Consider the following 288,358-nt stretch of genomic DNA (forward strand, 5'->3'; position numbering starts at 1 on the left):
GGTCGACACAAGCATTAGGTCAACAGTCAAAAGGTCGACATGGGGGTTTTCACGGTTTTTTTTACCCGCATGTCGACACAGTCGGCATGGACACAGGATTAAGTGCACCACGTTCCCTGGCATGGCTCGTTGCGCTCACCATGCTCGCTGCGCTCGGCACACTATGTTATTCTCCCACCACCCCCTAGTGGATGGTAGGGCATGAAATACGGCACATGTCGACTCAAAAAATAAAGTGAAAAACCCCATGTTGAACTTGTGACTGTCGACCTTCCCCATGTCGATCTAATGACCCTGTCGACCTAACCCATGTCAGCCTTCCTGCATGTCGACATTCAGTCATGTCGACCTAATGCTTGTAGACCTAGTGACCGTATCCCGTATGCTGGATGATTGACAGTCAGCCGGCGTTTGTAGGCGGCACCGCAGCGTTTTCTAGAAGTGCAGAGAAAATACGAGGCAGGCCTGACCGTTGGGTGGGCAGGCCACTGACATTGCAGCGCCAGGTAAGTCCACGCGGACAGAGACTAGGCACCTCCACGGCACCAGCTTCCTCCTCTCCCGATATTACGCCGATGGCTCTGAGCACATATCGGTGACGAGTCCGGGTCTTCCTGTCTGTGATTACTTCATGGGAGAGGAATCCTTGCCATTTAATACCTCAGCATACAGTCTGCTGAAGTTTTATTATCAGCCATGTTTATAACCCGCCATAAGTGCCGTCATATTTTCCTTTGCTCAATGTCACAGACGTCTCCCAGTAATTATTAACTGATCACGCTGACCGTGCCATAGATTCTACCTGGCTGATAGCACTTTCTGTACCCTTGGTGGACATATACAAGTCTGGTTATGTTCTCACATAGAGAAAAGGATATAGGGCCAGATTCTCTAAGCTTCAAAAGTGATAAAATGGAGAGTGATAAACAGACAGCCAATCAGCTCCTACCCATACTTGCCTACTTTTGAAAAGTATTTTCAGGGAGATTATAGTCGGTGGTAGATTTTTGCACAGTGTCCATTGAGGGGGCGTGTCATGCTCCACCCAAAGGGCGTGTCTAGTTCCATATATGAAGCGATTGTGAACGTGGCACCTAGAAGCGTGGCTGTGTATTGCTACATCTGAGAGGAATCTTTTAAAATGAGTTATATCCAAATGTAGATGAGCCCCAGAGCAGTTAGTAAGAGATACTATACTTGGTCAAGTGCTGGGAAATGGCGCTGATGATTCAATGTAAATGTAACTATCTCTCATTCCTTTTTACCCAAAAAATGTAACAGTGTAATGTGGGCCAGGTGACATGAGGGAGATTGCTAGACTAATGAGGGAGAGAGGGAGATTGCTGCTATTTCAGGGAGTCTCCTGCAGAATGCAGGAGGGTAGGCAGCTATGCTCCTACCTGTCATGTCACAGGCTGTGTTTGAAAAATGTCAGACAGGAGCTGATTGGCTGGCTGTTTATCACTCTCCATTTTATCACTTTTGAAGCTTAGAGAATCTGTCCCCTAAGCTTAGTACATACAGTAATGATGGTGCTCACTGCACCGATTTTCTTGAAGCAACGATACGGCTAATGTCAGAGTTATACGTAATGCCTAGGGGCTGAATCGGAGATGCGTACTGCCGCTGTAACACCTTCTGTGCAAGGGCCTGGGCGCCCACTTTGAGCAGTGGCAGCCATCATATCCCACACCAGCCCCATGCTCGGTGCACCATTGTCATTTCAAGGGTAGCATCCAGTGTAGGCGATGCAGCGTGTAAGTCAGCAGCCAATCCTGTTTAGCCGACACAGTCGCCAGGGTACCTGAGCAAAAGTCATTGACAGTCAGGGATCAAATGGGGGCGGTAACAGGAAGTGGGGGCAAAAACACAAGCGCAGTTTAACCACCAACAAGGTGCATCAGCCGCCAACTGCGGTTCCCGTATGCACACAACATAGGGCTACTACTCAGGGAGTCCATTAACAATGGGTTCACAGTCAAAAGGTTGACAGTGACAAAAAGGTTGACACAAGCAAACACATGGACTACATGAGTTTTCATGATTTTTATCATTTTTAGGGGAATTTTTTAATGCTTTACCATCCGCATGGACCCCAAAGCATGGCAAGCGAGGGTATGTGCTACACTAATTGGGGGTCCGTCCACCTGCTGATGTGTCTACACTGCTACTCTCCATTTACCGCCACCCACCATCATTGCCTTGTGTGGTATTCCTTGGCTCCTGAGTGGCTCACACCGGCACCAACGAACATTTGAAATATGACATCTGTGCGCCAGCCTATCAGAGCTCGAAGACTGCCAGCCAGATGTCACGATTGGCTGCCAGACCATGCGCTGTGATTGGCTCATGAGCTAGGGCTATATTTCAAATGTCAGTCACTGCTGGTATGAGCAGTATAAGAGCCAAGCGTACACCACACAGGGCCGTGCCCCCCCCCCCCCCCCCCCCCCCCCCCTTCTCTCCTCTCCTGCACTAATGGGAAATCTAAGAGAGGCACTAATGTGCAGGGGGCACTACTGGGGGAATATTATGGTCCAGTGCTCTGGACTTGCCCTCTAGGCTAAAAGTTGCCAGCCAGCCCCTACTGCATACATACACACAACAAACACACTGCATACATACTGTACGTATGTACCACAAACACTGCATATATACATACATACACATACTGCATTCATACAAATACAAACACACACACACACACTAACCTACAAAAGACAGGAGGGCATCAATCACTGTCGAGTCTTATGTGAGCATGGTGCTGCTGCTGCTGCTGCTGCTGCTGCTGCTGCTGCTGGGGATCCACATGGCTGCTCAGTAGCTCCCTCTGCTGGTGTCTGTTGTACACAGCGAGCTCTCTGCAAGGAGCAGTAGCACTGCATCTATCTCTATCCGTGTTGTTGATGATGGTCCTGGCTAGTGCAGAGCTGGAGACAAGCCTGTCTCTATCTCTAAGTGCATCACTTGACGGTGGGCCCTTAAGAAACAGAGGGGCCCAGGTAAGTACCCCCCATGATCTCTGCATTCCCCAAACCCCCCCCCGGAGTGCTCTGGTGCCTTGCACCGGCACTGCAGAGGACACAACAGCTGCAGCACAATCAGACCATACAGTAAGTTTGAACCTGCTGGTGAATATTTCACCCTTGCTGGCCCTGAGGTCAGTGCTCTCACAAAGAATGCCAGTGTGGGGTGATTTCTGGCAGTGCATCCAAAGGGCCTGATTCATGTAAGTGAACTTATCATGCTGCCATGCAAATACATGTATTTGTTTTCTGTGCAGGGTAAATACTGTCTGCTTCTGCAAGTAGCTATTGGCCCCGTGGTGTATTTACAATGGGTACAGTGTGTGTGATGCACAAGAACCTCTGAATCCCATTAGGGCCACACTGCACACACTGCACCCAGCAATGGAGGCAGCAACATTGTGGATAGCGCTGAAAATTTGTCCATCAAATGATTACTCTGCCCTTTGGCCACATGTGAGGGGATTTGCTCACATACACATCTCCTTGCATGCTAGAGAGGGGAATCGGCAGTGCGGGGGGGGAGTGTTCAGAGGGGCGGCACTTAACTGTTCGCAAGGCTGTGAGTGCATGCAGCATAGCGCACAGGTCTGAATCGGACCCTTGGTGCAGTGCTGGAAACCACAAGCATTGCAGCGTTCATTGAATGCAGGACGTTTGTGGCATTCATAGTAACGAGTGGGACCACTTAGCTTACGTCTGGGCAGCCTGATGTAGTAGCCCAGGCTCTGAGCGTGTGTACAGCAGACACAATCCCGACAGGCAGCCGTGGGGACATTCCCCTGTATTCGGGCGCATCCCGATCACCGAGCACCCACCCCCCTCACTTGGATCATTAGGTCTCCAGCAAGTTGGACAATCAATAGGTGGACACTATTAGGTCGACATGCATTAAGGTCGACATGCAGGAAGGTCGACATGGGTTAGGTCGACTGGGTCATTAGGTTGACACAAGCTCAATGGTTTTATTGCATATCGTATTTCTGACACTACTTTATTCTCCCACCCCTGCCCTAGTGGATGGTAGGGCATGAAATACCACCTGTCAGCACATCTCGGCTCAAAAAAAAAGTGAAAAACCCCATGTTGACCTTTTGAAAGTCAACATTCCCTATGTCCACCTAATGACCATGCCGATCTAACCCATGTCGACCTTTAGTCAGGCTGACCTTAATGCATGTTGACCAGGGCCGAACTGGGACCAGAAATCGGCCCTGTCATTTTGAGCACACAGGCCCACCCGAAGCAGGAGGGACCCTTGCGCGGCTTCGCTGCACAGCAAAAAAGGGGGCGTGGTCTCATGGGAAGGAGGCGTGGCATCAGAAAAAGGAGGCATTACACATTATGGAACACACCGTAACGCCCATTACAGAATATGACACAATCTGGACCCATAGGCTGCTCCCCCTGTGTAATAACAGGACACAACACGCTGCGCCCCCTGTATGATGACAGAACACTACACGCTGCTCCCCCTGTATAATAACAGGACACAGCAGGCTGTTCCCCCTGTATAATGACAGAAGACCACAGGCTACTCCACCTGTATAATAACAGGAAACCACAGGCTGTACAGCTGCAAAATAACTGGACACCAAAGGCTGCTCCCCTGCCCAAAAACTGGACACCATAGGCTTCTCTCAGAGAAGTTCTCTGGGAGAAGCCTGTGGTGTCCTGACTACTCAGTCCTGTTCTCCCCTGTACATATGCTACCTGAGGCTGTGTGAAGCTAATTTTGCCGCTGCCGCCACCGCCGCTGGATGGACACACACAAGCTGGAAGCAGGAAACTGGGTGCCGTGCACAGGCAGGCTGCACTGCTTTCTGCCTTCTCCTCTGACCCCTCGTCCCGCCCACAGCACCGCCCTCTGTACTATCTGTAGCGGCCTCCTGCACTGTTTAGACAGGTCTTCAGTGCAGGAGGCCAGAGGCCATATTCTTAAAGCCGCGGCCAGCGCCGCTCAAGGGAGGAGATGTTTAATACTCCTGCAGCGGCAAGCGGGACTCAAATTCGGCCCACCTGGCCATCGGCCCTTCTGGCATTTGCCAGAAGGGCCAGATAGCCAGTCCGGCCCTGCCTGCCACTACCGCACGTGGAAATAGGTATGGGCATAGGTGGACCATTGGACAGGACATGACACGCCCCCTCAACGGTGCGCTTTGCGTGGCAAATTCTGGTGACTATGTATGTAGGCAAGTATGTTTTTTTCTCTTTTTTACTTTTTATTATTTTTCACACATCCTTAACATATGTACATGTAGACATAGTTTTATGGCAAGTATGGTTATGTGGCTGCTACTGCGCCTGTCAGTGAATCTGATAGGGAGACATCGCTGAGTGCTATGCTTGGTATGCTCCCCCTACTCTTACCTCCATGTATTTGTGGAATGAATACTGCTCAGTTCCTGCCCCGAGGCAGTATCGGCCATGCCCAGCAGGAGAGCAGCAGCAGCCGCTCGCAGTGTGCTTCACATCAGGAAACATAATGTAAACATTTTTTTAAAGGATTTTTTTAAGTAATACATTTTAGTTCTTTCAATGTGGTATTTTATATTGATTTAAAATGCCAGGATTGCATCCAAGTAAAAGTATGGTAGATGGAGAGACCAGACCTCATTGCACTACTGTGTGGCGTAACTTGTTCAAGGGACAATACTGTGTGGTGTAACATGTATAAGGAGCTCTAATGTGTGGAGTAACATGTGTAAGGAGCACTACCGTGTGGTGTAAAGTGTATAAGGAGCACTACTGTGTGGTTGTAGGTGTATAAGGAGCACTGCTGTGTTGCATAATGTGTATAAGGGGCACTACTGTGTGGTGTAATGCATATAAGTAGCTCTAATGTGTGGCAAAACATGTATAAGGATCACTATTGCGTGGCGCAACATGTAAGGAGCAGTACTGTGTTGCATAACGTGTATAAGAGGGACTACTGTGTGGTGTAACAAGTATAAGGGGCACTACTTTGTGGTGTAATGGGTACAAATGGAGCCGGCATCAGCTTCTCACCAGCCACCAGGCCCCGCCATCCGTTGAAAGGGGGCGCGCACGCATGAAACGCTTGCGCACCCCGTTCCGACGGAGCTCCCCACTGCCGTCCACCACCTCCCCGCTTGCCGTTGCCAGTCCCTACCGTCTCCCCGAACCCCCCCCCTAACCCTGCTGCAAGTCTGATGGAGTCCCTCTCAGCCAGCAATCGCCAGCGGGGACATTCTGGTGGGTGCTGGGAATGAATGAGAGGGACTCCATCTGTATAAGGGGCATTCATTTGTAGCACAGTGGTTCCCAAACTCGGTCCTCAGCTACTCCCCAACAGTGCACATTTTCCAGCTGTCCTCACAGAATTACAAGTGAAATAATTATGCCCACCTGTGGATCTTTTAAAATGTGCTGAGTGACCTGGAAGACATCAATTGTTGGGGGTCCTTTAGGCCGAGTATGGGAACCACTGTGACTGTAGCATAACATAAATAGGGGGTACTATTATGTGGTGTCATGTGAATACCACTGTGCTACTGTGTGGATAATTTGAAATGTGGGTACTACTGTGTGACCACGCCCCTTTTTCTTTTTTGCAGTGCTCCTTTGTCGCTCACTGTCCCTTTGCACAGTATGGGAGGGAGGTTGCATATTTAGTGTTTTCAAGGGGCACCAAACACTCTAGCACCAGCCCTGCTTAAACCCATCGTAAAATAAATTTACCACATGGTCTCAGACGTGGTCTAGTCTTACCCGGATGATGCCAGTTGCGGAGAGATATCTTGTGTACATTGGAATTGCACATTAACATTAAGGTGAGCTCATAAGTACAAGCTATGCTAAATTATATGCCTTCCATTTACATCTATGACAGAATGGCGGGTACTGATGTGGGACGTAAGCAAAGTTATGGCACGTGCAGATCGGGGCACAGAGCCTGGCACAGTCTTTGCTAGGTCATGTGCCTCCACCAGATATCACTGAAAAGTATAGGGGGCGCCACCGTGTGAGAACAGTAGCGGATCGGTCCTGGGTGCAGGGTACTCCGTACCATAAGCACAACACTACCCTGGTTAATTGAAATCCAGCCCTGCCCATATATAAACAGACCAGAAACATTGTTACTAACCAGAGGGGGGGGGGTAGTGATTTATCAAAGTTTGGAGAGAGACATAGTTGAGGCAGTCTGTGCGCGTGGAGACGTGATGCATCATCGTAGCCCCACCCCCTGCTTTACAATGCTGACAACACCCACTTTTGCAGAGACGAGAGGTGCTCAGCGGGCAGAGTGGGGGGTACCTAGGGGAGGGGGAGCATGCTGCGGGATACTTGCCTGCTCTCTTGGGGGGGGGGCAGTTAGGAGCCTCCTGGTCATTATGGAAGAGTAGGCCGGTATAAATTTATCTCCCTCCATGCTTTGATCTACACATTATATAAAATTCCTTTTCGATCTACAATACCCCACAGTTGCTGCCTAGATCTGATTATGTCAGTTCTTCACTCATGACTAATGAAACACATACATAGTACATGACACCACTATACAAGTACAGCACATATTTAAAATTCCTTTCAGTGTTCTGTCTGTACTGTGTGCCGTATACTCAGGGTCATCACCTCTGCAGGTCGGAGCTTCCTGTGCTGATGACATTTATTGACCGACATTTCTGGTGAAGTCCAAAGGTGTCTCCAGTTCTTCTGAACTGTGTAACCGGGTGTGTACAATGGATCATAGGCCCACAGTAAAATACATGATATTTAAGTTATAACATAAGCATTGTTCCCAACAAGCTCTGTAACAGAGAGGTAGAACCTGAGTCTACTGTGCAGGTCTCCAGAAACATGGCGCCCGCCAGCAGCAGTTGTTCACTCGCAGGGAATGCCCAGCGTTTTCATGGGGATGCCCATAAAACACTGGCCGTTCCCTACTGCCGCTCCCTGCATGCCCTCCTCTTTACCCTATCCGTAGGAATACCAATATGCACAGAGCTGCACAATCGGTGGCCAGGTGGGCCGAATTTGAGTCCCACTTGCTGCCACGGGAGTAGTAAACATCTCCTCCCTTGAGCGGTGCTGGTCGCGACTTTAAGAATATGGCCGCCGGCCTCCTGCACTGAGGACCAGTCTAAACAGTGCAGGAGGCCGCTACAGATAGTACAGAGGGCGGCGCTGTGGGCAGGACGAGGGGTCAGAGGAGAAGGAGAAGGCAGAAAGCAGCGCAGCCTGTCTGTGACAATCACACGGCACCCTGTTTCCTGCTTCCAGCTTGTGTGTGTCTATCCAGCGGCGGCAGCGGCGAAAGGTAGCATATGTACAGGGGAGAACAGGACTGAGGAGTCAGGGCACCACAGGCTTCTCCCAGAGAACTTCTCTGAGAGAAGCCTGTGATATCCTGACTCCTCAGTCCTGTTATTATACAGGGGGAGCAGCCTATGGTGTCCAGTTTTTGTGCAGGGGGAGCAGCCTGTGGTGTCCAGTTATTTTGCAGGGGCAGCAGCCTTTGGTGTTCTGTTATTGAGCAGGGGGAACAGCCTGTGGTGTCCAGTTATTGTGCAGGTGGAACAGCCTGTGGTGTTCTGTTATTGTGCAGGGGGAACAGCCTGTGGCGTTCTGTTAGTATGCAGGGGTGCAGCCTGTGGTTTCCTGTTACAGGTGGAGTAGCCTGTGGTGTTCTTATCTGCCGTCAAATTCTATGTTCTGTCATTATACAGGGGAACAACCTGTTGTGACCTGTTATTATACAAGGGGGGCAGCCTATGTTGTCCAGATTATGTCATATTCTGTAATGGGCATTACGGTGTGTTCTATAATGTGTAACGCCCCCTTTTTATGATGCCACGCCTCCTTCCCATGAGACCACGACCCCTTTTTGCTGTGCGGCTTCCCCGCGCTAGGGTCCCGCCTATTTCGGATGAGCCTGTGTGCTCAAAATGCCAGGGCCGATTTCTGGTCCCAGTCAGGCCCTGGTGGCAGGTATTAACGGGGGTCGTACAGATGACGGAGATGGATATCGGTAACAATTCAAGTAATGGGTGAGTATAATATATTATATAAGGGATATGAGAATATGAAAAAAGAGGTAGAAAGCAGAATAATTAAAATGCACCTGTAAGAAAAAAATGACATTTAAAAATGAATGTGATAAAACAATGCTTACACTCTTCTACAAGAAATTTTTAGTCCGTGGCTTTAGGGGGTAATTCTGGCCAGGAGATGGCAGAGTCCTTCCGGTGCTATTTTTGCCACACTACCACGCCGCCCATTCTTTGATCCTGGGTGCAGCTGATTTTGGAGCAGCTGTGTTGCAGAGTAGCAAGGGTGGGGGTGGAACTAGATGGACTTTGATGCTGCGGCAGCGTGGAGGAACCAGTGATGAAAATGAAAACGGCGCATGTGCAAGTCTGGAATCTGGGGGTGGGGCCTGCAGAGCGGCGTCATGATGTTGGCCCACAAGACTTGTTCTGCTTATGCACACAATGTCCTCAGGACTAGCGCTGCTTACACACACAATGCCCACATTAATATTGACACATTACACACACAATACCCACAAGACTAGCGCTACTTACATGCACAATGCCCACAAGACTAGCACTACTTACACACACAATCCCCACATGGATAGCGCCACATACGCACACAATGCTCACATGGATAGAGCCACTTACGCATACAATGCTGCCCACAAGACTAGCACTGCTTACATGCACAATGCCCACAAGACTAGCTCTATTTACACGCACAATGCCCAGAAGACTAGCGCTACTTACACACAATCTGTATATCGATTATTAAATGGTATTTAAATCTTATTGCTGATGCTCTTTAGTGTGCTGGGGGAATATTTTTCCTTTTTTTCTTGTCTAGAATGACCCCACCCTTTTATACACCTGTGTAAGAGCACTAAATCAATTGAGAAGCCACCATTTTATATTAGTCTCCTTGACATTCAAGGAAATATCAGAAGTATGCATATATATGTAGCAATTATGAACTAACATAGACTTAAACACATTTATTCTCTACCAATGTATCTAGTAATTGTTTAATGTATACACTTAACCAGTTATTAAAGAAACAACCTTTAATTGAAGACTCACATATTTGAAAAAGGATTGTTAAATTGTTTATTACCCCACATTATAATGGCAGTTTAAACTGCTATTTTTATTAATTTTTGTACCAAAATTTCTCGCTTTGCCATTTCAGAAAAACAGTGGAAAAAAAAACATAAATTCAACAGAGCAATAAAGATTTTTTTAAAAAGAACAAAATAATAATAATAATAATAATAATAATAAAAAAAAAACATTTCTACAGGAGGTTACTAATTTTGTAAAATTAATTATGGCTATATTTTAAATTACAGCTAATCGATATTGATTCATTAATTTAATGGCGCAGTTAAATTAGGTACTGTGCTATAAAATAATTAATATTTAATCAATTCCAAGTCATACAATTAAAAGAGGAATACTGATTGTTTCTTTACCTGAAAATCTGGGATAACAACGAAAGAGAAAAAAGATAACAGCCATTATTACTGTATTGTTACAACTCCACAGCATCATGTTTGTTTTACAAATGTAATCACATTGGGAAATTTCATAACTCAAAATAAGTTTGAAGTCAACAAAAAAAATGAAGAAAATCAAAACAAAAAAACAACAATTAAACAAAAAATATAATTTTAGGGATTGGTCGCTTTACAAAAATGGCTATAAAGATAAATCATATTTGTATTTAATAACAATTTAACAAGAAAACCTGAAAATAAAACAGAACAGAGATCAAAATATTACCAAAACAATAAATCATAAAATCATAATACTGTAATAAATCTTTTTCTTTGTTGATAAAATATTACAAATAAATTATTGTATGAAATATATCTCACTAGATAAGTTATTCTGAAACTGCACTATAGTAGATGATCAACTATGTGTGTATATATATATATATATTATATAATAGTGTGTGTGTGTGTGTGTGTGTGTGTAAACAAAAATGTTATCTTATAAAATGAAGGAAGACACAAAATCAAAAATAATAAAAAATAAAATGGATTTGCATGGAAATTTATGGTGAAATAAATGTTTTCAACAAATGATGCAGAACATTTTAAAATGGAGATATTTTGCTGTAACAAAAGATAATGCAGGAAATTAAATCGCTTTTTAAAAATCTCTTTTTAAATCTATTTTATAAAATAGATTATTATGAAACTAAATTAGCATTCCAAATGTTGACACAAAACGATTATACTATTCAGTGTTGGTGCTTTAGTATATTTTGTTTAGGAGAATTCATCCAAATAAATATTCAATTCAATAAATTAAAACAAAATATTCATTAATAATTAACTTCATATCAAGTTTTATTATTAATCGACTCATATTTTATTAATATTAAATATTATAAACTTGATACTATTAAAAGTTAACTCTTTTGGGACAATTTAAGTATTATCCCTGGCAAAGTTAAAACGTTCAGAAATATGTTTAAGATATTCTAATTAATTGTAAACTGAGCTTCTTCACGCTCAATACAGAAAAAAATCAATAATATATTAACCAACAAGCAGCAAAATCAATGTATTTGAGCAGGGGAGCAACTGGACCAAATTTAGAATGCAGATTTATCTCGATAGTCATTTTGACCAATTTGATTATTCTCTTCCATGTTTGCAACCTGCAGTTAATACAAAGTTAGTACCTTCCAAGTGAATACCTGCCATATTTCTAGAACTGAATTTGCACTTCAGTAGTACCTAAGATGATCTCTACAATTGCTTAAATATCCAGAAAATTTGTATTTATTTAAAAACCTCAGCAACATCATATTCCAACAGCAATCAAAAATTGTAAGTATTGAAAATGTCATGTTAATTTTTTTTCATGTTTTAAAATGTAGATATACCGGTATGTTTCACTAATCTAAAACATGAAGAGAATGTACAACTAATGGTATTAAAAAAACCTTTTCCCATAGAAAACCTACCACTTTTGTAATTCAATACCAGTAAATATGACATATATAAATATTTGCAATTTTTTGTATGATCACGTTAAAAAAAGTCATAATATACTTAAATAATATAATCAAAAATAAAGAATATTTGGTACTCATGTAATATCTGGGCGACCGATTTTTTGATTGTATGCCTTAACTTAAGGCATACAATCAGATGCGATGGACCTGATTTTTTTCGGAAAAATTGGGTCGATCGCATCGCATGCAACCAAATCACATGCGATGCGATGGACCCGATTTTTACATTGGATCCATTGTTAAATGTTCCCTAAGACCCGATTTTACATTGGGTCCAATGTTAAATGCCCCCCAGACCCCATTTTTTATTGTATACCCACCCTGTTCATACCCCCACCCTGTTCATACCCCCTACTTAACATGTATTCCGCGTCCCCTCGCCACGCTTCGTGTTCGGTGGCTCGCTGCGCTCACCACACTATATAAAATCAACTCCATGCCCACTTGGATAGTGGGGGTATGAACAGGGTGGGTATACAATAAAAAAATGGGGTCTAGGGGGCATTTAACATTGGACCCAATGTAAAATCGGGTCTCAGGGACCATTTAACATTGGATCCAATGTAAAAATCGGGTTCATCGTATCGCATGCTATTTGGTCGCATGCGATGCGATCGTCACGATTTTTCCGAACCGATAAAAAAATCGGGCGCCCAGATAATACATAAGTACCGAATATTTTATTACAAAAATGTGGTGTTTTCTATGGGAAAACTTATATAGAGGATCTGGAGAGAAAGTAAATTCCTGAATATCCCAATGCTGTATTTATTAAATTAGGGGCATTTGATGTACAGTACAATATTGTATAAAATTCCCAACTCAGAAGGGGCTCTGTTTATTGACTTACACTAAGCCCTTCAACTGCTGTAATGTAGGTTATTGAGCAGAGTGGCTCCATATGTAAATATTGCTTTTTACACAAAGCACAGTTTTGCTTTAAAACGGGATCGGATCTGACCTCCATTACCTGGTAGAGGAGGATTCTGTGGCACAGAATACAGGAGGAAGCTGGACACAATTCTGCACATCAATGGTAAATCTCATGACCATGCATGTGAGCAGTCACCACCCAACTCTTCTAACAGGCAACAAAATTGTTCAAAGGAAAATGTTTAGCGTTTAAAAGCTATCTAATTCTATTTTAATATTTATATGGATAAGTCAAATGTACATTTAAAGGGATGAAAGTAGACATATTTGGGGACTTGATATATATTCCATAAATGTTGCTGATAAATCTCACCTTCCACACTGCTGGAAGGTGAGATTGCATAGATGAAAATACAACCACTTAAGCCCCATATACACAGTGCGATTTTAGCCATTATCGCCGGGAATATGGTCCCTGAGTGACCATATCTCCGTGTGTACAGGGCGACTGTCGCTGCGAGCACTCTCCCGTGACCAGCCCTGTGGTGGTCGCTGGTTGCAGGACCACCCCGGCATCAGCTGTTTCCCCTAGCAGTGTCTGCTTTTTTATCAGTGACCATCTCTGGTCGCTGATGAAAAAGGGAACACTGAGCAATATATGGCTCTGTGTAAGGAACTTTATGTCAGGGTCACTATAGCTTAGGTGGGCCAAGCAGATATGAAAGTCCATCTCCAAAGACATCGCTTCAATTTAAGGGGCACCAGCTACAATATTGCCTTGGGCACCAAATTAGTCAGACCCAGCCCTGCATAGCTATGTGGCGTTTACTCGGTTATATAAAGCAATAGTTCAACAGTCCTTCAATAGACTTTTAGGCACTAAAACTGCATGCAGATTCACCATATATTTTTGTGGAATATATATATATATATATGTGGGAAACAATTACTGGTGATTATTTTTTTGAACAAGGCAACTTCAGTGACCCTTTTAACAGTCATTAATTTGTCAATTCTCTTATTCTATAATCTATAAGATTTGATTCCAAATATTAAATGTTCTTTGTATTTAGAAAAAGGATCAAAATCCAAATATTAAATTCTACGCACACAAACAAATCATCCTGTAAGATCCACAAGTGCTTATTTTAAATAAACGTTTGAAGGTTATTAAAAGGTATTTCCTCCTTTCGGTAACTTCAAAATTTTAAAATGTTGTTTTATATCGGCTCGCAGCTTTTACTAAAAACATTTCCAGGATCATTTCTGTGAGATAAGGCCATTTATTTGTGTTGCCTGTGGTTATGACACAATATTACTTACTACCTGGATATAGTTTTATTGCAGGCAGTACAAAACAATATGAAAAGCAACACAAACAAGTCAAATTTGATCAAATGAATAAATGGCTGAAGGGACTCAGAAGGTAAAGTTAATGTAATGTACTAAGCAGATTTGCACCCATTTAAATCATGTGAAAGTCCTTTAAAGTACCACTATGGACATTAGGAACAAGCATCATGGCTATCTAGTCCGCATTGCCAATAAGCTATATATATATATATATATATATATATATATATATATATATATATATATATATATATATATATATATATAGAATACACAGTCCGTAAATCAATCTCATACATTATGTTTTTAATCATCAGTATTCACACGAAACGGTAACAAATAGCAGGAACCTTTTTTTTAGTATTAAAAAAATAAATAATAAGTAGGATTAAGTGCATAAACATATCAGTGCATGAACGGAACATGGTAGTAGTGACATTCAAGTTCACCTCAATCACAGCTATTTGTGCAGGCTGTTAATGACCACACGCTGGCCAGTAAAACAATTCATGATTTCAAAATAAATCTAAACTGATCTCTAACTCCCCAAGAGCAAGGCGAACGTGAACTGCGTCGAGACGACCGTTGCCCGTAGGAAGAGGTGTGAGTTAAAAGCATACATAATAAAACATCGAAAAATTGGACTTAGAAATATTCATTGATGGTTGGTCAATATGACCTGAGATTAGGCAACTTAAACTGGATGTAGCCAAGAAAGGAACCCCTTAAAGAGATCTCCTACCTTCAAACCTCATTGGTTAACTGGTGTAGACATGACCTTCGTTAATCCTTAACAGACTTTCTACACTGGGTTTTTGCCCTTGGGTATGACACCATTTGATAAATCTTGAGATCTGTCATACTTGACCAAAGCTTGCTTACCTGACCGATTTCGTTTAATATTCCACTAAGATCGACCTAGGCCCCAGCCATTATGTCCACACCCTTAGGTTTGATGTGCCATATTCCATTGAGGGCTAATGTACCCTGCTTACAGCCTAGCCATACAGAAGCCTGAGGAACAATTATTTTGTAAAGTGTCTAGAACATCTCAAAAGATGCAAAATTATATATGAAAATAATAAATAAATTGCAACCTCATAATGGCAATACAAAGAATCAAAACACAATAAAATCTAATGGCTTACACTACGTTAAGTAAGTACTTCCAACGCGGGTTCATATATTGGCTTAAGTATCCTGGAACACTGTAACTCTTGTAAGAGAAAAAGGTCAATATCTTGGATTCATTCATGCAGCCAGCATTGACTATGATAGAGGTCACCATATTATTGCCCACCCTTAGGCGGATTTCAAGCTTCTCGGGTTCTGTGCTTCTCTTATCGTTTTATAAATCTGGACTCTAAGAAGGTAAATGTCTGAACTTTCTCTAGCCAGAAGACCTCCAGTATAGTGTTTACCACCGGTGAAGTCCACTTCCTTAGTCCCATTTTAGCATCCATCGAAGTCTAAGATTCTGGGGGTGTTTTGGAGACACAGTTGAGGAGTGCACACTGTTGATTGGAATGTGTGATATCTTCTTGGACTGCTAAATTAGGACTAGAGGACAAAAAACAATATTTAATAAGTTTATTTCATAAAATGAGCCTTACAATATATTAAGACATTTATACATATACTACGACTTCAGGACAAGAGCAGCTTTTGGGAAACTTACATCATACGTAATCTGCCCATAAATTTCCCCAAAGGCAAATTGCAAATTGTAATGTATCCTCTTATTTGTAAGCCAACCTATATCATAAAGCATAATAGTCATTCAAATATAGCACAATAAATCAGTAAAGAAGTTTAAAGTTGAGAATATATATTATTCTGGAGCCAGTCCAATAAAACATAATTTATTGAAATTCACTTTTATATTTAAAAAATAATTCTAGTACCACTTCATTAAATTTACTCATCTCTATATTATATAACAATAAATAATAATAATAATGATAATAATAATTAAAAAAATTGTCTTACAAGTGAAATAAATATTTGTGTAGCTAAAATATAATAACTATAAATAAGCATTGCTTTTAGCACTGATAATAATTAGTAAATAAATCATTAGATTTTAAAAAAGTTTTAATTTATAGGCTGGTAAACTATTAAAATACAGTCTACCAATATAGTGATATTGAAAAAAAACAAGTATAAATATTTTATAGACTTCTGTACACTTAATCTTAAGAATTAGAAGGTACTAAGGAGGTTATTCTGGTTGGTGCGTAAATTTCCGAATTATTTCGGAGCGGTCCGCACGCCACGCTGTGCGGACATCGTACGAAGAAACGCCCACCGGTCCTCCGCATTCGGACGGACTCACACTTTAAGAAGAGGGCGTGTTTACGGATGACATCCAAACCATGCGTGTGCGGTGGACACACACATATTCTGCACGGTCTTACAGTGTCTGCACGGTCTTACCGCGTCAGAACGGACGGGAACCTGCCCGTACGCACCGATGCGGTGTATTTTCGCAAAACATGTACACATGTAAATGTACACGTGACATGTATATTTATATTAGTGATAGGAAGTTCTGTCCATTGCTTGCAGTGTAAATGTGTTTTAAAAATGCAGCATATATTTGTGTGTTTAGTAATGGTCCATTTAAGCTGCAATGGTTCCAATTGAAGCAATGAAAATAGTGTAATTAATGAGTAATGAGTAAAGGAGTGGATTGTATTGTGTTCAGCTGACATTGGTTGAGGTGCGCCCGTACTGATTGGGCGTTCCGAATGCCTAGCGCATGACCGAGTGGTGTCCGCAAAGCAATACTTGCTTATGAAGACCGCATGTTTCCTGCCTTTTTGTTCGTGTGCATTCGGTGTGCTGTCCGAATGTACGCGTACCAGAATTAGTGCACTCCCTCGTATACGCCCATGTTTACGCCCAGTTTAGCCCACTTTGAAACTACGCCCCTGTGTACTTCCGAATGACGCCCATAATACGCCCATATTTCAAGAGTGAATGCGGTACACATTTCTGTACGGTATTGGTAAGAACAAGTACGGAGACCTTGCGTGGCACATGCGCATAGCGTTGCCCACGCATGCGCAGACGGCTAAAAAACGCCATCCGAAAGAGTTTGGGAAAGTACGCACAGACCAGAATAAGGCCCTAAGTATTGATGTCTTGTGATCAGTAGACAATATACTACAAAATAAAATAAAAAAATACCTACAAATGTGCATATAAAAAAATAGCAAAAATTAAGAATATATTCAGCTATTCAGCAATATATAACAATCCCATCAATTTCTAAATCTTTATTTAGTATGTCATAATTAGCTTTATTCAGTACTATTTTGTTACCTTTTCATTGGTTCTGGGTGTAACTAGATGCAGTAATCTAGTTTTTTAAATTATGCATTTATTAGCCAACACAAAAAAAACAACCTGTGGCAATAAACATATTGCACTGCAGTTGCGGCAGATAGAACATGTGCAGAGATTTTGCTTTAGGAGTTGCGAGTCTACCTGAACTGTAAATAGTAGTGTAAACATAATGCTGTCTACGATTTGTTCACTACAGGCAGAGGAAAATAAATAGATTACTAAATAAATAAATGCATTTGCATTCTTTCAATGTCTCTTAAAATGGCTATAATGGTACCCATTAAAACTGGAAATAATACTAGCATTTGAAAACCATGTTAAAAATAGTGTCTAATGGGAATGGATTTGCCTGATTCCGGGTGCTTAAAGGAACGTCCACTTATCATGTAACTACATGTCACGTAGTTGGGGCATTTAAAGCTCCCCATTCTGCGCAGGGCTATGACACCTCTTATTTTTGTTTTATCCGTTACATCCGCTCTGACCAATAAGTCTCTTAGGTTGCGCCCCCTAGAAAACACTGCATCACCCTCATATTTTTCAATGAGTCCAAATCTGGATCAAATCTAGATCATCTCTGACCATCGGACAATTCTAGTTACATGATAAGTGGAAGTTCCTTTAAGCACCCGATGTCAGTCAAATCCATTCCCATTAGACACTATTTAACTTGTAGTTCAACATATGTTGTATATTTAACCACATGTCCCTGCAGTAAATGATATGTGGGGAAAACTGAGAGAAGTTAAGGAGCGCATGGCAGCGCATCGTAGTGCGATTAAGTTAGCCATCAAAAAGGGCCACAGTGAACAGCCGGTGGCCCGACACTTTGTGGAGGCCAGGCACTCCTTGAGCTCTCTCAGATATAGAATTATTGATCAAGCACCCCTCAGCATTAGGGGGGGAGACCAAGGGAAGAAATTGCTCCAGTTGGAATCCAAGTGGATTTTCACTTTTAAAATCCACCAATGGGTTTAAACGAAAGTCTGGGGCTCAATGCATTTCTTTGATGTTGGTTAAATTATATCATTATGGTATTGTAATATGTAGTATACTTTTTAGATAACTGAAATATCTTTTTCTGCCCAGCAGGGGTCACTGGAGGACCATATATGAAATAGCTAAGAAATTGGATTTGGAATTAATATATGATGCAGTAGGATATATATATAAACAAATGTACTTGTTTGCACTTTGGCAAAGACATTCCTTTATACTATTTGTAATACACTGTGTGATTAGCACAGGTGTCTTAATGAAGCCTTCACGCCCTCTAGGAGGAGTATGTTCACTAGGATGTGGCTATATATTGCATGTTTTATATATATATATATATTTATATATATATATATAAAAAAAAAGATTTAATAGAAAAGTATTAAATCAGCGTAAATTCTTTTCAAACACATGGATTTTCTTATTCTTTTTATAAAAAAAAAAAACAGATGATATAAAAAGCTGTTAATCATATATTATATTACAATCAAACGAAACCTGCCCGGGGGTATATGGCACAGTAATAATTTTACATTATTTTTTATGACAATTTTTGACTACAACGACTTCCCAACATTACATAAATAACTAAATATTAATAAGTAATAGCAGCGCTGAAATCATTAATTTTACAAGAATTCTACAAAAAATTTTAACCAAAAGATAATTTTTCCCAATTTAAACTTTTTAAAATAAACTTCATTGACACGAGAATTAAAATGCATTCTCAATACCTCGCCAAACAAAAATCCCCCTACAAGTACAAAATTGAGTTAGGGAATAGAATATTAGTTTCACCTGTTCTAATTACAAATATACAATAAGAGGTACAATATATAATGGTCTTATTAATGCTCTACATATATCCAGGCAGAAATGTAAAGTTAGGTGGAGATGAACCAGCTAATTCAGGAAAAGAAAACTTTATAACTGTACATACTCACTGCATCCACAAAGCTCACCTACTGTATGCCCTGTTCCACGCCACACTGTTCTCTAAGCTTATAAACCAATGCCCATTCTTTGATACCTTAATATAGGCTGAGCGATGAGAAGAGAGAGGATCGCTGTGTGGCATTCTGCTATTACAGGATCCTGGCAAATTAATCGCTGCTTTTGTAGATTACCTCTGCCCTAAACTGTATTATTAGTTTACAGTGGATTTATCTTTAATAATTTAAGTGCTTATTAATCTGTAACTCAGTAGCCAGTTACATGTTGCCTGTATTTTTTGACTAAAAATTAGTTGCTATGGGTGAAGGCCAAAGTGTAGAAGTCTGTACAGTATAGTGCCTGTCACCGTTGTCATCTGGCTGTTTCACAAATGGTTATATACTCTCTTTATTTTCTATATAATCAATGTACTGTAACTGGTTGAATTGTCCTAAATAAGCAGGAGTGACATCACTGATCATCAAATACCAGATTATATTCTAAAAGAGTGACATCACTACATACCAAATACTACATTATATTTTACAGGAGTGATATCATTGCTCACCAAATAGCAGGTTTTATTTCACAGAAGTGACATCACTGCTCACCAAATACCAGGTTACATTCCCGAGGAGTGACATCACTACTTGCAAAATATCAGTTTATATCCCATAGGAATTACATCACTGCTCACCAAATACAATATTATATTTCACAGGAGTGACATCACTATTCACCAAATGCCAGGTTATATTCCATAGGAATTACATCAATGCTCACCAATATCATATTTTACAGGAGTGTCATCATTGTTCACCAAACACAATATAATATTTTACAGGAGGGATATCACACTGCTCACCTAATGCTACATTATATTTTGCAGGTGCAACATCATTGCTCACCAAATTCCAGGTTATATTCCAAGCAGTGATATCACTTCTCACAAATACCAGGTTATATACCACGTGAGACATCCCTGCTCACCAAATACTAGGTTATATTCCAAGGAGTGATATCACTTCTCACCAAATACCAGGTTATATTCCACATGTGAGACATCCCTGCTCACCAAATACTAGGTTATACTCCATAGGAATTACATCAATGGTCGCCAAATAAAATATTATATTTCACAGGAATGACATCACTGCTCACCAAATACTACATGTTATTTTACAGGAGTGACATCATCACTCGCCAAATAACAGGTTATATTTTCCAGGAGTGAAATCACTGCGCACCAATTGCCACATTATTTTACTCAGGAATGACATCACTGATCACCAAATACCAGGTCATAATTCACAGGAGTGACATTATTGGTCAACAAATGCAAGGTTATATTCCACAGAAGTGACATCACTGATCACCAAATATATCTAAAAAAAAAAACGGGTATTGATCATTAGCAAGAAGGTCGACAAGCATTGGGTCGAAACCATTAGGTTGACATGCTGAAAAGTCGAGATGGGTCTAGGTCGACAGGACATTAGGTTGACACAAGCATTAGGTCAACATGGGAAAGGTCAACAGTCAAAAGGTCGACATGGGGGTTTTCACTGTTTTTTTACCTGAATGTCGACACTATGGACATGGACACCGGTTAAAGTGCGCCGCTGCACTCGCCATGCTTCGGGCACGGTGCCTCGCTGCGCTCGGCACACAATATTTTTCTCCCACCACGCCTTAGTGGAGGGTAGGGCATGAAATACCGCCTGTCGGCACATGTCGGCTCAAAATACAGCGAAAAACCCCATGTCTACCTTGGTCGACCTTGCCCAAGTCGGACTAATGCTTGTGTCGACCTAATGACGGTTGACCTTGCCCATGTCAACCTGATGCTTGTGTCGACCTAATGACCTGTTGACCTAAAACCATGTCGACCTAGACCCATGTCGACTTTTCAGCATGTCAACCTAATGGTGTTGTTGAGATGGAATTTAATTGTATTTTCACACAAGATGCAGTTTTAAGTGAATGGACATTATATATGTGCAATATTGTCAGCGTATGTTTTCAAGGACTTCTTAAAGTGACATAAGCTATTCCAAGCCGCATATCTTGTTGCCATCAATCAAAGACTCACCAGCAACAAGCTATTCTGAAGCCTCCCCCCTTGTTTCTGTCAGGGCTAGTGAATAGTATATTTAGTTTTTGAATATATACATTACAACATGATGTCTTACGTCAGAGAGCCAACAAGAACTGCTGATTACCTGTTTTACCATATATATGGGGTCCCGACGTTGGGATCCCGACTGTTAAAACACAGACGGCCGGGTTCCCGACGGCCGTCGGCTATTTTCCCTCGTGGGGGGCCACAACCCCCATGGAGGGAGAATAGAATAGGTGGCGAGTGTAGCTCGCCACCGTTTCCGCAGCGTGGCGAGCGCAGCGTGTTGCGCTGGCCACGCTGTCTGAGACCGGCCAGTCGGGATCCCGACTTTGGGATAATGACTGTCGGGATCCTGACTGTCGGTGAAACATACCACACCCATATATGTAAAGGCTTTAAATAAGGTAGTAAGCATATTTCCTTATATGTAAAAACCCCTTTGCTGCGCCCATATCTTAGACCAGGGGTTCTCAAACTATTTGCTCTGGGACACTGTCAGACAATGAATATTATTACAGGCCCCCAGCAAGTTACCACAGAATGGCCGCCACAACATGTGTGGTCAGTGAAGTGACCGCTTTTGTCACAGGGAGGCAGTAGGTAAAGAGGGAATGGAAAAGGGGGAAAGGGGGATAAAAGAGGGAAGCAGAGGGTGTTTACTCATGCTGCTTTCAGACCGCAAAACTGGCTTTGACCCTGTATTTGAAAACGTTTCCAAAAACGGGTCTAAGCCAGCCAGCTCTGCAATGTACTGTCCCAACTAACTGCAGTGCCCCCCCGCCCTCCGTGTGCAGCCGGTACCTCAGTTATTGCGGATCCCGGCACTGCAGTATGGACGGTTGCACGTATTTAAAAAAGTGTCTTTCAGAAAATGGCTGCCCCATAGGAAAACCTGTTTTAAAAAACTGTCTTTGGTATGGGGGCAGCCATTTCTTATAAGAAAAGTGACTTTCGGAAAATGGCTGCCCCCATACGAAAGACAGTTTTTTAAAACAGGCTTTCCTATGGGGCAGCCATTTTCTGAAAGACACGTTTTTCATGAGTGCTTCCGACCATACGGCACTGCCGGGATCCGCAAATTACGGAGGTACCGGCTGCACGGGGGGGGGGGGCGGTTAAACACATTGCGGGGGTGGGTAGGGGGAGTTGACCCACGCGCGGGGGGGGGGGGGGGGGGGCGGCGGGGGGCGGCTCCAGTGCTGTGAATATTTAATGAGCGCTCATTAAATATTCACAGCGCTGAATTTAGGACCCAGCTCATTGGCTGGGTCCTAAATACCGTTTCAGACCCGATTTTGATGCCAAAATACCGGGTCTGAAACGGGTAGGACCCTCCATTTTTACCGTTTTACAAAATCGGCTTTTGTAAAACGGTAAAGTGGTCCTGCACCTTTCAGACCGCACAGATTATCGGTTTAAAACGGTTAAAAATCGGCAAAATACCGGTTTTTAAGTGCGGTCTGAAAGGGGCATTAATGAGTTATCCCCTGTCCCCCTCAACAAACACATTAGTCTGATGGTCAGCAACATGGAGTCGTGACCCCATGTTGAGGTAGTCGGGACCCACTTTAGGGTCAGGACCCACAGTTTGAGAACCGCTGTCTTAGAGGTTATCAGGTACAGTATATATTGTACCATGTGACCTGAGCTGAGCTGGTGCTGGGCTGGGTAAGATCTGGCAGCTGAGCTGGGCTGAGCTATGTTGAGCTGGGTGAGGCCTGAGATGAGAAGAGCCATGATACAATATGAACGTTGCTCAGTCTCACCTGTCTGTATGAATAAAACATCTCACATAATTGATTTATAAGAAATTACGTCTATTCCTTTTTTCCTCAACTATTCATTTTTTCCTCAACTTATCAGTGTTGACCCAATGCTTGTCGACTATCTTGCTGTAGACCTAATGATCGTATCCCAAAAAAACATAGGACTCACAACCATACATGCAGTAGACCTGTGCCACAGCTGTCTACTGATTGGACCAGTGTCTATACCACCAATCAAGCGTTGTGTTGCATTTCGCCTTTGGGTACCATTTTGCAGAAGCCGCTCAGCAGGAACACTATCACAGGAAGTGACAGGACAATGTTATATATAAAGGGCTATAGCTGGCTGCGGTAGAAGTGAGGTAACATTTAGCATAGGACATGAAATGGGGTCTCGTAGTAGTTAAGAGGTCACCATTTCTTAGAACAACACAGAGAGGGAAGTAAGAGGCCGGTGAACTACTAGCCGCATGCAGGAAACAGAAAAAAATCACAGGAAAAGAGACAGAAAAGAGTGTTAGCTGCACGTTACCTGGCGGGCGGGTAGTGATACCGCTGGGTTAGTGGTGAGCAGTGTGGCGCTGAGGCAGCAGGCTGCTGACAATCTACAAGAGACTGATAAATTAGACATATATACAAAGGGGTGACACAGTCCGCGATTACATAGAAAAGAGAACAAAACAAAATAGCAGTATTACAGGTCACTTACATTAGAGAGGTTTCATGTCTACAGAAGACACACACACATATATATATATATATATATCTCATTAGCAATAGTGCAATACGAGGTAAATTAGGCAGTAGTAATAAGCATCCTACAGGTCCATGTACCTGCTTCCAACACATAACGCCTAATGTATAAGTGTATGATTTACACACAGTACAAATGTACAAAATAACACACAACACATAAAACGCATACATTTACTAAAGTTTATTGAAAGGAGTTGATGTTGCCCATAGCAACGACATTATGTTTATGGTTTCTCGGTTGCATCCTAGATTGGTTACTAGAGGCAACCTCAACTCTTATTTTCAGAACTTATTTTTTTTTGTGTGAATTTATCCCTAAGAGAATGATTAAGTGCATGTAATAGTGATGTACATGCAGTGGGCCAATGATGGATGTACTGCACAGCTAGGACTGACGTAATCACGCCTGTAATTACTAGCTGCTGGCGCTGTGCAGTCCTGCTGCGGTAAGCAGCTATGGTTATAAACAGGTATGTTGCTGTAGAGGTCACAGGCTGGCACACCAATTGCATATGAAAAGTCCCGGTGCCAGGCACATAGAAATGGTAATAACAAGCACTTACCCCCCATGCCGTGAAGGACTGGAGCCGGCACACTGTGAAGTAGAAGAAAATGATTTAATGTGTAGGAATCATGAAGACAATAGCAGCTGTTTAACCCGACAGCTGTTTCAACTGCTCATCCCTGATGAAAACTGCCGGTAAACAGTTGAAACAGCTGTTGGGGTAAACAGCTGCTATTATCTTCATGATGCCTACGCATTAAATCATTTTCTTCTACTTCACTGTGTGCTGGCTCCAGTCCTGCACGGCGTGGGAGGCATATATATATAAATATATATAATTTTTTTTTGTTACTTGCTCAGTGTACTGAGACAACTGACCAACAACTCAATACTGTATATAATGTAAGAATGGTGACACCTGCAGGTCATAATATTGAATAACAGTGCATAAAAGTAATTATACAGATTTCATTATAACATTTACTTAATGCATCACTAATCAGCTGGTACAGCCTTATTGTAGCTGTGAGGAGTCCTGTATCCTATATGCTTTTTAGAAGAAAAGTGTTGATTTCTCTTTAATTGATTTATATAAATACATAACACAATGGGTTTAAGATATACACTTATTGACAAACACAACATTAATGTTTTTGACACACCAGATGTATCTTGTACAAAATATATTTGACAAAAATGATTTACAGAAACTAAAAACTACTGTAAAAAAATTAATAAAAAGGTACTTCTGTAGTTTCACGGCGCCAGCATGGCGCCGTGCTACTTCCGGGTTCTACGCTCGCCACGAAATATGTAAAAAAAAGTAACTTAACTCCATGCCAACATGGATAGTTCATACCCCCACTATCCATGTTGGCATGGAGTTGATTTTAAATAGCGTGGCGAGCCCGCAGCGGGGACTTAGACGCCATACTGGCGCCGTGAAACTACAGAAGTACCAATAAAAAAATAACAACAAAAGCGTAAGACCCTTAAAATTATTTTAATATAATCTGGAGTAAATATATATATTTTTTGTTTTAATGAAGATGAAACCAGTATTAATGTATATTGTGAGGTATTAAACCTCATGTAGCATTAGAATACATTATCTCTGTTAAATGTCAAATGTTGGTCACACAAAAAATGTATCTTTTGGATAAACTGACACTCTTTTTGAGCCCAGTAGCGGAACACCCCATGTATCCATGGAGCTCCAGCCACTGGAAGAGGATCATTTTCTTCTTCCATTGGCGGGACCTCCATGGGTACATGGGGTGTGCTGCTACCGGGCTAATAAATAAGTGTCAGTGAGAAGGGTTCAGTATGATATCCCCACATTCAAAATACCGACAAGCATTGGCAGACAGTCAAAATACCAACATATTCAAAATGCTGACATTCACTATGCCGACATGGCCTAAATGCCGACATGGTCAAAATGTTGACATGTCAAAAAGTCAACATGGTGTTCATTTGGATTGTCTATGTCAACATAGGCTTTTTTTTTTTTGAGACATCAACATGTAAAATGCCAGCATTTTGACCGTTTCGGCATTTTGACCATGATGGCATTAACTGCCTGCCAATAGTTGTCAGTAAATCGACTGCATCACCTAACCACTACCTCACACAATAGATACAGATAGAATATATGCAGTTTAAAAGTAATTAGACCTGATCATGGGTTTCTCTGCTGTTACTTTTGTTCTTTATAATGCCCTCAATAGTTTCATCAAAGCACCGCCTACTTCACTAGGAAACAGGGTGGAATCCAGGAGGGTGAGCCTCTCGACTGGGAGTATGGGAGACCTCTCTTTTATTTGGGAGTCTCCCAGACATTTTGAGGAGAGTTGGCAAGTGTTATTGTCCAACATAAAGTTATGACCCTCCACAAATGACTTCTTTAACCATACAAAGAGTCACGTTGAGAGCTAGTTGGTTGGTACTTTATCTCTTTCTATGGCTTATTACATCGCTCTTATTATATCTCTTTTCAAAGTCTAGGTCAACATTTTAGCTTTATCACTCTAAGTAACGCTCAGCATTTCATTCCACTATCGATGGAGAAAGATGTTATATCATCGTCATCCTGTGGTATACTCTGATCATACTCTATGTCCATCCAGATGCCACATGTCATTCGTACCGGTAACATCAGGGCTGACATTAAATCTTCCGTCTTAGCAGAAACGTTAAAGTATCAGAAGTAAAACTTGTAAACAAATGCACCGTTTTATTTAATGATATAAGATCACATTGTTTGTTTCCTCTTTAAATACATATTAATGAGAAAAAAGCAACAACTAAATAAATAATATTAGTAAATACAGCAATTAGTAAATACAACATTATGTGCAAACAGAGGTCAACGTGCAGTTCCAAATAGGCCGCACCAATTTCATCCTAGTCAGTTCTGTGTACCACATCTTACAAAGAGGACAAATTCAGTTTCCCCATTGTATCCAATCAGATTCTTGCTAATATTTACTCAATGAATATTAGATATTTAGAATCTGATAGGATTCTATGGGCAACACCACCACATATACTCTTAAAAGGGTTTCTCCCATGTGAATACAAAATGTAAGGCTTAGGGGAGTATTCAATCCCTGACTCTATTTCCGACAGCGGCGGCCGCCTATTCAATAATGTTGATTCTGATAGCATTGAAGGCGGAATTTGACAAAAGAAATCCGGCTTTCAAACCAGACTGATCTGTTTTGTTGGAAACGGCCATGGATTGTTGAGTTGGCATCTGGATCTCAACAATCCACGGCCGTTTTCGCTGGCACGCCCCCTTTTCGACACTCGACGGGCAGAACAATGAATTCACCCTGTTGATAAACTGTCGTGCTGGCCAAAAACAGGGCAGAATTCCGACTGTCGGAACATTCCAACACTCGGAATCCGTGATTGAATAACCCCCTTAATTATGCATTAAAAGCTTTTCCTAGATGTTCAAGTCTATAAGAATAGGCTTCCACTGTATAGTCATGTTTCTGGGTAAATTATCAAATAAGAGAGAGAGTTTATTTGCATATTTAAAGCAACGTTCCATTAAAATAATAATTGTTAAAGGTTTTTTTTTATTTTACAAATGCTGTCAAATTATACCGATAAACAATCCTCGTTGCCTGAATAAGAAGGGACTACATCTGAAACATAATTTATAAGGTTCTATACATTTTAAGGGCTGCTTGTACACAGCAATAGCACCACTACCACGATCATAGCATGTGTCCTACAACCAATGCATTTTGAGAGTCATTTCAGTGCAAACATTTCCTATGTAATAGTTTTTATGTGAAAGTTCTCCTGAGAATGGCAGTATCCTCTGTGTCCTTGTTTTATCATAAAACAAGAGGCAACAGGCTAACTTTTATTAAATACATACTATTCTTGCATTTTAAAGAACAAAACAAATTATAAAAAAAATAAAAAATTCCATTAATTCCAAGATAAAAGCATACCACCATAATAGTAAATCACCAAAATAATTACATTGTTTTATTTTATACACTAATATCTGGTATCAGGATTTAGCATTGGGTTGATAGTGATTTTGTATTCAAACTGAATAAAATATCAGTCAGTCAGTCAATTCCAGGGGTTCCCAAACTTTTTTGAATCATGTGCCCTAGAGTATCAGAATTATTTTCATGGCACCTCTAGGCCAAACATTTCTTATTAAGAAATTCAGAATTTTTTTTTTTATTTAGTAAATTGTGTTTATATGTCACCCTTAGATTCAGTTATGTAGTGAGGCAGCCGCCATCTCTGGATTTGCCTATTTAATTGACCATAAAAAAATGTGAATTGGTCCTGGACCACAAATCCAAGGCACCCCTCCAAGTGTCCCGAGGCACCCCAGAGTGCCACGGCACACAGTTTGGGAACCACTGGTCTATTCATAGAGAGGATTGTTGATAGGTGGAAAATAACTAATATATAATATATATCATGATGACATCATTGGAACAGATACATTAATATAGAAGAAAAGCAGAAATGTTGGGAAACACGCGTTTCGCAAGCCTAATAAAGATGGTATATTTCACTGTTGTGATCCTACAGAGTAGATGGAATTGAAAATAATTTCTTAAGGTGTTCATGAATATATTATGGGGCAGTCTAGTTCCATGTTACAATTATTTTAATCACATAACGATTGTGCTACGTTCTCCTGCTGGTCCATTTGTCAACGCTGAGAAGCTTCATGCAATATTTGGAGCCTTCGTACCTCAATTCATTTTTTTTTAACAGTAGTTTTGTGAATTCGTTTGGAATTGTAAGTGCGATAGAACCAGCTACTGTCTTGTATTACCAAATTATACAATACTTTTCAATGACTTTTGCAAAGTCTCTGGACTTTATCTCCGCTCATTGGTTGTGAACCGTATTTGTTACTTAAGTAGTAAACCAACCTCTGCTATAAATCATTTAATTTTTCTTTTATGCATGCGAATACGTTTCAGATTTGGTAAATTTGCAGACACAGAGAACCCTCTACTTGGAGGCAAAGTTTTTTGGCTCCAAATGTTGCTATTTTTGGTTACAGTAAGAAGATTTTTAAAGTGTATCTTCTGTCCGCCCCATCTAAATGAACAAAAAATTAAAGGCAATGGAGTAATTCAGAGAGTCTGTTGCATCAATGGCCTTTAAATGTCACTATCATGTAATATCTGTTGCGGTTTAAAAAAAATATGACCTAGTAGAGTCTGTCGCTTTTACAACATCTCTTCATGAAGGCCAATCCTCTTCCTGTCCTCACTTACGTTCTGGAGAACAGATCCAGGAGACAGGCAGCTGAAATGAGATTCCCGCAGTAAGTTACCAGGTAATGGGTCTATATGTCCTTCAATCATCACAGCTGCTGCTTCAAAGTTCTCGTCAAGTTCCAAGTCTTGCATTAAAGCCAAATTGTAGACAAACATTGGTCATGCAATCAAGGAATATATAAACAGAATTGTGGATTTATCATTTAGAATCAGTATTTGTTCAATGCGCTCTCATTTTTTAGGGGCAGTCCATTAGATATGACCATACCAACATTTTTTAAAATTGTTGTTTATTATTGGTGTTTGAGTTCTATAACGATTTTCGTGTATAAACATATATATTAGGAAAGACACCAAACAAAGCATGGATATTTCCTTATAAATATTAGTAATTAAAGCAGCAATTCTGATGGAAAAAAACATAAAACACTGTGGCAAGCAATAGGAAGAAACTTGGTAGTCATCATTTACCCTTGGTTTGTTTCTTCAGGCTCTTATTTTTAAATGTATCATTTACCAGAGTTTGCATTGCACAGTGTCATGTGATTTCCACGGCAACCACAGTCATATTATGTAGTAAGAAGAGAGTCTTTGGAGCTCCCCCCAGCGCTCCCTCATTTATACTTTACATTACATGACGTTACATGACATGCTGAAAGTCTTCTCTTCTCTGTGTATATGTGACTACCCTCCAGAAAGATTTTGAAAAGGAAATAATGATTTGTAGGAGATCAGATAAAAATAACAGATGCATGCTCAAAAAGGTACTTGGCCTTTAAACGGAAAAAGCTATGCTGGATTGCTGCTTTAAATAACTTTTGTTTGGGGAAACAAATGTATAAAGAAATGCCCCAATTTTTTTTTGAAACGTCATACTTTAATGCACAACTGTGCACTAGTCATTGTAGGCTGTAATGATAAACCAATTTATTAAAGTGCTTTATTGTGCACCAATCACCTATGTTCAAATGATCAAGAATCTTTATTTAACACATGGAGGGTCTGCCTGTTAATGCGCAATTATGCACACAATAAAAATAAATTTGCATCTTTCCCAACAGACTACGTTTCATATGGTTACACCATGAAGCAGGAGGCAGTGAAATAAATTATCCTGTTACATTTACATTTTCTGTACCATAAGAAATATTAAAGAGTTAGAATGCCATACAATATGGATATAGCAAACAATCAATAACACTATCGGCCAAATGTTGTAAGGTGCGATTTTTTTAAATTTTAGGGGTTTTTTTGGGGGGTAAAAACAGGTGATTTTGCACATTTTTCAAAAATCACATGTGTAACGGTGCAAATTGCAGTTACATTTGCACGTTTTGTGGTACAAATTGCACATTTTGGGCTGTCTAAAAAAAATGCCACTTTATTACATTTGCAATTTTCAGGAAAAAAATGGTGCATCACCTAAAAAAAATTGCAACTTACTACATTTGGCCCTATATAGAGTGGCACATTTTTGTTACAGTTTATAACATATTAACTGATTTTGGTTGGGTCATAACATTTACTGTAATTAAAATGTGTACTTTTCTTTCTGATATTTATTCTTTATACACTTACAATATCTTTATGCACCTTCTTTTGTGAATAGTTTTGTTGCATCTTAACTTTTATAAAAATACATTATTATAGAATACATTCGCTCATAAAATTAAAGAGATGCTTTTTAACTCTGGGCCTGTTTAATTAATGGAATAGTAGATAATTGTAGATTAATTCCATGAGAAAATAAACTCTTATTGAGATTTGACATGCTCAGTAGAATTTTTTGTTGTTTCTAAAAGAGCTAAACAAACAACAATTTAAATATAAATTTTTATGAATTTAAATCTTTACCTCCCCCCCCCCCTACCACACTTAAAGATCTGTGGAATTCTACTTTCATTCGTATATTATCTTTTTAATATCTGTACTTTTTTTTAATTCATATTATGTTTGTATTATAAGGAAGTTTAACAGTCAGTATATCTCAATGTCATTTTAAAGATCCCTGAGCTAGTTATCGCATATCATAAAATCTTCTTTAACAAAAAAAATACAACTAAATAACCTTCCAACGTATGAATTTGTTGTCAAGTTTTGATTCGGGAACAGCAAAATATCCAAAAAGTTGCAATTTATAAAAAAAAATGGCATATTTTGTGAAACCTTTAAATTAATCTTCAGACCTGTATTCCTCTCACCACAAGTCTCTGAATAAAAATATACATGACTTTCCAAGGAAATAGAAATGTACTTTCCATTGAATGTCCATAAAAAAAAGATCCCTGAAAATGACCCTGATTTTGTGATTGGGGCGTAGGTCTGTGAACTTATTATGGGTTGTATGTGTTTTCAATGAAAACATATATAATCTCTTCAATATCTAGTGGAAAATATTGTATTAGGTTCAAGCAGGTTTAAAAAATTTGCAAACATTGATTGCATGGGTCTTGTATGCAGCAAATAGAGACCATCCATTTATAGACACACGGTCAGATATGTAACTAGGGTGTTGTAAAAGGCCAAAGGCATCTTGGAGGCCAAGTTTTGGCTATGTGTATATGCCATAATCTACCAGATAACCCTTGGAACCATTTTAAACTCTTGGCACAACATAAAACCAGTATTTACACGATAAAAGTTCAAGATGTGAACCGGACTAAAACGCCTATGAAATAAATAATCTGAACTACATATATATACACATTGTGAGATTCTTTTTTTGTGTTTTGTTTTTTTAATGGTAAATAAAATCTGCCATATATACATCAAAAGCTATGGTCTAGAAAAGATTCACCATACAGAAAAACATACTGTCTTTTCTAACAGTCATAGAAGATTAGCAATTGAGGTCCGTAGTGTAAATGAAAATCATTCTCTCCCTTTACAAACATAAAACAATTATTTGTGGGTTCTACACCATGGCTGAGCACAAGTGAGATTTTAGAGAAATTTCTGAGTGATCATGTGGGGTTAAGGCTGGGCTAGGGGGGGTGGACAACTCATTATTATTTGGAACTGACCTTGCACCTGAGACACCCAACAGCTTAACCCAATTTGTCTATTAGTAAACCTAAGTAGGTACTTAGCATTCACAAGCAAGTAGATGTCCCATTTGCACCAAATGATACATTACATTTGTGCAGATTAAAAGTAAAACTATGAACCATATGAAAGAATGAATGGGTTTACAAACAGAGAAACATTCTGGACTTGGTTGTATAATATACTAGGTACTAGGTAATACTTGAAGATACGTTGTGAACAGCAGTAAAATAAAATAATAAAAATTAGACAAGGACCACGTGTATTGTATAGACTCCGTCAGCCTTAAATTTATCTAAAAAATACATTCAAATCCACCAAGTACTGGTGTTGAAAATAACAGTCATAGTCAACTATGAACTGGTCATGATTAAGAAGCTTCTAAACAAAAGTTAAGGTCTACTGCAACACCACCCTACCAAAAACTAGCAGAACCAAGTAGTCCAGCTTTTAGGACATTTGCAGTTAAGATGCTCCATGGGATTGCTCCAAGATGAAGGGGGAAATTTACCAAATCTTTCTATCTCTCTTCAAGGTTTGATACATCTTCCCCCAAATCCATTGCTGGAAGAGGTAGAAGAACGTTGTATTTTGGTGCTGCCGTATCATACACATACAGTAAGTGAATGGTTTCTCACATTGTTAAATGATGGTGTATGATATTTGAAATGAGGATAATATAAAATTTCTGTTTAATAAATAAATAGATTCAAATGTGCTATTATTGTTCTTTTTTCATAGAAAAAAAAAAGTAAAATCATAACATTCTAGATGTAGGTTTAATGGTGCATGCTAAAATATTACTGCCCTCTACTCTTTGAAGCTAGTGTATTACAGATGTATATTATACAAATAAAGAATTTAACGTATGAGATTTGATCAGATTAAGGACTCAAAATAAATAAATAAATGAATAGGAATATTTCGCGTGGGAGTAGAAAGTCTTACCAATAACAAGAGTATCTCTAAAGTGACACATATTTTGGAACTCATCAAATGAGGGCTTATGACAAATCAATGAATGTAATAAAATTAGGCAATGTTGGTGGCCATTACTGTATCCACCTCTGGGAACCAGGGGATGTATATTTCTCATGTGGTGGGTATCCCAGCTACTGGACCTCTTTGGTTCTTCTCTTTGGATAATTCAAGACTCCTTCAAGTCTTAGATCCAAAATAATGTTTCAATAAACCTCTTTCAGCCATCTTTAGTGTTAAGGATAAACATGAAGCAGTGATAAAGATTAAAGATGAAGACAGGAAAATTTACAGGCAAAAAAGTTCTTTCTACAATGAAAATCAACATTTGTTGAGTGCACATTGTCCGATGCTACTTATCTTTACTACATTTGCATCATCTACACAAAACATCATTTTGTCTGTAGGACTCTATACTATAAATAATCCCTGTGAGATATACTGCAATACTGTAATACCAAGAAAAACCTATTTGTGTTGTTATTGGTTAGTAAGACACCGTTTTCAAGGCCACTTGTGAAAACCACCAAAACAATAACATTTATATTGTGCTTAACACCCATGCTTGACAAGTACACCTGCCTACAACCCTCCTACCCACCAAGACTCTCCAAATACTAACGACACCCTTCCTTTGCGTCACCTGACTCTTCCAACTCTCTAAGCTTGCTCCAAGTGACTGACTCATTATTTGCAGGTCAATTGCACAGAACATCCACCGACATACAGCCGGCAACCTGCCCTAAAACCACCCGGTGACTGGAAATGGTGGCACAAATAGGTTTAACACAGAGTAATATTTTTTAATTCATTAATTTGATTCTGATCTAAACAATTCTGGTCTAAACAATGTTTCACTGAGGTCAGGGCGATCTGTATAGAGGGGGCTGGATAGCGGTCTTGGAGAGAAAACCCTTGCCTCCCGAAGCCTTGATTCATATAATGGATAGTTAGTCTGCCGCTGCTGCATGTATCTGGGGGAACATGCGGCAAGCGGGTAGTGGTTACCTTTTTGTCTGGAACATAGAGTTGTGGAAGTTAAAGAGTGAGCCTCTCTGGTACTGGGTGGTGGTGGTTGTGATGATGATGATGAAGCTGCAAAACTGAAGTAGTTTTTCTGCAATCGGGAGCTAGAAGATTCCGGACTGTATGTAAAACTTTGTCTGGAAGGATGCAGAGGGGAGAAACACTGTGTATTAAGCTGTCCTGTGCTCCTCGAAGCTGACAACTCGTGGAAGAGGTGTGAAGATGGCTTCTCTGGGCTGGAGTTGGCAGATGATGATGTTGCTGCTGGGAACCTGAGTGGTGGCCTGTCCTGCGTTGCTTGGTATGGTAACTTGGAGCAATACGTGTGAAGCGGGTTTCTTGCTGGAGCTGGGAACTGCTGCAAAGACAGCAAATGTGTTACCTGGTGTTGGTGAATGGACGACGTCGCGCTGCAGCTACCTGATGCCTGCACTCGGGGCTTGATGGAAATCAGAGGTGCTTGTCATTGCCCCTTGATCCTTTGGCTGCTTTGGGGTTAAGTGGAGATGCAATTTGCTCCGTAATCTTGGAAAACCCATGGATTACACTAAGCGCTAACAAATTCATATCTGCTCCCCTTTAAAGGAGAATCAGATGCCTCAGTTAATGAAACATTTGTAAGCAGAAGATCTGATATTCTCATTTGCTATACCACTAGTAATCTGGAATATGGGAAATATTATACAATCTTTTAAATTTAAAGTTTCCTGCCCATTATTTTAACTGTATTAGCTACAGAAAATACAAGTTGGCTTATATATTATAGCTACTAATAACATTTATATAAGGCAACATATATCTAGGTTGATTGATCTATTAATCTGAATCTCATCAGCAAATCCTATCGGCAACACCCATCTGCATATTGTATTTAAATCAGTTTAATCCCCATTAAAAATGGACAAGTGTACACACAGGCAACATTTTTAAATAATTCAACTGTACTGGAATCAAGAACATCAGATATAACAAACTACACACATCCGAATGTAATACATAGTATATCTAGTATATTTTCAACTCAAGGTAAACATTCCATACATTACCAGTAATAAACAGAAGAAACAGCATCATAAACAAGGGGAAATTGTAAGGTGTTATATATTTAGCAAATCTAATTCTCGACAGGTCACACATTCTATTTAAATATGTACTAGAGCACCGGCCATCTAAAGTGGAGGCAGCCATTTTGTAAGCTGAATTGCTCAACAAAATACAGGTTGAGTATCCCTTATCCAAAATGCTCGGGACCAGAAGAATTTTGGATAATGGATTATTCCGTATTTCAGAATATTTTTATATGTCATTTATGTATCTTGAGGTATCTTGGATTTATGTTGTACAAACACATGAAATACACACAAGTATATTTTATTTGTGCATAAAACAAGGTTTCAAAACATGAAACAAAGTTTGTGTACTATCTTAGATACTGAATTTAAATGCCAAGCACTCATTTTCTTACACATATTTAGTGCCAGTTACATATGATGTCCCCAGTAGTGCCAGTAACATATCATGTCCCCAGTAGTGCCAGTAACATATCATGTACCCAGTAGTGCTAGATACATATCATTTCCCCAGTAGTGCTATAACAGATGTCCCCAGTAGTGCTTTTAGCACAAAAAAATATATATATATATTTTTTTCACTTTCTAGAATGTATGTTTTCAGAATAATTTGGATAATGGATATTTGGATAAGGGATACTCAACCTGTAGTACAGTAAGGCCACCAGTCCCTAGTGCATTGTTCAGCTGTATTCACATGAATATTGATTATGTTTACAAAATGGCCACCTCTTTTGTGTGGGACCAAGAGATGCACTTTTAATAAAATAAAGCCATAACATGATATTTTATAAAACTCACAATGTGCCTGTGTTTCATGACAGCAGAGTATTCCAAAATACCAAATACAGAATTGTACAGATATACAGTAGGTCAGCAAATCTTTAAAGAGGACAACAAACTAGGTTGTCCAAATAGACAACAAACTAGGGTATCCAAATAGACAACAAACTGGGGTGTAGTGCAATAAATAAACAATAAAGGCCAACAAAACTCTAGCATGTATTAAAAGAGGCATGGAAACTAGGGATTCAAAAGTAATTATGTCCCATAAAGCTTGCCATCACTATAAGTTGTAAATTACTGCATATAACGCAGCTTAGATACCGGCTATAAAGCAGCTTCATTAAGAACAGGTGATTTTAATATGTAGCGTTATTTGATTGGCTGACAGTCCTTTTTAAACACCCTCTTGATACCTGGGGTCATCTTCTGAAGAAATCGCCAAACTACATGACGGAGAAACGCGTCAAGAGCCCCCTTATATGACTACTGAAAAACCAGTGGGTATGGACTTTTAAATCTTTAAACGGTAAAGAGCCAATTTACTGCCGTAAACCGGACCCGCCTCACAGTGAGCTTGGTGTGGAGGAGGTTTTCGGGCTGTGTCACCTGGAGTGCCGAGAGAGCTTCTGTGCAGCAGCGGCACTAAGACTGGCAAAATACAAGTGTCCGCCCCCAACTGAGAGCATGTGGACTACTCGCAGACGCAATCGGTGTGAGCTGGTCTCACACTACGGTCTGCCACCGTGTACAGCAGCCGCTGCATCTGCCACTGTGCCGTTTCCAGAGATTACCCTGCTTATTGGTATGTACAACTCTCCTGCAAGTTAACAGTGTTCGGATTAACTCCTAAATCGTGACATTTTGACACCAACTGTAGCACTGCCCATTAAGACTGTGAAGTGAGGAATTGTGGTTATTTATTGGAGCATCAGTGCAGTAATTACAAAAATTGGAGTAACCTGCCTCATGAATCAATTGACTGTTGGATATATAAAAGTTCACAAGAACTAAGTTCCTACAAAAGAGGCTATACTCTCAGCTTATAAACCAATAAATGGATACAAAAGGGCCGTTACCATACCCCAAGGTTTTCATCTGTCTTTTTATGTGATTTTATTATGGTTGTGATGACTGTATATTAATTGTTATATTAATTAATAAATTATTATTATCGTTTAAATTGTATAATTCTTGCTTCTTTTTAGAGAATCAATAGTATGAGGGAAAGGAGGGAGAGGGATAAGTTCCGCACTGATATGTCCTTTTGTTCGCCTTTTATAGGCTGTATCTGCGTTCTCTCATTTGTTTTATCTTAGATTAACCTTTTTATTCAAAAAAGAGAGAAAAAGTGGTGCTACCCTTCTCTAAATTTTAGATATACACAAAAAATAGGGAGGAAACAGTAGAGATTGGGTGGGTGCACTCTGCAGATCGCTATGTAAGGCGTCCAACTGATTATACACGCTTAAAATTTAACTTTTATTTGATATGCTTTTAAAAGAGAAAGAGTATGCTAACTACTGATTCTCATTAGAACAAATACATAGAAGTGCATAAAGTTTAGAAAAGTGATTAAAAAGATCGTGATTTAGAGGCTCAATTGATTTGTATGTGTTTCTGTCTCGTAATATTTCCTTGTCCGCTTAGGGAGAGGAACTTTTATTTATTAAATATACATTTTTCTGACCGTAATACTTTTACTCTGACCAAGTATTTTACTTTCTTTAACTATCAGTTCGATATTTTGTTACTTTGAGAACCCGTGGGCTCTTCAGGTCTTTTTACACTCTGATTTTATTACATGTAGATGTAGATAGTGTGCACTTATTCCACTATATAAATATGTGACGGTTGGATTATATCGGTTGTACACACTAACCAATCTTCCTTTAAATTGTCAATTCGAACACTGGATGATAGTCTCACAATATACACACTTTATCGCATTGTACCACCCAATCTTATGGTAAGTGCTTGACAGTGTATTTATACAATCTACACCCTTGTGGATGGTCACTGAATGAGGTCACAGAGGTCCTCATTTGAGAGCTGCAAGTGACACACTAAATACTATACACCTGTTCTTAATTACACTGTGCGCCCGATTTAGTGGCTCCTTTTTCCCCCCTCTCTATCTGTGGATCGGGAGACTGTGTGTTTAAATATAGCACACATTTCTTGTGACCCACAGTGATAGGGGAATTGGGAACACTATTTTTATCTTTTTGTATTATAAACATAGATTGATCTAGATGGACGCAAGTCTTTATTCAGCCTCACCTACTATGTAACTATGTACTGAAAACTCTAAAACTAGTCAACATAATAGAACAAATCCATTATAGAACAGGGCAGATGTTCTGTGCAATGAGCTGCACTTCCAAACTTATTTTCCAAGTAAATCTGAAATATGAGTAGATTATGCAACCGCAGGTAGACCGTTCAACTCCCGAATGCAGCTGCAACTCTGAAAATATGCCAATGCCACGGGAGGTGTCTTGTGTAAATAGATGCCGCTTGGTGGCTCCTGTGATCTGCTACTGCATTAGATCATCATTAGTACATTGGTCATCTGAGGGGATCCGATATACAGCTTGACAGTGTCATGGTCATCAGGCAATAGGATGACCCGAGGGTATGGTCAAAATGCACCAGTTCCACGGGTACAAAAGGTTGACTCGGTCAAAAGGCCACACTGTCAAAAGGTCGACATGACTTACATCTCACACAAATGTCGGCACTCAAAGGGTTAAAGAAAGATAAGTAAACATAAAAAAGAATGAATTGGTAAGATGTAGGTGTAAGTATCCAGGATAGGATACACCCACAAAACAAGTTTGTTTACTGAGGTCCCTAGGGGAATACCCCACAGAAAAAAAGCACAAATCTACTTTATTGCTCACTTTAATCGTGTGTAGGATACTTTTTCTTTTTTCCAGTTTACAATATATTAGGGGTCAAAAATGAAAATTTGGTTATTTTCAGCTTATAAAAAGTACAAATCACAGCATACTGTATGAAAACCATTCACTAATGGTTAGTAATAGTGAGACCCTCACCAAAACTTCTTTTCTGATGTACACAAGTCTTTGGTGTATCCATAGGACACCCTATTATAGCAGGTACAGATCCTTTGACATGAATCTGACAATGTTTTTACAGTGTTTTTTTTCCAAATATATTATTGTAAAGTGATCTTGCAATATAATAGTCGAAATATTAATCATGGGCTGCTATAGAAGTGAAGTGCTTAAACATATGTTATAGTATAGCAAATGGCTTAAAGATATTGATTTGACCATAAGTCATGTTAGTTGAGCATATTTTATTGATATTGGAAATTTTTAGAAAAATTCTATTAGCAAATTTGAGGTACTGCCATGGGCACCAAAATCTGAACCCGGTTTTGCAAACATTAAATGAGCAGCGTGGAACAGAACTACATCTATAAATGTTAATATTGGAGGATTTACACAATTTGATAAATTATATCTAGATGGCATCCTAAGGATATTTTTTATTATTTTTGTCTTTACATGGAGAGGATTCTTAAATGTGATTCCTTTTATTAGTCATAATGATTTTTGCCAATCATGTTGCTTCTTTATGGCAGAAAAGACAATCGCTGTCCATCTACATAGATCAATTTTTGAAGCCTGGTTCAGATAAACTTTTTCTTTTATATATTTTTATGTCCAATATATTTGTGTCGTCTTCATCAGAGATAATGTAAAATAATAACTGTATGAGCATAGACTGCAACTTAGAAAAGCTCTTATATATTTTCAATAAATGTGCAAGACTAATCACATGAGTTCATCACACATACACACACACACACACACACACACACACACACACGCATGCACGCACTCTTCAACAATGGCCATAATTACAGGGTAGCTGATGCTTTTCTTTATTCTCAAAACTACAATAATTCATAATGTTGTAGGTAGCTTATAAGAGAGAGAGAGATGTTGTGCGTTGCTGAGCAGGGTTTTGGGGACACACTCTCCATGTTGTTTTTACCCTGCAGTCTGTAAGAGCACAATAATGATGAAATGCCACGGATAAAATGGTGTTGGTGGATTGATTCCCCAGGGCCTATGAGAATCATTTAAAATACAGATCTTCAGTATCCAGAAGCATTATGCCCTACAGTGAATAAAATCGGGTAAAAGAAATGTCTGAAACTAAGAGTACAATGGTTATTATTAAATATGTACATGTTGTGCTCCCTATCTATGGAATTCTCTACCTCTCTCCATCAGAGGGGTACATTTACGAAGATGGGAGTTCTATTTCAGATAGGATGTTGCTATGAGCAACCAATCAGATACTATGTATGATCTTCTAGAAGGTGCTGATAACTTCCTATGTGAAATAGAACTCCCTTAGTAAATTTTCCCTGGCTCTCCACTTCTCTACAAAACTTAAATGGGCTACCAAGACGTACTTCTTCTTCAAACCAAGCCATCTTACGCTTACACCACTAGTACATGTTTGCTTTTACTCCTTCTGTGTCACCCCTGTACGTCTGCCTCTCCCCTTTAGAAAGTCCGCTCTTATGAGCAGGGCCCTATCCACTCGTACTTTTTCCCACTCGTAGACTATTTTTTATTTAATCTCTGCTCCTCTCAACAGCACCTAACCCTAGGTCTCTGTCACCATAGTGATTACTTAACTGTTTCCTGATGCAACTATCTTTATTTATTCTCCTTGTGCTGTAAGTCATTGTTTTTTTTTTTTTCTCATTTATGTTTTCTGTTAGGCACCGCAGAAGCCTTGTGGTACCAATAAAATAACAATAATAATATCAATTATACATTAATTATTTAGCTCTCTTTAGTATTTCATTATACAATTTTTATCATTAAGTACAGACATGTTATTAACCATTAGTTTATGTGGCATAAAGACTGCAGCTACAGAAAACAGTTTTAGGCGTCAACAAAGACAAATAATATCAGACAGAGCATAAAAGAGTACTGATATAATAAAAGGCATAAAATAAAAATAACAAAGACAATAAATAATAATCAAACAAATTACAAATATGTAAATTGAAAATCTGGCCATGAAAGGAATAGTGCCAGCTCCTACCACCTATTGTAGGTGATATCTAGTGACAGCATTACCACTGTTGCAGGAGGTCTGTGGCTACTTGAGCCGGAGGTGAAAGACAAACTGTAACTACCGCACCACGGTGTAGTTCAGCCATTGCAGCACTGCACCCTCTCATGTGCCCTGTCTTCAGTGCCCACTGTGGCCACAGTGCATGCTCAAAAGAGCAGGATCGGGACAGGGGGTAGGACGGACTACATAGTTCAGCCATTGCCCGCACCACAACCTCTCTTTTGTCTTCACTGCCCATTGCGGCACTGAGACCGGGGAAGTATGGACTACATAGCTCAGCTTTATAGTGTTTCACCCCAGTTGGTGCCTAGTCATTAGCAGAAATTTTGTGACAATTGAGTGAAACAAAACCTAAAATAAGTTAAAGCTGTGTTTTATTCTGAACTAGTAGCACAAAGTATGTGTTACACAATCAGCTTGTCAATAAATATTGTCACACAATATTGTGGGCTATTCCAGGAATGTTCTTCTGCTTAGCAAAGTTATAAATGGGGGAAGGTGTACAAGGGGTTTGATATCCTTGAGAACCAGTTATGGTCATGGTTGGTGCAAATACCTACAAGAAAATGGATCCCATATTTAAATTGTACTAATTACCATACCATACCCCCCAATCAGCCCATAAGCTACAGTTAACATTGACTGAAGGATGAGCCCAGAAAATTGCATTAACTGCTCTAATCACAGGTGCCACAAACCTGTAAACCGACAGCTACAGGAACTTATCCGAAATTCTATGGAAATGCAAGTAACAAGTAATTTACTGCAAGAGGAAATGAGGTTGCAAATGAATAGCCCCTTGAATTAAAGCATGAATGTAACACCCTTTTCCTGCTGATATTTGATTCAGCCCTAAACATGTAATCAATACAAAATTCTTCTAACGTTCGACCATAGGCGTGCACAGGCACCTCCTAATGCCCGCCAGCACCCCCCACGCGATTGCACGCAAAATGGTTAAAATACAGCACAGTTAGCCGGCGGCGGTCAGGACAGTCTTACTTGCCTGCCGCCGCCACCCGCTGCCGATCTCCAGCCTGGACGTGGGCTGAGCAGCTCAGCCTGAGCTCCATTCACATTAGCCCCCGGCCCCGCCTCTATAAACGTCACAGAAAGACGTGGTGACGTCGCACTGCACACCCGTCCTCCTGCCCGCGCTCCCGCCGTCCTCCTGCTGCCTGAGGGAGCAAGCCCAGCAGCAGCACGCACCCTGGGCTGGCAGCAGAGGCAGTGAATGATCCACCACGAGTAGGAGCCAGCCAGCGTGAGTGACCTGGCTGCCTACAGTGTTCCTCCTAGGAGAAAGCAAGCTAAGCTAAGTTAGGTTTTTATTCATAAATAAATCAATATCAACCAAAATTAAAGTGCTCTGTGCATGACTGTGGGCCATGGGCTGACGTTACCGGTCTGCCTTCAGACCTTTTTCAAGGCCCCCCACTACCTCCTCCTACAGTGCACTTTAGGAGGAGGTAGTGGGGGGCCTTGAAAAAGGTCTGAAGGCAGACCGAAACGTCAGCCCATGGCCCACTGTCGTGTACAGAGCACTTTAATTTTGGTTGATATTGAGGAATGATCCTTTAAATACTTAATTTGCACACAATGCCGGTGAGTGGCCTCATTTATTTCACTTTATATTTTGGCCAGGCTTAATACATCTGCCCCGTTATACATTACAGTGTTATTTATGCGCTTGATTAACTATTTAGTACTGCAGGTTTCCAAGTGATTATTCTAGATAGAAGTCATAGAAGGAAAGGTCACAATTTTGAAAAATATTTTTACAGTATTTTCCAGAAACAAATGGTCAAAATGTGGTAAAGTCATCTGTGACACCTGTGATATTACTGCTTTGTTATATACAAATAAATCATCTGTGTGAGTTCCTGCCAACACTGTATTTAATATAGTTTGCATTGATGCCCAGTAGGCGGTGATAGACACGCCCAGTGGGTGGTAATAGACACGCCCAGTGGGCGGTGATAGACACGCCCCTCCAATTGTGCACCTACTAATAAAATGGGCTGCGCACGCCTATGCGTTCGACGGATTAATAATATAACCATTTAATTTCCATCGGTATTGGAAACATTGTCAGCACTCATGGCTGGGTTGGACTATGACCATGGTAGGTTGCCCTGCCTTGCTTTCATCATCAGGTGAACCTCAAAGCAGTGACCTACTGACCAATAAGTGACCTACTGCCAATACTTACAGTATATTTTTCAAAAAGTTATTGACAACATCCCTTTTGGAATTCCATGATATAGATTTTTTGTATTTAAGAGATCCAAAATTTTAAGCATGGGCTTCAAACATGGGCCGGTATGTTCATCGCTGTGGATGTCAACTGCTATATGGACTTCATGCTTATGGCAGTCGAAGCCTAGTTCATATACATATGTACCAAAGAAGAACACTCCAGTACTGTCTATACAAAGGTGGATTCAATGTCTAAAGTCTTTAGCCTATATCTGAGACTGTCAACAACTACCGAAAATGATCATCATTAATGGTGCATTGACCAACAGGTTTATTCTGTAGGCCAGATCAGGTAAACTGGAGCGACAAATGTCAACAAGAGCCCTAGAAGACAATGAGTAGAATATTGTAGACAGTGTGTAGACTACACCTATGGAAAAGTCAAATGTCTCCCCCACCGGATATCCTGGAGATAATAAATATAATGTTCCCATCCACACTGTCCTTACAACATGAACCACATAAACACATAAATGGCTTGATGGCAGTACATCACACATTATATGATGATGATGGTGGTGAGTACGAAACCAAGACTTGAAGAAAGGAAAAGACGGTGTATACTGTTCAGCTAGTTGTACTGATATCTGGTTCTGGTCCTGCGGGACGGCTAGGTGCAGGCCTCTCTGTATCATTGGCACTGGCACCTGTCGTGTCCATCTGTGGGAAAACCTGGCTATGCATCAGAGTGTACAGAAGTGTTGTGCTTGCGGAGACCTCTGCACTTACTTTGGGACTGCCGATCTTGCTTTTCCCAATCTTGCCTTTGGTGCGCCAGGACTGCTCGTGGTCAAACTCCAAGTCCTCCAGCCGCTGCGTAAGCGCCAGTTTCTGCTGGATGGCCATCCGCAGCAGAGAGTTCAAGGTCTTCTTCTCATCCTCTGCCGCCGCTAGCTGCCTCTGCATCTCATCGAGCTGGTTCACATACTCGTCACACCTGCTCAGGCAAAGGACGGGAAGGAAGAAAAAATGGTGACACTTTATTGGCATCTCTACGTTGGAGAAGACCCATATTTGTCTGTCTTGGAAGAAAGGTGGTGATAGCACACATTGTAACCTTATTTGTAGAGTTTATGGAGCAATAAAAATGTATATTGATATATGGTGGTGCTTCTAATGGTCTGTTTACACTGTTTTTGTATATCCTAAAAATAGAATGTAAACTGACCATGTGATGCACCAACATTATTCTTATGGTCTTTCCTCAGTGGCATGTGACTTTCAGTATGGGAGAAACATCTTTTGATAGTCACTGACCATCGATTTTTTTTCCCGTTCGCCTATAATAGTCAGTCTAGACTGATTATTATCTTGACCGGAGATGGCCGAATTCGGGGGCTACCGCTGATGTCATCTGACATCATCCTCCCGCCCCAAGCAGGCAAACGCCCAGCGTTTTTATAGGTTCACTTGCTCCAGCCCCCTGTCCGCCCCCATTCCGCCACTATGGAGCGAACGGCCCGACTTGTGAAATTCGCCGAAGCTTTTCGCTCCCGGGGCTTGTGCAAACCCCGACCATCAGGGACGTATTCGGCCTGTTTCAAACAGGTCTGAATCGGTTCCATTGGTTTCATGTGTTATTTAGATTGTTCACCATTGGGTGATACATAAGTGGCTTTAAAAACAGTTCATATGGGTCCAACAAATATTTAGTTACGCCCTTGATCTTGCACCCATTTTTGAGAGGCACAAAGATCAAAGGTAGGCCAGTATGGGTAAACTGTCCTTATTGTTATCCCAGCACTAAGTAGAATGTGATTCCATCTCATCGGGAGCTAAGTCAGTGCCGTTACCTGGTGGCAAACATGGCTCTCAGCGATGAGAAGGTGGCAGCATCCTCTTTCAGAGCCTTCAGCTCATTCCGCAGTTTTGTCATCGTCTCCGTCACCATGGTCTTCTCATTTTCATACTTATTTTTTAGGTTTGCGAGTGCGACTTCTGCAGTCTGAAAGACATATTACAAAAGTCTGGATGTTTGATGGGAATGGAACATAAAAATCTTGCTGCATCCGGGTAGGATCATCGCATTGTTAATTATAATGTTCTTACCAACTCTCATCAGGTATAGTAGTTTTTTAACCACTGTGCCGTGGTACACTAGTGTGCCTTGAGCTGTTCTCAAGTGTGCCCCCAAATCTATAGACTGTTTTCATGTGATTGTTTTTTACCTTGCGGTGCTAATGGGAATGTTTTGTTTTTTTCAGTGGGGGCGAATGTTTTTTTTCCTGTGGGGGCCTGATGGTGTGCATTGGCAATTTTAAAATCTTGCTTGGTGTGCCGTGAGTTGAAAAAGGTTGAAAATCACTAAGGTATATGGTCAACACTACATGGTCAACATGAACCATGTTGACGTAATCAAAAGGTCGACAATCAAAAAGTCAAGGGGAGGACTTTTTCATACTGTTACAATCACGCGGAATCTGACTTTAATTTCCCCATGTGATGAAATCTCCAAATTGACACCAAAAATGCATGAAAAACTCAACGTTTTCATGTGCCGACATTTTCACGTCAACACTTATAGAAGTTTGATTTGTATAGAGAAAAATAAAAATCATTCAGCTCATGTGCAATAACTTAAGTATTTAACCTGTCAGGATCAGTATGTGAATACGTATCAAAAACTCTTAAGAATAATTTATTGCCACCAGAGGTCAGTATTGTACTATGCAAAAATAACTAAAGTTAATGAGGTTTACAATTAACATCTTAAACCCCGTAAACACTGGGTGACCCCGGTCTCGGTGCTGAGCGACGAACTTAAGCACAGATTGCTCAACACACATAGCGGTGCTGAGTGGGGCTTTGCCTATAGTTTACAGGCAAAACCCCGTGATCTAGCAGTGTAAACAGTGTATAAAAATGGGGTGAAAATCGCCCCGCGTACAGCCAATTACATTCAGAAGAAATTGCCTGACCTTGATTTACACGCCTGTATCCCGGTGCAGATAATTGGTAACACATTCTTCCTCATGCCTTATCTTTCTACATAATAAATTATGGTAAATATAATTGGCTGTTCATTTACTTCATCATCATTCCGCTTTCTTGGCATGTTCAGAAAGAAAGACTTTATTCTTTCTTTTCTTCTGAGAAACACAATCGATTTGAATAGACCGCAAAACATCTATTTGAACATAACAATATGGGGCGAAATTTAATAGGGGGGCGATTTTTTAGGCATGTTTTAAAATCGCTCAAAATCGCATTTTTTTAAATCGCATTATTGGGCCGATTTTCGCATATTTAATGAGATACGAATTCGTGGCAAAATAGCACTATAAAATGCGATATAGAGCGATTCTTCAGTCATGAAAATCGGCACATTTTCAGAAATGTGCGATTTTGGTTTAACCAAAAAGTGAAAAAAAAAAACGGCGTGGGGTCCCCCCTCCAGAGCATAACCAGCCCCGGGCTCAAAGAGCTGGTCCTGGTTTCATAAAATCACAGGGCAGAACAAATAGAGTTCCCATGGATTTTACAAAACCAGCACCAGGCTCAAGGGCCGGTCCTGGTTCCAAAAATATGGGGGACAAAATGAGTAGGGGTCCCCCGTATTTCAAGAACCAGCACCGGGCCCAACCAGCCTGCAGGGTAATGCCACAGCCGGGGGGAGACTTTTTATATAAGTCCCCCCGGCCAAAGCATTCATCCCCCTGACCGGTCAGCATGGGCAGGGGTCCTGGGGGAGTGGAGACCCCCCCAAAGAAGGGGTCCCCCCCTCCAGAACTTACCTGCCCATGCTGAAGCCCGGGGCTGTCCTCGATGCCCCTGGGCGGTGGACATCGAGCTGATACTGGTGTAAAAAAATAGATGAAAAACTATTATCTTATACCGTGGAACTATGAGTCCCAGCAAGCCTCCTCCGCATGCTGGGACTTGGAGAACCACAAGTCCTAGCATGCGGGGCATTAAAGGGCCCGCTGGCACTTGTAGTTCCACAGTAAAATAAATAGTTAAATAAACACACTGACACCCATTTAAAATAAAACTTTAATACATACAAAGCACACACATACTGATACTTACCTATCTTGAGCCCATCGGTAGGTCCCTGGGTCCGGTCCGGGGGCTTGGTTCCGGGGCTGGTCCGGGGCTCCAGGGCTGAAGAGTCCAGGGTCCTGGATCCGAAGAAATCCATGGGGGACCTGTGGAGGGAAATCCTATTCACCCAGGTCCTCTGGCGAACATCCCGACATCTTCTCCGTCTCCACCGCCGGTACACGCTTGGAATGAAAGGTGCAGAGATTTTTCATCTTCCGCGCCTCTCATCCAAATTATTCTATTGGCCGCCTAGCGGCCAATCAGGAGCCGAGAAAGTCGCCTCCTGATTGGCTGCTAGGCGGCCAATAGAATCATTTGGATGAGAGGCGCGGAAGATGAAACATCTCTGCGCCTCTCAAAGTCCATCAGGTACCGGCGGCGGAGACAGTGGAGACGGAGAAGATGGAGAAGATGTCAGCATCTTCGCCAGAGGACCTGGGTGAGTAGGATTTCCCTCCACAGGTCCCCCATGGATTTCTTCGGATCCAGGACCCCAGACTCTTCAGCCCTGGAGCCCCGGACCAGCCTCGGAACCAAGCCACCGGCAGCTGACCCAGGGACCTACCGACGGGCTCAAGATAGGTAAGTATCAGTATGTGTGGGCTTTGTATGTATTAAAGTTTTATTTTTACTGGGTGTCAGTGTGTTTATTTAACCATTTATTTTACTGTGGAACTACAAGTGCCAGCAGGCCCTTTAAAGCCCCGCATGCTGGGACTTGTGGTTCTCCAAGTCCCAGCATGCGGGGGAGGCTTGCTGGGACTGATAGTTCCACGGTATAAGATAATAGTTTTTCATCAATTTTTTTTACACCAGTATCAGCTCGATACCCACCGCCCAGGGGCATCGAGGACAGCCCCGGGCTTTAGCATGGGCAGGTAAGTTCTGGAGGGTGGACCCCTTTTTTAGGGGGGTCCTCACTCCTCCAGGACCCCAGCCCATGCTGAACGGTCAGAGGGCTGAATGCTTTGGCCGGGGGGACTTATATAAAAAGTCTCCCCCCGGCTGTGGCATTACCCTGCTGGCTGTTTGGGCCTGGTGCTGGTTCTTGAAATACGGGGGACCCCTACTCATTTTGTCCCCCGTATTTTTGGAACCAGGACCGGCCCGTGAGCCTGGTGCTGGTTTTGTAAAATCCAGGGGAACTCTATTTGTTCAGCCCCGTGATTTTATGAAACCAGGTCCGACTCTTTGAGCCCAGGGCTGATTATGCTCTGTAGGGGGGACCCCACGCCGTTTTTTTCCCCACTTTTTGGTTTTATCTCTTTTTTTACACCAGAACCATGCACAGATCTCAATGATCTGTGCATGTTTCTGACAAATACTCCAGTCAGAACCTGGTCTATTTATTTTGTGAGTTTTAGTAACCTTTACTAAAACTCGCATCCCATTAAATAGATGATTTGTATACTTTTTAATGGGAATACATCTGGATGCGATTTATAGTTTTACTAAAAATCACACCTTTATAATGTGCGAAATAGCGGGAAAAAAATGCGATTTTTCCTGAAAATCTCACCCTATAAAATATGCGATTTTCGGAAAATGTCCGAAAACGGACGTTTTTGCGAAAAAAATCGACCCCTATTAAATTTCGCCCATGGAGTCTGAAGGACAAGATGGCTACCTATGTACTGTACATTTCTGATTTCACAGTGCATATGCGTGTGTGTGTCTGCATCGAATTATTCAATCAGAACAACCTTTATAAAATATTAGGTACTTATGTATTATCTGGGCTGCCGATTTTTTGATTGTATGCCTTAACTTAAGATATCGCATCGCATCGCATACGACCATATCGCATGCGATGCGATGACCCGATTTTTCCATAGGATTCAATGTTAAAATGGACTGAGTCCATTTTAACATGGAATTCAATGGGAAAAGGGGTCCTTTTCATACCCCTACTATCCAAGTGGGCATGGAGTTGGATATAAACCTGTGGCGAGCGTAGCAAATCACCGAGCCCGAAGCGTGGCGAGCGAAGCGAGCCCCGCGAGGGGACGGTATTCTGTGTTCTGTATCCAACTCCATGCCCACTTGGATAGTAAAGGAATGAAAAGGACCCCTTTTCCCATTGAATTCCATGTTAAAATGGACTCAGTCCATTTTAACATTGAATCCTATGGAAAAATCGGGTCCATCGCATCGCATGCGATATGGTCGGATGCGATGCGATGGACCCGATTTCAAAATTGGCAGCCCAGTTAGTACATAAGTACCAAATATTATATTGTAACATAAAAATACTGTAAGGCTAACGCAACGTACACCGATTATGATGCAAAAACATGCATCATATACACCATTAAATATCGATTCGATCCCGATCGAATAGCAAGGTAATTGCACCGTGTGTGCACCCCTTCAGGGTTAAACGCTTCTTAATTCACAACATATCAAACCAATTATTATTTGATATCGAATTTATACTAAACACAATCAACAGGGGGTATAAAATGAGGGGAGTGTTGGGGCATGGTACCTGTCAAATTAAAATTGATTATTGTAAGTAAAGTGAAAAAGCAAGCACCCTGCTGCACTGCGGGTGGGCAGATGTAACAAGTGCAGATAGAGTTAGATTTGGGGGGTGTTCAAACTGATATCTAAACTGCGGTATAAAAATTGCATGTGGGCTACATGCAATAGTAGCAAGTATTTACCCTGCATAGAAACAAAACCCACTCAAATCTAAGTCTCTCTCTGGACACATTACATCTGCCCCACCTGCAGTGCAGCATGGTTTTGCACAGTTGCTTGCTTTTTAGCTTTACAGACATACATGAATCAGGCCCCTAGTGCAATGAAAGCTGGTAGCAGTCAGTTGGCACAGAACCTGAGACACACAGCGCAGCCAGGGCGGCCTGCCAGTATTGTTCTTACGGTGATGAGTCCCAAGGGACGTGTATTTACTTAGAAGGCTTTATAAATAAAACAGGGTTGAAAGAAATACGCACATGATCGGTGGCACATAACTAACTGAACTCAGGGCCAGTGGCAGCGCCCTAGCCGGGGGAGGGGCCCTGATGCGCGAGGGGGCTGAGGCCACTGCTAGCTGCCCGGGCACTGACTAATGATGACCAGCAGGGAAAGGCACCAAGTTTACCTTACTGGTCTTGCCAAATACAGACTCCCACCACTACAGTCCGACATGAATGCAGCTGCGGGGCTAATCTTCCTCACCAGACGTTCATCGTCTGCAAAACTGCTCTGTCAGTCCCTCCATTGGTTACCTGTATTCTACCGTATTCAGTATAACCTACTTTTACACACACGGCCTTAAATCAAACTACACCAACTTACTGATCTCTTCTCTTATCTCATAACATCACCCAACTCGTCCTCTCCCATCCTCACAAGATGTACGTCTCTCATCCACACGCATTACTTGTTCCCATTCCTGATTGCAGGAAGGTGCACGCTCGGGGGGAAGTGACTGGACAGCTGATATCCGGAGATGTCAGCTGCCTGCCCCCCGCCCTGCCCCCCGCATGTCCGTCACTGCCGCATTAGCATGAGAATGCCCAGCGTTCTCATGGAAAAGCCCATGAAACGCTGGGCGTTCCCATATGCTAATGGACCGCCCCCCCCCCCCCCGCACGCATAGCGAACAGTTTGTTTGCACCCAGCGCATGCACAAACATCGGCCCAAGCGAACGCATTCGGGACAACAAAATAAATAAGGTCCTAAGTGGTATGTGTATTACACCGAGTGGTACGTGCACTGTATTACACCGAGTGGTATGTGTATTACACCGAGTGGTATGTGCACTGTATTACACCGAGTGGTATGTGCACTGTATTACACCGAGTGGTATGTGCACTGTATTACACCGAGTGGTATGTGCACTGTATTACACAGAGTGGTATGTGCACTGTATTACACAGAGTGGTATGTGCACTGTATTACACCGAGTGGTATGTGCACTGTATTACACCGAGTGGTATGTGCACTGTATTACACCGAGTTGTATGTGCACTGTATTACACAGAGTGGTATGTGCACTGTATTACACCGAGTGGTATGTGCACTGTATTACACCGAGTGGTATGTGCACTGTATTACACCGAGTGGTATGTGCACTGTATTACACCGAGTGGTATGTGCACTGTATTACACCGAGTGGTATGTGCACTGTATTACACCGAGTGGTATGTGCACTGTATTACACCGAGTGGTATGTGCACTGTATTACACCGAGTGGTATGTGCACTGTATTACACCGAGTGGTATGTGCACTGTATTACACCGAGTGGTATGTGCACTGTATTACACTGAGTGTTAGGTCTATTACACTGAGTGTTATGTGCATTACACTGAGTGGTATGTGCACTGTATTACACCGAGTGGTATGTGCACTGTATTACACTGAGTGGTATGTGCACTGTATTACACTGAGTGTTAGGTCTATTACACTGAGTGTTATGTGCATTACACTGAGTGGTATGTGCACTGTATTACACCGAGTGGTATGTGCACTGTATTACACTGAGTGGTAGGTCTATTACCCTGAGGGGTATGTGCATTACACTGAGTGGTATGTGCACTGTATTACACCGAGTGGTATGTGCACTGTATTACACTGAGTGGTAGGTCTATTACCCTGAGGGGTATGTGCACTGTATTACACCGAGTGGTATGTGCACTGTATTACACTGAGTGGTAGGTCTATTACCCTGAGGGGTATGTGCACTGTATTACACTGAGTGGTATGTGCACTGTATTACACTGAGTGGTAGGTCTATTACACTGAGGGGTATGTTTATTACACTGAGTGGTATGTGCACTGTATTACATTGAGTGGTATGTGCACTGTATTACACTGAGTGGTATGTGCACTGTATTACATTGAGTGGTATGTGCACTGTATTACACTGAGTGGTATGTGCAGTACACTGAATGGTATGTGCATTACACTGAGTGGTATGTGCATTGTATTACATTGAGTGGTATGTGCACTGTATTACACTGAGTGGTATGTGCATTACACTGAGTGGTATGTGCATTACACTGAGTGGTATGTGCACTGTATTACACTGAGTGGTATGTGCATTACACTGAGTGGTATGTGCATTACACTGAGTGGTATGTGCACTGTATTACACCGAGTGGTATGTGCACTGTATTACACTGAGTGATATGTGCATTACACTGAGAGGTATGTGCACTGTATTACACTAAGTGGTATGTGCATTGTATTACACTGAGTGGTATGTGCACTGTATTACACTTAGTGGTATGTGCATTACACTGAGTGGTATGTGCACTGTATTACACTGAGTGGTATGTGCATTACACTGAGTGGTATGTGCACTGTATTACACTGAGTGGTATGTGCACTGTATTACACTGAGTGGTATGTGCATTACACTAAGTGGTATGTGCATTGTATTACACTGAGTGGTATGTGCACTGTATTACACTGAGTGATATGTGCATTACACTGAGAGGTATGTGCACTGTATTACACTAAGTGGTATGTGCATTGTATTACACTGAGTGGTATGTGCACTGTATTACACTTAGTGGTATGTGCATTACACTGAGTGGTATGTGCACTGTATTACACTGAGTGGTATGTGCATTACACTGAGTGGTATGTGCACTGTATTACACTGAGTGGTATGTGCACTGTATTACACTGAGTGATATGTGCATTACACTAAGTGGTATGTGCATTGTATTACACTGAGTGGTATGTGCATTACACTGAGTGGTATGTGCATTACACTGAGTGGTATGTGCACTGTATTACACTGAGTGGTATGTGCATTACACTGAGTGGTATGTGCATTACACTGAGTGGTATGTGCACTGTATTACACCGAGTGGTATGTGCACTGTATTACACTGAGTGATATGTGCATTACACTGAGAGGTATGTGCACTGTATTACACTAAGTGGTATGTGCATTGTATTACACTGAGTGGTATGTGCACTGTATTACACTTAGTGGTATGTGCATTACACTGAGTGGTATGTGCACTGTATTACACTGAGTGGTATGTGCATTACACTGAGTGGTATGTGCACTGTATTACACTGAGTGGTATGTGCACTGTATTACACTGAGTGGTATGTGCATTACACTAAGTGGTATGTGCATTGTATTACACTGAGTGGTATGTGCACTGTATTACACTGAGTGATATGTGCATTACACTGAGAGGTATGTGCACTGTATTACACTAAGTGGTATGTGCATTGTATTACACTGAGTGGTATGTGCACTGTATTACACTTAGTGGTATGTGCATTACACTGAGTGGTATGTGCACTGTATTACACTGAGTGGTATGTGCATTACACTGAGTGGTATGTGCACTGTATTACACTGAGTGGTATGTGCACTGTATTACACTGAGTGATATGTGCATTACACTAAGTGGTATGTGCATTGTATTACACTGAGTGGTATGTGCACTGTATTACACTTAGTGGTATGTGCATTACACTGAGTGGTATGTGCACTGTATTACACTGAGTGGTATGTGCATTACACTGAGTGGTATGTGCATTGTATTACACTGAGTGGTATGTGCACTGTATTACACTGAGTGGTATGTGCATTACACTAAGTGGTATGTGCATTGTATTACACTGAGTGGTATGTGCACTGTATTACACTGAGTGATATGTGCATTACACTGAGAGGTATGTGCACTGTATTACACTAAGTGGTATGTGCATTGTATTACACTGAGTGGTATGTGCACTGTATTACACTTAGTGGTATGTGCATTACACTGAGTGGTATGTGCACTGTATTACACTGAGTGGTATGTGCATTACACTGAGTGGTATGTGCACTGTATTACACTGAGTGGTATGTGCACTGTATTACACTGAGTGGTATGTGCATTACACTGAGTGGTATGTGCACTGTATTACACTGAGTGGTATGTGCACTGTATTACACTGAGTGGTATGTGCACTGTATTACACTGAGTGGTATGTGCACTGTATTACACTGAGTGGTATGTGCATTACACTGAGTGGTAAGGGTATTTTGTTCTCTGAATAATACTGTAAAACTCTGTACTCTATGGAGTTAAAAAAAAAAATCTATCTTTCAGGTCACCTTCACTAATGATCATTGGCAGAACATCAAACTGTGATTGTGTGAGCCAAGATTAAATACAGTATTACACTGTCTGATGCAAGTCTGATCCTTTTACTATTAACATGGTTTAATGTGAAATCAAGTGGCAGCTGCAGGGGTGGGCTGGCAGCGCTGTCCAAAATTCAAATAAGGGAGCCGCTCCAACTGCCACCCCAATCGCTGCCAAACATCATCGGCCGGGATTCGTTGGCAGTGGGTGGCTCCTCTATTTGAATTTTGTAGCCCCGTCACTGCAACTGCCACTGGTCAAATCCTTTAATTTAACTCCTCCACGTTTAATCAGGGCTGTAGAGAGGGGAGAGCAACCGGTACCACCACCAGTGGGGCAGGCAAAAGAGCAGTATACCTGTACTTACCCTATCCACCTATCCACGACCAAAATGCTGGAACATGACAAAATAACTGCTTGTTATATACTGGCACATATTACTTATTTGCACTATTCCTTACCTGTTTGTTTGCTTTTAATACAGCTCTGAGCGTTGCTATTTGCTCCCGTTTGGTGCTCAGCAGAGACTTCAGCTTGAGTATTTCTTCCATTAAGGCTTCCTTGTCTTTGTCGATCATGGGCACCAGTTCCCTAGCTGCGGCCCGCTGACGCGACAGCTGCAGTGACCTGTCCACGGCCTTCTGCAAGTGTTTGATTTGATCCCTGATTATGGCGTTGAGGTTGTAGATGTTCATTGGCTCTTTGCGAATATCGCTAGTGTCGGATACAGGGGAGGATGGGGGGGCAGTAATGACGGGGGACACAGTAGCAGACTTTTGAGGCGTTGGCTCTTTATTGGTCTCTATGCTGTCTTTTGGTACTGGCTCACAGGGACTTCGTGCCTCGACTGGGGAAGCTATACCCCTCCTGGCCAGCCTAGGTGACAGAAGTCCTCTGGGGTCCTCGGGACCTTTCAAACTTCCACTACGAGTAACTTTACTTTGCCTATAGTAGTCCAACATAACTCTATTTGGTGTTTCATTGTTACATAGACACACGTGATGGTAGAGTTGAGCCAACTCTTCACTAAAAGTCACTAGCTCATCCTGAGCGGTATTAAGGGTATTATGCGTTTCATTTGCCATAGCGGTCATCATCTGCAGCTCTTTCTCCATGGTCGTCAGCTTTTCGCTGCTCTCCTTACTTGCCCTTTCTAGACCCGTTACTTGTTCATCGTACGTCTGGATCCTTGAGTCCAGCTTCAACTTCTCCTCCGTGTAGCTCTCTATGTGTTTATTGTATTTCTCTTTTAAGGCTTTGAGCTCAGCTTTTAGTTCTATTACCTCGGTAACGGCTACTTTGTATTTGCATTCCAAGATCTCCAGCCCGTTGATATCAACCTCATAGTCATGGTTCTCCTCCCCAGAGACCTTGACTTTATCAAATTCCAGCTCCCTGCTGCTTTGAAGCCTCCTCATAGCATTTACGTGCTCCGTAAGTCTATGGACTCTTTCGTGCTGCTCGGTTAAGGCCCCCTTCGTATGCTCTAGTTGGGTCTGAGACTCTTGAAGGTTGGTCAGAAGAATAGCTTTTTCTCGTTCCACCTACCGACAAAACAGAACGTCAGTTGGAATGAAGTCAAAAATTTATAACACGGTGCAACTCACAAAACTCATCCCGCCCAAGTTCGGCGGCAGTGCGGAATACCAGCCGAACTCGGACGTTTTTTTTTAAAGGAGCAATTACTTACAAGGCAAAAATATGCCTTGTAAGTGATTGCCCATTTAAAAAAACATCCGAATATGGATGGCATTACAATCTGCCCCATACGTTTTATCACAGGTTTTTAATAATGTTTTTAACTTAAACAATTCACAAAGAAATAATGGATTATAAAGTTACTTTAGAAATGAACAGAATAAAAGTTGGGACCCGCCAAATTAATATAATATTTAAATGCCAAATTAAGTACAGTGTTTACTCCCTTTGTTAAAACTGATTCTTTAAATATTATAATATGGATTTAATATGTTTTATTATTATCTTTTATTTATATGGTGCCATAAGAGTTCCGCAGCAACCAACAACATACATAAACAAATAAGCGAAACCTAACAATGTAGGAAAAGTACATGGTATATAAATATTTCTGCATCAGTGGATATGACAATGAATTAACCATCAGTGTTGCCGAAACGGAGGGTTAGGTGTCCTGCTCATGTGAACTTACATTCTGTGAAGGCAGTGAGCTTGGAACAGAGGTTTAGGGTGAGGCTGGATTTGAGGAAGAAGTGGGTTTTGTAGAGATGTAGAAGGGACTGATAGCAAGAGGTAGAGTATTCCAGAGGTAAGGAGCAGGAATGGGAGGAAGTTATTAGTTGTCAGAAGAGGTGGAGTGCATTTGAGAAATGAAGAGGATGGGTGGAAGTGTAAAGCGAGATAAGGTCCGAGAGTGGGAGAGGAATGGGTGAGGGCAGGGCCGGTGCTAGGGGGTTCGGCGCCCTCCTGCAAACTATAAATTTGCGCCCACCCAAACTTTACAAAGGGACAGCACACACCAAAAGAAAAACGTGTGATCTCACAAGCAAGGGGAATGGCCACACAATAGTACTCCCACTCCAAATTACACCACATAGTAGCACAATTTTGGTGCCATGAGTTAAAAAAAAGAGAGAGTTTGCACTGTAAGCGCACGCAAAAATGTAGGAGTGTGGCTTCATGAGAAAGCGGTGTGGTCACATAAAAGTATCAATTACACCGTTATCCCCATAACACATTATGCTTCACACCTCAATGCCCATTAAACATTATACAACACACAGTAATGCCCATTACACATTATGCCAAACACCCTAATTCCCCTTACAAAATATGCCATGCACCATAATGCCCATATGATATTGACACACATAATGCCCCGAGAACTTCTGCATATGCCCACATTTGAAGGGCTGCTTATTCATAACGCCCACACAAGTTGCCAAAAGTAGTTGCTCTGCTTATTCATAGTGCTCACACCAGTTGCCGACATTAGTAGCACTGTGTAACCATATGACCACACCAGTTGCCGACAGCAGTATCGCTGCCTATACACGTGCCCACACCAGTTGCCGACATTAGTAGGACTTTCTACACACATGCTCACAGCAGTTGCCGACATTAGTAGTGCTGCCTATACACGTGCCCACACCAGTTGCCGACATTAGTAGTGCTGCCTATAGACGTGCCCACACCAGTTGCCGACATTAGTAGCGCTGTCTACACACATGCTCACAGCAGTTGCCGACATTAGTAGTGCTGCCTACACACATGTCCACACCAGTTGCCGACATTAGTAGTGCTGCCTATAGACGTGCCCACACCAGTTGCCAACATTAGTAGTGCTGCCTATACACATGCCCACACCAGTTGCCGACATTAGTAGTGCTGCCTATAGACGTGCCCACATCAGTTGCCGACATTAGTAGCGCTGTCTACACACATGCTCACAGCAGTTGCCGACATTAGTAGTGCCTATAGACGTGCTCACACCAGTTGCCGACATTAGTAGTGCCTATAGACGTGCTCACACCAGTTGCCGACATTAGTAGTGCCTATAGACGTGCTCACACCAGTTGCTGACATTAGTAGTGCTGCCTATAGACGTGCCCACATCAGTTGCCGACATTAGTAGCGCTGTCTACACACATGCTCACAGCAGTTGCCGACATTAGTAGTGCCTATAGACGTGCTCATACCAGTTGCCGGCATAGAACACTCACACTTTACTCTCCTGGCAGCTGCTCATCCTCTCCTGTGTCTTCAGTCTTCTTGCTCCCTCATAGCTCCGCCCCTTCGGGTCCGTGTAGCTCCGCCCCCTCCGACCGATTAGCCCCGCCCCTTTTCGCACGTACTGCTGCTGCGTGCTGAACACTGCTGACCTCTGACCTGGCCTGATCTAATGTTTAGGTAGGAGCCTGGAGCGGAGGTACTCGGGAGCTCTGTGCCTCGGATCTGCTTCCTGTCCTGTCATCAAGGCCCTTATTCTGGTTGGTGCGGCCAGAGCCGCACACGGGGCTCCGGCCGCACAAACCAATCCCCGCCCACCCTACGGACGGCTGGCGATCCGCATAAAAATGGTGGAGGCGTACGCCTCCACCATGGTGGGAGCTGCCCCCTGCATTCGATGGTCGTCGACCATCGAAGGCAGGTCCGCACGCCCCGGCAGCTCCCGCAAGCTGAGACCACACGGACAATCGTCCGTGTGGTAGCTTGTATGGGGGCTGAAAGCTGACATCCGGCGACGTCAGCTTTCCGCCCCCATGAGTTGCGTCATGCCCTCATTACCATGCATACGCCCCGCGTTTGCATGGGAACGCCCATGAAACGCGGGGCGTACACATAGGGAAATGAGGGCATGAAGCCTCTCACGCCCCTATACGCCCCCTTTGCGGCGGACGAAATACGTCTGCGGCGAAGGGGGCTGCACATGCGCAGATTGACCTCTGCGCATGTGCAGAGTAAAAACATCGGCGGTACGGCCGCACGCGGGCCGTACCGCACGAAGCAGAATAAGGGCCTAAGTGTGACAGGCGCAGCAGTAGCAGCCGGCAGCCACAGAGACAGACAGCAGGGGATGCACAGCAGGGACAGCGCCTCTCCTGCCCGGCGCCTACCTGCTTTGCATCCTCTGCTGAGCGGGTAGCGCCGGCCCTGGGTGAGGGCTTTGTAATTGAGTATGAAACACTTAAATTGGGAGGAGCAAGATTTGTGGTACAAGAGTTATCATCATTTTGGGGTTGTGGCTGGCACTCTCTAAGATGCTGGGGAACCTTTTGTCACTGTGAGTAGGTGCAGTGCGAGGTGTGTGCTCCCCCATCTCCCCACCACGCGCGCGCGCGCGCACACACACAGGTATGGTAATATGGGATCATGTAATATGTGATGATGAATTGGTAGGAAAACTTTTTTATGTAAGAGATTCATGCACGGCAATAATATCATATACTGTGATAAACTCCTGAGTTACTCTGTAATTGCTTTATCCATTGTCATTTACAACAATGTTAAAGTGCAGTGAAGGGAAATATCAGAAGAGGTTCCAGTCACAGGTAATAATTTACTTCTGAATTACATACATAGAAACATAGAATTTGACGGCAGATAAGAACCACTTGGCCCATTTAGTCTGCCCCCTTTTTAAACATGTTACCTCAAACCATATTTAATCCATATTTCTTTGTAAGGATACCAATATGCCTATCCCAAGCATGTTTACATTGTACTACTGTATTTGCCTCTACCACCTCTGATAGGAGGCTATTCCACTTATCTACTACTCTTTCTGTGAAGTAATTCTTCCTCAAATTTTCCCTGAATCTTCCTCCTTCTAGAGTCAGTGCATGTCCTCGTGTTCTGCTGCTCCTCTTCCTGTGAAGAATGTCTCCCACCTGTACCTTGTTAAAACCCTTGATATATTTGAAAGTTTCTATAATGAAACTACCCACAATAATAAACCCACCTGTACTACCCACAATAATACATCCTCACACATCCCCTACTCCCACATGTACTACACACACTAAAACACCCTCACACCTTCCCTACTCCCACCTACTGTATACTACTCACACTGGTACACCCTCACACCTCCCTTACTCCCACCTGTACTACCCACACCAATACACCCTCACACCTCCCCTACTCCCACCTATACCACACACTAATACACCCTCACACCTCCTCTACTCCCACCTCTACTACCCAGATTAATACACCCTCGAACCTCCCCTACTCCCACCTATACTACCCACACTAATACATCCTTACACCTCCCCTTCTCCTACCTGTACTACTCACACTAAAACATCCTCACACCTCCTCTACTCCCACCTATACTACCCACACTAATACACCCTCACACCTCCCCTACTCCCACCTATACTACCCACACTAATACACCCTCACACCTCCCCTACTCCCACCTGTACTACCCACACTAATACACCCTCACACCTCCCCTACTCCCACCTATACCACACACTAATACACCCTCACACCTCCTCTACTCCCACCTCTACTACCCAGATTAATACACCCTCGAACCTCCCCTACTCCCACCTATACTACCCACACTAATACATCCTTACACCTCCCCTTCTCCTACCTGTACTACTCACACTAAAACATCCTCACACCTCCTCTACTCCCACCTATACTACCCACACTAATACACCCTCACACCTCCCCTACTCCCACCTATACTACCCACACTAATACACCCTCACACCTCCCCTACTCCCACCTGTACTACCCACACTAATACACCCTCACACCTCCCCTACTCCCACCTATACTATCCACACTAATAGACCCTCACACCTCCCCTACTCCCACATATACTACCCACACTAACACACCCTCACACTTCCCCTGCTCCCACCTATACTACCCACACCAATACACCCTCACACCTCCCCTACTCCCACCTATACTACCTACACTAATACACCCTCACACCTCCCCTTCTCCCACCTGTAATATCCACACTAATACACCCTCACACCTCCCCTACTCCCAACTGTACTACCCACACTAACACACCCTTACACCTCTCCTACTCCTACCGGTACTACTCACAGTAATACACCCTCACACCTCCCCTACTCCCACCTATACTACCTACACTAATACACCCTCACACCTACCCTACTCCCACCTGTAATATCCACACTAAGACACCCTCACACCTCCCCTACTCCCAACTGTACTACCCACACTAACACACCCTTACACCTCCCCTACTCCCACCTGTACTACTCACAGTAATACACCCTCACACTTCCCCTGCTCCCACCTGTACTACCCACACCAATACACCCTCACACCTCCCCTTATCCCACCTATACTACCCACACTAATACACCCTCACACTTACCCTTATCCCACCTGTACTACCATCACTAATACACCCTCACACCTCCCTTACTCCCACCGGTATTACCCACATTAACAAACCTCCCTTACTCCCACCTATACTACCTACACTAATACACCCTCACACCTCCCCTACTCCCACCTATACTACACACACTAACACACCATCACACCTCCCCTGCTCCCACCTATACTACCTTCACTAATACACCCTCACACCTCCCCTACTCCCACCTACACTACCCACACTAATACACCCTCACACCTCCCCTACTCCCACCTGTACTACCCACACTAATACACCCTCACACCTCCCCTACTCCCACCTGTACTACCCACACCTTCCCTACTCCCAGCTATACTACCCACACTAATACACCCTCACACCTCCCCTACTCCCACCTGTACTATCCACACTAATACACCCTCACACCTCCCCTACTCCCACCTGTACTACCTTCACTAATACACCCTCACACCTCCCCTACTCCCACCTACACTACCCACACTAATACACCCTCACACCTCCCCTACTCCCACCTGTACTACCCACACTAATACACCCTCACACCTACCCTACTCCCACCTGTACTACCCACACTAATACACCCTCACACCTCCCCTGCTCCCACCTATACTACCCACACTTACACACCCTCGCACCTCCCCTATACTACCCACACTAATACACCCTCACACCTACCCTACTCCCACCTGCACTACCCACACTAACACACCCTCACATCTCCCCTACTCCCATCTATACTACCCACACTAACACACCCTCACACCTCCCCTGCTCCTACCTATACTACCCACACCAATACACCCTCACACCTCCCCTGCTCCCACCTATACTACCCACACTAATACACCCTCACACTTCTCCTAATCCCACCTATACTACCCACACTAACACACCCTCACACCTCCCCTACTCCCATCTATACTCCCCACACTAACACACCCTCACACCTCCCCTACTCCCACCTGTACTACCCACACTAACACACCCTCACACCTCCCCTACTCCCACCTATACTACCCACACTAACACACCCTCACACCACTCCTACTCCCACCTATACTACCCACACTAACACACCCTCACACCTCCCCTACTCCCACCTATACTACCTACACTAAAACACCCTCACACCTACCCTACTCCCACCTGTAATATCCACACTAACACACCCTCACACCTCCCCTACTCCAATCTGTACTACCACAATAACACACCCTTACACCTCCCCTACTCCCACCTGTACTACTCACAGTAATACACCCTCACACTTCCCCTGCTTCCATCTGTACTACCCACACCAATACACCCTCACACCTCCCCTTATCCCACCTATACTACCCACACTAATACACCCTCACACTTACCCTTATCCCACCTGTACTACCCTCACTAATACACCCTCACACCTCCCTTACTCCCACCTGTATTACCCACACTAACAAACCTCCCCTACTCCCACCTATACTACCTACACTAATACACCCTCACACCTCCCCTACTCCCATCTATACTATCCACACTAATACACCCTCACACCACCCCTACTCCCACCTGTACTACCTTCACTAATACACCCTCACACCTCCCCTACTCCCACCTACACTACCCACACTAATACACCCTCACACCTCCCCTACTCCCATCTATACTACCCACACTAACACACCCTCACACCTCCCCTGCTCCTACCTATACTACCCACACCAATACACCCTCACACCTCCCCTGCTCCCACCTATACTACCCACACTAATACACCCTCACACTTCTCCTAATCCCACCTATACTACCCACACTAACACACCCTCACACCTCCCCTACTCCCATCTATACTCCCCACACTAACACACCCTCACACCTCCCCTACTCCCACCTGTACTACCCACACTAACACACCCTCACACCTCCCCTACTCCCACCTATACTACCCACACTAACACACCGTCACACCACTCCTACTCCCACCTATACTACCCACACTAACACACCCTCACACCTCCCCTACTCCCACCTATACTACCTACACTAAAACACCCTCACACCTACCCTACTCCCACCTGTAATATCCACACTAATACACCCTCACACCTCCCCTACTCCAATCTGTACTACCACAATAACACACCCTTACACCTCCCCTACTCCCACCTGTACTACTCACAGTAATACACCCTCACACTTCCCCTGCTCCCATCTGTACTACCCACACCAATACACCCTCACACCTCCCCTTATCCCACCTATACTACCCACACTAATACACCCTCACACTTACCCTTATCCCACCTGTACTACCCTCACTAATACACCCTCACACCTCCCTTACTCCCACCTGTATTACCCACACTAACAAACCTCCCCTACTCCCACCTATACTACCTACACTAATACACCCTCACACCTCCCCTACTCCCATCTATACTACACACACTAACACACCATCACACCTCCCCTGCTCCCACCTATACTACCTTCACTAATACACCCTCACACCTCCCCTACTCCCACCTACACTACCCACACTAATACACCCTCACACCTCCCCTACTCCCACCTGTACTACCCACACTAATACACCCTCACACCTCCCCTACTCCCACCTGTACTACCCACACTAATACACCCTCACACCTTCCCTACTCCCAGCTATACTACCCACACTAATACACCCTCACACCTCCCCTACTCCCACCTGTACTACCCACACTAATACACCCTCACACCTTCCCTACTCCCACCTGTACTACCTTCAATAATACACCCTCACACCTCCCCTACTCCCACCTACACTACCCACACTAATACACCCTCACACCTCCCCTACTCCCACCTGTACTACCCACACTAATACACCCTCACACCTACCCTACTCCCACCTGTACTACCCACACTAATACACCCTCACACCTCCCCTGCTCCCACCTATACTACCCACACTAACACACCCTCACACCTCCCCTATACTACCCACACTAATACACCCTCACACCTACCCTACTCCCACCTGTACTACCCACACTAATACACCCTCACACCTACCCTACTCCCACCTGTACTACCCACACTAATACACCCTCACACCTCCCCTGCTCCCACCTATACTACCCACACTTACACACCCTCACACCTCCCCTATACTACCCACACTAATACACCCTCACACCTACCCTACTCCCACCTGCACTACCCACACTAACACACCCTCACATCTCCCCTACTCCCATCTATACTACCCACACTAACACACCCTCACACCTCCCCTGCTCCTACCTATACTACCCACACCAATACACCCTCACACCTCCCCTGCTCCCACCTATACTACCCACACTAATACACCCTCACACCTCCCCTATACTACCCACACTAATACACCCTCACAACTACCCTACTCCCACCTGCACTACCCACACTAACACACCCTCACATCTCCCCTACTCCCATCTATACTACCCACACTAACACACCCTCACACCTCCCCTGCTCCCACCTATACTACCCACACCAATACACCCTCACACCTCCCCTGCTCCCACCTATACTACCCACACTAATACACCCTCACACCTCCCCTACTCCCACCTATACTACACACACCAACACACCCTCACACCTCCCCTACTCACACCTGTACTACACACACTAATACACCCTCACACCTCCCCTGCTCCCACCTATACTACCCACACTAACACACCCTCACACTTCTCCTAATCCCACCTATACTACCCACACTAACACACCCTCACACCTCCCCTACTCCCATCTATACTCCCCACACTAACACACCCTCACACCTCCCCTACTCCCACCTGTACTACCCACACTAATACACCCTCACACTTCCCCTACTCCCACCTGTACTACCCACACTAACACACCCTCACACTTCTCCTACTCCCACCTATACTACCCACACTAACACACCCTCACACCTCCGCTACTCCCACCTATACTACCCACACTAACACACCCTCACACCTCCCCTACTCCCACCTGTACTACCCACACTAACACACCCTCACACCTACCCTACTCCTACCTGTACTACCCACACTAACACACCCTCACACCTCCCCTACTCCCACCTATACTACCCACACTAACACACCCTCACACCACTCCTACTCCCACCTATACTACCCACACTAACACACCCTCACACCTCCCCTACTCCCACCTATACTACCTACACTAAAACACCCTCACACCTACCCTACTCCCACCTGTAATATCCACACTAATACACCCTCACACCTCCCCTACTCCAATCTGTACTACCACAATAACACACCCTTACACCTCCCCTACTCCCACCTGTACTACTCACAGTAATACACCCTCACACTTCCCCTGCTCCCATCTGTACTACCCACACCAATACACCCTCACACCTCCCCTTATCCCACCTATACTACCCACACTAATACACCCTCACACTTACCCTTATCCCACCTGTACTACCCTCACTAATACACCCTCACACCTCCCTTACTCCCACCTGTATTACCCACACTAACAAACCTCCCCTACTCCCATCTATACTACCTACACTAATACACCCTCACACCTCCCCTACTCCCATCTATACTACACACACTAACACACCATCACACCTCCCCTGCTCCCACCTATACTACCTTCACTAATACACCCTCACACCTCCCCTACTCCCACCTACACTACCCACACTAATACACCCTCACACCTCCCCTACTCCCACCTGTACTACCCACACTAATACACCCTCACACCTCCCCTACTCCCACCTGTACTACCCACACTAATACACCCTCACACCTTCCCTACTCCCACCTGTACTACCCACACTAATACACCCTCACACCTCCCCTGCTCCCACCTATACTACCCACACTAATACACCATCACACCTCCCCTGCTCCCACCTATACTACCTTCACTAATACACCCTCACACCTCCCCTACTCCCACCTACACTACCCACACTAATACACCCTCACACCTCCCCTACTCCCACCTGTACTACCCACACTAATACACCCTCACACCTCCCCTACTCCCACCTGTACTACCCACACTAATACACCCTCACACCTTCCCTACTCCCAGCTATACTACCCTCACTAATACACCCTCACACCTCCCCTACTCCCACCTGTACTACCCACACTAATACACCCTCACACCTTCCCTACTCCCACCTGTACTACCTTCACTAATACACCCTCACACCTCCCCTACTCCCACCTACACTACCCACACTAATACACCCTCACACCTCCCCTACTCCCACCTGTACTACCCACACTAATACACCCTCACACCTACCCTACTCCCACCTGTACTACCCACACTAATACACCCTCACACCTCCCCTGCTCCCACCTATACTACCCACACTAACACACCCTCACACCTCCCCTATACTACCCACACTAATACACCCTCACACCTACCCTACTCCCACCTGCTTTACCCACTCTAACACACCCTCACACCTCCCCTACTCCCACCTATGCTACCCACACTAACACAACCTCACACCTCCCCTACTCCTACCTGTACTGCCCACACTAACACACCCTCACACCTCCCCTGCTCCCACCTATACTACCCACACTAATACACCCTCACACCTCCCCTACTCCCACCTGTACTACACACACTAATACACCCTCCCACCTCCCCTGCTCCCACCTATACTACCCAAACTAACACACCCTCACACCTCCCCTACTCCCACCTATGCTACCCACACTAACACAACCTCACACCTCCCCTACTCCTACCTGTACTGCCCACACTAACACACCCTCCCACCTCCCCTGCTCCCACCTATACTACCCAAACTAACACACCCTCACACCTCCCCTACTCCCACCTATACTACCCACACTAACACACCCTCACACTTCTCCTACTCCCACCTATAATACCCACACTAACACACCCTCACACCTTCCCTACTCCCATCTATACTCCCCACACTAACACACCCTCACACCTCCCCTACTCCCACCTGTACTACCCACATTAATACACCCTCACACTTCCCCTACTCCCACCTGTACTACCCACACTAACACACCCTCACACCTCCCCTACTCCCACCTATACTACCCACACTAACACACCCTCACACCTCCCCTACTCCCACCTGTACTACCCACACTAACACACCCTCACACCTACCCTACTCCTACCTGTACTACCCACACTAACACACCCTCACACCTCCCCTACTCCCACCTATACTACCCACACTAACACACCCTCACACCACTCCTACTCCCACCTATACTACCCACACTAACACACCCTCACACCACTCCTACTCCCACCTATACTACCCACACTAACACACCCTCACACCTCCCCTACTCCCACCTATACTACCCACACTAACACACCCTCACACCTCCCCTACTCCCACCTATACTACCCACACTAACACACCCTCACACCACTCCTACTCCTACCTATACTACCCACACTAACACACCCTCACACCTCCCCTACTCCCACATACTACCCACACTAACACACCCTCACACCACTCCTACTCCCACCTATACTACCCACACTAACACACCCTCACACCTCCCCTACTCCCACCTATACTACCCACACTAACACACCCTCACACCTCCCCTACACCCACCTATACTACCCACACTAACACACCCTCACACCACTCCTACTCCCACCTATACTACCCACACTAACACACCCTCACACCTCCCCTACTCCCACCTATACTACCCACACTAACACACCCTCACACCACTCCTACTCCCACCTATACTACCCACACTAACACACCCTCACACCTCCCCTACTCCCACCTATACTACCCACACTAACACACCCTCACACCACTCCTACTCCCACCTATACTACCCACACTAACACACCCTCACACCTCCCCTACTCCCACCTATACTACCCACACTAATACACCCTCACACCTCCCCTACTCCCACCTATACTACCCACACTAACACACCCTCACACCTCCCCTACTCCCACCTATACTACCCACACTAATACACCCTCACACCTCCCCTACTCCCACCTGTACTACCCACACTAATACACCCTCACACCTCCCCTACTCCAACCTATACTACCCACACTAATACACCCTCACACCTCCCCTACTCCCACCTACACTACCCACACTAATACACCCTCACACCTCCCCTACTCCCACCTGTACTACCCACACTAATACACCCTCACACCTCCCCTACTCCAACCTATACTACCCACACTAATACACCCTCACACCTCCCCTACTCCCACCTATACTACCTACACTAATACACCCTCACACCTCCCCTACTCCCACCTGTGCCACTCACACAAGACACTAAATACACATCACTGCATTACATGTTGATGCTCTATAAATGAAATATAGCAATAATAATGTTGCTGCCATCAGCACAATACCCTGCATCTCCCAATATGAATTATGCCTCAATGACAGGGCACAGAAGAGGGGACACAGGACAGGAGAGTAGGTGCCAGGGCACAGAAGAGGGGACACAGGAGAGGAGAGTAGGTGCCAGGGCACATAGGAGGGGTCCCAGGAGAGGGCACAGTATAAATGGAATGACAATAACAAACGGGAGAAATGAAATAAATAATATATAATTTATTTTAAACCATTTTGGTGTTGCATTCTGTTCTGTTCTCTGCATATTCATGTTTGTCCCACATTGGTACTGTATGGTGCAGTTATTTTGCTTTCCCACCTTTAGATGGCTCTGATTTAGGGGCTAATTCAGATCTGATCTTATGGACACGAATTCACAGCGACCAGCGTTCAGTTAAGCCCCCCGCCCCGCTACAGTGATATCCAACTATTTAAGGACAACTTGTGCACACTGTAGTCCCCTCAGAGTCTCCATGAGACACCTTCACTCAGATCTCTGGGACTGGTTTATATGCCGCACTGTGAAGCCCCTCCTGTTTCAGGAGGTTAAATGAGGCCGGTGATTGCCCCGGAAACCCTCTCAGGACCGTGGAAGCTTGGATTATATATAGCCCCTGCAGTCCATTATCCGTATGCTGGAATCCATAATGCATTGATCGAGTAAACCTCTATCTGCGTTGCTCAGCAAAAAAGGAGACAGGATCTATATCGTGCCATGATTCAGTAAGGAGATTCCGGCCTGAATCTGAGGTAAATTTACTACAGCTTCTAAAAATGAAAAGAGGCGCTGTTGCCCATAGCAACCAATCCTATTCTGTCTATCATTATCATAGGCTGCAGACCTGAGATGGAAATCTGAATAACAGCTAGCTTTTTCTGTCCGTGTGTATGCGTCTGCACTACAGCCAAGGAACTCTCTCCCACACCCCCACAGTGACTAAACTGGGGGTTTGGGCCACAAAGCCATACACCCCTACCCTACATGTAAGGCCACGCTCCTTTTTTGCCGGTGCGTGACTGGACAACAGTTTGTCTTTAAAAAATTGGACACCACCTGGCTTGCCTACACTCCCAGAATGGGCGGGAGGATCCCAAAAATCGTGTCCACCTCCCGACTCCCCGGGAAGGTGGTCAAGTCTCCCGCTTGCTGGCCACAGCCCCCGCAACCCCCATCCTCGCTGGTTCAATTACCGCAATTCGCGGGTCCGCTGAGCGGGGCTAAAATAATGCGGTAGCGCCTATTGGCTTCATTTAAGCTATGTCAACTTTGTCCCCGTCCCTCTGACTTGTTGCCTCTCCGGGCTTCTCCCAGAGAGGTGAAAATCAATTTAGGCAAGTATGGACACCTGTTAAGGACCCCAACCAGCTCACACTTTCCAGGTCACCCAGCTGGTGCACAGGTGTACACATTACTCACTGACACATTGACACATTACTCACTGATCCACAGGTGCAGATAATTATTCCACTTGCCATCCTATGAGGAGGCCTGAAAAACGGAAGCCGAGTTTGAGAACCTTTGCTCTAGCAGAAGGCCTATAAAAAATAATTTGACCCATATTTAACAGTATGCATAAGGTATGAAACATATGTATAGGACCTACCGGTATATTTCAAGCCTGAAATCATTCGGAAATGGGGGTTTCTTCGTTAATAATTAAATATAAAATATGGATACACATTTTTCAATAAGCAAACACAGCAGATATTGCTAAATTCAGCAAATTAACACTGAAGAACATCTACTTACACGGCCATGCCTATTGCTCCAAAATCCTACAACATGGCTGCCTCCACAACGGAGACCATTTTAAGTCACCAAACCTACCTGAATAAGCTGCTGTTTGAGCTTTTGCATCTCGGAAATGTTCAGCTCGCTGAAAAGGTCGGAGACGGGATTGAGCGACTCCCCCTTTCTCACCGCCGGAGTCCGATAGTCACCGTTTAGTTTGACCAGAGGGGGATGGATGTGGCCATTCATCTTATCCTCGTGGTTGGACTCCCCGTCCTCAGAAAACTTCAGCCCATCCACTGCGATATTAATGTGGTTGTTATACATACTATCGTTGATGTTGATATACTGAGCTAACTCTTTCCTCAGGTTATTCTTCTGTTCCCTCTCATTCTTCAAGGTGTCCAGGGCCTCTTCTAGCTGGTGTTCCGAAATCTCCTTCAACCGAATGGCGTCTTCCAGTTGACTGTTGAGCAACACCGTCTCCTCTTCAAATCTCTTGATTTCGTGCTTCAAACCTTCGTATTCCACCTATGACAAATTGTTATAGATTTTCATTAGTATTAGAATATTAAGAGAAGCGCAGAGAATTGTTAGTCCCTAATTTTAGGATTTTTCACAGAGATTCCTGTGGCCAATGGATAAATTCTAAAAACAGTTGAGGCGAATAAGTGTCGACCTTCAGTAGTCGATCCAATGCATGTCACCTAGTGACCGTATCCCTGCAAAATGTATACGACTGGCATAAACTGGCAGCATCTCTACTACAGTAAATCCTATCGGTGAAAATACATTATTTAGTGTTCATGCTAGGCTATTTTAGCATGGCACTGCTCTATGCCCGATTTTTAAAGGGCAAAACACGCCCTGCCCGTTTTGCAGCTTCCTGCTAAAACAACCCAGCCCGTCCATCCCACATAGGTGCAAGGCACGCCACCAACATAGACTATGGCTGAAAGGCCCGCCCACAATGGTAGTGTCGGCGGATGGGCCGACACTGGTGACGCCGGCAGGTGAGTCCGCCCACATTAGTGACATCATCGGACAGGCTTGCCCACATTTGTGACATTGTGGGAGCGGGCCTGCCCACATTTGTGACGTCAATGGGACCACCGCGCCGCATTCAAAGTGCCCCTTGTCCTCCGGCACCCTGCCCTCCTGCGATGCTGTAGGGCAGGGCTTGACAATTCTTTTTTTTTTTAAATCTAGGAGCCAGGATAAAAGTGTAGGAGCCAGACACACACAAGTGCTGCTTTCCTACATGCTCATTGCTATGGGTTTCATGCTCAATGCCAGGGGTTGCCTGCTGTTTGCCAAGGGTGATTACCACTCCTCTTCTTCCTTCCCTCCCTCCCCCTTCCCACCGTTACCATTCACGGTAACAACAGCAGAGCGGGCAAAGTGGTGGACAACTCACCCACTTCTATCAGAGAAGGTCCACAGCTATTTCAAAACTTGATCGGAGCTCACTGTCCGAAAGCCAATCAGGAGTTACCACTACTGCTCCTGATTGGCTGCCGAACCGCTATTGCTGATTGGCTCACGAGCCAGCTCGAGTTTTGAAAAAGCCGCAGACCTGATCTGATACATCTGGGTTGGGCTGTCCACCGCTCTGCCCGGACATGGGGAATGCCGTGCGGCAGGGTGCACCTTGCAAACCTGGTTGCCGGGAAGCAGAATCTGGTCGCCATGGCGACCTGGCCCCCAGGATTTGTTGAGCCCTGCTGTAGGGAACATTATTAATAAATGTACAATGCGCCAATTTTGCTGCCATTTTTCCAACAACTTTGCTGCAGCCACACAGTGAATGAAAAGAAGAATGACCGTTCCTGGTAATATTTCCCAACATCTAGAACTCGCTGCGTCGGCACCTGGGTGTCGCAGAACTACAACAATGAAACACAGACAAGCGGGAAGGTATAATTATGTGTAAACATAGTGCAACTTTTATAGGGTCATAGCCATAGGGAATAACCGAATATACTTATGTGAACACCTGGCATCTTCTGTGCCAAGCCACAGGAGACTGGTGACAGTGACATCAGTGTACAGGGAGAGCGGTGTGCCAGGACCGCTTATACCAGCCAGACGCGGCTGCTGATCAACCACATGTAGCTACGGGGATGGGTCATTGGTTGACCACTGAAAGTCGACAGGCCTTAGGTCTACACCTGAAATAGGTCAACACTGCAAAGATCAACAGGGTTGAAACGTCAACACAAGCATTAGGTAGACAATGGGAAAGTCGAAAGGTCAACATGGGCTTTTGATGTTTTTTGTCCTGAATGTGGACATAGTCAACATGGACACATCTAAGTGTACTGTGTCCCCTCACATGGCTGGCTGTGCTTGGCAAGCTATTTTATTCTCCCACCCTGCCGTGCTTAATGGTAGGGCATGAAATACCGCCTGTCGGCACATGTCGACTCAAAAACAAAAGTGAAAAACCATACGTTAACCTTTTGACTTTCGACCTTCCCCGTGTCAACCTAATGCATGTGTCAACCTAATGACCCCATCGACCTAACCCCATGTCGACCTTTATGCATGTGGACCTTCAGTGGTCGACCCAAAGAATGTCGACCTTCCTCTTGTCGACCTAGTGACAAGGTATACGCTGGACTGGCTGCTTGTAAAGCTGTGGGAGTTTCCACCCACATTCACCGTCCTATTTAGTAAAAGTTATAGGCCTAAGTATCCATCTGCTGCTTATTGTAGCTAAAGGAAAACTCCTGTTGTTGTCATGGCCAACTGATTAACCCTTCGTTAGACATTCCCCGTTACTGTTCTCTTTCAGCAGGAACATCTTCCAGCTAACTTGATATTGACCAGTAGATGGCAGTATAGAGCAGCATATAACCATGTATGCAGCAGCTGCAACAGAGAAACCAGCCAGACTATAACAATGGGGGTTATTCTAGTTCATTCTTTCTGACAAAATCCTTCTTAGATGGACAAAACCATGTGCACTGCGGGTGGGGCAGATGTAACTTGTGCAGAGAGAATTAGATTTGGGTGGGGTTTTTCTTCAAAGTGAGATCTATATTGCAGTGTAAAATAAAGCAGTCAGTATTTTCCCTGCACAGAAACAAAATAACTCGCCCAAATCTAATTCTATCTGCACATGTTACATCTGCCCCCCTGCAGTGCACATGGTTTTGTCCATCTAAGAAGGATTTTGTCAGAAAGAATTAACTAGAATAACCCCCAATGTAACATCTGAACAATGAGGTTTCCTGTACAGCACTTACTTCCCTTTCTGCAGATACTAGATAGTAAATAATCGTTCGTGCTACTGTATATATATATATATCCTATAAATGATTTCTACGGACTCTTCGGCAGAGATTATCACAAGTGTACATTAATGAATATGGAATTATAAGCCCTTGGAGCACTAAGAATGGTTCAGTAATAAGGGATTTTCTCCATATAAATATATCCACATATCCATAACCATCTGGCCGGCTGAATTACTTCTCTCTTAGGGCGGGATGTACTAAAAGGAAAATGCAGTAAAACCGGGGTTTTACCGCATTTTCCTATGTACCATTAGCCGTCCGCCCCGTCTCCGCCTGGCAGGGTATCGCCACCCTCTGGGTGGCGATACCCTATAAGCTTCTATCGCCGCCCGCCGTCCGCGCGACCCCCCCTCCCGTCCTCCATCGATCTCCTCCTCCCCCAGCAGGTGTCACAGCCGGGAGGACATCCGGCTGCAGGGGGAGGAGGAGACACAGGGGGACACTGACAGCCGCCGGGATGTGACGGAGACCCCCGCAGACCACATTACAGGTATCGCGGGGGAATCAGTCACCGCAACAAGATGCCAGCCACCGGCTGGCAGGCGAAGGGCAGCGATGTATATTAATACATCCCACCCTGAATCGATACCGAAGGGAATTGGGAATCTCTCCTGACACCAATAAAGTTGAGTTGCCATTTTATTCCATAATTAGATCCAGCTAGATTAGGGCTGGCCAAACCAGTCATAGAGATCTCCCAACAGCTCATGTTTTTAAGATCACCTAGCTGGTGCACAGGTGCAGTCATTACTGTCATGTTACCAGACCACCTAGCTGGTGCACAGGTGCAGTCATTACTGTCATGTTACCAGACCACCTAGCTGGTGCACAGGTGCAGTCATTACTGTCACGTTACCAGACCACCTAGCTGGTGCACAGGTGCAGTCATTACTGTCACGTTACCAGACCACCTAGCTGGTGCACAGGTGCAGTCATTACTGTCACGTTACCAGACCACCTAGCTGGTGCACAGGTGCAGTCATTACTGTCACGTTACCAGACCACCTAGCTGGTGCACAGGTGCAGTCATTACTGTCATGTTAGACCACTTAGCTGGTGCACAGGTGCAGTCATTACTGTCATGTTACCAGACCACCTAGCTGGTGCACAGGTGCAGTCATTACTGTCACGTTACCAGACCACCTAGCTGGTGCACAGGTGCAGTCATTACTGTCACGTTACCAGACCACCTAGCTGGTGCACAGGTGCAGTCATTACTGTCACGTTACCAGACCACCTAGCTGGTGCACAGGTGCAGTCATTACTGTCATGTTACCAGACCACCTAGCTGGTGCACACGTGCAGTCATTACTGTCATGTTAGACCACTTAGCTGGTGCACAGGTGCAGTCATTACTGTTATGTTACCAGACCACCTAGCTGGTGCACAGGTGCAGTCATTACTGTCATGTTAGACCACTTAGCTGGTGCACAGGTGCAGTCATTACTGTTATGTTACCAGACCACCTAGCTGGTACACAGGTGCAGTCATTACTGCCATGTTACCAGACCACCTAGCTGGTGCACAGGTGCAGTCATTACTGTCATGTTAGACCACTTAGCTGGTGCACAGGTGCAGTCATTACTGTTATGTTACCAGACCACCTAGCTGGTGCACAGGTGTAGTCATTACTAAAGGAGCCCATACACGCTCCGTTCTGCTCCGTCCGTTCTGTACTATGAGATGCGCGCTCCCGTGCATCTCATCGTACAGTACAAAAAGTATGTGCTGCACATACTTTTTGTACTAGCTTTACATCGTATCGCATTGCATGCACAATGCATGCACAAGGCATGCAATGCGATACGATGTGTACTTTAAAAGTACAGAACGGATGCCCAAAACGGAGCGTATATGAGCTCCTTAACTGTCACATTTCCCAGACCACCTAGCTGGTACACAGGCGCAGCCATTATGGACTGTCACAGTTCCCAGACCACCTAGCTGGGGCACAGGTGCAGTCGTTACTACAGTAATTGTCACATTTCCCAGACTACCTAGCTTCTGCACAGGTGCAGTCATTACTAACTGACACATTTTTCAAACGTGCTGCATTCATTCCTAACCGACACATTCTCTAGATCCACAGGTGGGCTGGAAAACATGAACTGTTGGTAGATCTCGAGGACCGGTGTGGACACCCCTGATCTAGATCAAGGCTGGCAGAGGAGGTATCTGCCAAACCATGCCTCTCGAATGTCCGAAATCACGGACCTAGAAAGGGTGACCTTTACCCCAAAAAGTTGTCTTTTCTATTGAAGCATTGGTGGGATTTTGATGGTTTGGGTGGAATTTGTGTCTTATTTGGTCCTTCGGTTGTGAAATGGGTACAAACTGCGGACTGCCCCATAGTTCTCTTTTGGCCTTATGATACGGAGAGCAAGATTCCAAATTTCAGTCATACTGTATATACATACAAATACTCTTTCTCCCATGTACTATAAATAGATTTGGCCGTGGCTTTGAAAATAATTGCCACGCACCCAGTCACTAGCGTAATTTGCTAAGCAGGACCCTTGATATTTGTAAAGAAACATCTTCAAGGTCAAAGGCCCAAACCATTACCCGATAATTATCCATTTAATACGGTTATTCTCATGACGAAAAAACAATTTACCAAGAAACCGCTGATTGAGGCCTAAACCTCCCTTATGTTTCTTGTCTTTTACATTTGTATCCACATTTGTGTCACTACCGTATCAGCTGCTTTCGGGAAAAAGTGTAAAAGACAAAAAATAAAACTGGATTTGCAATGTAAAAAATAAATAAAAAAAATTACAAAAATTACAGATGAAGTGAAGTGGAACGATCCAGCTGAGATCTTGCACTAGAACTATCAGACACCAGTGATAATTGGAGAGCTGTTCTCTTGGGAAAGGAGGATTCCCATTAGAAAATATACTAATTTTTGAGCGAAATTTGATATATCTCCTAATTAAACTCTTGTGTGCACATCAGAGTACTCAGCTGCCAAGACGTGTGCACATGTGGAGCGCGCTGCGTGTCTCTGAAGGACACTGACATTGATGACTCTCGTGAACATCAATTTGTTTTTTACTTTTTGGACTTTTCTATACATGATAAAGTAATGTCAACTTATAATACGCTGGTGCATGTCTATATATATATATAGAGAGAGAGGGCGGGATGTTATAACATCCGCGGCCCCCCTTCGCCGGACATCGCATTTTTAATAACGGCATATGCTATAACATATGCCGTTATTCATGCAAGGGACAGCTCTTGCGGTAAGAGCTGTCCCTTGCGATGCGGTGCCGGCACTGGACTTCCGGGTCTGTGACCCGGGAGTCCATCTGCGCATGCGCAGACCCCGGCGCCGGCCGCAGGGCACGCTGGGAGGGATCCGTGACGGATCCCTCAAACAGCGCTGCGGTAAGAAGCCCATAGGCTTCTGCAGGGATTCGCCAGCTTTAGCTGGCGATTCCCTCCGCAGCGCTGACACTGCGGAGGCGCCATATAGCATATAGAAATGCGGTAGAAACCCCGAAAACGGGGTTTTTACCGCATTTCTGCTATATAGCATCCCGCCCAGAGAGAGAGAGGCTAGCAAGCAAGTATTGACTAAATATCCACTACCAAGGACATGTCACTCTTGCTTTAAGAATTTGTTGGATTTACAGAGAAAATGTTACACACTTATATGAAACTACTAACAAGGTTGGAAATGCAGGATGTTCCCCCGCATCTTGTAGAAGGCAGTTTCAAGGCCTTTTGTCTGTATGCCCAGAATATATTGTAGATGTGACATTCATCGAAAAACCTTGGACAATACATTTAAATATTATTTTACTACATAGATGAAATGTATGTAACCTCATTTACACCAAAATCCCTGTTTGGACACTGGTCTTCAAACACGGGAGTTTCCAGGGTTGGACCCAGTTTCATACCCCACAGCCTGGGCCAGACCTGGGTCTGCACTGTTTACACTGAACCTGGGTCAGCCCTGCTTTTCCCTATGGATGCCAGGGGTAGTTAAATTGCCCACCTGCCCGTCAATGGAGTGGGAGACACATCACTCACCCTCCTCTTTTAAGAACTTGGTCCCGCTAATGCCTGTCATCTCTGTATCGGATATGGCTGTCACCTCACCCCCTCTCGTCCCACCTCATCGTTGTCCCACCCTGTCACCTCACCCCCTCTCTCACCTCACTGCGCCTCACCTCACGCCCCTCTCGACTCAACCCTCTGACTCCCCCTACCTCATCCTGTCACCTCACCCCCCTCTCGCTTCACCTAATCTCGCCATAACCTCACACCCAGTCACCTCACAACGTCACCTCAACCCCCTCTTGTCCTGTCACCACATCCTGACTTGCTGTCACCTTCCCCCCCCCCATGCTATCACCTCACCACCTTCTCACGCTGTCACCACAGCCCCCTCTCGCTTCACCCCTCTGCCTCACCCCACCTTGCCATCGTCCTCACCCTTTCACCTCACCACCTCTCTCACCTCACCACCCTCACTTTTCACTGAGCCCGATCACTGATATATATCTACCTGGAATCTTTAACTTTCGGGAAGCGATACACACTACCCAGTAGGACCTCTAGCATTTATCCATCTGTCCAGTAGAACCTCTAGCACCTGTCTCCTATGAGGCAGCAGACATTTTTGGAGGGACATTTTCAGTAGATTCCATACGGACAGCAAGAACCATTGAAATATGCAGAGACTATGCGCCCCCACACCGCTAGCTCCTCCAAGCCACTACTTGGGCTGCAGTTCCATTGCTACGCCACTGGGGTGGCTCTAGATACACTTGATATGCTCAGAGGTCAGTGAGAAGAGGACACGCCCCTCAGTGAGAAGAGGACACACCCCTCAGTGAGAAGAGGACACACCCCTCAGTGAGAAGAGGACACACCCCTCAGTGAGAAGAGGACACACCCCTCAGTGAGAAGAGGACACGCCCCTCAGTGAGAAGAGAACACGCCCCTCAGTGAGGACATGCTCCTTTCAATCCCTGAAATGATGAATACATTATATAAGTAAGCTCAGTAATTGATGATTTGTGATATCATCACTATAATAATATATATTATATATAATGATAATAACGCACCGGCGGCTGTACATCATTACTGATATGGAAGTGACATTCCTGCAATCAGTATATAATAATGTTTTAGCGACGTCATTTCTAGCTTCGGCTCTGAGTCACTGTATACAGGCTAGATAGCGATTGATAACTATAAAGCTTAGCCATTGTATTTTGTTATAATAATCCATTATGTTTCAATATAAGAATGAATTATTAACAATATTAGCCTGTAACTGCAAAGAGAAAGCACCTGCACTCTGGCTTCAGAGAAGAATTACATGTCAGCTATCTGCGCTCATCTCAGAGTCAGACCAGGCAGCCAGAGACCACAAAGATAGATGTGCTAAGAGATTGTAGCTCAACAGACGTGCAGATATGAAACCAGAGCTGTATGAAACTATAAGATTAGATAAGGGACGCTAGACATAGCACGTACTTCTATGTTATCATATGTACGGGGGGGGGGGGGGATTTTTTTTGTAGTGTGTACACCCTGTGTTGGGCAGGATATGTGTGGGCGGCCAACTATGGTTGCATATAAATATGTAAGTTGATATCAATAAATTTTAGAATGCTTTGAAGACATAACTGATTGGTGGTGTCTTTCCTCATTGTGTTCTCACCAATGCATTGGTAAAAGATATCTGAGAGGTGACCTGATTAATTGAAGGTATTTCTTAGTGATTCAACTGCGATATCACGATAGACCGACGCTGGAACAATAGTGGGCGACATCTCCGCATCCTCACATTAACGTACCTGGTTTTGCTTTAGCGTGGACACTAGTTTCTGTAACGTGATGTTCTCCTCTTCCAGCTCCGTGTAGTCCTGCAGCAGTCTGGCCTCCCGAAACTTGTACTCCCGGATCTCGTCTTTCATCCGCATTCTCTGCAGCTCCAAGATTTCGTTGGTCTACAGAAACAAAGAGAAAGTTCTATGTAAGTTACATAATAAACGCTGAGAATTATTTACACTCTTATATAGTGACTATGGGCCCGATTCAGATTCACAGCCCGAGGGATTATGGAACGAATGTGCAACTGTTCACGCCAGGCATTTTGGGGCGGAATGCCGGCGTTTTCCCACTGTGGGCATCGCCACAAACGCATTAGCAGTCGTGCACAGGGCAGGTATTCACGTTTAGCTGATCACTGGGCCTTGAACACTTGCAGCCTAGCGATCAGTTCTGAATCGGGCCCTATAAGGGGTACATTTACTAAGATGGGAGTTCTATTGCAGAGGGGATGTTGTCCATAGCAACCAATGAATTATATCTATTATCTTCTAGAAGGTGCTAAATAAATAAGTAGAATCTGGTTGCTATGGGCAATTTAACTAACAGGGGAGTCATCCACCAATCAGAGTCCAGCATTCTCTACCTGCCACCCAACTGCAGCCAAACAGTGAATGGCTGTCAGTTTTGCTGATTGGTGGACAGCTGGAGCCATTCACTGTATGGAAACAAGTGGAGAGGTGGCACGGGAGGGGTGCGTTATGATTGTTTTGGTTTACGTTTATTCTGGTGAATGGGTGCAGAGGGGCCCCAAATGCATATGCTTTGTAAAGCGCTGCGGAATCTGTGTGCGCTATATAAGAAACTGTTAATAAATAAATAAATTGCTCCATCCGGGCCTACAATGCTGTTAGGACGGCGCTGTGTTCAAGCAACAGGGTTTGTACAGAGACAAAAAAAGAAATGTCACTGTGTGGTGCACCTAAGAATTGACACAATAATACGTAACTTTTAATTGGATAACTCTAAAATTGGTAGCGAAATAATGGACACACAATACACAAAAACATATATGACACAGACAGGTGTTTTAAAAAGGGTACTGATACCCTCACGACGCTGGGCCCCCAATCCCAATGAAATTTATGAGAATGCTTTTATTTGTGTACACATAAAATGCTTTGATGTTTTAGCAGTAACTTAGTACCTAGGACGTTCTCCTTAATTAGTGGAGAATTGACGGGTATGATACCCGGTCTGATAGGTACTCACGGCTGTTGTGCGAGTGATAGTATATGGATCAACTCACACAATTTTTACAGTTTGAGTGCTGGTTAATCTCGAATGCACTCTGAATTACCACAATTATAACAACAGTCCTGCCCCCCGTAATAAGTGTGGGTCTAGGAAAGGTAGTGGTGCTCTGCAGCAACGCTAGTCTGACCCGCTGTGTGGGATGCGGGTATGAGCCGGGCGATGGCGTCGGGTAGCGGTGTAGGTAACTGCGCCCGGTGGGAAGTACCGAATGTGGCTATGTTTGATGCCGCAGACGTTCCCACTTGCCAGTTCTGATACAACACGGTGTTAGTGCGCAACACACCGTGTCTCGCCCTGGTGAGATATGCCAGGTATCAGATCGCCAGAGCGTGCTGCAGAGGAAAAATACTTTAAGCTAAAACAGATCAAAATGCATTTATATCAGGGAAGGGAAGGGGGACACAGACGAAGTGTAACGGTCGGCGTACGCTTCGCCAAGGAGCTTTTTCAAGACCAAGGTCTTGAAAAAGCTCCTTGGCGAAGCGTACGCCGACCGTTACACTTCGTCTGTGTCCCCCTTCCCTTCCCTGATATAAATGCATTTTGATCTGTTTTAGCTTAAAGTATTTTTCCTCTGCAGCACGCTCTGGCGATCTGATACCTGGCATATCTCACCAGGGCGAGACACGGTGTGTTGCGCACTAACACCGTGTTGTATCAGAACTGGCAAGTGGGAACGTCTGCGGCATCAAACATAGCCACATTCGGTACTTCCCACCGGGCGCAGTTACCTACACCGCTACCCGACGCCATCGCCCGGCTCATACCCGCATCCCACACAGCGGGTCAGACTAGCGTTGCTGCAGAGCACCACTACCTTTCCTAGACCCACACTTATTACGGGGGGCAGGACTGTTGTTATAATTGTGGTAATTCAGAGTGCATTCGAGATTAACCAGCACTCAAACTGTAAAAATTGTGTGAGTTGATCCATATACTATCACTCGCACAACAGCCGTGAGTACCTATCAGACCGGGTATCATACCCGTCAATTCACCACTAATTAAGGAGAACGTCCTAGGTACTAAGTTACTGCTAAAACATCAAAGCATTTTATGTGTACACAAATAAAAGCATTCTCATAAATTTCATTGGGATTGGGGGCCCAGCGTCGTGAGGGTATCAGTACCCTTTTTAAAACACCTGTCTGTGTCATATATGTTTTTGTGTATTGTGTGTCCATTATTTCGCTACCAATTTTAGAGTTATCCAATTAAAAGTTACGTATTATTGTGTCAATTCTTAGGTGCACCACACAGTGACATTTCTTTTTTTGTCTCTGTACAAACCCTGTTGCTTGATATATATAGATGTCCAGTGGTAGCACACCCCCGTCAACCTAGGTTTCATTTAAACCTGTAACTAAAAATCAGGGGTCCACCTTTTCTAGTATCTTATTCATCACTCTCCTGTGCGATAAGTTTTCCTTTGTGTACGGCGCTGTGTTCAGTCACATGCCTACAATGATTGATCTACAGTTATCTTTTAGTTATAAAATACATGTATTTCTTGGACTCAGCGAAGGTTCTGCCGCCCTGGGATAATGTTATCTGTTTTTGTAACAAACACACATTAAAATACTTCAATAAATTCCCAGTCTGAAGTTCCAAACATTTTTCCCCTGACATAAAACTCTCCTCACTTGTAGAACAAGGTCATTATTTTCTCCAGATTTTGGCATCCAAAGTTCAAAGCGGCAGAATGTAATTGGTATCGAGAGTATTCATTAATCAGGAACCAGGCAGAGATGAGAATTGTCAGGATGATATACAGGGTTTGGAAATGAAACTGCAGTAACAAGGAGCGTGCAGTAGGGGGAGCCAAAGTTCTGTCGGGCTTTACGTTTCTTAGAAAGACACTTTGCAAAACTTTTTTGAATACATGAATTCACTTCAAGATGGGACATCGCATCCGATCGCCCTAGTGTATGGGCACCATCATGCCTAGTGACTTAAGATTAAATAGTAGCCCGGACCACCAATTAGTTAAATCCAGGTGGGAAATCAGGTTTGTGTATCACCATCATCATCACCTCACAAAAACACAACCCTATGACCCATACCCATTGCTGCTAATGAATAATACAGGCTGAGTATCCCTTATCCAAATATCCATTATCCAAATTATTCTGAAAACCAGTCTCCCAAATGTGCTTTATTTTTTATTACTGAGTACATCTGTAACTGGCACTACTGGGAACTGGGACTGGCACTACTGGGGACATAATATGTAACTGGCACTACTGTGGACATGATATGTAACAGCACTACTGTGGACATGATATGTAACTGGCACTACTGGGGACATGATATGTAACAGCACTACTGTGGACATGATATGTAACTGGCACTACTGGGGACATGATATGTAACTGGCACTACTGTGGACATGATATGTAACTGGCACTACTGGGGACATGATATATATCTGGCACTACTGGGGACATGATATGTAACTGGCAACACTGGGGACATGATATGTAACTGGCACTACTGGGGACATGATATGTAACTGGCACTACTGGGGACATGATATGTAACTGGCAACACTGGGGACATGATATATATCTGGCACTACTGGGGACATGATATGTATCTGGCACTACTGGGGACATGATATGTTAATGGCAACACTGGGGACATGATATATATCTGGCACTACTGGGGACATGATATGTAACAGCACTACTGGGGACATGATATGTAACTGGCACTACTGGGAACATTATATGTAACTGGCACTACTGGGGACATGATATGTAACTGGCACTACTGGGGACATGATATGTAACTGGCACTACTGAGGACGGGATGCAGTTAATTTGCCGGCGGTCGGGATCCCGGCGGTCGGAATCCCGACACTGGAATCCCGACCGCCGAAATCCCGAAACTTTCTCCCTCTGTGGGTGTCCACGACACCCATAGAGGGAGAATAAAATAGCGTGCCGAGCGTAGCGAGGCACCGGGCCCGCTGCGTGGCGAGCGCAGCGAGCCCGCAAGGGGGGGCGATCCATGTCCCCCCCTTGTCGGGATTTCGGCGGTCGGGATTCCAGTGTCGGGATTCCGACCGCCGGGATCCCGACCGCCGGCAAATCGTATCGGATCCCTGAGGACATGATATGTAACTGGCACTACTGGGGACTGGGACTGGCACTACTGGGGGCATGATATGTAACTGGCACTACTGTGGACATGATATGTAACTGGCACTACTGAGGACATGATATGTAATTGGCACTACTGGGGACATGATATATAACTGGCACTACTGGGGACATGATATGTAACTGGCACTACTGGGGACTGGGACTACCGGGGACATGATATGTAACTAGCACTACTGGGGACTGTAACTGGCACTACTGGGGACATGATATGTAACTGGCACTACTGGGGACATGATATGTAACTGGCACTACTGGGGACTGGGACTGGCACTACTGGGGACATGATATGTAACTGGCACTATTGGGGAAATGATATGTAATTGGCACTACTGGGGACATGATATGTAACTGGCACTACTGGGGACTGGCACTACTGGGGACATGATATGTAACTGGCACTACTGAGGACATGATATGTAACTGGCACTACTGGGGACATGATATGTAACTGGCACTACTGAGGACATGATATGTAATTGGCACTACTGGGGACATGATATGTAACTGGCACTACTGGGGACAGGCACTACTGGGGACATGATATGTAACTGGCACTACTGAGGACATGATATGTAACTGGCACTACTGGGGACTGGGACTGGCACTACTGGGGACATGATATGTAACTGGCACTACTGGGGACATGATATGTAACTGGCACTACTGGGGACATGATATGTAACTGGCACTACTGGGGACATGATATGTAACTGGCACTACTGGGGACATGATATGTAACAGCACTACTGGGGACATGATATGTAACTGGCACTACTGGGGACATGATATGTAACTGGCCCTACCGGGGACATGATATGTAACTGGCACTACTGGGGACATGATATGTAACTGGCACTACTGGGTTATGATATGTCCCAATCTCCCCCAATGTCACATTGTGGTCCCTGTGGCAGACAAGGGCTGGGATACGAAGGTGGAAGACACGGGGGTCTATTTTCTAAGCTTTGGATGGAGATAAAGTACCAGCCAATCAGATCTTAACTGTCATGTTACAGACTGTGTTTGAAAAAAGACAAATAGGGGCTGGTTGGCTGAAACTTTGGGGCCGATATATTAAGTCTGGAGAAGTGATAAAGTGAATGGTGATAGCACAGCGATCAATCAGCTCCTAACTGTCATGTTACAGGCTGGGTATAAAAAATTCACAGTCTATCGAAAATTGGCTGCAGCACAAATTCGTGGCCGTCCTGCCAGGTCTGAATCTTGCCCTACATCTACTCCATTTAAGGCATATGGTGCCCATGCACTTGTCCGATTTGGGTCAATTTTGCCTAATCCATCGGGCCAAATCGGATGTGTTTGACATCCCCTCCGACCTAATCGGGTTGGAGTGGGGAAGTTGGACGGGCTGCACTCTAAATCTTTCGGATCGGACCCATCAGTGGCACATCGAGGGTGCTCTTTAGCCAGGCAGCGAGGATCCGGGCAGCGGCAGCTGGGAACTTGTAGCGATATGTGACGGGCAGCGGGGCATAAAGCGTTGCTGAATTTGAAAACATACTTTGAAAAGGCCGGCTGGATGCTGATTGGCTGGACCCCACTGCACTCCCGCCGCCGCAGCAACTTCCAGGGGATTACATGCAATAAATCACATGCGATTTATTGCATGGAAAAACAGCACATCAAGCACCAAATCGCAAGCGAGCCTTCCAGGGGACTCCCAAGGGCAAACCAGTCCGACTTGTCTTTAGGACAAGTCGGACTATTGTATGGGGGCCTTTAGTAAATTGAGCTGTGCCAAAGGGAACAAGGGAACATTAATAACATTTGCCCATTAAACTAAAAACCTTTCTAGGAAACAAAGGTCATTTATATTTCAGCATAGATAAAGCACATACACAGGACTCTACACTTCATAAAGGAAAACTGTCTTAACAACATAATATACAATTTATAAATTGAATACATAAAATGTATAAATGGGAACATACTGTATGTACATGCTTTACATGTGGCACTGCAGTTACAATATAAATAAGTATGGCAGCAATGTAGTCAATGCTTTAATTTTGAGAACATTTTCTAAAAATGAAAACCTTGACTGCATTTCGATGCCGTTGTAGAGAGTATGGAGTAGATGAGAGTAAAAATGAGCACAGAGGGAAGAGGGACCTGCTCTTAAGAGCTGACATTCTAAAGGGGAGGGCTAGACAGGAAGGGATGACACAGAAGTATTAAGGCACTGATCCGACTGATTCTATCGCAGCCGCCTACGGTAGTAAGACCTGGGCTACGCACACACTGAGAAATAATTTGATGCTGAGTGGAAATAGTAACTGCTTAAGGTTACAATGGTTATGGTTGTAATACAGTTGTGGGGGGGGGGGGGGGGGGGGGCATGTTTTCAGACAAGACTCCATGTTTGTTCAAATGTAAACATGAAGTGTGTCTTTTCTTAAAGACTTACATTCCCAGATGGAATTTCTCCGGAGTGTGATTAGATCTCAGGAATGTTGTCATTATGTTTGCAGGTTTATAGCTAAATTAATGTATTTACTTGTGCCAAGGTGGGTGCACAGGCTTGTAATCCAATTATAGTTCCAATGATTTACTGACACTAGATAAGAAATACAGGAATGCAGAACAATTATATGCCACAAGTCATGTATTATACTCTTCATCAATGTTTCTTGTGAATTACTTAGTTATAGCTGTCCATAGACGCTGCTTAGTAATAATGTAATGTCGCCCCCTACAGTTGGTGTATGTTATGTTTCAATACAGCGGGCGGGGGGCGGAGAGGGGCATGGGGCCCCATTAGCATAAATCACCAGATGTCAGCTGCCAACCCATTTCCTTCCCAGCGTGCACGCATATGTAAGTGACTTGAGAGTCACTGTTACATGCGTGCACCTTGCACGTGTTTCGCTGTTCGGAGACCAGCAAAAGATGTGGGAGGTTCCCCCCTGGCCTGCGCATGGATATTATTGTGTAGCATCCATCAGCAAGCCCCTCCGAGTGAATCGCCTTTGCGAATGGGTGGCACCAGCGAACCATTCGCAAGGCGGGGTTTGATGGACTCACAAGGCTGCGCATCAACAGAATAACCCCCTAAGTGCCTGGAGGCGAAATAGACAATGTTGTGAACCCCCCCCCGTTAATACACAGCCACACACACATAGCCACATATATACACACACTCACACACACACATAGCTACATATACACACGCACACATAGCCACATATATACACACACACACATAGCTACATATACACACACACACGACCACATATAGACACACACACATATACAAACACATACAGTCACACAGGGGGTTATTCCTTTGCATGGGGACTGATATTTGGCGTATGCGCAGCTGCATTTCTGTGCGTGTGCATATGCCGGGTACACGCGGCCGCAGAGAACAGACAGTTTGCTGAGCGCACGCACCCACCCAGTGTTTCACGGGCGTTCCCATGATAATCGACCCACGACGTGGTTCCTGGGACGGGCAGCTGACATCACCGGATGTCAGCAGCCCGCCCACTTCCTGACGAATGTGCACGCAGATCTAACGTTACCTCAGAGCAACCTTAGGTGTGCCTTACACATCATTCGATGGTCGGCGACCATCGAATGATGTGGGTGTTCCCCCCGCATCCTGCAAATGGATATGCTGCGTGTGAGGGGGGGGGGGGGACTTACCAGCATTCGCAGGGCGGCGTCTGGTGGACTCAACCAGAATAACCCCCATACACACACCAACAAATATGCAGACAGCCACATATGTACACACACACACACACACACACACACACACACATACATGTAAATTTACTAAGATGGGAATTCTATTGAAGATGGGATGTTGCCCATAGCAACCAATCAGATTCTATCGATTATCTTTTAGAAGATGCTAAATAAATGAGGTAGATTCTGATTGGTTGCTATGGGCAAATCTTAACTTCAGTAGATCTTAGTAAATGCACCCCACAGAGTCAGAGGGGACACGGTCACTAGGTCTACAAGCATTAGGTCGACACCACTAGGTCGACATGCATGAAGGACAACATGACTGAAGGCCGACATGACTGAAGTCGACGTGGGTCGAAGGGGTCATTAGGTCGACATGGGGTTTTTCACTTTGTTTTTTTTTTTTGAGCCGACATGTGTCAACAGGCGGTTTTTCATGGCCTACCATCCACTATGGCGCGGCGGGGGAAACAAATAATGCCCGAAGCATGGCGAGGGGACGCGGTGCTGCGTTTCAGTGTCCATGTCAACTGTGTCGAAATTCGGGACAATAAAGTGAAAAAAAAAACACATGTCGACGTTTTGACTGTCGACCTAATGACCCTGTCGACTTAACCCATCTCGACCTTCCTGCATGTAGACCTAGTCGTGGCCTAGTTGCTGTATGCCCAATGATCCATACCCAGCAGAGTTTTAACCATCGGGGATAATTCTTTATTCTGATTTACTCTGATTCAAAGCAGGATCTTATTGGCTATCAACTCATACTTGTCTACTTTTGAAATCTAATTTCAGGGAGATTATAGTTGGTAGTAGAATTTTACACTGCGACCCATTGAGGGGGCGTGTCATTCTCCTCCCAAAGGGCGTGTCTAGTTCCATATATGGAGAGATCGTGAAAAGAGATTGTGAACGTGGCACCTAGTAGCGTGGGTGTGCACTGCTACATCTGAGAGGAATCTGGTAAAATGACTTATATCCAAACGTAGATGAGCCCCAAAGCAGTTAGTAAGAGATACTATACTTGGTAAAGTGCTGGGAAATGGCGCTGGTGACTCAATGTAAATGTATCTGTCTCTCATTTATTTTTTTCCATAAAATATAACAGTATAATGTAGGATAGGTGACATGAGGGAGATTCCTAGACTAATGAGGGAGAGAGGGAGATTTCTGTTATTTCAGGGAGTCTCCTGCAGAATGCAGGAGGGTAGGAGGAGGCTATGTATAAAACTGTCAACAACTGTCATGTGATTTGGGATAGCCAATAAGAACCTGCATATCTCTAATAGTAATACAGCTCATATATTAGAAGCTGATGATATAATCAAACCTATAGATAGTTCCATACAGGCATATATAAGAAGTTATATTCATAACAGGATGTGTTCTGTCTAATGCAGTTCTTACATAACATTTCCTATTATTTTCACAAAAACACATTCTCCATCTCCACACAATTGGCTAAAACAGAGGGATTTCATACGTCCTGATATAGGCAGACAAAGCTGGAAGAACATCTCCCCTACTCAGGGAAGGCGCCAGAACAATGTCTTACTTGCCAAGGACACATTAAAACATAATAAGGATAAACAATGTCCAGTCTGATGGATAATAAGATGCTCTGGGCAAAAGTGTCTCAAATTGTGTCAATGTCACCCAAAATCTGTTACTTGTGCAATGTCAATTTTGGGATGTTATTGGGGTGCGGTGAGTTTGGAGGAAATGTATTAAGAAACGGGATTTGAACAAGATTTTTTTTTTATAAACAATCAATTCTGCTCTTCTGTTACTTGTGCAATAAGAAAAAGAACATCTTTCTCAAAGGATACCTCTTTCTATGGACTTGCCGGGTCTGTTGTTCCAACGGTCGGCATTACTATCATTCATTTATTAACAGTTTCTTATATAGCGCACACATATTCCCCAGCGCTGTACAGAGAATATTTGAACAGTCCCTGCCCCAGTGGAGCTTACACTCTATATTCCCTACCACATGTACACACACACAGACATTCTAGGGTTAATTTATTAGGAGCCAATTAGCCTACCAGTATATTTTTGGAATGTGGGAGGAAACCGTAGTACCCAGAGAAAACCCACGCAAGCACAGGGAGAATATACAAACTCCGCACAGTTAGGGCCATGGTGGGAATCAAACCCATGACCTCAGTGCTATGAAGCAGTAATGCTAACCATTACGCCATCCGTGCTACCCCTTTTAAAGGTGCCCTTTTTACGATATACTTATACGATATGGCATTTTTTCACAAGATTACGACCCATCAGGCCTATTAATTGTGTAAAAAAAGAGCCATATCGTATGTGTTTTACCTCTGGATCCGATTCTCGATCCCACGTGCAATCGAATTGGATCGGGAGATCGCCATGGCTGCAACAACTTTTGTCGGATCCTGTGACAGTCAACACTTAGGAGCCTGGTTGGGTTGGTAGGTGCCATTTACTTATATAGCGCACACATATTCCGCAGCGCTTTACAGTGGGTAGTTGGTGGGGTACCTCACAGTGGTGTATAGAGGCTTAAGGTAGATTTTTATTTAGGATGTCATAATCTAAATGAAAACCTTGGGTTATCTGCTTCCCCCAACTTCAGACCTTCCTCTTGTTCCTTTCGATTACCACACGCCCCTAATTCTCCCGAAACTTCTGAATTTGTGGTAGTTGTCCAACAAGTCAACCACCGATATCCTGCCCAATTCCCTAGCAAAATGGGTGGGGGTGGGGGTGGGGGGAATGTGTATGGTGATGTCATTTGAGGCAAATTTTGTCCTCTTATTCCAGCCCCCAGTGTGCAAATATATGAATTGTGGTCATGATAATGCCAGTGTGCCACACCTATCTGCACTCGATACTTGTATCTCGCCCCCAGGATCAAGAATATAGGGGCAGATGTACTAAAGGCCCCCATACATTAGTCCGACTTGTCCTAGGGACAAGTCGGACTTGATTTACCCTGCAGCTCCCCGGGAGGGGGATACACGATTAGGCACTTGATGTGCCAAATTTTGCATATGATAATTCTCATGGATTTATCATATGCAGTCCCCGGGGAGCTGCAGGGGGAGAGCCGGATGGGGGACGCTGGGGAGCAGCAGGGAACAGCTGGGCAGGGTGAGCTGACAAATAGTCAGCAGGCGGGGGACACTGTTGATCCGGGCATGGGGAGAGGCTGGCAGGGGCAGTGTACACATAGGCAGCGGGCGGGGGGACGCCGGTGTACCGGCGAGAGGAACAGCTCACGTGCTGGGCAGGACCAGGCAGACGCAGCTTCAAGGAATAAAAAAAACAATACAAAGAATGGGGAGCCAGTGATTGGCTGAGAGCTCTCTCAGCCAATTGCTGATTGGCTGAGAGAGCTCTCTCAGCCAATCACTGCCTCCCCATTCGGTTGTATTGAAGCTGCGTCTGCCTGGTCCTCCTGCCCAGCAGTGAGCTGTTCCCCTCGCCGGTTCACCGGCGTCCCCCCGCCCCCCCTCTATATAGTGTCAGCTGCCCCTGCCAGCCTCTCCCCATGCCCGGCGTCCCCCGCCTGCTGACTATTTGTCAGCTCATCTTCCCCGGCGTCCCCCGCCTGCTGACCCTGCCCGGAGACTGCACATAAGATTTAGGAAATCTTATGTGCAGCCGGTGCGATTGCCCGACTCCGATCCGATGCGCACGGGATCGCGCATCGGGTCGGATAGGGTGTCACAACATGCGATTTGGGACGATTTCTCAGCCCGATTCATCCGAATCGGGTGAAATCGGGCCCAAATCGCATAATGTATGGGGGCCTTAAGCCTTGCAGAGAGATAAAGTCGAGATAAAGTTTCAACCAACCAAATCCTAACTGCCGTAAAAAAACAGTACAGGACGTGGCAGTTAGGTGCTGATTGGTTGATACTTTATCTCTCTCCACGTTGTTACTCTTAATAGAGTACAGATATAATGGATTATATATATATATATATATATACATGTGTAAGGCTTTCGTTTTATATATGATATTCAGTTCGATGTTTTTGACACCCCTTCCAATCCGATGTGCTGTTCCGTGTGCATCAGGTCAGACCCCACAGACTGAACCTGCTGCAGGTTTAATCTGTTGGGTCGGTACCGTCAGAGGTACATCGCTGGTGCCTTTTAGCACCCACGATGTGTTGGGTCCGATCAAGAGGTGTGTGCCAGCAGTGAAGCACCGCTGGCATACACCTCTGTGAAGGGGACGGGCTGCAGGGGCAGAGTGGGGTCCAGGCTGCGAGGGCAGCGTCGTGCGGGGCATGAGGTCCGGGCTGTTGTGAGCGACAGCAGTCCACAGTGTCTGGGAAGCTTTGAGCGGACACTGCGGACAGCGGCGGCAGAACGTGAAAAAAATATTCAAAAGATAGACCTGCCACTGATTGGCTGAGAGTGCTCTCGCTCAGCCAATCAGTGGTCTCGCTGTCTCGCCGCTGATTGGCTGAGAGAGAAAGCTCTCTCAGCCAATCAGCGGCAGGCCTTTTTTTTTTTTATAAATTCACGATCTGCCGCCGCTGTCCACTCAGCGTACCCCGACACTGCGGACTGCCCGCCCCGCGTGATGCTGCACCCACAGCCCGGACCTCCTACCCCCCACAGCTCCCCAGGATCACATGCAGGGCCGGTGCAAGGCATCTAGGCACCCTAGGCGATACCGCCCGCCCCCCGCCCCCCCCCCCCCTCTCAAGGCAGATTATCCTAAAATTAAAATAGAAAAATCCTGAATATTACTGCTGCCAGCCTGCGATGCACACACACTGGCGCTGGCAGCTCGGACTGTGTGGAGTGTGTGTGTCACACTCACTGACTACCTTGATGGACGGGCGGGCGGCGGTGGCTCCTCCACCCGCCGGAGATTCACAAGGATGTCCAGCGCACCGGGTGGGGGGCAGCCCGGCAGTGGAGGGGATTGACGCTGACTGACTGGCCCGGCCGCCGCCCGCCGCCACAGTTTCACGCTGGCTGCTGTGAAGGCAGGCGCAGGCCTGATGACCAGGTGACACTGGGGTCTGTCAGCGGCTGCGGCTGACATCAAGGTACGGGCTCCAGCAGGGGGGAGGGGGCGCAAATAACTCACCTAATGGCTGCTTGCTGTCGTCCACGGTCTCCTGCAGTCTTGATCGCTGACGCAGCAGGCAGCTTCTAGTTCTTCCTCCAGGCTCTCCTCACTCCTCTGCGGTAGCGTGCTTTACTGCTGGCTGCTGCTGCTGTCTGACTGCAGCTCACTACCGCCCCCCAGTGGCCGGTGCCCAAGGCAAATGCCTAAACTTGCCTAGTGGTGGCGCCGGCCCTGATCACATGCGATTTATCCCACGTAAAAAATGTCACATCAAGTGCTAAATAGTAGTGAGCCCCTAGGGAGCTGTTGGGAGAGCTCAGGGGAAATTAGGTCTGACTTGTTCTAAAATGTAACCTTTAGAGAACAAAATTTAGATGTTTGATTATCGTACACATTTGTCATGTGTGTGTGTGTGTGTGTCATTTCAACTGATCTCCGGCCGACACTTAAGCTGTGTACACACGGGGGCGATTTTAAGCACATATAGATGGCATTATGGATGCTCTTGCCAGTGTTTTGTATGTGCTGTGGGCGATAAATTGCCCGGTGCGCTCTCGCTGGTCGCAGGAGGGAAAATCGCACTGAAAAGCATCATTGTACCTACAACCCCCACCGCACAATGCCGGCAATATTCCCTCCTTCGGGATGCCGGCATTGGTGCTGACGGTCATCTGTATCCCATTTTTTTTCACATGTAAAAAAGGAGCATTTTTGCCTTGCCGCCTACGACGGTCATATAGATGAGGGCGGCAAATGTTGCTAGTTTGTTTGGGGTAAAGTGATATTTAAAATACAGACTCAAATACAGCCTGGTTGTGCTAAAATATGTCTCCGGCATTAACAGTAGGGATTGTGGGAGAGTCAGAAAAACATAACTGCAAACAACGAGCAACGTAATAATAATAATAACTGTCGTATTTAAATAAAACAACAACAACAAAAAACAGTTTTAGCGCTCAAGGGAAGCTAATGTCATATTGTATTTACAGTGTAAGGTTTAGTGACACATTAAAGGACAGCAATGTTATCCCAGGACTACCGATGTTGTATCTGCTTAATTAAACAATCTCATGGTAAGAGAAAATAACGAGCTGGTACTTCCTGTTAGACAGATTTCCTCTCACATTTCCTGTACACTTTTTCTTGGCATTGGAGGCAAAAACATTGAATAATGTCATCCTACTCGCTCATTAACAAAAAAACCCTCATTAGAATTCACAGCATGGAGAAATACATCACTTTTTTTTGTTGTTAATTAGTGAAAGAAATGCCTTAGACTTGGCGTTTTCTATACCCATAGGAGTGTCAGGGGAGCCGACAATGGAAACGGTTTTCCTACAATGATAAATCAATATATGCAGAGTACGAGACTGATGCAGGAAATAGGCCGGAATAAAAATGCTATTTATACACCATGAAATGAACGTGACCATTGGTTAAACCAGGGTGGGCCAGCAAGAGAAGAGCCAGCCCCGACTGATCCGGGGCCAGATGTACTAAGCATTCGAAAAAGTGCAGAGAGGTAAACTGGCAACCAATTGGCTTTTTCAAAAACAGCCTGTAACATGGCAGTTAGGGGAGGGAGATAAAGTAACAGCAAATCAGCTCCTAACTGCTATGTTCCAGACTGTGTTTTAAAATGGCAATTAGGAGCTGATTTGATCACTCCATTTGATCACTCTCATTGGCTTAGCACATCTACAACGAAGTACTAACCAATCAGCTTTTTGTAACTGTCATCTGACATGCTCATTGGTTGGTATTGCTCTTCAAGCTTTAACATACCTCCCCCTTGGTGCCATAGGCAGGATTTTAGCTCCTGCCCAATAAACAACAGATGTGCCTGCTTGGCATATGCCCCTTAGCTGGTGTCCATTAAACAACATGGCAGGTGGGTCACCTGAGATGCTACAAGAGGACAGTTTTGGGGTTTTTAGTGCATTTCCGAATGCCACAAAATCCCTCCGCCGGGGCTGCGTTGCAGGGGGTTACACCAGAAATGTCTGGTATTACCCTAGAGAAGCCTACGTGCCTCTCTTTGAGGTGCTGTGAAGGGGCTCTATCCCGGATCCCTCCAAGCATGCCCTACGGTATGCGCAGAAGGACTCCCGGGTGGCAGAACTTAAAGTCCTGTCTTAATAATAATTGCATATGTTAGTGCACAAATGCAATAATTAAGAATGCGCCCTGACGATGTGCGGCAACACGCACCGGCAGACTTTGGTGCATCCTGCCCAGGAGGAGGTCCTTGTGCAGTCTCCTCCGCCTGGGCCCCCTGCTCTCTGGCGGCAGCTGCGCAGCGCTATAACGTCTGAGGGCGTGCGTAGATCTCTGGAAAAAATGGCGTGGCGGATATTTTTCCAACAATTTCCAGGACTCTAAAGGAGCAAGTATTTTTTTTAAATGGGTGCAGCGTGAGAGGTATGGGGCCCCTGGACTCAGGGGCCCCGTGTGCACTGAACACACTGCACCATTTATACATACGCCACTGCCTTGCAACTTCATTGCTCAAAATATCCACTCCGGTGCCCTCCAAGATTGTACTCCAATAATACGGCCAGGAATCCAAAAATGGCCAAAGGCAGCACCAAGACCACACTACCGTGTGTGAGACAATGGAATCCCAGCGCTACCTTAGGATCTGTATTTATATAACATAGGGCCTGATTCAGAGAATTGTACAGCGTGTTTTCTGTCAACTGCAAGTTCTCACATTAGCACTGAATCAGGCCGATAGATAGATAAATAGATAGATAGATAGATAGATAGATAGATAGATAGATAGATAGATACTGGCTGCACGTAGGCATGTACAGTATAACATTTGCCAGCACTAGTGCGTTTCTGTCAATCTGAAGCTTAACTGTGGATTTGACGGCCACAAAGAAAGGGTTATGCTCTGTCTGACCTCCGAGTGACTCCCGGCCCTCTCTCTGCCTGCAGTAGCAGCGGCACAATGTAGGGTGGACGGGTTATTCTGCTTTATAGTGTGAGCTAATGAGAATGACGTCAGTGTTGAATGTGAATGAAGCATAATAATAAGAAAGGGGTTTTCCAATTCAGCGGATGCAGTAGATAACCTACCCAGGAGCTTGGCCATATTCTAGCTGTGTATTTGATTAACCAATCAGAAGCTAGCTGCCATTAATCTGATAAAGTGCTGGTTTTCATTCTAGAAGTTTATTGGCTCATCCAGTCAGGAGGTGGCTGTCACAAGTGTGTCACACGATCCAATAAGGAGTGGGTTGTCATTTGTAGCAGTGTGTCACATCATCCAATAGGGAGTGGGTTGTCATTTGTAGCAGTGTATCACAGCATCCAATTAGGAGTGGGTTGTCATTTGTAGCAGTGTGTCACACCATCCAAGTAGGAGTGGGTTGTCATTTGTAGAAGTGTCACATCATCCAATTAGGAGTGGGTTGTCATTTGTAGAAGTGTCACATCATCCAATTAGGAGTGGGTTGTCATTTGTAGCAGTGTGTCACACCATCCAATTAGGAGTGGGTTGTCATTTGTAGAAGTGTCACATCATCCAATTAGGAGTGGGTTGTCATTTGTAGAAGTGTCACATCATCCAATTAGGAGTGGGTTGTCATTTGTAGCAGTGTGTCACACCATCCAATTGGCAGTTGGTTGTCATTTGTAGCAGTGTGTCACAGCATCCAATTAGGAGTGGGTTGTCATTTGTAGCAGTGTGTCACACCATCCAATTAGGAGTGGGTTGTCATTTGTAGCAGTGTGTCACATCATCCAATTAGGAGTGGGTCGTCATTTGTAGCAGTGTGTCACAGCATCCAATTAGGAGTGGGTTGTCATTTGTAGCAGTGTCACACCATCCAATTGGCAGTTGGTTGTCATTTGTAGCAGTGTGTCACACCATCCAATTGGCAGTTGGTTGTCATTTGTAGCAGTGTGTCACACCATCCAATTAGGAGTGGGTTGTCATTTGTAGCAGTGTGTTGAATGCTCTTTTTGGGAATGGATGTGCATGTGTAATAAGGGGTTATTCTGGTTCACCTGCAAAGGCAAATTCCTTATCAAATGGACAAAACCATGTGCACTGCAGGTGGGACAGATGTAACATGTGCAGAGAGAATTAGATTTGGGTGAGGTTTTACGTCAAAATGGACCAGAATAATGGCCATAGTGTGTTGAAGGTAAACAATAAAGTCTGGGCACAACGACTACTCCCTTCAGTGAGTAACAGTCTGAGCATTGGGGATTATCTGTGACATTTGCTCAGATGCGCTGTGCTTTACTATATTTCTGCAAACCACAAGCTGTTGTTAGATAGTAGCTCTGGCTTATAGTGGGCCATCTGCGACATTTTTCAGATTTACTGCCACCCTTGCTTGGCACGAATATTTCTGCAAAATACAAGCAAGATCTCTTGTTCTCCAGCCCTGTCGCTGCTGTCATGGTCACCACTGAAAATTGTGTTCTTCGGTGTATGTATCACACAGTTCCCACCATCTTAGATGCTGGGCACCACCACGTGACTCCCTTCAGCTGACCTCTAATCCCCCAATGGGAACCTCTGCAGTACTCACTTGACTCCAGTCACCAATCGACTGCTGAGCCTTAATCTTCCAATCTCTGGCATTATAGTGATCACCTGACCTGGTCCTCCAATCAGGGGTGGTATGACGGCCCGACAGTTGGGATTCTAATGGTCAGTAGACTGACATCAGATTCCCGACCGCTGGTAATCCAACAGGGGGGCGAGCACAAAGAAGCCCTTTGAGGGATCGCTGCACTCGCCACGCTGCGGTCTCGGTGGCTCGCTAAGCTCACCCAGGTTCTATTCTCCCTCTATGGCGGTTGTAGACCCCCACGAGGGAGAATAGCCACTGTAAATCTGGATCTGTTGGCCATGCAAACAGTCAGGATTCCAATGTCGGTATACTGACCCTCGGAATCTAGACTGTCAGGCCGTCATCCGGCACCCCACCAGTAGGGCGCACTGCAGGAGGGATATTAGCTCTGCTCTGACAATCAACAATGGCCTGCAGCAAAGTCGCTGACCAATATTAGTCCCTGGGATCCAGACTTTGGATACCTGTCTTGTGTGGAATACTCAGCCTATGCATGTGATACAGCAGACTCATCTTCTCTGTGGATCAAGTCCGCAACACAACCTATCCAGTTCAGCCAGGTCTTGCCGGTTCCAGCGTATCACCACCATCTCGACCGTAAGCCGATTGTTCCTCCTCTGATTAAGTCTAAAGGTGCCCATACACTAGAAAGATTTATCTTCAGATCTGGCTGGTTGGAACAAAAACATGGTTATGGATGAGTGACAGTTTGTCAGTTTTCCAGCATTTCCAAGCAAACGGTCAACTGTTCCATCCATAACCATGTTTTTGTTCCAACCAGCCAGATCTGAAGATAAATCTGCGTGTGTATGGCCACCTTAACCTTACTCAGACTACATGTCGCAGCCCGGCTTGGGAGGCCAATGAAACTGCACCACGAGTCTAGCCACTCCGGTAAAATGATGGCGGTATGCCCCCATTTCCAGAAACGCCGGAATACAATCAAACATGACTTCTGTCCTGCAAACATTTCTTATTGGAAGATGATTCATGGACAATGAAATGTCTCCAGATCAAAGTTTATTAGGTACTGACTTATATATTGATAATACATTTCTCTACGTGATTAATACTCTGGAGGCAGATGGCTTTACCAATAAAATGCTGAATGAAATCTGAAATCCAGCCATTAAACCTGGCAGCATTTTGACGGCCATAGTTAATGGTCTGTAGAGTGCCGCAACATTTTTGCATTATATTACCAAAAATAAGGTCACGGCCTTCCTTGCCGTGCTACCAGGGACTGCAGACAGTCCGACATATTAATCAAATCAGTGGTGGAAGGCGCGGGTGACCGGGAGGAATAACTGGGAGCCGGCTTCTTTTGATTGGCTTGTGATTAAGATAACTCATTAGGCAAACACCGTCAATGGTTGATGGTTTTAACCATCGGAAGAAATCCATCTATGGTTGGTTGCAAATACGTTTAACTTCGTCATCTCATCTCCCGGTGCTAATGTGAATCAAAGGACCTCCAACTTCGATGGTATCATCTTCAACCATTGACCTCAAACCGACGACACTTGTGATGGGCTTCCTGCTATCAAATCTCTCCGCAAACAGCCAATTATACCTTATTTTTTTAGCTGGAGGTGTCAAGGAATGGAAGAGACCAAGCCTGTGTATTTCTTAGCAGGGCTTGCAAAAATTAGCTGGATCAGCGATGCCCTGCAAATCCATTCACCATCACATGATTTCCAGGTGTGCGCAGCCCAGGACTTACTCGGCGGCTGCGATAGAATCAGGCTGATCGGGGGCGGAGCTGACGTCACATGACTTCCTCTCTAATGCCTGGGCGCACCTGCGTTTTCCCTGACACTCCCAAAAAACGTCCAGCTACCACCCCCAAACGCCGGCTTCCTGTCAATCAACTTGCGTACGGCCAGCGATTAAAAAAGTAGCAGGATGTTATCACAGGGTGGCCTCCCGCATGCGTACTACGGGCTGTACGCATGTGCAGTCTATCGATAATTGCCCAGCCTGCAAATTCGCAGCCGTGCAATCAGGTCTGAATAACCCCCTTTATTCGTGGTGTTAGTGACAGACAGGGACCGTTTGGGAGCGGTAACGGGGATCGACAGCAAAAATGCAGGCCGATTTCGGGAATACAAATGTCTCAGTACAGGTGGCCATTTTGAACTCATGGAAGGTTACTTTGAAGAACGATTAGTGAAGAATCTGCGCTTTTGTACACTAGAATCTGTGAAGTCTCCAATGGACATCTCAAAGTGGGCATTGCAAAACAAATACTGGGGTCTGCGACATTTGCATCATTTTGCACACCCGCTGAATACCTATTGGCAGCAGCAGTGGCGTTATACTACATCTGTACCAGGCCAATAATCTGTAAATCACCTTATGACCAGTTGAGTAGATTAATTTAACAATCAAATAAAATTGTGTGACGTTCTCACTTAAATACGTTTTTAATACAACTTCCATGCTAGTCTGATCAGTCTGTCCCCCTATATTGTATCACATTTCATTTGCCAAATGTAATATCTTCCAGGACCATTGAGAATCAGGAGGGGGGGTATACCGGGTGATTCGCTCGGTTGTTCGGGCGTGCGGCCTTTATGGGCTCTCTAGGCTGCTCAGTGAGTCATCCTGAATAAGGAGCTAGTAGAATATAACCAAGCGCAGGGCACTAGTATTGATCACAGCTGCCGTTTATGAGGGATACTCGGCCCTCGGACTGACAAAAACTTATACACAAAGGTAAACGGCGCTAATACACAATACTGTTAGTATCAGAAAGTATAAATTGGTACTTGTTTCCTAGCACGGCCACAATCGCGGGCATCGGGTGTAATTTTTAGTGGTGTACGACGCGACCGACGCGATGCCCCCGATTTTCCCATTGAAATGCATTGAAAAAAGTCAAAATCGCGTCGGTCGCATCGTATGCGGCTAAAAAAGGCTTAAATGGTCCAGACGCGATGCCCCCGATTTCCAATAGGAAACAATGTTAAATGCCTCAATTTACCCGCGATGCACCCGATTTCCCATAGGAAACAATGTTAAATGCCTCAATTTCACCAAATCATCATAGGGAACAATGGTAAATGGGCCAGAAACCCCCCCAAAACACCCCTGAACAGTGAAATGTCCCCCCAAAAGTAGTTTACGCCACCCCACTATCAACGCAAACCCGAAGCGCGGCGAGCGCAGCGAGCCCGCGAGGGGCGGTGGTACGCGTCCTCCGACCTTTTCATACCCCCACTATCCACGTCGGCGTGGAGTTGAGAATAGAATAGTGTGGCGAGCGCAGCGAGCCACCGAGCCCGAAGCGTGGCGAGCGCAGCGTGCCCCGCGAGGGGACGCGGTTACCTGTGAAGCCCGCGAAGGGACGCGTTTACCTGTGAAGGTATCCGGGTGTGAAAACGAGGCATGGTTTCTGCATACAAAAAATAAAGCTTACATATATACAATAGAAAGACCGGGTGCGGAAACGAGGCTTAGTTTTTGTATGAGCAATAGAAAGACCTCATACAATAACGAGGCCTGGTTAAAAGCATATAGAGAAGCCGCGCAGAGCTATGACAACAGCTGGTAACGCTGGTGAATGATTGTATACACGCCCAGTGGCGGATTCAGGGGGGTGGGCACCCGGGCACGTGCCCCCCCTGTCATTTAATTTGTAGCTGAGGACCAGGGCTTTCCAACGAGCCCAGCCCAGTGTCTCTAGCCCCCCGGGAACCGGAGATATCGCCTGGCAAACCTGTAACGTTTTTTCCCCATAGGATAATATGGGACCCGTCAATTCCGACCCCCACCCGGTTCCGATGGCTGCCAGTTCCCGCCCTGGCATCACAGAAGCTTGTGGTTCAATTCCAAATCGCTGGGCCTTCAATATGATACCAGGCTGGTCCAACTCGGTCAATCGGTTCCAAAGATATTACGTGTAAACCGATTTTTTTCTTTTTGAAATGTAATTTCATGGCTGTTCATGTTCTTTGAGGGCAGATTACTCTGGAACCAAACGTTCCAGTTTCACTGGACCAAAATTATTCAACGCCCACTCAAAATTTCTTCAATATAATACTTTATCATGGTGCCCCCCCTGTCATTTTATCCTGGATCCGCCCCTGTACACGCCCATATGGGCGGCGCAAGTAAGAATAAGTAGACGGAGACGGAGTGCTACAAACTATCTGATGACAGGCGGGGAAACGCGTCATCGCACGTCATCACCTACTGCAGCAAACAAGCTAACCACGTGAGCCGGGGAGACCATGTGCCGGAGCAGGGAGTCCTAGAGAGGGCTGCATCATTGGGAAGACCAGCGGCCGGGGACCCGCTCCAGGCCAGTAAACCTTTACCCAAAGTGGATGACAAATCGTTCCCAACTGCCGGGGCCGCATCCAAAATGGAAGCCTAAGTATTTCTACAAAAATTATTACATGCAATTATGCTTGAATTAATGGGCATCTGCAGCTCTATCTATAATACTGAGCACTCTAAAAGCCGTGTATAATCAAGCTTCCTGTGTGACTGACTAACATGCTTGCCATCTAAACTAACATCTGTGTGCCTATGGTGAGACTCTGGGAGTAACTATCACTAAGTATATTACCTAAAAGTGAATAATACCTACCAAGCCTCAGGTCCATGATATATTGGCCCAACTGGGTACCTACAACATAAGGCCAAACAGCCATCGGACTCTAGTCATGCTTGCTGCAGTTCAGGGATTTAGTTTTTAACTTATTTCTATGGTAAAACATCAAGTGTGTACACATTGAATTGTCCTACCGGCCGGTGGCATTGTAAATTGTAATTGTTGTGTTGTGTATTTTAAATAAATTTATACTTTCTGATACTAACAGTATTGTGCATTAGCGCCGTTTACCTTTGTGTAAAAATCCTGAATAAGGCCCTCAGTGTATAATTCAAACGATGTTAACAAATGTGTTTTTTTGCATTTCTGAAGCCAGTTATGGCCGCAGACGCTTGGGACCTTTTGACTGGCATTGATTTTCGGCGCATTAGAACGGAACAGAATGACATTTCAGATCTCAGGTCATGGTCTTGTGCCAGTTCTCTCATTTACCTGGCATTAAGGGAGATACTTGCAAATCAGTTCCCGGCAGAGACACCATCATTCCTGTAGACTTCGGAGCAGAGGAGCAAGTTGTAATCAGGGATAGTGAATGCGCATAAGAGGGGTATAATGAGGATGCTATTTTCCTAATATTGGGCCTCATTCAGGATTGTTAACAAAGCAAAATAGCACGCAACTGGGCAAAACCATGTTGCACTGTAGGTGGGGCCAGTGGCGTAGCTAGATATTTGTAGGTCCCATAGCAAAGGTTTGTATCCCCCAATGGTGAAAAATGTATATAGAATATGTTACTTTTACATGGAAAGTGGCCCCTCTCAGCCCAATAGCAGCTGCACTCCCTGCACCTATGGTAGCTACACCCCTGTATATAACATATGTAACTGTGACAGGAAAGGTTGCCCTCTCAGCACTGGGCCCCATAGCAGCTGCACTCCCTGCACCTATGGTAGCTACACCCCTGTGTATAACACATGTAACTGTGGTTAGGAAGGCGGCTCCTCTCAGCTCTGGGCCCCATAGCAGCCGCACCCCCTGCACCTTTGGTAGTTACACCCCTGTATATAACACATGTAACTGTGACAGGGAAGGTGGCACCTCTCAGCTCTGGGCCCCATAGCAGCTGCACTCCCTGCACCTATGGTAGCTACACCCTGTATATAACACATGTAACTGTGACAGGGAAGGTGGCCCGTCTCAGCTCTGGGCCCCATAGCAGCTGCATCTCCGCACCTATGGTAGTTATACCCTGTATATAACACATGTAACTATGACAGGGAAGGTGGCCCCTCTCAGCTCTGGCACCATAGCAGCTGCACCCCCTGCACCTATGGTCAGTAGCGCATGCAGGGGGGGTTTCTGAGTACCCAGAAACCCCCCCAGGAGTCTAAGGACTCTAGTCTGAAAGCTGAGGGTCCCCTCTTTCCATGGGTATAAGAATTTTAAAAATCGGCCCTTGGGAACCAGAGATATCTGACTTCAAAGCAGTGGTCCCCATCCAAGCCTGTTAATTGCTTTTCCCAGTCAGATATGTCACTTTCTGTCTGACTTAGAGTTTTTCTGAGGCTATATTCCAAAACCTGGGACTCTCCCCCTTTGATTGACACTAGTAGCTTGTCTCTACTGTTCCTACAACCAGAGATATCAGCCTTCCAGCAACTGGTTACTGCTCCAGCTCCACACAACTGGTATGTAGTCCTCCTGAACTCTGATCCCCTAGTCCCCAGTACCATTTGGTAGGTGGGATTCTCTAGTTTTTAATTCCATTAAAATCTAAGAAATCTATTTTTGGGAACTGGAGATATCTGCAGTCAAGCAAGCTGTCCTCCCACCAGAAAATTATGAATAATAAGCCCACTCCACTATACACCCCTCCTTATGTATCAGGGCCCCTTCATTCAGCCCAATGCCCCCTTCTCCCACCCCATCTCCCACCATCTGTGCAGTAAAGGGGTAATTAGTGGAAATTACTGATCCAGGCCCTACATGCTGAGCAGTTGATATAATACCCCCTACCACCCGCGGGACATCAAAGCTTCCCCCACCCCTACCACTGGAGGATCAGTAGGGGCCCCAATGCATTGCTATGCCCAGGGGTCTACACTGCTGTTGACTCCCCTGTATGTATATATATATATATATATATATATATATATATATATGTAGTTATATATATATATATAGTTATATATATGTGTGTGTGTGTGTGTGTGTAATATATATATATATATATTTTATTATTTCTATACATTTGGTCTATCTATAATACTTTAACTGACCCGGCATATACTGGGTTACCTAAGTGTCCATCTCCGTGCTTTGCTCCGCCCCTCTGGAAACCCCCTTCTGAAAATCCTGCGTTTGCCACTGATGGTAACTACACCCTGTATATAACACATGTAACTGTGACAGGGAAGGTGGCCCTTCTCAGCTCTGGGCCCCATAGCAGCTGCACCCCCTGCACCTATGGTAGCTACACCCCTGTATATAACACATGTAACTGTGACAAGGAAGGTGGCCCCTCTCAGCTCTGGGCCCCATAGCAGCTGTACTCCCTGCACCTATGGTAGCTACACCCCTGTATATAACACATGTAACTGTGACAGGGAAGGTGGCCCCTCTAAGCTCTGGCCCCATAGCAGCTGCACCCCCTGCACCTATGGTAGCTACACCCCTGTATATAACACATGTAACTGTGACAGGGAAGGTGGCCCCACTCAGCTCTGGCCCCATAGCAGCTGCACTCCCTGCACCTATGGTAGCTACACCCTGTATATAACACATGTAACTGTGATAGGGAAGGTGGCCCCTCTCAGCTCTGGGCCCCATAGCAGCTGCACTCCCTGCACCTATGGTAGCTACACCCCTGTATATAACACATGTAACTGTGACAGGGAAGGTGGCCCCACTCAGCTCTGGCCCCATAGCAGCTGCACTCCCTGCACCTATGGTAGCTACACCCTGTATATAACACATGTAACTGTGATAGGGAAGGTGGCCCCTCTCAGCTCTGGGCCCCATAACAGCTGCACTCCCTGCACCTATGGTAGCTACACCCCTGTATATAACACATGTATCTGTGACAGGGAAGGTGGCCCCTCTCAGCTCTGGCCCCATAGCAGCTGCACCCCCTGCACCTATGGTAGTTACACCCCTGTATATAACACATGTAACTGTGACAGGGAAGGTGCCCCCTCTCAGCTCTGGCCCCTCAGCAGCTGCACTCCCTGCACCTATGGTAGCTACACCCTGTATATAACACATGTAACTGTGATAGGGAAGGTGGCCCCACTCAGCTCTGGCCCCATAGCAGCTGCACTCCCTGCACCTATGGTAGCTACACCCTGTATATAACACATGTAACTGTGACAGGGAAGGTGGCCCCACTCAGCTCTGGCCCCATAGCAGCTGCACTCCCTGCACCTATGGTAGCTACACCCTGTATATAACACATGTAACTGTGATAGGGAAGGTGGCCCCTCTCAGCTCTGGGCCCCATAACAGCTGCACTCCCTGCACCTATGGTAGCTACACCCCTGTATATAACACATGTAACTGTGACAGGGAAGGTGGCCCCTCTCAGCTCTGGGCCCCATAGCAGCTGCACTCCCTGCACCTATGGTAGCTACACCCCTGTATATAACACATGTAACTGTGACAGGGAAGGTGGCCCCACTCAGCTCTGGCCCCATAGCAGCTGCACTCCCTGCACCTATGGTAGCTACACCCTGTATATAACACATGTAACTGTGATAGGGAAGGTGGCCCCTCTCAGCTCTGGGCCCCATAACAGCTGCACTCCCTGCACCTATGGTAGCTACACCCCTGTATATAACACATGTATCTGTGACAGGGAAGGTGGCCCCTCTCAGCTCTGGCCCCATAGCAGCTGCACCCCTGCACCTATGGTAGTTACACCCCTGTATATAACACATGTAACTGTGACAGGGAAGGTGCCCCCTCTCAGCTCTGGCCCCTCAGCAGCTGCACTCCCTGCACCTATGGTAGCTACACCTCTATATAACACATGTAACTGTGACAGGGAAGGTGGCCCCTCTCAGCTCTGGTCCCATAACAGCTGCACCCTCTGCACCTATGGTAGTTACACCCCTGTATATAACACATGTAACTGTGACAGGGAAGGTGGCCCTCTCAGCTCTGGGCCCATAGCAGCTGCACCCCCTGCACCTATGGTAGTTACACCCCTGTATCACACATGTAACTGTGACAGGGAAGGTGGCCCTCTCAGCTCTGGCCCCTCAGCAGCTGCACTCCCTGCACCTATGGTAGCTACACCCCTGTATATAACACGTTACTGTGACAGGAAGGTGCCCCTCTCAGCTCTGGGGGCAGCGTTTGGTGGACTTGCAAGGCTGCGAAATTCAACCAGAATAAGCGCCTTAATGTAGAAGTCAGAGATTGTCACTGGAGAGTATCAATGAGAGGGCTGCAAAACATACCATTATCCCCTCCAAGCCTGGGTGGGTCCTCTATCACTCCTTAGTAAATCTCCTCCAAAAGCAAACTACACAACTTTACACAATATTATGCAAAGTTATTTACAACACTACACAAACATAACTTTACACAACACTACACATATACACATATGATACATCCAACTCGCTTACATTTCATACCTCTGCACTAAGACTACTGTCATGGATCCAGTACAAAGACTCCATGTACATTATATTACATAATAACACATTACCTCTTTTAAGTCTTGGACAAGGGCGGTGAGACGCTTATTTTCCCCTTGGACATTGGTGATGACGGTCCTGCTCTGCCGCAGTCGTGTTCTGCATATCCGGATCCTCCCCAGGTAATACTCCTCCTTGGATGCAGACTCCTGCAGTAAGGTCTCCTCTCGGGTCTCGCCATCTTCTGCAACCTTGCGGTGCACGGTGAAGGACTGCCCAAAGGCCTGGGGAAACACAGATTAAGGTTTTGATTACAATCAAATAGACATATTTTTACACAATGTGTCTGTAAACGATGTTGTACAATCGAGGGTACACACTTGCCGGCGGGCTCATGATATATCAACCAGTGCGTAACCACTACAATTGTGGATAAGTAACGTGAACCCCCCAAACATCTAGAGCAGTGTTTTTCAACCACTGTGCCGTGGCGCACTAGTGTGCCTTGAGCTGTTCTCAAGTGTGCCCCCAGATCTAGAGATGTCCAAACCAGTTTACAGCCACCACCAGCTCAACTGTTATTTACTGGTCTCTTCTTTATCATGTAAACGGCCAATGTATTTTATTTTTGTTACCTGTGGGGACCAGTGTGATTGTTTTTTTGGTACTCTTTACTTAGAACGGCGCCCACGATTTTGATCGTGGGCATCGTTAGTAAAAAATCGCGGGCATCGCATGCACTAAAAAATCTGGTGCGAGGCGACCGACGCGATGCACGCGATTTCCCATAGGGAACAATGTTAAATGTCTCAATTGACCCGATTTTCCTGTTCAATGCCTCAGTTGACCCGATTTTTCCATAGGAAACAATGTTAAATGGCCCACAGAGGCCAAATAGGCACCCTGAAGTGTGAAATGGCCCCCACAATTGTTAACGCCACCCCACGATCAACGTGAACCTGAAGTGTGGCGAGCGCAGCGAGCCCGCGAGGGGCGGCGGTACGCGTCCTACGACCTTTTCATACCCCCACTATCCACGTCGGCGTGGAGTTGAGAATAGAAAGTGTGGCGAGCGCAGCGAGCCACCGAGCCCAAAGCGTGGCGAGCGCAGCAAAGGGACGCGGACAGCTGTGAAGCCCGCGAGGGGACACGGATACCTGTGAAGGTATCCGCGTCCCCTCGCGGGGCTCGCTGCGCTCGCCACGCTTCGGGCTCGGTGGCTCGCTGCGCTCGTCACACTTTCTATTCTCAACTCCACGCCGACGTGGATAGTGGGGGTATGAAAAGGTCGTAGGACGCGTACCGCCGCCGCTCGCCACGCTTCGGGTTCACGTTGATCGTGGGGTGGCGTTAACAATTGGGGTGGCCATTTCACACTTTAGGGTGCCTATTTGGCCTCTGTGGCCCATTTAACATTGTTTCCTATGGAAAAATCGGGTCAATTGAGGCATTGAACAGGAAAATCGGGTCAATGAGACATTTAATTTCCCTATGGGAAATCGCGGGCATCGCGTCGGTCGCATCGCACCCGATTTTTTAGTGCATGCAATGCCCGCGATGGCCGCGATGGGCACCCTTCTAGGTAAAGAGTACCGTTTTGTTTTGTTTTCCTGTGGGGGGCCAATGTGTTTTGCCCTGTGGGGATCTCATGGTGTGTCTTGGCAATTTATTTATATTTCTATTTTCGCCATTTGTTTTGCGTGCAGAAGAACACTCTTTTATGAGCATCTGCCGCAGCGGCACCATTTGGGGCGGGGAATTGGTGGTACCCACCACTCGGTCATTTGGAAACATCACTGCATACTGTACATAGAGGGAGAGATGCCCCAGTAATATCTAATGAACCTTCTAAGGGCAAGTAGAGAGGTTGCCCCTAGCAACAAACCATATTCTACCTATTATTTTATAGAATGTACTTGATAAATGATAGGAAGGAGATGACTGGTTGCTAAGGGAAACTACTCCACTTGCCCTTTTCAGACGTTTTGATACATCTCCCCTTGAGACTTAGTGATTCTGCTTACTCGCTAAGCAGTGGATTAACGCCACCCGTTGGGCAAGCAAATACCCCCCCCCCCCCCCCCCCCCCCCCCACACACACACACACCACCATGCGAATATCCCTGTCAGGGGAGCAAAATGATTTTCCCCTGTTCGCAAATATAAGTCAGTCTATATTTGCGGCGTCCGGTCCGAGAACGGTGTCACCAAAAGCGTCCGCACAGCAGCCCTGCATATGTGCATGTGCGAATATACGCATGCACAGAGCCAAAACATCGGTCCCCAATGCGAACCCCCGATGGGACCGATCAAACCAGAAACAGGCCCTTAATACCAGTCTTACAGGTAGCCACGATGGATCCTGGACACAGATAAAGTGACTGTAGGAGGAGAGGACAAGGACCGAGGCCAACGGGGAGATGTGTCAAACACTGTACAGAGGAAAAGATGTTGCCCAACCAATCAGCTTCTTGCTAACATTTTTCAAGTGCAGGCTACAAAGTGATAGGTAGAATCTGGTTGGTTGCTAAAATCAATTCCCTCAGCTGTCCTCTATAGAAGGTTTGATACATCTCACCCCGCAAAGATATTGTACCCTGCGCTGGTCTAGAACCCTACGGAGGATGAGGCTGAGGAATTAATTTACTCTTGAAGGTGTGGTTTGAAGTTTTCGACACAATAATGTATTTCTTGTAATACATGCATGTACCATAACCTGACACGTCACAAGCAAATAAGTAGTGTTTGTACACAATTCTAGACCCCATACCCTTATCTCAGCCCCGCAGGATGAGGGGAGGGGGGGGGGGGGGATATCTGTCTACTATCTAACCAGCTTATGCAGCTATCCAGACCAAGCTCCTGTCACTTATGTCACGACAAAGCTGTCAGCAGTGCCGTACTGGAGCAAGGGTCATAGGGTCAATCACTATTGGTCGACACAGGAAAAAGGTCGACATGCCTTAACATTTATTATTTATTTATTACCAGTTTCTTATATAGCGCACACATATTCCGCAGCACTGTACAGAGAATATTTGAACACTCACATCAGTCCTTGCCCCAGTGGAGCTTACAATCTATATTCCCTACCACATCTACACGCACACAGACATTCTAGGGTTAATTTTTTGGAGAGCCAATTAGCCTACCAGTATATTTTTGGATTGTGGGAGGAAACCGGAGTACCCCGAGGAAACCCACGCAAGTACGGGGAGAATATACAAACTCCACACAGTTAGAGCCATGGTGGGAATGGAACCCATGGCATCAGTGCTGTGAGGCAGTAATGTAACCATTACACCATCCGTACTGCCCCGTATATATAACACATGGTGGGGATAGAACCCATGACCTCAGCACTGTGAGACAGTAATGCTAACCATTACACCATCCGTACTGCCCCGTATATATAACACATGGTGGGGATAGAACCCATGACCTCAGCACTGTGAGACAGTAATGCTAACCATTACACCATCCGTACTGCCCTGTATATATAACACATGGTGGGGATAGAACCCATGACCTCAGCGCTGTGAGGCAGTAATACTAACCATTACACCATCCGTACTGCCCCGTATATATAACACATGGTGGGGATAGAACCCATGACCTCAGTGCTGTGAGGCAGTAATGCTAACCATTACACCATCCGTACTGCCCTGTATATATAACACATGGTGGGGATAGAACCCATGACCTCAGTGCTGTGAGGCAGTAATGTAACCATTACACCATCCGTACTGCCCGTATATATAACACATGGTGAGGATAGAACCCATGACCTCAGCGCTGTGAGGCAGTAATGCTAACCATTACACCATCCGTACTGCCCTGTATATATAACACATGGTGGGGATAGAACCCATGACCTCAGCGCTGTGAGGCAGTCATGCTAACCATTACACCGTCCGTACTGCCCGTATATATAACACATGGTGGGGATAGAACCCATGACCTCAGCGCTGTGAGGCAGTCATGCTAACATTACACCATCCGTACTGCCTCGTATATATAACACATGGTGGGGATAGAACCCATGACCTCAGCGCTGTGAGGCAGTAACGCTAACCATTACACCATCCGTACTGCCCCGTATATATAACACATGGTGGGGATAGAACCCATGACCTCAGCGCTGTGAGGCAGTCATGCTAACCATTACACCATCTGTACTGCCCCGTATATATAAGACATGGTGGGGATAGAACCCATGACCTCAGCGCTGTGAGGCAGTAATGTAACCATTACACCACCCGTACTGCCCCGTATATATAACACATGGTGGGGATAGAACCCATGACCTCAGCGCTGTGAGGCAGTCATGCTAACATTACACCATCCGTGCTGCCCTTGGAAAAGTTCAACATTAATTTTTCAGGATTTTTTGGTGGCAATGTCAACATATGTCGGCATGGACACCGTCAAAGTGTACAGTGTCCCCTCACATGGTGATGGCTTGGCACACTATGAGTATCTAACTCCTACATTTTTTTTTTTTTAAACTCATGTCGACCTTCTTTATGTCAACCTTGCCCATGCCGACCTATTGCATGTGTTGATCTTTTGATCATGTCAACCTAAGGCATGTCAACATATTTATTTGGGGGGCCAGCAGATGAAAAGACGAAAGGGTAAATGTAACGGTGCCCATACAGTTATTTGATGGGATGCGATGGGATATCCGATTGCATCCGATCACATCTTATGGTGCCAAAAGTGCCCTCTTCCAGCACCCAGTGTTGCATGCCATCTACAATGCCACATCGGGTGCAGGAAGAGGGCAGGCGTCGGAGTAGCGTAGCGCTGTGAAGGAGCGCTGGCGCGAGGCAGGGTTAGTGGTGGTGGCAGAATTTCAAAGAAAAAAAAAAAAGTTTAAAACACTGGGTGGCCCTCTGATTGGCTGAGAGAGCTCTCTCTTAGCCAATCGGAGGGCAGCCCAGTGTTTTTAACTGTTTTTTCAAATTCTGATCCCAGACGCTGCCAGCGCTCCGCTACACCATCGGACGGCACCAGCGTTCCCTCCGGCCCGCTCTCCCCAAACCCGACGCCTGCCGAGAGTGCTCCTTCCACCCCCCACCGATTGCATTCGAGCGATCACATGTGGTTAAAAATCAGGCGATCGCTCCTGCAATTAGATAGATATTAAGTGCAGCACATATTATCTATCTATCAAATCACCCGGCGGGCCCGCGCATGGCGTCGCATGGGACACAAAATGTGCATACAATCATTCAATTTATCGAACAGCTGTGGTCGCAATCGAATGATTGTATGCAACATCTCATAAGTGTATGGGCTACATAGTAGCCAACCTGGTTTTAGCTTTCTAATGAATTAAACAACGGGAAGACTTGCACGGATCCCGCAGACGCTGCAGTCTGCAGGATAATACCGTCACCTTAACATCTCCATATCAGCGTAGGAGGATTCCACTATCCATATCCCATAACGAGTCTGATTTACTAATTAGCCGACCTATACAGTACATGTCTTTCCCTTGGCACGTGGGAGTCATCTCACAGTAGGTTTTATCTGCATGGTTACATTTAATTGGCCTCACACGGGGAGATTAATCCATTAAATGTCAACAAGAAACAATGATTACATAAAGCGTAATAGCAGCAATGGAATATCAGGTGATGGGGAGGTGTGTGCACATGTGTGCTGTGGTTTTTCAGTGCGTATCTGAGCAAGGTACGGATGGTGTAATGGTTAGCATTACTGCCTCACAGCACTGAGGTCATGGGTTCTATTCCCACCATGTGTTATATATACGGGGCAGTACGGACGGTGTAATGGTTACATTACTGCCTCACAGCACTGAGGTTATGGGTTCTATCCCCACCATGTGTTATATATACGGGGCAGTACGGATGGTGTAATGGTTACATTACTGCCTCACAGCACTGAGGTCATGGGTTCTAGCCCCACCATGTGTTATATATACGGGGCAGTACGGATGGTGTAATGGTTAGCATTACTGCCTCACAGCGCTGAGGTCATGGGTTCTAGCCCCACCATGTGTTATATATACGGGGCAGTACGGATGGTGTAATGGTTAGCATTACTGCCTCACAGCGCTGAGGTCATGGGTTCTAGCCCCACCATGTGTTATATATACGGGGCAGTACGGATGGTGTAATGGTTACATTACTGCCTCACAGCACTGAGGTCATGGGTTCTATCCCCACCATGTGTTATATATACGGGGCAGTACGGATGGTGTAATGGTTAGCATTACTGCCTCACAGTGCTGAGGTCATGGGTCCTATTCCCACCATGTGTTATATATACGGGGCAGCACGGATGGTGTAATGGTTACATTACTGCCTCACAGCGCTGAGGTCATGGGTTCTATTCCCACCATGTGTTATATATACGGGGCAGTACGGACGGTGTAATGGTTGGCATTACTGCCTCACAGTGCTGAGGTCATGGGTTCTGTCCCCACCATGTGTTATATATACGGGGCAGCACGGATGGTGTAATGGTTACATTACTGCCTCACAGCGCTGAGGTCATGGGTTCTATCCCCACCATGTGTTATATATACAGGGCAGTACGGACAGTGTAATGGTTAGCATTACTGCCTCACAGCGCTGATGTCATGGGTTCTATCCCCACCATGTGTTATATATACGGGGCAGTACGGACGGTGTAATGGTTAGCATTACTGCCTCACAGCACTGAGGTCATGGGTTCTATCCCCACCATGTGTTATATATACAGGGCAGTACGGACGGTGTAATGGTTACATTACTGCCTCACAGCACTGAGGTCATGGGTTCTATCCCCACCATGTGTTATATATACGGGGCAGTACGGATGGTGTAATGGTTAGCATTACTGCCTCACAGCGCTGAGGTCATGGGTTCTATCCCCACCATGTGTTATATATACGGGGCAGTAAGGATGGTGTAATGGTTACATTACTGCCTCACAGCGCTGAGGTCATGGGTTCTATTCCCACCATGTGTTATATATACGGGGCAGTACGGATGGTGTAATGGTTACATTACTGCCTCACAGCGCTGAGGTCATGGGTTCTATCCCCACCATGTGTTATATATACGGGGCAGTACGGATGGTGTAATGGTTAGCATTACTGCCTCACAGCACTGAGGTCATGGGTTCTGTCCCCACCATGTGTTATATATACGGGGCAGTAAGGATGGTGTAATGGTTAGCATTACTGCTCACAGCGCTGAGGTCATGGGTTCTATCCCCACCATGTGTTATATATACGGGGCAGCACGGACGGTGTAATGGTTAGCATTACTGCCTCACAGCACTGAGGTCATGGGTTCTATCCCCACCATGTGTTATATATACGGGGCAGCACGGACGGTGTAATGGTTAGCATTACTGCCTCACAGCGCTGAGGTCATGGGTTCCATCCCCACCATGTGTTATATATACAGGGCAGTACGGACGGTGTAATGGTTAGCATTGCTGCCTCACAGCGCTGAGGTCATGGGTTCTATCCCCACCATGTGTTATATATACAGGGCAGTACGGATGGTGTAATGGTTAGCATTACTGCCTCACAGCGCTGAGGTCATGGGTTCTGTCCCCACCATGTGTTATATATACGGGGCAGTACGGACGGTGTAATGGTTAGCATTACTGCCTCACAGTGCTGAGGTCATGGGTTCTATCCCCACCATGTGTTATATATACGGGGCAGTACGGACGGTGTAATGGTTACATTACTGCCTCACAGCGCTGAGGTCATGGGTTCTATCCCCACCATGTGTTATATATACAGGGCAGTACGGACGGTGTAATGGTTAGCATTACTGCCTCACAGCGCTGAGGTCATGGGTTCTATCCCCACCATGTGTTATATATACGGGGCAGTACGGACGGTGTAATGGTTAGCATTACTGCCTCACAGCGCTGAGGTCATGGGTTCTATCCCCACCATGTGTTATATATACGGGGCAGTACAGATGGTGTAATGGTTACATTACTGCCTCACAGCACTGAGGTCATGGGTTCTGTCCCCACCATGTGTTATATATACGGGGCAGTAAGGATGGTGTAATGGTTAGCATTACTGCCTCACAGCGCTGAGGTCATGGGTTCTATCCCCACCATGTGTTATATATACAGGGCAGTACGGATGGTGTAATGGTTAGCATTACTGCCTCACAGCGCTGAGGTCATGGGTTCTGTCCCCACCATGTGTTATATATACGGGGCAGTACGGACGGTGTAATGGTTAGCATTACTGCCTCACAGTGCTGAGGTCATGGGTTCTATCCCCACCATGTGTTATATATACGGGGCAGTACGGACGGTGTAATGGTTACATTACTGCCTCACAGCGCTGAGGTCATGGGTTCTATCCCCACCATGTGTTATATATACAGGGCAGTACGGACGGTGTAATGGTTAGCATTACTGCCTCACAGCGCTGAGGTCATGGGTTCTATCCCCACCATGTGTTATATATACGGGGCAGTACGGACGGTGTAATGGTTAGCATTACTGCCTCACAGCGCTGAGGTCATGGGTTTGATTCCCACCATGTCTCTGTGTGGAGTTTGTATATTCTCCCCGTACTTGCGTGGGTTTCCTCCGGGTACTCTGGTTTCCTCCCACAATCCATAAATATACTGGTAGGCTAATTGGCTCCCAACAAATGAACCCTAGAATGTCTGTGTGTGCGTGTACATGTGGTGGGGAATATAGATTGTAAGCTCCACTGGGGCAGGGACTGATGTGAATGTTCAAATATTCTCTGTAAAGCGCTGCGTAATATGTGTGCGCTATATAAGAAACTGTTAATAAATAAATAAGGTACAGATGTACTGGTCTGCCTTCAGGAGTGTACCCGTTAAATGCACTGTCCTTTGGAGTCAAAAGTTTTGTCACCTTGGTAGACTTGGTGTCTGTTGAGTGGGGATTGTAAAGAGGAAAGTGTCCTTTACACATGACCTCCAGATGTGAGAGGGAAACATTTCACTGTGATCCTTGAAGACGAGAGATAAGGATATCTGAGACCCAGAGACCTCTCTTAACAGGAGTCACACCCAGGGCGAAGTCTACTAGTCAACACGCTGAGCGATGCAGGCTGGGGAAATCGCCCTTGTGCTTCCCGGCGGCTAGAACGCCCGCACACACGTAGCGATGTGTGTATGGGCTAACAGTGTTCTCTGGTTAGAACACTGGCGATCTGACTAGACTAGACCTTGACCACATGTAGTCCACGATGGTGGTGCATGGGACTGCACATTGCCGTCGCTATGGGCTGTACACACGGAGAAATCCGTGCTTAATTTGTAAGGGCGGGATGTATTAATATACATCGCCGGCTGTCCGCCGCGATGCCAGCGCATATGTACTAACATATGCGGCTGGCATCGCGGTGCGGTAACGGAGCCCCCCGCGATACCTGTACTCTGGTCTGCGGGGTTCTCCGTCACCTCCCAGCCGGCTCCTGATGCCTACACGCCGGGGACAGCTAAGCAAGCTGTCCCCGACGCCTCCTCCTCCCCCCTGCAGCCGGAAGGACGTCCGGCTGCGTTGATAGGGGGAGGAAGGGCTTACCTTCCGGGGTCCAGGAGGACCTGCAAGAAGGTAAGCCCAAGGGAGGGGGAGAGGGGGTTCGGCGAGGCGGCGGGGTTGCGGCGACGCGGCGAAAAAAAAGCCCATAGGCTTCTATAGGGTATTACCACCCAAAGGCACCCTGCCCTGTGATAACGGTGCGGCCGGGTAATAGTGCATAGGAAAATGCGGTAAAACAGGGGTTTTACCACATTTTCCCTTTAGTACATCCCGCCCTAAGTGATCTAGACAGATTGTTTAGAAATAGGGCTAAAATCAACCGTGTGTATCCCCCTTTAGGGTCAGTTATGTGGTAATGGAGAGGATTCACTTCTGTTTGTAACTGCTCATAAATAATTTGAATGGACCACTTACCCAGGGTACCCCTGCCACGGCACACAGTTTGGGAACCACTGCCCTAGGGGGTAAAAATACTATGGGGGGTATCCTATTAGCGGCAATAACGCTATCTGCAATCACGATTATCAAAATTATCGCCTAAAAATTGTGAAAACGGGTGACCTGCGATGTGTTAACCAGCAAAAAGTGCAGGTAAAAATGGAGGGTATGACTTTGTACCCCCATTTCCATCACGATTAACTTTTTCACCCCAAAACCGACATCTCATTAGTTCGTCATTAAGGGTGGTTGGCCAAAGTGTTCTGAACTGACTTTATTACCTCATATTTACCTCAAAATAGGGATTTTCCCCAACTTTTCACCTGCTCAGAGTAGGTGAAGACAATTTGCCATAAACCCTATGGATAATAGTTGCCTGTATATAATAGGATAGCTGCGATAAAGCGGTTTGCAAATATTATGCTCTTTGTACTGCAGAAAAGGGGTAGCGCCGCGCAGATTGCCGCTATCATTTTCTAGGACGCAATAAAGAAATGACAGACAGAATCTGTTTGGTTGCTATGGGCAACGGCATCTGTTTTCATTTAAGATTGTAGAAATGTTCTGTTTTTTTGATTACTCGTGTAAATATATTTGCACACAAACACCATCTGGTCACGGGTGAATCACGGGGGAATGATGAAGGCTTGTGGATGGGAAGAAATAGGGAAGCTTGCACTTATGACATTGTTTTGATACTGACATCATAATCATGAGATTGGGAGGCTGTAATGAGGGGATATTAGAAACTTTCATTAGCATGTTTTACACAATTGTTGTTATATACGACAATGCTGACTTTCTGTCAATCACTTTGCAACTATAATCTCGCTGCAACCGCTCTTGCCAATCACTCGCTGCGGCCTAACCCAAATCCTCCCTCTCCAAAGCCTAACCCTAACTCTTCCCCCTGCAGCCTAACCCTAACCTACTGTACCTCTGACACTTACCCTTGGGGTGTCAGCTGTCAGGTATTCTGACAGACAGAGGCGCCAACAGGACGGAGGGTTCTCAGTGTAATAAAGGGGCGTGGGCCCCGGGAAGGATGGCACTACAAGTCTCAGTATGGTAGCACCTCTTTTTATAACTGATTCATTCCTGTGGATTGTATAACATGCAGCTAGCCTATTTTACTATGGGCCAGATGTACTAAGCTTCTTCAAAAGTGATAAAATAGAGAGTGATAAACCACCAGCCAATCAGCTCCTGCCTGACATTTTTCAAACACAGTCTATGACATGGCAGCTAGGAGCTGATTGGCTGGTGGTTTATCGCTCTCCATTTTATCACTTTTGAAGCTTAGTGCATCTGGCCCTATGCCTGCTCTGTACGGACAAGCATAATAAATAATAATGACTCTTAAGAAGACTCCATTGTGCACCGTTATCCTTCCATAACAACGTAATGAGACAGCATGTAATATATTTCCATAGTAACCACTGCACATTTCTTTGGCCAATAAGATCACTATATATGTGAATGCATTATGTATAAATTATATTACTTCATCAATTACATTGATCTGTACATCGGGCCAAGAGAATGTTCCGTGCTGCGTTATGTACGGCATGCATCTACGGAATAAAGGGGCGATTCAGGGCCGAATTCTGCCCTGTTTTTGATGGTGGGAGTACACATCCCCTCGCATGTTAGAGAAGGGCTTTGTGTGGTGGGAGGGGGCGTTCGGTCGGACAACATTTACCTGTCCAATAGGCTGCGAACATACGCAGCCTAGCGCACTGGTCTGAATCAGGCCCAAAGTCACACATTTCTTTTTAAAGATATGTAAAAAGATTCCGTTCTTCATTCACATTTGCAAAGAGAACATCCGGTATATACCTACGTGCGTCCTGGGCACGCGGCATCCGCCTGGAGAGGGCATCATGTTTACACAACGAAAGACAGGTTTGATGAATAGTTGGGTGTACATTCTGTTGAGCAGCTCAGGAGAAGGAAGTGACACATAAAAAGAGCATTGATGTACCGGCCCAATCTAAACAATGGCTGCGTGCCCAAACCACGTGCAGGCGTGAATTTGATCAAGCCTTGAAAAAGCTATTGCGAAGCGCGCGCCGGCTAGCAGTGACACTCCTATAATCGCACACTGACTAGGATGCATTTTGATCTGTATTCTTTATTTACAGGAACCCCATAGATGCTGTAGTGTGCATCACTTGACTTAGTGTGGTAGATACAATTGGCAATACCCGTTTGGACACTGACAATTAACCTCCAGGCGGGCACGCCGGAGTACATTACTCCTCTCTAGCGATACTGCTCAAAACCTAGGACTCTGTTAAAGAGCCCACCCAGCAACACTGCTTTTTGCTCAGGATTGTGTTAAAACACTCACAGTTTCCTGAATAAGGTATATTTACCATAAGCTGCCGCATCCACCCACAACCCTATTAACCAGTGGATAATTATTAACTAACCCATATGGATTACTTTGTATCAACCTGCGGCTATTACACTTAGCAGTCATTCTAGCCCTCCTGTTAAAAGTGATATGCTTATTCAGTGATATCTTTATTTAAGAAATAGCCACAGTCAGAGTGTGGATCAGATTACAGACACCCTGATTAAACTATCACAGCAAGCCAATCGCCACCCAATAGTACTTGTAAAAATGATGATTGACACATTAGTGGACATGATAAGGTGACTCCTTATTCAAATCCAGTGGAGTACACCAACTGCAACAAGCAGCTGCTGAACTGACACATTGATACCTCTTATGTGAGGTGCAAGTGTAGCCTCGAACATAATAAACACAGGCTAATTCGTACTTGACACAGCTGGCCCCATTATGTGCAACATGGATTTTGCAGACAGCAAACATTATTAGAAAAGTTATGCACAGGTTCCTGAGACACCCTAAAATTGTATAGGATGATCTTTCAAATATAAAGGAACGACATGTGCAAACTTTCTAGAGAGTCATTATTGGTCGACATTTAGGGTCGACATCCGTGTTGACTTTTGTCACTGATTGACACGAATTTGTGGATTGCTGGTGACTGACACAGAGATATCTGGCCCTGATAATAAAGGCAGCCAGCGACAGATCCATTGGGTGTGAAACCATTGTCAACCCGATCCAAAAAGAGTCTCTTACATGTCTAAGATCAGTGGCATCTCAGGCAGACACCCGGATAGTCACTGAGATATTACTTCTGGGCCAAAAAGAATTGTCTGTCGGCCTGTACCTACACAATGTGTTAATCACACAAACTACCACACTTTTGTCAGCTTTTTGCACCTACGCACAGGGGTATTCAGCCAATAAGACGCTAGCACATTGAATTATATATTTATTACTATAAAAAGTGGCGGCTAACAATACCTGTAAAATCTCACACTGATTTACAGTCAATATTCGTGTGGAGTCGGAGAGCCATCATTTTTTTAAACACATTTGCGTACATGTTTTGTCTGTGTGTTTTTATATTTGCTTTCTTAAAATTGTCAATAAAAGTTCATTTTTATTCGTTTGAGTCGTAATAGGTGCACCACACCAGGACATACTTTTTCTTCTCTGTCATTTGTGAATTGGATCACATAAGAAGCGACAACACGACTAGCCCGGAAGAAGAGCAAAAGAGCCTAGTTTGGAAAATGAATTGCAGGGAGATTATAGTTAGTAGAATTTTGCACAGCGTCCTATACAGTGGGCGTGTCATGCTCCACCCAAGGGGCGTGTCTCCCTCCATATATGGCAGCCATGTCCAAAGTCCGGCCCGGGGGCCAATTGTGGGCCGTGCTGTCACTTCAATTGTGGCCTGCAGCCTCCAGCCTGAAGCAGGCAGAACATCAGATGCGGGACGCACAGCACAGGACACTAAAGGTGAGGACCCGGCGAGCGCGGGTCCCCACCTTTAGTGCAGCAGTGAGGGGGTGCCGGCCACCACAGTTAGATGTGTTTGGCCTCTTTCGGGTGAGTATGCGTCCAACCCCTGCTGCTGCAATCGTATATCACTCTCCTCCGCAATCCCAGTGGCAGCTGTGTGCAGAGAGGGGGGGCAGCAAGGGGGAAGCTTAAGCCGTAACATGTAGAGCGGAGGAGGGCGGCAGCGGGAGCCCAAGAATCTGTCTCCTGTCCTTGCAGTGCCTGCTTTGTCTCTCCATCCTCTGGCCACTGGGGGCCCCTTGTGGGGGCAGGCAGGGAGACATACAGGCAATGGGGGCAGAGTGGGGGACATACAGTACAGGAGGGGCAGGCTGGGGGACATAGTGAATGGAGGCAGAGTGGGGGACATACTGTAAATGGCAGTCATACAGTGAAGGAGGAGCAGGCTGGGGGACATACAGTGAATGGGGGCAGATTGGGGGACATACAGTGAAGGAGGGACAGGCTTGGGGACATACAGTGAATGGAGGCAGTGATGGATATTCGGAGAAGGGGGGCAGGCAGAGTGGGTGCAGAGTGGGGGACATGCAGTGAATAAGGGCAGGCTGGGGGGGAATACAGAGAAGGGGGGGCAGGCTGGGGAATATCCAGTGAAGGGGCAGGCTGGGGGACATAGAGTGAATGGGGGAAGAGTGGGGGACCATTCTGATGTGATTAATGGTTCAAAGAATGTCAGTCTGAATGGTCGACCCCCACACATTTTCACCTCACCAAATCTGGCCCTCATCACAGAAAGTTTGGACACCTCTGATATATGGGGTTAAATACACTATATATACTGTGCTGCCAGCAATATTGTATGTCTGTGTTTGCAACTATTTGCTGTCATATTTATTTTCTTCTCTCTCAGCACAATCTACATGCTAATAAATGTGATGCCTATGCAATAAATTCCAAATGCAATATAACCTTGTGAAAATTCCCACTTTTATGGTCATCTCTTGGTAAAAAAACAGTTTTTAAAATGTTGTATTGTCCTTTTTGTGTGTTAAACTCAAGACTAGAGGGGTGATTCAGGTTGACTCGCAAACAGGCAAATTCGATCCGGGGACTGATGATGCATATCTGCGAATATACGCATGTACAGGGCCGCTGTGCGAATGCTGGGAGCATCCACATCCATCCATGCAAAAGTGTCCGTTCCCTCAGGGAAGGGAGGCGTAAGTTTGCTCGCCCAGCCGGCGGCGTCTAACCGACCGGTAAGCAGCAAATGTACGCTGTTTACCGAGACAACTTGAAACACCCCCTAGATGGGAACAAGTGGCTATATATTGTCCAATTCTATGTTTCTATAACTAATAAAACATTGGGGGTTATTCAGACCTGATCGCAAAGCATATTTTTTTAGCAAATGGAGAAAACCATGCTGCACTGGTTTTGGCCATTTTGCTAAAAAATGTGCCTCGTTATCAGGTCAACCCCCATTCTGACCCTCAGCTCACACCACAAAGCATTAGCAGACACTGAGATAAGAATCTCTGGAGATTTGATTTATTATGCAGGGCAGCAGGAGATAAGAACTTCAAAGGGGAGTCTCCCCCAGGGCTTGTGAGAGTGTGCCCCTACAGTGATTTGTTGGCTAACTGGACGATTACTGACAATCCTCCGATTTTCCCTGCTGCAGAAGATGCAGCTAAAGTTCTGTGGGACTCAGATATTCATGTGGTTGGGTATTGGGGAGGTTGGGTGTGTTCGGATGCTGAGGTATTTGGGCACTTGTGCTTGGTTGGGTATTTGGGAAATTTGGCGCATGGGCACGTTTGGGTGCTTGGACACGTTCCAACGCTCAGGTGTTCAGGTGCTTGGGTATTAGGGTGTTTGTGTGTGTTCGGACGTTCGGGTATTCGGGAGATGGGGTGCTCAGCCGTGTTCAGTCATGTGGGCTCATTCGGGTTCTCCAGCGCTCAGGTGTCAGGGGGTCTCGGTATTCAGGTATTCAGGTGCGTTTGGGCATGTTAGGGTACTCTGCTGTTTGGGCGCGCTCGGGTGTGCGGATATTCGGGCACTCAGGTAATAGGACACGCTACAGTGCTCGGATGTTGGGGTGCTCGGGCACATTTGGGCGCTCAAGTGTTTGGGTGTATTCGGGCTCCCAGGTGATTAGCGCGCAGGGGGGAGCAGTGGCAGAGCGCAAATCTATATTATAATCCCTCCTGCGTCTGCAGCTGTCTCTATTAAGGGGATACTCCACCCCTTAAGATACCAAAAGACAGTCAAGAATTTAGAGACAGCGCTGATCTAGGTCAATTTTAAAAATATATATTTTTTTTAATTCAATAAAAAGTACAAAATGCAATTATAATTAGATAATTGTACACAAATGACCGGCCGGTAATACACATATATAAAATATTATAACTTCACTGTAACTGTTGCTTTAAGAGGGGACGCGGATACCTTCACAGGTAAACGCGTCCCTTCGCGGGCTTCACAGGTGTCCGCGTCGCCACGGACACCTGTGAAGCCCGCAAGGGGACGCGTATAACTGTGAAGGTATCCGCGTCCCCTCGCGGGGCTCGCTACGCTCGCCACGCTTCGGGCTCGGTGGCTCGCTGCGCTCGCCACACTATTCTATTCTCACTCCACGCCCTAGTGGATAGTAGGGCATGAAAAGGTCGGAGGACGCGTACCGCCGCCCCTCGCGGGCTCGCTGCGCTCGCCACGCTTCGGGTTGGCGTCTATCGTGGGGCGACGACGGGGACATCTATAATGTGAAATGGGTCATATGGACCCATTTCACATTTTTTTACATTTTTACACCATTTCAATGTTAAAATTTTTTTTAACATTGAATCCTATGCAAAAATCGGGGGCATCGCGTCGCATCGCGTCTGGACCAATGTTAATGGTCCCGACCGACGCGATGCCCCCGATATTTTACCTTTCCCGACAAGATTTCAATGTTAAAATATTTTTTAACATTGAAGTCTATGGAAATATCGGGGGCATCGCGTCGGTCGCGTCGGGACCCATGTTAATGGTCCCGACCGACGCGATGCCCCCGATATTTTATCCTAGCCGGCAAAATGGACCTGATTTCAAAAGAAATCGGGTCCATCGTGGGTAATCGTGTCCCTTAAGTAAGGGACACGATTACTCACGATTGTGGCCGTGCTAGGAAACAAGTACCGAAAACTGCATCAGAGTGGGCAGTGTGGTCTGTGCAGCGTGACCTCTACCGTCACGCTACGCAGGCCGCACGCAGGGGTCAGGATTCGGGAACAGCCAGGCAGCGTCTGAGCGTGCATGCGCAGTGTAATCCCGAAATCCCGGGATTGGATACTCCAATCCAGGGATTGAAAACCCGGACTTCTTGAGGCCAAATCCCAGGATTCCGCCGATCCCGATCCCGGGATTGGCCACCCTATTGCCAGCCTCCCGATTCAGGGCCTTATTCTGATCGGAGCGGCCAAACGTGCGTACATTCACAATTACCGCACGCTAGCCGTACGCGGCCGTTAGGGTTAAGTCCACCCACAAATCAGCCGCTTGCGTACGGGCAGAAATAACGTAGAAGGGGAGTGGTGTACAAATGAGCGTACGGCAACGTACGCGGACGGGCCAGCCCTTGCACTCCGACAACAGGCGTACAACTGAGCGTACGGCGCCGTCTACGGCCGTCTTTCCTCCGTCTCCCCACCGCCTTCTTGCGGCGATCTGAGCGTACGCCAGTTTGCACGGACGGGTCCCTATTGTTTTCAATGGAAAACTCAGCTTATGTCACCGCTCGTGAGAGTGAGCGTACGTCCGTGCACGCTGGCATACCCTTCACATATATGGACCTGCAAATCTTGCCTCTCAACTACTAATCTGACAATTGATTAATTAATCTATTTGTTATTCAATTATTGTTTTCTATTAACTCAATTGTCTACCTTAATAAAGACCTAATAAAACTACATTTTAAACCACATTACATGTATATTTGTTATGTTCTAATGTGGCATTTTAATCACTATCTATGTGTCCCCATATTGCTGTTACTTTTAAATCAAGTTATGTTGGTGTTTCTGTATATGTACTAAATTATGTACGTAATTACTTTGTCCAAAATGTGTAACATGTATACCTACCCTGATGTTATGTGTGATGTTTTAATCGAACAACATTAAACATTCATGCATTTTCACTATGTGTTATTTTACTCAAAAGCACACACATTCACACATCAATCATTACCCCTCACCTCAAATTACAAGTATAACGTACAGTACACATCTGTATGTACCTACCCTTACAAGCCCTCTAACATATTTATTAGTAAAAACACAGGCAATTTATAACAGAATCGAAACTTTTATTTGTAACAAACATAATAAGGGGGGGGGGGGGGATAAAAATAAATTAAATGAGGGCCTCCAGTTGGCCAAAAAGAATAAATAAATAGAGGAGGGTCAGGAACATTTCCCTCATGATTCTTGCGACCTCCTCCTGGTGCTGTTCAGTGTCTGTAGTGAAGGGATAAAAAAAAAAAATAATATATAACATACACAAATGTTTGTTGTATTTGTACATAATAAAAAGTTCAGAGTTATGTGTGAAGGCCACATACATTTAGAAACTACATTGAAGATGGGTCTGCTGTAAACACAGTACTACAAAATAATATGTTAACACGTACATACTGTACATAGTAAATAACATTAATTCAATTACTCCTTCATCAATGAATGTATGCTGTATCCCAATTGGTACTTTGTTTTTGGGGGACTGTCCTCTAACCTCACAATTAGCCTGTGCTATTTAAGGGTTATGACATTGTTGTGGCTTAAGCACTCCTTACTATTTTAAATTTAGGACATTGCTGTACAAATTATAGGCCTACAGCTATGTTTGTAAAGCATGCATCCGCATGGCCTCACACACTATTACCAAAACAATCTCTACATTTAAGTTGCACCAGTGGCAGATTAAGCCTTTGGGGGGCCCGAAATTGTGTGGGTGAAAACTGCACCCTGGGTCTCCTCTTCTTCCTCCTCCTCTTCTTCCTCCTCCTCTTCTTCCTCCTCCTCCTCTTCCTCCTCCTCCTCTTCCTCCTCCTCTTTCTTCTCCTCCTCCTCCTCCTCCTCCTCGGCTGCCTGGTCCCGGGCTGCCTGCTCCCGGGCTTCAATGCGTGCCCTTGCCCGTGCTGAAATGTTCATGTTGATGGCATAGAAATCGAAGATTGGGTTTCATAAAAAAGGGGGAAAGAAAAATTCACATTAGTCATGCTCATAACCTTCAAAATTATCATTGCTGTGAAATTTCAGACATTTATCATGCAAACTATTTGATATCCTACACCCAAAAACTGATCAACTACTTAAACCCCCCCCTATACACCCCCATATACACCCCCTATACACCCCCATATACACCCATATACACCCATATACACCCCCTATACACCCCTATACACCCCCATATACACCCCATATACCCCCCATATACCCCCCTATACACCCATATACACCCCATATACACCCATATACCCCCCATATACACCCCATATACACCCATATACACCCCATATACACCCCATATACCCCCCATATACCCCCCATATACCCCCCCTATACACCCATATACACCCCATATACACCCATATACACCCCATATACACCCATATACACCCCATATACACCCCATATACACCCCATATACCCCCCATATACCCCCCCTATACACCCATATACACCCCCATACTCAGGAACATATTTATAAAAAGTACACAAAACATTGCTAAAAAACGCTGACATACTAGTAATCAAAACTTACATCGGGCAATATGGCGGCGAAGGCTGCTGAGTAAAACCGGCTGCCGCCGGCGCAGGTCGGACCAGCGCCGCTCAACCTGCCCCAGGCTTCTGCGGACGCCGGTTGTGGAAAATATCAGGCGGCGGGCAGCATTATACGCCCGCCGCTTGTCCGCATTAGAAACATATGGGCCCCTGGGCCCCAGGTGACGATCCATCACTTCCACCAGGGCCAAAAGCTCTGATGTCGAAAAGGGCCTAGCTCTTGTACAAGTCATATTGGCAATGGCGCAGTTATTAATTGCAGGTACATATATCACTTTTGGTGCTTGCTGATTGGTCGAAGAAATTGTTTGTTTGGTATTAACTTTATTAATCCCTCTTACATTAACAAACTGGATGCGAATAGAAACTTACGCGGACCGTTCCGATATACACACACCACAACCAACAGCATGCATTCAATGAAGAGAGAAGTACTGTATTTACAGTGTGCGGAAAATAATACACGCACCCCGTCTACTCCTAACTACGCTGCTTAAAAGGGGCTCAATACACCGATTGCCATGAAGAGAAGTACTGTATATATAGTATGCGGAAATTAATACACGCAACCGTCTACTTATAACTACGCTGCTTAAAGGGGGCACGATACACCGATATGCATGGGGAGGAGTACTGTATATACAGTAGGCGGAAAATAATACACGCAACCCTCTACTTATAACTACGCTGCCTAAAGGGCCACAATGCAACATGTTGCTGTATGACAATTTCATACACATTACATATGCAAGGCAAGCATGATAACGTGATGTTTTGAAATGTGACTCACAAAGCATACACGAACTCCAACAGATACCAGCTGACAACACTCATCATTGGAATGACAGGTGCACACATTTCACGATGTAGCCCACAATGCTCCACAACCTGTGTATATACATATACGGGTGATTGAACAGGTGCATTGAGACCTGCGTAATTTAAGCGGCAATTATCGGCGGAAAATATCGGCGTAAATTTGCATCTACCTTGCGGGGAAAAATATACGCCCCCTTGTTCGTGGCGGGAGATTAACATATAAATATTCAGTCAGATGCAGCCCACAATTGCTGCAAACATGTCTGACTCTGACGATTCAGCAGCAGAGGACGCTCTGCAGAGAGCACAAGCAGAATCCATGCTTCAAGCATTACAGAAGAGGGAAGAGGAGCGGAGAAGGAGGGCCCAAGAGAGGAGTCGCCTGCAAGATCAAGCGGGCCCCTCAGTAACAGGCCCTGGTGAACCTCCACCAGCTCCACAAGGGCCAAGCAACCAGCCAGAACAAGAGGTTGCATCTCTCCAAACAGGTGTGACCCAGCAGGTGCATGGTGAGAGAGCTGGGGCCACCAGAAAACGTGCTGCAACATCTAGGGTGATGACTGAGCAGGATACCACCACCAGAAGGAGAAACCCTGCATTTGTAGAGGCCGAAATGCGAATTCTCGTGCCCAGGGCACGCGAATGGATTGAATTGGCAACCAGGAAGCCAGGTGCCAGTGCAAGGAGAAACCTTTGGGACAAGATCACAGAGGAAGTGAACCAGGTGGCACCAGTGGTCAGAACTTGGGACGCGGTGAAGAAAAGGTTAGTGTGTTTGTCAGGGCAATTTGTTCAGCAGTCTCCAGCAGGAACTGAGGCCCTTATTCTAGTTCACTCTTTCTGGCCAAATATTTCTTAGATGGACAAAACCATGTGCACTGCAGGTGAGGCAGGTGTTACTTGTGCAGAGATAATCAGATTTGGGTGGGGTTTTACACCTGCCTCACCTGCAGTGCACATGGTTTTGTCCATCAAAGAAATATTTGGCCACACATGGCACAAAAGATCACCCACACTAGGAAATGTCACGTAGCTAGGGGTACCACCTAGTCCCTTTAATTCCGGACACATATTAATTACACAGGTTCTGTGGCTGGCTGACTTCAAGACTCCACTTCACCTAATTTTAAACTGCCACAGAACCTGTGTAAGTAACATGTGTCCGGAATTAAAGGGACTAGGTGGTAACCCTACACGTAGCACAGTGGTGCACATATCTCATGGTGATATTTGTATTTTTAAACTTGTAGGTGGACTGACTTCAAAAGTGCCCTGAAGAGGAAGATGACTGACCGGTACAACCACAGCATGTCCACCGGGAGCGGTCCTATGCCTGACCATTTGGAGTTTACCCCCCTGGAGCTGGACTCCTGTGACGTGATCGATGTGGGGGAGATCAGGGGGATCTCCAATATGGACAGTGAGCTCCCGGTGGAGGTCTTTGCTGCTGCTTTTGATGGTAAGTCACAGTAATGCATTGTATTTAGAAAGATATTTTTTATTGCGTATGTGATGGTGACATTGTTTTCAATTCTTATCCTAGCAGAAGCAGAAAGTCAGGATGTACCGGCAGCATCGGCCTCTGCAGAGCCACAGGTGGAGCAGGTGGTCCAGCCTCCAGCAAGACGTCGCCCCCAGCCCCAGCCACAGGAGACATTGAGTGAGAGCCTGTTGGTGACGCTGGACAGGATCGAGCAGCAAGGGGTGGATGCTGCGATCCGTCAGCAGCAGGTGGCGGATTTTGTGGCGGAGTGGAAGGCCACAAACCAGCTGCAGGTTGAGGCGTTGAACCGCATTAATGAAACTCTGGCGGCTGGCATGCTAAGCATTGGCCAACACCTCAGCCGCCAGAATGAACTTATTGCGGAGCAGCTGTCCACCGCCAGGTCCCTAAGGGACAATCCCCCATCTGCTGCCCCACCCCAAGCTGCTCCCCAACCTTCCACCTCGGCTGACCCTCCTGTGTCGACTAGGGGAAGACGCCGAAAGCCAGCTGACCCAAAGGCCCCTGTCCCCAAGGCCCCATCTAAAAGGGGCAAAAAAGGGCCCAAATGAGACCTGGTTCACTTCCTCTGTGGTTGGAGGCCAAAGGTTTAAATTGCACTGGACATCCGCTTCCTGAGTTGCCCATCGATCCATTTGCGTGCCATGGGCATGAAAGTTCGTATTTTGACCTCTACAAATGCAGGATATTTTTTTTTGGTGGTGTGTATCTTGCTTAGTATTCACCCTGGTTGTTGCAGTACGTATTCTGGTGTCCCCATTTCTTTCACCATTGCATTTGCAGGGTAACACATGTTTGGAGATATGCAACCTCTTGTTCTGGCTGTTTTATTATTTGTGTGTCTATTTTATTTGTTTTTTTGATTTCTCACATTAAAGTGTCAAGCTGTGATGCTGAACAGCAAATAAATTTATTTTACAAATTAAATCTAAATTGTGGTATGTGTCATTTCTTGTGTGAAACAAATACTAGATTTATGTGTACTTACTGACCAGGGTATTTTTGAACATTTGTTGAAGTGTGGTGGAAGTTTCCCATGTGTAACCCTCTCCATGGCCATTCCCATGTTCCTATCCAACTTTTCCCTGCTAATTAGTTTGTGTCAGCACATGTGCAGAGCAACTTAATAGGTGAGAAAGCAGTTTGTGTGCAGGTGAGGTAGCTCCTACAGTAGTAGGTAAAAGCAGGTCCAGAACAATGCTTTCCTCATGGAGTGGGTGAGGCAGACAAACAAGGGTGAAAAGGTACATTTGTGTAGGAATTCATATGTGTCCTCCCTAAAAAAAGATGTGTGAATGGGCCAAACATGATAAATTAGCTTGTGAACAAACATGCATAACTTTTAAAATATATATGATTTGACAGTGTCATAAGCAGATGTAGGAATCCTTTGTTAGAGAGATGAGAGTGCAATAATGTGATTGGTGGCATCTTACATCCAGAGTGTAGTGAAATCCAAATCATAGCAGATGAGATAGTGGTACAGGTCATAATTTTGGGTACTATACAAAGATTGTGTGGAAAATAGTGGTCATGGGCTTCAAACATTGCTGAAACATCCTTTGTAGGTGTTAGATGTGGTTTATGTTATTGTATCCTAAATACAAAACCTATGTTAGTATTAGAGTGAACACGTTGACACATGTCGACTTGTGTAGATTGAGTGTGCTACTGCGTAAAGTCTATGAAAGCAGGTAGTGAATGTGTCTGTTTATCAAATACCTACCTTAGCGTATAAAAAGATTCTTACCTTAAATTAAACAAACCTTTAAATGTGGAGAAGTATAGAAACATAAGCTTCCAATGTGTTTGCGTGCTGCATGTGTGGCTTGCAGGCAGTGAAATCATGGTTTGGAGTTAATAGACTGCAGCATTGCTTATTACATTCAGGTGTATGTGTTTGAGTACTAATCAGCGTTAATTAGCCAACTCAGGCGCACGCTGGCAAGCGGTATCTGTAGGAGTGGTTTTAGCTGGCGGTTGGCGGCCGCCTGTTTGGTGTCCGAAACGAACGGTGCCTTAGTCGATCGTGCGGTAGTAGCACCGCTCATTTCTGGTGCACACCCCCGTGTACGCCCATATTTACGCCCATTTTCCCTCATTATTTCGGCCACTCCCATCAACACGCCCCTATGCCGCCCCATTACCCGTACGCTCGCGTACAGGTTTTTTCGCACGTTGAGACACCGGCCGTAAGCGTTGTGGAGTGCTCGCGCCAGCGCATTAGCGTATTTGCACATGCGCAGATCGTGAAAAACCCCGGGACGTACGCGTACGGCCTGGACGCTCCAAGCAGAATAAGGCCCTCAGTCCTTAGTGTAAGGTAGTGGTGTCCCGGCTGCTGATTCCCTGCATGTGCAATGCAGCCTTTCAGGGTTCCTCTACACACTTGTAAGCGGGATGGCAGCAAGATCAGCGTCTGTGTGGCTGTATATCGGCACCGACACCTGTGTAGCTCCTTAACGTGTTTCCCCAGCTTTGGCTCAGCGGCTTCCTTAGAAGGACGTGTATTTAGTGTGTTATCATGTCCTTTACTTAAATAGCGCGCCCCGCTGGGTATGCGCATGCATTTGTTTGTTGTTATTTGGAACGCACACGTTTGCGTCCTAGTGTGTCTTCCAAGCCACAATTTCATTTTAAAGGCTCCAACTGGTGTATTTGATCACATGGGTCTCCGTGCACACATACATTATGTCAGTTTACTTCACAAATCAATTTTTAGTCTTTTGACCAATATATCCATATTTAAAGCACCATACTGAGACTTTTCTCTCCTGTCAATAGTCGGCCATACTATATTTCGCAAAGCGAGACAATAATTGCTTCTAAAAGTACATATACACACAATACACATCAATAAAATAAATACATAAAATTCCATTAAATTAAATGTCGCCATTATATTTTTATACATATATTATATATTATCAACCTATTACATCAAGTTTATTTTACGCTACTTAAAAGTATATGTACCGCAATTTTATTACAGAATTTAGACACTATGGAAATTTACTAAAGGAAATTTGTAAAAAAATAGGTGTATTTGTATCCAGAAATACACTTATTTTTGACATTTACTATCCCGAAAATACGACAATTCGTATTCGTATTGATGTGCCGTATTTTCGGGATAGTAAATAGATTTTAGATACAAATACATCATTTTTTACAAATTTCCTTAGTAAATTTCCCCCTATGTATATATATATATAAATATATATATATTTTTTTTTTATATTAATTATATTAATTTTATTGATACAACACTAATCTCTTGCAGAGTCAGAAAATATATATTTTTCATGATTACTATTTTTTCCGGACAATATTATTTTTATGCAAAATTCAAGAGTATGTTTTTTAGGTACTCTTTACCTAGAAGGGCGCCCGTCGCGGGCATCGCGGGTACATTTATGTCTGGCCGCGACGCGACCGACGCGATGCCCGCGATTTCCCATTGAAACCCATGTTAAATATGGAAATCGTGTCGGTCGCGTCGCGGCCGGCCATAAATGTACCCGCGATGCCCGCGACGCGATGCTCCCGATTTCCCATAGGAATCAATGTTAAAAGGCGCGATAGACCCGATTTTACTGTTAAATGGCTCAATGGACCCGATTTGGCCATAGAAATCAATGTTAAATGGGCCACAGAGCCCATTAACCCTTAAATGTCCCCCCCAATTTTTAACGCCACCCCACGATCCACGCGAACCCGAAGCGTGGCGAGCGCAGCGAGCCCGCGAGGGGCGGCGGTACGCGTCCTCCGACCTTTTCATGCCCTACTATCCACTAGGGCGTGGAGTGAGAATATAATAGTGGGGCGAGCGCAGCGAGCCACCGAGCCCGAAGCGTGGCGAGCGCAGCGAGCCCCGCGAGGGGACGCGGATACCTTCACAGGTAGACGCGTCCCCTCGCGGGCTTCACAGGTGTCGGCGTCGCCACGGACACCTGTGAAGCCCGCGAGGGGACGCGTATAACTGTGAAGGTATCCGCGTCCCCTCGCGGGGCTCGCTGCGCTCGCCACGCTTCGGGCTCGGTGGCTCGCTGCGCTCGCCACACTATTATATTCTCACTCCACGCCCTAGTGGATAGTAGGGCATGAAAAGGTCGGAGGACGCGTACCGCCGCCCCTCGCGGGCTCGCTGCGCTCGCCACGCTTCGGGTTCGCGTGGATCGTGGGGTGGCGTTAAAAATTGGGGGGGACATTTAAGGGTTAATTGTGCTTATTTGGGCTCTGTGGCCCATTTAACATTGATTCCTAGGGCCAAATCGGGTCCATTGAGGCATTTAACAGTCAAATCGCGGTCAATCAGCCTTTTTAACATTGTTCCCTATGGGAAAATCGCGGTCATCGCGGTCATCGCGGGCATCGCGGCCATCCCGATTTACCCGCGATGCCCGCGATGCCCGCGATGACCGCGATTTTTACCCCCGATGACCGCGATTTCAATCGCTGGCGCCCTTCTAGGTAAAGAGTACCATTTTTTATATATAATTTTTATTTAAATAACACCATATAATAGACACAGTGCGTATTATCAATAAAATAAACAAGCCAATTTTTAAACCAAAATAAATATACAAAAGGGAGGGTGGGGATGGGTTATGGTTAGGTTTATAAGGATGGAGAAACCCAACAGCTGGCTTCTTTGAGAGAGTTTTTTGGGGGGTATATAAACATAGGGAGAGAAGAAAACGGGAGGGGGGGAGCAGATAGAGACTACCAAATATCTAGATGTTGCTCTCATTCGTTATATAGTTTGGAGGTCTTCGTACACATCTACCTATCCAATCTGATCTATCGTTAAATGAAGGAACAAATATCATATTATATAATTCCACATCAATATTGTCATATATTGTTTAGTTCTACACAGTCATTAAGACCTTTGGGTGTTAGGGTAGCCAATCGGAAAATCCAATAAGCTTCCCTCCGACACAGGTTTCCAAACCTGTCCCCACCTCTTATAGTTTTCTTAATTTGTTCAGTTGCTTTTATTTGACCTACGCTATTATTTTGACAGGATAAAATGTGTTTAGATAACGGGTGTGTACTAATCCCCCCCCCCCCCCCCCAAAATATTTTGTCTATGTTCTAAATATCTAACATGCAGGCTTCTAGTAGTACTGCCGACATATTGTAGTCCGCATGCGCAGTCTATTACATAGACTACGAATGCGGATCTGCAATTTAGATGGCCTTTTATTTTAAACTTTTCTTTAGTTTCATGGGAGCTAAATTCCACAGTTCTTTTTGTTGCTGTCTGTCTTAAGGGGTGGAGTATCTCCTTAATAGAGAGAGCTGCAGACTCAGGAGGGATTATAATATAGATTTGCACTCTGTCATTCTCTTTTTTCTTTAGTTGCATTCAATATACTCCAGCCAGAGCAGCATATATATATATATATATATATATATATATATATAACTCCAATCCCTTAGCAGGTAAGAACGGCACTCTCAAGACGTGTAACTGATATGCAACAAAGATTTTATCAGGGTGGGAGAACGTTTCGGGGTATGAGCCCCGTCCTCAGCTCCAAACCTACAGGCTGTAGGTTTGGAGCTGGGGACGGGGCTCATACCCCGAAACGTTCTCCCACCCTGATAAAATCTTTGTTGCATATCAGTTACACGTCTTGAGAGTGCCGTTCTTCCCTGCTAAGGGATTGGAGTTATGCATTAATTTTACTGGCACCGCAAGCAAGTTGTTCATTCTCCCATGGAGTGCCGGCAGTATTGGATGTGTATATATATATATATATATATATATATATATATATATATATAAAATCTTTATCTAAATGTCGCCATTACTATGCATATCCGAGCGAATGGAAAGAAGAAATTCATATTTAAAAGGAAATACAACTAAAAGCCTTATTTTTATTTATTTTTAACAATTGTACGGATATGTATAGATTGTTCAACAAATTGGAAAATCTATGTATTGCAGAAACCAGACACTGGTGGGATCAGATAACCTTACAAAAGTATTTGGATGGAGATCTGATCCCACGGGAACTTAAGGCCCCCCATACACTAGCCGATTTTGGTCAGATTTAGGCCAGATCAGTTGGATCTGGCCTAAATCGGACCAAAATCGTCTAGTTTTGATGTCCCCTCAGATCCGATGCGTGGTCCCGTGGGCATCGGATCTGCGTCGGGTGGTCGGACCTGCTGCACGTCCGACCACCCGACTTGGGACCTAGTGGGGCGGTGCGGCGGTGGAGGGAGCAGGGGGGGCTGGGGACGCTGCGAGGGACACAGGCAGCATAGAGCCGGGCGGGGGGAGCCGGGAGCTGTCAGCACTGAATAAAAAAAAAAAAAGCCCATACAATGAATGGGCGGCCTGTGATTGGCTGAGCGCTCTCTCAGCCAGTCAGCAATTGGCTGAGAGAGCGCTCAGCCAATCACAGGCTGCCCATTCATTGTATACAGTAGGCTTTTTTTCTAGCACTGACAGCTCCCGGCTCCCTCTGCCCGGCTCTATGCCGTCTGTGTCCCCCGCAGCGTCTGTGTCCCCCGCAGCGTCTGTGTCCCCGCAGCGTCCCCAGCCCCCCTGCTCCCACCAGCAGCCCCCCCCCCCCTGCTCCCCGGGTTTTTTACATGTGATAAATCGAGACATTTATCACATGTAAAAAATGGCACATCAAGTGCCAATCTAATCAAGCTCAGCCGGGGAAGCTCAGGGGGAAGTCGGGGGCGACTTGTCCTAAGGACAAGTCGCCCTAGTGTATGGGGGCCTTTAGGATCTTGAAATCATCTACTTTTAGTGATGATGCCCAAATCACAGGTGAATGGAACTTGATCCTGGACAATTGTTCCAGAGGACTTATGAAGCTTCTAATTAAATCTAGAGAGCAAAAAGTAATGGAGCTTCAGGGTGAAAAAGAGAAGGTTTATGGGCTTTTGAAAGCATTTGAAAAAACACAGGAATATAAAGACAAAGACATAAAAATCAATCAAAACATAAAAGATTTTAAACATGAGTTTATCTATAGAAAAGAGAATAAGTTGACTAGAGATGTACAGGCCTGAAAGGGGAGAAGTGCATAGTTATAACAGAAAATTTGATAAAACATCAGAAAATCAAAACAGAGGTAGAAACACCTATAGAAAAAATTACAGAGAAATAACAAAAAACAAGAGAACAGGATTTGGAGGAGGTAGAGGGAGAGATCATTTCAACTATACACCAAATAGATCTAGAGATAAATTTCAATAGAGAGATAAATATAATGGGAGAAATAAGGAATCTTTGTAAATAGAAATAGATTTGAACCTTTGCGAGATGGACAGTCTCCATATAATCGTTACCTTAACAGGAATAAGAGACTGGAGAGCGCACTGATCGATACAGAGGATGATTGGACAGCTTCACCCAATCAGGATTTTTTAGGGGCCCATCAGATAGGCCCACAAATAGGTAAATTAAAAAGGATAAGGGCAAGAGAAGAAGAGGCACTAGGGAAGGAAAGCAGGGGGCGCTATCTCCAAGGAGACTTTTCACTTTCTGTATGATTTACACCCTATTACACCCACTTTTTATTTTCTGCCTAAGATTCTGCCCTGCGATGTAGAGGCACTATATTCAAACATTCCTCATGATCTAGGAGTCAAAGTTATACAAAAGTATCTGGAAAAAGATGACTCTATCTCTGACTCTCTACGTGAACTTATTGTTAATTAAATTCACTTTATTCTCAAACACAATTATTTTTTATTTAATACACGTTATTATTTACAGACACGGGGGATGGCGATGGGGACCAGGTTCGCGCTGAGTTTCGCCAATCTATACATGGGTGCCTTCGAGGAGGAGCATGTTTGGTGTGAGCGATTCGGTGCGAACCTGGTCCTCTACGCTCGTTTTATTGATGATTTGTTTAGAATTTGGAATGGGGATCATGATTCACTTAAAGTTTTCACTGATAGCCTTAATTCTAACACTTATGGTTTGAAATTCACTTGCAATTATCACTCTACACAAATCAACTTCTTGGACATAGGGCTCTCGGCCAATTTTGATAGGCTTGACACAGAAACTTATATAAAATCTGTAGACCAAAGCAGATATTTAGAGTTCACCAGTTCACATGCCACAAGGTGGAAAACCAATATTGCCAAAAGTCAAATGGTGCGTATTAGATGAAATTGTTCAACAGACCAAACCTTTCATAAACAGATAAAAGGACGTATTAATTAATTTGAAGATCAGGGATACCCCAGCCAATTATTAGACGAAGCCTATAATGAGGTTCAACAAATAGATAGGAAGGATCTTCTACTAGACAAGAGAGATGGTAACAAACAGAATAGGAGTAGGGATAATAAGAAAGGAAACCAACATGATAAGAGAAGTGTGTCTTTTGTTACGCATATGAAATTAAGAATATTGTGAACAAGAACAGTAAATTGTTACTGCAGGATGGTTTATTAAAGGATATAGTTGAACCTAGTGGGAGTCATATTTCGCAAAGCCGAAAATCTTAAATCAAGATTAGTGTCAAGTCACTTTTCTATGAGTGAAATTCCATCAATAGAGCCAATAATAATAACAAAAAAACTGGTTACCACCCTACCTGAAGGCTACCACAAATGTGGCAATAACAAATGCCTGACATGCCACACAGCAACAAAAAGAACTGTGGAATTTAGCGCCCATGAAACGAAAGAAAAGTTTAAAATAAAAGGCCATCTAAACTGCAGATCCGCGTTCGTAGTCTATGTAATAGAATGCGCATGCGGACTACAATATGTCGGCCGTACTACTAGAAGCCTGCATGTTAGATATTTAGAACATAGACGGAATAATTTGGGGGGTATTCGTACACACCCGCTATCTAAACACATTTCATCCTGTCAAAAAATTAGCGTAGGTCAGATCCAAATAAAAGCAATTGAACAAATTAAGAAAACTATGGCCCTTATTCTGGTTGGTGCGGTAATCTCCGCGTGCGTTCGTGCCGCCGATGTTTTGTGTCTGCGCATGTGCGAGCGGGGCGTATGGCCAAATCATGATATGTGAACACTCCGAACAGGGGGTGGAGAGGGGCGTGAAGGGCTATTTGTGCTCATTACCATATGCATACGCCCCGCGTTTCATGGGCGTTCCCATGCAAACGCTGGGCGTACGTATGGTAATGCGGCCGTGACGCACGTGTAGGGGGCGGACATATGACATCGCCGGATGTCAGCTGCCCGCCCAGATCCCTGCTTTTGCACGGAGAAATGTCTGTGTGGTCTGAGGTTGCGGGAGCGACCATCGAATGCTGGGGGAGGTTCCCTGAGATGGAGGAGGCGTATTCCGTGAAAAATACACGTGCGGTCCGTTCGGCCAGCTTCTTACCGCGTACGGATGGAGTTGGCGATCCGTATGGAAGGCGGGGTTTCGCACGCACGGTCCTGGCCGCATATTCGGATCCGGCCGCACCGATCAGAATAAGGGCCTATAAGAGGTGGGGACAGGTTTGGAAACCTGTGTCGGAGGGAAGCTTATTGGATTTTCCGATTGGCTACCCTAACACCCAAAGGTCTTAATGACTGTGTAGAACTAAACAATATATGACAATATTGATGTGGAATTTTATAACATGATATTGTTCCTTCATGTAGAGATAGATCAGATTGGATAGGTAGATGTGTACGAAGACCTCCAAATTATATTGAATGAGAACATCTAGATATTTGGTAGTCTCTATCTGCTCTCCCCCCCCCCCCCTTTCCTCCCCTTTTCTTCTCTCCCTATGTTTATATACCCCCAAAAAAAACTCTCACAAAGAAGCCAGCTGTTGGGTTTCTCCATCCTTATAAACCTAACCATAACTGTGTTTGAAAAATGACAGTTGGAGTTGATTGGCTGGTGCATTATCCCCTTCTACTTTATCTCTTCACCGGGCTTAATACATTTGCCCCAAAGTCACACGTTTCTTTGTAAGATGTGTTAAAAGGTTCCGATCATCATTCACATTTGCAAAAGATAATCCGGTATATAACTACGTGCGCCCTGGGCATGCGGCATCCGCCTGCAGAGGGCATCATGTTTACACAACGAGAGACAGGTCTGATGCATAGTTGGGTGTACATTCTGTCGAGCAGCTCAGGAGAAGGAAGCGACACAAAAATACGTCAATAAAAAGAGTACGTCAATAAATAGAGTATTGACGTATCGGCCAAATCCAAACAATGGCTGCGTGCCCAAACCATGCGCAGACGTAAATTGGATCACATAAGAAAAGACAACATGACAAACCCGGAGGAACAGCACACAAGCCTATTATTATTATAGTTTTATTTATAAGGCGCCACAAGTGTTTCGCAGCGCCGTACAAAGGAACAGTACAGGGAGACAAAACAGTTTTACATTGAATAAAGACTAGTTTTGAAAACTAATTGCAGGGAGATTATAGTTGGTAGTAGAATTTTGCACAACGTCCTGCGCAGTGGACGTGTCGTGCTCCACCCAAGGGGCGTGTCTAACACCATATATGGGGTTAAATGCATTTGCTAGATATGTTTATATAACTTTATTGACTATTTATTTTGCTTTCTGCATTATTGTATTTATGTGTTTGCAACTATTTGCTGTGATATTTAGTTTCTTCTCTCTAAGCACAATATACATGGTAATAAATGTGATGCCTATGCAATAAATTCCAAATGCAATTTAACCTTGTTAAAATCCCCACTTCTATGGTCACCTCTTAGTTAAAAAACATAGGGCCTGATTCACTACCACTCACTAAGCAGCGGTCGCTCACTGCTCAGTGAGCAGTTTAATGCCACCCGCTGCCCTGACGAATGCCGCCCCGCCAACAGCATCCCCTAAACTGACTGTTATTTCCGTCTGAGTCCGCCGAAGAGGGAGCGGGCATCGACCCGCCTGTATTCCCAGGGAAACCCCCAGCTTTTTCATGGGGACGCCAAATCTAAACCTGACCTGCTAAAATCTAAATTCCATTATAAAAATAAAGCAGACAGTATTTACCCTGTACATGTTACATCTGCCCCACCTGCAGTGCAATACGGTTTTATCCATTTGCTAAAAAATGTGCCTTGTCATCAGTTCTGAATAAACCCCCACTCTCACCCACAGTTCAGGGAAGAGCATTAGCAGACACTGAGATAACATTCTCTGGAGATTTGATTTATGATGCAGGGTAACAGGAGATAAGAACTTCAAAGGGGACTCTCCCCTAGGATTTGTGTGGCTAGGCAACTCTAAAGGTACACACACACACACACACACACACACACGCTACAGTGTTTGTTTGCTGATTATCGACCAATCATCCAATTTACCGCAAATCGTTGATCCGTTATCCGATGCCCAGTCCTGCGCATCTTCTGATCTTCCCTGCTGCAAAGATCTGTGGGACTCGGGTATTTGGGTATTGAGAGTGTGTGTTCAGATGCTGAGGTATTTGGGCGCTTGTGAACATTGCAGCAGTCAGGTATTTGGGAATTTAGGCGCTCGGGCGCATTTGGGTGCTCGGGCATGTTCGAGTGCTCAGGTGCTTGGGTATTCAGGTGTTCGCAGACATTTGGGTATTTGGAAGTTGGGGTGCTCGGCCATGTCTGGGCACATTTGGTGTTTGGGCATTCAAGTGTTCAGGAGTGCTCAATATTTGGGTGCTCGGGCACATTTGGGCATGTTAGGGCACTTCGCCTGTTCGGGCGCATTTGGGCGTTCGGATATTCGGGCACTCAGGTAATAGAACGCGCTAGAGCACTCTGGTGTCAAGGGGCTCGGGCTCTCAAGTGATTGGGAGTTTGGGTTCCCAGGTGATCAGGTGGGGGAAGCAGTGACAGGGCGGAGTGCGGTCGACGAGGTGAGAGACATGTGTGTGTGGGGGGGGACAACAACCCCGCACACCTACATGCCGGAGGCATGCACGGAAATCTCCTGGGGTAGCCCGCGCCGGCAGCGAAGCTCAGCCCAGATCATTTTCAGGCATACCACTGAAGGGGGTTCACATTTTTTTGAAATCTTAAGATAAATATTTGTCAAAATGTTCTCTCTGCCTGAAATCTTTTGTCCAGGAATCACAGGGAGATCAAGGAAAATCTTAAGATAAACATAAAGCTAACCGTACATCAGGACGACCAGCATCAGATCCGAGTCATCTAAGGATTTTCCCGGCAGCTTCCCAGACACACGATAGATCTTGGGTCCGATTGAGACCTGCTTGCACAGGACCGAATTCATCCCTGATGGTGGTATACGCAGCCTAGCGAGCAGATCTGAATTATCCCCTTGAGGCAGTGCACAGAATAACTATATATAGTATATAGATACTTCCTAGATCAATACACCAAGCTTCTAACTCACTCCCGCAACCGCGCTGATATACAGGGTGAGGCAAATAAACCTCCCAGACCTTAAAAGCTAACAAAAAGTCATGGTACAGTACGTGCTATACAAAACGTTAGTCCACAATGTATACAGTAAGTGCATGGAAAACTGTTTATTATCAACTGGTTTTGAACATTCCATTGTTATTTCTTGGCACATAACAGCCTTCATTCAGTTCATTCATCATCGATGTTTGCAAACCTTAGCCTTCAGATGGCTATGCTAGGAGTGGGTTATTCAGCGATGGTCACCACCAATGGTACCATTGATGAATAACCTCAATAGTGTCTGCAAGGGAACCACCAAAAGCGTCCCAGTTTCCTGTCGGCGAGGGATGGGAACCCTGCCCATCTACGCTTCAGCGAGACGTGCGGGGTTGGGGGGGAAGGGGGGGTGGGGGCGGGGAGGCGGTCGACTGACTTGAGGAACGGCACCAAGGCGACCGGGACCCGGGGGGAGCTCCGTTGTAAGGGGACGCACGCGCGTCCCCTTCCGGCGGCTGGCGAACCTGCCGCCAGCCCCTGCAAGGAAGCGGGATGCTCCATCTGTATACGGGCACTAGTTCTAAACTATGAAGGTCGACATATATTAGGTTGACCACAAAAGGTTAACAGGGGTTGTGTCGGCACATGAAAGAGGTCGACATGGCTAATACTGACAGGTACGGAAGGTCGACACAAGTATGAGGTCGACAATGGGAAGGTCGACATGAGTTTTTCTCGGCGGCGTTTCATACCCTACTATCCACTAGGGCGTGGAGGGAGAGGCACTGAGGCACCGTGTCTGAAGCGAGACGTCGAAATTCGAGACAAAAAATAAATTTAAAAAACCTCACGTCGACCTTTTTGACTGTTGACCGTCCCATTGTCGACCTAATGCTTGTGTCGACTTTTCGCCATTTTGACCTATTTCATGTGTACGCAGGACACACAGACGCTGGCTACAATTGTATCACACACAACTTGGACTCTGCGTTCCACATTGAAGTTATTAACGTGACTGGTTCGGATTTACCTTGCACATCCTGGCGTGCTGCAGGAAAGACCTCTTTGTAAATAGCTAGAGACGCCTGCTGGGCAATTCCCACAGCAATTAGGAATCCCAGTGTACATTAAGACAAAAGGCTTTTCATATTCCAGCAGCTGGATGGAGATTCACCCTCCTTTTCATTTAGCAGCTCTGCAAAGCTTTGGATTTTTTGGGGGAAAATCCTGTTAATTAAATCTAACATCTCAACTGATCCACATTTGACCCCTTATTACAATGTTCATGCATTGGGAGAAATAACACCATGATTACTATTAAGGAGCCCATACACGCTCCGTTTTTGCTGACTCCGTTCTGTACTATGCGATGCGCGGTCCCGCGCATCACATAGTACGGTACAAAAAGTATGTGCTGCACATACTTTTTGTACTAGGTACACATCGGATCGGATCGCAGTGCATGCACAATGCATGCACAAGGGATGCGATCCGACACGATGCGTACTTTAAAAGCGCAGAACGGACCGCAAAAACGGACCGTGTATGGGGGCATTTATTCGGAATAATTCATTAACCCTTTGGGTGCCGACGCTGCTGTGGGAGATCCTCAAATAATCTGCTAAAAATGAGCGCACTTTTAATTGACCTAAATACTTATTCCCTTTTAATGTAACCCCATATTTTGGGAGAGCCTTTATTTTACACAAAAAAAAGCAGTGTTTTAAAGATGCATATTGCGGCCATTTACCATATTTTAAGTCTCCCAAATCTTTTTATTATGCCCGATAATGGCCCTTATTCTGATTGATGCGGACTTTACCGCGTTCTTACGGATAGCGTCTTTACGGCGTCTGCGCATGCGTGGAGAACGCTACGCGCATGTGCCACGCCTTGACTCGGTACCAGTTCGGACAAAGACCGTCCAAAACTGGTCACCGCAATCAGTCGGGAAATAGGGGCGTATTATGGGCGTCATGCGGAATGACACATGGGCGTAGTTTCAAAGTGGGCAAAACGGGGCGGAAACATGGGCGGACACGGGGGAGTACACTTATGTTGGGGGGCGTACATTCGGAAACCACTCCGAATGCACGCGAGCAAAAAGGGCTGAAATGTGCGGTGTCCACAAGTGTACTATTGCTTTGCGGACACCACTCGTTCATGCGGTAGGCGAACGTACGCCTAATGACTACAACCATTAACACCTGAACCCAATACAATCTACTCCTTTACTCATTACTCACTAATAGGCCGCTTGTCAGTGCTTTAATAGAAACCATTGCACTTCAATTGCTGTAAGGGTTAATGTGTGCAATGCATGTGTTAGGCATGCTTGTAAGGATATATTGGAATCTAATTGATTCCAATTCCAAATAAGCAGTTTTTTATGAGGATAGGTAATTGAATAAGTGGGTCATGTGATGTCTTGCAGAAGATACTTCATAGTGGGTTGTTTGGCGTAAATCCTCCGCTTACGTGCGGTAGCACCGCTTGGCTCCCGGTCGGCTGCGGTATTCCCGAGCATACTCTGTAATACTCTGTAATACCGTGCCGAATCGGAGTGTTTCTCCCGCACACGCATGGTTTGTATGTCGTCCGTAAACACGCCCTGTTCTTAAAGAGTGAGTCCGTCCGAATGCGGCGGACACGTGGGCGTTTCTACGGACGATGGCCGCATGCGGCAAAACACCGTGGCGTGCGGACCGCTCCGTAAGAATGCGGGAATTTCCGCACAGATCAGAATAAGGGCCAATATACCATTATCCTGTGTTACCATTTTTGGGGGTAGAGGCTAATCTCCCTATTTTTACCGGAACGTGTGCAGCCTCCTTTGGCCGGGCCCCCTCCTCTCTGATGGCCACAGCGCTGCGCTGCCCAGCGCAATAGAGTCTAAGCACTAGAACAGTAAGGCGCTATAGCCGCGTATGCGCAGACCTCTGGAAATATGGTGCAGCGGCCATATTTCTGGTGATTAGAGCTTCTGCCTTCATAGCGGGACTCCGGAGTGTATGCATTAAAAAATGGCTGCTGTGTGTGTGCCCCCCTGGGACCCAGGGGCCCGTGTGTACCCCTGGGACTCAGGAGCCATGTGAACCCTGGCTGGGCATTCCCGTGCTCCAGTGGAACCCGCTGAAGCTGTTTGCTCCCGGGGATTGCACATGCGCATATTCGTGCATGCTCATTGGGGAAGAGGCCAAGTTCGGACCTGGACGAAAGGGTCTGAATCGGCCCCAAAGTTACTTGCTATTTTGCAGTACTGAATCCAGACCTGGGGACTTATCTGTGTTATGTGTATCGTTTTATAGGCAGTAGAACTATGCTTTGTCTTCAGCCCGGGGGCGACCTTGGCAGATTTATCTCTGTATACAGTCGGCCAGAAAGCAACAATGTGACCACGTCTCAGTACAATAATAAACATTACGGTTGTTACAATTATCCACATTCTCTTCTCATGATACCGTACAGTGGATACAGGGACGTGAGCGGTTAGTGCACTGGATACAGGGACGTGAGCGGTTAGTGCACTGGATACAGGGACGTGGGCGGTTAGTGCACTGGATACAGGGACGTGAGCGGTTAGTGCACTGGATACAGGGACGTGAGCGGTTAGTGCACTGGATACATGGACTTGAGCAGTTAGTGCACTGGATACAGGGACGTGAGCGGCTAGTGCACTGGATACAGGGATGTGGGCGGTTAGTGCAATGGATACAGGAACGTGAGCGGTTAGTGCACTGGATACAGGGATGTGGGCGGTTAGTGCACTGGATACAGGGATGTGGGCGGTTAGTGCACTGGATACAGGAACGTGAGTGGTTAGTGCACTGGATACAGGGATGTGGGCGGTTAGTGCACTGTATACAGGGATGTGGGCGGTTAGTGCACTGGATCAAGGGACGTGAGCGGTTAGTGCACTGGATACAGGGATGTGGGTGATTAGTGCAATGGACACAGGGACGTGAGCGGTTAGTGCACTGGATACAGGGACGTGAGCGGTTAGTGCACTGGATACAGGGATGTGGGTGGTTAGTGCACTGGATACAGGGACGTGAGTGGTTAGTGCACTGGATACAGGGACGTGAGCTGTTAGTGCACTGGATACAGGGACGTGAGTGGTTAGTGCACTGGATACAGGGAAGTGAGCGGTTAGTGCATTGGACACAGGGGCGTGAGCGGTTAGTGCACTGGGTGCAGGGACGTGAGCGGTTAGTGTACGGGATACAGTGACATGAGCCGTTAGTGCACCATACAAGATCTCATTTACCTTATGTGGGAGAGACAAGAAGCACATTAGAGATGACTGATTCCTATGGGAAAAGCACTGTATTTGTATGTCTGCGCCTTCATATAAAGTGGGACAAAGAGGAATCCAAACCAAAAGACCACAAACTGTGCCTTGAAATTGAAAGAACAGTAATATCTAGGGATGACCATCGACAAATAGTTTTGCCATCGATGGGGGAGAAACAGATAGTTTCCCACCATCGATGTCAAGCTTAACGGAATAGTTTTGTTTTGCTCTTTTCCCCAAGGGGCCGGGACACTGAGCATAGCTCCGCCCCTGACACCAGTGAAAACCCGCCCCTGTATTTTGATTGGCCCACAGGTCACCATAAATGATCATCCATTGCATAGTAATGAACTATCGATGGCCAGTTGCACTTTTGCCATCGATGGCAACCATCAGCGCTCACCACCTGGCCATACACACTGGCAGATTTTGAGCTGAAAGTCGCTCAAAACACCAAAAAGTGAGCAACTCTCAACTCAAAATCATCTAGTGTGTAAATGTCTATACTGGGCGATATTGCCCAGCATGTATGGTGCCCGATGATGGAGAAAATTGCTGGGCCCGGCGATATTCCTGGGAGTGGACGGCTTTCTATTACAGGAGACTATGGAAAGCCGTCCACTCCGCCGCTCATCTGGTGGTACTATCAGTAGATGAGCGGCGGCCGGCAGCGATGAAGTGGGAGCACGCAGCAACACTCACCACCGGTGTACAGGGACATGGGTTGCGCACTAGCGGGGAGGGTTAGGGTCAGGCTGCATTTAGGTGGCGGGAGGGTTAGGGTCTAGGCCCCCTATACACTATGCAATTTTGGTGCAATTGCACCCGCTTCCGATGGATCGGTCCGAGAATTCGGCCCAAATCACATGAGTATGACATCTGATTCAATGCATACCTCCCAACTGTCACGATTTTAGAGGGACAGTCCCGATTTTCGGGTCCTGTCCCGCTGTCCCACCCGCGGCAGGCATTGTCCCGCTGCGGGGGGTGGCAGTTGGGAGACCCCCCAAACTAGTAGAATAGACGCTGTGCGCATAGCGTCTATTCTCGTATGAAAATGGGGTTGCGGCTAATTAGCATAAGCCGCACCCTCATTTGCATACGCCCGCCCCCTTTTCGGTCGCTCGCGATTTCTTCAGGTCAAAAGTTGGGAGGTATGTCAATGCACGGATCAGAGGGAGTAGGAGGTTGGACCTGCTGCCCGCCCCTCCTCTGACCGGCGGCAGGGAACGGGGTCGCATACATCACATGTGAAAGGACCGCATACGATGTATTGCATGCGATCCTCCCGGGCGGCTCAAGGGGGATCAGATGGCTACACAGGCTGAGGCGAGTGGTAGGGGAAGAGGGTTAAGGTACATATGGAGCCTAACGCTAACCCCCCTAGTTCCTCATCCCCTCCATTAGCCTAACTGTAGCCTCCACTGTCCGTCCATGCACAATTCGTGCATTTCACATGTCATTCTGCAGATGCTGACATTTAATAACAACACATTATTCTACAATGTCGATTTATGACAGCGTCCCGGTGTATAATGATGCTGAGACTCCCAGCTTGTCAGTAATAGCAGCACATGGAACAGTCACATGACCCTGTACAGTATGTACGCAATATAATATCATAACGTGCCCTATATTGCACTGTCCAATATATAAAGCTATTATCTATTCATTTCCATTCACTAATATAGTCAATATCATAGTACACGCAGTATATAGAACTATGGCCCTTATTCTGGTTCACTGGCAAAGGCAAATTCCTTCTCAAATGGACAAAACCATGTGCACTGCAGGTGGGGCAGATGTAACATGTGCAGAGAGAATTAGATTTGGGTGGGGTTTTACTTCAAGGTGAGATCTATATTGCAGCGTAAAAATAAAGCAGCCAGTATTTACCCTGCACAGAAACAAAATAACTCACCCAAATCTAATTCTCTCTGCACATGTTACATCTGCCCCCCTGCAGTGCAGCATGGTTTTGTCCATTTGAGAAGGAATTTGCCTTTGGCAGTGAACCAGAATAAGGGCCTATACCCAATGTAGAAAGATGCATACAGACATTACCTTTAACACAGTTTTGGTGAAAACAAGTAATTCTGGGTATTTGTGAGAACACGTCCGGGCTGCATCGTCTGCGGTCATCGGACCTGGCTACAAGTAATGTAACCCCCTACACACTGTATTGTGTCCGGAGCATTGCCAAGGCCACAGTACGAACCCTTGCCAGAAGTCACGCATGCTTCTGGATACTGTATCTGACACTGCCAGATGGCCTCATGTGTGTGTAACATCGGAAAGGATATTCTGTCAGCGGGAGTGTTAATAGGAATAAAGGCCATGATTCAGGCCTGCTCGCTAAGCAGCGTTCTTTCGCTGCCGAATTGGCCCCCTCCCGATCAAACCAGAATTTAGCCCAAATATAATATATATAACTGCTTGTAAGTCATGACTGTGGGCTGCAGGAAGCGGTGGATACGTCGACAGTGTCTAGTTCGACACTCGGTAGGTCCACCTCTATTGGTCAATAGCATGAAAAAGGTTGACATGGTCTAAGCCGACATTGACAAAAGGTCGACACGTGCAAAAGGTTGACATGTCAATGGTCACACACAAAAAACACGTGAAAAGTGAGTGTCGGCATTTCCTGTGCCGACCATTGCTATGTAGACATTTTGTCACAGTCGTTGTAGACAATTTTGCCCCTTTTTCACATGTCGACATTGTGTGTCGACCAATAATGGTAGCCCTTTTGAGTGTCGACTAGACACTGGTGACCAATTAATCCACTACCCATAGGCTGCTGTTATTGTTCTTGGCCGCAAACGCTGAACTGCGGAAATTGTAATATGGCGATGTCTGCACCCCTGTGCTTGCGCGTTGGAGACCGGAAACTGGGACCACTGGTGATTGGGAGGATAGGGTTAGGCACTAGTTGGGGGGACTTAGGGTGCGGGGGAGGGGGTAGGGTTAGCCTGTTTAGGAATTTACTTGGGGGTTAGGGATAGGCTGCAGGGTGGGGGGGCTAGGTTTAGGCGGCATAGTACAGGGGTTAGGGTTATGCCCTAGTGGGGGGAGCAGGGCCGCCAACATGGGGGTGCTATAGGGACAACTGTCCCAGGCCCCGCCACTCTGACAGAGTACAGCCTGGACAGCTCTATCCCCACATAGCCGCCCGCACCCCCCTTCACAAGCAGCTGCGTCCGGCCGCCAGCCCCCGTCAACAGCAGAGGGCCACGTATCATCAGCAGCCTGCCGCTGAGCTTTAGTGTCTGCTGCCCGCTGCCAATGAAATAGGCAGTGCAGCAGGAAGGTTAAAAGCCCCCACCACGTGACACACAAGCACCGCAATGTGACATAATGACATCACAGCGCGCCAGGAGGACGAGGACGAAGAGCCAAGCCGGCTTGGCAGAAGACGAATGCAGGGAGAGCAGCGTGCCGCCTGCTCGCCCTGGTCAATAGTTAATCGCACATAAATATTTCTTGCCCTCCACATTATGGGCCTTATTCTAGTTCACTCTTTCTTACAAAATCCTTCTTAGATGGACAAAACCATGTGCACTGCAGGTGGGGCAGATGTTACTTGTGCAGAGAGAATTAGATTTGGGTGGGGTTTTACTTCAAAGTGAGATCTATATTGCAGTGCAAAAATAAAGCAGTCAGTATTTACCCTGCACAGAAACAAAATAACTCATCCCAATGTAACTCTCTCTGCACATTTCACATCTGCCCCCCTGCAGTGCAGATGGTTTTGTCCATCTAAGAAGGATTTTGTCAGAAAGAGTGAACTAGAATAAGGCCCTATGAGATGACGCTGATGATGCTGATGATACCGGCACGGCACTGCAATCCCTGTGTAAGCTTTTCATCCTTTCATAAATAGGGAGAAGCTGAAGATAAGGCCTATTCTCGGACGAATAAATGTTTCCTAATGTCGGAGACAGAGACAATCTTCTAGCGATGGACACAAATCAACCAACGCCCATCTTCACACTCTGGTATCGTTCCCTTGCCAGGAATAATTACCATGTGCTCACTGTATCCTGGACTACAACGGCTGCACCATATGAAATGCAAATAGGCAGCATGTTGGCAGGACAAAGACAAACACACACGTACAGTAAGCTGAGGTTAGGGAGACGTGGATGAGGCAGAGTAAACAGATGAGACAGTCTGATGCCAGGCAATCTGATGCCACTGACTCGGGGAGGTGGCACGCACTGCGAAATTCGGGACAAAAAAATGAAAAGCTCCTGTCTACCTTTTGCTGTCGACCTTCCCATTGTTGACATAATGCTTGTGTTGAACTTCCGACGTGTCGACATTAGCCATGTCAACCTATTTTATGTGTCAACCTTTAGTGGTCGACCTTATTTATGTCGACCTTCATACAGTACAACCTATGACCCATACCCAGGCTTGCCTACCCTCCCGAAATTGCCGGGAGGCTCCAGAAAATCGGGTCCCCCTCCCGCCCCCCCCGGGAAGGTCGGCAATCCTCCCGCTTTTGCCTGGCAGCCCCCGCACCCCCTTTCTTACCGCACTTATTACCAATTTTATCACGGGTCCGCGGCAAGGGGCGGGACTAAAATGATGCAAATAGCTGCATTTCGCTGCATTTTAGCCCCGTCCCCTATTCGCGGACCCGCGAATCGCGGCATTTGCCTGGATTGGGGGCGGGGCTTTCAGTCATCAGCCCCGTCCCCGCCCCCTGACCTGAAGATCCGGCTGTCCTCTCCGGGCCTCTCCCGGAGAGGCTTCTCGAAAAGTCGGCAAGTATGCCCATACCCGTATATTCCCAGTTTTCTTTCCTGATGACCAAATTTCCTGTTAGAAATGGAGTTACCGGACCACTAGGAATGCGGATCGGGATTCAAAAGTGTCACCGCATTTGAGTTAAAAACAACTTTCTGTTCCATAGGTGATGGAGATTGTGACCAGAAGCCTCCTGAGATTTGTCTTGAGCTGTTGGGGGCCACAATGTTCAGCAAACTGCGCACGCATCGCACCTATAATGCACGACTTAAGGTGCCCATACACTGCCTGCAACGTCTCGCAGCAGTGTACGGACACCCGACAGAGTGCGAGACACCGGGACCTTCCCGGCGGCACGGACACATGCGATCCGTTGTGATGGATCGCATGTGTCCCTGCTTCCCGCCCGCCCCAGAACGGGTGGTCGGACGGCCGGCTGGTCCGACCACCTAGTCGGGTCCGATGTGCACGGGACCGCGCATCGGAACCAACTGCATGTGTGGGAGAGGCGATTTGGTCCGATTTAATGGGCCGATTGGTCGCAATCGGCCGTAATCGGACCAAATCGCCTCGTTGTATGGGGGCTTTAGTCTTGAGTTAGGTGCAATTCTGAGTAATAGGCAGAATGGGCACTAATGGGGCAACTGGGTGAAAGATACGCATCCCATAGCCGTGTTGTGTCCAGCGATGGTGCCATTGGTGCTCAGTATCCATATAATTAAACCATCGTCGGGGCTTGGTGTAACTGTCCATACTAATGGTAATGGGTGGTCTTGAAGCAGGGAGGCTGGGGGCAATGTGATCCCATAATGTTATGACTCAGAATATGGGCGAGAAGTCACAAAAGCTTGCTACAGGCTTCCAGAATAATCTTCCCTTATCGGCCAAGTTCAGATCCCAACGAATCTGCGGCTCATGCCGTTTGCTCCTTTGCTCATGTCCCAGACCTGTACATGTGTAATCCGTGTCCTGCGCTGTTGGGTGCACTACAGCTACAGATGACAGCAGATTGGGAGTGTGTATGCACTGAGCGTCTTTCAACCCAGCTATTTTCCCCATCATCGGTCAGCAAACACGCTGGGCAAAATCGGGCAGTGTCTATGGGCCTTAAGGAGCCCAAACTTGAAACGTTTGGGAATTATGCATAAGATTGAAACACTCTTTCAGGACTTGGCAGCTGAGTTCTGTAGCTTTTTCTCCCACAGTAAACTTTACCCGCTGGGCTTATTTTACAGAGCTGTCACTGTGAAGTTAATTCATTGTTACATTGTGCCGGGCGCCATCCTTCATACACTTCATCACAGTGATCAAAGGGAAGCGGACTACTTTTCCTCTTGCTGGAAACCTACAATATATTGCTGTGCGGGGGCAGAAGGTCACAGAGGTAGCTACAAACCTGAAGCACAAATAAAGATTGATAAAGTACTGGCCAATCCGCTCCAAACTGCCATGTTACATGCCGTGATTGAGAGATGACTATTAGGAGCGAATTGGTTGATACTTAGAAGTGATCGCACGGCTGTGATTTTCCTGGCCAGGCGATAATCGTTAGACTGTGCATGCATGCAGCCCGCAGTACATGCATTCGCAAGGCCGTCCGGTAATAAAATCCCGCTACTTTTTTGATCGATGCCGTTCGCAGGGTGAATGACAGGAAGCCGGCGTTTGGGGGGTGGTAAACGGACGTTTTCTGGTAGTGTCAGGGAAACTGCAGGCACGTCCAGGTGTTAGAGGGGAAGTCGTGTGACGTCAGCTAAGGGTTTCGATCAGCCTGATTCTATCACAGCTGCTGAGTAAGTCCTGTGATACGCACAGACTGCACACACTGGGGAATCCTTCCATGGTGAGCGGCTGTTATCTGGGAGTGTCAGGGAATATGCAGGCGTGGCCAGGTGTGTGAGGAGAAGTCATGTGACGTCAGCTCCGCCCCTGATCAGCCTGAATCTATCACAGCTGCTGAGTAAGTCCTGGGCTACACACAGACTGCACACACTGGGGAATCATTACATGGTGAGCAGCTGTTATCTGGGAGTGTCAGGTAATACGCAGGCATGGCCAGGTGTGTGAGGGGAAGTCATGTGATGTCAGCTCCGCCCCCGATCAACCTGATTCTATTGCAGCCGCCGAATCAGTCCTGGGCTACGCACACACTGCACACACTGTGGAATCATTACATGGTGAGTGGCTGTTATCTGGGAGTGTCAGGTATTACGCAGGCGTGGCCAGGTGTGTGAGGGGAAGTCATGTGATGCCAGCTCCGCCCCCGATCAGCCTGATTCTATCACAGCCGCTGTGTAAGTCCTGGGCTACGTGCAGACTGCACACACTGGGGAATCATTACATGGTGAGCGGCTGTTATCTGGGAGTGTCAGGGAATACGCAGGCATGGCCAGGTGTGTAAGGGGAAGTCATGTGATGTCAGCTCCGCCCCCAGTCAGTCCGATTCTATCACAGCCGCTGAGTATGTCCTGGGCTACGTACACACTGCACACACTGGGAAACATTACATGGTGAGCGGCTGTTATCTGGGAGTGTCAGGGAATACGCAGGCGTGGCCAGGTGTGTAAGGGGAAGTCATGTGACATCAGCTCCGCCCCCGATCAGCCTGATTCTATCACAGCCGCTGTGTAAGTCCTGGGCTACGTGCAGACTGCACACACATCATTCCATGATGATCAGCTTGCAAATGAATTTGCTAATCGACGATCCAGCTAACTTTCACAAGCCGCGCTTGACCGTGTCGGCATTTTGGCCATGCCAGCATAATAAATGTCGGCATTATGAATGCATCGATATTCTGACTGTCGTCAATGGTGGTCAGTATTTTGACTGTCGGCTTTAAGGGATAATTTAGCATTTACTATGGTAAATATGACATCGTTAAGGGTCAAAAACGCTATACCGAGTCATCTCACACCTCGGCCAGACGCCTTCTCACGTGTGATTATTACACACAGTTAATCTGAAAATGTTAACGGGATAATCTTTAAATCCTCTTGTTGCTGCCAATCTGCCTCCTTCAGAAGAGTTTCATTGAAAAACTATTTTTAGAGACTCCTTTTTAACTCAGCGGTGATTGAGCAAATTCCCAGAGGGACGCCAAAGGGGACGCAGAGGTATATTATATATCTTAACAAGATTGATTTAAATGTTGCATATATTTATTCCAAGTTAAAGGAACTTGCTTTTCTATGGCCAGAAAACCTGGCCTGCACTCACACAGCTTAGGGCAAATTTACTAAAATGGGAGTTCTATGGAAGATGGGATGTATCCCATAGCAACCAAACAGATTCTGCTTATTTACTTAGTACCGAATCTGATTGGTTGCTAAGGGCAACCTCTCATCTTAAATGGAACTCCCATCTTAGTAAATTTATCACCTTGAGAGAGACATCCTCTAGTGCCTATTATAGCCCCAGGATGTTTCTGGTATTCGCATGGCCGGTAGACAATGTCTAGGTCGGCAAGTCAAGAGGGTGACAGCATATGAATGACATGGTGAAAAAAGGTCAAGCAAAATGATGATATGGATATAGTTGACACATGAAAAGGTCAACAATTTTTTTTGTTTACCTATTCATGTGTCAACTTTTTGCTTATGTTTACCTTTTTCAGTGTCGACCTTGTATTGACCTTTTGGTGTCGACCTAATATACCACAGTCAATGTTTCTTCTAGTTCCAGGTCACAGCCTGGCATCTGAACGACAACAACAGCAGAAGTAGGCGGACCACCTGGCTGATATAGGGTGAGATTTATCAAATCTTGGAGAGAGATCAAGTACCAACCAATCAGATTTTTCCAGGATAGCTTGCATAATAACAGAAGATGATTGGCTGGTACTTTGTGTGATATTCTCTGAAAACACCCACTTTCAGGGGCTACCTGCAAATATTAGTTATCCATGTGGTGCAGATGCACACTCCATATTATTAATCAAATTCAATCAATAATAGAGGTTCTTGGTATATTCATTGGCCAAGAAATATTTGCCCACCAACCAGCTTCACGGTGACCTCATTTCTGGTGGGTCCCTAATACTAAGAATCTGGGGCGCGGAACCCCAAAAAGGCCAGCATAAGCCAGTCACCCCAGGGCAGCACACAAGTGAAAAACTAAGCTATAAATGTGTGTTAATAAGAAAGAAGCAGGAGCTAGAGGTTAAAAAGTGTAGTGCTAGGAAGTATAATATTAGTGAAAATAAACAGTGCTAAATAAATGTTAGGGTGTGCCACCCCGAAAGCAACTCGGTTACACCAACCCAACCAGTTCACCAGTTTGGTCCCTGGTAGCCACAGACTGCAAACTGAGGGCACAATGAAGGTAAGACCTAAAAATTTACACTAATTGCTAGTCTTGGAGATGGATTTGGGGCGCGGTTCCCCTTGGGTTGGTGTAACCGAGTTGCTTTCGGGGTGGCACACCCTAACATTTATTTAGCACTGTTTATTTTCACTAATATTATACTTCCTAGCACTACACTTTTTAACCTCTAGCTCCTGCTTCTTTCTTATTAACACACATTTATAGCTTAGTTTTTCACTTGTGTGCTGCCCTGGGGTGACTGGCTTATGCTGGCCTTTTTGGGGTTCCGCGCCCCAGATTCTTAGTATTAGGGACCCACCAGAAATGAGGTCACCGTGAAGCTGGTTGGTGGGCAAATATTTCTTGGCCAATGAATATACCAAGAACCTCTATTATTGATTGAATTTGATTAATAATATGGAGTGTGCATCTGCACCACATGTCTTTCTTTGCAGAACTACAAGTCCCAGCATGATAGCACCTCATGTAAATCGGGTGTGCATTCTAAGATCCCCCCCCCCCCTAAAATATTAGTTATCCCCTGAATGTACCATATATTTACACTTGCTATGGGCCCTACAGAAGATGGCTTTAGCACATTGGAGTCTAGGGGCTAAATTTTGCAAAAATTACCTCAGGAACCCTCCCCAGCAATGGCTGCCACACGTGTGACTAGATTAGGCATTAGCCCATGCTAAAGCTAGCTGGCCCTTGGTCTCTGCACTCCTCCCCCCAACCAGTTGCAGCCCGGGTGAACACCTAATGGGAGTCTCATGTCACCTAGGGGTAACTGGCCCAATGTGAAGTGGCATCGGATCGTTGACGTCATTCCGGGGGCGGAGCAGAGATGCGGCACTTCAGGGAGGAGGTAGCCAGGTTGCTGGAACTGGGATATTCGAAATGGGCCTTTCACACCTCACGGACCTGGGTCAACCCGGCAACAACCTGAGTTATTTGTGCGGTGTTGGAAGGGGTATTAATTTAATGTTTTTCTCCATACTTATCGACAAATAACTTCTTGTCCTAGAGGCGCACTACAATAATGCTGAGACTCTAGGGCGCCGTGATTCAGTAAAGCTTGGGAACCAGTGACTAAGAATATACTTTCCCAGGTTTGTTCTTCAATAAACATATCCTACTAATGTGAGTGCCGGTCTGTGCTTAATCCGGATGGATGGGATAATTGGCTTATATTTATAAATATATATAGAAATATAATTTGGGTTCATCCTCCAAGCACTGCATCTAGTAAAACAGCCAATCGATCTTGTTAGAAACATTGATTTAATGTCATCATATCTCCTAGTTTTCCAGAGACGAAAAACAATTGCTCCAAGTGTGTATTACAACATGCATGACCGGAGATTGCTAAGCAAAAATCAGGAGGAAAGCTCTGAGCCTACACGTCACCTGTACCGTGTTCATAGGGGGCTCTTGTGCCCGAACGTCTTCCCACATGTTAGTCTCACATGTATGTTATGAATACATCACTAACCCCCTCCCAGTTTCTGTGTTAACCCTGTCTTTGAACATGCATTAGCATACCTCCCAACTTTATCTTCTCTAGTGACTAGGCCACGCCCCCTTGTTGCCACTGTGGGGGCATGGCCAGAGGCCCTGTGAGCTTCTAGCCATGCCCCCAGCCCCTCTGTCTGCGAGAATAGACGGGTGATAGGTGGCACTCCCAACTGCCCCCTGCCACGGGACACTGCTGGCCCCGGGTGGGACCAGGGCCGGCAACAGAATTTTTGTAGCCCCATACACTGATATATCTGGGGGCCCCCCACCCCCTCAAACGCTATCAACCTCCCCTTGTGTTGGAACATAAACTGGATGCACTGCGGCCTGCATTCTTTCCCACTGACGCCCTCCATCACCCCACAACTTGGGCTCTATCACACTGGCGCACTCCCTTACCCCACGACCTGCGCTCTATACTGTAACACCAATGCGCTCCCTTACCCCGCGCTCTTTCACACCGATGCACTCCCTTACCCTGTGTCCTGCGTTCTATCACACTGACATGCTCCCTCAGCACCCGGCCCACGCTCTATCACACTGATGTGCTCCCTCACCCTGCGGCATGCATTCTATCACACTGACGCACTCCCTCATCTGCGGCATGATGTGTTCTATCACACTGATGCGCTCCCTCACCCTGCGGCATGCATTCTATCAACTGATGCACTCCCTCATCTTCGGCATGCATTCTATCACACTGACGCACTCCCTCATCTTCGGCATGCATTCTATCACACTGACGCACTCCCTCACCCTGTGGCCTGCGTTCTATCACACTGATGCGCTCCCTCTCCCTGCGGCATGCATTCTATCACACTGACGCACTCCCTCACCCTGCTACATGCGTTCTATCACACTGATGCACTCCCTCACCCTGCGGCCTGCGTTCTATTACACTGATGCACTCCCTCACCCTGCGAAATGTGTTCTATTACAATTATGCACTCCCTCACCCTGCGACATGCGTTCTATCACACTTATGCACTCCCTCACCCTGTGGCCTGTGTTCTATCACGCTGACACACTCCCTCACCCTGCGGCCTGCGTTCTATCACACTGATGCACTCCCTCACCCTGCTACATGCGTTCTATCACACTGATGCACTCCCTCACCCTGCGAAATGTGTTCAATCACAATGACACACTCGCTCACCCTGCAACATGTGTTCTATCACACTGATGCACTCCCTCACCCTGTGACATGCGTTCTATCACACTGAAGCACTCCCTCACCCTGCTACATGCGTTCTATCACACTGATGCACTCCCTCACCCTGCGGCCTGCGTTCTATCACACTGATGCACTCCCTCACCCTGCAAAATTTGTTCTATCACAATTATGCACTCCCTCACCCTGCGACATGCGTTCTATCACACTGATGCACTCCCTCACCCTGTGGCCTGTGTTCTATCACGCTGATGCACTCCCTCACCCTGCGGCCTGCGTTCTATCACACTGATGCACTCCCTCACCCTGCTACATGCGTTCTATCACACTGACGCACTCCCTCACCCTGCGGCCTGCGTTCTATCACACTGATGCACTCCCTCACCCTGCGAAATGTGTTCTATCACAATGACGCACTCCCTCACCCTACGACATGCGTTCTATCACACTGATGCACTCCCTCACCCTGTGGCCTGTGTTCTATCACACTGACGCACTCCCTCACCCTGCAATCTATCACACTATTGCACTCCCTCACCCTGCGAAATGTGTTCTATCACAATGAAGCACTCCCTCACCCTGAAACATGCGTTCTATCACACTGACGCACTCCCTCACCCTGCGACATGCGTTCTATCACACTGACGCACTCCCTCACCCTGCGGGCTGTGTTCTATCACAATGAAGCACTCCCTCACCCTGCAACATGCGTTCTATCACACTGACGCACTCCCTCACCCTGCGTTCTATCACACTGATGCACTCACTCACCCTGCGAAATGTGTTCTATCACAATGAAGCACTCCCTCACCCTGAAACATGCGTTCTATCACACTGAAGCACTCCCTCACCCTGCGACATGCGTTCTATCACACTGACGCACTCCCTCACCCTGCGGGCTATGTTCTATCACAATGAAGCACTCCCTCACCCTGCAACATGCGTTCTATCACACTGACGCACTCCCTCACCATGCGACATGCTTTCTATCACAATAAAGCACTCCCTCACCCTGCAACATGTGTTCTATCACACTGACGCACTCCCTCACCCTGCGTTCTATCACACTGATGCACTCCCTCACCCTGCGAAATGTGTTCTATCACAATGAAGCACTCCCTCACCCTGAAACATGCGTTCTATCACACTGACGCACTCCCTCACCCTGCGACATGCGTTCTATCACACTGACGCACTCCCTCACCCTGCGGGCTGTGTTCTATCACAATGAAGCACTCCCTCACCCTGCAACATGCGTTCTATCACACTGACGCACTCCCTCACCCTGCGACATGCTTTCTATCACAATGAAGCACTCCCTCACCCTGCAACATGCGTTCTATCACACTGAAGCACTCCCTCACCCTGCGACATGTGTTCTATCACGCTGACGCACTCCCTCACCCTGTGACATGGGTTATATCACACTGACGCACTCCCTCACCCTGTGACATGGGTTATATCACACTGATGCACTCCCTCACCCTGCGACATGCGTTCTATCACACTGATGCACTCCCTCACCCTGCGACATGCGTTCTATCTCAATGACGCACTCCCTCACCCTGCGACATGTGTTCTATCACAGTGACATGCTCCCTCACCCTGCGGCCCCTGTGTGCTATCACACTGACGCGCCCCCTCTGCCCATGACCTAAGCTCTATCACACCAACGCACTCCCTCACCCTGTGCTCTATCACACTGACGCACTCCCTGTGTAGCTCTGCCCCTTAAAGTCCTGTGAAGCCCCGCCCCGTTTTCAACAAGGTTTTTTTTGGGGGGGGGGGGGGGGGTGTGACTGAGCAAGTGAGCGTCAGGAGTCAAGACGCAGACTCTGAGGCTGGCTGCAGCCCGCAGGTCATATGAGCGAGGGAAGGCAGGGGGGACAACATCAGAGTGAATGAAGGACAGAAGGCTGAGTGGGGAGTGGCGAGCCTTGGGGCCCCTTAGGTCGTTGGGGCCCGGGATGGCTGTCCCCCTTGACCCCCCTGTCACCAGGCCTGGGTGAGACACGAGAACGTCCCTGAAAACAGGATGTTCCCGTGGAAAGCGGGACAGTTGGGAGGTATGCATTAGTCGATGCACAAAGTAACGGCAGTATATGATACCAGTTATTTCAGAACTGCATAAATGCTGACCGGTAACCAGCTGCTGCTCTAGATTGTAAGCTTGCAGCAGGGCCCTCTTACCTCCAAGTCTGTCTGTGTGTTACCCAATTTGTTCCATCACTGTCTATAGTTGTAAAGCGCAACGGAATCTGCTGCGCTATATAAGAGACTGTAAATAAATAAAATAAATCAATTAAAATGTGATTTCAGGTATAATCATGGCTTCTAATAATCCTTATCAAAATGATAGCAGAGATTTCTTAGTTTAAAACTGTTGGAGCAGCACAAAATGGAGAATTTCCTGATCAGAAAATTTCCAGAAAATCATGTCTAGCGCCTCGCTACAGGGACAATGGAAAGGTTTCCTGTACAGCAGGGTTGGCCAACCAATCAAACAACAACTCACAAGGGTAAGTAGACAGCCCCTACACCCACCCTTCCGCCCCCTCACGGTCTTCCTGATGCTGGGTACAGCATGCACTGCCTGTGACGTGACATCATGTCGAGCACACAGCAAAGTAGCGCACAGTCATAGTTTGGTGCCACAGGTGCGGGAGCCACATCTCATTAAGAAAAGAGCCACATGCGGTTCAAGAGCCGCAGGTTGGCCAACCCTGCTGTACAGGGTGTACTCAGAAAAAAATGCGGTACTGTTTACCTAGAACGGCGCCCATGATCTATTTCGCGGGTATCTTGCCGCAAATCGCAGGCATCGCATGCATCTTATGTGTTTGTAATGTTAAATTACCTTCCAATCAACCAGATCAACCCAATGGACACGATTTTACATAGGGAACAATGTTAAATAGCCCCCAGACCACAAATTGAATTGAATAACCACCCTGAAGTGTGAAATGCCCCCCCCCCCATTGTTAACGTCACCCCATGGTCAACGTCATCCCGAAGCGTGGCGAGCGCAGCGAGCCCGCGGGGGAGGGGTTGGGGGGGGACGGGGGCGGCGGTACGCGTCCTCTGACCTTTTCATGCCCCCACTATCCACATCGGCGTGGAGTTGAGAATAGGAAGTGTGGCGGATTACGAGCCCTAAGCGTGGCGAGTGCAGCAAGCCCTGCGAGGGGACGCGTATTATTTAACATGTATTCCGCATCCCCTCGGTGGCACGCTGCGCTCGCCACACTTTCTATTCTCAACTCCACACCGACGTGGATAGTGGGGGTATGAAAAGGTCGGAGGACGCGTACCGCCGCCCCCTGCGGGCTCGCTGCGCTCGCCACGCTTCGGGATGACGTTGACCGACCGTGGGGTGACGTTAACAACGTTTGTGGTCTGGGGGCTATTTAACATTGTTCCCTATGTAAAATCGTGTCCATTGGGTTGATCTGGTTGATTGAAAGGTAATTTAACATTGTTCCCTATTTAAAATCGCTACAATCGCACCCATCGCATCGCAGGCAATGCGATCAACGCGATGGGCGCCGTGCTAGGTAAACAGTACCAAAAATGCTTATTGTACCAAAACAGTATTGAATTGGTAATATACCAGTTACAACATGCAATGTGAAAGGGGTTTGACTGGCTTTAAACCCGTTTTAAAGGCCCCCATACACCATACGATTTTGGGACGATTTCATCCGATTTCGGCACTTTGGGCCGATAACCGGATGAAATCGCCCCAAAATCGCAGGTGTGTGATATATGATCCGATCCGATGCGCGGTCCCGTGCGCATCGGACCGGATCAGGGAGGTCGGACGGTCAGCACATAAGATCATCCGACCTCCCTGTATGCTATGCATATGCCTGCCCACCTGTCAGGCATATGCATGCAGACACCGGGGGGCAGGGGAGCACGGCGGGCAGACACACTGACCTGGCCGGGCATGCTGTGATCACAAATAGCATCGCTGCCGCTGCGGGACGGGACGGGACGCACAGTGGCGGCTATTAGATTTTCAAAATACCTGTCAAATGACCGGCCGTTCTGTGATTGGCTGAGAGCTCTCTCAGCCAATCACAGAACCGCCGGTCATTTGACAGGTATTTTGAAAATCTAATAGCCGCCACTGTGCGTCCCGTCCCGTCCCGCAGCGGCAGCGCTGCTATTTGTGATCACAGCATGCCCGGCCAGGTCAGCATCACTCGCCGCACCCGGCGGGAACTCACTTGTGAGCCGCCGCCCGCCCCCACTACTGCCGCCGCCCGCCCCAACTACTGCCGCTGCCCGCCCCAACTACTGCCGCTGCCCGCCCCACTGCTCCTCACCGCCCTGCAGCTCCCCATTTGTTTTACATGTGTTAAATCGCAAGTGATTTATCACATGTAAAAACTGGCTCATCAAGTGCCAAATTGTATGTGAGCCTCCCGGGGAGCTGCCGGGCGGCTCACAGGAGAATTGGGTCCGACTTGTCCTAAGGACAAGTCGACCTAATGTATGGGGGCCTTAAGAAACATTTACAAAAACGGGTTGAAAGCACGTTTGCAATGCGAAAGCAGCATTAGAGAACAATGGAGCAGTATGTACGAAGCAAGACATTCCCAGGACTTACAGAAGCAGCCTTGCTGCTAAAGGACATGAGCCGTACGCATTAGGAATGTTAACAATAGTATACACTAATTTATTTATGATGTGAACAACAATCCTGCTTCCTGGAGATAAGCCTACGACGTACGTGAACCACTAGCCCACACCCAGATTTTCTGTATAAATAAAGGCTAAAGTTTAAGCAATCCTCAGATCAGAAAGACTGGGGGCATTTAACTTTTACCAAGTGTTGTGTCTCTTTCTGATCTCCAACCGGTTGGAGGGGGAAATCTCTGACTGATGACCGAAGGAAGAGAGTTCCATCATTTAATTGCACTGACCATAAAAAAGTTTTCCTTCTGAGGGTACGAAATCTTCTTTCCTCTAGTCCAGTGGTAGACAACTTCAGTCCTCGAGAGCTACCAACAGTTCACGTTTTCTAGATCACCGAGCTGGGGCACAGGTGCACTCGCTACTGACTGACACATTATAAATGATCCACAGGTGGAGCTAATTACTTACTTTATGATTCTGTGAGGAGGAAACCTGCAAAACATGCGCTTATGGTAGCTCTCAAGGACTGGAGTTGGCTATCCCTGCTCTAGTCTAAACTCATGCCCACATGTCCCAGAGTCCTTCCTCAAAGCGAAAAGGGTGCCTGACAGTACCTTATATTGGGTGTGGTACAGGGGTCCGACAGTCGGGATCCCAACAGTCATTAGCCCGACGTCGGGATCCCAACTGGCCGGACTCAGACAGCATGGTGAGAGCAACTAAGCCTCTTGCGGGATCGCTGCGTTCACCACGCTGCGGGCACTGTGGCTCGCTACGCTCGCCACCTGTTCGATTCTCCCTCTATGGGGGTCGTGGACCCCCACGAGGGAAAATAGCAGGTGGCCGTCGGGAACCCGGCTGTCGGTGTTTTGACAGTCAGGGTCCTGACGTCGGGTAAATGCCTGTCGGGACCCCGTCCGGCACCCTCTTATATTGGCCCCTGATATATTTTACATGTTTATGTATTTTACTTATTATTTATTAACAGTATTAATGCCCTCCCAAGCACAATAAGACTCTCCTCCAGTCTCCAAACCTATAAGCGTTCCCTAAAAACTCATCTCTTCAGGCAAGCTTATCAAATTCCAGAACCAGTCACAGAACCTTGCATTCTGGTAGAATCGATGCAATAAAGAATACAGTATCTATCCTTATGTATCAATACCGATTTCCCTATAGATTGTAAGCTTGTGAGCAGGGTCCTCCTACCTTTTGACTGTCTGTAAATACCCTGTTTGTTGTATCACTGTCTCCTTTGCAAAGCGCAACGAATATGCTGCGATATATATATAGTTTATTTAGATCGCTCTGAAGTGTGAAGACATCCTTGTCTGCTTTGATCACCCTGCACATTTTTGTGTCATCCGCAAAAAAAGGAAACTTTGCTAAATAATCCCACCCCTATATCATTAATTAATATGTTAAATAAAAGAGGCCCTAGCACTGAATCCTGTGGAACTCCACTTAGTGCTGGTATCCAACCTGACACGGCACCTCTTACAACCACTCCCTGTTCCCTATCTTGCAGCTAGTTTCTTACCCATCTACAAATTTTTACCCCTAGTTCCAATTCCTTCATTTCAATGATCAATGTCTAATGTGGCACAGTATCAAAAGCCTTAGAAAAATCCAGGAAGGACCACATCAAATCGAGGAAGACCACGTCTACGACATTTCCATTATCTAAGTTCTTGCTGACTTCCTTGTAATAGCTTATTCGGTTTGTTTGGCACAATTGATTTTTTTTTTACAAACCCTTGTTGGTTATAACTGATTATACTGTGCAGCTCTTAATGTTTTTGGATACAGTCCCTTAAAAATAATTTCCCTGCTATTGATGTTAAGCTCACTGGTCTAAAATTAGTTGGGTTGTCCTTTTTTGAATATTGGTGCTATTTCTGCTATTTTCTAGTCCTTTGGCACCGTACCAGATTTACTTATTATTTATTTATGAAAATTATTGAACAAAAACGGAATAAAGATGGTTTGCTAATTCCTTGTTTGTCTTTGGCATTTGCAGAATGAACTGTCTTTGTTATTTAATTTAGTTGTGGTTAGCTAAAAATTGGTGCAAAGCCAACGTAAAACACAAAGAGCTGACAACTTTATAAACAATTAAAAAAGAGCATTTTGGATAAATTAGATTTAATCAATATATATAAATGGCACAGTGGGGTACATTTACAAAGATGGGATGTTGCTATGGGCAACCAATCAGATTCTATTTATTATCTTCTAGAAACGTGATAAATAAATAAGAGGGAGAATCCGATTGGTTGCTATGCGCAACATCCCCTCTTCAATAGAACGCCCATCTTAGTAAATTTACCCCAAAGGGTGGGAAGCATGACCCATCACATTGTATGCATCCTGCCAGTCATCAGCTCTGCCAAAAACTTGTGTCAACCTTGCTACTGTCGACCACGTTCCCTTCGGTCATTAACAGGCGACTAGGGTAGCCAATCCCGGGATCGGGATCGGCGGGATCCCGGGATTTGGCCGCAAAATGTCCGGGATTTCAGTCCCGGGATTGGACTATACAATCCCGGGATTGCGCGATCTATTGCCGGACAGCGTCTGAGTACCCATTCAGATGCTGCCCGGCTGTTCCTGACCCAGTGTGTGGCTAGGAGAGATCAGGCGGCGAGTGGGCTGTGTCCTGTCACTCACTCTCGGGCGGGTTCCGGCCTCACTGGGCGCCGTGACAGCAAGCGGATTCCGGCCTCTGACACTGGAGAGTTTGGGCGGTGAGTGGGTTCCAGCGCCGGAGATGCAGCTCTGCGGCCTGCACAGCGTGACCTCAGCACTGCTCCTCCAGCGCCGGAACCCATTTGCGGCGCCTGACTTCTCACTCGCGTACATAGCAATCACCTCCATCCAGGGTCACAGCCGCTGCCTGCTACGCTCCACCGCTATGTCTCCACTAAGTAAGGGGGACAAGGGTGTTTTTTTGGGGGGGATCCAATCCCGGGATCCCGGGAATCCCGGGAATGAGCATTTTTCAATCCTGATTCCCGGGATTGGCATCCCTACAGGCGACGATCTCCCGTCACTGTCTTACTAGATGCCGTCGACCAAGTTTAGGCGTCTAATTAGATGCTTTTGACCACTAATGGTCGATCATGGTATTGTCAACCTACTGTAAACATGATCGATCTGCCGGCCAACCAAAAACACAGCAGCAGTAATGTCAGAGCAAGACGGCCTGCTGGCATTGCATGAATCCTCCCCTTTGCGTCTATCATCTATAGTAGCAGATGACCAGTGCCGGCAGGTCTGGGTATCTAATATCACAAGTGCACTAATAACTAACTGTTCCCGTATACAGTATATATTCACTGCTTCTTTATGTAGCCATTGTATTGATGCAAGCTGGACCAGAAGTAAGCAATCGATCCAGAATTCAATGATATAATGTGTCGTTTCTCAATAAACGGCGTCTCATAAACCACATTCCCAGAAGCAGGAATGCGGAATATTGAGCAGAGATCTGTAGTGACTGCCGGGAATCTGTTAATTGTCTAATAACAGGTCTTCCTCTAATGGGACGGTAGCATTAGATGAGGTCATTCATCCCATCGGACGGTAACAGTAGCCACACCGTGGGCTGCATATACATTATCCGTAACTAGAAATTCCTGTAACTAGACGGGGAAATCAGGTTATGGCTGTGGCTGGTCTACATCCTTGTTTAATCTTTCGGGGGAAATGACGCAGGTCCAGTAACCATAGAAACCAGTCAGACATTCGGCATTGGCAACATAAGATGGAACAATGAACAGAAGTTGTAACCAAGAACAGCATACCCTCCAATATAACCCATTCCATTAGGTACAAAATGCTCTGTTCCTGGACTTCCCTGCCAGTGGCAGTTGCATAGGTTGGACTCCAGCACAGTCCTAAATTCAAAGAGGGGGGGGGGTGTCACATCAACTGTCAGTGAGTCCAGGACAGTGATGTTTGGTGTGGCTCCCCTTTTTGAATATTGGACTGCGCTGCAGGCTCACATCTGTAACTGCCACTGGCAAGGAAGTCCAGGAACAGAGCATTTTGTACCTAATGGAATGGGTCACATTGGAGGGTATGGAACAGTTGTGGAATATGATTGGTCCACACACAAGGCCCTGATTCTGGTTGACTTGGTAAGCTGCGAAGCTCGCAGCTTACAAGTCACAGAGGGCCCGCCTCGCCTCACGCCCCAACGAATCGCTGCCCACACCCTGCGACCGCCGATGCCGTATCCCCACGCAACCATGCGAGGGGTAATGTGTCACGGAGACGCCTCGCATGTCCTGCTGGTGAAGAAATCATTTGATGGTCGCTGTCCATCGAATGATATTAGCGGGCTTCCGGCCAAAGACCGAGCGGGCGGCTGACGTCAGGTGTGCCCGCCTCTGGCACACCTCCTCCCGCCCACAATCCCATGGGAACACCCAGCATTGTCATGGAGACGCCCATGAAATGCTGAGCGTTCCCACGGAAGAAACTCGATTCCGCCACCCCACGCCCCCCGGCCCGCAACGGTCCATGCGAATGGATCGGCGACCATGTGAGTCGCTAAATCTGTTTGACCTTGGACCCTGCACATGCGCATAGTTCATGCTGGTCAGTGTTCTCCCCTGACAGATCGCTCAGCGCACATCGCTGTGCAGCGCTGTGTGCTGAGCGTTCCTGCTGAGTGATCTACATGGCTCAGATGGCTCAGCAACATCTCACCGTGTGTCAGCCCCTTCAGAAAGGAAAATGCCCCAGCTCTGGCCAGAACGGTCGCTCAGACTACATGTATTCTGTGCTATCCGCACCGGCAGAACACAATTAAGAGCAATATTAAACATATCCATTACTATTTCACTATTTAATAATTAAGGGCCTTATTCTGCTCGGTACGGTGGGACCGTATACGGGCGGATCGGGGTTTTTTTTCATCTGCGCATGCGTAGCTTTCGCTATGCGCATGTGTGGCGACCTCACACCGCTCACGGACGGGTTTCTCCATGCAAAAAACCTGTCCGCAAGAGTACGGTCATTGTGGGCGGCATGGGGGCGTTTTTAGGGGAGCGCCCGGAATAATGAGGAAAACTGGGCGTAAACATGGGCGTACACGGGCGTGTGCACCAAAAATGTACGGTGCTACAACTGCTCGATCGGTGAACGCAACATGCATTTTGGGCCAAAAACAGGCGGATGCCAAAGATAGCTCCAGACCACCCCTAGAGATACCGCATGAGAGCGGACGCCTGGGTCTGCTAATTAACGCTGATTACTACACCTGAATGTAATAAGCAATGCTGCAGCCTATTAAGTAAAAAACATGATTTCATTACCTGCAAGCCACACACAGCCCTCAAACACATTGGAAGCATATCTTTCTACACTTCTCTACATGTAAAGGTTGGTTTATTTTAGGTAAGATTTATTCTAAGACCTGCTTATATATGTCAAGGTAGTTATTTTATAACCATCTACACCCATTCAGTAAGTGTTTTTGTATACTTTAAAAAGCAGGACACTCAATTCACAGAAGTCGACATGTGTCAACTTTTCACTGTAACACCAACATAACTTTATTTAAAAGTAAAACCAATGTGGGGACACATAGATAGTGTAGAGTTTTATTTTAGGGATCATATATCTCTCTTATCCCAATAATGGTTATTGAGATTGAAATATTATATAAAATATATTTATTATATCTGGTATTGATATAATAACATATATATTTGACATCTGCAATTATATTCTAATAGACTTTACAATACAATATGCAGAGTACTTGTCATAATTTGATTCCCCAAATATGAGAGTTCATGACTTGTAATTTTAGCTCCAATTGGAGGATTTTATTTACAGGCAAAACAAACCATACAGAATAATTTTAACACAGTAATTGATGTATATGCTATTATATATATATTTATATACGCCTCCTTGCTTATATTACATAAAATTACATTAAACAATTGACAGACAGACTGCTACAATACTGACATAACTTATACCTATACCCATAAACGAACATTCATAACTACCATATTTACTGTTAGTCTTTCACTCCAGCCCATCGCTTCGGTTCCGTTCTCTTTCCTGCTCGTGTCTCACATCTCTCCTCCTGACTCCCTGAATGGGTTTCTTGCTGACTGTCCGTGTGTCTGTGTGTGTCTGTGAGTGAATGTCTACTCTATCTCTCTCCTTGGCCCTTATTCTGCTTGGTGCGGCCGGAGCCGCATATGCGGCTCCGACCGTGCAGGCGAATCCCCGCCTTCAATACGGATCGCCACGGCCGTCCGTACGCGGACATGTGGCGGTCCGCATGAAAATGGCGGGGGATACGCCTCCACCATCTTGGAGCAGCCCCCTGCATTCGATGGTCACCGACCATCGAAGGCAGGGCCGCACGCTCCACCAGCTCCCGCACCCATAGACCTCACGGACACTTGTCCGTGTGAAAGCATGTATGGGGGCGGGCAGCTGACATCCGGCGATGTCAGATGCCCGCCCCCAACACATGCGTCACAGCCTCATTACCATGCGTACGCCCCGCGTTTGCATGGGAACGCCCATGAAACGCGGGGCGTATGCATAGGGAAATGAGGCTAAGTAGCCCCTCACGCCCCTATCCACCCCCTTTGCGGCGTTAAAAAATATTGTGCGGCAATTTCGCTGCACATGCGCAGAGTGCCCTCTGCACATGCGCAGAGCGAAAACATCGGCGGAACGGCCGCATGCGGCCGTTACCGCTTAGATCTGAATAAGGGCCCTTATATCACAAATACATGAATTGAAGTTCCCTGTTCTCATGACGTTATTGAATTTATGGATGCTAATGGTGACAGGGTCTCCTGCTTGTCTGGACTCTAGTGGTAATCTCCATTGTGAGATTTCCTGTTTCTGGTCTCTCCCTGTGCATCAATCTATTTTACACTCCTGTTGTCAAAATACACAATAGTGTCCTGTCTGTCCTGCAATGTAAAACTTGGATGATGTACTAGCAGTCTACATTCTCCAGATGGCTGGGGTCTGGCCCATAGTGTATACATTGCTTAATTAATAAATATAGATATATCTGGGGAGGGTAACAACACTATATCTGCTTAATAGTATGCCTTAGACATTTTGTCTCCTAAATGAATTCAGTTGCATTTGATATGTTACAAAGTGGTCATTCATATTATTTAGTAAACCCAAAAGCTATACTACAATGTCTAAACATTAAACTCTGATGTCCTAATTATTCAGCTATTCCTATTTTTATATACACATACATAATATATACTATGGTTAAAATCACATTACATTAATGATGGTATAAAACAATATCTATATGCCTATATGGTAACAATAGTGATTAAAATGCAACATTAGAACATAATAAATATACATGTAATGAGGGTTAAAATGTTGTTAGGGTGTTTATTAAGGTTGACAATTGAGTTAATAGAAAACAATTATTGAATAACAGTTAGAATAATTAATTAATTGTCTTAATTATAGTTGAAAGGCAAGATTTGCAGTTCCATATATGTGAAGGGTATGCCACCGTGCACGGACGTACGCTCACTCTCACGATCGGTGACACACTCTGAGTTTTCCATTGAAAACAGGCGAGACCCGTCCATGCACTGTGGCGTACGCTCAGATATACGGAAGATGACGGTGTGAAAACGGACGAGACCCGTCCGTATACAGTGGCGTACGCTCTGTTGTACGCCAGTTAACGGTGTCTAAGAGGAGACCCGTCCGTATACGGTGGCGTACGCTCAAGTGTACGCTACTCCCCATTGTTGGTGTTTGTGACCGTCAGTATGCGGCTGTTTTGTGGGCGGACTTACGCTCACCGTCCGCGTACGGGAAACGTACGGTGAAACGGACTGTACGTACGTTGCACCGACCTAACCAGAATAAGGCCCTAAGGCTCTGCAAAAACAATGTACATATCAATAAGTCTTGAATAATTATTTTACAACAATATTATGGGGACAATGATGACATTTAAAATGTCGAAAATCATACAACATTATTTCGGTGTTAACCGAGGCTATATTAATGACAGAATCATAAATTATATAAAAAATGTGTGGCACTACAAGTGTCAGCAATTAATTCAAATGGTTCACCAATTAATTCCTATGACCTCAAATAACATAAAAATTATATGACCTTCATATTTTAAAATATTCCTCTTTGTTCACATTACTGCCCCAATAAACATGAATTTAATATTTATGGCCCATGAAGATATTTGGAGGTCAAATGTAGGGGGGCCTCCAAATAGCCTCAATCTCGCCAGGAAAATCCTCTAATAAGTAGATTTACAAAAGCTTTTAAAACCGTCAAGTGCCGCGTTGCCCAGAGCAACCAATCAGATTCTGTCTGTCATTTTCTAGAATGCAGTCGAGAAATGATAGCTCTGGCTGGTTGCTATGGGCAACAGCGCCACTTCCCGCTTTTAGAAACTTTAGTAAATTTACTAAGATGGGAGTTCTATTGAAGATGGGATGTTTCCCATAGCAACCATCATAAAAAATTGGTTGCTATGGGCAACATCCTACTTTCAATAAAACTCTCATCATAGTAGAGCTACCCCTAAGTGTCAGTGTAAGCTGACATTGCACCTGTGCACCCGTTTCAGATAGGCCAATGACTGCCTGGCTATACACAACACAACCAGCGTCCTGGCTACAGCAGTGATGCCTTGCTCCTTGGCGCCCCCTTCTGGTCTGCAATGTAAAAGAATATCGGGCAGTTCCCCTTGTCAGTTGTACTAGTGCCCATGTCCACAGCACTACAAATAAAGACCGGGGTCAAATGAAATAGCCTACAATTTGCAGGCAATGGTGCGAAATCTGAGATTTAGCTGAAAGGTTTAAAGCGGCGATAATATCACCAGCTTGTTTTTTTTTTTTTGCCTTTTAAATGATTGCCGCTTTAAATCCAGCAGTTGAATCTCTGCAATTCCCAACATTTTGTGAGAGAATCTTTTTACAGCAGGGCTTCTCATTAACGCTGCAGAGGGGGGCTGTGTCCAACTGGTTCAGTGTTATAAAGAGCTACTTCACCTAAATATAAGTACACTCCTCCTATAAGATATGTAGTAACAACATTCCCAATTATTGGAGAGGTTTATCAAAATTTGGAGGTGGTCGTCAAAGCTTGGACAATAATAAAATTCAGATGAACTACCAATAAATCATCTCCTGTCATTTAACATAGCCGGTACTTTATCTCTCTCTCTACTTTAACGCTCTGCAAGGCTTAGAACATCTTCCCCTATGCGAGAGGGAGACTGGAAATACTTTTAAAGAGGGTTTACACACATGCGTGAGGGGAATTGCGCGAGGGGAATTGGCGACTGAAAATGTGTAATGATCGTAAACGCAATGTGGCTGGAAGCTAGCGTTTGTGGGTGGTGACCGTCCAGTTCCTGGGTGTGTCAGAAAAACATGGCGTTTTTGAGGAGGGTCTGTGACGTCGGCCCTGACCACTTTCAGGCCGTCTGTCGCAGATTAGGGGAAGCCTCGGAGCTGTTTACATTTGCACAGACAGCAAAGTCTCTTCGATGTTTGAGGAATTGCGTATGGGATCTGCAAGTGGACAGCTATTAGCAATTCTTCCGCCATTCTCTTGCAATTTTGCACACAGCGTGTTTTTTTTCCGTCTGTACGGCTCCGGCGACTATCTACTCGCAGAGAATGGCAACTTCTCAGAACACCGATTCTAGCTGAATTAGGCCCATAGTGCACACACACAAAACAATATGCTTGTCGAGCATATATTTAAGAACAATTGCATGTGTGTACCCAGCTTAAGGGGTCTTTGTATCAAGGTTGGTTGCAGTGAGTTGGACATATGGAAGCTATTTCCTGAAGGTCCTGTGATCTGTGACCTTTGACACCTCTGATTTTTCTTGCTTGGGAGAGGAATGGGTGTAGTGTAAGCAGTCGGCTGTTTTATCTTTTCATTATGCAGGAGTGATACATTAGACGGGCGTGTACTTTGATTGTGATTTGTGACCGTTAATGCCATATGGCCCTTCATAGTGACCGTGCAGAATGACCTAAAGGGAGACAGGGGCAATAGGGCGGAGTGAAAAAGTTGAAATTTAGATATTCAAAATGTATATTTATATTTATCAGATATAAAATAGGGGATGCAAAACTGTTTTTCAGACCAATTCTAGTGTAAAATAAAGTGCTGCAATTAGAGACGATAAACAGAAGTGTTTACAATACTGCACCTAAATAACAGAGCGCAATGCAATGCTTACTGAACTTACTGTAGACACAGAGGCGCACTATTCTATTAAGGGCAAACAAAAGGGATTCACCCTGATTTTTTGGACCAAGTTTTTTCCCTTGGTCACTTAAATGACAGAGCATCCCCCCTCCCCCCCTCGCAAAAAAACCCACTTTCAGGTGAAAACACACAATATTCACTTGATAGTCACATATTGTGACCATGATAATGGGTCAGTTATCAGGGATTTTTTTCTCCCGCCAATTTGCACTAAGACAATCTCGAACTCTTTTTACTATGCAAAAGTATATTAATGTACCACTCTAAGACGTCCTGACATCATTTTAACTTTATACGTTTCGTTATTTTCAGCTAAAAAGCAAAACTTATGGTGTTTTGCTGGAATAGAAGAGATTGACTTGTGGATGACAGTGATAGGCAGAGGGTGACAGGGAGAGGCAGGGGGGGCAGAGGGTGACAAGGAGAGGCAGAGGGTGGTAGGAAGAGGCAGAGGGTGACAGGGAGAGGCAGATGGTGACAGGGAGAGACAGTTGGAGGCAATGAGTGACAGGAAGAGGCAGAGTGTGACAGGGAGAAGCAGATGGTGACAGGGGGAGGCAGAGTGTGACATGGAAAAATATTGGGTGACAAGAAGATGGTGACAGGGAGAGGCAGCGTGTGACAGGGTGAGGCAGAGGGTGACAGGGAGAGGCAGAGTGTGACAGGGAGACAAGGGGAGGCAGAGTGTGACAGGCAGATGGTGACGGGGAGTGTGACAGGGAAAACAATTAGGTGACAAGAAGATGGTAACAGGGGCAGCAGTAGGCCCCTTAGTCCTCAGGGGCCGTGGTGTACTGCACCTGCTGCGCCAATGGTAGTTCCACCTCTGGGTTACATGCTTGTTGCCAGGAGGGTTACATTCTCAATGCCACTGTGGAATCCGCACTTCCAGGTAGCGCTGAGCACGCGGCCTTCCCCTGACAGACGCTTGAGGTCTAGTAGAACCTCTAGAATCTATCCCCTAGAAAGTGGCGGCCATTTTTGGGAGGCCATTTTTGCTGATTCCATGCCAAAAAAACTAAACATTCCAGTGTATAGAACAATAGAACTTGTCCTCATAATGTACGACAACATATAAGTAAGCCCGCTCAAAGCTAATGCTTCGAAAGCTAGTCTGCTACCTTGTACAAACATGCACAAACACTTGCCTCTGTGACAGATGAATGGAATGTGTAAATAGCTGATGCCGGTCTACTACCTGGCTATTAGGGTCTTATCACCTATGTGTGACCTCCATCTCCCTGTTCTCATACATTCCATTGTTGTGTCCTATTGTCTGACATTTCCTCTGCAGCTTGTGCCTTCTGCTTTGTTATTTATGAGACAATCACACCTCACACCATACACACAGAATCCTGGGGGATAGTGTGTAGGATCCTTGTACAGTTTCCCTGCATAACATCGTGTAAATGTCGCACCACAATTTTATTTTCAGAAATATATGTAATTTTGAAAGCGATCGCAGATTCGTTTCATTGGAGGTTACCCGTAGTTACGGATTGTTTGTTACACGCATGTGCTCCCAATAAGTACCCTGTTTGTAACTGTTGTAGCTGCCACACTGTCACTCTGACCGGAGGCAGCTGACAGCCTGACCAAATGTACTGTGTGACCTACTGTGTTCCAAGGTTACTCCAATATGGTCTGTTGCGTATAAATTCTACCGCACTGACCCCTTGCAAGTGCACTGAGGATTAGCTGAGCGTACGCTTTGTGTATCGTGTTTCGTAGGGGGATTTAGGCAACTTAATGATGTTTGCCATAGATAAATAACAGAAACAAATAGAGTATAAAGTCCAAGGATTATAAACCATTATAAACTAACTCACCTTAATATACAAAAATAATGGGGTTTTAGTTCATGAATTGATCAATGCATATAAGCTTGCAGCCCATCGCCAAGGGACCCCATACACTATGCGATTTGGGCCTGATTCGGACGGATCGGGCTGTGAAATCAGCCCAAATCGCATGTGCAGACATCCCGTCTGACCCGATGCACAGTCATGTGCGCATCGGGTCGGAGATGGGAGGCCGGACGGGCTACACATAAGATTTGGTAAATCTTACATGCAGCCTGGAAGCGGGCAGGGGCAGTGGACGCAGAGAGGGGACCAGAGAGCCGGGTATGTGAAGCCGAGCTCTCAGCCAATCAATGGCTGCCCATTCATTTGTATAGTTTTTTTTTTTTCTATGCGCGCCCGCTACCCCTACGCTGCCCGGCTACCTCTACGCTACCTCCACCTTCTACGTGCGCCCGCTGCCTGGCTTTACATACCCGGCTCTCTGGTCCCCTTGCTACGTTCCCTGCCCGGCTCTCTGCGCTCTTGGCTCACGGCTCCCTCCGCCTGCAGCTCCCCGGGAACTGCATGTGATAAATCGCATTAGGATCACACCACCTTTTCTACTATATATACAGGGCCATGCGAGAGTCTTGTGGGCGTGCGCCTCCTTCTGTCGGAGGACGGCGGTTCGCGAGGGGGTCGGTGATTGGCGATTCTATTGAGAGGAGAAGCTCAAATGAGAGCTGCTCCATCTGTATATAGACATACAGGAAACCACCGCACTCGTCATACTGAGGCTGGGGTGCAGTGACCTGTGGCCACATGCTCAAATAAATAAATGGTACTTGTGTAGTTTCACGGCGGCCGATATATCGGATGCGATATCGGCCAATATATCAGATGCAATATCGGCCGATATATCGATGCGATCCAAAGCGATTTTTGACCTGTTCATAACCCCACTATCCACTACGCATGGAGTTGATTTTATATAGTGTGGCGAGCGCAGTAATCCGCGGCCCCTCGTGGGGCTCGCTGCGCTCGCCATGCTTCGGGCATGGTGGCTCGCTGCGCTCGCCACACTATATAAAATCAACTCCATGCATAGTGGATATTGGGGTTATGAACAGGTAAAAAAACGCATAGGATCGCATCGATATATCGGCCGATATCGCATCTGATATATCGGGCAAAGTCACATCCGATATATCGGGCGCCGTGAAACTACACAAGTACCAAATAAACTTTACTATATATATAACTGTAAGTAAATACATTTCTTTATAATAATAATAATAATAATAATAATAATAAGTAATTACACACAATTATAGGTCTCCATAGTGCCTCCTGAGAATAGAGATTGGATGTACAATATAATGGTTGGAACACGTTGGGCATATTCTTATTTTAGGTATGGAATACATTCTCTCAGAAACCCCTCATTTGGGGTACTAAGGAAATAAACACATCCACACATTGGGTTCTGGATACTAACTACTATTGAAGTTGCACTGGTCTGCGTTTGTGAATAAAGCTCTATTATTCTTCCGGGTTTCCTCTGTACAGGACCTAGGGCTATGTGCAGACAATTGCTGTATAATGAATCCCCAGAGGTGTTGTCCACAGAGGAAGCTTCTCCAGATAGTAATCATCCTGTAGTATACTGTGACCAACAAACCATTTGCACTTCAAAGGCATCTGGATTCCATACAGAATTCCAGACTTTACAGCCTGTAACCGGATAGTTCTGTTCCCACATCAATAAACCGCACAGCGAGGGGCATACTGTAGACTAGGGGGCAATATGGCTGCCAGTAATAATAATGTTATTTATATAGCATTTTTCGGTACTCTTTACCTAGAAGGGCGCCCATCGCGGGCATCGCATGTACATCGCATGCCATTATAATGGCATGTGATGCGACTGATGCGATGCCCGCGATTTTACATAGAAATACATGTTAAAATGTAAATCGCGTCGGTCGCATCGTATGCGACCAAAAATACGCATGCGATGTGACCGACGCGATTACCGCGGTTTCCCATAGGGAACAATGTTAAATGTCCCAATTGACCCGATTTTCCATAGGGAACAATGTGCAATGGCCCACAGAGGCCAAATAGGCACCCTGAAGTGTGAAATGGCCCCCCCAATTGTTAACGCCACCCCACGATCAACGTGAACCCGAAGCGTGGCGAGCGCAGTGAGCCCGCGAGGGGCGGCGGTACGCGTCCTACAACCTTTCACAGATATACGCGTCCCCTCACGGGCTTCACAGGTGTCCGCGTCCCCTCGCGGGGCTCGCTGCTCTCGCCACGCTTCGGTTTTGGTGGCTCGCTGCGCTCGCCACACTTTCTATTCTCAACTCCACGCCAACGTGGATAGTGGGTGTATGAAAAGGTCGTAGGATGCGTACCGCCGCCCCTCGCGGGCTCGCTACGCTCGCCACGCTTCGGGTTTACGTTGATCGTGGGGTGGCGTTAACAATTGTGGGGGCCATTTCACACTTCAGGGTGCCTATTTGGCCTCTGTGGGCCATTTAACATTGTTCCCTATGAAAAATCGGGTCAATTGGGACATTTAAAATTGTTCCCTATGGGAAATCGCGGTAATCACGTCGGTCGCATCGCATGCGATTTTTTGGCCGCATGCAATGCGACCGACGCAATTTTTTACCTTGCGATGCCCAAGATCAAAATCGTGGGCGCCCTTCTAGGTAAAGAGTACCCATTTTTCTCCTAATAGGACTGAAAGTGCTTGCATTAGCCTTTTACAGCACAAAAACAAACTTAACAAGGGACGTTAGTGAAATGCTTGGGTGAACAGGAAAGTCTTGAGTCTATTTTTAAATGTTTCCAGAGTGGAACTTCTCGAACTGAGCGGGGAAGTGAGTTCCATAGAGTTGGAGCCACAGCGCTGAAAGCTCGACCCCCAGATGAATTCTGGGAAATTCTGGGTACTGTTAGTAGTCCTCCATCAACCGATCGCAGTAATTAAGTGGGACAATAAGGGATCAGAAGACAGTGGTTCCCAAACTTGTTTTGATCACGGCAACCTACAATGTTGGATTTTTTGTTCACGGCTCTCCTAGGCCAAAAATTTCTTGTGGAGAAATTTAGAAAACAATAATAAACTAGGAGCTGCGCCCCCTTAAATTGTGAACGTTTGTATTGTGTGAAATATGGTTAGAATTGTATGAAAGATGCCTGTATTGCAACTTGAGTTATAGGTGAAATGTGTTAAATAGAGAGCATATGATGTGGAAGGGGGTGTGTATTGTTTTGTTTAATTAAAAAGCGGTTACAGAGTAAGATGTACAATGATAGTGTGGATGGTACAGTGACATTTGTGGGTGTTGGGGGGGGGGGGGGGCTGTGTGTGCATGTTGTTGAGGTGTGTGTGTGTGTGTACAATAGTATAGTAGGGTGTTTTTGAGTCAGCGGCTCCCCACTGGCGGAGGTCACGACACAGGAAAACAGGAGGCTGGGTAGTGATAGGCGTGTGTGGGCATAAGGGGGACTAAAGAGGAGGGTGGGGACACTGTGCAGCTTCTGCCAGTGGGTGAGGGTCCAGCGTTGGCAGTACAGGAGTAGGGTGCATGAGAGCAGGAGGCTGGGCTATGAGGCATGATAGGGGTATGTGGGCAACACAGCGTCAGTGACTCCCCAGTGGTGGAAGTTACGGTTCAGTAGAGCAGGAAGCTGGGTAGTGATGGGCATACGGGGGACTAAAGAGGAGGGTGGGAGACACTGTGCAGCTTCTGCCAGTGGGTGAGGGTCCAGCGTGGCAGCACAGGAGTACAGGACGGTGCCCCTGAGTCAGTGTCTCCTCCTACTGGGTGGGAGTTAGGGTGCATGAGAGCAGGAGGCTGGGTGGTAAGCATGATAGGGGAATTGCTGGGGCAGGGGGGGGGGGGGGTGCAGGAGTAATGGTGGATGGTGGCTGTGGAGTAATGGTGGATGGTGGGCGTGTAATGTAGCCCTGGCTTTGCGGGGGGAGGTGATGTCAAGGGGGTTGAACGTTATACACATGAAAACGTTATACACATAAAACACTGGTCTTTTCCCTAGGGGGGGCGGGTTTGTGTATGCTGCTGGGCGGGAACGTTAGCTACACAGGGGATGAGTGACAGATCTGGCTAAATATATTAGAGATGAATCACTTGTTTGCCCATCACATGGGGCCCGATTCAGAGCTGCAATCAGTTAGACACTTCCCCGCCAGAGTGAAATCTCACCCCTGTGCAAGGCTTTCCGCGGCCATGCAAATACTTGCTAATCTGTTCGCAATCACGGCACCATCGAAACCCCCCCCCCCCCCCTGTGTGCACCGACAGAGTAGCCTGTGACTTACTCAGCGCTATGAAGATGATGCTTAATGGGGGCGGAGCTAACATCAGAGGTCCTCCCACCAAGCGCCCGGTTTGCCGCCTGCGTTTTTCCAGACACTCACAATAAACGTCCAGGTCCCTGGTGCAAACGGGGACTCCCATGAAATGCTAGGCGCCCCCGTGCTGCAGTGTTATCGCCCGGCTATCACTGATAATAAAATGTAAAGAAGAACGATACTCGCTAGAAGATTAAGCAGCATTTTCATTCCCCCCTGTGTAGTAGAACGTGCCCCTAGAATGTCCTGTTCCCAGGATGTGTATGTCACTAGCACAGCCAGAGTCAGTTAGCACAGGGGCAGACACACTAGTATTGTGTACCGCAATGTAACTGGGAGTAAATAATAAAAAGAAAGCGAGCGCTTGGCAATTCATACATATTTCATGTGGCGGTCACTAAGTGGCTCTGCAAAGATCCGAAAATAGCAGGGACGGCAAGAGAAAGAAATAGATTGTCATAATGCAGCTAGTAGAGCAAAGCATTATACCCCGCCAGAGGAGACTGGGGGGTCTCTGAGAGGGATAAGAAACCACCTATGTTGTTTAGGGCACCAAGGGGGAGATTTGTCAATGCTTGGATAGAGATAAAGTACCAATCAGCTCATAATTGTCATTTTTAGAATGCAGCCTGTAACATGACAGTTAGGGGTTGATTAGCATAAGAAGTCATGGATAATTAGAAAATCCTTGAAAACCATTGTGCAATTATGTTAGTGCAGCTGAAAATGGGTTTGTTAGAGAAGCTTGAAAACTGGCCTTCCTTTGAGCTAGTTGAGTATCTGGAGCATCACATTTGTGGGTTGGAATATACAATCAAAATGGCCAGAAAAAGAGAACTTTCATGTGAAATTGTTCTTAGAAATTAAGGCTATTCCATGCGAGATACTGCCAAGAAACTGAACATTTCCTACAATGGTGTGTACTACTCCCTTCAGAGAACAGCACAAACAGGAGTAGAAAGAGAAGTGGGAGGCCCTGGTGCACAACTGAGCAAGAAGACAAGTATATTAGAGCAGTGTTGCATTAAGGTTCTGGGGGGCCCGGGATACTAAAAACAAGGGGGCCCTGCTGGGGGGGGGGGGGGGGGGGTGCAGTTTAGAAATTTAGAAGGGGGAGTTCAGATTAGACCACTGGGCAGGGGGGTAAAGTTTAGGTGGTGGGGGGCGGCAGTCTGCCTTACTTGTTTGCAGTTGTGTCGACATTTGGGGAACAAACATGTCAACCTAATGCCAATGTCAACCTTTTGACCATGACCTTAGGCATGTCAAACTTTTGTCTGTGTCGACCTAAAGCCTGTCAACACTCAGTGGTCGGCACAATGTATGTACGCTGGTGCTGCTGGCCGGATCCCGCCTCCCGCACATCCTGCACACTCTGGCCAGTGACAGACTTGGAACCTGCCAACACTATTGGACAGCTGAGCTGTCCCTAGGCTGCCCTGTACAGGGCGCTGGTGGCTCATCTGTCAATCAACGCACTGGATAGGGAGCAGGGAGCATAGTGCTGCAGATCGGAGATCCGATCTGTGGCGGGGGGGCGTTCAAAAAGGGGGGGTCCAGGGGTACTGACCCCCTGGGCCCCCCCTTTATCCGGCTCTGCATTAGAGTCTCTAAAATGGGTGTGGTATAGGGGTCCAACAGTCGGGATCCCGACAGACATGATCCCGACGTCGGGATCTCGACTGGCCGGACCCAGACAGCATGCTAAGCTCCTTGCGGGCTCGCTGCACTCGCCACGCTGCTCGCCACCTGTTCTATTCTCCCTCTATGGGGGTCGCCACCTATTCTATTCTCCCTCTACGAGGGAAAATAGCAGGTGGCTGTCGGGAACCCGGCTGTCGGTGTTTTGACAGTCGGGATCCCGATGTCAGGTGAATGCCTGTCGGGATCCCGACTGTCAGGAACCTGTCCAGCACCCTTGAAAAATATGAGACTTTATTAAAAAGCAATGCGTCCATGGCTAAACAATTTTCATTTTGAACATTTTTTTGTACATGGTAATTCAGTTTATCCTCTATGTAATACACAATTCACTTTTCAACCTAATCCTTATCCCTCTCCACCTATGTGCGCCAACATTTGACGACTCGGGCAATCCCATCAGAAAATAAAGCTGGTGGTGGTTGCTGAGTTATCATGTACAAAAATAAGTGTACAAATGTGTCCGTATAGGCATTACTTTTTCAATTCAGCCTGGTAGTCGCCTCACAGGTCCTCAACTGGCAGCCAGTGTCAATGTCTACAGTGAAGAGGTGGCCTTCTAGGCAGTCCATAACACTTTTTTCAATCTTCCTCTGTCCAATATCTGTGTTCCTTTGCCCGTTTTAATCTTTTTCTTGTATTGGCCAATCTCAGATATGACTTTTTCTTTGCCACTCTGCCTAGAAGGCCAGCATCCCGGAGCCGCCTTTTCACTGTAGATGTTGACACTGGTGTTGATATGGACGATATTTTTTGCAATTTGCTCAGGGTGTACCCAGCTTAACCCCTTCACGACATTTGACGTATATATACGTCATGGTCGGGAAGTACTTCCCGACACATGACGTATATATACGTCATGACTTCTAACTGTCACTGCGTCTAGAGACGCAGTGACAGTTAGGTGATGTCTGCTGTCCCTGACAGCAGACATCCCCCCTCGCCGCCCAGGGGGGGCAGGGGTGCCCCCCCCGGTCGGCGATCGCTGTGATTGGCTGTTCAAATCTGAACAGCCATTCACAGCGTTTCCTGTGTTACCGGCGGCTAAGCCGCTCGGTAACACAGGGATTCACTGGTGATCGGTGCTGTCAAGTACAGCACCGATCACCACCGATGTGCAGCCCCCCCTCGAACCCGCCGGGCACTCACCCGGCAGCAGCAGCAGCTCCCCCGGCTCCCCCGGAGCGTCTGGAGCGCACGCAGCGCTGCCCTCCTCCCCCCTCCCCCCCGCAGCAGCAGCAGCAGCATCAAGCTGCAGAAAAAGTAAAAAAATAAATATATGCACTGAAAAATATATTTATATATATATATATATATATATACACACACATATATATATATGTGTGTGTATATATATATGTATGTATATATATATATATATATATACACACATATATATATATATATGTGTGTGTGTGTGTGTGTGTATATACCGCACCGATTACCACCGATCGCCAGCCCCCCCCCCCCCCCGGCAGCCCCCCTCCCTCCCACCCACCCGGCTGCCGCAGCGCCAGCACCCCTCCCACCCCCCCGCCAGCCGCAGCGCCAGCCCCCCTCCCAAAGCTGGTGACTAAAATGGGGTCACTTGTGGGGGGGTTCCACTGTATTGGTGCTTCGGGGGTCTTGCTAATGCGACATAGCACCCACCATTCATTCCACCACCAAAAATCACTCCTTCCCTTCTGAGTCCTGCCATGCACCCAACTGGTATTTTTTGGTCACACGTGAGGCATTGCCGTACTCGGGAGAAATTGGGGCACAGATTTTGGGGTGCTTTGACGTGTGACCAAAAAATACCAGTTGGGTGCATGGCAGGACTCAGAAGGGAAGGAGTGATTTTTGGATTTTGCAGCACAGATTCTGGTTGAATGACCCCCGAAACACCCATACATTGGAACCCCCCCACAAGTGACCCCATTTTGCAAACTACACCCTTCAGGGAATTCATCAAGGGGTATAGTGTACATTTCAAACCCCCCGGGGTTTCACCAATTTTGATACAACTGAGCTGTGAAAATGAAAAATTAATTTTTTTCATTTTCACTGCCCAGTTGTACCACAATTGGTGAAACCCCTGGGGGTTTGAAATGTACACTATACCCCTAGATGAATTCCCTGAAGGGTGTAGTTTGCAAAATGGGGTCACTTGTGGGGGGGTACCTAACTTTTAGCATCTTATGGTGCCTAGAAACCTACATGGTGCCTAAAAAATAATCTCATAAAAAGGAGGCTCCAAAATCAAGTAGGTGCTCCTTCTATTATGAAGCCTGTGGTTTGGTCACCGTGCACACTAGGGCCACATATAGGATATTTATGAAAACCAAAGAATTGGGGGAATCAATTTTTAGTCACATTTCTCTAGTAAAATCTACTGTGTTCCTTAGAAAAATGTATTAAAATTGCAAATCTGCAAAAAAAATTAAATTTTGAAATTTCACCTACACTTTCTTTTAATTCCTGTGAAACACCTAAAGGGTTAACAAACTTCCAAAATGCTGTTTTGAATACTGTGAGGGGTGCAGTTTTTGAAATGGCATCATTTATGGGGGTGTCTCACATACAAGTCACTCAAAGTCACATCATAACTGACCTGGTCCCTAAAAAAATCAGAGTTTGAAATTTTCTTGAAAATTTGAGAATTTGCTATTCATATTTGAAGCCTCCTAGTGTCCAAAAAAATGAAAATGAGGTTGAAATAATGATGGCAACATAAAGTAGACATATGGTCTATGTTAGTTATTCACTATTTTGAGTGGTAAGATTATTTGTCTCACAAGCAGAAAATTTAACATTTTGCAAATCGCTAAATTTTCCATTTTTTTACGACATTTTGGTATTTTTCACAAAAAAACACAGACTGTATCGACGAAAATTTACCACTAACTTGAAGTACAATGTGTCACGAGAAAACAATCTCAAAATCACTGGGATAAGTAAAAGCAAAAAAAAGTTATCCCCACTTAAGTGATACATGCCAGATTTGAAAAAAAGGGCTCTGTCAGGAAGGCAAAAACTGGCTCTGTCATGAAGGGGTTAAGGAGCTGGTTGGTCGAAACTTTATCTCTCTCAGGGGGTGAATGTAATAAAGTCAGATTGGTCAACGTGTGGGCAAATGGCCATTTTATTAAAGCGGCAATCATTTACAAGGTAAAACCAGGTTGGTCTTGCAATGTAAATGATTGCCGCTTTAAAAATGTGGGCATTCTCGGCCGAAGTCCCGCACGCCCGGAGACTCCGATCTTATAACATTTATCCCCAAGATTTAGTACATAGACCCCTTTACTAAAGGGACATTTTTAAATATTTAAAATTAAAGCAAGTCTGCATATTTGGGTGTCTCCAACACAGCATTTTGTGTCCAGCTGTTTCCAGTTTAAATGAACATCGATACTGATACCTGGTAATCTCTGAGAGGAATGCAGGGTTCACTTCACTACATTCCAACATCAAATGGACCTCATAAGGGACATGCAATGGACACACAATGCAAACCACCTTGTTCTGTTTTGTGACACCCTTTGCACCCTGAGGGAGCTTAAAGATAATGGGGCAAATGTATTAAGCTGGGAGAAGAGATAAAGTGGAGGTAAAGTGAAAGGAGATAAAGCAACAGCCAATCAGCTGTGTTTGAAAATTACAGTTAGGAGTTGATTGGCTGGTGCTTTATCTCCTGTCTCTTTATCTCTTCTCCAGGCTTAATGCATCTGCCTCAATGGGAGAACAGTGGGACTGTCTGTGTTTCGTGTTGCCCTTTTCTGTAGTTGAAGTCTTTATTTTTAACACTTGGCCTGGAAAAGAGCTTCTCTACCAACGTGCAACTATAAAGTGCAAAATGCGTCACACTAAAAGCCTTTGGGCTTAAACGATGAGACGATAGCTTGCTCCCGCCCGGGTGAAGGTGAAAATATTCACCTCCATTCCATGGAGAAGCATCGGCTTTCGATAATAAAAAAAAAAACAGATTGAGACGCAACCTTCACCAATTCAATGCTAGTCAAAAAAATCAAACCTATTTTTACGGAATGAAAATTAAATAACGCTACACACAACACAAAACACCCGTAAGCACTTCTGCCAATTCAGCTCATCTTAAAATTGTCTTCTGCAAAATAAAACCTTTGTGGCACTGGTGTGCTTACTCGGGAGTACCTGATTCCTCCCATAAGCCTCTGCAAATCCCTGCTCCTCCGTACATCCCACCATATTGCTCCACAGACCCATGTGACTTAGAGAAATCTTGGTGCAACTGCGCAAATCAAGCCATGGGACATCACAGAGAAATCCGTGCACTGTACCTTGACAATTCTCAAGTATCCTTGTGCCAGATGTATTAAAGACTTAACAAGTGATAAAGTGGAGGGTGATAAAGGGGGGTATTCAATCCTGGCCTAATTTTTCGACAGGTGAAAAATCTGCACTTTTCGCCCGTTTTTAGAGCAAATTCACCTCACCCTGTTCAATCCTCGTGATGATTTTGTCGCCTGTATTTTTGGAACCAAGACTGGTCCAAGAGTCCGGGGCTCGTTTCCGATATACGGGGGACCCCTACAGTTTTTGTCCCCCATATTATTGGAACCAGGACATGCTCAATGAGTCCAGGGCTGGTGTGGAGGGGAGACCACACTCCATTTAAATTTTAATTTAAACTTTGACATATTTAAAAGTTGTAAAAATTAAATTTTTACTTTGACATATTTTATTGCACAAATCTCACTTTGTGCATGGTTCTGATAAAATCGCCACACTGAAACTGGTCTATTGTGTTTGCGAATTTTGGGAACGGTTACCAAAAATCGCACCCTACTACATTTGCAAACTGTATACTTTATAATGGGGAAACATCTGAATGAGATTTGGAGTGTGCTCATTTTCCGACAGGCCAAAATGTGCAAATTCACCGGCAAAAAAATTTTATACCACAATTTGCATCCTATTACATGTGCACATGGGCGTAACTAGAACTTTGTGGGCCCCACAGCAAAATTTATAATGAGCCCCCCCCCCCAGGTCTTTACCATATTAGAAGATGCAGCTGCAGGCGGCGCACCCTCAGATGCCCTCACTGTCTGTCCAACTGCAAGACCTAGTCTTTCCTTCCTCCTTCTCCGTTTGTGGCAGCGGTCCTGTGAAGGTGGAGGCACCTGCCTGCCTGGCCTTCGAGAGTCTCTCTTCCGGATTGGCGAGATGATGACGTCATCAACTCGCTAGTCTCTTCCAAGCAGGAGGCGGGGCTAGCACCAGCAGCTGCAGCCGGTTTGGCGTGCAGTGCGCACGGACTCGTGAGATGATGACAGTATCATCTCGCGAGTCAAAGTGACCATTATCATTCTTCCATCTCCACCCGGCTTCTCGCCCAGCACAGCCCAGCCCGGCGCAACCCCCACTCCCGGCTCCTTACTTTTCCGAGGCGCAATCTGCTTATAAGGCGGACGCGGCAGCTCTTTTGAGAAATAATAAAATTACTTAGCAGCACGGTTGTGGTGAAGGGGAGTGCTTGCTGTCCATGGGGTCCGGTAGCAGCTGTACCCCCTACACCCTCGCTAGTTCTGCCACTGCATGTGCAAATTACACGAAACAAGCAAATTTGGCCGTTTTTTTTTTTTACTAAAACTCTCATAATTCAGAAAATCTCATCCCATTTCTTGTCACCCACAATCTTTTTATACACAACATTTTTAATTTGTATATATATAGCAAATGTGAGCGACGCCGGCATTTTTAGCGGATATTTTGAACACCTCTCCCAAATGTGATTTGCACCTTCAGTTGACCTTAGGTTTGTAAATATTCTATTGAAACTTTTACTTAGTACATGATTGTTCTGTGTTTTTCAGCCACCTCTTCCTATCATCCGGCCGAAACCATTTCCTCCACGGTGCGCGGGTGACGGGAAATCTTTAAGAACGCAACATCTCTTTGGCAAACAGAAAACGCCCTAGAAACAGTCTGCATTGGTCTATTCCTAAAGCCCAGGGACTCGCACCCTTCGGATTACCGTACCTCACACAATGAAAACATTAGCCGTCTGGTTCCTGCGAGAAGTGCTGTAATTGATGTCATCTGCCGCGGTTCTTATGCAGTAATTGTAGTCAGGAGCACTCTATGCCAAATCTCCTATTAGGAGAAGCTGCGTACTGTATATCCAATAATTCAGTAAGTGGTTTATTTTAGACATGGCTGACATTGTATCCTGCATGCAGAAGAATTTCAGAAATGATATTATATACAGCTATAGCTTGTAATGAAGACATGCAGGACGTCTGAGTATGAATATTTTATGCTGGCATTAAATGACTGCGCTCCGCATCTCTGCTTATCATTTACCCCATTCCAGGATGCAGAGAAAGCCATGAATTATTAATTATCGCTATGTCCAGTCTGGCTGCAGCTTTGGGTACCGGAATGCCATCGTCATTCCTAGTAGGTCATATTACCCCAGTATAGACCCTGATTTTTCAAATTGGGGGTAAACAGAAAAGTCAGAGTCAATCAAAGGATTTTATTCATTAATATGGGAGTCTTAGGGGGTTATAAGGCAAATTCACTCTCTAATGGACAAAACCATGCTGCACTGCAGGTGGGGCAGATGAAACATGTGCAGAGAGAGTTAGATATGGGTGCTATATTGTTTCTGTGCAGGGTAAATACTGGCTGCTTTATTTTTACACTGCAATATAGATCTCAGTTTGAAGTAAAACCCCCACCCAAATCTAACTCTCTCTGTGCTCTCATTTGCAAGGTACCAAGGGGATTCAGTGACGGGGGGGAGATTCGGCCGGGTGGCATCTCAAACCAACCTGAATCATGCACTTTTTTTTTTAAAGGTTCTGCTAAATACTGAACCTCTGCTTGTCAAACATATGCGGAAAAGGAAGGGCCACATGACTGTCTACAATCTCACCTACATGTAGCAATATATCAAAGGAAACACAGGGTTAATAAGTTTAAATTATTAAGGTGCCACAAGGGGTCTGCAGCGCCGTACAAGGGTGTAAAATTAACACAAGGCAAAAATACAGCCCGATACAGACAAATAAATAAATTCATACAGATACTGTACGTAATGACAGCGTTCTGTTAGCAGGATCATGTAGAGAAGGCAAAAGGGGAGAGGGCCCTATTCACAAGAGCTTACACTCTCAAGGAAGCAGTTTTAGAATACATCCTATGAAATTTGAGATGTTTTAAAAGGTCAAATGAGTGAAAATATAGATTGAAGCCATTAGGGATTTCTCTCCGCCCTTCAAAAAACATGATGGCTGACACCGTTACAAAGGAACGTGATGTGCGCAGGACACAATTACCTTCAGCTTGCACAGCAAATACAAGTATTCCCAGGGGAAGGACGACAGAGAGACATAACATAGGAATGCCAAGGTAAAACGATGCCGTCTGCCTCCCCGTATTAGTTACACGCGGCAGAAGATTTAGCATAGGAAACAATTATTTCCGTGAAATTCAAGGTTAAAATCGAAACCAGAGGAATCCAAATGTGTCCTCGAGGCGCTCTAACGTTCCACGTTTTATGTATATACGTGGCCCGGCACCGATGGTTGAATCACACTGGCTAATGTACTGAGTATGGGTCATTGGGTCGATATACATCGGGTCGACCACTGAATGTTGACAGGCCTTGGGTCGACACAGACAAAAGATCGACACAAACATTTATTTATTTTATTTATTTATTAACAGTCCCTGCCCCACTGGAGCTTACAATCGATATTCCCTACCACATGTACACGCACACACAGACATTCTAGGGTTAATCTGTTTGGAGTCAATTAACCGACCAGTATATTTTTGGATTGTGGGAGGAAACCGGAGTACCCGGAGGAAACTCACGCAAGCACGGGGAGAATATACAAACTCCACACAGTTAGGGCCATGGTGAGAATCGAAATCATGACCTCAGTGCTGTGAGGCAGTAATGCTAACCATTACACCATCTGTGCTGCCCAAACATTAGGTCGGCATGTGGAAGGTTGACAAATTGTCGACATGGAGTTTTCACTGTTTTTTGTTCCAGAATGTCAACACAGTCGACACGGGCACTGTGTTGGTGCACCGCGACCCCCTATTATGGCTTGCTGTGCTCGCCATACTTCGGGCACACTACTATATTCTCCCTCCACGGCCCAGTGGATGGCAGGGCATGAAGTACCGCCTGTTGGCACATGTCGGCTTAAAAAAAACAACATGTCGACTTTTTGACTGTTGACCTTCACCATGTCGACCTACTGCACACGTCAATCTTTTGACCCTGTTGACTTTTTGTATGTGTCTACATAAGGCCTGTCGACCTTCAGGGGTCGACCCAATGTATGTTGACCTTAGTTGTGTCAACCATTTCCCAATGTACTAATTAAGTCACCTGTGGCCAAGCATAGTTATAATTTAAACCTGAGCTGTAAAGATACGCACACACTGGTCGATATATAAGGTGTGCCTAAATGAGGAGCCTCTTGCTGCAGCGGCGTTGTTACTAATGGCAGCGAGTTAATGTGTTTGCCGAGACATGGCGTGACGCTTTTCCCAGTTGCGCATGTGTAGCGAATGAAAAGTTGTTTTGCGCTGTCGGATGCACGATGGATTTCTCCAGATCAGCGCATTTATCGCAGGATAAAAGTGGTGTACGGAGAGCGGTGTCTGGCGCAATGCACCATTTGGGAATGAGATCCTTCGCATCAGAAATCGTGGCAGAGTAGGTGACAACGGGCGCCTACCCGGGCCGTAGCAATTCCTTGATGCTTTGGCGTCCCGCCTCATACCACTATAATCGTGCGGTACGGCCCGCGTGCGGCCGTACCGCCGATGTTTTCAGTCTGCACATGCGCAGAGGTCAATCTGCGCATGTGCAGCCCAATTCGCCGCAGACGTAGTTCGTCCGCCGCAAAGGGGGCGTATAGGGGCGTGAGGGGCTTCATACCCTCATTTCCCTATGCATACGCCCCGCGTTTCATGGGCGTTCCCATGCAAACGCTGGGCGTATGCATGCTAATGAGGGTATGACGCCAGTGATGGGGGCGGGAAGCTGACGTCGCCGGATGTCAGCTCTCAGCCCCCATACAAGCTATCACACGGACGATTGTCCGTGTGGTCTCAGCTTGCGGGACCTGGTGGGGCGTGCGGCCCTGCCTTCGATGGTCGCCGACCATCGAATGCAGGGGGCAGCTCCCACCATGGTGGAGGCGTACGCCCCACCATTTTCTTGCGGATCGCCAGCCGTCCGTGTACAGACGGCCGTGGCGATCCGTATCGTGGGCGGGGATTGGTTTGTGCGGCCGGAGCACCGTGTGCGGCTCCGGCCGCACAGATCTGAATAAGGGCCTATAACAGGACCCTGCAACCAGTGTCTGAGTCTAAATAAAGGCCAGTAATATCGATTTATTGTTATTTAAACAATAGGTCGACACGCACCACAACAACATTGATAAAAGGTTGACTCAAGCAACCGGTCGACATAGATATAGTCGACATGTTAAATGGTCGACATGGTTTTTTTCACGATGGTACGCGATACACTAATTGGGGGTCCATGTGGTGGTGTTGACAGACATAAAAGAAACCTGAAAAAATCATGTGTTGACTTTTTCCTTGTTGACATTAGTGTCGACCTTTTGACACTGCTGACCTAGCGAGCTACAATGAGCAGCAAAAAGCGAAAGTCAGAATAACTGTCAGAATGAATAATAAATAAGCCCCGTAGATTTGGTAAAGTCACCATCAGAGACGGGGGTCAAATTCGCTACTCAATGATCAGGACTGAATTGGTCCCGCAATGTCAGCGTATTTGCCTATTTTGCGCACTTATATACGTCACTTTTAGTTAAAGATGCGCCGGATGGTTTTTACCAGATTTACTCCGATCTCAAAGTGGTATCTTACTGGCTATCCAAAACATGAATCTGAAGTTACTAAAATTTGGCAATAAGAAGTAAATCCGAACCTGCACATCTCTACTTTAAGTACACTACAGTTTATTATTAATAACCAATTATTTATATAGCTCACCCATATTCCGCAGCGCTGTACAGAGAATATTTGAACAGTCACATCCGTCCCTGCCCCAGTGGAGCTTACAATCTATATTGCCTACCACACGCACACACAGACATTCTAGGGTTAATCTTGTTGGGAGCCAATTAACCTACCAGTATATTTTGGGATTGTGGGAGGAAACCGGAGTACCCGGAGGAAACCCCCCGCAAGCACGGGGAGAATATACAAACTCCCTACAGTGGGAATCACACCCATGACCTCAGCGCTGTGAGGCTGTAACGCTAACCATTACAAAATCCGTTTATGCTAACGGCAGGTGGCTCCGGTACTTATGGGTATTCATTGAGCAGACAGGTCTGTGCGAATGTTCCTTTAAATTATGCGGAGCTGATCAGAACAGAGACGACTTAAAGGCTTACAGGGGATCAGGCACCTATGCATTCTCCTGCTTCCAGGAACTGTCTGGCCTCCACTCATAAATTCTGCATGACAAAAAAATACCGATGCACAGCGTTAGCAGATTCCTGCTATATAACTCCTTCATGAGCATCAGCCGATTCCGCAGAGCTGCGTAACAGAGTGATCAACGTAGTATTCACCGGGTATTAATGGGTTAATGTAGTAATCCACCTTCAGCCGACTTTAATTTCTTTTTTCCTGCACATCCTTGTGGTGCTGACATTTGCAGTGTCAACACTGTTATTGTCGACCGTTTCACTACGTCCCGTTTGAAACTTCAGCTGCAAACGAAGGCGGGCACCCGGACACCGGGACACCGCAAGTCTGAGTCATTCCAGACTGACTTAGATGTGCGAGCAGGGTAAAAATCATTCGATGGTCGCCGGAATGATCCCCATGGTGTAATACAGTTGTTCTGATCTTGTGTTTCATAAACTGCGGAATTGTGGGTAAAATTTGGATGATATCAGATATAAAACCAATGTTCTGGATGTGTAGTGACTGTGCGTAGATGATGTGTTATGTAAGAATGTAATTATCGGTACTTGTGTATTATCACGGCACCCGTTACGTAGTTAGCGTAGCGTCCCTGTCAGAATCAGTGTAGTGTTCCCGCGGCCAGCGTAGGCAGCGTAGTCAGCGTCCCTGTCAGTATCAGCGTCATGTTCCCGCCCGTTCTCGGCTAGCCGGAGCTTACATAGTTAGCGTAGTCAGTCAGCGTCCCTGTCAGTATCAGCGTCTTGTTCCCGCCCGTTCTCGGCTAGCCGGAGCTTACGTATTTAGCGTAGTCAGTCAGGCGTCCCTGTCAGTATCAGCGTCTTGTTCCCGCCCGTTCTCGGCTAGCCGGAGCTTACGTATTTAGCGTAGTCAGTCAGCGTCCCTGTCAGTATCAGCGTCGTGTTCCCGCCCGTTCTTGGCTAGCCGGAGCTTACGTAGTTAGCGTAGTTAGTCAGGCGTCCCTGTCAGTATCAGCGTAGTGTTCCCGCCAGTTCTCGGCAAGCCGGAGCTTACGTAGTTAGCGTAGTCAGTCAGGCGTCCCTGTCAGTATCAGCGTAGTGTTCCCGCCCGTTCTCGGCTAGCCGGAGCTTACGTAGTTAGCGTAGTCAGTCAGCGTCTCTGTCAGTATAAGCGTCGTGTTCCCGCCCGTTCTCGGCTAGCCGGAGCTTACGTAGTTAGCGTAGTCAGTCAGGCGTCCCTGTCAGTATCAGCGTAGTGTTCCCGCCCGTTCTCGGCTAGCCGGAGCTTACGTAGTTAGCGTAGTTAGTCAGCGTCCCTGTCAGTATCAGCGTTGTGTTCCCGCCTGTTCTCGGCTAGCCGGAGCTTACGTAGTTAACGTAGTCAGTCAGGCGTCTCTGTCAGTATCAGCGTAGTGTTCCCGCCCGTTCTCGGCTAGCCGGAGCTTACGTAGTTAGCGTAGTCAGTCAGGCGTCCCTGTCAGTATCAGCGTAGTGTTCCTGCCCGTTCTCGGCTAGCCGGAGCTTACGTAGTTAGCGTAGTCAGTCAGGCGTCCCTGTCAGTATCAGCGTAGTGTTCCTGCCCGTTCTCGGCTAGCCGGAGCTTACATAGTTAGCGTAGTCAGTCAGGCGTCCCTGTCAGTATCAGCGTAGTGTTCCCGCCCGTTCTCGGCTAGCCGGAGCTTACGTAGTTAGCGTAGTCAGTCAGCGTTAAGCAGTTAGCGTAGTCAGTCAGCGCTTATTACATTGTGTGGGAACCATTGACCATTTTAACCTGCCTGACATGACAGGTGTGAATGTGTTCCTGAAACACCTCCACTATCCACACCAGCCCGAAGCGTGGCGAGCGTAGCTTCGGGCTGGCGTGGATAGTGGGGGTTTGAAATGGAGGCATTTGCCAGTATGTAACATGGAGCACTGGCAAATGCGTCCTTTATTGTGCATGAGACGCACTTGCGAACCCCCCCCCCTTACTTTGTGCAGGAGACGCACTTGCTACCGAACCCCTAACCCTGTCTGTCTACCTGAAGCGGACACAGGCACGGTTGCCATACCCTGCCGCAATAATTACTGAGACGTTCCTGCGTCTCAGGCAGATGGAGCGCCTCTCCGCCGGCGCCTGCATGATCCCCTCTCCGCCGGTGTCCGCCAGCTGTGTGAGAGGCGCTCACTAGGCTTGCCAGGGATGCCGGGGACAGTACAGTGACTAGCTGCCTGATGGGGACACTACGCTGACTACGCTAGGCAGCCGTTGGGCTACGCTGACACAGTAGCTTAGCCTACACCGAAAAAGTAGCGTAGCCGGGCGCCGTGATAATACACAAGTACCTAGTTATCTGTTTACATTACGGTTTTTATCAACAAATATGGATTCTGTCATAAAGTGACAACGGCCGTACCCACTGTCATGTAAATACGTTGTCATACTCTTGTGGTATGTATTAAAACCGTTTTTTGCAAACAAGAAAAAGAAGACCGGTGAGTGCATCTGTGTTTCATAAGACTATATATATATATATATATATATATATATATATATATATATATATATATATATATATATATATATATTACACAGTACTCTTCATTCTACAATACTGAATTATTCAAATTCGTCGCCTCGATTTCAGATTACAGCCTAAATTAACATCTAAATGAACAACCACTAGCTCACTGGGGTGACATTTTACACTAATTGGCATGTATTTGGACTGAAGAGAATATCACACCCCACACAATCACAAAAGAGAACATACAAACTAGACTCAGATGAAGGCTGTATTCTGTGCCAGCAGCGTGAGGCAGAAGTATTGCTAAAATGGACTTTTCAATATTTGCAAGAAGACAAAGACGTCACTTGAAGGGGGCTGTTGCTATGGGCAACCAAGCAGAATCGACTTTTTATTTATTTAGCACCTGTTTAGAAGATAATAGGTAGGTTCTGATTGGTTTCCCATAGCAACATCCCATGTGAAATAGAAATAGCATCTTAGTATATTTCCCCTGAAATGTTCAAGGACTGACAAAGTAATTCTGACTGTGACCCTTCACAGCTGTCATTTACTATCTATAGCATATGTATATGTCCGCTGGTCTTGTGACTCCAAAATTACCCGCTGCATGACATAAGAGACTTCCAAAGCTGTCACTGCTTTATATACACTTGTCTAGGTAAGCATATTGAACATATCCATTACACGTCCCTTGCAATATTATATATATATATATATATATATATATATATATATATATATATATATTTGCTAGTTAAAAGCCTGTCAAAGGCTTCCTTTCTCCATATCCTACCGCCAGTGACCACTAAAGTTCCACTCGACGTACCAAATTACTCCTTTGTGTGCTAAAAGATGTTATAACAAAAAGCAATTTTTGCAGGGACGCTGACGTTCTGATTGAAACTTGCTGAATATGAAGAGAGGGACCTGTGAAGACAGAGATTGGAGGTAGGAACAGATAGGGACTGGGGGGTGGGGTGGAGAGTTTGGGGGACTTAAGCTCCAAATGAAAGAAAAAACTGTCACAGCTCAAAGTATATTGCAGACGCCATCATTTTGACGGGCTTTGAGCTACTGTATTATAATACACAAGATTCAAGCATTTCGGATAAGGGTTATTCCACTGTATTATATTAAAGGCAAACACACACACTCATGCACAGGCACACACACACACACTCATGCACAGGCACACACACACACACACACACTCTCTCTCGTCACTTGTGTATTGTAGTAGGAATTATTTCTGTACCGGTCCTTAATGTGGGCACGCAAACGGCGAGGTACCTAGGACCCAAAAGAGTCTTCAACTGGGTCTGACAGCCGTGCCCTCTGTTGTGCTGCTGGTTATCCCGGCTCATAGACACAATACAAGTGACCACCTGCTGCACCCGCAGGCTGAGGTCACTGATCAGTTCACCCACTGTCCCAGCCAAATCCACTCCACTATTAGCACCCGTCGTGCAGGGAAACAAAACAGCTGCATTAAGTCCAATTTATTAATTGTTATCACTCAGTTATTGACTCCCCCCCCCCCCTCTCTACTTGTGTATGCAGCTCAATCTGGCATCATCGTCAACTCATGCTTGGAACTCGGAGATGTCACTCAACTATATCGTTAACGATATCTTCAGTGTGTGAGCACTATAAAGTTCCCGCGGGATTACAGACGATGTCCTTAACGATTGTCGGGTGGGATGGGGTTAGAGTGACTCGCAAGGGTGCAAATTCGCGCCTGAGCAAGTCAACCTGAATAAGGGCCCAAGGGTGATCATTCTGGTCAGGCTCTGATTGGTTGGTGCACTAGTTATATGCAACGAGTATCACCATCCACCAGGAGTTTTAACACTCCTTAATAAATCAGCCAAGCGCCTCATTGCGCACAGCCTGCTGCCTCTTCCTACATAACCAAGTCTCCGCCAAATGCTGATCAGCAAATAATGTAACAATAAATATATGCTTGTATACAGCTCTATTATACAAGCACAAAGGCTGTAACAATGCAACATCAGAAAAGCAACATTACTGCTATAACACTGAACGCAAGGCCCCATCCACCAAGGCCTGAGCAATACTGTAGCAAGCTTGCCCTAATGCTGACACTCCGCAATGCTAAGTGAGACCCAAAGGTGCCCGTCAGCTGGAACAGACGCTAGCAGGAGATGGGATGTACAGCTAAGCATGTGGGATAAATCCAGCCGGCTGCAGTACAGACAGTGCAAGAGCTGACAGTGCAAATAGCAGACAGGCCAGGCCTGCAGCTACTACACACTGGCCTCTTCCTCCAGCACTTGTCTATGTCCAGGCTGGTGCCACGGGACATTGACATGGGCATTCTGTTATACAGCGGTAGGGATGGAGAGCCACCCTTCCTCTGCCAGAGGGCTGCATGTGGGATTAATGCCACTGTGAGATGGATGGATGGATAGATGGGGCAGCACAGATGGTGTAATGGTTAGCATTACTGCCTCACAGCGTCATGGGTTCTATCCCCACCATGTGTTATATATACGGGGCAGCACAGATGGTGTAATGGTTAGCATTACTGCCTCACAGCACTGAGGTCATGGGTTCTATTCCCACCATGTGTTATATATACGGGGCAGTACGGATGGTGTAATGGTTAGCATTACTGCCTCACAGCACTGAGGTCATGATTTCGATTCTCACCATGGCCCTAACTGTGCGGAGTTTGTATATTCTCCCCGTGCTTGCGTGGGTTTCCTCCGGGTACTCCGGTTTCCTCCCACAATCCAAAAATATACTGGTAGGCTAATTGGCTCCCAACAGAATTAACCCTAGAATGTGTGTGTGTGTGTGTGTGTGTGTACATGTGGTAGGGAATATAGATGTTGTGAAACTACACATCCCAGCATGCTTTGCCACAGTTTTCCTATTAGAGAATGCTAAAACTATTGCAAAGCATGCTGGGATGTGTAGTTTCACAACATCTGGAGGGCCAACGTTGGACATGCCTGGTCTACACTGTGAAATTGATATCGAATCGAATTTAAAAGTACAGATCTAATAGAAAATCAAATCTGACATCGAATCTAAAGCAAATTGAAGTGTGTGTGTACACAGCTTGAGATAGATAAATAGATAAGAGTTAAGCCAAGTACACACATTTAGATTTGCTTTAGATTTGATGTTAGATTCGATTTCCTATTAGATCTGGCATCATATAATCCCAATCGATTTGGCATTAGATCTGTACTTTTGCATTTGATTTTGATTTCACAATGTAGGCACAATGTACTCATTTGATTTACTGGATCGAATTCGAGATTTCCTTGGCTGCACAGTCGATTTTTCTATTCGATTTTGAGAAAACGGGAGCGGGCATCGAATCGAATGCAGATCGAAAGTGTCCTAAAAACCATTCAATGTGGATTCGATTTTGCTTCTACAAGCAAAATCGAATCGAATACATGGAAAAATCTAAGCATGTGTACACAGCTATAGATAGATAGATAGATAGATAGATAGATAGATAGATAGATAGACAGGCAGATACATGTGAGATATAGATAGATAGATAGATAGATAGATAGATAGATAGATAGATAGATAGATAGATAGATAGATAGATAGATAGATAGATAGATAGATAGATAGACAGGCAGATACATGTGAGATAGATAGATAGATAGATAGATAGATAGATAGATAGTGGGTAGATAGATAGACAGATAGGTCAGAGTGATAGATAGATAGATAGATAGATAGATAGATAGATAGATAGATAGATAGATAGATAGATAGATCAGAGTGATGATAGATAGATAGATAGATAGATAGATAGTGGGTAGATAGACAGATAGATAGATGATAGATAGATAGATAGATAGATAGATAGATATAGTGTAGTAAGGACAAGCAGCGGCACTCACAGGATTTTTCAAAAAACTTGTATTAAAACGTGACCAAAACCAACGTTTCGGGGACTAGCCCCTTTGTCAAGGTGTAGGTACCTACACCTTGACAAAGGGGCTAGTCCCCGAAACGTTGTTTTTGGTCACGTTTTAATACAAGTTTTTTGAAAAATCCTGTGAGTGCCGCTGCTTGTCCTTACTACACTGCATCCCTGATCCTGAGGGCACCAAGGTAGTTGCATCGTTAAGTTGGAGTGCCGGGCCGCACAAATACCTAGATAGATAGATAGATAGATAGACAGACAGACAGACAGACAGACAGATAGATGATAGATAGATAGATAGATGCTGCATTATTACAGCACTGGTGACGTTTGGCACTGGGAATACAGAAGATAAGGCACTGGTTCCTGGTATCGGACAGCTGGTGACAATGGGGGCTGATGCATATGCATGTGTGAGAGGAAGAGGGAGGGCGCTGTTATTGTAGCCAGTCCTGTCTCATTGGTTGCTTAATACTGGACTAAGTGAAGTCACCAAAGCATAACAATGGTTGTATGATCTCAGCCAAGACTTCCTACAGCTGCAGACTGATGCCAGGCCCAAGTCTGAGAGCATATGCACAGGCCCTGGATAGAGGGGGGACTGCGGCCCTCTGCACTGTCCTGCATATAGAGGGGCTAAGACTCCTGCATAGAGGGGACTACATATAGGGGCCCTGTGAGCACCTGTCTATTGGCACTGCTGTCCCTGCACCTGTCTAGTGGCACTGCTGTCCCTGCACCTGTCTAATGGCAATGAGAGCATCTGCACCTGTCTAGTGGCATTGAGAGCACCTGCGCTGTCTCTGCACCTGTCTAGTGGCACTGCTGTCCCTGCACCTGTCTAGTGGCACTGAGAGCAGCTGCGCTGTCCCTGCACCTGTCTAGTGACACTGAGAGCAGCTGCGCTGTCCCTGCACCTGTCTAGTGACACTGAGAGCAGCTGCGCTGTCCCCGCACCTATCTAGTGGCACTGAGAGCACCTGCACCTGTCTAGTAGCACTGAGAGCAGCTGCGCTGTCCCCGCACCTGATTAGTGGCACTGAGAGCACCTGTGCTGTCCCTACACCTGTCTAGTGGCACTGAGAGCACCTGCACCTGTCTAGTGGCACTGAGAGTACCTGCGCTGTCCCCGCACCTGTCTAGGTGCACTGAGAGCACCTGCGCTGTCCCCGCACCTGTCTAGTGGCAAATTTGTACTGCGATCAGATCTGAATAAGGGCCTGAGAGTACCTGCACTTGTCTAGTGGCATTGAGAGCACCTGCGCTGTCCCTGCACTTGTCTAGTGGCACTGAGAGCACCTGCACTGTCCCTGCACCTGTCTAGTGGCACTGAGAGCACCTGTGCTGTCCCTGCACTTGTCTAGTGGCACTGAGAGCACCTGCACTGTCCCTGCACCTGTCTCGTGGCACTGAGAGCACCTGCACCTGTCTAGTGGCACTGAGAGCACCTGCGCTGTCCGTGCACCTGTCTAGTGGCACTGAGAGCACCTGCGCTGTTCCTGCACCTGTCTAGTCGCACTGAGAGCACCTGTGCTGTCCCTACACCTGTCTAGTGGCACTGAGAGCACCTGCACCTGTCTAGTGGCACTGAGAGCACCTGCGCTGTCCCCGCACCTGTCTAGTGGCACTGAGAGCACCGGCGCTGTCCCTGCACCTGTCTAGTGGCACTGAGAGCACCTGCGCTGTCCCCGCACCTGTCTAGTGGCACTGAGAGCACCTGCGCTGTCCCTGCACCTGTCTAGTGGCACTGAGAGCACCTGCACTGTCCCCGCACCTGTATAGTGGCACTTAGAGCACCTGCACCTGTCTAGTGGCACTGAGAGCACCTGCACTGTCCCCGCACCTGTCTAGTGACACTGAGAGCCCCTGCACCTGTCTAGTGGCACTGAGAGCACCTGCACTGTCCCTTCACCTGTCTAGTGGCACTGAGAGCACCTGCACTGTCCCCGCACCTGTCTAGTGACACTGAGAGCACCTACACTGTCCCTGCACCTGTCTAGTGGCACTGAGAGCACCTGTGCTGTCCCTGCACCTGTCTAGTGGCACTGAGAGCACCTGCGCTGTCCCTGCACCTGTCTAGTGGCACTGAGAGCACCGGCGCTGTCCCTGCACCTGTCTAGTGGCACTGAGAGCACCTGCGCTGTCCCCGCACCTGTCTAGTGACACTGAGAGCCCCTGCACCTGTCTAGTGGCACTGAGAGCACCTGCGCTGTCCCCGCACCTGTCTAGTGGCACTGAGAGCACCTGCACCGTCCCCGCACCTGTCTAGGGGGTAAATTCCTGTCACTTTGCACTGCACCTGACAGCAGCATCTTCTTCAGCACCAATACGCCATATATATATAAAACAGCTGCTGAGGTTGTACTCAGCAGAGCTGTATATCCTGCAACGGTCCACAGAGTCTTCTCTCAGACCCACAGCACCCATCCTAGGAATGTCACCCATCACTGTCACACCCTACACCCTCAGCATCCCCATCCCAGGACCTCAGCCCTCGCAGGTCCCCACCCCTCCTCCCTGACAGCAGCATCACACCCAGGTCCAGCAGCAGCAGGCACTGACCTCCTTGAGCTGATCCAGCTCCTGCTTGAGGGTGTCATATTCAGACTCCAGGTCATCATACTGCTGCTTCAAGGAGAGCTTCTCCTCCAGCACCACCAGCCCATACTCTGCAGCCTGGATCTTCTCCTGGGTGGTCTCACTCAGCTCCTTGGTCAGCCTCTCAATCTCAGCCTTATAATCCTCCACAGTCTGCAGTACCTCCTCAGCAGCCATAGCCCCTTGTCCTGGGAGTGAGACTGGCTGGACAGATGGGTGGGGAGGGGAGAGGATGGAGAGAGAGGGTGGGGGTAGAGAGATGGAGGGATGATGAGGAGGGAGGCTGGTATGTTGCTATCAGTGCCTCACCCACAGATCTGCAGCATCATAGCATGCACAGGCCCCACCACCACCACCATGCCCTCCAGGTCCCTGTGCCCGCTGTGCCCCCCGCCAGCTGCAGTCCCGGCTCTGCTGCTGCTTATTCACAGGCAGCCCGGGGGATAAGGATGAGGAGGATGCAGCGCCATCTCTCCGGGGCAGCGGTACTGCAGGGTGAACTTTCCACCTGCTACTCCCCTGCTGCAGGCTGCGCAGTGGTGCAGTCCGCCACTAGCCGGCATCTTCAGCATCACCGGGCGGCAGAGCACATGTCAGAGCGGGGGGGTGTCCGGGGGCTGCTGACACACAGCGCTCTAGTGGAGTCACTAGCAGCCGGTAACAATGGTCATTAGACAGCATTAGAAGATGACACTTTACGGAATACTAATAGTACTATACATGTGCAAGTGGGATTAATAATATATTATCAATTCCATTTGTCAGTATACAATGACTCATGTAATTAGATTTTTATATCTGTCTGGACAGATATTAATCATCATGTGTCTATTATTATTATTCCTGGTGTCCTGGTTTGGGGCACAGTATTTGTATATGTGCTTTATTATTACTATTATTGTCATGCATGGTGTCCTGGGTTGGGGTACAGTATTTGTATGTGTATGATTATTAGGTACTGCTTTCCTAGCATGGCGCCCACGATCTAGATTGTATGTGTGGGGCTGATATCTCAAGCATCTCATGCATCTTATGTGTTTGTGCGGCATAAGATGCATGAGATGATGCAATCGACGCAATCTACGAGATTTTTACATTGGAATCAATGTAAAAAGCCCCCAAAACCCCAATTTTATTTGCTAACCCCCCCTCATGGGTGAAATGGCCTCCCCATTGTTAACGCCACCCCACTATTGACACCAACCCGAAGCGTGGCGAGCACAGCAAGCCCGCGAGGGGCAGCGGTACGCGTCCTCCGACCTTTTCATACCCCCACTATCCACGTCGGCGTGGAGTTGACTTTACATAGTGTGGTGAGCGCAGCGAGCCACCGAGCCCGAAGCGTGGCAAACGCAGCGAGCCCCGTGAGGGGACGCGGAATACATGTAAAGTAGTTTGCGTCCCCTCGCGGGGCTCGCTACGCTTCGGGCTCGGTGGCTCGCTGCGCTCGCCACACTATATAAAGTCAACTCCACGCCGACGTGGATAGTGGGGGTACGAAAAGGTCAGATGACGCGTACCCAGTGCCGTAACTATAGCACCGCAGCCCCCGCCACCACGGGGGGGGGGGGCGCTGTGCATATGGGGGCACCGGGGGCTGCGGTGCTATAGTTACACCTCCCCCCAATCCCCCGCAGGCTTACCTATTTCGCTGGTCCCGGCGGCTCCGTTCTTCTGCTGAGGACCACCAAAAAATGTCCGCCCCCATATAGCACACTGTTCTCTGAAACTGTCTGCTGTATGGGGGCGGCCATTTTGTGGTGGTCCTCAGCAGAAGAACGGAGCCGCCGGGACCAGCGCGAAAGGTAAGGCTGCGGGGGATCGGGGGGGGGGGTTTGAATGGGGGGGCGCCCAAAACGTAGCTACGCCGCTGCGCGTACCACCGCCCCTCGCGGGCTCGCTGCGCTCGCCACGCTTCGGGTTGGCGTTGATAGTGCTGGTGGCGTTAACAATGGTTATTGGGGGCTCACGATTTTTTTATCTCATGCATCTCATGGATCTTATGTATCATAAAAAATTGGATCCATCGCGTTGATTGTATGCCTTAAGTACCTTAAACTTAAGGCATACAATCAATGAGACGGGCGCCGTGCTAGGAAAGCAGTACCGATTATTACTATTATTATTATTATTATTAATCATGGTGTCCTGGGTTGGGGTACAATATTGGTATATGTGTATTATTATTACTATTATTGTCATGCATGGTGTCCTGGGTTGGAGTATAGTCACACATTATAGACATACTGATAAACTACCAAAGAATCAGCTCCTGACATTTTTCAAACACAGGGGCAGATGTATTAAGCTTGGTGAAGAGACAAAGTAGAAGGAGACATTGCACCAGCCAATCATCTATGCTTGAAAAAGGACATTTAAGGGGTGTACACCATACCTGCCGACTTTTGCAAACTCCTCTCCGGGAGAAGCTTGGAGAGGAGTGAAAGGGGGGCGGGAAGAGGCTTAGTTTTAGGGGCGGGACGAGGCTGATGTCACCAAGCCCCACCCCCACGACAGAAAGCCGCATCAATTTTCGGGTCCTTGGATGGGGGAGGGGCAAAATGACGCGAAATGACGCAAATCGCATCATTTAAGCCCGGCCCCTCCCCGCGGATTTCGGGACATATTATTATTATTGTAGGTCAATTTGTCACCTTAACAGCGATCTTTACTAACCTTCTAAGCAATTTTGATTATGTAGTCAAAATTGCTTAGAAGGATCGCTCCGTGTGTACACCCCTTTAGGAGTTGATTGGCTGGTGCGCTCTGCGGTGGCTGGACAGATGGGAACTAGCCGCAGGGACCCCATCACTGCGCATCCGCCACAGAGAACCCCTGCCCGCCCAGCGCTGCCCCTGTCGCCCCGTGGTTGATCCGCCACAGGACATCACTTCCGGGGCGCGCCTTGATGATACTTCCGTTTGGCCGGCACTTCTAACTCCAAGATGATTCGGAACGGACACGGTGCGGGATATGTCCCGGAGAACCGTACTTGGTGTGGTGCGATGGATGGTGAGATAGGCAGCGATCTGCTGCTGCGATTGTACGACCCTACATCACCGGGCTTGATATAGAGCAGCGCGTTATATGTGTACTGCAGGGTCTATACAATATGTATGACAGCCTACAGCATGTGTGGGAGTATGTGTTGCCCCTCGTTCTGCTTGCTCTTTAAACTTTAGAAATATGAGGGGGGGGGGTGAGAGGAGGGGACCCCCACAATTTTTGTTGTCCCGGGCCCACACAAACCTTAATCCAGGCCCGGTTTCTCCAAGGCTTAGTACATCTGCTCCATCATCTGTTAAGGATTACATTAAAATTTTCTGCATATAACCAACAAATCATAACTATAACATAAACAGAAGCAATTGATAAATGTCTGCATACAATACATATTGTATATGTTCATGTATACAGTAAGCTATAGCATATACTAAATATTGCTTATCAAAAAAAAAACATCATAGGGTTTGTTTATTATAACACGTTCAGCCGAACCGCTAAATAATTGGGCATTGGGCATGCAGACCCCCGCTGATGGGGGGGGTGGATTTGCGACCAGACCCACTGATCCGTGGTGGGGTGTGTGTGTGTGTGGGTTGGTTTGCGGGCAGACCCGCTTGGGGGTGGGGGTTGGTGCGGGGGGGGGGGGCGTGCACACCCGCTGATGGGGGGGGTGGGTTGCGGGCAGACCTGCTGATCCGGGGGGTGGTATACACACGGACTCGCTGCTTGCGGGGGAGGTGGGGGTGGTGGGGCAGACCAGCTGATGCAGTGGGTGGGGGGGTGTGGTGGAGCGGACAGACCTGCTTGTGGGGTGGGGTATTTGATGCGGGCAGACCACCTCGCAGGGTGGGGTGTGTCTGCGGGCAGACCCGCACGCGGAGGGGGCGGGTGCGGGCAGATACGCAAGCGGGGTGATGGGGGGGGGATTTGCCGGCAGACCCACGAGCGGGCGGGGTTTGGGTGGGTGTGGGCAGACCCACGAGCGGAGCGGGTTGGCGGGCAATCCCACGAGCGGCGTTGTGTGTGTGCGGGCAGTGTGGGGGGGGGGTTGCGGTGCGGTCAGACCGTCGAGTGGGGGGGGGCACGGTACGGGCAGACCTGCGAGCGCGGGGGGGGGGTGTTGCAGGCAGACCCGACGCTCACCGGTTGGGTGCTGTGGAGTAATGGTGGATGGTGCTGTAGCCCTGGCTGTGGGCAGTGTTTGCCAAGGGGGTGGGGATGTGTATAACGCTGGCCTATCCCTAGGGGGGGGGGCAGGTTTGTGTATAACGCCAGGCGGGCGCCTAAGGCAGAAACTATGTGTGTATAACGCTGTCAATCACTCTTGTAACCCCGCCCAGCGTTATACACACGGGGATGAGTGACAGATCTGGCTAAATATATAAGAGATTGCACAGCTGCAGGGCAGTAGCTGTGCAATACCATACAGCTAATATGCTCATGCGGCAGAAGGCATGTGTAGCAAAAAAAAAATTGCCTCTTGCCAACATCTGGGATCTGAGTGACGCAGGATTGTGTTGTTTCAGGAGTTTACCTGGTACATATCGTGTCGGACTAACGGGATTTTGCTTGTGATTCGATCCCGGATGTGCTCTACTTTGGTGGATATGGGGAGACTGTTGTGAAGGAATCCCTCTTTTAATTATGTATCGGCAAGAAATTTTGTTCAGAGGGGCGTACCTCTACTCACATGGATAGTGAATAGTGTAATCCCATAAATGGTTTCTATATAATGAATCCATGTGAGTAGAGGTACGCCCCTCTGTACAAAATTCCTTGCTGATACATAATTAAAAGAGGGATTTTTTCTCCCCATATCAACCAAAGTAGAGCACATCCATTTCTCACAGGATAAAGAATACTTAAAGAAAGAAAATCTTCTTGTTGTACTCATTTCACTTTTATTACATATTTTTCACATATGATATGTTTGTTTATTTTTTATGATCACATGGAAATTTTCACGGAAAAAAATGAATTATTTCTAAAAAAAAGGGCCAAGGAACTCACTTTTTGCTTATTGGAATACATAGACGGAAAGTATATATTTTTTTGCTATTTTTTTTGCTTGCCTTTACACACATTGAATTGTTCACATCACACACAAGATTTTCTTGGACATTGTTTTCTTTTCACCATTTTTATATATAAACTTTATATTTATTGGAATTCACAACCACTTCTTTTTGTTCATCTTTGAGGACTACTGGCGTAAGTCCCATCGAGTTCCAAAAAAACACCCAAAGCTGCTTTAGCGCAACTCTTCAGTGACACACATTTTTTTTTTCTATTGGCAAGCAAAATGCATTCGATTTGGACTATGTAGTACAAATCTTCTATAAGGTCTTGCCGGCACAGTCTATTGATTTCGATGCCTCTGGGCTGCCCATCGGGATGGAATCAGCATTGAATTATATAAGCAAAACGGAATAGTCTACTACGCATGAGGAAAATAATGTGGCGGACATTTTCCCAGTGATTTTGCAAATTTGCGAACACTGGACTATGGTGAGGGGAGTACTGAAGAAATGGCTGCATTATGTGCAGCAGGGGCCCTCTGAACCCGAGGGGCCCATGTGCACCACACACACAGCACCCATGATAGATATGCCACTGTCCAACACCTATCAGTGGGGTGAAAACATTATTTGCTTTAATGCGGCCATATTGGAGGGTTTTCCAGCAGAAACTACCGATCAAGGCCCTGCCACAGAATCTCAGTTACATTCAGTCAGGACTTAGGGCAGGAATGTCCAAACTATGGCCCTCCAGCTGTTGTGAAACTACAAGTCCCATCATGACTTGCCACAGTTTTGCTATTAGGGAATGCTAAAATGATGACAAGGCATGCTGGGATGTGTAGTTTCACAACAGCTGGAGGGCCACAGTTTGGACATGCCTGGTTAGGGCCTTATTCTGATCGTCTCGCTCCCCTGCGTGTTCTCACTGGAGCAATGTTTTGCATCTGCACATGTCTGCATTTCTGCGCATGTGCAGACGCCGGGTGCAAGTTCACAGTCCCATTCGCACCCACCAGTGCGGGCGGGGGGTGTGGAGCAGCAGTGGATGGACGCACCCATGGCAACGCCCAGCATTTTACGGGTGTTCCCATGGAAATGAGGCAGTGACATCACCGATTGTCAGCTGCCCGTCCTGTTCCCTACAGGGCGCATGCAAAACAAAGGCACCTGAGAGTGAGTTTGTTTTGCATGCACACTCCACATCATTCGATGGTCGGTGACCATCGAATGATTTGGTCCACCCACCAAAGGCTGCGAATGGATGTTTCATGCAAAACATCCATGCGGGAGATCGCGGTGTGAAAACGGGGGGGCGGGCGGCACTGCAGGCGGCATTACATCCACACGCAATGCTGCAAAATTCGCAGCATTGCGTGAGGACCAGAATAAGGTCCTTAGTCTCCGGCTCTCGAGAACCTTCATTTTGTTTCTTTTGAGCCTTCCAGGTGGACTTGCTCTTGTGATTCCGATCATTGTCTTGCTGACAGGGCCAGCGCCACCACTAGGCAGCCTTAGGCATTTGCCTAGGGCGCCGGCCACTGGAGGGCGGCCACTTGGGAGCAGTCCGTGGCGGTGGTCGCAAGCAGCGGCCAGATCGTGGCAGCGATCATTCAACACTATGCTTACCAGCCAGCCAGGTAAGGGCCCGGCTCCCATCTCCGCTCCGTCCTGTGTGCGCAGAGCCCTGCTCTCTCTCCTCCCCCATCTGCTGCCGGCATCAGGGAAGGAGGATGGCTGCTCGGACCATAGGGTAACTGGGCTGTGAGAGGAGGGAGCTGCGGTTCTCCCGGAGGCAGCCCCCGGAACAAGGTAAAGTTGTGTGTCCCCCTCTCTCTCCCCCCCTCCCCGTGGAGCAATACGCTGCTCCCTTCCCTTCTTCCCTTCTCCCCCATAAAGCTAGATGCTGCCCCCCCCCCACATGGAGCTCCCCCGCCCTCTTGAAGCTAGACGGCGCTCATTCTCTCCCCCCCCCCCCCCCCCCCCGCCTGGGCCATGCAGCGTCCCAGCTTGCTGATCTCCTGAATTGTACAGACACACTGGTTCCTATGTAGTAACGCTTGGAGAGTAATACAGTGGAGAGGGATAAAGTACCCACCCCATTACACTAGCAAGACCATGTTTCAGTGTTGGCATTGTGTTCTTCTTGTGGTATGCTGCCAGACAAATCACGCATCACTTCCTGGGTAGCCGGCTAAAGCATGGCGCGATTCGATCTCAACTGGGATTGTATAGTACAGATCTGTTCCCATATACTGTAGTCGGTACTTGTGTATTTTGGCGGCGCCCGTCGCGGGCATCGTGTGCCTTAACTTTAAGGCACACGACGCGACGCGATGGACGCGATTTCTCCATAGGCTTCAATGTTAAAATATTTTTAACATTGAAATACTGTCGGTCGCGTCGGACTTGTGCCATTATAATGGCACAAGATCAAATGTAGTTGATAAAGTCCATCTAACATAGGAAACAATAGGAAATGGGCCAATATGGCCCATTTCTCATTGTATATGGCCCCGTCATGTCCAAATATAAATGGCCCCCATTGTCAGCGGCACCCCAGTATTGATGCCAACCCGAAGCGTGGCGAGCGTAGCGAGCCCGCGAGGGGCGGCGGTACGCGTCCTCCGACCTTTTCATACCCCTACTATCCACGTCGGCGTGGAGTTGAGAATAGAATAGTGTGGCGAGCGCAGCGAGCCACCGAGCCCGAAGCGTGGTGAGCGCAGCGAGCCCCGCGAGGGGACGCGGATACCTTCACAGGTATCCGCGTCCCCACGCGGGCTTCACAGGTGTCCGCGTCCCCACGCGGGCTTCACAGGTGTCCGCGTCCCCTCGCGGGGCTCGCTGCGCTCGCCACGCTTCGGGCTCGGTGGCTCGCTGCGCTCGCCACACTATTCTATTCTCAACTCCACGCCGACGTGGATAGTGGGGGTATGAAAAGGTCGGAGGACGCGCACCGCCGCCCCTCGCGGGCTCGCTGCGCTCGCCACGCTTCGGGTTGACGTCAATACTGGGGTGCCGCTCACAATGGGGGGGCAGTTATATTTGGACATGACGGGGACATATACAATGAGAAATGGGCCATATTGGCCCATTTCCCATTTTATTCCATGTAAAATGGACTTTATCAAGTCCATCTTATCTTGTGCCATTATAATGGCACAAGACCGACGCGACCGACACGATTTCAATGTTTAAATATTTTAACATTGAAGCCTATGGAGAAATCGCGTCCATCGCGTCGGTCGCGTCGTGTGCCATGTTAATGCACACGACGCGACGCGATGGACCCGATTTTTCACACACGATGGACGCGATCCTCATCGTGGGCGCCGCCAAAATACACAAGTACCCTGTAGTCTTGCCTGCACAGTCTATTTTTCTATTCGATTTCGATGTCGCTGCTGAAAACCGCTCGATGTCCATTCGATTTTGACTGTACAGTCAAAATTGAAACGAAAGCTAGTCAGAATCGCGCCGTATGTACAGGGCATTAATCTGACTGGTCCCTCACTGCAGTGGGGTATTTATAATGGTTGCACACAGGCCCCTGAGTCTAGGGGGGGCCAGACCGCACACCCATTACCCCTCCGGAGTTCTGCAGCAGAAGCGCAGAACTTTGCATGCCGCGCATCAATTTCTCAAATACACTGTCGTAACTAGGGCTCTGCAGCCCAAGCAGTGGCAGGGGGGGAGCAGGCTCTATAGAGGTGCAGGGTCCCGACGCTGTAGCCTGTGGGAGCTGGATACAGGGGGAGGCGAGGTGCTACCTGGGCAGCATGAATCGCCTGGGGGCTGTGGGTGCAGCGGCGGAGCGGGCAGTTTGCAGTGTCCGGGAAGCGCTGAGTGCGGACACTGCAGACAGCGGTGGCAGAATTTGAAAATTCAAAAGATAGGCCGGCCGCACACTGGCTGAGAGTGCGCTCTCTCTCTCTCAGCCAGTCAGTGGCCTATTTTTTTTTTTTCTATTTTTTTTTTATTGCAAAACATGAAATACAATAAGACATTTTTAAACAGTATTGCAAATACTTTAAATTTTTCTTTTCCTTTACATTTTTTAATGATTACATACATGAATTTAAGGGTTATACGTATTGTATAAGTATGAATTCAATCAACAATAAATGTATAACTTTGGACATACGAAGAATGAATTTGTCAGCTATATAATAAATTAACCAATTCTAATAATTGTTAGTTTTGTATATACTATCATCAATAGACAAGAATAACAACTGAAACCATAATGTTTCTCTTTGTTTGTTTTTTTCCTATGCAGATGAGAGTAATGTAATATTTTATCAATGTATAAATGTATGTATCATTTTATTCTTAATGAAAAAGAAGTAAATAAAATCCCCCAAAATTTAAAAATTCTATTTATAAAAAAAAGGGGAAAACTTAAAAAGGAAGTGTGGGGGGGAGACCATGCGTGTCCGAGTCGTCCACATAAAGTCATTAATGGGTAATTGGTGGGTCCTGTAAAAGTATTCTGTTACCAGAGGGTTGTGCGGAAGCACTTATGAATTTGTTGCTTAGTTTCTGTTGGTAGTGTGTCTATGAAACTGTCCCATACCTCGAAAAATAAGTTTTGTTTGAGTTTCCTTATGGAGAGTTGTTTCAGTCCATTCGAGTTTACATATTTGAAACAATTTCTCCCTAAACATGAAAAATGAAGGAGGTGTGGCAGATATCCATGTTGTAATATAAGTGGCCTATTTTTTGAAGTTTCAAATTTCAATTTCTGCCGCCGCTGTCCGCAGTGTCCGTTCACTCAGCTCTTCCCAGACACTGCCGACTACCCACTCCACCACTGCACCCACCGCTCCTGGCACTGCCCAGACCCCACACTGCCCAGGTACCACCTGCCTCTCCTGCGCATGCAAGTCAGTAAATGACATTTATACATGTAGCAGTGCCTGACTGAATACTCTGGACACCGGGACTTTAACCATCACCCCGCCACAGCCAATGGAGGTGATCCAGGCTATGGCGCACATAGATTCAATACATAGTGCCTGGCACAAATCACACATTTGAAAATGGAGCCTGGCACCGATTCTAATTTGAAATTGGCACCTAGTGCTGATAGGTCCATTTAAATATGGTGCTGCAATGCATGGGTTAACCCCTTTAGTCCAACCACCATGTGGGGAGTGCAGGGAGACAACAACAGGACTGGTCAACCAAGGGTCCAAAATGTTAATACGAGTCAGGTCCACACTTCTGGATCCAAGGAGAAACCAAACTCAGATGGGCACACAGACAGGTAGATGTATTATCCTCCCTTATGGGAGAGAAGCGATATCAGCGCTTCTGTTATGTGCGCTTATAGCGCTTCTACCCCATGTAAGACAGGAGTTATTACAGTAGGTAATAAAGGGGTGTGAAACCGCGCTATATCTAAGAACATGCAACAGGTTTCACACCCCTTTTTTTACCTACTTCTACTCTATTTGGGCTTGACTCCCAAATTACTGAAACTGGAGCTTGAGCAAACTCACTCCTACCTAGGTGCCCTCTTAGGACACCTAGTGCCCTAACCCCCCTGCTTGTCTCAGGAGTTATTACAGGGCTGCCATCAGAAATTGTGGGTCTCGGTACTGACAAAATAGGCAGGGCCTCCCTCCCCATTCTTTTACCCCCAGAATGCCTGGTGAGACCGTTGGTGCCTGCAGTACTGACTGCACTACTCAACCTCTGCATTGCTTCAAGTGAAATGTGAACCTTGATTAGGACAAATTATACCTTATAAACTCCAGTCCTGGGCCCCCTTTCTGTCTGGGCCAGGGACTGAAGCCCACACAGCCCCCCTTGATGGCTGCCCTGTCACTCTAGATCCACCCAACATTTTTTTCATGCCAACTTATATAGTGAAATCTGCTGAGAAGATCAGTGTTATCATTTGCTGTTCCCTATATAAGAAAATTGTGGAAATTTTGTTTCTGTATAGCCCCTTTCCATATCTCCATTACTTCTCTGCACAGAGATTTCCTCCGATCTTGTTGATGTTTGAAACATTGGACATTGGAGGTGATTCTGGTTGGTTCGCAAAAGTAAACTCCTTCTTTAATGGACAAAACCATGCAGCACTGTAGGTGGGGCAGATGTAACATGTGCAGAGAGAGTTAGGTACTTGTGTGGTTTCACGGTGGCAGTTACGTAGTCAGCGCAGCCTCCCTGTCAGAAGCAGCGTAGTGTTCCCGCGGCCGCTTAAGTAGTAAGCGTAGTCAGTATTTCACGGCGGCAGTTCTTTTTTGTTTCTGTGCAGGGTAAATACTGGCTGCTTTATTCTTACACTGCCATATAGATATCAGTTTGAGACTGGGGCACAAGGGTTTATTTCTGGCCCTGCCCTGTTGGATGTTTCCTTACCAGGAACAAATGGTCGGCAGGTTATGGTTAAAGTGTTTAGAAAAATATGTATGCACCTTGGTTAATTGTTTTTATGTTTACCTTGTCTCTCCCACTCTATCCTTCCTTTTTCCCAACTTTCCTTTCTGCTCCTTGCGCTGGGTCTCTGGGGCGAAGCTACATGGAAGAAAATTAGGAGCATCTGGCTTGCTGGGACCGGGTGTCTCCTTCAACACACACGATAGAACTGTCGGATCGACATCGAAAATCAGGTATCGGATAACACACCATACACATTAAACTCGGCTATAAAACGCAAAAAAGTACTAGCACATTTAAAATCTCTTAATGCAGACGTTATTCTTCTACAAGAGACGCATTGGATTGCAGGGCCCTTTGCTAAATTAGCTGGACCCTGGATAGGAGAATGCATCGCAGTACCATATATAAGCAAAAAGCGAGGAGTCGCGATACTCATACATAAACGCCTGCAGTGTGAGATACTAGACACAGACATTGACCCTGACGGACGCTATATACTATTATCCCTAAAGATACATGGAGAAATTTTCACTATTATGAATACATACGCTCCCAACTCCCCGAACATATCATTTTACACCAAAATATCCAACCTATTATTGGCAAAAAACACACAAAACCTCATAATAGGGGGCGACTACAACCTTACCTACGACTCCACACTAGATAGATCCCCACCACTCCCACAACGCACCAATAGGAAACGGGACGGAATAACTATATTAACGTCCACACATAATCTAATCGACCCCTGGAGAACACTGCACCACAAGGAGAAAGAATATACATTTTTCTCACACGTACACCAACTCTTCACGAGAATTGACCACATACTCATTAGAGACTCCATTCAACCAAGAGTTACGGAAGCAAAAATTGAAAATATATTAATCTCTGACCACGCCCCTATCCATTTAAACATAAACTTCCAAAACCCTATAAACTCGAACTTTACTTGGAAATTCCCTTCTTATCTATATAAACAGGATGACTTCCGTAAATTCCTAGAATCAAAGTGGAGTGAGTACTCTACAAATAATGACTGTCACAAAACAAACCCTATCCTCTTCTGGTCTGCCTCAAAGGCAGTTATGAGAGGGCATATTATTGCCTACATATCCCGCAGAAGAAAAGAAAGGAGAAATAAACTCCTAAATATTTCTACAAACCTAAACAAAGCTTATCGAGCTTATGTAGACGGACCAACAGAGGATAACAAAATGGAATATTCCCGACACAAAACCCTCATGGAAACCTATTTAAACCATGAAGCCCAACTGAAAGTCGACTACAGTAAACAAAAATATTTTAATTGGGGAGGAAAATCTGGTAAACTACTGGCATATATGGTCCGCCAACAACATAGGAAAAGATATGTAACCCGCCTAAAAACACAAACAGGTTATGCCACTTCTCATACAGATATCGCAAACCAATTCCACACATTCTTCTCAAACTTATACTCTCCGCCCCACGCCCCCACATCCCCGCCATCTCTTCTCTATGAGGAGGCTGGACTCCCAGGGCTATCGGAAGAGCAGATATCACTCTTAGATGCTGACATATCAGCGGAGGAACTAAGTTCAGCAATAAAAATCCTAAAACTAAACAAATCTCCGGGACCTGATGGGTTCAGTGGAGAGTACTACAAAATTCTAAAACCCAATATAATGCCTACCCTTTTGGAGTTATTCCGGCTTCTACATAGAGAACACCCAAACTACCCGGACTTCAATGAAGCACACACCATTTTACTCCCCAAACCAAAAAAAGACATGGAAAAAGTAGACTCCTACCGCCCCATAACACTGCTAAACCAAGACTTCAAACTGCTGGCAAAAATAATGGCAACTCGACTACAATCTATAATGCCAAACATAATAACACATCACCAATTAGGCTTCACACAAGGCAGACACTCTGTCCAGGGAGTGAGATCTGCAATAGCGGCCATAGCATCTGCTACAGCCAACAATCAAAAACATAACATCTTATTAAGCCTTGACGCAGAAAAGGCATTTGACAAGATAACTTGGGAACATCTGTATGGAGTATTAGAGCATAGACACTTTGGCACAAGGTTTGTAAATACCATACGACTTTTCTATGCTAACCCGACCACAAAACTGATAGTTAACGACCTAATTGGGGAACCAGTCTCTACATAGAGGCACCCGCCAGGGATGCCCCCTATCACCCCTCCTTTTTAACCTTTCCCTAGACCCCCTACTACGACTTTTGGATGGCATGCCCGAATTCCAAGGAATAAGTATTGGCAATAAATCACTCAAAACCCTGGCATTCGCAGACGACCTACTGCTGTTTTTCGGTAATCCTGAGACCAGTCTACAAACTGTGATCTCAAAAATAGAACAGTTCGGATCTGTCTCAGGCTTCTCGATAAATGTACAGAAATCTACAGCCTTATCCCTCTCTAACCAGACTTGCCCCGCCTGGGCAAGACCACTTAATCTAACATGGGCCACAACCAGCATCCCCTACTTGGGAGTCCAGCTCCCTAAAAACCTAACCCTACTTTATAAACTAAATATAACGACAATAATAGAAAAAGTTATCTCTGAATTACGTCACTGGCAAGACCTGCAACTATCCTTTCTGGGGCGAGCTCACCTCATAAAAATGATATAATTTCCAAAGCTTCTTTACCCCCTCCAACTTCTCCCAATTATACTATCAAACAAAGATGAATCTCAAATCAACAGTGCCTTTAGCAAATTCATATGGTCAGGCAAAAAACCCAAGATGAGCCTAAAAATCCTCCAAAAAAGTAAGAAAGAGGGAGGCATAAACTTCCCACATTTAGCACTATACAACCAAGTGGCAATATGCAGATATATAAAGGACTGGCTAAACTCCACAAACAGTTACGCCAACTCAGCATTAGAGCAGCAATTACTACCAAATATACATCTTATAGCTTTCCTACATATAGATAAAAGAAACATCCCCCCCTCAATACAAGACAACCCTATCTTGATGTCCACCAGAACAATATGGTTTAAAATTCGTAAAAGCTGGAATTTAAACCCCCAAAAATCCCTACACCTCCCACTTTTACGTAATCCAGCGTTCCAAGAGGGAAAGTCAGGCCCCCCGTTCAACAGATGGACAAAAATGGGATTATCTTCTATAAAGCACCTCACTAACACCGAAACACTAAAACCTCTCAACATATCCCAGATTGCAAACAAGTATACATTTACCAGTTCACATACACTAGCAATGCATCAAGCACAACACTATACACAAGCAGTCCTTAGGGACCTAACAAACAAAGACTATTCTAACCCACTAGACGCATGCTTTGCACTACCCACCGATACACCCAAACTTATATCTCTCTTCTACTCCACCATTAAGACGCCCCTATTCTCAAGAAATCACTCTACAGGTATACATAAATGGATTGAAATCTTCCCACATTTAACCTACCCAGACATACTAGAATCACTACAACAATCTCTACAAAATATGCCAAATATCTCCTATAAAGAAATGACATATAAAATATGTTACAGAAGCTATATTTCCCCATCAAGAGCCGCCCAAATAGGCATTACCCCCTCACCCTCATGCCCTAAATGCGCCCATACACGTGCAGACCTAAAACATTGCTTCTGGGATTGCCCTAAAATACAAGAATTCTGGACAAAAATCACCGACTTTATTAACCACACAATGAAAATACGGTTCACCAGCTCCCCAGAATGGGCGATCCTAGGGGTTACAAAATCATACCTACACAATAGCCCAGAGGAAAAAAGAATCCTCTCTATACTTGCTGGCGTGGCTAGAAAATCTATCCTGCAACTATGGCTATCCCACCTCCCACCCTCCCTACAAATTTTCGAAGATAAACTTTTCATGTTCTTTAAATTGACGTGGCTGGGAAACCACACAAACACCCAACATACCCATGTAAAGTTCCTCAATTTATGGGATAACTACATTAAATAACTCTCCCCAGACGTAACACACCAACTACGCATATGTATACCCCAATAACATACACACCCCAAACAATTCCAGATACCTAGTCAAAACCGACACAATTTGCCTCAAGTCCTGGCTGTAGCGGAAGACTCCCGGGACAAAAACTACTGACACAAATCCTGTGGTTCCCCTGGAGACCCAGCGCAACACCTCTCCCTCTCTACACCTTTCTTCCTTCCCCCTTTCTCTCTCTCTCTCTCTATTCTCTCCCCCCTTCCCTCCCTCATTATCTCTCAATACTACATATACCCCCGCTACCCCACACCCCTCCCCTCTCCCATGAATCAACTCCCGAACCCGTCCTTACAACCTCCCTCGCTCTTCTACCTTTCAACCTACAACCTCCTAAGTAAGCTTAACTGTAATCCTTTAAAAAAATGTATCTGTAATATTTTTGACACAGAAAGCGTTTGTGTGTAAGTCAAGACCTGACTATATCAAAGCGTGTACCCACACGATAAAGAAATCTCACACACTACGAAACAACAAATAAGAGAACGGGCGCTGCTGTGTCATGTTAACAAATGTTTATTAATGTTAAATGTTAATTGTTAATTACAAAAACTCCATTGGTATATGCATATCCTTGGACCACAACTGACTTGTCATGCACAAGATTGAGTACAAAAACTTTCTGTGGAATTTTCACTACAGAGATGAAACGAAACTACTAAGAAATGGTTAAAGTGAAAAATTAACACTGTTATTTTAAACGATGTACTACCCAACGTGTAATGTACTCAAACAACCTTTGTATCCAAAAAGTTTGTAAACAAATAAGAAGTATTACCAAATAAAAATTTATGATTATAAAAAAAAAGATATCAGTTTGAACACACCCCACCCAAATCTAACTCTCTCCGCACATGTTACATCTGCCCCACCTGCAATGCAGCATGGTTTTGTCCATTAAAGAAGGAGTTTGCGTTTGCAAACCAACTACAATCAGGCCTGTGACAAAACTAGATGGACCTGGACTGAGTACCTTCATATTCACTTCTCATTTCTCACAGTGTAATGTACTTTTTTAATGCTTGGCCCAGTTTATACACAAAAGCAGCTGTGTATTATGTGTATTGTTATGTACTGTTATCAGGTCTATCTTGCAGGATTGTATGTATTGCAGAGAAACAGGTTATTGCCATTGTGTGTGACAGAAAGCAGAGCCAGGTAGCTGGGCTACCTAATTACCATGTGTATCACATATGCAGCTAGTCCATTGTGTGAGGTGTGATAGGTGTAGCTGTTAAGGTAACAGAACAATACAATTCCTGATTGACTGCCAGACAAAGGGATATATCTAGGTCAGCAGGTAACCTGGGAGATAATAGGTCAGACCTCCCAGGGGATGTACAATGGGTCTCTGCTGCACTATACTGGCTGACCTAGTATTGGGATATCTGACCCTACTCCCTGAGTAGACTTGGTGGCACCAAGGTTTATACCAGGTATATAAGGAGAACAGTTTCTCAATGGAGTAGACTCTATTCTGGTGGATCCTGTATACCAGACATCAGAGGAAACCCGACCAGGGCAGTACCACAGTCTGGGGGACACAGGACTGTCTAGCTAACAGTAGTGGTAAGGCTGCTGGTTACTGCAGGGTTGCCGACCCTCCCGGAATTTGCGGGAGTCTTCCGAAAATCGGGTCCTTCCTCCCGGCCTCCCGACCCCCACTGAGCCCCCCCGATCGCGGCATTTATATGCCGCAATCCGCGGGTCTCAGGGGAGGGGGCGGAGCTAAAACTGCACAATCGTGTCATTTTAGCCCCGCCCCCTCCATGGAGATCAGTTATTTCGGCTATTTGCCGTAATGGGGGTGGGGCTTAATGACATCACAGTTAAGCCCCGCCCCCAAAAAACTCGCAATGCAAGATTCCTCTCCGGGCTTCTCCCGGAGAGGATTTTTTGAAAGTCAGCAACCCTGGGTTACTGAGATTGCTATTTCATTGTGCTGACTGCAAGAGGATCTATGCTACCAATTATCCTGTACCATGTTGTGAGCATCTGTTTCTGTTGTGCTGTCATAATAAAGACTTATTTTTGATATAGTCTTGTCTGAATCCCACCGAGGGTAACCACCTTCCCAGCTAAGAGTGGTTTCCTCATAAGGCCCATGGTATCTAAGCACAGGTGAATGCAGACACCATGAATTTGATTAGGAAATAAGGAAACCAAGTCTCTTTGAGTCAACCCTTATCCTTTTATGTAGATCATTATATTCAGCCTTGTGTTCAAACTTTATCTGAAATTTAGCATGACACCAAAGTTTCCTAAACTGATCAATGTATACTGGTAACATATGATGATTTGTTACACTTTGTGATACCCCACAGTTGTGAAGTTTCACTTAACATTATGTTGACACAGTTACAACTATTAGAGTTGTGGCTGCAAGAAACTACAGCCCCCATAAGTCACTGGGGCAGTTTAGACGATACAAGGAGAAGAAATAAGAAGAATAAGAATAAGGGAGGCATGTTGACGTGGAATGGCATTAATTAATCCTGTATTGAATGTGGTTGGAGACATTTTTACCATTTGCTCATTTGTCTATGTCTTGTGGGGAGAATTCTTGCCTCTCTGCTGTAGTGTGGAGGAGGGAATACATCAAGAGGAGATTCTTGACATTACGCCATAACACTGTTAAACATTTTCAATAAATTTAATTGGGGAATCACACTTGCATTCGCACCAAGCTGGAAATAATTAGAGATGCGCAGGTTTTTTTTTTTACTTGTATTACTTGGTTCTCAAATCCGGATCTTATTGGCTATCGGCTGTCACATATTTTGGATAGCCAATATCCAAAGTAAATCCTAGTAAAACCAAACCCCCACATCTCTAGAAATAATGTACAGATGGAACCCCCCATTGTTGTTGGAAGGGGGCACGCGCACAAGAGACGCTCACGCGCCTCTTTCCGATGGAGCTCTCCGCTGCCATCCGCCGCCTCCCCATCTGCCATCGCCAGTCCCCATTGCCTCCCCCCTAACCCTGCCTGACTTCCTGAAGCGGAGACGGGCAGGGTTTCCACTGAGTGGCTGGGATGCGCGTGCCTGTGAGATGCTCATGTGTCCCAGACCAGTCTGATGGAGCCCCTCAGCCAGCGCTCGCCAGCGGGGACCTTCAGGCGAGTGCTGGAGATGAATGAGAGGGCCTCCATCTGTTGTCAGAGTAACTTTTAAGTTGTATTAAGGCCCACCATGAGGATTTTTTTGATAAGTCTCGTGGGCCTCATCCTATCTTTAGATCATTTAAAATGTTCTAATTTGCAATTTACTGATATGGCCAGGGGAGGTCAATTATGGGTTTAGCATATGCAAATATCCATTATCTCACCTAAAACATATTGGGGGGTATTCAATCTCGGACACTATTTCCGCCAGCAGAAATAGTGGCCTCCACCTATTCAATGCTGCCGTTTCCGACAGCACAGATCCAACTTTAAAACAAGTCAGATCTGTTTTGTTGGAAACGGACGCGGATTGTCAAATTCAGGGATGTTTTTCATGAATCCGTGGCCGTTTTTGTCGACACACCCACTTTCTGACACTCGCCAGCCAGAACATTGCATTCCGACTGTCAAGTTACAGTCAAGCTAAGAGAAATCGATTCCAACTATCGGGACGTTCCAATATTCCCGGATTGAATACCCCCCTATGCATTCTTCTTTTACCTGAAACATTCTGATATATTGTGATATATATAGAGACTATTTATTTTTAATATAGCAATTACCATTAGACAATTTTTGTTTGCGAAGATGCTTAATGGACTGGACAGCCTGGGTTAGCAGGCAATATGTCATTTTGATGTGACTGATTTGACAATAAAGAACCTTATCCCATCAGTTATCATCTGACATCTCTTCATAAATGGTTGCTTTTTAGACAACATATACAGTACAAAGAATGGTCAGTTATACGGAAGAACGGAATCCCGACTAACATAACATGGGAAAAGGATTTGTATATTACTAGACAAGGTTTTAATAAATATCCACCTCAATCAATAGGACTTTCTTGGGCCCCATATTCAGAAATAACTTCAAATACAAAGAGCCTTTAAGCAAAACTGGAAAATGTTACCCTCAAGATCTGAATATTAAATAATGCATCTTCTAAATAGCCATTCTTCATTTAGAAAAGGGGCGGAGCTTACAAGAAATTCAAATAATAAAGCAGATGACTAAAATATTATTTCAGCCGCTATTTACATTAGGAATGGTCATGATTGATGATAAAGTGGCATCCAATGGGATAACAGTAGGAATTCTTTAATTGTCCTCACATCGCTCCATCGCTGACCGCCGACTGACCTCTCACCTAATCACCTCCTCCCACTCCCATGTCCAAGACTTCTCTCGCGCTGCCCCCCTGCACTGGAACAACCTCCCGCCACCCATCAGGCTTTCTGATTCCCTTACCTCCTTCAAGCGCTCCCTCAAAACCCACTTTTTTCGACTAGCCTATCCCTCCTCCTAACCTCTTTTGATCCTCCTATCCCCATCCGTTCCTACTTTCCTATTGTTTTTCGTTCGTCCACCCACCTCCTCTTAGTATGTTAACTCTTATGAGTAGGGTCCTCCTTCCTCACGTACTCACCCTACCTCATTACCTCACCTGTGCTCCTGTCCTGTTCTACCCTTCCTCTACTTCATCCTCAGTCTCCTCGACAATTTTGACACCTACTTCTGAACTGATGCTGATTTTAGTTCTACCAGCTATACCCCTATTTATACTGTATTTTTCAACACACCCTCTACGTTACCTTGTAATTTGTTTTTTTGTTTGCTATGTACGGCGCTGCGGACACTTTGTGGCACCTTATAAATAAACGTACTACTACTACAGAGGTAAAAAAATAAACAAATATTGTATACATTATTAAATAACCTATTAGAGGGGGCAAATCAGATCATCCGATTGCAAAACATTAAAGAGAAGATGCTGTGGCGGATCTAAGATACAGAACCACACATGAAGAACCCCCTCCTGAATGTTCTCCTTTCCAATGTCTGGTCCCCACTCCACTGACCTACCACATCTTAAATTTAACTGGGAGGTTGATGCGGGCCCAATGAGTAATGAGTTGTGGGATCTAGCCCTTGTATCTCCCCATTGTTCCACAGCCTCAATCAGGATCCAGCAGATACGATTCTTTATCTTACATAGAACTTACCTCCCACCTTTCATACTGATGACGTTTCTTTGGAGGGCCACTGATTGGCAAGGTACATTTTGGCCTCTGCAGTGTGGTGTGGGGGTTTTTAACGTTGTTCAAGATATCTTCTCCTGCATTGGAGATCCCCCTCTCTCATGTGTGTGTGTGTGTGTGTGTGTGTGTGTGTGTGGGGGGGGGTGGTGCCATCCGATCCAGCCAATCAACAGCCACCCTTTTAATTTGAATGTGTGTTTCTGAATTTGAATGTGTGAATCTGCCCCCCGCCTGCAGCTCTTCGGGAGATTTACATGCGATAAGTCGAGTTCGATTTTCGGCTGATAAAAATGGCTATTAACAGAATACCGCGATATTGACCATCGGTTAGTAATCACGATATCCTGCTGTTTTTATCAGAGTTAGTGAAATAGGAGGAAAGGAGGGTATCCTGCATAGTGTAGGTTTGTTGGTTTATCCAGAACTGTCATATTCTTCCAAGCATATGCACCTCTCTGAATTGGGTGGGATCCAGGGGAGAGGCTGCTGTGTGGTTAGTAAACATGGTAAGTATGTTTCCGATTGATTTACTCAATAATCGTGTTAGTTAGCGTATTTAGTCATGAAACCTATCTAGTTCTGCAGTGTCTACAGCTTTGGAAGCCAGAAAAAGAGTTTTGTTAAATCCCATGAATTAATATTCCGATGGACAATAAGGCAGTTTCGCAGTTTTTTCTGAACTGTTACCCTTTATTCCTAACTACGCGCGTACCTAAGCATATTGCCACGTAGCGTACTTTCTCAACGTTCATAGTTATACCATTATGGCAGTATCTTTAGCAATAACAATGCACTTATTCAGACCTCAATATATATCTCAATGAGTGCTTCTATTGCTCCGTCAGCTTTCCGTAAATAATTTACATGAGACTGTTATATGTTTAGAGAAAGGACACAAACCCCTATATTTAGTCCCTAGCGGACACAAAGTATAATATTACAAAATACGTAACAGATACAATCTTACACTAACAACTAATAAGAAAAAACAAACGTAAGTACAATCAGCTACAATACAACTACATTAATACAAAGAGTAACAGTTACCGTCATCAATTTGCAGCGCCTTCCTGGACCAGGGAACTGCATTCAAGGTTTGAGCACAGCGTACTGATCTCCCGGCCCATGGTGCAGCAATATGTATGGATTAGACTAGGGGTGGCCAAACCGGTCCTCGAGATCTACCAACGGTCCACATTTTCCAGATCACCTAGCTGGTGCACAGCTGTAGCCAATACTAACGGTCACATTTTCAAACCTGCTGCATTCATTCCTACTATAGATCCACAGGTTGCCTGGAAAACATGCACCATTGGTAGATCTTGAGGACAGGTTTGGCCACCCCTGGATTAGACAATAGAGTCCTGAAGGTCTTCCATTGGTCAGGGGGGGGGGGGCAGTTTTCACCTCTTCTGATTGGCAGAGTAAAGATGCGCAGCTGGGTCTTTGTTCTATGCTCGTTATCATGCCCCGAGGCTCCCGCTGTGCAACTGGTTCAAACCACTCACCATATGTCCCATTTTCCACATGGCAATAACTTTATTGTTATCTCTATAGTTCATAACTTGCGAATGATGAGCGCTGTGAGTGAGACACTAATCATATAGGGCAGCATGGACGGTATAGTGGTTAGCATTACTGCCTCACAGCACTGAGGTTAGGGGTTCGATTCCCACCATGGCTCTAACCGTGCGGAGTTTGTATATTCTCCCCGTACTTGCGTGGGTTTCCTCCGGATACTCTGGTTTCCTCCCACAATCCAAATATATACAGGTAGGTTGATTGGCTCCCAACAAAATTAACCCTAGAATGTCTGTGTGTGCATGTACATGTGGTAGGGAATATAGATTGTAAGCTCCACTGGGGCAGGGACTGATGTGAATGTTCAAATATTCTCTGTAAAGAGCGGAATATGTGTGCGCTATAAAAACAACTGTTTATAAAATAAAAGGTACTTGTTTCCTAGAACGGCCACAATCGTTAGTACTCGTGTACTATAAGTTAAGGTACACTAGTAACGCGATGGACCCGATTTCCTTTGAAATCAGGTCCATTTTGCCGGCAAAGGCAAAATCGCGTTGATCGCGTCTGTCGGGTGCATTAACATAGCACGTGACGCGACCAACGCGATTTTGCCATAGGGTTCAATGTTAAAATATTTTTAACATTGCAATCGCGTTGATCGCGTCGGTCTTGTGCCATTATAATGGCACAAGATGCGATGGACGCTATTAACCACATTTTACATAGCAAACGCTGGGAAATGGCCCAACGCTGGGAAATGGCCCCCCCATTGTGAACGCCAACCCACGATTGACGCCAACCCAAAGCGTGGTGAGCGTAGCGAGCCCGCGAGGGGCGGCGGTATGCGTCCTCCGACCTTTTCATACCCCTACTATCCACGTCGGCGTGGAGTTGAGATTATAAAGTGTGGCAAGCTCAAAGCGTGGCGAGCCCCGCGAGGGGACGCGTATACCTGTGAAGTTATGCGCGTGCGCTCGCCACGCTTCGGGCTCGGTGGCTCTCTGCGCTCGCCACACTTTATATTCTCAACTCCACGCCGATGTGGATAGTAGGGGTATGAAAAGGTCGGAGGACGCGTACCGCTGCCCCTCGCGGGCTCGCTACGCTCGCCACGCTTCGGGTTGGCGTCAATCGTGGGGTGCCGTTCACAATGGGGGCATTTAAGCCATCAGGGGGGTTAAAATTGGGGTCTGGGGACAATTTTACATTGAATCCAATGTAAAATAGGGTCCCAGGGACCCTTTTCACATTTGAATCAATGTAAAAATCGGGTCCATCGTGTCGGTCGCATCACATGCGATTTGGTCGTATGCGATGCGATCAACGAGATTTTTCCGACCCGATCAAAATCAAATTTTTTTAGCATTAAACTATATAAAGTGCAATTTTAAGCTAAATGAATATATATTATTATTTGTGGATAGGAGCATAAAACTATGTGTATCATTATGGCTGCCATTAACAATCGCATATTCTCCTGCTCTACTGCGTACGCCCTGTAAATACATAAACGCAAATGGCGGACACAATATTCTAACGCAGTGTAGATGCGGTCTACTTTAAATGTTTAAAAGATTCTTTGTTCTAACATCGTGACTTTTTTTTCCTGGAAATCCAGATGCAAAGTTTTGCAATGACTGGGAGAATCTACATCTTGGCCCTTATTCTGATCGGTGCGGCCCGATCAGAATATGCGGCCGCAACCGTGCAGGCGAATCCCCGCCTTCCATACGGATCGCCACCTGCCGTCCGTATGCGGATATGTGGCGATCCGCATGAAATTGGACGGGGATACGCCTCCTCCATGGTGGGAGCAGCCCCTGCATTCGATGGTCGCCGAACATCGAATGCAGGGCCGCACGCTCCACCAGGTCCCGCAACACAAGACCACACGGACACTTGTCCGTGTGAAATCATGTATAGAGGCGGGCAGCTGACATCCGGCGATGTCAGATGCCCGCCCCGTACACACGCGTCACGGCCTCATTACCATGCATACGCCCCGCGTTTGCATGGGAACGCCCATGAAACGGGGGGCGTATGCATAGGGTAATGAGGCTAAGTAGCCCCTCACGCCCCTCTACGCCCCCTGTGCGGCGTATAAAGAATCCGTGCGGCGAAATCGCCTGCACATGCGCAGAGTGACCTCTGCACATGCGCAGACGATCAACATCGGCGGTCCGTCCGCATGCGGGAATTTCCGCACCGATCAGAATAAGGGCCCTGGTGTTAGTCTAACCAGCTGCAGATTTAATGGATTGGATGAGGAAGTCGTTTGTTACTAAGGGGCTCATTTAATAACAAATAATAAACCTAGTTGTAAATGAAAGAATTAGCTGTTGCATGATAAATGGGGCTCCAGCCAATCAGCTCCTGTCATGTGTTCAGCTCCTAATTGTCATTTGTTTGAAAATTCACAGTTTTAAGATGATTTGCTGGAGCATCATTTACCACACGCAGCAAGTTTTATTTTTCACGAGTATTATCTCCTCTATTGATAAATAAGCCCCTAAAGAAGAATTTATGGATACTATGGGGGAAATTTACTAAAGGAAATTTGTAAAAAAAAAAGGTGTATTTGTATCCAGAAATACACTTATTTTTGACATTTACTATCCCGAAAATATGGAAATTTGTATTCGTATTGATGAGCATCTCGTGCACGTGCGATCCCTGGTGGGAGCTGACGGCTAGCGGTAGAGCCGGCTCCATCGGTATATGAGGGTGATGATGGACACGAGCATGGGGAACATATATTTGCTGAGCTGCAAAGCACCTAGGCAGCCGTCAGGGGTGCCACTTGGTGATTGCAACAGCCAGATAGGTAAACAAGTAAAAAACAGTACAGATATAGAACACAACAGGGGAGACAAGGGGGACATATTTTTGGCTGGATGGCACAGATCCTAGGCAGCCAACAGCGGCGCCATCTTGACTTCGCTACTCACTGGGCAGCAGTGGAAGGGCTCAAACAGGCCGTCTCCCCTTCAGCACACCACGGCCAGCATGGATGGATTCAGAGGTTGTCCTGCTGTGGGGCCAGGGGTGGGCCAGCTTGTCAGGGGCCCTGGCTGGAGCCAGGGTGGGGGGGGAGGAAGTCACTCAGGTAGGAGGGGAGAGAGTCAGTGAGGCCAGGGGCCAGAGTTGGGCCCTCTCTGGGCTGAGGCCCACTGCATGTTACTGGAGCCATTACCTCCTCCTTTGGGTGTCCTTCCTTAGGCAGCCTGGAGCAGGAACCTCAATGGGGGGCAGGCTCCCACAGTCCCTGGCCAGGGCCTGTAGGCCAGTAATCTCTGCCATGACGTGTTGCAGTCACGGCCGGGGTCCTGCCGTACCTAATGGTCTTCGTACAAGAAAATAAACAGTATCATAGCATGTGACAAACTTAACAGCGTGATTGTAGTTGAACAATGTGTAATCAGACATTGTGAGGTTTATGGTATTGTCATCAGCCTCTACATTGGGTAGGGTAGAATATGTCTCAAGATATAAAGGGGGACATTTACTAAAGGAAATTTGTAAAAAATAGGTGTATTTGTATCCAGAAATACACTTATTTTTGACATTTACTATCCTGAAAATACGGCAATTCGTATTCGTATTGATAGCACATCAATACGAATACGAATTGCCGTATTTTCGGGATAATAAATTACAAAAATAAGTGTATTTCTGGATACAAATACACCTATTTTTTACAAATTTCCTTTAGTAAATTTCCCCCAAAATATGCAACAATCTTTTACGTCCAGGAGGTGATCATATAATCCAGTCTGTAAGTGTTAGTTTTTTTGCCCGGAGTAAGGATAACATATAGAAAAGGAATAAGATTCCTTCAGGATGCCCCGATTAGAAAAATTAAATCCCAGCTTAGCGAAACAGTCAAGACTGAGGCGTAACTTAAAAGTATAATAAATAAACCTTATTGGTTTTGTTCTAAAAATGTTTAATCTTGGGACATTTCCAAAAGCAGTGAATAAACTGCCCATTGTCAGTAGCACACTGTAAACATTTGTCTGATTCATCAGGAACCATATGTTTCCTCTGGTTCCTCTGGCCAGGGGGAAACAAAAATTCTATGTAGAACGTCACATGTGTTTCTTGCAGTTGTGCTGAATGGAGGGAATTAGGTATTATTGGTAATTCTTTAAGTAAGATATTTAACGATAAGGGCTTTGTATATTCAACCTTCCACCATGTAATAATATGGGCCCAGTCTCACGAGTTTATTTGGAAGCAGGTCTCAACAGAGGTATTTAGTTGTATACGTGGAAAGAGGGTCCAAGGCTACCAATGAATTAAGCGGGTCTGCAGGTAGAGGGGTCATAAGGCAGCGATACAAATTGAATATAGGTCCTGATTCAGCACGCTGCTTAGCGCCACCCCATCGAACCCACCGCCACCACATCCCCTTGGTACTCAGTAACATGCAAGGGTACGTGTCCGAAAACACACACACACTCGCATCTGGCCGATGGGGAGAGAAATCATTCGATGGTCCCGGCCATCGAACGATTTCTCTCCCCTCTGGAAATAAAAGTCAGTCTAAGCTGCCTTTTATTTCTGTCATAACAGGCAGCTAATATCACATGACCTCAGCCCACCTGCATTCCCAGTTGACTGCTTTATTTCAAGACCACCATGCTAAGTAGACATCCCCAAAAAAGGGGATTTTGACTTGCAGTGGGAGGTACAGCGGGTTTAGGTGTATGCAGCAGAGCACGTATATCAAATGGGTAAATTGGGTCTTGTTCAAGAGTGTAGACAAAATAAGAAGAACGTGAAAGTAACCAATCAAAAATATATCTATATGCGACAGCTTTAGTAAAGGCTCGCATATCCGGGACCACCATGTTTACGTTGGCCAATGCTATACGTGGCTTATTGCCCGACCATAAAAATCTTGTGCAAAGTGGATTATGGCCCTTATTCAGATCTGATTGCAGTAAAAATTTGTTCTCAAAATGGGCAAAATCATGTGCACTGCAGGTGGGGCAGATGTAAGATGTATAGAGAGGCAGACTAGATGGTCCAAGTGGCCCAAATTGGGCTGGCGTCAAATTGGGCTGCCGCCATTGAGCTGCCGTCAAAGTCTGCCGTCAAATTCTATGTTTCTATGAGTTAGATTTGTGTGAGTTCTTTTGTTTCTGTGCAGGGTAAATACTGGCTGCATTATTTTTACACTGCAATTTAGATTTCAGTTTCAACACACCCCACCCAAATTTAACTCTCTCTGCACATGTTACATCTGCCCCAACTGCAGTGCACATGGTTTTGCCCATTTGGAGAACAAATTTGTATTACGATCAGATCTGAATAAGGGCATTTGTCTTAGTGTTTTGGAAAATTTGGGAGCATCTGAATAAGGTACGACAGTTTTGGGAAAAATTATACTCTTCAATACAGCAACTCTGCCATGTATTGAGAAGGGCATGGAGGTCCAGGACTTGAGAAGCAGCGATATCTTACGGATTACCAGGGTAATATTAAAGGAATAGATGTCAGACATTTTTATTGGGATAAAAACTCCTAAATATTTCAGTTTAGTGGTATTTGGGGTTAAAGAGGAAAGTATGGAAGAGGAGGATACAGAAAGAAGAGAGGCTACATTATTCAGAGGAAGAAGTTCAGACGTATTGGCCTTATAACCTATTAACCTTATATTTATAGGGAAATAAAAGTTTGAGGGAAGCCAAATTCCGAAAGGGTAAGGAAAAGACGTTCCCAAGAGATCAGATCAAATGTTTTTTTCCGCATCTGAGGATAATAAAAACCAATAGGCATTGCTCTCTTCTAAATTCAACCAATGAGCCACTGAGATAACTTTGGTAATGTTAGACATGAAGTCCAACGATGAAACTGGTATGGTCCCGATGGACTATGGAGGTGAGATGATGTTTAATGCAGTTTGCAAAGAACGTTGTGAAAAATTTATAATCCACATTTAAGAGTGAAATGGGTCTGTAGGAACCCGCAAGGTGAGGGTTCCTGTCTGGTTTAGGTTATAAGCGAATACGGGCATCATTAAATTATTGTGGTAGGGAGTTAGATTGGAGAATAGCATTAAACATGGCAGTCAAATACGGTGTTAGTATGAGGAGTAACATTTTATAATATTCGCCAGCAAATCCATCTGGACCAGGAGATTTGATAGTTTTTAAATGCTTTATAGCATTTTCGAAGTTCCAGCGGATCAATTAACAAATTAGACAACAAACTTTAACAAATTAGACAACAAACGGTCTGTTTATTCCCAAACTTATAAAAATGTTGATCTTTACAGAAAGATTGTCTCTCACCTATAGCAGTCAACAAACTATCAAATTCTTTTTTGGAGTTACAATACAGAGTTTTAGTACCCGGTGAAGAGGAATTTTTATATTGTAGGTAGGCAGCAGTTAGTTGATGTTGGAGTTTTTTATATGTTGATACAAATTCTCTTACATTGTGAAACATACTGAATAACACAATCTCTGATCACTGCCTTGGAAGTTCGCCAAAACAGAAGAGGGTCAGAATCACTAATGTCTGACCCTCTTGGGATATAGAAGTGCAAACTTTTCGCCCGCTGGAGCAAATAGGTGTGAAGGCCTTCCATGCCCTCATTAATTCAGGGGCATAATCCTGCACTATAAGCAATTTAGCATTGTCCCAAGTTATCCCCCATTTGCATCAAGAAGCTGCCCAAATAGCTTCCTTGTGTACAGAAATTGAGGCATTTAAATAATACCACTTAGGGTATAGCAGGGTTGAGGTGCGGAGCTGCCTGTTCTGTGAGCCCGTTCAATGACAAGGTCAGTGCAAATGTCTGTAAGAGTCAGTTTTAAAAAACAATAGAGATGGGCCTTTAAGAGATTCTGGTAAACCTACAATGCGTAGGTTGTTTCGGCATGAACGATTCTCCAGATCGTCCACCTTAGTCCAAATTTGCGTCTAAGGGCCAGATGCACTAAGCATGAAAAGTGATCAAATGGAGAGTGATAAACAGCCAGCCAATCAGTTCCTGCCTGTCATGTCACAGGCTGTGTTTGAAAAACGTCAGACAGGAGCTGATTGGTTGGTGGCTTGTCACTCTCCATTTTATCAATTTTTAGGGCTTAGAACATCTCGCCCTAAGACTTTTGTAGGCATGTAGTAGATTCTTGCAAGACTGAAATGGCTTGGAAATTTCCCCAACTGTGTGTTCTACTTCAAGAACTCTTTTGACCAGTTGTTTATACTGGCTTTTAATATCCGTTAGCGCTTGCTGCAGTGCTGCATTAGTTTTTAGCTTGCTCGGCAAATAAAGGCTGTACAGTTACACTGACAGCTTGTACTATATCATCATATGTGAGAGGCACTGGAGGGGCCCGACATCTGAGGGAGTCGCGGTGGCCATCTTGGGACCAGACACGCGGCCCCTGTCTGTCCTGGAGCGCGGCGGCTGATATATGTTTATCTGAAACACACTTGCTCGATAGCAACATTCTGGCGCTTAAAAATCCATAGACTAGTCATGTATTTCACTACACTTTTTCTAGTAATGCAAGAGAGGAATCTGTGATTATTAGGAAGTCTGTGCAGTTTCATTTGGAGCAGAGTGAGATAGTTGCCTATTTATTTATTAACAGTTTCTTATATAGCGCACACATATTCTGCAGCACTTTACAGAGACTATTTGAACATTCACATCAGTCCCTGCCCCAGTGGAGCTTACAATCTATATTCCCTACCACATGTACACGCGCACACAGACATTCTAGGGTTAATTTTGTTGCAAACCTACAAGTATATTTTTGGATTGGTGGAGGAAACCGGAGTACCCAGAGTGAACCCATGCAAGCATGGGGTGAATATACAAAACTCAGCACAGTTAAGGCCATGGCTGGAATTGAACCCATGACCTTAGTGCTGAGGCAGTAATGCTAACCATTACACCATTCCTACTGCCCATGGAAAAGGTCAACATTAATATTTCAGGATTTGCCTACAGTATGTTAGATATGTTTTCCTCTGTGCATATATTAATCTTAAACTATTTCATATACTGGCTATATATGCTCCTCTTCCGTACAGCAACGAAGCCCTTCGCCATGCCGTTACATTTATTGCTAATTTATCTACGACTCCTATAATATGTATAGTAGACTTTAATAACATCATGGATATAAGTTTAGACAGGTGGCGGGAGATGACATTACATAATCCACAAATCTCCTCTCCTACTGTACTTCATTTGCAGGATTTGTGGCTGAAATGGGCCTGGTTGATGTACGGAAGAAAATGGAACACTGTTGCTAGTCAATTTTCTTGTTCTTCCGCGAGCTTTCACACTCTCTCTCTCTCGCATAGATTTAGTTTTACTTTCTTCAGATCACTTGCCGGATGTAGCTGCTGTGGACTATTTGTCGAGGGGTATATCAGATCACTCCCAAATCTCCATTAATATTAGGGTGAATCCAGACCAAGGTATGAGATTATGGAAACTTAACCCTTTTTGGTTAACCTTATTGGGGGGATGGCTTGGACTTGGTTTCATCTTGGGAGGGATTCCTGATAGATAATTCAACATATATAGATCCTACTATTCGTCACAACGCCTTTAACGCCTATATGCGGGGGTCATTTATTAATCGTATGTCAGATATTAAAGTTTTTAATAGAAAGGAAGAAGATAGATTACAAACTCTGTGCCAGGGCAGTTAGAGTCCCAATATGTTTCTTCGCAACTACAGTCGGATATGATATTATGACAAGATATGCAACGTGAATGGGCAGATTATCTATTCGAAAAGTCTAGAGGTTGGCTTCTTTTCTCTGGGCATGAGCAGTACTTTCAGGCTAAAATGAAAGGTAGTTATTTGGCTTATTTCGCTCGTATGGATTCAGGCAGTAGTAATATAGTTCAATGTAGTTTTCTGTTATTATCATTCCTCCTTATATACATCTCGGGCCTTGTATTCTGAAATACAATTAAGGGAAAATTTGGAGTCAGTTGAACTCCCATATTTAACTAGTATGGAGGCTGAGGTCCTAGATCAGTGTTTTTCAACCACTGTGCCGTGGCGCACTAGTGTGCCTTGAGCTGTTCTCAAGTGTGACCCCAGATCTAGAGATGCCCAAACAAGTTTACAGCCACCTCCAGTTCAACTGTTATTTACTGGTCTCTTCTTTTCATGTAAAGGGCCCATGTATTTTATTTTTGTTACCTGTGGGGACCAGTGTGATTGTTTTTTTTTTTTTATAAGGGAGCCAATAGGGTTTTTTTTCCCTGTGGGGGCCAATGTGTTTTGCCCTGTGAGGATCTCATGGTGTGCCCTGGCAATTTTAAAATCTTATTTAGTGTGCCGCAAGGTAAAAAGGTTGAAAATTGCTGCCCTATATGCTCCATTCACGATGGAAGAAATAGAGGCAGCTATATTTTCACTTCCTACCTCGAAGGCTCCTGGATGTGATGGGCTTTCAGTAAAAGTGTACAAAACATTAAGGGAGTTTTTTTTACTCCTTATTTGTTATTTATTTTATTCTCTTTTTGAGTAGGGGTCTCTTCCACCATCTTTGGCTATTGTTGCATTAATTAAACCAGGGAAGGACCCCATGCTTCCGGAATCTTATCGCCCTATTTCTTTATTAACTACAGATGTCAAAATTCTAGCAAAGATACTGGTGACTAAATCAAATGTAGGTATCACATCAAAAATTCACCCGGACCAGACCGGGTTTATGCCAGGTAAATCTACTACCCAGAATTTTTGTAAATAGTTTTGTCATCTCCAGAGAGCGGACTAGGCGGAGGCAGGGGCAGTGGTGGTGCCTCTTGTTGCTGCCAAGGCCTTCGACTCTGTCGAGTGGAGGTATCTCTGGGGTGTTATTCAGAGATTTGCTTTTGGCCATAATTCATTAGCCTTGTACAGCTTTTATACTCCTCCCCTAGAGCCAGAGTGACAGTGAATGGTTTTACATCCGATACATTTCCATTAGAGGGGGAACTAGGCAGGGATGTCACCTTTCTCCTGCATTATTTGCAAATGCTATTGAACCCCTAGCTAGTTTATTACGAGTTACAGATAACAGTATTGGGAATTAGAATTTGGGAAGTGGTAGATGTAGTAGTCCTATATGCAGATGATATGCTTCTATTTCTGCAAGACGAAGAAAGCTCTCTTAGCCGCGTTTCAGATAATAGAGCGGATTAGCATTTTCTCTAGGGCTGGCCAAAAGGTCGATCGTGTAGCTCCCGCCGGTCGATCACGTTCAAGTGCTGTTATCTCCCATGTAAATATCTGCTGAAGCCTCTGAGAGGTTCTCAGAGGCTTCAGTGTTCCCAGTGATGCAGTGCGCGGGTGACATCATGACATCACCCACGCACAGCAATTAAGGCGCCTGCAGCAGGAGGATCAGCAACAGCGGTCCGGGAAGAGCAGTGGGCCCAGAAGATCATCGTTGGCAAGGGGGGTGGGGGGAGGTTCGGTGGCAGCGCCCCGCCAGTAAGATGGACCCAACAGCTACAAAGCACTGTAAGATTTTAATGTGGGTGCATGCCCTGCGTGTGTGTGTGTGGGGTATCTATACAGTCCACAGGTTTGTTTTTTGTCTATGCTTTTATGTGTTGGGAGAGGGTTTCTTAACAATTGTAAGTTCATCCCAGATGCTGCCCGTTATGGAGTTTTGTGCCCCCTAAAAATGTATGTATATTTTTTTAAGGGTCATTAATAGCAACTGTGATTAACTTACACTTGTGAAAACACCCCCTCCCATCGCATAACAGAATTCCCTGTGTCAGAATGTGAATTTCGGGCGTATTCAGTGTCAGAATGTGAATTTCGGGCGTATTCAGTGTCAGAATGTGAATTTCAGGCGCATTCCCGGTGTCAGATTGTGAATTTTGGCTCATTACATGTGGCAGAACGTCTAAGAGACGTATTGCATTTGGAGGTGAATATTTTACATAGAGGGTGATGTCGGTAGATCTCGGTAAGTGTACAAAAAGTAGATCATGGGTGGCAAAAGCCCGGCCACCCCTGCTCTGGACTATAAGTTAATTGAGTAAGTCATATAAGTTTACTATTTCTGGTCAGACCCCTGAAGATGAATACACTGCCCATCCTTTACAATGGCCAGTATTGTTTAAATACCTTGGTATCGGAATTACACCCCAAGTCACTGAGTATGTAACTCAAAATATTGATCCCATTATTGAAAACTTTAAGGAGGGGGCTCATGCGTGTAGAAAATTGCCGCTGTCTGTTTTAGGTCGTATTAACCTATTCAAAATGGTTACTCAACCTAAATTTATATATGTATTGCAGAACTCTCCAGTCTATATTCCAAAACAAATAGTTCTCCATAGAGTTTTCCATATACCAATGACTCTTCAGAGGGCTGGCTTCAGAGACAATTCCCTCTGCTAATCAATATGATTTTTAGTTCCACATTATCTAAAAAAATCAATATGGTACTGTGGATGTGACCAACCAATTAAGGGTAGTTCTGGTTATTGCTACAAGTACTCCACTGAGGTAAATTCATCCCAATTTAGATCAGGACACTCTAAATAGCAGCCTTCTCACCCAACATTCAGGATTCCTGAATGTTGGATGAGAAGGCTGCTATTTAGAGATTACCATATTGATTTTTTTAGATTATGTGGAACTAAAAATCATATTGATTAGCAAAGCTTCATGCTTGGATCATTGTTTTTACAATCTCAGATCGGTTTTACCCCTGATGAAGTTGTTGTGACGAAACGCGTCGGTAATTTCTTGCAATAAAAAGATTATTCATCCTAACGGACTGTGCATAATTATTGCGAATACATCCAACATTGGACACATGAAGATGATCTCCAGAATTTATTTCTGTTCGGAAAATGGGATAGATGTACCTCTAGATTGGTCAAAGATGAGAACTAAATAGACAATTTGATTTTGTAGGATGAAGCTTTATATACATCCTTGATATTATTAATTTAATGCGGATTTGCTCTATAAAATTGTTTTATGTACTCCTGGACACTTTGTACATTCCTTGCAAGTCACATAGCTTAGAAGCAGAACAGGTTTCTTAGAAGCAGAACAAGAGCCGACCGTGCGGCAGGGAGTGGGGGTGAGCCTCACCCCCACTCCCTGCCGCACGGTCGGCTCTTTGCAGATCCGGACCTTAGATGACATAAGACTGGGCAGAGGCCACTAGGTAAGCGGCAGTAACCGCTACTTTATATTACTGCAATACTTCAATAAATTTAGCTGCTATATTACAAACAGCAGTTTCTCTCTCCCCCCTTTTTGTGTCTATTCTATTGCTCCAAACTCTATTACTATCTTTCTAGCTACCTACTCACGCTGATAGGAGGCAGGTGCCGCTCATCTGCTACCATTGCTTCAAAGGTATAGCACATAACAGAAAGCAGCACACCTACCCCCAAGAGTAAGATGCAATTTTTACTATATCCCTCTTACACATCCCTCTCCCTAGGGGTACTCTCATCTCCATAAAGTATTGATTAGCACTTAACCCTGCACTGTTATCGTTATGGGGTATCTGCACTACTAAAAAAAAAAAGGAGAAACAGACACTCCACTTTTTCTAATTCTGACACTCTGTACATACAGCTAAAAAATTGCTGAACGCTCACTGACTCTTAGAGAACCAGGACGGTTGAGATTCAGCAGCAGCTTCCGCATTCTTCACAACTCTGTATCTCTAACTTTGTCACACTCAGCAGCTTGGCATAACTAATTAATAGATATATCAGCACATTTGAGACTGTTGAGTTTAAAAGGGATAACTTCTGGACTGCACCAGAGGAGAACAATTTCTCTCTGGCCAAATAATTTGATATGGATATTTTCGCTTATTACTACCTTACCACAGAAGATAGGAATATCAAAATTTGATTCTGAAACCTAGCTGATTGTCAGATCATTATGGTTTCCTATCAGATTATTCCTGTGGTTTATATTAACAGTTGAATACAAATTTATTCTATAATATTCAATACCATTCAACTGTTCATTCTTAATGTTTGATGTCTGTCTGTCCAAGTACCATTTTAATGGAACCATTAAAAGTTAAATTTTATTTAAAAAAAAAAAAAAACTTTGACATTTAAGGAGTGCCCCCAAACAGAAGAGAGTACTTTTCTTCTTCACTTTTGATACATTGACCATATAAGATCAGCTTTCAATTCCCTTCTTTGTATTAATAAACGTATCCCTCTGCTGCCTAATGTAGGGTACACAGCAGAACGATCATGATCGTGAGTCGACCATACGATCCGATCGAGATTTGTACCCAGTTGAAGGGATAGTTTTCAAATCCTGACTGCAGCAGGTAAGATCTGCAAAACGACCAGCGTGGACGCGCAACGGATAGGAATCGGAAATAAAACATGCCCAATTTAAATACAATAGGTCAAGATTGGATCGAAATTGGGAGAATTGAGGCCAAATCGTTCTGGTGTGTACCCAGCGTCACTGGGGGTCCTGTCATTGCGTTGACCAAAGTACAGATACATATACGTATGACCTCTGCTATGGAACATATATGCAAGATCATCCCCCTGTGGAAAGTACGATCCATCCTCCGCGCCACCACACTGGGCCTAATTCAGCATGAATTGTTAGTCTGAGAAGTTGCAGAGGACAGTAGATAGCCACCGCCTAGACAAAAATGCCCCTGTGCAAATTTGCGGATGCATTGCAGATTATACACTGGCAGATCCAGTCGGAAACCCTGGAATGTCAAAAAGTCTTTGCAAATGTATGTACGTCTGATGTTGCCACTAATCTGTGATGGAGATGGCCTGAAGTGGTTAGTGGACTTTACAGCTGCCTGTACATGCCAGAGTAGGACACATCCAAAAAGCAGCAAGTTCCTGCTAGTGCAACGGCTTTGAGAATCCTAAACAGTTAGCATTTTCAGTTACAGTTTCTGCTCTAGCAATGTGGACGTTTTGCATGCGCTTACTGCTCGACGTGCAAATTCTCCAATTAGTGGTCCCTGCTGATTAACACCCACGATCCGAACAAGCTGGCCGGACAGTTGTACAACTAGGCCGAGAATGGATGCTTTACCCAGGTAGACACTGGCCTATGGTGTTTGTTACCCAGGTAGACACTGGCCTATGGTGTCCCAAAACACAGAGTATTATGGCAGATGCAGGCATTATGAAAAACAAGGCTTTCTTAATGAATACAGGATAATTAGAACTGACAGACGCTACAGTAAACAAATTGATTTCAATGAATGAATACAAGTTTTAAAAAATAATATTTAATCATGAATAGAAAAACAAAAATATACAACTCTCCAAACAACCTGTTTTGGAACATATATCAAGAAATGTACAACAAGATCACAGTGCAAGTAGTACAAATTCAATATATAAAACAAGTCAAAAAAGCGCATCCCAGCTAACTGTCTGGTGCGTATGAGAGGGGGAGGGGAAAAAACAAAACAAACAAAAAAAGCGCTATATACAGTGGGCAGGGCGGCGGCTTGGTGACTCCACTCTTAAAGCTTTGAACGTTGACCAGTCAACAGATTTCCATAGCAGCAGGTCACAATTATAAACACCGAACCATAATGCGGTTTTAGAAAAAGGGGCTTGGAATTGGGAAGCCACAAGCAAAAGAATTCCACCGACGTAATAAAGAACATACATTCCTTCAAAAGTTAATACTGGATTCAAGTTGCCATTTTGATGTAGTCCATGAATTACGCAGACTGAGCTCCTGCCACTAGAACCAATCCCATATCAGCCATTTTGTCGGAGGAAGAGTTACTCTTCTTGTCTGGAGAAAAGCAGCAGATTAGTAAATCACAGGCCATTAAGGCTTTTGCTCCTCTGTTCCTGATACATCTGTTTAAAAACATTGAACGTCGTCCGGGAATCTTGGACTGGTCGCGTTGTCCCTCTCTCAATTGGTTTATAGGTTAGAGTTGAAACTGGCGATACAGACGGAGCATTGTAACCTGCATACACGGAATAAAGAGCAGTTTAGGAGACTAGACAGTAGAAGGATATTAAAAGTTTATGTTGTGAGCATCATCATTCCTCCCCCTCCCCTTAATACTTTCGGAAGAGTTGGCATAAAACATCAAATTTAACTTTGCGTTTTAACCCTGCTGATCGCTTGGTACACTGTAAATGCACCCTAGTGACACAACCTGGTTAGAAAGCTTTAGGGAAATTTGCATGCAACAATTATTGAAAAACATTGTAAGCCGTTAATAATCAAGAGCTTTTTTTAAACATGCACGGGATAGGTATAAGAATAGCCTTACAAAGAATTAAAGGAACAAATAGGGTTTAAGTAAAAAAAAAAATTTTTTTTTTTTAACTTAAACCCTATTTGTTCCTTGAATTCTTTGTAAGGCTATTCTTATACCTATCCCGGGGGATGCCACTCAGTCTTTTAACCCCAAGCATCCTAAATCAGAGATCCCACACCCAGATGAGGATTTATTTAAAGATCAGCCCTTAACTTAGTGGGACACACCTGGTTCAGTGTTAGAATTCATTTAAACACCTTGATCAGACTTGACAACGCCTATCCTTGTTTAATCTGTTTTGTAACTTCCCTTGTGCAATGCATGTTTCTTCTCCTCTATTGGTCATGGTGTGAGTTATTGCAAAAAAAAAAAATAACACAATCGGTGTGTAGAGGATATAGAAATGTTACCCATGCACCTTACTGTTAAAGAGTAACGCTACCAATCCCAGGGTATTTATTTTATTAAATCCCAGGATTGGCCTCCCTCATTAAAAATTAAAAAAAAAAAAAAAAAAAAAAGACTCCCCCAAACCGAATGCCCAGCACATTTACTCACGTGCTGGGTGGTGCAGGTGTTGGGGTGGCCACATCACGCTCTGCACAGCCAGAGACTGGAGCAGCATCTGAGTGGGTGTTCAGATGCTGCCTGGCATTAGATTGCGGATGCGCAGTCTAATCCCAATATCCCAGCAATTATAGGACCAAAACCCAGGATCCCGCGATTAGCCACCCTACTGAAAAGGTCAATAATTATATTAACTTTACCTTCAAAGCTTTCCAGCTTCCGCTTCTTAAATGGAATTCCACTGCACCATGCCTCTTTCTTGCTTTTAATACCTCCAGAAAAAAAAAAAAAAAAAAAAAAAAAAAAGTCAATATGGAAATTTGTTTGGAGACCCCGTATTAACCCCTCCTCCCCAAATTTTCACATGGTCGTGCCAAATTAACCGCTTCTGACTATAGAGTGTGCATCACACTATACAATTATAGGAGATTAGTGGCAATCTTTAAACAATGGCCAAGGTGGCTATATTTTATTTATTTATTTATTAACAGTTTCTTATATAGCGCACACAGATTCCGCAGCGCTTTACAGAGCATAGTTATAATCAAAAACACATAACAAATTACAGTACAAGACAGTTTAGGACAAGCACATGGTTAATATGGATAGTTGCATCAGGGGACAGGACACTGAAGCAATCATCAGGGTGGCAGAGGTTTATATATTCTAAGAAAGGCACATGAGGAGAGAGGGCCCTGCTCGTGAGAGCTTACATTCAAACATATTGGTTCATTAGGAAACATTGCATTTAGCTTAGAGATATATATAAATAAAAACTAAAGTACCTTCCACTACACTTCTTGATTCAGCAGTTTTTGGCTCCTCTGGATTCTCTTGTGTAGACGGACTCCTGCTGACAAACTCTGGACATAATTTGAACTCAAGCATCTTTGGAGAGTCAATTTTCTTTGCATCAGACTTTGAAGACTTTCGATGCTGCAAACTTTCAAGAGACTTCCTTCTTTCAAAATGGCCACGTTTTTCGGGAGAGCGTCTAATCTGCAGTTTAGTTAAACTTAAACCTTCATTAGTTGGACCTCTGGACCCAGTACAAGGAGACAAATAGATTTTTTCTTTGTCTGAAGAGCGTATATGCTCCTTAGAGTGGTTTACGGTTTCATGTGGACCACTGCTTCGTGGCCTATCTTTTGATGATCGGTTGGATCCTCTGAATTGGTCAGAGTCCGAGTTTCTGGTCTTCGAACACACATTGGTTTTTGCAGGAAACAATGGTCTCTTATGATTAGGAAAGGAACCTCCACTCATTCGCAGCAAAAGTTTTTCTTCAAATGTACGCCTGCTTTCAACGGTCTCATCTGGTCTCAATTTGGTTTCAGACCTTTTATTGCAGGGTTCCCTTTCTCTTTCCACATATTGAAGTTTCCTTGTATTATCGAAATTACTTTCTGGACGATTTTTTCTTTCAGAATGCTTATGCCCTGTGTGAGTGGGAGAAGATCGAGCCAAGCTGAGAGATGGCATTGACTTGTTCATACTCCGATCTGTAGGTTGAATGGTATAGGAAGACTTTTTGGATTTGAAGTCACGTTCCATTTCCTCCCTAAGGCTTTTTTTCTTTTTGGCGATCATTTTATGGATGTCATCTCTGGTGTCATAAACAGCCTGTGCATCTTTTGCCTTTTTTGCTTTTTGTTTTCTCCGCTCTTTCCTTAAGTGCTTGTTTTTTAGAAAATCAGTTTTTACAATGAGCTTTTCAGACTTTGAAGACTCCTTAGATTTTGGAGTTTTGTTTTGAAAATGAAATTTATGCTTATCAAGCTCTGCACTGGACCGAAAACTCTTCTCATGGGTCAGATCTTTATTTTTCTTCAAGCCTCCTTCGGTTGCTTGGTTTAAAGTGTAAGCAGGTGGCAATTTAGTCTCATCCTGGGAACTGCTACGGTGATACTGAGATCTATTCTTAGGCTTTGACCTTGAAGCTACTGGGGAGAGTTTGAGGAGTTTGTCGCTGCGTGGCAGGACTCCACTTTTTCTTACATGGACTTCAGCTTTGCCAGAGTTTTGTATGGAGGTTTCAGTAAGATTTCCTGAAGATTCATTTACTCCGGCATTAAAATCTTCAGAAACTTGTCCAGAAGCAATGGATGGCTGATTGACCTTAGAGAGTTCAGCCATCTTGCAATTACATTTTGGTGCATTCTTTTTAGAATGATTTAACCAACTGAAGATACAGCAAAAATTTGGCAGAGCAGGTGTCTCAGTGGCAAAGGTGTTCTCTTTTTTCAAAGGATTTAGCTCAGTCAAAACGGGCGCTTTGGATTCCTCAGTAAAAGTTGGTTCCAGACAACTCTCAGTCTTGATTTGTTTATATTTTGGAGTGAGCAGTTGCTTAGATTCATCTGGGAACAGCTTAGGTATATCATCCTGCTCTAATAAAGTAATCTGAATATTGTTCACAGGGCTGTCACAAAGGTCAAAACAATCATCCTCCGTAGATGGTAGCGATAGCTCCTCTAAAAGAGTCTGATCATCCTTGGCTGGTGTAGGAACCCGCTCAACTATAGGCAGTGGGTCCTCTGTAGGCTCATGTAAGCTTTCGAGCGCCACTGTTTCAGCCAGTGATGACACATTGAACCCTGTAGGCGAAATGTCGTGGTTTTGCCCATTGTCATCAACATCAGACTGAGGCTCTTCAACAGGCACAGATACTTGGCGAATTAAAGGCTTATCAGCCAATTTCCCTACAGACTCCTTTTCCTCAGGTTTATTTTCACACATGTAATTTTTAATTCCAAAGGGAAAAGCAGTCAGAAGTTCAGACAATTGATCAGATCCAAGGCCATCTTCTAGATCACAGAATGCATCAGAAGCAGGCAATTCGCAGGGGTCATTTTGCATTTCAAAGCATGAAAACTCTGTCCCCTGCAGATTCTCATCGCTCATCAGGCCAAACCCTGCTTCCTCGTTTTCTGAAGGCTCTGCTTTAATGGCAACATCTGTGGCTTCAGAATCACAAGCCAAATTTGTTGCATTTTCCAACTGTTGAGGAGCATGTTCCTCTCCGGTGTGAGTGTCTGGAAAAGTTGCATCGTCTTCAGTTTTTACTGAATCAAATATCAATGCAACAGAAGAGTCATAAAAAGAATTCCCTTCTACTAGTGTACATACTCCAGAGATTTGGAAGTCATTATCAGCCAATTCTATATCTTCGGTTGAATTCTGTTCAACTTCCTTTTGAAAAGGAACCTCAGCGCTAGAGGGTAGTGACTTGGCTGGACTGATAGTTGGTGATGGAGGTCTTTCTTCAGAACTTAGGCTTTCAATATTCAGAGGAGGAATTTCGACAGGTTGCAGAGCTTGCATCAGTTCTTTAATACATTCATTTTCTTTCAAATTAATGGAGGTATTGTCATCGCTATGATTTTCAAATTCTTCCACTTTTAATGCAAGTTTACAAAGCTTAGACTCCTTATGGACCAATTCCTTGGACTGAACCAATGGAGAGACTACAGCAACTTGAGCTTTTGATGCATGAGTAGCAGACAACTCCAGCTTGTGTTGTTGAGACACTACTGAGGTGGTCTCATTCTTAGAGGCCAATGTTTGTTCAAGGAGGTTGAAGTCATCAACTGTAAATCCCACAAAGGGTTGTTGGCCTCCAGGTCCTGTAGCTCCATCTGTGTTTAGAGGAGAGAGCTGTGGAACAGATTTCCAGAGAGGTAAAGCGGCTTCTATTGCCTCTCGGGAATGACTCTTCGCATTCATCAAGGCTTCATAAAAGGAGGCAATTGCATAACTAGTTTGTGTTGGGCAGGAAACAGTATTAAGACGTTCTGAAGGAACCGGATTAGTTTGATCTTGACTGTGCAGAGTCTTTACATGCTCATTTTGCGATTCATTTACTTTGCAAGAGCTCCCGATAGACAGACTCTGGTTGTTTTCATGTACCATGGAGTCTTTTGCAGTCACATTTTGATGACCTGAACCAGGGCTTCCTTCCCGATTAGCAGAACTACCACAACTTTGACTATTCATCTGACCACCATCGAACACCAAATAATTGTTCTTATCAAGTACATGTCTATCATTGGGCGAACATACTTGGTTGGGAGAACCACCATTTCTGGTCAATGTTTGGCTGGCTTGTACGTTATTCTGGGCAACAACATTCATATTCATGGCAGTTGTGTGTGCATTTTGGGCTGGAAAACCATTAGCATTAGTTAATGGAGATGGGTTTTGCAGAGGTGCCGTTATGTTTTGTTTTCCTGCCACAGCGTCGTTTGCAGGTGCATTCGGAAGGGTACAAATTAAAGGGGGCAAAACAGGGCTGGCAGTTTCCTGTGATGAGTTAGCAGCTTGAAGTTTTTGCCTTAAAAGGAAATTCTCCTGATTGAGCAATACATACTGCTGTTTGACACTTCGGTAGATCTGTAACATCCTGATCAGCTCTTGCCGCCTTATATTTGGTTCTTGCGACCCGTTGCCACTTTGGGTTTGAGGCGGTGGAGCTGCTGAGCTCTGATCTTGCAGACCTTGGAAGGTCTGAATTGGCTGCTGCACATTTTGCACAACATAACTTTGATTTTGGTTCACAAATTGCTGGTTCGTGGGACCATTTAAAGTGTTTTGATTGGTTACTCGCTGTGTGTACGTAGACGGCATTTGCACAGCAGGAGCATTGTTTGTTGTAGCCGCAACCGGTGAGGAATTCGTAACGTTATTTTGAACTTGTTGCATTGATGGTCTTTGGACATAGTTCACGCCATTACCATTCCACTGTGGCGTAGCCTGTAGGTGCTGTAAAAGAATATTTCCATAAGGTTTCGTGGAGAAATTGCCCCCTGCCTGGCTATTTCGGTAATCCTGAGTGTTAACTGGCACATTCGTTTCGGAAGGCGCTATGCGACTATTGACATAATGTCCTGAATTTCCATTTTGCACAGAATACGAAGGTGGAGAATTAGTTTTAGGCACTTGTTGGTAGAGCGTCTGTGCAGTGTTTGCAGGTGGCCTAGCGTTAGTAAATGAAGTCGCTGGCAGTGTAACAGTTTGGTGCGGATAAACATAACCAACACTCCCTTGACTGTTTTGCATTGGCTGTAGTCTCTCTCTAACATTGTATCCGTTTGCATTGTACTGTTGCATTGCCGGCGCCAACTGTGGCGGCTGCTGCTGTTGCTGGGGGGTCTGTGGTACAGAGTTTACATAACTGATCATTAAATAGTTCGATGTTGTCGGGGTCTGAACATTAAGGCCATTGTGGTTGCTTGAGGTAGGGATGGCTTCATGATGTTGCGGATAGGAATTGTACTGCCCAGTAGAACCTGGATTACCTTGTTTCATATGGTTAGCTCTCGAATAAGTTTTGATGGCCGACTTCTGAATTTGTGCCAGCTCTTCGGGGGATTTAGCATTTAGCAGCCTTTTGATATATCGATCTTTGGGGGTGTGTTGTCCAGCTTGAGCAATGGTGTTCTGCATGGTGGAGACTGTGGATGAGGTAGACACTGGTAAATACTGATTGGAAGTCAACCTGCTCATGCCATTTTTGTTCCAAGCCATTCTGACCTCTGGTTCATTGGCTTCTGCACATAAAGAGGGCGAGAAAGAAAACAAAGACAACATTTTAAGTGGACAGCCTCATGGTTAATGGAATATGCACATGGTATATTCTAAAGTAATCATTTCTAGGACTTCTCTCAAAGATGCAGACTCAAAACAGAAGATTTTGTTTTCCACAATGCGGCAATGCAATTGCTGGACCACTTGTTACGGCAAGGAATCACCGCTCATTTTCCTGTACCACCTCTATGGAAGGAAGGAACATTATGGGAGTGTTGCATAATTTGTTTCCCTTACAGTATAATTACTTACCAAAAATATTAGTATAGAAGAGACTTAATAGACCTGGGTATAAGGGCCCAATGCAGTAGTAGGGGCCTATGTATAGGGGTGTCCAGAGGGTGTGGTCACCTGACAATTTGGTTTGCCCAACCAGTAGAACATGCATGAGCTGGCCCCTTTAATAAATATGGCTAGTGCTAATGTACTAGAAAATATACTGTATTCCTGTGCAGTATAATTAACATTTATAATTCAATTGCAATCTGGAACATGATTCCTAGAGGATCTGGGCCAACCAGGTGTTACCCAAATACCCCGGAGGTCCAATTCATCCCTGCTATTAGGTTAGAGCAGGAGTCGTGCCAGATCTCTCAAACTTTAACCAAAACGAACACCCAATATTGGCATCAGCTGTGACAAGCTTAGCCCAAGTAAGCTGGGTCCAGACGTGACGGTACATAGATTGCCTGAGAGGTTGCCATAACAGTCCATGTTGTTCAGGCCACCTGTGGATCTATAGTAGGAATGAAGCAGGTTTGAAATGGTGATGGTTAATGACTGCAGCTGTGCACCAGCTAGGTGGTCTGGGAAATATGGCAGTTAGTAATGACTACAGCTGTGCACCAGCTGGGTAATTTAGAAAACGTGGACAGTTGGTAGATCTCGAGGACCGGTTTGACCACCCCTGGCCTAAGCCATTACCTTACTTCAAGTTCTTAATCACATCTGAACCACTATCCTTAGAAGGTAAAGTTTTTAATTAAGCTCGAAAAGACAGGATTATCGCTTCTCTTCTGCAAGGAGTCGAGCCAGTGAACACAGAGGCTTTACAGGCCTCAAAAACAATGTACAAAATACAGCATTAGACAGGCACCGGCTGGATTGTATCGGTAGAGGTCAGAAAGTGACCAGTATGTTGCAAGCACAGGTCAATCTGTCAGCAGTACATATATTACAGCTGGTATTTTCCGAGGCACTGCAGGGAAATGACTTTCCCAGAATTGTGAAGTGCTGACCTCTTCTGGAATTCACCTACAAGTAAGTCAATAACATTCTTCAGGGTCATGTGAAAACTGAATTGTTTTTCCTTGTACTAACACGTAGTAGATATTTTAAGTTAAGTTGTAGTAACAGACCATGATGTGGTGTATGGAGACATTGCATTGCCACTTCTAAAAACACAGAAAGCTGTGCTCAGGGAGTTATAGTGGTGTTATGATGCCCCCTAGTGGGGGCAGGAGATATCAATGGAGATAATTTGGATGAATTACTGAAATATATAAATATATACATATATACACACACACACACAATGTGATGGTATGTCACTACTTGTGTTTTTCTAGTGCTCAGCATTTGCAACAATGTTCCATTATAGTTTAAGTACTTTCGTGCATTCTTAAGGATATATAGAGATATAGATATATAGATATATATATAAATAATTTTAAAATTACAAGTAGCAATTGTATTCTAGATCAAAGGCTCATTCACACAGAGGTCAAACATACATCGTGACCCAACAGCCTCAGGCTGAATTGTGCCATGAAGAATTTAAATTGCTTTAGTCCATGTGACATAAAGCAGGATTTTAGGCTTGTTAACTACTTCTGTTTCTTGTGTAGAAATTCCAAATCTGCATACATGGACTGCTTGATCTAGCCTGGGGGGCATTCCAAAGAAAGTAGAATTAAGGAGAAAGATGAATCTATTATAGTCAGTTGAAGTTACCGGCTTTTCTATGGAGTAGATGTGGCCTCGAAGGGCAAAATCAACAGTAACTTTGGCCAGTTGGTCATACACCACAACCAGCTGTCCAGTCGTAAATCACACTAAGGAATGCACATTTCTAAATCAAGAAGAAGAATGGCCTAGATCAGTGGTAGCCAACTCCAATCCTCGAGAGCTACCAACGGTTCATGTTTCCAGACAACCTAGCTGCTGCACAGGTGTACTCATTACTTACTGACATTTTAAAAGATCCACAGGTGAAGCTAATTATTTCACTTTAGATTCTTTGAGGAGTTCTGGAAAACATGAATTGTTGGTAGCTCTCGACGACTGGAGTTGGCTTCCCCGGGCCTAGATGAACCCAGTGACAAACTCAAGAAGTCAAAGAATCTGAGAGAACTTCTGTAGACTGGTTTTCAGAGGTTGCGGTCTTAAGACCGAATTGGTAAGTCTTCCATTCACACTTTGAAAAAGAACACTTCTAGGTGCACTGAAGGAAAACACAGAAGTATTGCCAAGAAAGGAGCCAAAACACTAACTCACAACTTTCCATGGTTTTACATGAGCCAAAGTCCTTTCCTCAAGGCTCTGCCATGGGTGAATAAGAGAACTCTAGATTTCAGGAGGAGGTCAAAAGGAATGATCAACCTTGAAGGACAGCCCAGCGTGTAGCAATTCCTACCAAGATCTAAAAGCACCATAGTCAATATATACTTTGTGCGTACCCTTTTGTTGTACATAATTGTTTGCCAGCCTACTAACATTTAACACCTTGGCCCACTCTTTCAAAATCCTACCTATGGCCTGAACCCAGTTTCGATTGCATACAAGAGACCAAAAAAAAAAAAAAAAAAAAAAAAAAAAAAAATGGACGATCATAGATATAGGTAGCGGTTGAAAGAACCAAAGACACTCACCATTACTCAACATTAGACCAAGACAAGTGCACAATGCAATGGTTTCCCAGTAAAAAAAAAAACCCACCAAAGATATATGATCTATTCTAAGGCAGTAAAGTTCAGTTATTGTGCAATGATAACTAAAGCTACACAGGAGGAAGGATGTCCGAAGGGGGAGGGGGGGCGCGGGCGAGAGGAAGTGTGTACGTGACAGATGTTAAAGTTGTGGTTAAAAACACATTATGGTTTCTGAGTAAACTAGAAAAGATACAATAGTGAAACCCAAAAGCATAGCTTCTTTGGCAATGGTTGGAATAAATAAAAAAAAAAGTCATATGAGGCGGCAATTTTTAGATGTTCCAGTTGGCCTGGGTGTACATACAATATAGGAGTGTTTCCAAGAAAACGAAAGAAAAAAAAAAAAACGCATTAAGTTTAATTGGTTAGATGTGAAATGGTTTGTTAAAAAATTATAGAGGACAAAAAGGATTACCGTTTTATCCCAACATGCTCCACCCGATAGATGCTATAGTCAATTCCTTCCACGGCTAGTTGGGACCGTACTGGTGGTACATGTTTGGGGGCGGCACTTAGAGGCTTGTGACGGTGCGTCAGCCTGAAATGTACCAGTAACTGCAAAATATCCACTGCACCAGATTCTATCCTGAATAGAATGTAAATGGATAGGACACGCAGATACTGCCCCAGTAAAGTTAAACTGTCCTACTTAGTAAATATGTATACATAATAGATAAAAAAAAGGCAGTTAATGGCTTTTTTATTAATCCATTAAATTGACTATTATCAAATGAGAGCTTATATGTAAATCAATAAATATAATCAATTAGGCGGGGGGGGGGGGGTTTATTGTTGTGCTAGGGGCACACTACCCTAAATCCACCCCTGCTTATAACCAAACACGGTAGGCTTTGACTGCTTAAGAACCACACCCATCGATCCCTTACCTATCTTCTCATTGGCCGCTTATGAACAAAGCCCCATGCCTGCTGTTTCGGGAGATGGAGTAGTAGCACGTAAGAGGTTGTGGATCGGCGAGTGGCTAGTGTGGGGCACAGTGGTTCAAGTATAAAATGCAACACAACATTAGAAGCCATTTCAATACACACCACAGATATAACCATTGCCCCAGAGCGCTCTTTCCTCCACAACCAGCTGTTGGGATTAAGCGAAGATAGCCAAGACAGACAACTAATTAATGCAAGCACAGTTTCAAACAAAACTTTGGAACCATAAACTTTAGCTGGGGAATTAAATCTATCGCCATACATTCCTTTCTCCTTGGTAATCACAAATCTTACTAGGCACGAGACTAAACCTAACACATCTGTACACGATTACTTTTCATTAGTAAGAACAATGAACCCAACTAAGCATAACCCCTTAAGCAAATACATCAATTCTTACGGTCAAGTATTGATGTGATCAAACAAACATCCTTAACTCCTTGTGATCCGATCACTACACACTTTCACAATGCATAAGAACGGAGTAATGTACAATTCCTGTTTAAACCCTGAAGACTGGGTTAATAAAGCTTGCCGAAACATCTTTCCATGGTATAAACCACAAAGCATCATAACCAAGTTAACCGGGCTAAGTGCAAAAGGAACAACTGAGTCATGGGCAAACAATCATGAATCAGACTAAACTGTTTATCTTATCTTGGCAAGATTACCAAGAGTGAAGGTAAGCATAAAGTACTAGGGATTAAAAAAAAATAATAATTATATATAAATAAATAAAAAAACGCAAAAAAAAGAAAAATGCAAAAAAGACCTAGCATTAACAGAAACTATAGTGACAGATTTAAGGAGCTTCAAAACAGAACTTACCTTAAACAGTAAGAGCGCCACCTAACCTTACATAGCAGGTAAAGTTCTTAAAAATTCCTCCCAGTTTTATTATCCATGAAAAAATAAAAAAAGGTGTAACAATAACAAAGAACTCTTTTATAGATGCCTTCTCAACGCATGAGAGTGTTGGTGTCAATATGGTGAAGTCTTTGCTCGCTCTCCACTGAGGTCTGGTGCGATCTGCGTTCTCATCCAGAAGGAAAGGGGTTATATACTAGTTTTCAAAAACTTAGCTCCTCCCTGTGGTCAGTATATAGAAGTCACACGCCCAGACATGCATGTCTGGGCGTACTTAGAGTTTTGTACACTGTCCCATATAGATAAGCTCACACCCATCTGGTAGGGAGGAGTCTAGATAACAACTAAACTCAAAAATACACAAGTCAAATTGTTTTTATTTGTTGCGGTTTTTTTTTTTTTTTCAAATGAAATTCGTTTAAAGACATTTCATTCCACCACTTGTGGTACCGGGAATAGTTTGAATGCCACACTATGTGGCGTTACCTACTGGCCCCATTAACATTTCAACAAGATTATGTTGCCTAGAGGCACATCTGCAAGCTACGAAGTGAAGCCCAACACAAAACTAGCAGAGGAGAACCTAAGTAAATACCGACTAATTGTATTGGATGTCGCCGCGTTTAGTACCATACGGTTATATAAAGGGTGATGCAATACAAAGTATGGGCAGTTATTCTATAAAAGATAAAATTTAAATTAGTATAGAGATAAAAAAAAAAAAAAAATCATAATAAGTTTTACAGGAGGAACACTCACAACAAGCTCTCACTTTAAGCCTTTTAGGATGAACCTGAAGCCACAAAACGAGAGACAGACTTAGCAGAGACTGCGATTCTATTTCCAGAGCACAGCCAGATGCCATCTGCCCCTGCACAACTGGGTGGGGGAAGACTCCAGAGACCAAAATACTCAGGAAAATAGGGAAGAGAAAGCTCAGATTACAGAGGGAGGAACAACAAGGGAAAGCTCAGAAACAGCCCACTGCATGCACACATGCATATACATACACCCATGCATACATATATCAGGCAAAAAACAAGAATATACAGAAAAACCCACAAGTAATAGAAAATAGTTAAGAGAACATGCTACATAATAACAAGCAGCAAGGAAACATATAGAAGTTACAGACCTACCATACTACTCATACAGAGTACACAGTCCCACAGAAATGTGCTGCAGACTATACTCCACAACAATGTCTTTTTAATGCAGTTCTCTCAATACAAAAGTACAACAACGTTACAATAGACGATGCACTGTAATAGATGCAGTGTTTGCAAAAAAAAAAAAATTATATATATATATTTTTCTCAGCTGTGTAATCTATATACACACACACACACAGATGATGTTCTGCAGCAGCTGCAAAACTCCTGCTTAGTCCTTAGTCCAGTGCAGAAGCTCCCGGCATGAGATGCAGCTGTACATAAATCGGGGCTGTCCGGGGAGATCACTGGGCACCCATAGAATCCGCGCCCGGAGTTGCCGCCAGCAGAACAAAGGGAAGTGATACAAAAAGTACCAAGGAGAAGTCACAGGGTGTCCGGCGTAGGAGGAGGGGGCAGCGGTCTCACTTACACGTGTAGCTAGCGCCTAACGGTCAACAACGGCGGCGGGAGGAAGCAGCATCCCCGGGATCAGCCAGGCGCGCACACACTCCGGAGTCCCGGCAGCAGCACTGAAGCTCACTGTCTCTGCCTCTCCCGAGCTCCACAGGCTGGGAGAGGAGAGGGCGTTGTCAAATTAAGTCCACCAATCATAAGGCAGGAGGGCGTGGCGCCTGCGTTGGAGGCGGGCGAGGAAACCAGATCCTCCAGTGCCGCGGCTCCCCTATGGAATGCATTGTGCTGTGTGCGGCGGACACGAGGCGCCATCTTTACTGAGGGCAAAGTTTAAAGAAAGAAGAAAGAAAGAAAGAAAGAAAAACCCAGGAAACTGCTGCTGATTGATTTTTTTTTTACTGTATAGTGATCTTTGGGTCCCCAGCAGATATGGTTACACTACGTATATTAGTAAGTTTGGGCTGTTACATGTAGCTACATCTTGGTGATTAAAAAATAGCAATAGAGACATCTGTAGGATCTCTGCTGGAACTGCATGGAGTCAGTCAACAAGTGTGTTATATTACTAGGAACGTTTAAACTGGGTAGGGAGGGACATCGGAAGCCCACCATCAAATGATGGCCGGGCATCCAGCATCGAATCTTTCAATGCGATGATCACCAACCAATGGGGCAGATGTATTAAGCATTAACAAGAGATAAATGCAAGTGTGATAAGGAGAGATAAACGTCCAGCCAATCACATCCCAACTGCCATGATACAGGCTGTGTTTGAAAAAAGTCAGTAAGGAGCTGATTGGCTGGACGTTTATCTCTCCTTATCACACTTGAATTTATCTCTTGTTAAGGCTTAATACATCTGCCCCATTGCATCAAAAGCATTGGATAGAAAAAAAGTGCAGCCGGCTGGAGAGTAAACGGTACGGATCAGCTCTGCCTTCCAAGGCTCTGAGCAGCCCCCAAAGGGGATCTTCATATTACAAATATCTGGCAATAATGAAGTCATATAGTACAAGCATAGCATTCTGGGGTGTACAGAGAAGCAGGATATAGTATACATTGGGGTCCACACGTTTTGAGCCCACACGTGCCGGCAGGCGGTATTTCATGCCCTACCATCCACAAGGGGTGGCGGGAGAATAACACAGTGTGCCTGAAGTATGCAAGGGGACGCGGTGCTACCGTTCAGTGTCCATGTCGACTGTGTCAACAGTCGGGACAAAAAAAATGAGAAAAACCCCATGTTAACTTTTTCACTGTCGACCTATCCCCCATGTTGACCTAATGACCCTGTCGACCTTACATATGTTGACCTAGACTCATGTCGACCTTCCTGCATGTCGTCCTAGACTCATGTCAACCTAAATGCATGTCGACCTAATGGTGTCGACCTAATGACTCGACCAACATGCTGCTGACCTAATGATCCATACCTGTGGGGGTTCACATGTGGTGAACTCCAGCTGCATGCTACTGCTCCGGAGCCCATTATTGTGGAAATTCTCTTCCAACAAAAGTCCCTAAAAACAACCTCATTGACTTTGAGAAAAACTTTTTCAGTCTCGCCCTGATGAAGTCATGATTATGACGAAACGCGTTGGGAACTGTCATCATATGAACTGAACAACTAATAAGAGCCGTATTCATTGTTCATCACATGTATCTGTATATTACCTGATTACAGGTTTTTTATATATCTGTATATTTTATTAATTATCAATTATTCTAAATTGTCTTATATTCTTAAGCGCTCTCTGAAAATCCTTTTCTTTACATATATATATATATATATATATATATATATATATATATATAGGTACTTGTGTATTATCACGGCGCCCACTACTCCATTTGCGTAGAGGGCTATTCAGGGTAGTGAAATTGCATCGCATCTCATTGCAAGCTATTATTGTATGGCATGCGATGCGATTAGATATCGGTTCTGGTGGAACCTAGAATAATGCCATTTAATGGTAAAATGATATATAATGTCATTTATTTTGGACCCCCACTATCCACGTCATCCCGAAGCGTGGCGAGCGGCGGTACGCGTCTGACCGACCCTTTCATACCCCCACTATCCACGTCGGCGTGGAGTTGATTTTATATAGTATGGCCAGCGCAGCTAGCCACCGAGCCCGAAGCGTGGCGAGCGGACGCGTAATACATGTAACATAATACACGTCCCCTCGCAGGGCTCGCTGCGCTCGCCATGCTTCGGGCTCGGTGGCTCGCTGCACTCGCCACGCTATATAAAATCAACTCCTCCCCAACGTGGATAGTGGGGGTATGAAAAGGTAGGTCAGACGCGTACCGCCGCCCCTCACGGGGCTCGCTGCGCTCGCCATGCTTCGGGATCACGCCGATACTGGGGGGGGGGGGGGCATTTATAAATAAATAAATTATATGTAATTTAATGCTATAGTACATATATATTAATGTGACTTTTGCCATGCTAGTTCCAAGGAGGGGCTGCTTTTTGGGAGATATCAGGGAATCACACATGTGACAAACTCACATTATGCTTGTAATAAATCTTACACGAGAACATGTGTTCCGGCTTTTTTGTGGTGGTCATTTCACTATGTACATTTGTAGTTTTACAACAGTTGGAGGTTGGGCATGCTTGCTTTAAATGATAACGCCACATGTGTATGAGTGGATGGGCTGAATAAAGGCCCATACACACTAGACGACTTTCAGGTGAAAATCGCTCAAAACAGCCGTTTTGAGCGATTTTCACCTGAAAGTCGCCTGGTGTGTATGCCCCCCCGACTGCCGACTGGCGATGATGCGCGCTCCCGCATCATCGCCAACGAGGTGGGCAGTCTGCTGGTTTTACCAGCACATCTAGCGATGATGGCTGGTTTTTCAGCCATCATCGCCAGGTGTGTACGCAGCGCGGACTGAAAGATGATACACTTTCAGCCCGGCTGACCGCCCCGCTCCCTCCCCCTGCTCCCCCGCCGGCTGCAGATCATACTCACTGCCGCTGAAGGACCGCCCCGCTCGTCTGCCCGGCTCCATAGTTCTCCAGGCTGCAGCTGCTCCCGCCCGGCCACAGCACAGACTGTCAGCTGACGCCCCGCCCCTTCCGGCTTCTATCCGCCCTGCTCCCTCCGACTTGCTCCACACGGAGCACAGCATACTGCACACTGGCCACCAATTTTATTAGCCAGTAATATATACATTGCTGGCACATGCCAGCAATGTATATATTACTGGCACCACTACCCACCAATGAATATTTATGTATTGGCCAGTATAATATATATATTGCTGGCACATGCCAGCAATGTATATATTAATGGCTCCACTACCCACCAATGAATATTTATATATGAATATATATATGAATATATATATATATATATATATACACAAAATTACAGATGGAGCGGGTCTCTTCTTTGCAGGGGATGGCGATGGCGACGCCATCCCCTGCCACCCGCCATCTGTATCTGCGAAAGGGGACGTGCGCGCACGAGATGCGCGCGCGCGTCCCCTTCCGACGGCGCTTCCTCCCCCGGGTCCCCGCTGGCTTGTCGGCGGTCAACCCGGGGTCCTCACCACCTCCCTGCACCCCCTCCCCCTAACCCTGTCCGTCTCCCTGAAGCGGAGACGGACAGGGTTCCCGTCGCCCTGCCGCCCCGGAAACTGAGACGCGCGTGCACGTCTCAGTCGGATGGAGAGCCGGGCTGCTGGCGGATCGCCAGTGGTGACGTTCTGGCGATTCGCCAGCAAGAGGGAGCCGGGCTCCATCTGTATGGAAGAAATAAAGTCACTCCAGGCTCTTGAAAATACAGTACTTTTTAATGCGCTTGCAATGGCGTTTCGGGATTTTACCTGATCGCTGGGCTTCGAATATACACAGCCCAGCGATCAGTTCTGAATCAGGCCCCAAGAGCAGACATGCACTGAATAAAATGGCCCCTGCTCCCACCCTTGGAATTCTAACCCCGCCCATTATGTAAATTGCCTTTTATATGAAAGATTTTCAGCAAAGTCTTTTGCCTCCTGAAAATCTTTTGCTCTTTGGGGAAAATAGTTCAGTGTGTACGCACTACTTTGGTGAAAGATAAATCTATCAGAGATTTTGGCAAAGTCTTTTGAAATGAAAGTCTACAAGTGTGTATGGGCCTTTAGAGTCAGTAATTTAGAAGTGGAGGAGAAGTCAAGGTCAGGGAGTCTCCTGCAGAATGCAGGAGGGGAGGTAACTATGGTGTAACAGTGTAATGTGAGTTAGGTGACATGAGGGAAATTGCTAGACTATTCAGGGAGAGAGGGAGATTGCTGCTATATCAGCAAGTCTGCAGAATGCAGGAATGGAGGTAACTATGGTGTAACAGTGTAATGTGAGTTAGGTGACATGAGGGAGATTGCTAGACTATTCAGGGAGAGAGGGAGATTGCTGCTATATCAGCAAGTCTCCTGCAGAATGCAGGAATGGAGGTAACTATGATGTAACAGTGAAATGTGGGCTAGGTGACATGAGGGAGATTGCTAGACTATTCAGGGAGAGAGGGAGATTTCTGCTATGTCTCCTGCAGAATGTAGGAGGAGAGGTAACTATGATGTAACAGTGTAATGTGGGCTAGGTGACATGAGGGAGCTTGCTAGATTTATGAGGGAGAGAGGGAGATTGCTGCTATGTCAGGGAGCATCCTGCAGAATGCAGGAGGGAAGGTAACTACGATGTAACAGTGTAATGTGGGCTAGGGGAAATGAGGGAGATTGCTAGACTAATGAGGGAGAGAGGGAGATTATTGCTGCTATGTCAGGGAGTCTCCTGCAGAATGCGGGAGGGGAGGTATCTATGATGTAACAGTGTAATGTGGGCTAGGTGACATGTGGGTGATTGCTAGACTAATGAGGGAGAGAGGGAGAGAGGGAGATTGCTGCTATGCCAGGGAGTCTCCTGCAGAATTCCGGAGGGGAGGTAAGTATGATGTAAAAGTGTAACGTGGGTGAGGTGACATGAGGGTGATTGCTAGACTAATGAGGGAGAGAGGGAGATTGCTGCTATGCCAGGGAGTCTCCTGCAGAATGCAGGAGGGGAGGTAAGTATGATGTAAAAGTGTAACGTGGGTGAGGTGACATGAGGGTGACTGCTAGACTAATGAGGGAGAGAGGGAGATTGCTGCTATGCCAGGGAGTCTCCTGCAGAATGCAGGAGGGGAGGTAACTATGATGTAACAGTGTAATGTGAGCTAGGTGACATGAGGGAGATTGGTAGACTAATGAGGGAGAGAGGGAGATTGCTGCTATGTCAGGGAGTCTCCTGCAGAATGCAGGAGGGGAGGTAACTATGACTAAAGTTCTAAGCGAGAAACCCAACAGCTCGCAAGGACACACTGAATCCGTTATTTCCTGCAGATAAGGGTCTTCTCATTACAGAATTACAAATCATATTGCTTTCTCGTCACAAGGTCAGGTCAACATCTGCTGTTTGATAATTATGTCGTCTGGTTTCTTATCTCCTCTCCTAGACGTCCATGTGTCTATGAAAACATTCTGCTGGTTTCTTCAGAGCTGTCTCAGCTTTCTCAGACTTTGGAAATTTGCTTTCTTCAGCAGAATAATGTGTGGCCTGTGCCTTCCAAAAGGGATTTTACAATTGCAGCCAATGCTGCCAGAAAAAGACCCTTTCCTTTTTTTTACAGGGTCAGGAAGGGTTAATCCTGGAACCCAGCTCACCTTCACGTGAAGGGAGCTGCCCTGGGACGCACTAGTAAGGAGTAAGCAGCGGAGCGTGACAGGAAGCTGGGAGGTCAGAGGTAGGGATGGCCATCGTTGCCATTGCCATCGGTGGTTGCCATCGATGGCAATTCTGCAACTGGCCATCGATAGTGCTTAACTATGCAATGGATGACCATCGATATTTTTACATATCGATGGTCATCCATTGTATTTGATTGATTGGCCTGTGGGACAATCAAAACACAGGGGGCGGGGCTTCATGGGTGTCGGGGGCGGAGCTACGCTCCGTGTCCCGACACTTTGAAGAAAAAAAAACAGAAAAACATTGTTTTGCTATTCCATCGATGGAGGGAAACCATCTGGTTCTCCCCCATCGATGGCAAATGTATTCGACATTGGCCATGAACCATCAATGATTTTGAATCATCGATGGTCACTGGTCATCCCTAGTCAGCGTAAGGAAGACTGGCACGTTCAGGAGAGAGGAGATGCAGTGCAATCCTGAGAGTAGCGAGCCCAGCAGCGTGCAGAGAGAGCAGTGAAGCGTGGAGTGAGCAGAGACCCGGGCAGCCGACAGACAGAGTGAGAGGAAGCGCGGAGCTGCAGGAGAGGCAGACGCCGGCGGTGATTGATAGCGGTATCTGAAGCCGCTCTCTGCCCGGAGGGGAGCGCACCAGCAGGGGGACGCTGGGGGCAGTGAGATACAGCGGGCGCTCCAGGGAGGTCCTGGTCACGGCTAGGTGCGGGTGCGCTGGGACACAGCATAAAGGAGGCTGTGCACGTCAGTGGGCACCAGCCACACAGAGAAGGCCAGAGGGAGGCCCTGCAGGGTGCCAGCCATGACGCAAGGGAGACGCTACCGGCCGGAGCCGGCAACAGCAATAGTTAAGGTACAAGGGCGCTTCCTCCCCCCATCAGCCATCCCCAGCAGGGACTGCCCTATTACCCCAACAGTGCTCCACGCCACTGCCCTAATCCCTGCCACTCATCCGCCAACTGTGCAGTCGACAGGTTCAGGGACTGTTAACCCAGCATCCATACACTTGGGCTATTCAATTAAGGAGGGGATCGCTAGGCCCAATTAAAGAGGAGAGACTGGTGAGACGTTCTCACTGTCTTCGTCAGGGTATTGTAGTAACCAGACTACCACTTACGGCCCATTTGCTGCATTTCCAACAGGGAGTTACCCTAGGTAACAGGGACTCAGCCTGTCCCTCTGTTCAGAGGACCGTTTTACATGTGCACACTAAAGTTAGGGCCTAATCCACTAGTGAGGATTTGTTCATTGTGGGCCCTTTATCCAAACTCAGGACTACAGTTTAACATATAGATATATATATAGGATGTGTAGCGCCACCCGTCGGACATTCTATGTTAGAGCATTTCAGGTGCAGTGAAGTGTTTAAGTGACAGTCGTAGTCTTATTAATATTATTCTCTTTAAAGTCATTCTCTTTATTATTGTTCTCTTTCAATGTCTTTCTGGTAGTCATTATTATGACGTCATTTTATGTGCAATTGGTCTCTTTTATTGTCTTTCGGTAGAGTTGGTAATGACCGCTGCAGCCTGACCATTGATTCACACTGAGGTGGTCATTGAGAATTGAAAGCCTTAAAGTAAATGTTTACATGCTGCACCTCTTTCTTAGTGATGTTTGCATATGTTTACAAATGCATCGCAGTGACTACTACAGGTGTTTTCTTTAAATAAATGTTTGTCGCTGCTACCCATACTAGTGTTGTCTTTTTTGGGTCTCCTTGGGTTGTGCCACAGGTTCTTCCAAGAAGAGGCCACGAAGATCCGAAGCCGGCAAGTCCAGAGTCCAGGTACGCCATCTCGCACCACACTGTCACAGGGGCACTGTCACAAATGTACAAACATTTTAAGGATACGTTAACACATTCAAGCATAATATGTATAAAAGTTAGCATCAATCTATCAATATCAAAGAACTACAAATGTACTTCATCCAAATCAACGCTTACACACAGGTGTAGTGATGTATTAATCCCGCTTATTTTGGTATTCGTTCCACCTACATTTGATTTGGTGTCGCCCATGTGAGGCTCAGAAACTTTTCCTGGTTTGTCTGATACTGTATCATTGGGGGTTTGTGTAACTTATGAATACTAATTAAGATAGCTTGCATACCGCCAACTAGCAAAACAAGAAAGAGGAAAGTTTGTCAATGGTGTGGTGCACCTAGAGCAGGCATGTCCAAAGTCAGGCCCGGGGGCCAAATTCGGCCCGTGCTGTCATTTCAAGAGGCCCGCAGCCTCCAGCTGGAAGCGGGCAGAGCATCAGATGTGGGAAGCACAGCACAGGACACTAAAGGTGGGGCCCCGGGGAACGCACCTTTACCTTGCTGTCTGCTGCAGTGAGGAGGTGCCGGCCGCCACAGTCAGATGTGTTTGGCGTCATACCCCTGCTGCTGCACTCGTATATATTTCACCCTACTCCACAATCACAGTGACAGCAGTGTTTAGGGAGGGGGGCAGCAAGGGGGAAGCTTGCTCCCGTAACATGCAGAGTGGAGGAGGGTGGCAGCAGGAGCCCAAGCAACTCCTTTCCTTGCAGTGCCTGCTTTGCCTCTCCGTCCTCTGGCTCACACAAGGGGCTGGGAAACATATAGAGAAGGGAGGGGGCAGAGTGGGGGACATACAGTGAAGTAGGGTCAGGCTGGGGGACATACAGTGAATGGAGGCAGTGACGGCCATTCAGAGAAGGGGGAGCAGGGGCAGGGTGGGGGACATACAGTTAATGGGGGCAGAGTGGGGTACATAGTGAATGGAGGGTCAGGCTTGGGGACATACAATGAATGGAGGCACTGATGGACATTAAGGGAAGGGGGGCATGCTGGGGGACAGAGTGTATGGGTGCAGAGTGGGGAACATACAGTGAATGGGGGACATACAGTGAAGGAGGGGCAGGCTGGGGGAAATACAGTGAAGGGGCAGGTTGGGGGACATAGAGTAAATTGGGGGAGAGTGGGGGACCATTCTGATGTGATTAATAATTAAAAAAATGTCAGGCTGAATGGTCGGCCCCACACAATTACACTTCACCAAATCTGGCCCTTGTCGCAAAAAGTTTGGACACCCCTGACCTAGAGTCTCTTGCAAGTTTTATAAAAGTTAACCTTTATTGGTATGGTTAAAAAAAAATATATATAACAGACACACACAGACACACATGTAACAACAATAAGTGAAGACAGGGAAGGGATGAAGTGTGTTAAAATGCGGTGGCTCGCTGACTACGCACTGTGTAATAAATGGTTTATAACCGTACTATTACTAGGTTGTTGACACAAGTATTGATATACATTTCTTTACAAACAATTTGTATGAAAGTGTCTTTTTTGTGTATTGGTTATATGAATGGGGTATGTCGGGCTGTTTGCATGTGGTAGTAATAACTTCTAGGGTCTAGTTCAATACACCAATCAGGAATTACTTCAGGGTCACCCCTTGGGTCATCTCTGTTTTCTATAATCAGAGGTCAATTCACATAGTGCATGTATTCTGCAAAAGTGTAGCTCAAATTATTATAGAGAGAATGAATTCTCTTAGAATAACTAAGATGTAACAATTGTGTCTATTTTTCAGACTATCTCTTTATATTGAAAAAAAAAAGTATGTGGATGTAAATGATAAATTAAAAAATCAGGTTTGTATTGATATCATAAATAGTTCTCAATAAATATGCAGTGTTTTGTATAGATAATGGTTTACTAAGATAACAGTGTAGAAAACATAAGTACAATTTAAAAAATGTCACAGTAAATATATAACAAAGTAAAAAATATATACTGTATATCTATCTATCTATCTATCTATCTATCTATCTATCTATCTATCTATCTATCTATCGATCTATCTATCAAGAATGACAACATATAAAGTCTAAATTGTATTGTAGCAAGTAGGCCAGTGATGGCTAACCTTGACACTCCAGCTGTTGTTGAACTACACATCCCAGCATCCCCTACATCCCTTTTAGCATGGCCAAATAGTAAAACTATAGCAGGGCATGCTGGGATGTGTAGTTCAACAACAGCTGGAGTGTCAAAGTTAGCCATCACTGAATTAGGCAGTAGTTCAATGCTGACTGCTGTTAAGCTGATTGTTTAAAAGTAAATTTATCACGCAAAAGGTGATTCCACATGAAGATGGGGCTCAGTCTCTTAATGGATTAATTGGGTGATTAGTTAATTGAAAGGTGCTGGTTAACAGCTTATTGACTGTTGATGGTGACAAAAAATAGTTACTATCCTAGATACGAGTCAAAGTGCTGCACAGCCACAGGACGCCATACTCTATCTCACCACCTGTGCCACGTACAGCATTTACTGGAACTATGGGTGAAATGTAATATGAGAGATTCAGAAAGTGAGAGATTTGGTAAGAAATCTCCAGGGTTTTTAAAGCGGCAATCATTTACACTTCAAAATCAAACTGGTTTTGCAGTATAAATGATTGCCACTTTAAAAAAAACTGGAGATTTCTCACCAAATCTCTCACTTTCTGAATCTCTCATGCTGTTAAATTTCACCCATTATCCTTCTCACCCCATGGATACATTTCTTCAATTCCCTACAATATATGGAGCCTAAAAATAACTATTTTTTGTACACACGGTGCAATATCGCTGGCAATCTGGTCGCTGAGCGACCAGTTTGGAAGTGACTTATTTGTGCTTCGGCGATAAATCGCCGGGTGCGCGCTCACGATTTCAGCCCCCAAAATGCTCCTGCGACCAGTTGTTTCCCCTTGCGGCTCCCCCGGCAGAGTCTCCTGTTCATCGGCAACCATCTCTGGTCGCTGATGAAAACGGGACACTGAGCAATATATTGCACCGTGGGAACACAGCTTTAGAGATATAAGAGATAATAAAATAGACAACAAAACCAAACTAAACAAAAGCAACAACACCCATAGTCAAAATGGTGCAAACAAAACAAGCACAAAACTACACTAAAAGAAAAGCGACATTACCTAGACAATATAATGTTTGCATCAGACGCATAACAATAAGGTCACCAAACTTCGGTCTCCTCCCCCCACACCTTTGGAACCCTTTGGAAAATAAACAGAACAAAAGGCTAAAGAGCTTTTCCAACCTCGCACAGCAAAAGGCATAAAACAAACAGAAACTCACTAATGTAAACACAAACCTGATGGACAAAACCTTGAGCTTTGGAAGACCAGACCTTCATAACCCAAGATCTCTCTATTCAGCACATTTCAAGTTAAGTCCAGGAACAGAAATGTCTATTTATTTTGTTGTACAGCAAAGTGATCTAACCCCCAGAAACATCTCTTTGGGAATCACCTGCAACAGTTTACGGAAGACAAGACCGAGGTCGCAAGAGGATAAAGGTTGAGGAGCAGCACCGAAAAGGAGGAGCCAAATGGAATATTCGGGGGCGCGGTACACTTTGACGTGTCCATGTCGACATTCGGGGGACACGTGAAAAACTCATGTAGACCCTTTGGCTGTTGACCTACGCATTGTTACGTAACCTTCCACCCCTGTCGTCTTAAGTCATGTCGACCTATTTCATGTGTTGGATTAAGCCAATGTCGTCCTTCCATGGTTGACCCAATGTATGTTAACCTAATATGTATCAACCCAATGACCCATACCCAAAACCACAGCCCTCCCCCATCCTTTGTGCTGTATGATCAATGTCGACTATATACGAGCAGCATTGTAAATCAGAATCAGAATCACTTTATTGGCCATGTATACTCTCGTATACTAGGACGTCTTTGTGGATACAGTGCAGCTTGAAGCATGATACAAGAGGGATAACAGGACATACATACATTGCATCAGTTGCGCATACAAATGACAAGTCACATGTTATGATTTGCAAGGTCAGACAGAGCAGTCAGGTGTTAGATTAGCAGTATCTTACAGTACATTGTTCAATAGCTGAATAGCTGTCGGGAAGAAGCTTTTTGCGGTTCTTGACGACTTGGCAGGAGGGACCTGAAGCGTCTACCTGATAGGAGAATATCAAACAAGTTATGGCCAGAGTGGAGTTTGTCCGCCACGATATTCCCAGCTCGCTTCTTGACCCTACTTAAGTATTGTTCCCTTACAGGGGGAGGTCCGTCCCAATAATCCTCTCTGCTGTCCTCACCACTCTTTGCAGGCTTCGTTTGTCAGATTCATTGGCCCCTCCATACTAGATTGTAATAGAGGAGCATAGAACGGACTCCACTATAGCAGTGTAAAAGAGCCGCAGCAGCTCCTGCGGAATGTTGAATTTTTTCAGTTGCCTCAGAAAGAACAGCCGATGTTGGGCCTTTTTGACAATGGAAGTTATGTTGGGCTCCCATCTGAGGTTGCGAGAGATTTTTGTCCCAAGGAATTTGAAGGTCTCTACCCATGACACCACTCTGTTGGAACAGTGGGACCTTGACATTTGGTTTTCTCCTGAAGTCTACTATCATATATACGATATAGGGTCTAATTCAGCTAACTAGATAATTAATCGAGCGATTATCGAATAACTGTACATGCGCACCGTTCGCCTGGACATGCGCAAGGGGGAATTAGTGACTGAAAATCCATATGGACCGTACACGCAATGGAGGGGAGGCCAAGGTTGGGTGGTGGTAGCCTGATGTGCGGTTTTGGGGAGGGTCTCTGACGTGAGAGCTGACCACTTCCGGCCGGTCTCAGTCGCAGATTAGAGTCTCAGGTCTACTCACATTTGCTCAGACGAAGAGGTCCCTTCGATGTTCCAGGATTTGCGTATGGATTTGCGAGTCCATAGAGATCTGTTACGCATGTGCAAATTTGCATGGAGGTGTCTGGGTGGCGGCTTTCTATTCGTAGTCATCTGCAACTTCTCAGATGCTGCCTTTCGCTCTGTGTATATGTGCTATGTCGTTTGCCTGGGATTATCGACGATATCGCTAATGGTGAAGTGTATCGGCGTGAGTGTGTGTGAGGCTTAAACCCCATATGCACTATGCGATATATCAGTTTGGCTAATTTCGGGACCATCTGAGCGATATAGTTTTTTATATCGCTTAGTGTGTATATGATCAATATCGTTAACGATGCATGCTCCCACAGGTCGTTACCACCCCACCCATTGTCTGTACATGAAGTCAATCTATAACTATATCATCAACAACTGTATGTTCAGCTGGGCCCTGATGACATCACTGAACGATATTGTTAATGATGTCATTCAGTGTGTATGCACTATATCGTTTGCCAGGAGTTAAATCATTGACAATGTCATTTGTAAATGATATTGTGAAGTGTGTATGCGGCTTAACTATGTACTTACTAACTGACTGTGCTATACTTTGACAGATGTTTCTAACCGTACAATTATATATTGACTTGTCTTTATAAAATACAGACTCTGATCTATTACAGTTGATATTACTGTTATTCTATTTAGTAGCTTATACAATGAGTAAGGAAATGGTCTGTCAGAATGACATTGGCAACAAAAGGAAATTGCAGTTGATTTTTATAATATAATTTATTCCACGCACCTTTGATAAAAGTTTTACAAGAGAATATACAGTATGCAAAAGAAAATTTCCTTGAGAGTTGGCATATGTGAGGATCTGTAGGAACACATGGTCATATGTCCGTGGTTGTGATGTGTGAGAGTCTGTACAAACACGTGGTCATATGTCCGTGGTTGTGATGTGTGAGAGTCTGTATGACCACGTGGACATATGTCCGTGGTTGTGATGTGTGAGAGTCTGTACAAACACGTGGTCATATGTCTGTGATTGTGATGTGTGAGGGTCTGTGTGAACACGTGGTCATATGTCTGTGGTTATGATATGTGAGAGTCTGTATGACCACGTGGTCATATGTCTGTGGTTATGATGTGTGAGGGTCTGTACGAACCAGTGGTCATATGTCTGTGGTTGTGATGTGTGAGGGTCTGTACGACCACGTGGTCATATGTCCATGGTTGTGATGTGTGAGGGTCTGTATGACCACATGGTCATATGTCCGTGGTTGTGATGTGTGAGGGTCTGTACGAACCAGTGGTCATATGTCTGTGGTTATGATGTTTGAGGGTCTGTACGAACACGTGGTCATATGTCCGTGGTTGTGGTGTATGAGGGTCTGTACAAACACGTGGTCATATGTCTGTGGTTATGATGTATGAGGGTCTGTACGAACACGTGGTTATATGTCTGTGGTTGTGGTGTGAGAGGGTCTGTACGAACCAGTGGTCATACAGTATGTCTGTGTTTGTGATGTGAGAGGGTCATTACGACCACATGGTCATATGTCTGTGGTTGTGATGTATGAGGGTATGTACGAACACGTGGTTATATGTCTGTGGTTGTGGTGTGTGAGGGTCTGTATGCATAGGCGAATCTAGGGGTGGTCCGGGGGTGCACTGCCCAGCCCCATGTCTCTAGCCCTCTGGGAACCGGAGATACTGCCAGGCAAAGCAGGAACGTTTTCCCTATAGGATAACATGGGACCCGCTAATTCCGACCCCCACCCAGTTCAACGGCTGCCAGTTCCCCTTCGGCATCACTGAAGCTCGAGGTTGATCTCAGTCGAACCCAAATCGCTTGGCCTTCAATCTGATACCAGGCTGGATCCATATGGGTTAATTGGTTCCAGGGATATTGAGGTTAAACCATTTTTTTATGTTCTGTTTATGTTCTTTGAGGGCAGATTTCTCTGGAACCAAACAGCCCAGTTTCACGGGACCAAAATCATTCAAAGCCAACTCAAAAGTTCTTCAATATGATACTGGTCTCATGTAAATGGGTCAGTTGGTTCCGAATATATAGCTGGTTGGTTAAAGGGGGGTAGGGAGAGGGGAGTGGTTGTCTCTCCCCCTCACACCAGAAAATGCAGGGACTAGGCTGGTGTATAAGGGGTCAGCCTGGGAATGTCCCTGCATGATCCTGGGACCATATTCCTGGGTAAATCCCTGCATTTTCTGTTGTGAAAGGGGTATTATTTCAAACAGCCGTGACCTGCAGTGCTCTGAATACAGCCGGGCAGCCTCCTGCTCTATGCCCAGCTGTCAATGACTGTCACCCCTGCAGCTTCCGCTCCAATTCTTCTCCCTGCTTTCACCTCAGCCCGCCCCCCCATTAATCATGTGGTGCCGGTGCCCGGCGTGCTCCCCCGACGTCACGCACAATATTTCAAATGTCCACTCGGCTATACAGTAAGTGGCACTTTTGGGGGCATTGCTTAAGGGACGCTACAAGTGGCGGTATGTGGGGGCATTACGCATAATGTGTGGCTTAATGTGTAAGGGGCATTACGGTGTGCAGCATCATGTGTAAGAGGCATTATGTGTGCAGCATCATGTGTAAGGGGCATTATGTGTGCAGCATCATGTGTAAGGGGCATTATGTGTGCAGCATCATGTGTAAGGGACATTATGTGTGCAGCATCATGTGTAAGGGGTACTATGGTGTGCGGCATCATGTGTAATGGGTACTATGGTGTGTGGCATCATGTGTAATGGGTACTATGGTGTGCGGCATCATGTGTAATGGGTACTATGGTGCCATCAAGCAAGAGCCCCCTAGCAATGAGCACGTAGGTAAGCAGCACTTATGTGGCAAATATATAATGGGCATTACGGTTTGTTATATAGTATGTAATGGGCATCATGATGTGTGGCACAATGTGTAATGGGCATTATGGTGTGTGGCCTTATGTGTAATTGGCATTACGGCATGTGGCTTTATGTGTAATGGGTATTACGGAGTTTGCTAAAATGTGTAATGGGCATTACTGTGTATGGTCTAAAGTGTAATATATCACCCCTTTTTGTGATGCCACGCCTCCTTCCCATGAGGTTCCCCCTGCTATTATGTCTAGATCTGGGACCACCCATTACCATAATTCTAGATTCGCCTATGTCTGTATGACACATGTGGTCATATGTCTGTGGTTTTGCTGTACGCCTATGTCTGTACGAAGATGTGGTTATATATCTGTGGTTGTGGTGTGTGAGGGTCTCAGTGCACAGCAGTTCCCATGGGAGTACGTTCCATCCCAAACTTTACACTCAGCAGAATTAAATATAGGTTTGCTTTATCTGCACATTTGAAGGAGAACATATATAGAAGGTAAAGTAATACTCTGTGTATACATAGTCCACACAACATTCCTTCCATCAGGAATAACCTACAGGAACAGCTGCCCTCATAGGAGAAAATGTGAGTTCTATTTGACATGGGATGTTGCTCTGGGCCACCAATCAGAATCTACTTATTTATTTAGCACCTGCTATAAGTTAATAGAAAGAATCTGATTGGTTACCCATAGCAACATCCCATGTGAAATAGCATTTGTTTCTTAGTACATTTACCCCATACCGTCAGTTAATACGTAATACTCCTAACAAGATATTGTGTCAGTAACGTTATTATTACTGTTGGCAATGTGAGGTACAGTATACATTTGTGATTATGTCCTTCTAGCGTATGGCCATCTTTATCAGGTCACATTAGCAGACTGTAACGGTTCATTGGCAGAAGAGATGAGGTTAGCAATTGTGTTTACAAGGTGACCAGATTATCTCAGATGCAGATATTGCCTCCATAGCTGTATCCTAGAAGTCTGGGGAGATAAGAGACAATCATCTCCTCAGAGTGAATTAACATTTCAAAGACATTCTCTGAGTGTGCTGATAATTCAAGCCAGAATTGTGTGTTTTCAGGGCCAGACCAGCAGACTGTGAATAGGCCATAGATATACGTGATAGGCTCTTGTGAGGGCTTTCTGGTTCTATTGTCTGGGACAAGGTCTAAATCGAATACCTTTACCTGTCCTTGTCATATGCAATTGTAACTAACAATAAAATACAACTAACAATACTATGTTAATAAGTTAATTGCTGGACTTCTTTGTTCCATAGGAGATGTAGCCAGACACAGTGGCTCCAAACCAGCAGGGGTCTTGTGTGTGTGTGGGGAGGGGGGGACTTTTTATTTTAACAAAAGAACATGTAAATTTCGTAGTCAAGCCTTCATTGTGAAGCACCTAATAACAGGGTTTAGGGAATGGTAGCCCAGACCCAGAAGAGCTAAAAGAACAAGGACAGGACTTTTTTGGGAGAGCTTAGAGCTGGGTATCCGCAGGACTCTGGCTAGGTATGATGGTGCTGTCAGTGGAAAGGAGTCAAGGGGATTTTGTGTGGTGTTTGATGTTAGTTGCTGAATATGGCTAAGGAGTGATACTCTACCAAGGTACCTTGTAGAATGCATCTCCAGTCCTGTGTGGACCTATGCAAGGTTACTCCTGGGTGGACCTTTGCAAGGTTACTCCTGTGTGGACCTTTGCAAGGTTACTCCTGGGTGGACCTTTGCAAGGTTACTCCTGGGTGGACCTTTGCAAGGTTACTCCTGGGTGGATCTAGGCAAATTTACCCCTTTGTGGACCTAGGCAAGGTTACTCCTGTGTGGACCTAGGCAAGGTTACTCCTGTGTGGACCTAGGCAAGGTTACTCCTGTGTGGACCTATGCACGGTTACTCCTGTGTGGACCTAGGCAAGGTTAGTCCTGTGTGGACCTAGGCAAGGTTACTCCGGTGTGGACCTAGGCAAGGTTACTCCTGGGTGGACCTAGGCAAGGTTACTCCTGAGTGGACCTAGGCAAGGTTACTCCGGTGTGGACCTAGGCAAGGTTACTCCTGTGTGGACCTAGGCAAGGTTACTCCTGTGTGGACCTATGCAAGGTTACTCCGTTGTGGACCTATGCAAGGTTACTCCTGTGTGGACCTATGCAAGGTTACTCCTGTGTGGACCTAGGCAAGGTTACTCCTGTGTGGACCTAGGCAAGGTTACTCCTGTGTGGACCTAGGCAAGGTTATTCCTGTGTGGACCTATGCAAGGTTATTCCTGTGTGGACTTAGGCAAGGTTACTCCTGTGCGGATCTATGATAGGTTACTCCGGTGTGGACCTATAGCAGTGTAATAGGAATGGTTCCTCTCATTAGGTAGCTACGAAATAGAGGTGCCTGTGCATTTTATATTCCAATTGGTTGTTCTTTTTTTATGGTATTTTACATTATTAAATGTGTACTTTTAAACCTATCATTGTTTAGCGCTACTACCTTTGTGTATTTTTTCTAAATATCTCATGTCAGTAAATTCACATAAAACTGTTGTCATTTTTTCGAAATCCAGGAGGAGCCGTTACAATGGACCTATATCAATCTCTATATCAATCTCTCCAGTATATGTGTGTCTTAGTGTACATAAGTATAATTAGTAGAGTTAATTTTGTGTATTTACAAACTAATTTCTATTTTATACCCCTTTTACACCCAATTCCCGGATCCAACCCGGCATTGGAAACACGGATCCAAGTAAGGTCGGAACCGGGATTTGCACCGTTTACGCTGCGTTGCCTACCCGCAGTGTAAACGGGGGAGGCTCTTGGAGATGACATCATCTCCAAGCACCGGGACTGCTGATCGCTGCGCGTTGCCCCAGACCGCCACAATGGGGGCAAGCTCAGCACCAAGGTAAACTGTCCTCCAAGTGGTGTTACAAAAAGAGACCTTGATGTGAACACAACACGGACATTTTCGATATATTTAATGCCTGTGAGTGAAGTGTTGTAAAGAAACTGCTGCAGGAATGCGAGATTGAGGGGGAAATTTACTAAAGGATATTTGTAAAAAATAGGTGTATTTGTATCCAGAAATACACTTATTTTTGACATTTACTATCCCTAAAATACGGCAATTCGTATTCGTATTGATAGCACATCAATACGACTACGAATTGCCGTATTTTCGGGATAGTAAATGTCAAAAATAAGTGTATTTCTGGATACAAATACACCTATTTTTTTACAAATTTCCTTTAGTAAATTTCCCCCTGAATGTCAGTCAAAGTAGATTGCTTCAGAAGCAATTGCATGTAGAACATTTCTAGAAAGAAACTGCTTGGGGCACTCAAGAAAGAATAATAAAGTAGGTCTCATTCAGAGAGTATGCCAAAGGTCATAAAGCGGAAGACTCCTACAAGCTGAATCAATTAATTGTTTGAAAACACTGGTTGTTTTTCTTTGCACTAGTACTCAGTGGCAAACGCAGGATTTTAAGATGGGGGTTTCCAAATGTAATCCAAAATCTCACACTCTGCAGCACATTGGAGTAAGTACAGGAGTCTGGGGAGGATAACAGCCCCGAATATTGGTCTTTTTATACACTGGATACTGAAATGGAATACAGAATTAATATTCAACATACAGATGGGCTGTTTCGAACATTTAAATAAAATAAGTGGTCAGGAAAAGGTTAAACATATAATAAATACGCAAACATAATAGAATCAGTACTGCACTTTCTAACCTCAAAATCTCCCACTTAATGGTAAGGCTCCTGTCTCTTCCTCCTGGTAGCTGCTCTCTGGTCCAGTGCAATGTTTGAGGGCTCATATCCACACATACTGTAAATGTGGTAGAAGAAGCTGGTACACTGGGCATGTGCAGAAGCTCTGCTCTGTCTCTTACACTGCATGGTGTGGTGGCAGCTCGATTGATCATATTATATACCAGTGCTATTTTTTGTAATATAATCTATTTTATCATTTATGGCACTTGCCAAGAGGAGGGGGGTTTCCAAGGCAACCAGAACACCCACCTTGCATTTGTCCATGGTACTAAATAATAAATGTAGGATGGCGCCTTAAAAAGGCCCCCCCTCCCCCCCCCCTGCTGGCGTTTATGGTCTGGTGGACTCCAGGAAAGTGTTGATGTTTCCACTACACATCAAGTTGGGCCTTTTGAAACAAGTTGTCTAGATAAGGATTCGACAGCCTTCAAGTATCTTCAAGACTTTGTCATTAAACTGTCAGAAGCAAAGGTCAAAGAGAGTGTTTTTGTGTGACCACAGATTAGGAAGATCCTTCAGTGCAAGGAACTCCCAAAGAGGCTCGCTCAGTAGGAGAAAGCTGCTTGAACCAGTGTTAAAGGAGTGGTGCGGGGCTACCTGGGCAACCACAAGGCCCAAAACTAGGTGCAGTTGCTTGATACTTTGGTGAAGAACAACGTGATACAGGATGTCCCTCAAAGTCCATATTTATGATGCTCATCTTAAGTTAAGGAGAATATGGTAGCATCCTCGCATGAGCAAGACAATCGCTGATTGGTTGCTATGGGCAACAGCACCTCTTTTCATTTATAGAAGCACGTAAATGTACATCTACATCCGATGGCTGATACATGAAAGTGTTGCTATGGATAACTGAATACAAAATGGAAGCTAAATAAGAATCAGAATCATCTTTATTGGCCAGGTATACTTGCGTATGCTTGGAATTTTTTGTGGCTAAATGATTTAGAATACATTATAGTCATACTTGCCTACTTCAAGTGTCTCCTCTCCGGCCTTTAAGGGGTGGGCTTGCAGTAATTAAGCCTCACCCCTTTCATGTAAATGCCATTATTCCGGCTCTTTGGGGAGGGGGTGGCACTAAATGATGTGCTTTGCCCAAAAGAGCCGCAAATGCCTGTATTTGACCAGGAGAGGGAGGGGGTGCTGGGTTTATGCGGGGGTCAATAAATGTAAGTATGAATATAATGGTACATGCTGGGCCGGTACAAGGGTTCCTAGCACCCTAGGCAAAATGGCCTGGCCTCAAATGATGTCTGGAAGGACTGCGCTTGGGCTGCATGTGGCTACTCTGCAGCTTTTTAAATCCCCCGAGTCTGCGTCTGTCGCAACTTGAACCCAGGACTGGAAGGAGGCTGTGGGCAGTCACTTGCTGGACAAGCTCAGTGCTGCTGCACCTCGGTGGCAGCAGTGGCAGAAGGAGACATGAAGGAGCGGCTCAACAGCAGCGACCAGCACCTCCTGAAAAGTAATAGGGGAGATGCAGCCTTCTAGTGGCCAGTGCTCATAGGCAATTGCCTAAAGATACGTAGTGGTCGCGCCGGCTCTGGGTACATGTGGCTTTAACTGCAATATCTACAGATCTGCAGACTTTTTATTCATTTTGTGAACATTGCGTAAATATATTTTGAACTATTTTGGAACTAACTTCCCTAGATTCAGCAAAGAAAGGGAAGTTATCTAGTTCTGCGACAAAGTGAGAAGTTTGTACTTACTTGTAAATAGGGAAGTTAGAATGTTAGACATTTAAGGCCAAATGTATCACGCTTCAAAAACTGATATAATCGAGAGTGAAAAACAACCAGCCAATCAGCTCCTAACTTTCACGTTACAGGCTGGGTTTGAAAAATGACAGGATCTGATTGGCTGGTTGTTTTTCACTCTCGATTGTATCAGTTTTTGAAGCTTCATACCTCTGGCCCTCAACCATAATAACGATTTTGACATACATTAATTAGGGATGTATATTTAGAGTCTATCGATTGTGAGCATGTGAGCAGGGCCCTCCTATCTCTGTGTCTGTCTGTTATTACCCAGTTTTGTTCTTTCCATTTGTGAAGCTCACCGGAATATGCTGCGCTAAAAGGTACTTATGTAATATCTGGGCGCCCGATTTTTTATCGCATCGCATGCAATATAGTGGCATACAATTCATGCGATGCAATTTTTCATTGTAAAGACCCGATTTTTAATTGTTTAGTCACCCATGGGTTATTTCATACCCCCACTATCCAACTACGCATGGAGTTGATTTTATATAGTGTGGCGAGCGCAGCGAGCCACCGAGCACGAAGCGTGGTGAGCGGCCGCAGAATACATGTAAAGTAATCCGCATCCGCGTGCGCTCGCCACACTATATAAAATCAACTCCATGTGTAGTTGGATAGTGGGGGTATGAAATCACCCATGGTTGACTATACAATTAAAAATCGGGTCTTTACAATGAAAAATCGCATTGCATCGCATCGCATGCCTTAAGTAGTGGCATGCAATGAAAAAATCTTTGAAAAGATTGTGACAGTGACAATAATCCCATACCCCATGTTCCAGTAAGGGAGAGAGGGGGAGGGGGAGGGAGATGGGTGTCGCTTATACCTTGCTCTGCTCCCTCCCCTACCCCTTACCACTTTCCCTTTAGTTAAGTTCGGTTACCTCCAGCAGCGCCGGGTCTCCAGGACCAGGTCTCCTGCCAGGTATCTAGGGCCAGCCAGGCCTCCCCTTCCACCGGATCTCTCTTCCCGCCGTGCCCCGGCTCCAGCGGCTAGCTTCCCTGCGGCGTGCCTCAGCGTCACAGCACGCTGCTGCGCTCGCAGCAGTTAGGTTTCGTTTACACGCCGGGGCTGGTTACTAGGTTGTGACGTGGAGCCCCGGCACCAGTGCCACCAGAGAGGGAGTAGGAAAGGGGATGGGAGAGCCTCGATCAACTGGCCCTCCTCCCCCTTCATTGTGCAACCTATCACCGCCGCTGCGCTGTCCGGCCTGGGTATACTGAGTCTGACCGTCAGACTCAGTACAAATTCAAGAGGGTGCAGGGGGCTTGCTGGGCCCTCGGGCCCCTCCAACCCGCCGGGCCCCGTAGCAGCTGCACCCCCTGCACCCTCTATAGTTACGCCACTGCTTGCAAATCTACTTTTCCTTGCTCTGTACAGACGTGCATAGTAAATCTTCAAGAAGGAATCACAGTGTATCATTATACTTCCAAAACCATGGTGTACTGTATGATCATAAATCTTGAAAAGCCACTGCTTTTTTGACTCGATGTTGATCATGTGTATGGGGTATGAGGTATTATATTGAGAGATCTGAGCTAAAGTTGCTGATACAAGACTCCATTTTGTAGGAGACATACTGCGCCTTTGAGCCATGTTATTCAAACCCAAAGAATATTCTCTAAAAAGGATTGTTTTTATTAACTTCATAGCACTGGAATGTATTCAGATAAGATATAGTCGACAAAGTGTATTCCATGGCCTTCTCACGGTCAGAAATAATGAGGTTAGATAAAGGGGAGTAAACCCGGTACGAGGACGCGAGACTCCAGCGATTCTGCAAATAGCAATAAGAAATAATGAGGATTCTGGAATATGTTACGGTTTGTAATTCAATCAACTGTATAATTCACCAGTGTCAGTTACATGTGTGCGCCTGTTTTAAAATGCCTATACGTTTGACATGATTTTCCTATTATCAGCATCTCAGATGGAAACGATGGGCCTGATTCAGGTTGACTCGCTTAGCAGAGTAAAATCAGGAGCCATCTAACGTCACCCACCGGGCGAGCGCATGCCCGTCCCCGCCGCTGTGCGAACATCCCCGCAGCACTGTGAAATGATGTTTAGCATAAACATTCATTCGCAGGGGAGCGTACAAGGGTGAAACCATTTGATGGTCGCGACCATCGAATGATTTTTCCCCTGTTTGCAAGTAAGTCGGTCTTGACTGACTTATATTGCAGCGTGCGGCTCTGAGAACGAGGCAGGCGGCTGACGCCCTGTGAGGCTCCTGGCAGACATCGGCCCGTCTGCTTACCCATGTGAATGCCCAGGGTTTTCATGGGGATGCCCATGAACTGCTGGGCATTCCCATAGGCCATCCCCCTGACTGCCTCCATCGCGCCCCACCCCCCTTTGTGAACGCCTCGACGACTGTGCAAGTTTCCAAAGGCATCTGCACGGCGGCCCTGCACATGTGCATATGAGAATATACGCATGCACAGAGCTAAAACATCGGTCCCCGGCAGAGCCGAATTTCCCATTAGGCACGTGAGGCACGTGAGGCACGTGCCTAGGGGCGGCACATGTTTTGTGGCGGCACTTGGATGCCTGTGATAGTACTGTCAGCCCAAAATGTACCAATAACTGCAAAATATCCACTGTACTGTACTATATTCCATCTTAGGTACTTCTTTACTTTCACGGCGCCCACGCTGCGGGCTCGGTGGCTCGCTACGCTTGCCACGCTAATTAAAGTCAACTCCATGCCAACATGGATAGTGGGGGTATGAACTATCCATGTTGGCATGGCGTTAACTTCGTTTATTTTACTTAGTTTGTGGCGAGCATAACCCAGAAGTAGCGCGGCGCCATGCTGGCGCCGTGAAAGTAAAGAAGTACCCCATCTTAAATAGAGTGTAAATTGATAGGACATGCAGATACTGCCCCTATAAACTGTCCTACTTAGTAAACATTATTGTTGTGCCTAGGGGCGCCCTCATCCCTAAATCCGCCCCTGGTCCCCGGTGCAAATATGCCGGGGACTGATGAAACGAGAATCAGGCCCTATGTGTGTAAAAGGGGAACTGGTCAGGTGTAATGGGGCCTACACACGGAGCGATTTAGGGGCATTTTCTAAGCGATCTGACTAGATATATATACTGCATGCATGATCTACATCTCCGGGCCCCGCTGTCGCTATGGGCCCTACACACACAGCGCTGTGTGCTTCATTTCTAAGCGACCCAGTCCAATCTAGTAGGCCCCATTGGGAGCCATCTTTTGGAATGGATCTGTGACGCTCATGGCCCTGTAATACTTTCACCTATTGGGGCCTACACATGTAGCGATGAGCGTTCTGAGGGATGCTAGATCAGCCAGATCGCTCAGCACACAGCGCTGCACAGCAATGTGCCGCTGAGCGATCTGTCAGGACCAGTGTTCTCCATAAAAACACTGGCCTGGACCCTGGCGGTTAACTAGATTTATCCAGCATGCTGAATATTAATCGCCGGGGCGATAGCAACGCACGGGCCATGCATCGCTATCGCTATGGCCCCTACACACGGGACCTTATTCAGGTCGACTCGTACAGACCCCTTCATTCGCAAGGGGTCCGATGTTTTGCATCTGCACAAGTGCAGGGTCAGGGGGGGGCAGTTGGGAGTCCCCAATGCAATCCGGCAGGTATTCCGACAGCAGAGAGGCTGGGGGCTGGCCAGCAGCTTACAGACCGAAGAAAACGGGCGGCGTGGCCTCGTGAGAATGATGCAATTTGTAGGCCACGCCCCTTGCCAGTAAGCCACCACCCTGTTTTCCGGCACGCGCAGCTGCCCCTCCTCCCTGATGTGAAAAGTTAGGAGGGATGAGGATGCGAATTTGCATCCGAGCGAATCAACCAGAAAATCCCCCTGGGAGCAATGTAGGGGCATTTTGCAAGAGATCACTTACAAAATGCCCCGGGATCGCCTCGTGTGTAGGCCCTATTGCAGGGTTGCCGACCCTCCCGGAATTTGCGTGAGTCTCCCGAAAATCGGCTCCCCCCTCCCGGCCCCCGGAAGGGTGGGCAACCCTCCCGGAATCAGGGGGACCCCCACTGAGCCCCCCCGATCGCGGCATTTAAATGCCGCAATCCGCGGGTCTCAGAGGAGGGGGGGAGCTAAAATGGCACAGTCATGTCATTTTAGCCCCGCCCCCTCCATGGAGATCAGTTATTTTGGCTATTTGCCATAATGGGGGCGGGGCTTAATGACATCACCATTAAGTCCCGCCCCCAAACTCGTAATGAAATATTCAGATTTTTTGCAAGTCGGCAACCCTGCCCTATTGGTGTCTGCTTGAACTACTTCCCGATCAATTGTATACATTTATTTTCTTTTCAGAGTTACTGGCCGACACCTAAGGGAGTTGATAACAGAACCGGGTGAACCCTTATACTCTGACATTATGCTAAGTGAGAATAAAATAAAAATCACAGCAAATAGATGCAAACAAATAAATCCATCATTGCAGGCAACAGTGTTAATAACAATACTTTTCCCCAAATGTATAGTTTATTTGATCTAGTCAGCCATCTCTCATTCTAACCCTCTGTTTATGCTCAGGTCTACCTCTTCTGTGTTGCTCCTGTCTGTCTGCCCAAATGCAGGATTTATACAGGGGGTTCGGTGTGTAGGCGCCATCCTGGTGTTAAATGTGGAATTTGCCTTAGCAGTGAGAACGGGGGTCTGTCGCTGCTCTCCCCGTCATTAAAATACTGGGTATTTCACACGAGTAGTGTGAACACGGCTTAGATGTTTTTTCCATAAATCGGTCTGAAACTTGTATATTTATGAAAAGTGGAGAAAGGGAACGTCACTATGGGTTTGTAATGAAAACAATGGACATCGTTGTTGCTTAAATGCTTTCATTCTGTCATAGTCTCGGATAGACACTGGGAATGTTTTACTACAAATGTTGTCACTCGCTGAAGTTTCAATAAAATTAATTGTTAAAAAAATATTGGGTACTTGTTTCCTAGAACGGCCACAATCGTGAGTGATCGTGGCTCTTAATTAAGGGACACGATCCTCACGATGTGGCCGATTTTTAACAATTTTTTCCCTTTGATTGACAGAAATCGGGTCAATCGGTCGGTCGCGACCAATTAAAATCGGCCGCGATGCGACCGACCGATTGACCCGATTTTTCCATAGACTTCAATGTTAAAAAATCTTTTAACATTGAAATCGGGAGGATCTTGTCGGTCTTGTGCCATTATAATGGCACAAGATGAGATGGACTTGATTAATGAAGTTATACGCGTCCCCTCGCGGGGCTCGCTGCGCTCGCCACGCTTCGGGCTCGGTGGCTCGCTGCGCTCGCCACACTATTCTATTCTCACTCCACGCCCTAGTGGATAGTAGGGGAATGAAAAGGTCGGAGGACGCGCACCGCCGCCCCTCGCGGGCTCGCTGCGCTCGCCACGCTTCGGGTTGACGTCTATCGTGGGGTCTAGCCCACTTAGTAACATTTGGGGGGGCAATTGAAAATAATCAAGTGAAAAAAAAAAAAAAATCGGGTGAAAAATCGGTCGGTCGGATCGGTCGCATCGCATGCGACCAAATCGCATGCGATGCGATCGATCCGATTTTTTATCTTACGACCACAACGATCTAAATCGTTGTGGCCGTGCTAGGAAACAAGTACCAAATATTGTTCTTTGATGTCATCATAACCCCACTGAACATGCAGGTCATTGGTTATATAACCAAAATTGGCCTGTACCTTCAGATGACAGGGGTCAACAATGCACATCCCACGCATGATTAGGCACCCCATACACACACACTACACATTTTTTTTAAACATATCACTCAGAAGGATTTAAAAAATAATGTAGTAGTGTGTATGGGGCTTAAGTAAAAAATACAATGTTTGGAGTTCTATAATGTCTCAAACTCGGTCCTCAGGACCCCGCACAGTGCATGGTTTGCAGGTCTCCTCACAGAAGTGAAATAATTAGCTCCACCTACGGATCTTTTAAAATGTTTCAGTGAGTAATGAATGCACCTGTGCACCTGCCGGGTGGCCTGGAAACCGTGAACTGTGTGGGGTCCTGTGTTCTAGAAACCCTCTTCAGCTTAATAATTTAGATGGAGTTAAGCTGGGATACCAAACTCGACTGAATTTATACTTTGAGTTACTGTAAACATAACAATGGCCATTATCCGCACAGACCTATGAAATCTGAGAAAACACCAGAGTATAAAGCTGGCCATACAACTACAGATCGATTGTCAGATTGGCTGGTTGGAACAAAATCCTGGTAATGGATGAGAGCAAATGACAGTTGACTATTTGCTTTGAATTGCTGGAAACCTGACAAAAACTGTCATTCCAATTTTACCAGGTTTTTGTTCCAACCAGCCCAATCTGACAATCGATCTGTAGATGTATGGGGCCCATAACTTTTTATAACTGAGTAAAACTTTTTATAACAGGTAACTGCCGCGTAATTGACGCGTCTGCGTACGCAAGGGAACATCCAGCATTTTTTATGAGCCCATCCATAAAATGGTGGGCGTTCCCCTGCTCCAAAATCCAGCAAGGTCGAAAACCTTAAGAATCTGCAAATTCACCACTGATCCACGTGTTTTCAATCACTTTTGGTCAAATTTGCAGACATTTTTTGACCACTTTTAAGTGTGTTTTCTCCCCCTTCTGAATTGCCCCCCAAAAAATTTAAATGGCTTGGTCAAAAATGTACAAAAAATTGGGAAAAAACAACTGCAATTGAATACTAAGTTTCCGAATTAGTGCCTTTTTTTAGGCTAGCTGAAACAATGGGACTAATTGAATACCCCCTCTGTAGCCTGGTAACTTGAGTTTTACATCCGACAATAGCTATTCACTTCTAATTCTTTTGTCATGTTTGCGCAACTTTATTTGCTAATTTTCGTACATACATTGATTTTTTTTTATCACATTGTGCAAAAAATCATTATAATTCGTCTTTTTCCCATCTGAAATAGGTACATTTCAAAGTATTAAATGTAATGGTCACAAGAGCAAAGTTTTGGGGGAATGTACACCATTTTCCATACTTTTGAAATATAGGTGTTGCCATTTGGGTACTTGTTTCCTAGCACGGCCACAATCGTATGGATCGTGTAAGTTAAGGTACACGATCCATACGATGGACCCGATTTCCTTTGAAATCAGGTCCATTTGGCCGGCTAGGACAAAATATCGGGGGCATCGCGTCAGTCGGGACCGTTAACAATGGTCCCGACGCGACCGACGCGATGCCCGCGATTTCCCCATAGGCTTCAATGTTAAAAAATATTTTAACATTGAAATCGTGTCGGGAAAGGTATAATATCGGGCAGGGGCGGATTGGGGACTAAAAGTGGCCCTGGAAAATATTTGGAAGTGGCCTCATGTGGGCGGCAGCAAATCATTAATGGGCGGAGCCAGCATAACAGTAGGCGGAGCCACATCCACCAGCACTTGGCCTTATATTTACTGCAGTGTATGGGGAGACGGATGTGGGGTGGCAGGAGGTGGGGTAGTAGCCAGAAACAGGCAGAGAGGATTACAGCAGGCAGGAGAAGGTGGGGCCACATCCAGCAACAGGGCCTTGCGTGGTGTTGCCGCCGCTGATACATTGCCCGGCAGGATTGGATCCAGAACAAAATGACAGGGGGGCACCATAACAGGGAAGGGAGGGGAGATATTTGAGCATGTTCCCAAAACAGTTGGCGTTGCCTCAAAACAAGGGCATGGCCTCAAAGGGAATGACGAGGAGAGACAGTGGGTAACAGTGAACAGATGATTGAGAGAGGCAAAGGGTGATATCTTGGAAAGGAGATAGGGAGAGGTAGATGGTGATGCAGTGGATGATGGGGAGAGATAGAGAGACAAAAGGTGGCTACAGGGAGAGACATAGGGAGCTAGGGAAGGTGGGAGACAAAGAGAGGGGGTGAGAGTAAGTTAGAGACATAAAAATAGGGGGGAGAGAAGGAATACAGAGAGAATGTAGAGAACGAGGTGGTGCATGAGAGGGGAGAGTAAGTAAGAGGGGGTGAGAGATGTGGCAAGAGAAAGGGGGTAGGTTAGAGGAGGAGTGTGAGAGAGGGGAGAGAGGAAAATAAGTGACAGGGATAACAGGAGGAGGGGAAGTCAGTGAGAGGAGGGATAGTGAGAAAGGGAAGAGAGAGAGAGAGAGAGAGGGGGCAAGATTGGTGGCAAAAGAAAGAGAGGGGTGGGTGAGAGGAGGAGAGAGTGAGGGGGGAGAGAGAGGTTGGGTGAGAGGGGAACGTGAGTGATGGGAGGATAGTAGGGGGATGGGTGAGTGAGAGATGGGCAGAATGAGAAAGGGAAGAGAGAGAGAGGGAGAGTGTTTGAGGGGGAGAGAGAGGGAGAGGAGGGTGAGAGTGAGTGACAGAGGGAAATAGAGTGGAGGGAAGGGAGAGTGGGTGAGAGACAGAGAAAGAGGGGAAGAGTGAGAGGGAATGGAGATAGAGAGGGGGAGTGAAAGAGAGATGGGAGGAGAGAGGGAGGGGGAGGGAGGGGACGAGAGTGGGGGGTGTGGGTGAAAGAGGGGAGAGTGAGGGAGAGAAAGTGGTGGAAGGAGACCGCCCAAGACCACCAACCTCCAGCTCCTGGCTCCTTTGCGCAAGGCCTCCGGCTCCATGCTCCTCTGTGCGAGACCTCCAGCTCCCGGCTCCTCTGTGCAAAGCCTCTGGCTCCCTCCTCTGCAGATATGGGGCTCCCGCAATAAGTATTCTGCAGGTCTCGGCATATTTCTTGGTGCGCACCTCCCCAGGGGATCCGGGGAAGTGACTATACGGTACCATATGGATAGGAGGAGGCAGGGCAGCGGCGGGAGTGGAGGACAGTGGGTGGGAGGACATTAGCCGGGAGGAGGCTGAGCTGCATCCAGCAGCGGCGCTGCTGCTGAATGATACAAGGGGAGGGGATGGCCGAATGACTTGGAGAGACTCACAGTCCGTGCCATCTTAACAGCATTATAGGCCCCTGGGCAAAGAAGTGCCATGGGGCCCATACCTACACAACCACTCACAGAAATAAAAATGTAATATATCAAAACAATGAAGCTCATATTTATAGGTACCAGCAAGAAAATCCATGTTTAAATATATATAAAAAAACAACAACATGCTGCACAGTTTAGAATAATCCACATAAATGTTTGGAAAATATAAGACTTAAAGTTAAGCCCCATACATACTAGGTGGTATTGTTAACAATATTGCTCAAAAAGGGGCTTCTAAGCGATATTGTTCACAATATTGTCTAGTGTGGATACTTAATATCGTTAACGATGAATGATATTTAATGAACATGCAGGTAAATTTGGCAATATAGCGAAATGACCTGCATTTTCAGTGGTTCCAGGTGACGTCTCACTCTATTTGTCAACTATGTCACTCTCCTTCTAAAGTCTTAAACAAGCATCCTAAAAGGAGGAGGAGGAGGAGAGAAGCTGCTTGTGCCATGAAAAATAAATTTGAATTCCAACCATTAGTTTCCTGGTCGTGGAGCAAGCAGCTCCTCTCCTCAAGTCCCAGATACCATTTCAGGATGCTTGTTAAAGACTATAAATATAATTCTCTCTGTAACTTGCCATTACAGTTTTATATAATAGAAAATGTGTTTTTAATATAGATGTTTAAGGAGGTGGTTGGTGTTGCATACCTGATAAACTCCACCGACCACTACACTGATGGGACAGCAAGGAGCAGAGCTACACAGCAAAAGTGAGGGAGCAGGATGCCAGACACACGGACTGACTTATACCCCTTTTCCATCTGCAAGCCGGGTCGCACCCGGGATTTTGTACCCGGCTACAACCTGGGTGCGACCCGACTCGAAAACCGGTTCACACTACAATCCCCACCTGGCATAATGCCTGGCTGGTGACGTCACCGGGAGGTGGGGTCGGGGAGGTGCTGGCAGCATCTCCCAGCACCGGCTTTTGCACTGTAGACAACAGTATCCGCCCATATCCGTCCCAGCATACACGCATATGGAAGTGACTTGAAAGTCACTTTTATATTCGTGTACCTTCCACATCTTTTGATGGTCTGTGACCATCAAAAGATGTGGGAGGTTACCTGCGGCATACGAATGGATGTTTATGCTAAACATCCATTCGCAGCCTGTGCGGCCGAACCCACGCTGCGAAGAGGGGCGGCCGCCCGGCCAGATATTTGGAGGACTTGCAAGGCTGGGAATTTGCAGCCTTGCGAATCAACCAGAATAACCCCCTATATATCAATTACCGCCACCCAACACCCCTTATATACATGAATGCCCACCCTACATACATCTATTATGTACTATATGCCTATCCCCCCCCCCATACACCCCAAATATACAGTACCATATACCTATCCCTTCCACAAACCCCAAATGTACTATATAACTATAACCTGCCTCACACACCATATACCCTTACATACTATATACCCAGCATCCCCTCACCCCCCCCCCCTTATATAACATATACCCATTACCTCCCCCCCAACACTCATTATATACATAAATATCTACCACCCTCACCCACACCTCTTATATACCACTGAATATACTTATCAAGCCCATTACCCTTTCCCCCTCTTAACCCCCCCCACACACACACCATATAACGTTATATATATATAAAATTATATATATATATATATATATATATATATATATATATATATATATATATATATAAAAATAAATAACTTTAACCTACATGTTCAGGCTCTTGTGTGGCTGTAGGATGTTCCTCTGGAATGCAAGAATCCATTGCTGGCTGCAGCAGTCTTAATTCGGTTTCTGCAGGGCCCAGGGCTGGAGGAGGAGCCGGGCCATTGTGAGGCACATGATGACATTGAGCCAGGGTCCCAGGGACAGCTTGGGCAGAGCGTGTCGCTATATTTTCAAACACATCGAGTGCCTGCCCAGCCGGCTTCTGGCAACCATCGGTGTCTGGCTGAGATGAGCCATGCATGCAGCCATGAGAGGAGGCGGGGCCACGGAGCCCGGTCACGCTGCCTGCTGTGATAGGGAGACGGAGAAAGGGGCTGCACTGGTTGCCTGGGGACCAGGGAGAGAACCAGAGTGGCAGCCCACTACAGGCAATTAGCGTGGCCCATAATGCCGGGACCACATTTAGCGTCACAGACCGCGGACACTCACCGAGTCCTTCAGCTGCGCCTTGTATCATCGCCGCTGCGCCGAGTAGTTACACGCTGCTGGAGGCTTCTAAGAGCAGGTCCGTGTGGCCCTGCCTCCTCTGACTGCACATAGAGTCTATGTGCAGTCAGAGGAGACGAGGCCACACGGACCTGTTCTATGCAGCGCGCTGGAGGAGGTGGGGCCACATGGGAGGAGGAGAGGCGGCAGAGGCCAATGAATGTGAGCATCTGGAGGGGGCTGGGCCGCCACTCTGGGACATGGGCTGCCGCTGAGCCATATAATGGGCGGCGCCGGCTTAAAGTTAATACACCTGCGCAACATCTTTCGGCCTCACTGACGTCGGCCTCCCGGGAAACCTCCCGGTAAATATAATGGCCAATCCGCCCCTGATATCGGGGGCATCGCGTCGGTCGGGACCATTAACATAGGTCCCGACGCGATGCCCCCGATTTTTTCATAGGCTTCAATGTTAAAAGATTTTTTAACATTGAAATCCTGAAAAAATGTGAAAAATGTGAAATGGGCCAATATGACCCATTTCACATTATAGATGTCCCCGTCGTCACTCCACGATAGACGCCAACCCGAAGCGTGGCGAGCGCAGCGAGCCCGCGAGGGGCGGCGGTGCGCGTCCTCCGACCTTTTCATTCCCCTACTATCCACGTCGGCGTGGAGTTGAGAATAGAATAGTGTGGCGAGCGCAGCGAGCCACCGAGCCCGAAGCGTGGCGAGCGCAGCGAGCCCCGCGAGGGGACGCGTATAACTTCACAGGTATACGCGTCCCCTTGCGGGGCTCGCTGCGCTCGCCACGCTTCGGGCTCGGTGGCTCGCTGCGCTCGCCACACTATTCGATTCTCAACTCCACGCCGACGTGGATAGTAGGGGAATGAAAAGGTCGGAGGACGCGCACCGCCGCCCCTCGCGGGCTCGCTGCGCTCGCCACGCTTCGGGTTGGCGTCTATCGTGGGGTGGGGTGTACGCCGTGACATTTGGGGGGGTTGGGAATATTTTACATTGAATCCAATGTAAAATCGGGTCCCAGGGACCCGATTTACATTTTATTAAAAAAAAAAAATCGGGTCCAAAATCGGTCGGTCGCGTCGATCGCATCGCATGCGATGCGATCGACCCGATTTTTCCGACACGACCACCCCGATGTAAATCGGTGTGGCCGTGCTAGGAAACAAGTACCGCCATTTGTAATTGTATAAACCAATATAAGGTAGGAGGTGCCTAGAGCAGCACATATATTTACAAATGAGTTATGATTCATGACCATTAGTAGTGTGCCTCAGATATGGGTTATTGGTAGGAATACAGGTTGTGTATGCCAAATCTACACAATACACATATATTGAATACCAAACTGATTAATCCCTTTGTAACATGGCATGAAATCCCACAGGCCATTTTAAATCACGGATTTACTCAATAGCAGGTAGAGAGGTGTTGTTTCCCAGTTATCCATACCTTTATTAAATATAGTGAGCAAGTCTACAGTATGGGGGAAATTTACTAAGAATACGAATACAAAAAATTGTATTTGTATTCTTAATATGAATTACTACGACTGCATACGGCTGTTTCAGCCGTGTGCAAAGTCGTGTTCCAGAGGGGAATTTACAAAGCAGTCAAATACGACTGCTTTGTAACCCTCCGATGTCATATTAATTCGTATTAGCCAGCCGCTAATATGAATTCCTACAGGCAGTCTGCACGGATCAGTCAGATCCCTGCAGGCTGCAGTGTGTAATAAAAAATAGTAAAATAAATAAATAAAAAAATCAGCGTGGGGTCCCCCCCACAGCCGTAACCAGCACCAGGCTGAAAGAGCCGGGGCCGGTAATAAAAAATCAGGAAACCCGACAAATAGGGGTTCCCCGATTTTTTTAAAACCAGCCCCAGGCTCCAGCTCCAGGGCTGGTTCCCAAAATACGGGGGACAAAATGACTAGGGGTCCCCCGTATTTTAAGAACCAGCCCCAGGCCAAACCAGCCAGCAGGGTAATGTCACAGCCGGGGGACACTTATTATATAAGGTCCCGTGGCCAAAACATCTATCCCTACTGACCAGTCAGCCTGGCCAGGGGCCCTGGGGGAGTGGGGACCCCCCAATAAAGGGGTCCCCCCCTCCAGGACTTACCTGACCAGGCTGAAGCCTGGTGCTGTCCCCGGTGGCCCTGGAGCGGTGGCCACCGGGCTGATTGAGTGTAAAAAGATAGAATCAATTGTTTACTACTGTGGAACTATGAGTCCCAGCAAAGCCTCCCCCACAAGCTGGGACTTGGAGAACCACAAGTCCCAGCATGCACTTGTAGTTCCACAGTAATAAAAATAGTCAAATAAACACACACAGACACAATAAAAATACAACTTTAATACATCCAAAGCCCACACATACAGATACTTACCTATCTTGAGCCCGTCGGTAGATCCTTAGGTCCGGGGCTCCAGGGATCCAGGGTCCGGGGCTCCAGGGCTGAAGAGTCCGGGTCCTGGATCCGAAGAAATCCATGGGGGACCTATGGAAGGAAATCCAACTCACCCAGGTCCTCCTGAGAAGATCTGTCCTCGTAATCCGATGTAGTCCTGGTCTTCTGCCTCATGCCGGCGATTCCAGCAGCTCCCCACATCGGACTGAGGAGAGGCGCAGAGATGTTTCATCTTCCACGCTTCTCATCTAAATGATTCTATTGGCCGCCTAGCGGCCAATCAGGAGCCGACTTTCTCGGCTCCTGATTAGCCGCTAGGCCACGGGGATTCACGGGGATTCACGGGATTCACTCGGCAGGGAAGTATGCACTCAGGGGGCAGAGTTTATTTGCTTGCTGGGCAGTGACCCAAAGGCTCATTCTGTTTAATGTCAGCAGTGGTAGACCCCTTTAAAATGCATATTGTTGTCCTATCCCTGTTTGTGAGAAGAATTCAGGTCTCGCCATCCATAGGGGACACGCTCAAGCTTTATTAAGCGGTAAAATATGCGATTGATCGTGTCGGTATGAAAATATATAGTGTGCCAGCAGGCAGTAGATAGTATCGAAAATCTGTTTTTTAGGCCAAGTACTAAAAACCGTTATCGCGTGTTTCAACCAGACTTTGAAGACGGTAATGCGGTGCTTGAGTACATGTTGCTCATACAGATCACAAATAAGCAGAAATCAGACTCCGCTATACTTATTGATCGGGAATAGTTCCTGGGCAATCTGGTGTAGAAACAGGCCATTCAATACTACATCATTCTAGTATATTGTATTATATAGATTGTAAGCTTGCGAGCAGGGCCCTCCTACCTTTTAATGGTCTGTGAATACCCAGTTTGTTGTGTCACGGTTTCCAATTCCAATAAAGGTCAACGGAATTTGCTGCGCTATATAAGAAACTGTTAATAAATAAATAAAATTGTATTTTATAACCATTTGGTCTGATTTAAATATACTTTAATAAAAAACCCATAACTAGGGTTGCAACCCTCCAGAAGGCTTTTTCAGTCACCTGGATTCCGGGATTCTCCCAGAATTCGGGTGACTGGAAAAGCCTGTACATCCACCCTCTGCACGCCGCTGCTGCTGGACTAGTCTACAGAAACATGGCTGCTGGCACCGGCCTTCTATGTTGAGGAGAGGACATGTCTGGTGACACATCATTACAGAGGGCAAGGCTGTGGCTGGGGTGTAGGAGTGTACATTTCCATTGATTGCTGCAGCCTCGGTGTCTGTCGAGATCAGGTAGTGGCATCTATAAAAGGGGTGCAGCCTGTGGTGTTCCACTATACAGGGGGAGTGGTTTGTGGTGCCCTGTTGTTGTTATATACAGGGGGGGCAGCCTGTTATGTTCCACTATACAGGGGGAGTGCCCTGTGGTGCCCTGTTATTATTATTATTATTATTATTATTATACAGGGGGAGCAGCCTGGGGTGTCCGGTTATTATTATACAGGGGGAGCCGGAGGGAATACCCCACGGCAACGAGCATGTATTCACCCCATGTCAACAAGCAGGAAATCCTCCATGGCAACGAGCATGTAACTCCTGGCAACTACCATGTAGGTAAATGGAACTTATGTGACATAATATATTATGGCTATTATGGTGTGGGGCATATTGTGTAATGGGCATTACGCTGTGGGACATAATGTGTAATGGGCATTATGCAGTGGGGCATAATGTATAATGGGCATCACGTTGTGGGGCATAATGTATAATGGGCATCACGTTGTGGGGCATAATTATGGTGCATCATATTGTGCAATTGGCATTACGGATAAACAGTATATAATGATTTAAGTAGCCTGTCATTGTTTGTGCTTGATTTGTGAGGCGTACTAGGCCCCTGTGTGGGAGAACAACTACCATTCCTGCGGTAACCAATGTCTGATCATGCAGGTTGCAAAAGTGAGGTGTAATGTAATTGTTTTCCTGCTAGACCACACTCATTATAGCTAGGCCATGCCCCTTAAATTAAGCCACACCTCTTTTAGCGGCAAGCACAGTTTCTTCACTGTCACATTATGTATGGGGGGGGTGCATTTTTATTTCTTCGCACTGGGAGATAAACTCTTTAGAAACAGCCCCGCCTTTTCATCTTGAGGGACAATCTAAGCTCGAAGATGGGTTTAATCAGACAACCCTTAAGGATGCCGTCATAAATGCCCAAACATACAAATGGCCGAGCGTGGCCGATCGTGGCCCGAACCTCCCTGAGCAGCCCTGATCCTCCTTAAGCGGCCCTGATCCTCCCAGAGTAGCCCTTATCCTCCCCGAGCGGAGACAGTAAGGATCAGCAATGGGAGCAGTGATGGGGAGGATAGGCAATGGGGGGGAAGATCGGCGACAGAGAGGATGGTGGTGCACCAGTGGTTCACTACTGGAGGCACCACTGGCGCACACCCTTTCTTTACAGTGGCATGCAAGGAAAGAGCCCGCTTCTGCAGCATAGCTCAGCCCAAGAAATTTCCGGCCATACCACCAAAGGGGTTAAAGGGTACATTAAATTAAAAATATTTTTATTTTACAAAATTTTTGAGAATTGCATAAGCATAAACTTTTACCTGGCCTTAAGACATGTATAATATCTAATGACCCTTTTATGATACGTATAGGTTGGTAACTTTTTTCCACACCAAAAAATCTGTAATGACACGCCTCTACAGCTCAGACCTACAGACAGGCATGTGTCTCGTTTCAAGTTATTAATATGTCTACCTCTGACCCCTTTCAAATTCTAGGCCTTTAGTACCTGTGCCTTTTAAATTCTTCTTTCTTCAATGTTTGACAACATCATCCTCTGAGTTTCAGGTAACTTTGTCTAAGAGCTAAGATTGTGAAGCTACTGTATCATTCCACAGATGGTGATTTTGTATGTTGATTAAACAAGGGAAAAGTGCTTTTCACCCCCCCCCCCATTCTGTTACAACAGGACTATGAATGGATTAACCACCTCAAAACAAACATCTTGTTATACAGTACCAGTGATTTTCCCCCCCCTGGCTGTTTTTTGGTGCCTATGTCGATACACTGTATGTCAAATGGACACCAAATAAGGGTGCAGTGTCACTATTGTAATCTAACACTATGCCCACTTGGATGCTAAAATATGAACCAAGTTGGAGTAAAACAAAAAACCATGAAAAACTCATGTTGGCCTTGTGCCTGTTGATCACATTCCCGACGATCTAACGCTTGCATCTAACTTTCGATACTGGCAGTCTAGACTCTGTTGACCTTAGGTATGTGCACATTGAGTGTTAGGGGTGCACAGGCACCCCGTAATGCTGCGCCCACCCTTATGAATACCTCCCTGCCGCTAGCAATACCAGCAATACCTTTTACCCCAAAATTTAGATTTTTAGAACTGTATTCCATTAGAAGCGCCCATCAATCAATTATCTGTCATTTGCATTGTTAATTGTACTAGACCATTGTCATATCACTACATACCTACGTCACTCATATACGGTATTTTTTTGAAGTTATTTGCATGTAATGTTACAAAGAGTAATTAGAAGTCTAAAACTGAAAAAGGCAGGAGATTGTGTGGCTGAGATGGTTAGCATTACTGCCTCACAGCACTGAGGTCATGGGTTATTTATTATTTATATATTTACAGTTTGTTATATAGCGCAGCATATTCTGTTGCGCTTTACAATTGGAAACAACAGTTATTAATCAAACAGTGATTAATCAAACCGACATGGAGGTAGGAGGGCCCTGCTCAAAAGCTTACATTCTATAGGGATAATAGGAGGGATACATAAGGATAGAATTCCATAGCATGGCAGTCCCAACAGATACAAGATGATCCTGATGGGATGCAATTAGATATAAATGCTACTGGAGGTTATGTGGGGGTCCTGAAGATGATAGGCTGCCTGAAGAGGTGAGTTTTCACGGAACGCTTAAAAGTTTGAAGGCTAGAGGAAGGGCATTTCATAAGGTGCACGACAAAAAAGTGTAAGTGGGAGCGTGGATGAGAGATGCAGATCTTGTGCAGAGCAGAGAGGTCGGGTGGGGATATATTTTGAGATAAGCAAAGAGATATAATGTATGTAAGTAGAAGTATTTTATATTGAATGCGGTAATTTATAGGCAACCAATGGAGGGACTGACAGAGCAGATCAGATGAACGTCTAGCCAGATAGATCAGCCTGGCAGCTGCATTCAAACTGGATTGTAGTG

General features: G+C 45.6%; 2 protein-coding genes across 14 annotated transcripts; both read right to left on the reverse strand.

The window, feature by feature from the left end:
• Positions 1–14,573: 14,573 nt before the first annotated feature.
• BICD1 (BICD cargo adaptor 1) lies at positions 14,574–200,262 on the reverse strand. Of its 11 annotated transcripts, none has more exons than XM_083181321.1 (10): positions 199,755–200,257; positions 107,238–107,450; positions 80,119–80,271; positions 71,088–71,522; positions 55,415–56,497; positions 45,586–45,737; positions 44,522–44,729; positions 34,524–34,899; positions 23,983–24,055; positions 14,574–15,842 (listed from the first exon to the last, which is right to left on the reverse strand). In XM_083181321.1, the coding sequence occupies exons 1-10, from the start codon at positions 199,965–199,967 to the stop codon at positions 15,752–15,754; spliced, it is 2,997 nt and encodes a 998-aa protein (XP_083037447.1). In that variant the 5' UTR covers positions 199,968–200,257; the 3' UTR covers positions 14,574–15,751. The 11 variants fall into 11 exon arrangements, with proteins under 11 accessions (XP_083037447.1, XP_083037448.1, XP_083037450.1 ...); XM_083181322.1 differs by having other exon boundaries at positions 23,983–24,065; XM_083181324.1 differs by lacking the exon at positions 23,983–24,055 and having other exon boundaries at positions 199,755–200,254.
• Positions 200,263–236,204: 35,942 nt separating this feature from the next.
• On the reverse strand, positions 236,205–249,866 carry RESF1 (retroelement silencing factor 1). Of its 3 annotated transcripts, none has more exons than XM_083181331.1 (4): positions 249,708–249,866; positions 238,579–243,342; positions 237,994–238,065; positions 236,205–236,926 (listed from the first exon to the last, which is right to left on the reverse strand). In XM_083181331.1, exons 2-4 carry the CDS (start codon positions 243,317–243,319, stop codon positions 236,772–236,774), a joined length of 4,968 nt encoding a protein of 1,655 aa, XP_083037457.1. In that variant the 5' UTR covers positions 243,320–243,342; positions 249,708–249,866; the 3' UTR covers positions 236,205–236,771. The 3 variants fall into 3 exon arrangements, with proteins under 3 accessions (XP_083037457.1, XP_083037458.1, XP_083037459.1); XM_083181332.1 differs by lacking the exon at positions 249,708–249,866 and adding an exon at positions 248,085–248,296; XM_083181333.1 differs by lacking the exons at positions 236,205–236,926; positions 237,994–238,065 and adding an exon at positions 238,095–238,259 and having other exon boundaries at positions 238,507–243,342.
• Positions 249,867–288,358: the final 38,492 nt, after the last annotated feature.

The sequence above is a fragment of the Crinia signifera genome, chromosome 4 (genome assembly GCF_055691185.1).
Source record: "Crinia signifera chromosome 4, ASM5569118v1, whole genome shotgun sequence".
Classification (NCBI taxonomy): domain Eukaryota; kingdom Metazoa; phylum Chordata; class Amphibia; order Anura; family Myobatrachidae; genus Crinia; species Crinia signifera.

Coding starts and splice junctions, on each gene's coding strand:
- BICD1 (XM_083181319.1), bottom strand. CDS start 199,967: ATGGCTGCTGAGGAGGTACTGCAGACTGTGGAGGATTATAAGGCTGAG. Junction 56,498..71,087: donor TCAAACAGCAGCTTATTCAG/GTAGGTTTGGTG, acceptor TTTTGTCGGTAG/GTGGAACGAGAAAAAGCTAT. Junction 44,730..45,585: donor AGAGCCATGTTTGCCACCAG/GTAACGGCACTG, acceptor TTGCCTGAGCAG/GTGTGACGAGTATGTGAACC.
- RESF1 (XM_083181331.1), bottom strand. CDS start 243,319: ATGGCTTGGAACAAAAATGGCATGAGCAGGTTGACTTCCAATCAGTAT. Junction 238,066..238,578: donor ATCAAGAAGTGTAGTGGAAG/GTACTTTAGTTT, acceptor TTTTTTCTGGAG/GTATTAAAAGCAAGAAAGAG. Junction 236,927..237,993: donor GAAGCTGGAAAGCTTTGAAG/GTAAAGTTAATA, acceptor CCGTGTATGCAG/GTTACAATGCTCCGTCTGTA.